General features: G+C 41.0%; 7 protein-coding genes across 17 annotated transcripts in view; 5 read left to right on the top strand and 2 right to left on the bottom strand.

Moving 5' to 3' along the window:
* Positions 1-60,685: 60,685 nt before the first annotated feature.
* On the top strand, positions 60,686-163,321 carry ANKRD28 (ankyrin repeat domain 28). 3 transcript variants are annotated; one of them, XM_072327366.1, is made up of 28 exons: positions 60,686-60,792; positions 100,921-101,004; positions 116,808-116,886; positions 127,266-127,336; positions 130,741-130,941; positions 131,690-131,777; positions 135,211-135,353; positions 136,729-136,941; positions 140,613-140,691; positions 141,111-141,225; positions 141,647-141,729; positions 143,391-143,454; positions 144,652-144,720; positions 145,984-146,124; positions 149,525-149,636; positions 150,229-150,255; positions 151,008-151,082; positions 151,903-152,104; positions 153,216-153,303; positions 153,943-154,060; positions 154,673-154,892; positions 155,651-155,738; positions 155,835-155,918; positions 156,425-156,570; positions 156,746-156,828; positions 157,598-157,680; positions 160,035-160,126; positions 161,263-163,321. In XM_072327366.1, exons 1-28 carry the CDS (start codon positions 60,766-60,768, stop codon positions 161,547-161,549), a joined length of 3,162 nt encoding a protein of 1,053 aa, XP_072183467.1. In that variant the 5' UTR covers positions 60,686-60,765; the 3' UTR covers positions 161,550-163,321. The 3 variants fall into 3 exon arrangements, with proteins under 3 accessions (XP_072183467.1, XP_072183466.1, XP_072183469.1); XM_072327365.1 differs by lacking the exon at positions 60,686-60,792 and adding an exon at positions 98,394-99,828; XM_072327368.1 differs by lacking the exons at positions 60,686-60,792; positions 141,647-141,729; positions 143,391-143,454; ... (14 more) ...; positions 160,035-160,126; positions 161,263-163,321 and adding an exon at positions 99,570-99,828 and having other exon boundaries at positions 141,111-141,229.
* A 2,366-nt stretch (positions 163,322-165,687) lies between these two features.
* On the bottom strand, positions 165,688-175,373 carry BTD (biotinidase). Of its 2 annotated transcripts, none has more exons than XM_072327370.1 (4): positions 175,221-175,373; positions 170,991-171,225; positions 169,322-169,471; positions 165,688-168,018 (listed from the first exon to the last, which is right to left on the bottom strand). In XM_072327370.1, the coding sequence occupies exons 2-4, from the start codon at positions 171,219-171,221 to the stop codon at positions 166,834-166,836; spliced, it is 1,566 nt and encodes a 521-aa protein (XP_072183471.1). In that variant the 5' UTR covers positions 171,222-171,225; positions 175,221-175,373; the 3' UTR covers positions 165,688-166,833. The 2 variants fall into 2 exon arrangements, with proteins under 2 accessions (XP_072183471.1, XP_072183470.1); XM_072327369.1 differs by lacking the exon at positions 175,221-175,373 and adding an exon at positions 173,517-173,557.
* Positions 175,374-175,441: 68 nt separating this feature from the next.
* On the top strand, positions 175,442-192,854 carry HACL1 (2-hydroxyacyl-CoA lyase 1). 2 transcript variants are annotated; one of them, XM_072328362.1, is made up of 17 exons: positions 175,442-175,558; positions 175,643-175,747; positions 178,183-178,223; positions 179,471-179,551; positions 182,344-182,416; positions 182,924-183,001; positions 183,729-183,823; positions 184,255-184,367; positions 185,754-185,889; positions 186,740-186,845; positions 187,766-187,849; positions 188,111-188,212; positions 188,772-188,926; positions 189,993-190,151; positions 190,452-190,559; positions 191,015-191,201; positions 191,589-192,854. In XM_072328362.1, exons 1-17 carry the CDS (start codon positions 175,508-175,510, stop codon positions 191,619-191,621), a joined length of 1,707 nt encoding a protein of 568 aa, XP_072184463.1. In that variant the 5' UTR covers positions 175,442-175,507; the 3' UTR covers positions 191,622-192,854. The 2 variants fall into 2 exon arrangements, with proteins under 2 accessions (XP_072184463.1, XP_072184465.1); XM_072328364.1 differs by lacking the exons at positions 175,442-175,558; positions 175,643-175,747; positions 178,183-178,223; positions 179,471-179,551 and adding an exon at positions 181,329-181,461 and having other exon boundaries at positions 191,589-192,838.
* Positions 192,855-200,423: 7,569 nt separating this feature from the next.
* Positions 200,424-235,279, top strand: COLQ (collagen like tail subunit of asymmetric acetylcholinesterase). Of its 2 annotated transcripts, none has more exons than XM_072328509.1 (17): positions 200,424-200,700; positions 210,541-210,653; positions 212,292-212,396; positions 215,096-215,140; positions 215,827-215,853; positions 217,421-217,492; positions 219,740-219,802; positions 220,784-220,810; positions 221,453-221,497; positions 222,037-222,072; positions 222,647-222,727; positions 226,477-226,573; positions 228,240-228,379; positions 231,096-231,215; positions 231,785-231,905; positions 233,134-233,236; positions 235,111-235,279. In XM_072328509.1, the coding sequence occupies exons 1-17, from the start codon at positions 200,424-200,426 to the stop codon at positions 235,178-235,180; spliced, it is 1,542 nt and encodes a 513-aa protein (XP_072184610.1). In that variant the 3' UTR covers positions 235,181-235,279. The 2 variants fall into 2 exon arrangements, with proteins under 2 accessions (XP_072184610.1, XP_072184611.1); XM_072328510.1 differs by lacking the exon at positions 200,424-200,700 and adding an exon at positions 201,407-201,475.
* A 6,128-nt stretch (positions 235,280-241,407) lies between these two features.
* Positions 241,408-267,957, bottom strand: PLEKHA8 (pleckstrin homology domain containing A8). 5 transcript variants are annotated; one of them, XM_072329792.1, is made up of 15 exons: positions 267,690-267,711; positions 262,024-262,112; positions 259,211-259,327; positions 258,460-258,615; positions 257,382-257,506; positions 256,569-256,727; positions 255,738-255,778; positions 254,856-255,013; positions 252,732-252,885; positions 252,244-252,329; positions 251,508-251,566; positions 250,273-250,403; positions 249,638-249,708; positions 248,269-248,330; positions 241,408-247,382 (listed from the first exon to the last, which is right to left on the bottom strand). In XM_072329792.1, the coding sequence occupies exons 2-15, from the start codon at positions 262,046-262,048 to the stop codon at positions 247,185-247,187; spliced, it is 1,542 nt and encodes a 513-aa protein (XP_072185893.1). In that variant the 5' UTR covers positions 262,049-262,112; positions 267,690-267,711; the 3' UTR covers positions 241,408-247,184. The 5 variants fall into 5 exon arrangements, with proteins under 5 accessions (XP_072185893.1, XP_072185894.1, XP_072185892.1 ...); XM_072329793.1 differs by lacking the exon at positions 267,690-267,711 and adding an exon at positions 262,812-262,880; XM_072329791.1 differs by lacking the exon at positions 262,024-262,112 and having other exon boundaries at positions 267,690-267,957.
* A 317-nt stretch (positions 267,958-268,274) lies between these two features.
* On the top strand, positions 268,275-274,683 carry FKBP14 (FKBP prolyl isomerase 14). Its single transcript, XM_072328659.1, has 4 exons — positions 268,275-268,596; positions 269,732-269,883; positions 272,011-272,138; positions 273,655-274,683. Exons 1-4 carry the CDS (start codon positions 268,403-268,405, stop codon positions 273,811-273,813), a joined length of 633 nt encoding a protein of 210 aa, XP_072184760.1. The 5' UTR covers positions 268,275-268,402; the 3' UTR covers positions 273,814-274,683.
* Positions 274,684-283,731: 9,048 nt separating this feature from the next.
* SCRN1 (secernin 1) overlaps positions 283,732-287,627 on the top strand; it is a 39,963-nt gene continuing 36,067 nt past the window's right edge. The window contains exon 1 of one of the 2 annotated variants that reach the window (XM_072330670.1): positions 283,732-283,872. The gene's annotated coding sequence lies outside the window, so the exon portion shown is untranslated. Of the gene's footprint in view, positions 283,873-283,892; positions 284,356-287,627 lie in introns of those variants that run through there. The other variant, XM_072330671.1, reaches the window with a different exon arrangement.

The following is a 287,627-nucleotide window of genomic DNA, read 5'->3' as shown; positions in this document are numbered from 1 at the left end:
TGAAGCTTTTAAAGTGACCTACCAAAGAGAGAAAAGAGGAGAAACATGTTCTATATGAAAAAACCAGGTAAGATTGCCCACACTTCCTCATTTCTTTTTTTCCCCAGAAGACATTTCATTCTGTTATACTTTCATTCATCTTTTCTGACCTGAATAAACACTGCTGCAGTGGGCTTATGAAAGCGGTGATCAGATGCTGGTTTTCAGATTTGTGAGAAAGATTTTTGTTGGCTTTTTCTCTTTGAGGTCATAAAGTAATAGTGTATGATCATTCATGGGAGTCCTAGCTATATTGCAACTCAGTTTAGGAAGCCTTATCGATAAGTCACCACATCTTTGCTACTTCACTTTAATTCTGTCAACAATGAGTCCCTAAGCTGCAGTTGATTTCTTACTCTTCCCATTGCTGCAGCAATTTGCTTGGGTACCAAATTCAGTGAGCATTCGTAAGGGTACAAATCAATGAGGAATAGTGGTCACTGGAAGCTCCTCTCTGTGTTATACTTCGGTTTGCTTGCTTGTTTGGGTAAGGATAAAGGCACTGATGCATGGTAAAAGGATGTGGATTCTGCTTCCATCTATGTCACTGAATAGCTGCGTGTTTTTGGGGATGGTTATTTCTCTATATGTGCTGCCAATTTGTTGCCTACAAAGTGAGAAGTGAGAAGCTGGGCTTTGCTCTCCTTTGGGAACTGCTCTGAAGCACAGTCATCAGTTTCTGTATGAGATGCACTGATTTCTACTTTGTGTTTTGTAACATGATGATCTTAATATTACTTTTTAAGAGAAAAATGTATAGAGGAAAGGAAGGTAAAGGTAGGTCGTACTTTACAGCAGCCATACAAGTATCTGCTCTTCAGGGTTTACCTTCAGCTCCCTGTATCTACCTATAAAAACCTGTTTAATTTGAAATTCTTGTTTATTTCTAGACAACTGAAATATATGCTCTTAATATGTACGTAACTATGACCCATCTCAGAGTATTTATGTACTTACAAAGTCGTTATGCTTTTGACAGGCTATAGTGTATTTGTGGGAAGGATTTGTCATCCAGAGAAATTGTTGAGATTCAAATTATGGCCCTTCTGCTACAAAGAATATTGTCCTTCCTCCTCACCTTCTTCTGAACCGTTAGAGTTTGACCTCTTGAACAACAAGATCCACATCTAAGACTGTGTCAGGTAATGGACATGTAAGTGTGTTGTCAAGTACTTTGTGATGTAGCTCAATTTAATTAGCAGCTTCTAATAGAGTTGCTAAGGCAAAATCAGTATGTAGAATGAATTTAGGAAAGGTGAAAATAATGAGCTTAAAGATCAGACATCCAAAAGCATTTAGTGGTGGGGAAGTGAGTCTAAGCTGCGGCTCTGTTGACTAATTCTTTTCCTCAAGGAAGTTCTAGAAGAAATAGAGTTGGATTTGGGAACTCTCTGAGCTGGGATTCTCTGTAGATCCATTTATGTTTTGCTGCAGGTTTGACAGAGAGAAAATACTTATGCCCTGATACTTTGAAGGCATTAATCATTTTGCTGAATATTCATGTATTTTTCATATTCATACCTCTTCTATTGCATACATGACCTTTTCCTATTCTTCAAGCAACACCAAATAGGGAGCTTTTATTTTTCACCTATGCTCTTTGGTTCCTGGATTCCCAAACAAGTTTGAAAAGAGAATTTAAGAAACCAAACCCGTTTCACTACTTAGGCACTGTGTACTTTATTTCTGTTTCTCTTGGTCTTCTTCCTCAAGACTGAAAGGTATAAGTCAGCACCCTCTTTTTTTCTTTTTTTTCCCAATGTTAACGTGCATGTTATGACTTTGGTCCTTCTTCTGGCAAGTTAGCAGGAGAGGGATTTTGGAGCACTTGCTTGAGTGTTAATTGTCCTTCACAAATTAGCCGAGGTCAGTGACTTTTGAATCAGTGCAATCTACAGAAACAAGCACAGAGCCAGGAGTAAAAACAAAAGCAAAATATTCTCTTGGCAGGATAATTGTCTAATATACAAGCAGGTGTAATTTTTGGAGTGTATGTCAGTGATGTAACCTCTTAGATACAAAAGAAGGTTACAAAATAGATAAAGAATTGAGCCTCTTAGAGAAAATCACATCTTTCTTCAGTATTGCATTACTTGCCTCTCAACTTCAAAGTGTATCTTGATCTATCTTGTATTTTTATTTTAATATAATTGCAAATTAAAGGCCTGGACTTCAACCTGAATCGTGATGCTGGTAGAGTTAGTCAAATAGAAAACAAAAACAAAGCTACATCTGTAGTGAATGCTGAGAGGGAAGAAAATTGTTTGCAATAAGTTGTCCCAGTGCGTGCATACAAGCCTAACACAGTCCAAGCTGCACCGTTAAAAATCCATTCCATTACTGACTATAGACTATAGACATTTGGGTGTTCAAACAGCACAGTTTTCCCATGAGATCTCTTCCTTGTCTTTGTTTTAAAAGAAAATGTTGTGGAAAGAAAATTTTTTTGCATTGTTTTTTTTTTTTTTAAATTATTATTATTATTATTATTACTATTATTATTATTATTATTATTATTATTTTAAAAAAAGCTAATTGGCTAATCTTAGATGATAACTGAAAGTATGTATTTTTTGCTGTCTATGGTGAGTGCTGTTGTGATTTTGTGGTATGAGCAAAGAGGAGAACTTACCCTAAGAAGAAAGTTACAAGAAGCCAAAATTAAAAAGGCAATTCTAATTCAGCACTTTAGTTCATTCCTGGTCACAAATAAAGGAAGCAGATTATATGAAAAATCAACCATTAAATTAAATACATGTGAACATGTGTATGCATTAAAAATATGTTTATACATATTTATAATGTTATTTTTGCACATGCTTTAATAATTCAAGTATGTAATTAAAAGCTGTGCATAAGACTCTCTAAGATCTAAGTAACTTAGATCTTGCTTTCCAAAATAGCATTGGCACTCAGGAGCTTTTATTTCCTTGAATGTTAATGGAGCATGTAGTCCTAGATGTTTGGAGCATTCCCATTTGCAGACGGAGTTTATTCACACTTGTTTAAATGCTATTTAGAAATGAGTGACATATCACAGTGTACATGCATGAAGAAGCAACCTGAAGAACATTTTTTACTTGAAGATTTTTTCTTGTCTCAACACCTCCACATCTATCAGATGCAGAAGGCAACCTGAACTTGGCAGAGTGGGGAGCTTCATCTCTGGGACTCACCTCTTAGGCTGGAGGCAGATGAGATGCTGGGAGCTGTGGGTTTCCTGGTGCCTGATGAAAATGCTGCAACTCCATGATAGGGGCATCTGTGGTTTATGCTGTCCTTTGTCAGGTCAAAGGGATTCAGGAAATATTTCATATATATTCTGAAAGCCTGAGCTCATTTGGATGTTTCTGCTGTGTTGGCGCAGCCACCAGCTTGTCTCACAGCCCTTGGAGGAGGGCTGCCTGGTGCTTTCTGTTCCTTTTCTCAATCATACTATGCCCTGCTTACAGTTTCCATTTATTCACACTGAATAGTATGAAGGGCGTGTCTCTTCATCAGCCTGTAGTAGAAATTTGGTTTGAAAAACATGGATGCTAAGTCTCTTGACGGATCCTCTGCTAGTCACCAAGTGTTTCATTTAGGAAACGAGAGCATGGAAACCCTGCCTGGGAATATCTGCAGTTGTTTGGCATTCCAGCAAACCTTTATGCCTTGTCAGTGACACAGTGGCATCCCACTGAAAGTGGGATGTGAGACAGTCCCAGAAGGCTGTGCAGAGAACTCATACAGTCTGTTCTGAAGAGCACCAGTGCATGGATGTGTGTGGCTTGTTACCTCAGCTGCTGAGTAGCTGGTAACTGGTCAAACTCAGCCGTGCAGGCAGGAGGAGCAAGTGTTGGTACCTCGCTTAGCAAATTCACCTGACCGAGTCAAAAAGAACCAGCAGTGAGACAGTGTGAGACACCTTTCTAACATCTCTTGTCTTTCTGCCAAATTCCAATTTTCTGCCTTAAATCTTTGTGGTGATCTTCATAAGTGGGTGAGGAAGGCTGCTTCTGTCACTAACTTTTGTTCTGAAAAGCATCTGGTCTACTGGGGATATTTCCTAATCAAACTCAGGCAGGGAAAGTTCATGGCAGATTTCAACCCTTAAAAGTTCAAGGTCTGAGAGAGTTACGGACAAGTGGAAACAGAAGGTATGATTGAAAGTATTAGTGTGGTGTAACAACGGATGGAGCAGTAGCAACAGCTATAATTATAATTCTAAGTGACAAAACAGAAAGGAAAACTGCATTCCAAGGGATTTAAAAGAATTGTTTCAAACCCAGGCCAGATCGTCCCCTCCCATGTTAAAACACTCAGGAAGAGGGGATTTCTGCTTGGAAACAGCTACATGGGGATCTGCAGACCTGTCCAGAGTGACTCATTTCAGAGGCACAATCTCTTTTTCCTTTCCCAGAGGGAGAAATTTTTCCCTTTAAAATGGGTGCACAGATACATGAGCTAAATTATCTCAGGTCCTGCTCTAAGGTTCCTTCTGATCCATTTCTTCAATCCTCCCAGTTATCCGGTTTTTTTGTTGTTGTTGTACCCTTGTAGCTATCTTGGTTTACTGAGAAACAGTATTCTGAATGGAAAAGGGAGAGATATGGAAACTATGCAGATTCTAGCCCCTGGGGCTACTCCCCCCTCCTAGCACAGGTTATACGAAGAGGGAAAGGAGTAAAAGCAGGGTGAAAAACAGACCTGGCTTGGATGAAAGGAAGCATCTGCGTAGTGTGAAGAATGCTGACACCTGGCTGCTTGTTTGCTGTTTTCTTAACATATTACAACTGCCTTTCTGAGGTTGCTAGAAAACTGAATAAAAGCAGTACTGTGCTATATTCATTTTTTTCCTTTTTATGATATCATATTTTTGATAGAACGTTTTGGCAGCGTGTGCCGAGAAGCAGAGATTTTCACTGAAATGTGGGACATCAGAAGAAAGTCTGCTTTTCCCCAAAGCGGCCTGTTGTTTCACGACCTCTCACAGATGTTTCATGAATTTGTCATCCCGAGCTACAAAATTGCTTGTGTTAGGATGTAGGAGAGCTGTTGGTGACATGACTCACAGTCCCACCGCATAGACCTGGATTAGTGCAATAACTGGGTAGGGGAAGGGGTATGTATATATTTTTTGCAGTCTGTTATGGTAACAGAGTGGAGAAATCACACTAACTTTTGCTTTCTCCCCTCCAACCAGGTGATAAAAGTCCTAGATATATTCGTAGGAAATAAGAGTGATGACCTGTAGTAAGGATTTATTACTTTACCAGTTACTTGAGTTTCTCCCTCTGGATTATACCAAAGGCAATTTGAAGGGTTTTTTCACATTCACAGAGTCCAGGCAACAACAGGTAACAGAAAGCAAAGTTCAAAACAAGTGACAACACTGCAGAAGAATCTGAACCCACAACTGGAAATCCCTTCAGCACTGACCTCTTCCATCAGGCACTGAAGTGTTCTCACAAAATTGTCTAGTTTATCTGGAAAACGGTCAGGCATTTATTATCTAACAAATGTTTATTGTTTTTAATATTTAGTGAGGGTTTTTTTTCAGATAGATGTCCTAGAAAATGAGAGAAATGCATCTTTAAGCACTCACTAAAATTCAGCTTGGATGTTATGGAGCTGGTGCTCACTGACATCCTCAAAAAACACTGCAAGAGGCCTAGTGGCGCAGCCCCTGTGATTGTTTTAAGTAGGAAGGTGGATTAATACTAGTTGATGTTTCCAGTAAGATGAAGCGTGTACTCTTTTGTTCCTGAGAGCAAGGGATGATTTTGATGGTGCTGGACACTTAATAAAAACTCGTTCTGTGAGAACAGGAACTGAGCCACAAACCAATAAGTATGCTGTAAATGTTCAGTGACTCCCAGGAGCTGGAGGAGAGAGGGGAAGGGGTTGTTCCACAGGGAGATCATCAGCAGCTACAACTCTGCTATGAGCATAGAGTGTGTGCCCTGGGGTTTTCCAGGACACATCCTCTCCGTGGCATTTTAGAGATGCACCAGGTGTTTCTCCTGAGGTTTGTTTGCAAACACCAGTGGGAAAAGCTGGCCTGAAAGAGTATTTTCCTTGCTTGCCTTGCTGCTCAGTGTCAGCTCTGAGCTACGGCACTTCTTACCCCACCTTTCTGAGGGAAGCTTGTCTGTGCCTCCCAGAGGAGGTGGTGGTGTGACACAGATGGGTGAGACAAGGAGTATAACTGGAGAAAGTCACTGAAGGAGTCCCTGATGTCTCCTAGCAATTTCATGCCTGGGACCTATGCAGGGGTGGGTGGTCCATAAACTCACATGGATGCTATGAAGAGGGGATTCATCACTGCTATTGCTGACTGCTGCCCCAGGCACTAGCTCAACTCTTGATAGCCAAATTAAAGCTGGACTATAAAGTTTTCTGCCTCCCTGGCCACTAGTAATGACCCTCCTATGTTCAATTGCCAGTAATTCATGCTGCATGGTTGGTGGCTTGTTGCTCTTGCTTTGATAGCCAAGCACATTGTGTATTTTACAGTTCATTTACAGTCTCCAAGGTAACTAATGCTGATTCATGCCTTTCCACTGTGTAACCCTAGTTGTGTGTTGTCAAAATATCAGGTCTGCTCCCAGGATCTTGTTAGGATCAAGTGTAGGCATTATCAGCTCACCACAGTGCACATCTCTCACTTGCCCTTAGGACATTCCTAGAGGAAAAAGAAGCTTCTTCATAACCTGTTCCCCAAATGTTTCAAACACTTTCTGATGGAGGCAACAGAGCAAGGAAAGCAATGGATGTAGGAAAGCCAGTAACAGCTGTCAGGGTCTCAGTTGTACAGTACAGTTCCTCTGATATAGATAATTAGCAGGAATTAGAGTGCAGCATGATGTTTTTCTGGGAGAGAGGCCTCTTGATAGCAGATCCTGCCCACCCTTGCTGCCCACCTCGCTGCTTGGAGCTGCTTGTGCAACAGTTACAGCATATGACAGTATCTCAGGCTGGGGGACTTGGATGGAAGATACTGGAGATATTTATTTCTATTTTTGGCTGCTTTGCTGTGCTGCATTCCTGTAGCAGCACAGCCACAAACACACGGGCAGCACCGTGCTTGAAAGAATTTTTAATCCAGCCTAACTCAGATAAATCCCTGGGGCTTTTCCCCTTGGCAGTTAGTATTGCTGTATGACTAGGCAGTTAAGATCACATAGAAAACATCAGACAAGGTGCAAGAACTCCCGTGGTAGGCCAAACAAAAGTCTTTCTGTAGCAAGAAAAGCAAATCCATCAATAGGCATATGGCGATGTTTCTCCTGTGTGTGCTCCCAGCCTGCTGGCCATTAACTACATAGGGACGCTCTACTCCCTTCAGGCCACAGCTCGCACCTTCTGCCACTTCTCTGGTTGCACATAATGTTGTCATTACAGCAGCCTGGGAGACTGAAAGTATGGATGAGCATTTTGCTGTGTTTATCAATATAAAGACTGTGGAAGGCTGTTTTGCCCACGATTTTGGCATGCAGGTGCCATTCTGTGCAGAAGGGAAAAGATGAGTAGTATTTTAGCAGAAAAAAAAAATAGAAAAGTCACGGGGAAGGAAACAGAAACAAATGCATCATATTAATTTCACATCTGTCCCTACTCATGGGTTACGCTCTTGTGTTGACTAGTTACCTCAGATTTGGCAATAAAATGTAATGCTTGAATTATTTTTAACCCCAGCCTGGTAAATTTCAACTATCCACTGCTCCCACTGCACTAGCAGGTAAGTTGCCAGGCTGAAGTGAATTAATTCACTTCCAACAGTAAAAGCATTTACAGGGATGGAGGGAATTAAGACATCCCATAATGCAAGCAAATGCCCTGGCATTACCCTGGTAGAAAGTTAATCAGCAGGGCCATGAACTCCTGAGCCAGACTGCATCCCCTCAACTTGACCTTCCTGATTGCAAACTGGAAGAAGCTCCCATGTCAGCAGGCTGAATACATCTGCTGCACAACAACCACTTTTCCTTGCATATGCAGCCACCTCCATTTTCCTAGTTGCTGGAATTAAATGAATGTGCTGCCAGTGCAGCCACCTTGTATGTTGCATGCCCTTCATGACTGGAGAACTAGGGGAGAGCCACCAAACTGGATGTAGGTCAGCAAACAAGGATGGGTAGGCTTTAAGACATCAAGTCTTCATGCTCAAGAGCATCCTGCAAGTCAAAGTAGGCAGTCCCAGTAACACAGTCTTTTTAACTGTCTATGTTTTCTGTTAACATGCTTTTTTAATTAGACTGTAAAGAAAACTAAACAATTTCTTCCTTCCCGCTCATATGGTTCTTCTTAGAGCCACCTTCTTCCCACCATCCCTCCTCTTTCTCCAGAACAAAGAAACATTCCTCATTTTGCTCACAGTGTTGTTTCCAGAAAGTAACACTGCCAAGGAGGGCGGCAGGACACTCTGTCTCTGCTCCCATATTTCAGATGCCAGAGCTGAACTATCAATAGAGTAACATTCAAACAATAACGTTCCAGTGCACAGAGTGACATTTGCCTTCTTTGCTGTACTCAGTGCTGCCAGCAGTGCAGTGACAGACCAGCACTCCCACTGGCAGTTGTTTCATCAGTGTCTTGACACAGGTGGGATCGTACCAGCTGTGGGTCTCTTTTCCTGCCTTGATGTCTCTTGTTTGGTTGTTGCCAAGGATTCCTCTGCTAGCTATGCAATGTGTTGCCATGATTTGCTTTTCTTAAGGCAAAAATACCCCTAAAAATTCTAACACAAAAATAACCATTTCCCCAGTTGATGTTTTCTTTCAACCAAGTCTGCTTAAAAATAAATTGCTTAGTTTCAGTTTTCAATTAGGGGTATCCATTCCTGTGCTCAGATAGAAAACTGGACCAGAAGAAAAAACTGTGAGTTGGACTATAAGTGAGTGTAAATCTAAGAAAAAGGACAGTTGGACAAACAGAAGATAAGCTCTTCTTGTTATGTGGAGGAAAATCTCACTGAATGGTGGGTTATGGAGCTTTGTTTGACTGGAGGTATCGCTCCTGACTTGGAGAACTTGGATCTGAAGGCATGTGGTCCAAAACCAGGCTGAAAGGTGCTGAGATCTGTGAGTGGAGTGGTTCAAAATTTCCTGCCTGCAAGGAGAACCTTGAATATGATTGCACATAAAGGGAATTAGCTTGTTGATGTCTCAGTCTGTCTCCAATTCCTCTGTCTGGAATAGAGAAGGTCCTAAAATTCCAATAAGTAACTTGTTACAGCCTTACAGCTGAAGGTTGAATCACAGGGAGGACACAGCAGGGCCAGAGTTGTGATGCACCATGTATTTTTTCTCCGTTCAAAACACATTATTGAAGACTTAGGTGATGCTGCAGTCTCTGTGTTGAAGTTCAGAAGCTGCTGTAGCCTTCTATATGCTGTTATAAAGTGTTCTCCTCCAGAATCTGCACATCTTGTCAGGTCTGCTGTTCCTTTTTAAACACAAATGTTCCTCTAGTGCAGGATCTTTTTGACAGATTTTTTCAGCTAATAAGTCAGAAGTTAAGGAAAATTGATTATGTGTTTGTATTTAATATGTAAGGTCTGTTCCTACTAAAAAAAATATTTTTATATAATAAAATATATGGAAATAAATGGTATGGTTGTGGTGCAGGGAAATTCTTAGGTCAGGAGAAGAAATTACTCATTCAGCTTTCAGGGGGTCTCTGTGAAGACATGGTCTTTTCTGGATACAAAGTGGTAATGTGGACCGTTCATTCAAATTGAAAATGGTTAACTTGCCAACAGATTTTGATTAGCCAAAATTTTATGCTTGGAAATTTACATCATTTCTTAATCCCGTTCCATAAAACTATACGGCCATACGTAAGTGTTTAACATCACATTTATAGGAATTTGATCCAGTTTAGCACATAGTAAATTAGTTTCATGAAGGTTACATGCTTTATGCTACGCTGTCTGTTCCTAATACTCTGCCTGCACAACATTCCACTCTGCCCATATGTTCCATCCTTGAGATATAAAAATATAAATTCAAGATGAGAAGATTAGGACCACCCTGGAATACGCTGCCTTTACTCATTTTTTTGAACAAGAAACCTGTATTTTAGCTTCCAATAAATCAAGAAAAAAGAAATATTATAAGTATTCATTTGCAGATGATAACCGGTATGGACCTGCATGGATTTACTGCAAGAGTCTTTTCATTTGTTTGGGGTTACAAGGCTCATGTTGTGTTTTTAGACTCAAGTCAAAGAGAAGAGCAAGGCGTTTGTTTTTAACATGCATTCCAATCAGTAAGAAGTGCAGATAAGTCACCCAGGTGATCAAAGTCTGTTTTAAACCAGCTGACTTACAAAGGGTCAGATATGAAAGGATTTAATCCCCATATAACTAATCCACCCAAAAGCTTATTTAAATGGAGACAGATCTGTCAATTACAGCACTGCTCTACTACTCGGTAGAATTTTTGAATTACCGAGGCTTAATTTAGCCTGAAAATTTGTTAAGTTACTCTGTTACTGTTTCAAATAATATGGAAGCAAATGATGGAGGAAGAAGAAGCTTAGGGTTTTTCTTGTTAATGCTGGACCTCTTTGACTTAAATTCTGTTCTAAAAGCTTGCTTGCATTTGTAAATCTTGGTGCCATTTCTATATTTTTGGGTCAAATACAATCAAAAACGCCGATTTAAGGCAAACAAACAATATTTGAATTAGACAGTTTATAGAATGAGCTTTCCGAGCTGCTGAAGAAGAAATCTAGATGTTCAGTGCTAGCGTTTCCTTTTTAAATCCACTTGTTGCTTTGAAACAAGTTTAGGTTTTATACCTGAAGGACACCTTGAAAAATCTACCAACTCCTTCACTCCCAAAATGAAATATTTCATGCAAGGCTGAACAAAGCCTTATGTTTGACCAAAGATGAAATAAGATGGTTATTAATTGCCATGTCAAAAATCAATATTTTAGAATTCAGATTACTCTAAAATAGTGCACTTGACTTGAGGTGAGCCCAAAATATCTGTTCTTCTCTGGGTGTCTGAGAAACCAAACAGCATGACAAGACCTTGTTAAGAGTTCAGCAATGGAACCAGATCAAAAGATTGAAGAAAATGCTCAAATTCAATTATAAAAAATGTTCTCCATACATCCAAATTTGGTTAAAATTCATCATTTTTGAGTCCTCTTCCACACAACAGTTCTGTCACATTCCACAATGACAATGCAGCAGTGTTTAAATTGCATTGGAGAAGACAGTGACATAAGCAGCCTTCTTGAAGTGCCAGAAGTTTTGCATTCACTAATAAATATAGCTCAGTCTTGGCTGATTAAATGTGGAAGTAATTTATCCAACTGAAATACTCACACTTTTGCCAAGATATGCATATATATATTTTTCCCTGGATTGATCAAAGGTATAAGACATGCTAACATGAGGGTCTCCTTGGTTTGGGATAATGTTTCCTCAAGTCCAACCTCTGCTTGCTCCCCTAGTTTGCTGCCACTAAACATAAGGACACATTCAGAAGAGAAAATCAGGATTAAATCAGGATTCAAAGCTACGTTTTTGGGTTCTTTCTTAACCTGTTGGTGTACTGAGCCTTCTGCTTCTATGTTGTCTTCCGCACCACACATTTTAGCATTCACGTTCTCTGAGAAAAAAAGAACTTCTTCCTCTGGCAGTTCATTTTTCCTTGGTCAGCTCCACACTGGACACTTATCAAATTCTCCTTCAACAAGGTGTTCAGGTTCTTATGGCTTTCAGTAAAGACTGGAAGGGATCCTTCATTTTATTCTGGCCAGTCAGACAGGGTGTTGGCATTTCCCTGCCTTTGAGAGACTCTGGAGGCTGCTGGCCCCTTTCTCAGTGTTGGTTCTTCCCTTTTCCCTCTAAAATCAGCCATTCATTAACACTGAAACATTCATTAACATTCATTCATTAACACTGAAAGATCGCTAAAACATTCCCAAGGCATTGCTCAGTCATAGGGATGTTTGTCCTCCCACCCTGTGGCTGGATAACAGAGATGGGATCATAACACATGAGGCACACAGTTCTCTGGTGATGCAGTGGCACAGGCTGCCCAGGGCAGTGGTAGAGTGTCTGTCCCTGGAGGTGTTCAAGAACTGTGCAGATGTGGCACTTGAGGGACGTGGTCAGTGAGCATAGTGGGGATGGATGGTGGTTGGACTAGGTGATCTTTGTGGTCTCTTCCAATCTTGATGATTCTGTGGGGACAAGTTGCTGAAGACACTGGGAGGTTTTTGCTGCTTAAAGGAAGTGGCAGCTAGCACAAGCAGACCAAGAGGGATGTGTTTGCTGCCTTATCATTCTAGTGTTCCTCAATGCAAAGCCCTGTTCTGATCAAGTGCTTGCTAATTGTGTGTAAAAACAACAAATTCACTGTGTCAGCCTTTTTTCCCTATTTCTCCTCCCTCTTATTTATTTGTCTTTTCTGAAGTTTAATGCACTGTAGCCAGTTTAATATAAGATGACAGTAAGGATACCAACTTGCCTGTGCTATAATTCACTGGTTTCACTTAGCACTAGTTGTTTCCTGTGATGACTAGACAGATAAAGGACAGAGTGGCTCAGGAGCCAAAGTCATACCTTTTATCATTCAGTTATTTTTTAAGCTTTTTTTTTGCTAGTGTAAATTGCTGAAAATAGCACTGCTGGTAAAAGCAGTCCTGACGTTCATTCCAAAGTGAACTGTCAATAATAAATGGCCTTGTTATATGAGAATTAACAAAGTTGTTTTTCTGTATTTTGTTCTGTGTCCTTCAAGAGCATTCAGAAAATTCAGGGATGGAGGTAAGAAAAGCTGGGAACATTACTTTTCCTTTAATCCTTAGATCCCTCAGCTGACTCTACACTTTGTTTTCATGCTGAAGGGGAAAAAATATTTTCCTGGCTGGCTTAGAATGATTTTTCCATTAATCTTTTCTCTTGGAGCCAAGATACATTTTTGTTGGATTTTTTTTTTTATTTTTTATTTATTTATTTTTTTTTCACACAGATCTGATGTGACATAATGCTGTACCTGGAATTTCACACTGAACAGAGTGGAAAAACGTTCTCACCACAGCAAGCACTCACAAACCTCCTGCAAAACTGAGCAGCCAAAAGAGCAATTTAGAAAGGGGACAGAAAAGGATATGGGGAATAGTCATTTCCCAGCAGGATGAAAGCTCTGAAACATCTTGCTATTTCTTAAAGCCTTTCAAAGATAAACTGATAGAATATGTTATGCGGTGGCACAGGCCAACAATTATCTTTCTGGGAAGTTATCTCAGCAGTTTGAAATCCTATTAATTAAAAAAAAAACAACAGCCCAAGGACAAAAAAGCACATGGGGTAGAATCTCTAAAGTGTAAGTGCAAGGAGCAATAAAAGTGTTTTAGATTAATGCAACTCAAAGCAGAATAGAAACTGCTTCTGAAATTGAACACATCTGTACATCATCTTGGATTTATGAAAGATTTCATCTGATAGAAACCACCCTTCTTCCTATTTTTGGCTTATCGATGCTTTCTTTCAATATTTAAAGTGTTTTCTTCAAAGCCCAGTGCTGGAACATCTCCAGGCAGTTTAATTGTCCAGATGTGGAGTGGATTTCCTAAACACTTGCAGCATGGGGAAGACATGATGGCTCTTGCTTGGAAGCCAATGAAAAGAAGTATTTTCAAATTCTGACTTGGTTTTCAAAAGGACTCACTGGAACACGTCTCAAAAAATTCCCAGGGAAATACATCAGCTTTGACATATGTCTAATCAATGGTTCTGCTGCTGAATTCTGTAGATTTGTCTGCAGCAGCCTGGTGCCTTCATGAGATGTAGCCATTTCTGAGTACCTATTTTTGGTCTTGTGCCTGTGGTAAAGTGCAACAACTGGAGCATAACTCCTTAAGCCTGGTAGAAGTCTATTCTGTGCTTTCAGGGTACTAAAAATGCAAAACTAATACTGGAACAGGAAACATTCAACAAAAAAGGTCCAAAACAAAAAAAAGCTAAATGTCAAAAATGGAAAACAAAAGCAGAATGTCAAATACTTTTGGGACACAAGGAAGTTTTTCAGTTGCAATGAGAGCCAAAGCTAGTGGTTGACTGAAGCGTGGTTACCCAAACTCAACTTTGTCCTCTGTGACGGCCACATCTGTTGTCTCCCCAGAGTAAGCTAGATGTGGCGTGATTCTTGCTTTCTTGATGCACTGATGTTTCAGTATTGCTGCAGTATCACATGCTGTAGGAAGGGACCAGAAATAGTATTTCTTATTTCTTTGGCAGTGCTCTGCAGGCATCCATCCTACCGGCAAGACTTATCCTGTGGAGAACAGTATTGACTAAAATAGTATTACAATCTTCTAATCTGATCTTTTGGATCAGTTTGAATTTTCAACATTGCCTTAGATCAGCTCTCAAAATAAGAGTGGACAGCCTTAGGAGACCATCTCCCCATTTATACCTGGCACGTGCATAGGTAATATATGCATATATATCACACAGAATCACAGAATCACAGAATTATAGGGGTTGGAAGGGACCTCTAGAGATCATCGAGTCCAACCCCCCTGCCAAAGCAGGCTCCCTACACCACGTCGCACAGGTAGGCGTCCAGGCGGGTCTTGAATATCTCCAGAGAAGGAGACTCCACCACCCCCCTGGGCAGCCTGTTCCAGTGCTCCGTCACCCTCACTGTAAAGAAGTTCTTGCGCACATTCGTGCGGAACTTCCTATGCTGGAGTTTCAGCCCGTTGCCCCTAGTCCTGTCCCCACGCACTACTGAAAAGAGACCAGCCTCGCCACTATAGCTCCCACACCTCAGGTATTTATAAACCTGGATCAAGTCCCCTCTCAGCCTTCTTTTCTCAAGGCTAAACAGACCCAGTTCCCTAAGTCTCTCCTCGTAGGGGAGATGGTCCAGGCCCTTCACCATCTTTGTGGCCCTCCGCTGGACTCTTTCCAAGAGATCCCTGTCTTTTTTGTACTGGGGAGCCCAGAACTGGACACAGTATTCCAGATGAGGCCTCACCAGGGCAGAGAAGAGGGGGAGGATCACCTCCCTCGACCTGCTGGCCATGCTCTTTTTAATGCACCCCAGTATGCCATTGGCCTTTTTGGCTACAAGGGCACACTGCTGGCTCATGGCCAACCTGTCGTCCACCAGGACGCCCAGGTCCCTCTCAGCAGAAACCCAATATCACCCAACTGAGGGAAGCAGCAGTTTCCTACATATTAGTAATGAAAATGCTTTTGTTGCATTAAAAATTCAAACAAATCTCACCCCCTTTGCTTCGCACCCTGGGCTCCATGCGGACTTACTGTGCTTTATTCACATGACCGAACTATTTCTGAGAACTCTAAATGAGAAAATAAATATAAAAGTTACATGCGAGGGAAAACCTGCTGCCTTTGTTTGAAATCCATTCCCCGATCTGTGGCTGGCTAAACCTCACCCAGATGTTATTGTGTGGTTATGGATTTTGGATGTTCTTTTTGCTGAAAACAGCAAAGCCAACATACACCCCTTCTGTAAAAGATCTGCTAAGGGAAAAAACAACTGTGTACTGCAGCTGAATACAAGTCAAAACAGAGGTGGGAGCCTCTTTTGGCAGTACCCATCAGTCTGTCCTCACAGTTTCAGAGAGGGTAGGAAAAGGAGGGGGAATTTATGCAACAATGCAGCCCAAAATAGGGCCACAACATGCCAAAATAGAAGGAAGTGAGACATGCATTCCTCAGTATTCGTTTTCTTCTCTTCCCTTCGTGTCTCTCCTCTCTCCTTAAATCTTTCAATTTTCCTTTTGCTTTCAGCTTTCCATCTCCTTCAGTTTAATTTTATTTTCCATTTGGGGAGAAAGAAGGTGATTATGCTTTGTTCTCTGGAAGAGCTGTCACTCTGCCTCAGGGCATAGAGAGCAACATGGTTGTCGTGGGAGGGGCTGTTATAAGGGTAATTATAGGCTGTTTGCTTTCATGAGGACCTTTTAACTAAGCTATAAAGCAGAGGATGTGTCTACTTATGATCATTAAAAGTCCTTCACTGTGACCAATTACCCTGGTCAAACGTCAGTACTTATTTTCTGTGATCATGTCGTACATCTTTATGTGTGGCTAATATGAGAGCATCACAAAGTATATTTGACTTCAAGAATGCCAGCAGTGCGGTGGCCAATGACAAAGCATTTCATATATATAATATTTCAGTTAAAATAGTGCTATGTGTAGGGTTGCATTAGCAATCCTGTAGTAAATCTGCTCCCGTACTGGGAACATGTAGCGGTCAGGAACAGGAACCCACAAAGGAAAGGCCTTTTTCTCCCGTTCCCACTTCCCTTTGGTGCTGTTCACTTCTTTCTCTAGCCAGATTCCTTCCAGATTTTTTTCCAGATCCTCTTTTTAGTTCCCATGTCCATAACTGAATCCCTCTCTGTGTCATAGCTGTAATGTGTAATGAAGCAACACTTTTCACCCAGCGTGTATGCCCAACCCACTTTGGCCACGAGCATGACCTCTCTTCTTCTTCCCTCTTCCTACTTCTGACAGTATCCCTTGGCAGCCCCTATACATTTATCCTTCCAAGGTGAATTAATGTAGATAATTAGCATGGTGGAAATAGTTCAGCGAGCTATTAATTTAGCGGATCGTTTTACTGCCCTGTTCAATTTGTCTAGTGGCTGCAATCTGCTTTGACATTCTTTTTCCACGACAAAAGCAACAGCCTTAATGCTAAGGCAGTTTACACTGGATTTAGTTCATAGCTACTGTTACCAGCAGGTCTGGGACTTTTCATGTTTGCTGCCATGACACTTCATTGTAGTAAAAAACGTTTATTTCTTCCATAGGTCACAAGTGTATCTTGAAATCATGTATGCAAGGTTTTATTTGATGCTAATGTTATAATTGCGTAGGAAGCCAGGCCAGCAAGACTGCAGGAGAAAAAAAAAAGGAGAAGCTTGAGTCAATGAAATCAGGCTGGATTTTAGCATAGAGTCCCCTTTTCTGTTGAACATATTATTTCACAATTTGGAAAGAAAATATTGCCCACCATGAGAAGGCTAGTGCCATTCTTCCTCTCTCTCTCTCTTTTACCTCTGTAGAGCTGCTGTATCTCAGTACCTGTGAATCCCATTCCATAGAAGCAGGGGCAGCGCTGGCAACGTATCTCCAAACTCAAGGGAACAGGGAAAGAGACCTCATGTGTTGTACTGCAGTCATGGAGGTACTACGATGCGCAGGGGATGCAGCCACGTGGCAAACCCTGTGTGGGCTACAGCCAGACCCATTTCAGGACAGCCTGCAAAGCTGTTACACTTTCAAGCTTATCTGCTGACTAATCATACATGGCTTCAGGGTCATGCCAAGGCTAATCATCTGGCAGGTAAGAGATATCTATGTGCTGGTCCATATGAAGACTAGATAACCTTCAGGGCAACCACTTTTTCAGCACTTTATGTATATATCACCTGTGAGGCAACTGATATGTACAATCTCAAGCCTCTGGCCTGTTTCAGTGGGTCAGCTCCCACATCTTTCATGCCATCATCTGTATGAAATATATAGATTCCATACACACAGCAATGTGTGAATGTTCAAGTAATGATACTGCATACTTTCAATGTGAACTTATTTCCACAATCTCTTGTATGCTAGCTTGGGTTAGGTTGAATATAATTGAACATGTCATTTGCTTACACAGATTTATAATGGGGAAATACTGTCCAACACCAGACTGGTGGGAGTTAATTAGGCACTTTGGCATCTCAGATCTGGAACACTGAGGGTGTAGCATAGTTTTAATAGCAGGCAATTTACATAGCACCATCTTGAAGACATGTGGCTTGATGCCAAAGAGGTTCACTCTCCCCATAGCCATCAACTAACCATATTTAATGCAAGAGAGGATTTAGCATCTCCCCAGCACCAGGGAGCCAGTCTGGGGGCTTTTCTGGCAGCTGGACTGCACAGCTCTTATGCAGCTGGACAGACACTGTTCTGCTGCTCCCCTCTGCTGTTCAGCACAGAAAACAACACAATTCCAAGCCTGGCATTCTCTCCAGTCTCCAGAATATTTTCTCATTAGCTGCTTTTCTTCTTTCTTTGGAGAAGTGTGGGGAGGGACTGAGAGGGGTAGGGAAAGATGCCTTTCTGCAGTGGGAGGTGTTGTGCTTGGCAGCTGGCCGCAAATGCAAAAGGAAATGATGCTGATTTCCGATGCATGGTAATTCTCCTTTCTGACCCTTTTAAAGATAGGGAAGAAAAAAGGTAATTTGCTGGAAAAGCATAATAAACGTGACACAGAAACAGAATTGTGGCTGGAGAGATACTGCCTAGATGTGCAGTGCATGGAGATGGGCTGAGGGAAAGAAGATGGAAAGGTTTAGAGTCAAGGTCAAATGGAGGCTGTGGTTCAGGTTCAGATTTAGAAATATTAAGTTACCATGTCTTGCTTTTGCAGGATGGCAGTTCTTTTTAGAAAGAGAATATCAGAACCTGCTCTTTGCAGGTTTGGCTGGACCACAAGTAAAAAAGTCACATGAAACTCTTCCTTTTCCCCTGAAAATGGCTCAGTGCTGAAGTTTCAGATTCCAGTTTAATTCAAGTAGCAAGGGCAGTAAGGAAAGAGGCATTACAGAGTTAGATAATTATAAACGATAAGCAAAACCCTCAGAATGTTTAAGCCAGCTAGTTTAAGCAAAGCATAGAATTAATCATCCAAATTGTATTGACTTACTTTTCTCTCTTCACATCAAACTCTGCTGCCAAGTCATTCTTTACACGTAGAAAGGAAGAAGCAAGCAAACAGAAAAAAATCCCCATTTATTTTACACCATGGTCCTGATGCTAATAAGCAAAACAGGTGCCTGGCCAGCAGCTTGGGGAGAAGACAGTCTTTGCTTGCTATCTTCATCTTTTCTCCCTTTCTGCTGGATCAGCCATAACTTACTGCATTTTTCTGAAGCATGACTGGCATTTTACAAGTAATGCACAATGGGCCAGTGTTTCTGCAAATTGCAGTTGCCTATACTTATACTCCTCCTTTTGCTTTGTCCTGGTTTCATCAGCAATAACGCTGTTAAACTCAGATGGCTCAAATGTGAAAAGCTGGCACAACCTTCATTTGAAACTGTAATTTGAGGACTGTAAATGATGTGATGGTATCAGGACCCTGCCCACAAGAAAATGTCCATGGTGGTGAGGGTTGTAATAGGGCTGGGCACTGACCTTTGTGCAAGACAAGCAGTGTTCCCGTCCTGAGCAAATTGAAAGATCTCCTTCTCTAATCACTAAGTCAGCCGGTGGGATGCAGGGAGAAGGGGTGTTCCTTTTCTGCATATAAGCGCTGTGTCTGCTTACTGCTTTTTCCAGGATGGAGGGAAAAATAAGCCCTGAGATTGGGAAAGAGCTGTGGAAGAGCATTGGTTTGCATGTAGATCATCACACTGAGGACTATTCTTCATAAAGAGGGAACAATAGTGAATTAACTTCATATGATTCCCTTTATCGGACTCTCATTCTCAACTAAAGTGACTGTACCGCAATTTTGTTTAACTTCAAAACAAAGTGAACTTGCTCAAACTGAACTAGTTGAACTCTGGATGGAAGCATCCAGAATTATTGCAGCTAAATGGATCTTCTGTAATTTCACAGTTTGGATAAGTTTGTAAGATAAGTTTGGACAGATTTTCCCATATATCCTGATACAAATAAGCCCCAGTTACAGCAGACCTAGGGAATATTCTTCTTCTCTAAACACATCTAGTAGATCAGAAGCTTAATGTGAACGATCAGTACAGAAAATAATAATAATTAATAATAATAATTGTATGGCCACAGGCTGTAAGAGATGAAGTCACATATTTTAGACACCCAGGTATCAGGTCCTCCACGATTCACCACTCAGAACAAAGATCAGACTCAGATTTCTTCTTGGAAAACACAGATCGCTGAAAGACGTGTGAACAGAGAGTGCCAGGCCTCTGTTAATTAATGGAGGCTGCATCTTGTCACTGTGACAAGTTGCAGTCAGCATAATGTCAAAAACGTGCCTGCTGAAGGCGTGCACTGAAAGTCAAGGTGTCAGCCTCCTCAAATAATGCATTGCCTTAAATTCAGAGTATCAGGGGTTGATTACATTTGGTTTCAAGTCTCTGAGTTTCCAGTGGTAAAGCTTTTCCATGTAACTTTTCAGATCAGAAGGAAGATATTTCAAGTAAAACTTTGTAATCCCATAATTTCAAGAACAGAAGCTTGGACTAAATCCCCAAATTTTCACCTGAAAATTGAAGTTCTGTATCTGGCTGCATCCCAGAGTCTTTCATTTAGGTTATCATTCCCTTATCTGTGCAGCACTGACAATAGTTATAAAACCCCTAGAAGTCGTGACATTACCATTTATTTTCCCGTACAGCACATAGAACTTACCAGTGACATGAAAGTACCATAGAAATGCAAGCTAATTATTATTATAACATAACTCCTCAGCATCCAGGTGCAGAAATAATTTGAGTGGTGCCTACAAGAAAATCAGAACACATTTCAGCAAGCCTGTCATTTTTGATATCTTAAGTAATCTTAAATGAAATTGCTGTGGCTTAGTCAGTCCAAAAAAAGCAACTTCTTATAATTTTCACCAAGATGATAATACATGTCTTCCCTCATTTAAATGAAATCTCTGAACAACACCTGGAATTTCACAATGAAATCCTGCACTGGGGATTTGTATGCAGCAGGCTTGCCTATGAAATGTCAGAATTGCATGGGCAAGGACAGCAGTGAAATTTAAAAGGTGATGGATTAGACAGATGGCTAAGCAGAAGTGGTCGGCATTGCCATGGAGAAAAGCCTGATGCCATCCTCAGCAACCAGTCTTCAAGCTAGCAAGAGTCTGGCTGCTATGGAAGCATCAGTGCCAATGCTCTGGGTGTTGCAATATGCCAGGTTTCCAAGAAGCAGATTGATGTACAGTGTGTACTATTTTTTATTTTCCCGAAGGAGGAGGGGAAAACTATCTATGGGTTTGGGGCTGTCACTTGGCATTGAATTTTTTTCTCATCAGTGCATTTATTGGCACCTAGGAAGATTCTTTGAAACATGATATTGTGAATACTGGCATATCCTCCTTGGAAATTACTTATTTTCCCCTCTTCCTCCCTCCACTGTGAGGAGCAGGAAACAACTATATATATAGAACCTACTAATTTCTACTTACTGCTTCGTATTTAATCTGTGAGCAAGGTCCTGTGTTCCTTCCCCTGTGACTGATAACAGCGTTAGTCTCCTGTCAGGGAGTTTCACTGCATTTTTAGGGTCTCCGAGGGGAACATACAACAGCCCATGCAACAGCTCGGTTGAGCTGCAGGAGACCTCCTTGTGTCATGCCTAAATTTGTGACTGGTTGTAAGAGAGATTTGGAGACCAGCCTTCTTCATATTTGAGGAGTGGTAGTGCCACAGGTTGTGCTCCATAGGAAGAGATGGCCATCCCATGGCATGGTCAGCAATGCAGTGGGTGCCAAGGGAGACCTCGGTGTAGATGTGTGCAGCACAACTGCAGACTGTGAATGTTGGAAAATTCAAATTTACCAGCGATAAGTTTCTCTGAGAATCTGAGGCACCCAGTGCCAGATCTGTTGGCAGATAGGGGAAGGAAAAGTCCTGTGCTATAGAGGTGGAAGCAGCAATGGTATAAACAGCAGCTCAGCAGTGTTCTCTACATTGCTTGGGCCTAAGCTATTACAGATGAAGTCACTGCCAGCCCAATTTATGGACTGTATAACATTAAATCTCTCCCCAGCCTGGAGCCTCAGCCTCCACCAGGGAGCAGATCCTGCTAAAGGAAGACACCAGGCTGAGCCACTTTTCTCTTGTTTCAACAGAGGAGATAGGACTTTCTGTAGAAAAAGCTCCCAGTCTTGGACCTGGGCTCGATTTTTAGGAGATGGGTCATTGCAAAGAGAGATGAGAAGGGTGTCATCTTTTCCTGAAAGCCTCCTATCTCCTGGAGCAGGACCCCAGGACACTCTGCAGAGTGCTGGAGGAAGACAGAAAGAGGCTGAAGGAGGATGTGACATCTCATTAGTGGGTTAGGGGGTTGCTGGCACAGGCAGCCCCAATGGGCCCAGATCTGGCCAGCAACTGCCACATTCCCACTGGGCCTTGTAGAAAACATGCAGCTTCAACAGGGAAAGTAAAAGTTTTGGTATGGCTGTGGGAAGGAGAGTGAGGGAAAAATGGATTAGGAACGAAATGCTATTTGAGCAACACTACAACCTCAGTGTTCTGTGTAAACAGAGCATGGTTTTGTGCTCAAGGCAAGCAGGGGATGGATCCAGGAAGCTGTGTTAAATTCTTGGCACCATTTCTGGTTCACTTGGTGGCCTTTGGGAAATAACTTAATTGTGGGGTCCTGTGAAGTGCTGACCGCACGCAGAGGAGCATTTCATTCCTCGGAAGCGATGGGGGTTTCCTGGAGCAGAACAAGAGCTCAGCTCTTCACAGGATCCGGATGTGTCTCCCTTGTCTTTGTATCTTGCATGAAAATTGAATTCAAAGATTCGGGAGCTCTGATATCCTTATCATCTGCAAAGCAGTTGGAAGGGCTTGCTGGAGATCTGTGAGGAAGCCAGATTAAAAGGGCTGTAATTGAATTAAAGAATGGACGGGCTTTATTGAAAGAAAGGGGAACAAAGCCACTCAGGCATATGGGCTCACATTGTGAAACAAATTACAGGCTGACACATCGACTAATAATCTGTCCATTTGGTGCAATGGACAGGAATAACTCAAAACCTGGCAAAGGGGAGCTGGGAGTAATGGGGGAAATGTGTTTTCACTTAAACCAATCCCAAAGCCACTAGCCAGGCCACGTGAAAGTCAGCCTTGGTCAGGTGGAAGGGGACTGTACATGCACCTGGTTTCTTGGATGTGTGAGCACAGGGTCCAAGGGTTTTCTGGCTGGAGGTGAGGCAGATGCTGCCAGCCAGCAATGAATAGGGATATCTGCCCATGGCTGGCAAGTCATTTATAAGTCTGGCTCCCATGCTCTTGGCCACCAGGGGTGTATTCTTCCTAGAAGCAATTTCTTCACAATGTCTCACTCTAGTAGAAATGCAGTCGTTCCCTCACCATGCAGCAGGGACAGCACTTCCCTGCTGTGGGACTGTAGAGCTCTTGGTGCTCAGGCATGAGGGGCCCAGTGGCCAGGTCAGCACTCATCAGCTTCCCATAGGGTAAGGTTAAAATCTGATCACACAGCGATCACAGGACTTTTTGTTTGTTTGTTTAGTTTTGTACCCTTGGGAATTCAGTATTTTTTCAAGGCTAGAACTGTAGATATCTTCAATCTACCAGATTTTCCCAGCCTTCCTGTGCCAAGCCTCTAACATTCTTTGTGTTCCTCCGCTGATTCTGTGCTTCTTCCTGGGCTACCCTGTCTTCAGACACAGAGAAGCCTGGAGCACTGAGCATCGAGGCCCAGGAAACATAAAGAAAATGCATATGTTCAGCTGCATGTAGGCTGTAAGTTCAGAAATCATCCCCACAAATGTGGCTATGTTAAATGAATTTGTTTCTTGACATTTAGTTGTCAAGGAATACTCACGTTAAAAACCGGGTTATGTTTTTAAGATGTCATGATCATTTCACATATAGATAGATTGATTGATAGATGCATAGACATGGACACACACTGGTAGAAATTACGTGTTGATATGAAAAAGGCATAAAAAACGACTTGCTGTTTAAAATTCAAGTGCATATTGTGGCAGAAGTCTTCCCTGTCTGCATGAGCTCTGTTGCTCTGTGCTGATGCTGCCTTGGCTTGCTGTGTCTCTGTGGCTGCTTTCTTTGTTCTCAGTGCTCTTCCTTGCACAACCGTTACACTCTGAGTTATTTGCTGTGTTTCCCTGATTTGTGACATTATCCATCCTGTCTTCATACTGTGCTGGTGATAACATGTTTTCTGTAAGTGGCACCGCCATATGCTCCCTAAATTGTTTGATTTTGCTGTATGTCTAACTGAAGAGATTTGGAAGAATTCATTTGCCTTTTTTTTACTATGGAGCTGTGATGTTCCAGAAGCTCCATAAAGAGAGTTCTCTTATAACTGTGGCTATGAGCCGCTGTTGTTGAATTACACTGAGGGAGGCTGATGCAAATGGAAGCAAAATTTGGCCCCATCTGTTCTACATGGATTAGTTCCTAAATAAGGAAAAACAGGCACAAAGAAAATGACATCCAGTGTTTTATTTTTGTGGGAATTTAATTTTTCAACTTCTAAAAATGACGTATGCTAATACTGCAGACCAACATGCTTAGTGTCTTTTTGTGTAGGATGACATCGGTGACATTTAAATTGCTTTTTAAAATAAGAATGTGTCTAAAGTATTAAAATGAGTATTAGTGTTATCTATTGGGGGAAAAAAAAGAGAGTGGGTACAAGTAGTCCCCAGCGCTGTGATTTTTAGAGAAGCGTCATAAAGGTGGGCAAAGAAGAGACAAAAGATGTAGTGTTTAAGCACTGAAAGACGCTGTCTCAAAGAAAGGAAGAAAGCTGTATTATTCCTGAGTAGGTTACCTGAATAACTGCAAATCCGTTGGCCCTGAGGATGTCACTTCCTGCCCTTGGGGAGCTGTTCCTCCCCAGCACATGAATGGGCGCCTCATTAGGGTCTGATCTTTCCTGCTGCGCCAGGGCTGTCCACTTCACAATGAACAGGCTTCATGTGGCTGTAACATGCGGTTCGTGTCACTTCTTAGACCTACAGAGGTAGCGCTACAATTACCCAAGCTTGTTAGAAGACAATGGGACAGAAATGTCCATGTGAAATTGCATTAGGACAAGAGCGACTTGTTAGTGTATTGATCAGTAATGTGCTTTATGGCAATGGACAAGCAAGTGCTGGTATAAGCAGTTTTAAATACTGTTGCTTGGAAAAAAAGAAGAAAAAAACCTCTCTTGAAAATCACAGTCCATCTGTAGTTTAAAAGATGGAATTAAAGTGGTTCTCTGGGAATAGTGGTATCCAGGTGTTTGCTTTTGTGGCTGTTCTTGCACAAATCTGCATTGGCTCATGCAATTGCACTGCTCACTGACACAGACTTACTGGCTGCATGAGATCAGGTGCAGGCAAATAAAACAGTCAAGCACCCTGGCCCAAATGTCCACGCCTATGCATATACATCAGATACACACAGCCTTATTTTTCAGAAGATGCTCAATATTCCCAAATTGCCTTGAGATAAATGGAGTTGCTGCAGTTCTCTGGCAGCAGCAAAATGAGCTCAGCCTTAGTGCAGGTCATGCTGTTCAGCCAGGCAGCGCACCCTGACATGGATAAAGAAGACCAAGAGTGGACCTCTTTAGTCTTACCATTTACTAAATGCCGTGAACGAGACACCAGCTATCACATCAAAGTTAGGGGCTTTACGGGGAATGAAGATGTGTAGTGGTTAGATTATCGCCCATCTCCAAAGGTCCTCAGGCAGGGGAAGAGCTCTATTTACTTTCAAAAGGGGCTTAGAAACCAGATCTTGAATTATTTGATATGCAACAAATATATTCCTTACCCTTTTGAAGCACAGGGCAAATTTAGGAACACTTCATTTGGATTTCAGATGACTCAGAAAGATATTTATTAATTTTTAAATACCTATTTCTCTGCTGCAGAAATCTCTCTACTTGACTGCAAATGCTTGATTCTACTATAATGAAAGGCTTTTGATTTTGTAATATCAGCGTATGACTATTTACACTTCTCTTCAAAGATAAGGTCCCCTCAGTATGCTTGTATTACTGAAAATTATGCTTTATGAAGCGTCACATTTTTAAGTGAAATTATGAATAATTTATATTTATAAGGCAAGAATGTGTTAAACTTCATCAATCTTAGAGGTTATTTTCATATTAAAAGTACACGTCCTATCATAATAAATTCACCACATCCCAGCTCCTCTGTGGTGTATCTTTCACAGTATTGTTGGAATACATTCATTTCAATTCAAAATATATATGGAAGCCCTGACTCAATTCCTGGCAGTATGCAATGATATGAACTGTTCCATTTAAGTTATAGGAATCTGATTTGGGCTTTATTAGCTAAGTTTTGGTGCACTTGTATTCTCAACTCAATTTAGCAGCAAGAAAACCTAAAACTGTAAAAAGAGCCACAGAAATATCCCGGGTTTCGTGTTCTTTGTTGGAAAAGGGTTGGTTTGTTTTAAAGGAGTCTATAACAAATCATCTTCATCTGGAGTAAGAAGATCATCTTGCCCTTAATCCTGGAAGCACATCCACATTTGTGCTTAAATCTACTGCTATGAACAAGGATACACTGTAAAGCGGGGCCGTGTGTATTGCAGAAAGACCAAGGGAAAAAAAATAAAGAAATGTTTTTTACTGAAGAGTTGAACAGGAAATTTAAGAAAAATAAGACTGATGGTCCATTGGTGTTGAGAGATGAAGAGAGGGAAACTGAGTCTCTGGCAGCAGAGACAGAGAGAACTCAGTGCCACAACAGAAGCTCCATCCCTTGTCTGACTCAAAGCCAGATCTCCTTTGAGGGTTGAGATACTTCTTATTAGAGCAGCCACGAGACCCCTCATGCAAGGAATTTTCATTCACGAGCACTCAGAATATATGTAGAACATCTGCTTTATTTTGTTCCTCCGTCTCTGAACAGAAAGTAATCATTAAAAACCTTTCTGATATAACGAGCACTCTATCAAATTTTCCAGGAGCTCTCATTGCTTCTAAACATCCCAAGTAATTACTGTGCTGGGGACTTGCCATGCCCATGAGCTCACCTTGAAATTAAATCATTAATAGTGGGGCTGATACTCGTTTGAGACAGTCTTGAGAAAACTGTGATCAATCACTTCAAAAGCTTCCAGTAATAGAAAGCCCGTATGCATCAGCTGCATACCAGTTCCAAAAAAGATGAGCTCCTGCTGATCATATTTGTGGAGGAAGCACATACAAACTAAAGTAATCTGTGGAACCCAGGAGAGCCTGCAAACACAGAGACTACAGAGATGATAACAGAACATAATTAAGATTGTAGCTGGGTGCCTTCCACTGACTAAGCCCTCTCAGCTGTGCCGTGTAGCAAGTGCAATCTTTGTCAGCATCTTTCACCCAGAACTGCCTTCAAAGGCAGCTTCAGCTTCTCAGCTGGGCAGCATGGAAATGCAGCCCCTTTTCAGAGAAAACTGTTACAACAGGGAAGTGTCTAGATGGCAGGGAATGAGCCAGATGTCAAGACTGGATTATGATGGGCAGTGCCCCAAGTGGAGCAGAGGGCAGTCACTAACCTCAGCAGCTCAAGGCCCAAGTATTTGGGTAATGAAAGTGAGGTGGAAAATGTTTCACCAAAAACCATGGGACAACTCTATGTCTCTTAAGCAGTCCTGTAGGGTCCTTGGTTGACATGGGGCACTTAACAAGATTTAGTGGGCATGGGTGATGGGTTAATGGTGGGAATAGATGATCTTTGTGGCCTTTTCCAACACTAAAAATTCTATGATTCTATGATCTCTGCACATGGGCAACCCAGAGAAGCCACTTTGATTAACATGGGAAGATGAAAGGTGGAAAGAGTCTTGCAGAAAACCTGATACCACAAGGATGAAATGCACATGGAGGCACAAGACGACCTGTGCCAGTGTGGTTATGGATCCCTCCAGCTGATCCACCAGAAGTTTTAACCTGTTTTAATGCTCAACTTAGCGGTTTGATTCTTAGCTGAATAAGCTGTAGATACTTTTTACTCTTGTTCATAAATGTACAGTGCCTGTATATCAAGCTAAATATTAGCCACACATTGGCTGGATTCACCTTGTACAGGAATCAGATATATTTGGGGCTGCATGATGAGTTATATTATGCATCCCTTAAATCTTATTAAAATTGATTTCACAGTTTAAGTACTGGACAGATCTGGGCAAATGATCAAGACAGTTTCCCAAAGAATTAATAAAACAAACAGCTTTTGGCAACTGGATCTGTGAATAAGAAGCATTTCTCAGAAACCTGCTGTTCAAACGTGACTGTCGGTGCAGTGGCTGCCAGCAGCACAGAAGCAAATGTAGCTTCTGGGAAACCTTCAAGGGCTTGGATTTAAAATGAGTGTAAAAGGGAGCAGGACAGAGCAGTGCACAAAAACACTGAGAGCGCGTGTTGACAAAGTTTGCAGATCACCAAGGAATCAGTATGGGATCTGTCCTGGTACTGGGAGAGAAAATTGGAGCTGATGCCAGTTTTGCTCAGTGTTTGTTGACACTGTTACAGCACTGCAGCAAGAAAAAAAAATCCAGCCAGATAACTGACAGGTTTTTTAACATCTTTCTTCCCCAGAAATGTATGTCGGGGAGGTGCCAGATGAGACATCTGGGAACTACTGGAGGACAAACTGTGCAAGAAGTTTAGCCCACAATCCATGAAAGCTAGAAAAATTCTGCCTGAGCTCTGTCAAAACCCCAGAAAATGAAGCTGTGCCTGAAGCAACACGCTCCTACAAGCTGGGCATTTTATTTAAGGCTTAAGCAGCAAAAAAACCCCAAAACAAAACAGAAACACTCTGAGAGGGAGACATGCAGCAAGGTTTCGTGAAATGCTATTTCCTTGGTATCCTGAATGCCTTTGGAGTGTCCAGGAGGGCCTGCATGGCCTGGTCCACAGCACTGTGGGTCAGAGAGCAGCCTCCTGCCACCTGATGTTTTGTTTTTGCTGAGAGGATGGAAATACTTGCAATGTGTTGTGATGTCTCTGTCAGTACTCATCATGCACTTTGTATTCAGCAATTTGCAGCTGTGGATCATAGTGCAGCAGGAGAGCCTCCCTGGCAAACCCTCCCTGTGCTCCCCTGATGTAGAACAGCTACTACAGCATCACTTCCCCCCTGAGGACCTCAGGTGACAGGGGACTGAGGTGATGCAGGGTGGCAAATTCTGCTCTTACTGCTCCCATCACCTGAAAGTGAAAGAAATGGGACAGAGCCCCCTGTGAAAAGGAAATTCAGCGTGTTTGGGAAGCTTTTCACAGCTTCTTCTGATCTTAATGAGAAAACCACGCTACAACATTTTGCAATCCTGCGAGAGCCAAAAAAGCATCCACAAACCCCAGCTTGCCCAGCCTCAGCATATGAGAAACTGCCCACATGAAGAAAAGTGAGCAAAGACCCCTCGCTCCTTTCACTTTTTGTAATCCCTTCCCCAGCATTGCTCCAGCCCAGATGCACTCTGCTTTTCCTAGATAGAGAGAGTGGGATCCTGGGCTGTCATCAGCTGGCAGCGTTCCACCCACCACAGTGCAGCTGACGTGGCTGTACTAATTAGCTCTTGCCAAGGCACTGACCTGCTGTTTTCTCCCTGACAGCATCCCATTGGTGAAACATGACATTCCACAGGGCCAGGCCAATCTGCCACCCTTGCACCACACTGGCCAGCAGATAGTGCAGGCTGGAAGCCAAGGACAGATCCATGGCAGAAGTGTCACTGAGCCTGTGGGAAGCCTCACGCTGCAGAAAACCCCCAGGAGGATGGGAAGCATCAGTGGTTGTGAATCACCCTAGAAACAAGTGATTCGCTATGGGTAAATGTGTGGAAGTAGCACAGTACTGTAAAGTGTGACTAAGGCTATTATCACAGAGCAGTGGGAAGGCTCCCAGCCCCCAGCCCTTTCTTGAGGGTATGTTAATTATTGCTAGGGGTGTGAATACCTCTTGTCTGGAATAAGCAACTCTTACTAAGCAGCTCCATTGCTCTCTCCATGATAGAAACAATGCTGGATTGTCTAGAAAAGACTGCTGAGAACTTATAAAACATCATCAGTGGATTGGAACTAGGTGATCTTTAAGATCCCTTCTAACCCGAGCCATTCAATGGTTCTATGATTGCAGTGATAAAACTACTGTAACTCAGTACCATACATCAGTGAATGCCCATTTAATTAATGGTGACTCCTTCTTCTGCAGCAGAGATCCTTGCAATGAAGAGCCACGGTCCTAATGAGGACTCAGGCTTCCCTTGCAAATAGTTGGGACAGGAGACATGAACTCTGCTGCTCTAAGAATCCTTGCTCCATTAACTGTGAAGAATGATGTCTTGGCTCCCTGTCACCAAAGTAACAAGGCCGGTGTTTGCTCCTGCCACAACCCAGGAGTTGTTTGGACACTCAGGTCCTGGGAGTAAGCGTAGTACTTAACAGAGACCAATGAGGAATGTTGGTGGTGGAAGTCCTACATTTGTGATTCCATGGTGCTTGGTCACATTCCCAGATGCTTCTGTGTCCCCTCTCATTTCATGAGGAATAAAATTCACTCAGCTAAGATGAACTTTGTTGTTAGGACCATGATGGGACTATTACTCTCTTCCGGGCTACATATTTCTGGGTGCTATCATGGGTTTGTCAAGCTTTAGTTAACACTGGATCACATAGTAGCAGTTTGGTATCTAGAGGATGAAAGAGTCTAAAATATGCAAATGAGACCAGAACTGAGCTATTTCTAATCATGCTGGATTTTCTGTTTCCATTTTATGGCCCTGCACTTTCAAGGGGCACCACTGAATGTACCTTTTCACTTGTTTTAAGGCTTAAATTGTCCTGATGGGCAGAAAGTTTATAGAGAAGGCACAATGATCCTTCAGAGGGAAAGGTAATGTTATGCTGGAAGCACAGAGGCAAGCACGATTCCTACAAAGACAAGACAGCTTTTTATGTAAATAACCTTGAAGCAAGGACATTACCATAGCAAGACCTTCACCAATAACACTTTAGAGCCTAGTTTCAAATTCTGTATACAATATGCATCATGACAACGTTACTACAACTCTGCTTAGCTATTCCAGAAGAGAGTGCAGGCTGGGACTAATGATTACGCTAATGCATTGTGTTGGCTAATTCAAGGAGTTTATGTCATGAGATAAATGTCAGAGTTCAAAGTCAAGTGTGTGTGCATCTGTTTGCGAGAAAGAGGGAGAATAGATGTAGGTAGGGTTGTCATCAGGCAAAAGACTAAATATAAGCCTATGTGATTTTATATCAGGGAAAATATCCAGAAATCCTTTCTATATATTACATGCCTGTGGGACAGTAATGATGTACAAGCAAAGCAGCTTCTGTAATGTACTTGTAGTCATCATTGAGGCTGAGAGCATTAATGCCAATTTATCTGGGAAGGGAAAGTGAGAATGTGTCAGTGATGCTAGAAAAATCCACCATATTTCCAAGCATTTTCTTTTCCACCTGGCCAAGAGCACACACACACTATTAATGAGAACACTATTTTTTCCTACTAGCTTCCTGGAAGGTATTTGCTCATCTGAAATAGTTCACAGAGTCATGGTATAATAATATTGACTAGTTGTTACTGCTTCTGTCATCGCAGACAGCAACTATACTGTGAACTTGGAAGTGCATTTAAAAAAATGACGGGAGCGTATCTTGATCAGTGTTGACTAGTCAGTTGCTCAGTATATGCAAAAAACATTATCATCCTTAATTGCCTCTGTGATACTGCACTCTGAGAGGAATATCCCTCAAAGGAAACCCTTGGGAGAAAATGCTACTCTCAGCTTTTATGAGTCTAATGTGGCTTGGAGTGAATTGATCAAACTCATTCCGCGCAGGAACTTAAAGTGCCTACTTAGCATTATTCCCACTTGGTGGATTGCTCTGTCTAGTTTATAGATGAGTAAAATGTCTTCCTTGTTGTTGGTTTCACCTGCATTTTAGCCCATATTAATATTTAAATTCCCTAAGAACAACTTTTGTCATCCCTTTGATGACAACAGAAGAAATTAAAGCAAAGAAAAGGTAAACTTTGAGATTTATTTTTTCATCTCCTACTTGATACAAAATGACTTTCTCATTATAGCTCTTAAGAGAAACAGGCTGTACAGGTTGCTGTCAAGTGCCACATGAGACAATGATATCTGACTATTTGTTGAAAGACTCCAAGGGCTTTGATCCAGCAAAGCATTTCAATAACTGCCTCACTTCTAGCAATAAGCATCTCCAGGTCCTTTAATGCTTTGTTTCTGTACTGCCCTTAGGTCCCCCAGGGTGGATGACAATCATAGAATCATAGAATCATGTAATCATAGAATCATATAATAGTTTGAGTTTGAAGGGACCTTAAAGACCGTCCAATTCCAACTCCCCTGCCATGGACAGGGTTGCCACCCATTTCATCAGGTTGCCTAGGGCCCAGTCCAATCTGGCCTAAGGATGAGGAGAGCACACAGTCTTGCTCATGATCAACAAGATAGTGCTGCATGGCAGAGGTGGCCTGGCAAACCTCCACTTCCAGGTCAGCCGGAAGAAGGTGAGAGCAGCAAGAGCCCCAATCCTTGAATCCAGAAATTGGCAGTCCTGGCCCCTCCACAAAGCCTTGTAGGCAGATGTGAGCTCTGCTTGAGAGATCTCACAGGAAAAGCCAGTGGGGAGTGTGATTTCAAGAGATGGAAAGGAAGCTATACTAACCTGTTCTAGGGTCTGAGCATAAACCTTTTCACAGAATGTATTGTTCTCACTCCTACACTAGATGAGTCCACTAGACACTATGTCAATTACCAGAAAGTATATAATGTAAAAGGCTCCAATGGATATCCTATATCTAGCATGCTATTATATACAGAGAATGGCCGGGAAATAGCTTTTAGTATAAAAGGGTTTAGCTGGAACCTGAGGCGTATGCAGTTAGGTTTCAGTTCACTAATTTCTCCTTATTGAGGGCAGGAGAGTTTGCTGTAGGGTAATCAACAACCTGGGTCAGAGAAAACTGACCTGGTCTCATACAAGGCACAGAGCAAAGAATGCTTCTCTCTTAATTCCTGTGCAAAATTGGTTACCAATGTTTGGTGCTAGAAAATCAACCAGTTATAATGCTAAGCTTTCCAATTGTGGAAAATCCATTTCAGCCCTTGTTAATGTTTACTTCACTGATAGGCAAAAATGCTTTCACCTAATTTGTAGTCTGAACTCGTCTGGTTTCAACCTGCATCTACAGAGTCTTATTATACCTTCCCATGCCCTCTTATATGAAGCTGCAGTGTTAGCTAGAAAGGAAAAAGCATGTGGGTGTTATTCCACAGGAAATTAAGGTTCAGGCAGATAATGATGGTACTTCTTCAGTGAATCCATGTGGCATTGCCTGTCACCTTGCAGAACATAGCCAAGAGCTGCACTTTTTGGGAAATATATGTTAGTCTTCTGGGATAAGAATTATCTACCTAGAGTCTAACATCAGTTACAGTCTCTGCCTTTTAAGACATGGAAACTACAAAAAGGGTCAACATATGAAATATTCATGCTGACATTTCCCTGTAGCTCATCCTTTCTGAGCTCAGCCATTTCCTCAGTCATGTGCTCTACATCATGCTGTGCTCTCCCCTCCTCCTCCTTCCAGGCCCTGTCAATTCACCTGGCCCTGGGGCCGCTTTGGTCTTCTTCCATAAGAAACTCTGAGACGTTTCTTATGCTGCTGCTCCGCTTGGATTGCTCTGAACCTGTGTCTCCTCTAACCTGCCTGTGTTTCTAAGCCTATGTGGCTCTTTATCACTGCCAAGCACCAGCCTGACCCTCATTCTTGATGTGGTTTCATGCCCCACTGTATCACACAATCAAAAAAATTCAAGTAACAAGCACATTACAGAACATATTTTACACAAAATCAAGGGGGAACATATAAATCCTTACAGTTTAATGTCAGATAAATTATCAAGACACTCACTTGTGATCACTGAGCAATAAAAACCACTAGTGTAATCTTAGTACAGGTTCACTCACACATAAAAGCAAAAAGCTAGTGTGACATACAAATGTCTTCTTTTAGAACACAGCTAAAGCATTTCTTTGTATTGACATTTATCATATTAGTTAATCTTTTTCCTGCAAAACCTTTCATTTTTCATAAATTGGCATTTTACAGCAAATGTGACACAGCACAATGCAACAAAAATAATTGGAAGAATATCTTCCAATCTGATTATGTCTAATTATGATCATCAAACTCATGCTCCGGGCTTTTTAATTTTTCCTTTGTCTATTGAGCATCATGTGTGGTTCTGGTGATAGATAAATAACAGCATGTTGAATGAGATGTGATTGCCAGTTCACATGGTGATTCCACATTTAAAAGTAGTGCGTTCCCAAATGTAATCCTGGATATTCTGTAACGCTGTCCATCACCACAGTATTTTAAGCACTTCCTTAAAAAGTATAAGGGGTATTTTTGGAGTGTCTGGCACCTCTTGCTTTTTGAGGTCAAAATTTTGTGGGAAAAGGCAGTAGAGTTGTTTTTAATGTGAGTTGTTGCCTATAAAATACATTTCCTCTTTCCCCCACCTGGATTCAGTGAAGAAGGTAATTTTCACTGCAAAATTATCCCAAATTCTTCTTTAGATCTAGTCATCATCTTTTTAATTGCATTCTCTCAAGCCTGCAATCTGGAGAGGTCGTAGAGTTTTATGAGTTCAGTCCTGGCTCTGACTGGCTCCTTCTCTTTCCCAGTAGTTCTGGACTGGGCTTGTTGAGGTGATGTCCTGACAGTGAGCAGAGTCAGTCTGATATGTGCTTCAACAAGGCAGCTTGTATGTAGCTGAGTTCTGCCTTCCCTGTACCCCATCTGCTAGGACAAATTCCTCACTTGTCACCCACACTCAGGGATGCCTCCGGGAGCGCAGCTCCAAAGCCTGCAGAGCAGGAGGACAGGCGCTGTGTTAGCAAGGGCAGCGGCTGCATCGAGAAACATAAGATTAATCAGATAATAGTAGATTTCTGTAAACTGCCCTCACAGTGAAAAGACAAAGGCAGATGTAATAACTGGGGAGACTGGAAAAGTGGGAACGTGCCACTGCATCGGGAAATCTGGTATCCTGCCCCTGCTTGCCTATCAACTAATGGATGCCGTGAGCAAGTGCTCTGTTGCATAGTGCTTTTGCTCCCTTGTATCTTCTCCTAGCCTCCAAGACATACTGAGACCATCACCTGTTTGGGGAAGGTGCTGTTTTGCATTTTATATTGCTAGGAAAATCATGGCCTCTTTGTGGTAGGGTCTTTGAGGTGCTGCTGAAATAAAAGTAATTTAAAACAGCCTCAAGTGCACAGAAGCAATCAAGCAAGTTTGCTCACAAGTTGTCTCTGAGAGATATACAGATTGTTTCTGCCGTCCTCAGGTAGCCAAGTGCATACATTCCCTGTACAGAAAAGCAAACTCACCCCAATTCTTTAAAATTCAAGCAACCCCAGCTGACAGCGAAGCCATGGCACCAAGCTGGTCCAGGCTCCACCAACACTGATCTACAATTTTCCTCCTGAACTCAGGCAAACTGAGCTATGAAGATGGGACTGAGCATGTTACCCAGAGCTATCTTCCTCAAGCGAATTTCTTTGTATGAGCGCTAGGAGCATCTGATGAGTCACATGAGCTGGCTGTGTTTGCTTTTGTATATAGCCGTGCAAAAACAAAGCCAGATCACGTATGTATATCAGATGTTCTGTATACAAAAGGTGCATCAGAAGACAGTGCCAAATGCCCTGTCATTGGCATTACAAATGGGCTTTGCGAGTCATTGCACATTAGAAAACAGATTTGCTTTCCCCACCAGAGCACTCCATGAATTGAAAAGGGTGAGGAGTAGCAAGGGATGTCAGCTTGCACCCACCTGACAAAGCAGTTGATGTGGGCCAGTTCGGGACCAGCTGGGAGATTGATCTGTGGCTCTCTGACTACTACAAAGGCTCCCTCCACCCTGCGAGTAGCACTGGTAATTAAACCAGCAAAGCTGTGCTGCCAGGGCTGCCAGGCTTGCAGAATCTGCCACGTCTGATCCTTGCAACAAAGGGTCCTCTCAACAGCACTGTGTTTCATCCTGTTAATGGTGAACAAAGTGCTTGTCTGTGCTCAGAACATACTCATCTCCATATCTCTGCTTGCTCAATAAGCATGTTTCTAGTATTTCTGTCTGAATTTGTCTGAGGGACATAACAAGGGAGGGGCAGGTGCAAAGTCTGTAAATCCTCTTGTAATTTCTGGGCTTAATTTCCCTCTTCGTTCAAATTTTAACTGGTAGCATCTCTCAAAATTATATGATTTCAACAACAAAATGCAGAAAAACAGAAACTGTTGCTAGAGAATGAGCCTGAACTACTTTCTAGTTTGAGATGACTAAGCAAAAGGAGGATTTTCTTTCAAAATCTTCTCTGGTGCTTTCTGCGTTATCACAGTTGACAGCATATCCAATTGTGCTGCCATTCAAGCTTTTAACTGGGAGACATCTTTGAAGCTTCTTTTTGCTTCCCCAGTACATCCGAGAGATTCCTGGAACTATTTAACACCTGTGAGTATGGACCTATAAGACATACAAAATGAAAGTACTGTCTGAAGATCAGGCAAAGGCCCACCTGGCTCTGTGTCTTCTTTCTGACTGTAAGCAATAGCACAGACTTCAGTAAGAATATAACAAAGCATCCACATAGCAAAGCTTCCCCACAATACTCACATAGGTATGTAATGCATGTGAAAGGACTTCTTGACCCACAGATAGCTATGGTTAGATAAGCCCTGGGAAGGTACTTGATGAGATGAGAAGGTACTTGAACCTCCCCAAATCAGAAAGACTGAGACAGAAGGAAGAGGGACAGGACAGCCATACCTCAGAGGCAGAGACCTCTGTGTTATGAATGTGTTTGCACTGAACAGAGAAGCTGCACTGAAATAATGGGAAGGAGGTTTAATATGAGGAAACAAGATTCACTATGCCTCCCTGGTAACTTGCTGGAAGATCCTAAGGTAAGGAGAAAAGTATAAGCAAAGGAGCGGATGTGAAGTGTCCTCTGGGCAGAATCAGTGTTTTACCATGTTTGCCATTGCCAGGCTCCCTCCACAATGGGAAGGAATGACAACTGAAGGACATACAGAAGATGGCAAAGGGGTCTCTCTGTGTGGCAAACACAGTCACGTGATCAAGCAAATTTGAGTCCACCAAATTCCAGATAGAAGAATATGCCCTAGAGAAATCAGTTCAGACAGAGTACCAAGAAATAAGACTGAAACTGCCCTGCTTTGGGGTATAGGCAAAATCAGCATGGATTTTTACCTTGAGAAACAGTTTTGGTAGTGACTGTCCTAAAGCCATTTCATCAGCTCATACCTCCATCCTGTCATTGCAGTGGGGTTCTGAAACTGTTTGCTCTACCTCCATTTCAGCTCCTTAGAATTAGCCTCTCAAATATCCTATATACAAGTTCAAAGACTCAACCATGTTAGCAGCACACGGTTCACATCATGTAGAGTCTTGCTTGTTTTATTGCAACTGATAGCAATCTCATTCCAAAGAGTGGAAACACTATTTCTGACTAATCAGGTCACGCGACATAACTCGCATGCATCATTCAATAGATAATTATTAGAGTTAAGCATTACCCCGTACAGAGAACATACTCAGCAAACTCATTCAGTCTTTATAATTATGCCTATAAAAGTGTGTAATGTCATCATATAGTTGATGCATTGTCGTGACCGTGGTACTCCGAAGTGGAGAGATCTTATTCTTGCAAGCTGATAATTGCCACAGTATACCATACCTGTAGCCATAAGTGATAAATTGATGAACCTATCTCACTGGGATTCCATCTTCTATATCTTGCGTTGTAAAAACCAACTGGATAGCACACTACGTATTTGGGGAACAGAGCACACTAGATGAATCACATTTTACTTTTCTTATCCAAAATGAATTGCAAACGATACTATATAACGGTTCAGTACAGTGTCAGTATTGCTGCCACATGAATAATGTGTTTTTGCAGATAAATAAGAGGGTTCAGCATGGTTTTAACTTTCTTCCAAAGCCATTTCTACTGCACTGTGATCCTATGATTGCCCTAGCCAAAAATGTCACACTTGTTTTAAAACCTTCTGTCAATCATCTTGTTGCAATGACTATTTTCTTCTGCATAAAAAGGAAAAAAAATTGATGTTTATCTAAAATTCTGTTTATATATATATGTAGTGGGATTCATTGCACTCTGCCAGTCATGCAAACCAATTGGGTTTAAGAATAAAAGTACATACAGAAATTCTGACCTGCAAAGCAACAGCTTCATTTCTGTCAAGGTGCATACAAAAACCCCTCACAATTTTAAAATTCATTATTACAGAGCTGACTCTTCAAAGCAGTTTGTAATAATCCTCTCCATTTTGTTTGTCCACCGAGTAGACTTGTAAAAACTAGTCCTGGTTCTGGCATGTTGAAATCACTTTATTTGCCCATTAGGAATGCAATTTATTGCTGATAAGATGCCACGAAGTAGGACATGCATAAAAGTTTGTTGACTGGGATGGTATTGTCATGCTTGGCAGGAATGCCGGGTTTTACATCTGGCTGTGGAAGTAATAAGCTGCATATCAACACAATTCTTATTTATTTTTTTTTCTTTATTTGTTTTTCTGTTGAAGGGAAGTTTTGATAGAAGGATACAGTCAGTTTTGACTTTCTTTTTCGTATGATCCATTTTCCTCGCTCAGTTTTCTGTTTGACACCCACACAAAACCAAACTACATTATCTATCAGATCTACACATTTGTTTGTGTGTTTGCTGTCAAAAGCCTTCCAATCAGGGATCTTCTCCATTCCTCAGCTATGGTTATAGCCTGATGCTCAGGAGTTTTTTGTGGAAAGTGTGCTAACTCTGAACACTGCTGAATACACAGACAGGGTGAAACTCCACTAGGATGCCAAGAAATACCCTGCACTCAGATAAGGTTATTGTAAGGATATTGTAAGACAATCATTGTACTCCACTTTGTCTCCCAGTCAAAGACTTCTGGGTCTCTTTCATTTCAGAGAAGTAGCACCGAGTAGAACAGATGGACTGGGACAATGATCAAAATGCTTCAAATGTGGGAGAAAAGGGGTTATAAACTCCATGCTGTGCCTATAATTTTCCTTTGGTATTTCTACACAACAGACCTGGCGTGAAGGCAGGAATGGCCTGTAAGCCTGTTGTGGCCATTCTTGTTCAAGGGGACTCAATCAGTGCAAATTTTGCAGTAAGAAAATACCTGACTGAGCATCTCTAGTTGCTGAATATCATTGTTCCTGCCTGTGCAAAGCATCCACTTCTCCATAAAAAAAACCAGATATCTTAATGTATAAACATCATGAACCTTTGACTACACTTGAGGATAGCAGAAAACAGTAGACTGGTGAGATGAAGCCACTAGTGATTTTTTTCCTGTGCCTGAAACTAAGGAACTGATAAAATAAGATTAGGATTAGAATGCATGTTCTTTTCCTTTAGAATATCTTGAAAATCTGTGGTGCTGGTCCTGCTTCGTTTGACTCTATGTGTCAGTGATAAGCATTCTCACCCTAATAATGACTATGGGCCAGTTGTGAATGAGGCATCCTTGTGCAAACAAAAATTTTTGGGCAGTCTCCATACTGCATTGCTTGAAGATGAGACATATTGTGGGGTAGGGAAAGCATAGGCAATGGAGCTCACTGGGATGATGGTAAAAACTAGGGCAGTTACTCCACAGATATTCGTCTCTCACTTGTGAAGCATTGAATTGGGAGCAAATCCGATAAACATAAAGAAAATAGAGAAATGAGGATGACCAAGTGGAAAAGATGAAACTGGGGAAAAGAACAGATTCAGAGGCAATACAAAGGTGAAGCAATCACAAGAGAGGCAGCACCAGAGACTGTCAGAGGAGAAAGATACCAAGTAAAATGTTTTCTGAGGACTGAAAATGCAATGCTTGGGCTCTAACCAGTTAGAGCCACAGGCTGGTTCCTGGAACCTTCCTCTAAAACTGGTGAGGGGAGAAGGAGCCCCAGAAATTGTGTCTACACATGAAAAGCAGATGGTAGACTGAGGGGCCTGGTTTGTGGATCAAGCAAACAGAAGTTTGAATCAGTTTGTCCTGCAAAGTTATGCATAAATGACAGCAAAGATAAAAATAAATCAAATTCTACTTCACACTGACACAAAGGACAATGTTATCACTATGACTTTTAAATAAAAGCATTGCCTATTAATCAGATCACTAAAATTTATATGTTGGAATGTAGGTAATAGACCTTGGAGAGGTTAAGAGTCTGAAACTGACGGGGAGAACATACAGCCTTGAAAGCTTTCTAGCTCTGTTAGCTTCTGAGCCCCAGGCTACCACTGACTTTAAGTTCAAGGTATCCAATTAATCCAAAGAAATAACCTGACCAATGAGCTAGGGAAGGGAAGCAGGGAGCAACACGGCTCACAAAACCAAGTTTCTGCCTCTTCTTCCGTCATTTATTAGCAGTTCCTTTTCCTTTTCTGTTCTCCTCACTCTGTGTGTGCATCTTCCTTTATAGAAAGGTCTTGGTCTGGTGCCAAGATTTGTGCTATCTTCTGTTGGCATGGACCAACATTCAAATCTGGGTCTTGGTATTTAATTAAGAACAGCATTTAGAGCATCTGTTTGCAGAATCAGTCAGAGTGAATTAGGATAGCAAAAAAACTTTGCAGTACATTGTAAGGCCATGCATTTTATTATATAGAGCTCAATTGGAGCTAGATTCCTTGTGAGTATGTACAGGATGAATTAGAAAAAGCCTAAACATTCTTTCTTATGCTGACTCCCAAAACAATAATGACTGTAGGGAAACAACACTGCAGAATCACTCAAATAAAATGTCTTCTAAGTGACATGGTAAACATAAATTAGAGCACTACTTTAATGAAAGAATTGGCCTAAGATGTGGTTTTACTTAAGCTCAATAGAAAAAAGTAGCAGGAATGATGCCAGAGTAGTAAGAAACACAAAATTTAGTTTGAATTATCCTTCCTTATTTGTTATCTTTGAATTTATTTATTTTTTTAAGTGGATGATCCTGCGTTAAGCTACAAGGACGTAATAACTCAGGTATCCAGTGAATGTAATATGTTTTACACTGAGGCGAAGACACTGAAGTCCTTGAGAAATGAAATGAGAGCTATTTCAGTATACAAGACATTACATTACACCAATATAGAACAAAAGAAATGGCTTCATCTATATTGATTTTGCTTCTTTTTATAGCTTATGATAAGCAATGGGATCTGATGGTCTTACCATTAGCTTGAGAATCAGAAAACCCCATTTAGCAACACAATAAACCCTGCTTGCTCCCTTAAGCCGTTAGAGGTGAACGCCCTTTGACATCTAACTTTTGTACTTCTACTCATATACTTATCCTTTGCGAAACTGTGATGAGGGCCCTTTTCTTGCACTACAATAAGTAGCAGCATTGAATAGCTGGTGAGTAACGTAAAAAAAATAATCTTAGAGATGAGCTGTGAAAACATTAAGTGCTTCCAGACCGGCTTTCAAGAATGAGATGATGAACATGAGATGAAGTAACAACCTTACTAATGACAGAGGATTAATGGACTTAACAGTGCATTCTATCAGATGCTCTTGCATTCTCAGCTGACGTCTTCCACAAGGCTAGCAGCTTTCAACATGCCAAAGGAAAAATGACGTGCAAATACCAACCATTTGCAGAAAAGTGTTGACATGGCACAAGGTAAAAAAAATGCAGAAAGATGGGACTTGCTGTCTCCAGCCCCCTGGTCAGGGAGAAGAAGACCAAACACAGATCATGCCAACAACACAGAAAGGATGCCCCATCCTTGGGCATGAAGCTATAGGTACAGGGCTGTGCAGCTTTGGGGAACATTGGGAAGTGCTCTCTCTCACTGTCAAGTGACCACCATCTGTGTCTGTTTCCTACTTTAGCATGGCACAGCTCAGGTGCTTTGTTGCATCCTCAGAGACAGGTTCTTCCAGGAGAAGGGGAGAGGCTCTTAAACTGTGATGTCAGCAGATTTTGTCTCTATAAATAAATATAGGACTGGGTTGTGGCATTAAAGTGCTCTGTAGGAAGGAAGATGAGAGATCTTTATTTTTGATCAGATGAAGTGCACATAGAAGTTTTCTTAAACAGGCATCGGGAAAGTGGAGGCATATGAAACTGTACTCCTGTAGGAGAGGCAGAGGACTTCTCTTCAAGGAGAATATACAAAGATGAAAGTTCTAGTGAAGTAGTTTGGACTCCAGGGGAATATGAGCAACATTAGAGCAGCTATTCCCAGGACTAGATGTCATTTCAAGTTATTGTCTTCCTACAGCTGAAGGACTAAAGAAAGCCCCAGATCAGTATGTCCAGATCCACCTAGATATTCCCTTCCAGCTGTTACTGGTTTATATTCATGCTTTGATACTGGTACAGCATCCCTTGAATGTAAGACTCTGGTTCCTTTTTCTAAAATGACACAGACATCTGGGAATATAAAATCTCACTCTCATATCCTTTGACTGGCTTGAAAGTTTTATTCGCTGCCAATGCTAAACTGCTTTTTGTTTTTTAAAGCCAATCCTCATCCATGTTTACTAAAATTAGTCTCGTATGATGAAACGTTTGTATTAGGTCTATTTACTACTATTAAAGTTATTTGCTTACCACTCACATTAGTTACATGGACTACTAAACTACGTCAGTTATATAGCTTGGTTCTAATTGGCTTAATTTTATGACGTGACTAGCGTAACAACAAGTTATTTATGGCTACACATTGTGAAATAATGGAGGAAAGTTCATTCACTATTTAAAGGTTTACAAAAATGGTTCTCTCAATGTTATCAAAAAAAAAAAAAAAAAAAGGTTGTAATTTTCTTGGCATAAACTAAACTCTCAGCGATCCTTTAAGGCACAGAAATTAAGATACTGCTGAGCATCCAGCCTCAAACCTTCAAACATTAAAATAAACCAGATGCTTTCTACTAACAGGGCTCTGGATAATTAACAAGTTTCTTAAGTCAGGCCACTGTACAGTACTATAAATCAGCAAAAAGGAAAAAAAAAATAATAAAAGGATGGATGTGATGCTCCGCTCCTCAGAACTTCTATCCACCTGTGCTCATGTATCCCATTAATAGAATGTCTTTGATATTGGAACTAATATTGCTGGCTGCACTAATTGCAGCAAGGCTTTCCAGCATGATGAATCACAGAACCACAGCAAACAGGGCTAGATGGGAACTCATATTGTCTCTCCTTTCTCTTCATGACAGAGCCAGACCTATCCCACGGCAGGCAGGTATTAATGCTTCTCTGTGGTTCTAAGTGCACAAGCTCCTCCAGGCCACTTGGTCCTGACCTCAACTAGCCCTTATTGTTAAATATCTGTTCTCCTAATATTTAACCTGAATCTTCCTTGTTGCTTTCAAAGCCCTTTAATTCTCATCCTTTCCAATACTACTCTAATAAGTAGTAGTTCATTTCTCTTCTCTAACCATTTACATATTTCAAGAGGCATCTCAATCCCCCTACACTTCCGCTTGCTTGGCAAGATTACTCCAGTCCTTATAAGCTGTGCAAACAAAACACAGCATCTGACAACACAGTAGGATTTGTTGCTCTCATTCTATCTATCTCCAACAGGACCATTCCCTTCTTGGCCTGTGCCCACCCTACTCAAGAATGGATTACTTTTTCATGACTTTATGATGTTGCATATTTCTATTCAGCTTGTGACATATTTTGATTGGAAACGATACTTGTTGCTTAGTTTAATTGCAGTAGTTTTCCAAGTACTGTGTTCAAGACTGCTAGAGAGTCCAACAGGTACCTTAGGTTCTTGATTTGTCCAAATCATCATCATCATATATGCTGGGCTACTACCACACAGGGAGAGCCCTGAACTCAGATCTTCTACGGGTATATATACCATTTTAACTATTATCTCATATCAGGTGAACTCATCCTCTTTCCCCCACTCCCCTCAGTCTTTCCCATGGTTCATTCACTTTGAGCCTCTCTTTGCGTGGGTCAAAGGTTGTGAGCTTATCGGTTCGTCTTCCTTGCTTTGTTTCATGGTACTCCATCTTTTCACTGTCCTGTTCATACACAGCCTTGCGAGCAGCTTATGTTGTGACTTCTGTACTGGAAGACAGGTGGGAACTAGAACTGGGTTTGGAATTTTGGAATTTTAACAAATCTCTTACAAAGCTGCCCCTAAAATTCTATGACTATGATTATCTGATCCCCAGAATTACTAAGCCTTTTGCATTTCTCCCTTAAGCTAATTCCTATCTTCTACATACTGAGCTGCCCTATTTTGTGACAATCGAGAAGAGTTTGGTAGTAGGTACCGAGGCATTTTGGGAAGGTTTCTTGGCACTTTTTGTAGTCAGAGCTGATGCTCACTGTAACTATTTGAGCAGTTAGACTGTTTTCCTTCTACTCAGTGAGAGAAAGGGGCAAAGAACCGAAAGAAGTTTATTTTTCATTTATTATGCCTTGAAGGAATATATGGCCCATTGCTGCCATTTTTCCAGAACTCTGCAATACACCGTTCCTTACTTGGCAGTTTCCAGAGAATTACTTAAAAATTCATAACCCAGAAACATAAAAAGATAAACAGTAGTGCTGGATGCTGTAGTGTGTTATGAAAATAACTCATGCCAATTCTAAATGTATAACGCTAATTATCATAACTAGATTTGGAGACGCTAAAGTGAAATTTGTGTCTTTCTTTCAACACAGGAAAATGAAACAAGAGGCAAAAAATATCTCGCAGCAGAAAACAAACTCAGTGTTGAAATCGGTCAGTAGTGCTTTCAACAAACGCTTGCTTAATTATTTCTTGCTTTCCTTGTGCCGCTGCCAAGAACAAAGGTCATATTTAATGACTGCCTACATCATTTACAATATCTTTTAGACTTTCCCTGGAGGTAGCTGATGCAGATCCTTTTGTACTCAGTAGGAAAGTCTCATATGGATTATTCTGTTAAAGAAGCGTCGCCTTTATTTATCATTCAAAACTTATTTGAATCCCTTCACATCTTTCAAAACACACATTTTCTTTCTCTTCTCTTCTCTGTTTGCTGTTAGGTGCAGTAGTGACAGAACCAACAAGACAATGCTGGTTGTTTCAAGATTATAGAGCATTCAGGACACCCACACTAGCTTTGAAGTAAATGAGAGGAGCCACGAGCATTCACCTCTGACAAACCCAAAATAATACATGTCATCGTAGCATCACAGTAATGACACACAACCTTCACCGAGAGTCAGGGACAAGAGCACAGAACTGAGGAACTAATTCTCCAACTTATCCCCTAAGTAGAAATAGGCGTGACTCCATCAGTTGAGAGCAGTGGTTTACTGTCACTGCTCCTAAGAACTGAAATCAAGGAGTCTCATTTTTCTGAAGATGGAACACCTCTGGTGTTTGTTCTCCTCTTTTTGCTTCACTAATGGCAGTAGTTGGGCAATAAGCAATAGGAAAGTATGTTGTAAAGAACTATTTAATGATGAGGTGAAAATAGAAGGAAAAAAACAGAAAAAAATGGAATATTCATTACTTAATGTTGGAGACAGCCTGGAACCGACTTGATGTCTGCTAACAGGGTCCAAACTGGGACATGTATGAAAAGTGTGTCATATCAAGGAGGGTTGGCAATGGAAAGTTTTAAGGCTCAAAAACATGAACTTGATTCCTCTGCAGGGACCAAAGTCCAATTGCAGAAATGGCCTTGTACTTTCTGTATTTTTTTTCAGCAGTCAGCTTTGCACTGACATCAAATCAATGGCAGAGCTTCTGTTCTCCCACAAATGAAAGTGTTTCTTCACCACTGAATGAAATGCGAGTCCACATTTTTTAATGTTTCTTTGAAAACTGGTCCTTGAAAACACACACCAACTACTTCAACCTGCTCTTTGGATTAAAATATTGGCCTTGACAATTATGTACGATGGTTACTTTCTAACACTGCTGAAGTTGCACAGAATTTCTGGGTTATGTAAGCACACTGGATTAACTTATGGCTGAATGTAAGTCTATTTTTGCTAACATTTCAGTCCACAGCTGATGGACTAAATACCACCATAGGGAAACAGGTGGCAAAGGACTCCAGGAGGGCTTTTCCCAAAGTCAGCTATTACAACACATGGAAGTGCTCAGGGCTTTATCCAGTAAGGTTCTGAAAACCTCTGAGGACAAAGATTGGATACCTTCTTTGGGCAGTGTCTTTCCATTCTTGATGGCCCTCATGCTGCTTCCAGTGATCTAGTCAGAACTTCTTATCTTTCAAGGCATGCCTGTTTTCTCTTGTTCTCTTGCCTTGCACTACTGTGAAAATGCTGTGAATACACTGTTTTTTCTCAAAAACTTCCTTGTACACACTGGAAATAGAATTGTGTAAAAGCAGAAGTAATTCCTGAATAGGTTTAATTCTATGCAAAGCAAAATTGGCCTCAGATCTGTGCATTTCCCATTTTCTCACATCTCTTTTTTGTCAAGGCCCCTTCTGGCATTACCTCTCTCCTATTTCTCAGTGTTGATTCAGCAAGGTCTCTAAGCACATGTTTGATAGTAAGCATGTGTGTGTAGAGGACCACTCATTTCAGACAAACTTTCCTCGGTGTCACACATATAAACATTCCCTTAGAGAACACAAGTGGCCAAAATGTTGTGTGATTTAATACACATCTTCCACATTATTGGAACTGGAATTATCCTCAGAAAATTCTTTGGAACCCCTCAGTTACCAAAGCTGGAAACTAACTTGTTTTTGTGTCTTAAGTGAAAGCCGATGCTCTGAAATCTTTCTTCAGCTCACGAAAATATGTTGATAACACATTAAACAAAGTGGGAACGTGTAACACCACATCTATACCTAGAATTGTGCTTTCAGAAGAATAAAAAGAGAGCAGCTAAGTCCTGCATATGCTCAGTGTTTCCTGAATGGGACCATAAATCAGCAAACTGCTAAATGAACCTTTACTCTCAAATCAAGATAGCCCATTGAAATGATATTCTGTAAGCTTGTGATTAGCTATCAACAGATTGTCACTTAAATGCCATTCTTAAACTATGAGCTAAAAGGAAATAAATAAAGCAGAGACTCTAGTAGTCCTGGGGAAAGTTTATCCTATAAGAATTTGCTGTTCTGACAGGTCCAGAGACTCATTTGTTTTAATACAGTGTGTAATGACATTGGTGCAAATTGCCCATATTTAATATGGTGGAGACACAGCAGATGTTAATAATCTCTTAATTAGTCGCACGTACTGACAATAAAAATTTCCACAATTAGTCTTAACAAGCCCAAATTGGAAGACTGGCTTTCTTAGGGAACAGGCACACTACCAGATTAGTAGAACTAGGAAGAAACTGCATCCTGAGTGCAGTCTACATTTATTCATTATTGTGTGTCTGGCCACTTTGAGGCAGATACCTGAAGATGGAAAGTCGGTTCCAACACTACTTGAGAACAGCCCAACATATCTGCAGTTCCCTAAAAGAATGGCAAAAGATCCAAGTGAAAGAGGAAGGCATGGATAAGAGAGAGAGAGAGGATATCAGTGTCCATGCCTGTGCTATTCTGACACTTCCCAAAACACACCCGTAATGTCTGTTTTGATCAGATAGCATGATTCCTCAATGACAAATCCAAAGCTTTTGTTTACAGGGGGCTCTTCTCAAGTCTCTTGTATTGTTTCCAATAATGCCCACCGTTCCAAGGAATGGCTTTTCTATTTCCCAGCTTTTCTATTGGGTAGAGTCTTGCCAGTTTTCAGGTCTTTCCCAGGCACAGCAGCACACCTTTCTGTTTCAAGGGGCACCATCACTTCAGGAAGAATCTGCAGTAACACGTGGTGGCAGCAGCGAGTAGCAAGCAAGGAATGATGAAATGTACTCCAGCTTCAAAGGCAACGTCGTATTGGCAAATTACTTCAAATTGTTGAGTTTTGTGTCCAACTTTGTTCCATCTTCCCACCTGTATATTTCTGCATTCTTTGCAACTCCTGACATGACTTATGCATTCATTCTGAGGGCATTTTATCCAGTGTGTGTATCTCAAAACTTCCTACAAATAGGTCAGATCGCATGTAGAAGCAACGCAATCCTCAGAAATGTGAGCATTGTAGCACTTCTCATCCACTGGCCGCTTAGTGCTTGCTTCAAGCTCAGACTGCACAAACAACCTCTCACACTGGATCTTATGCCATTTGGGGGTTGAAGAAGGGATGCTGAAACCCACAGAGAGATGCAGAGGAAAGGCTCTACTGTGCTATGCTGTGTTCTTGCTCCTCTTCTCCAAAATGAAGGATTTCCTTTTGAGCACTCCTCAGGAACTGACATCTGCTCGTCCCTTTGCTTTGGAGTCAAAGTCACCTGTGGTACCAAGGGCAGCTTGTTTTTCTAAGCAAACCTTTTTTAGGATTAGGCTAGAACTGTATATAAGAGGTAATAAGAATATAGAAAAAAACCAAGCAGATCATTAAGTATGGTTAATATTTTCTTTTTTTTTTCTGGACCTTAAAAATGTGAAAATATGATGTGCTGATGTCAGTATCTGGAAGCTTTATTTTGGGAAGTATTTTGTGTTTGGAGCATCTGGGCAGCCTACTAATCAAATATCACGGCGCATCTCTGGGCTCTGACTCAAGAAACGACATAGCAAACAGCGGGATACCTGTCCAGATTAATACTTCTACCTCATTTTGACACTTGTGTGATATGTGAAGCTGTAAATAGGATTTTAGGAACAGCTTCACAAGCATCTCAGCAGACTGTGCAGTGGGGCAGAGCAGGTGGTTCAGGGACTGCCCCAACTGGAGGCTGCCTTTGCTCTTGAACCAGCACCCTATGAAATAAAGGAAGAACATCAGCATCTATTTACAGGCATGACGAGGAATTAAGTCTATCCATAGGAAGGCTGACAGCCATTAACTACAATGTTAATTCCAAGTGTCCATCACGTACCATGGAATTAGTGGGTGAGCAAGACTCCTCATCAAACACATCTGTCAAGATAGGAAAACATGACAGTACATTATTGTCTTATAAACCAAACAGAAGGTTTGTTTATTTTTATTCATTTTACAAAAAGATTGTTGATTGCAGTTGTCATGGTCAGAAACTGAAGAAAAATGCATTTGCAGCAATGGTGATTTCAAAGCTGTGATATCATCAGCCTGTGATATCTGTGATATCTGTGAAAAGCGTGCAAAAAAAAACGAGCAAGGGCTGCTGAAATACTGAAGTCCAGGAACTGTAGTGATCCTAATAGGATTTATTGTGGAAAAACCTAGTGAAGGAAGAATTTCCACTCCTCTGCATGCTAATGCAAGAAATAGTAGTCAAATGATATGAAGACTGATCGAGTTTGCATTGTTGTTTTCTCTTTTCCTTATTAATCATGGGTGAAAATGTTTACTGCTGATGAATCCATGTTCATTTCTGCATCTTCTCATGGCCTACATGAATCACTCACACCACACCCTGAAGGTGTCCTCAGCAAGACTTTATAGTAGCTTTACTGGTGTTGTTCACATAAGTTGTTTTGTTATTCTTAGCCTGTGATGCGCTGCAGGGATGATTATGACATTACCAGGCTGTCAAGACATTTCTATTGAGTTGATGGAGAAACTCTGAACTCTAAGCAAGCATGTGTGCATGCCAGTTATACAAGAATTCTTATCGTCCATTTAGTATGAAAACATGAATTGAAATGATGGCATGAGGTGAAGCATGGAGGCCATATGCTACTGCTCTTTGTTGAAATTTAAGTCTTTAAGCTCCTTGGCCTCCTGACTGAGGTATTTCCTTTGGAGATATGCCTACTGAAAGTATGTGCTGCTTCTAGTCAAAGGGCATTTAAGGGGGATATTTTGTGTGTGAGTCTGTGAAACCTCCACCTTTCACCTGGGATGAGGGGTTCTCCTTGCCATAGGAGTCCCTGTGTGACTGAACACAAGTGAGGAAAAGGGAAGCTCCATAACTGGTCCTACCTGAGCCCAAAGCAGTGCCCAGCTGAGAAGGCAATGCCATACTTCTGACCTTATGTGCCCCGGTGGCACAGTGGTATAAGGTGCTGCTTGCAACACCGGTGGCCCGGGGTTCGAATCCCCCCTGTGGTGCTGGGGGTAGAAGTGCCGCTTCGCTACACAGGGGGCTTGAATCCCGGGAGTTGGACTCGATGATCTCTAAGGTCCCTTCCAACTCTCACGATACTGTGATATTGTGATACTGTGTGCCTTTGTTCTTTGCAGGGGCATTCCGAACTTTTGCTAGCACAGTGTGTTTCCCAGTGCCATACACTCGCTAAAACAACCACAATCTAACATCCAGCAATTGCCTTGTGCTCAGTATGGAGCACTGCCTTGCAAGACAGGAAGGCACCATAGACAAGGCAGTCACAGACACTGCCTGTGTTAGCCTTGCATCTTCTGGAGATGGAGGTGCTTCTGAAAATGGAAAAAGAGAATATAGCAAGAAATTCCCAGAGCTGCTTTAGGTACTTGTTGCCTTCTGTAGCATACTTGGGTTGTGTGAGCATTTGGCTTCGCTTCCACTGCACAGCACGTTTCAGAACTTCCTCTATCTAGTCATGTGCTACATGAATTTAGTTGCTGACTGTGATGTGACTTTTACAGCGCTGTTAGAAGATGGCTAGAAATGCAGTCCCACTGCAGTTTCATTAGCATAATTGGCATCCGCACTTATATGGATTCAGCATTACTGAAACTGTTTCAAAGGGACTGATTATGCTCTGTATCCCTTGGAGCAGTATTTCAGGCTGAGGTCCCCTGGGATGTGGCAGACATGAAAAGAAGCCCTAAATTTTATAGTGCTGTGTTAGTATTTCTACAAGAGAAGTGTAGTAGCTAAAATAAGGTTATCATGCATAGGCAATTACCAGCTTAATGGATTTACACTGTTCTTCTAGGTCTATCCTATTCAGTTCTCTATTATAGCTTCCCTTGATCATCTAATAAGTTTGTTCTTTCCATAGAAAGAGATATTCAGAGTTTTCTGCCACTTGCAACAAAAATGGAGTTGTTTACTATATGATCCTGGAAATAAGGTGTAGTAGCACTGTACTAGCACTGAACTGCTTGGGTCTGTCAGCAGCAGCTTCTTTTGGACTTTTGTTTTCCCTTAGTTAGCAGATGCCCAAAAGCAGCCAACAAGAAAAGCAGAAAGCTGGGTCACAAAGTCACCTGCTTTAGTGTCCCCATGTCTCAGATACTAGTTCAGCCAAACTGTTTCTGACAACGACAACAGACTCTGAGAGCCCCATCTTGTACCTGGACATCACTGAAGTTTCAAGGATGTCCCACAGCGATTCCCTCCTTCTCCAGCCAGCCTTTGTACTGCAGTATAAAGTTCTCAGGACTGTGTGCTTTTCCTTTTTTCCACTCCTCTCCCTTTTCCTTTATCCTTTTCTTCCCTTTCCCTTTCTCTTCTTTCTATTTCCCTTTCCTTTTCTTGTTTTTCTTTTTCTGGATGCACCAAGAACCTTGTGCACTGCTTTAAGATAATTTTGCACTGGAAGGTGAGTGAAACAATGCTGAAAAGGGCTGCAGAACCTGAATTCCTTGTATTTTTTTTTCCTTTATAGAAGTCGTTTCAGTTGTTGGCTGCAGCACATGTGGATGCAGCTAACCTGTGAGCCCTGACAGCTGCCAAGCTCCCACACCCAGCTGGGGACTCTGCATGCGTACTGACAGTGTGCAAGGACAAAAACTAACCAAGTGCTGGGAAACCTGGGAAACACAGGTGCGTTTTCTGGAGGGCCATTGTGATTTTAGAAGGGTTCCCACCGCAAGGTTCCCACCCTTCAGGTTACCCAGAATCATAGGGATTTGTCCTCAAGTCACAGGGTTTAGCATCTGCTGTATTACAGATTTGCCATACACATACTGCTACAATTAAAGGGAGACAAGATAGCAACAGAGACCCAGCAGCCTTTCAACTGGTCCTTCCTCCTTTGCTCTCCCCAGGTTAATTTATCCCTTCCTATACCTTGACCATGCAATTAAATAGTTTGAACTTATTCACGTTTTCAGATTAACCTGTTTGAATGGATTTGTGTTTACAAATTAAGGTTTTAAAATTAGTTTTCAAACTCATTCAACTGCAAAGGGAACTACAACATCGAGTGTAAGAATACTCTCAGAAAAGACCAGACTCCCTTAAACTGTCTTTGGACACGTAATGGAGGAGAAAATTGGCTCCTTGATGTTATCAGAGTCCTGTGGGAGACAGCAAAGAAAGTGTCCCATATTAATTTGATTTATCACAGAGAGTAAGCTTAGGGGTACTGCAAAGCACTGATGAATGCAAATATATTTTGAGGATGATTATTGGACTTGATAAGAGTATTTAGAAATAGCACAGAGCACGTTGGTGTGAATGCACATAGAGCACTCAGTACATTGAGTTATTTTGCTTTTTCTAAATTAAATGGATAATATAGATGTGTTTTTTTTTTCTTTTTCCTTATTTTTGGAAGAAAGGAAAGTCTGAGCTTACATTACAAAAGGGATCACAAGGATTTCCTTGTTTACTCTCCGGAGTTTTCTTAACCCTGATGTTTAGAATCAATGAGTGGGACAGAAGCAGAATAGCTCCAGATCAAAACCAAGGAACCAGATACATATGGAATTGGTGAGGTAATTAAAATCACTTTCCTGTATGTTTCAAAGGAAATGTATTGTGTTCTGCACAACAGTGTTTGTTTTGACGTGAGAAAGCATCGGCCATCTCACAACTTTTGTACAGTTTCAGTGGGAAGAAAAATTGCAAAGTTTCTGTTGACCAGATGCATAAAAAAGCACATTTTGCAAGGTCTGGGGGCTTGAGTTCAGGCAGCGAGTGCCTGAGGTGTTCCAGCCTCTCAAGCAGGATGTGCTCTCATGCACGTGCATCTTGGCAGCCGCCTGCGGAAGCAGGCCCATGGCTCCCATCCCTCTCTCCCATCTCTGTCCTTGAATTTTCCTGGGGGAGGGGGGTAAGAGAGAGAGAGGGGGGGGGGGGGGGGGGGTTAATTCTCTGGCTGTGCAACCAGCCGGATCAGTGGACAGATCTGAGTTAAAGATCACTCAGGGGAAAAAAGAAAATAAAATAAAGAAAGAAAATACGGTATTTTTTCAGCCTGGCTCTCTGCGTATCACAGATGGGTGCAGTGGGGCAGAAGTGGGGGATGGCAGCCCTGAAGGGCTCAGCCCCATGGTGAGACTCCCCTTTAGAGGGACAAGAAAGAGAAGGGGAGGTCTGGAAGCTCACTTCACCCACACTGTCATTCCTCCGCATGGAAAATCCCCATTCTGTCTCAAGGGAGCTGGAAAAAGGAGCTGTGTGGGAATGGAAAGGAGGGTAGTGTCAGCACCGAGCAGACAGAGATCATGAGTCAAGCCACAGAAGTCATGAGGTCTTTGGGAAAAAAAAAACACAACAAAAGCAATATTATTTTTTATTTTCTTTCTGCGGTTTTAGACTCTAAGATACATTGCACATTGAATGCATACACTGTTAAGCTTTTCTTTTCAAACAAGACGACTAGATTCTTCCTTTTATATACACATAAACAGAGATTTTCCTGCAATTGTGACAGGGGCTGACACTTCGAAGTACATTGTATGTGTGAAGCATGCAGGAGGCTGAAGAGCTACGTGCCATATTTATTGAGGAAGCACAAGAGCACTGAAAGCACTGAACTGGGCTGTAATCCCCCACAGGAGAAAGCACACAGTGAAGGAAATGCTCTTTAAAAAGGGCCAAAGCCAGAAGAAAGTCTAAAAGCCATTTGCAATTTCATCCAAAGAGCAGGCAGTACAGGGCTTTTCCTCCCTGGCAGGGGGCCATCTGGACTACCAATTTTCTGAACTACTGCTTAGGGACTTCTCAGCTCTTGTGCTGTTACCATGTAAATTTAAATCGTGTCTTCTGCCCCAGCTTGCAGACAGTCCTTATGCACCACATGGATTCAGCCCATGCACTTCTTGTGTGCTGTTTGAGGCCCAGCCCGCAGCAGGAGCCTGAATGCTTGGCTGTGCTGCTTTCTTGGAGACAGATACCACACAGAAGTATTTAGGTAAAATCCTACTCCCTTTACTTTAAAATTCCTCTTGACAGTCATGGGACCTGTAGGTTATCCCATAGTTCAAAAAGATATAGATATCATACATAAACATTTGTTTAGAAACTATATCCAGCCTTAGCTTGGTAACTGTCCATCCACCTAGCACATAAACCCCGAGGGCTAACTGTTGGGAACACAAAACTAGAAGATAACTTGGCCAAGGCTATTCAGGCTGCAGTGGTGCATACCTGAGGCTGGTGGTGCTCCTCAGCATCAGTCCTAGGAAGCCACTCTACCTCCAGCTGATAGAGACCTGGCTGCTGAGGCCAACACCAGAGGTCTGGTGGTGCTGCACAGAGGCTGGGGCCGAGTCCTGCCCTGGGGCCAGCCACATCTGTCAGCCTCAGGAGATGTGTCTGCTTCCTCATCACACAGACTTGATTTCACTAACCCTCTGAAGGTCAGAACCTTGCACCAACTAGTAAAGGTTTCCACTGATTACATGTGTCTCCTCTGGGCTTTATAGTTGATCAGAGTATGTCCATATGTATTATTTATTGTGCTGTTTCAGCGCTCTGACAGAGCTGGAAGATTGGCTATCAGGATGCAGTCCCAGCTCTGCACAGTTCTCAGTCCAAGAGCAATCAAAGAGATGATTGTATAGGGAAAAAGCTGCAGCTCAGCATATGCAGACCTGCCAATATATACGTGCCGGTTTGTATCCTGGATTTAGACGTGCAGTTTTACTACCGTGACCAGAGTGCCAATTTTCTTCTTCCCTCCTCTCTTGTATACCCTCACAAGGCTCAGCCTCATGCTGGCCCACCAGAAAGCCTCAAGGGAACAAACAAACACATCCTTCCCAGCCAAAATCCCTTTGCCTTGCACAGAATTGCCTTTTCAGTAATTACGTATGTACCTGTTAACAGCAGACAAAGCAGCCATGGCCCCTGTATGGGAAATTGGTAATCACAGCCTGAACCTCTGATTAATCAGTTGAGGCAAGTTTTGGGTCAGCTATGGGAACAAGGTGAAGGTAATTCAGCTGCGCTCCCAGAAGGGGTGGAGCCTGACTCCACCCCCTCTAGACCTCATTTAAGGGCTGACCACCACTGTAGCAGTATCTCTTTGAGATTGCTTCTTGGTGGAGATTGCTTCAGCATTTGCCAGCAGATTGAGGGCCTCTCTTGGATGAGTCTTTCCTTTAAATAACCTTTTAGATACTTATCACCGCCTCTCTTGTACCATTTTTCTATTATTGTCACTATACATCACTGTACAGCCCCTTTTGGACAGGAAGTATTCAAGTCTGTACAGAGTGCATTGCTGCTCCAAGCTAGGAGGGTGGTGGCACACTGTATTCAGCTCTGAAGATGTCAATGTTTCTACCAAATGTCAGGGGAGGGCCTTTGAGCTGGGTTGGTTGTTTTTAGTTTTGGGGGGATGAGGAGGGAAGGAGCAAAGATATCAGCCAGTAAAATTACTTTTGACTTAGGTTTTATTTGGAGTTGCAGCCTGCCCAGGCTGGAGAGTGCACCAAAAACTGATCACCTGGCAGCCCCCATCAGTTAGCACACCTATGAGCAGCACCCAGCACTGCCTGCACCTATGCATCCTGCACTGCTCCCTCCTGTACATGCCTGCATGGCATGATTGCCAGGTCAGAAACTGCTTTTTCCTCTGTGCCTGTAAAGGGACACATACTGACATGGGTTTTCTTCTGCTGGAAGTATGCTACTTTTCTATTTATATAAAGTTACAAAAAAAACTCCTGGCAGGAAATCTCAGCTATAGCACTAATGCAGATAACAACACTAAGATGAAAAAATCCACGTGTAGCCAAGTGCCTGTTCTGAACAAAGCAATAAGGAAATAGAAGTATTTATACAACATACAGTTACGTGCAAATGGGTATGTCTGAACATACAGTTTAGAAACAAAAACCTAGTGCCTATGCAGCACATTCAATAGATATCACTGTTCTGCTTCACCTATTAATGTGAATATGTGCATACAAAAAGTCTTTCTCTAAATCAACACAAGATTGTACAGACCTGTAGCCCGTATGGAACTATTGCCAAATACATTACATGGAACTTTTCCAGTGTTGCAGTTTAATTATACTATTTTGGTGTATATAAATTTAAGTTTAGCAAAACCACCTCATGGCAGCGTGGAGCTCCACAGTCAGAACTTTAGGGAATTTTTGGTGCTAATATCTTCAGGAAGAGAGCTTTAATTACATTCATTTCAGTCCTGGCTGATCTGTAGGTGATCGTCACTGCTTTTCTAAGGGAAGAATGATACTTTGCTATTTTAAAAAGGCTACAAGGTAAAGGAAACATCACACCAGCAATATACGTTGGTCTAAAGACAATCATAAACAACCATGCTGTACAACACAGAGAATGCTTTTATGTCACAGAAAGGTCCAACATTCCTCACAAAAACATGAGTTTTATCCCTAAGATAGATTTACCCTAACTTTGTTAAGTCTTTACGTACTCGTTTCTCCTGTTAACATACACACAGTTCATACACCGCTTGTTTTTAGTGTAAAGTCTTTGCAGTGCCAAATGCCTTGTGGTACATCATGGTGCCATTCCCAGCAGCACTTGAGCAGAAAGCATCTTCCTTTATAATGCCTGTTTCACAGCCAGCCTTCACCTCCTTCTTTCCCCCCATTCTGAGCAAACACAGGCCATGCAGCATGTCCTACAGGTGAAGAACCTCAAAGAGACAGAGAGGAAGAAGATGCTCAGAAGATCCTCAGCAGAAGGTACACTGCCTGCAGCCTGCTCTCACTGAGGGCCTAGTCTTTGTGCCTCCCACAAGAACATGAACGCTTATTCTGGTGCTAGAGTGGCAGACCCAGCTATCAAAGAGCTGAAACACTGTTCTGATTTCATTTGTTGAGGCATATGTTCTAGGGAAGGGTGGGAAGAGGTGAGTTATCAAAGCTTAATTAATAATAAGGTTTTAGGTTTTAATGCATTCCCTCTTTGCACATTGACTGTTGGGTCCAAAGCAGCTCTGGGATCAGTACAAATGAAAGTCTTCAGACCAAAGTAACCATAGATTAGCCTGACTATGCAACTGCTGCAGCTAACAGGAGTACTAAGCCTTACCTGAGTGACTCCGTTTCTTATTAATATTTTATACAAATGGAAATCCTTTAACATGAGAACGAAGACAACATGATGAAAACAGGAATATCGTTGTCTATTAAGATGCAAAGATAAATGCAAACTGTTTGCTTCATTTTCTCTTCTTTGAGTTACAAATCTTTTGCTGTCATGAAAAAGCTTTTCATCTTCCCTGAAATTCATCACTATGGCGCGCAGTTGACAAATATATTCTTCTCAGCAGTGCATTTCCCAGAGACTCCTGTCTTCTGCCTCAAGCACTTTATTCCTTTAGATGATAAAAGTATTAATCTGAGAAGAGTTTACATACATATCTGTGCGGCTGTAGCCTCATAGACATCAAAGTATTAAAAAATCTTACTTCAAGAGAATAAAACCACATTTTTAAAGACAGATATTCCTTCTAACAGAATCTGTATTCAACAATGGGTGTACAGTGATTGTTTTTCCACAGTGAAAAGCTCTCTGCTGTAGCAATTAAGGGGTCTTAATGGGGCACAAGTATTTTATGGACACAGAAGGCCTATTTAGGTTCTCAATATATCGCAAAGCAGCTGCATTGCTACGTTGTTATGCGTAATAGACATTTACATGAAATGGCAGCATGCAATAAATTATTAGTAGGTAGGAATCTGCATGTCTAGTTGCTGCACTTTTCTTTATATTTGCTGCTTGGAGGGGAATGAGAGTTGAGAAAGTTGGTCACTATCTCTGCAACTATAATATTAGTAAAACAAGCTTCTACTCATCTTCATCCATCTTTTCCACGGGGGACATGTTCCCCATTTACACCTGTATGGGAACTGTTGAGTCATGGCCTGAACCTCTGATTGATCACCTGAAGCGAGCACTGTGTCAGCCAAGGGGAGTACAGGTGAAGGCAATTCAGCTGTGTGACCAGAAGGGATGGAGCCTGGCTGCAACCTCCCCTAGACCCCATTTAAGGGCTGACTGCCACACAGAAGGGTCTTTTCTGGAGATCCATCTCTTTGGTGTTTTCTACTGTAGGCCTATGACATGGGTGAGCATTTAGCTTCAATTATCTCTTTCCAATGTGATAATCTTTCTAATCCTAAGCAAACAAGAACTGTAATATACAAGTTCAAGCCAAGACAGTTACCCCTGTAAAAAATATATATGTATATGCTTTTTACCCATAGTTATGGTAATGTGCAGCATAAAGGCACACAAAGCCCATCCTTCAAAGACCTCATACTTTCCCTTATAAAATACAGGCAATTACACAATTTCTTGCACTATATATATATATATATATATATATATATAGTGGGGCAACTAGCAAGAAATTGTGTAACTATACATATATGGAACATATGTATTCCTTATTTTCTGTTTTCTCCCATTTTTTTTAATTGGAATTTTCCTTAGAATGTGTGAGTGGCAGGAGCGTACAGTTGTTGAGCAGGCCCCTGCCATTTGCTGAATGTGCCAAGGACAGTTGTGTTTGCCCTGCTTTTCTTCAGATATAAAATTAGCTCTTTGAGTAAGAAGGGGACAAGAGTTCCCTCTCTTCTGTCTCTGTGCTAAACTGAGATGAAATCGCTCAAATGAGCATCTGTAATGGTGCTTTAAAAATGCCAATTGATGACATTTGATTGATGAGGCCATTATCATATTCAATAAGTTTCCATTACAATCTGTAACTATGAGCAGCCAATGATTCAAAATGTAATCTCTGGGAATTACAAAACCTTGACTGTTTTTGATTTTGATGAATAAAATGAGTCAGATCATGTGTAAAAGAAACCCCTATGATGATGATCCCAGCATACTGTTATAAAGTGAGTATGGCTTCCATTGGAAGGCTTGTGATGCTGATTCGGGGTCATAAAGAGAAATGTATCCCTCCATAGGAAATTATGAAATAGTATTGATTTCAGGCACACTGTACTGTGTGTAAAAATAAATGTAGCCCTGCTATGATTTAGGAGCACAGGATAGCTGCTGGAGGAGGGCAGTGGCAATCAGGTCTCCTGGCTTCTATTCCTAGCCATGGTGGTGACTCACTCCGTGACCTTGTCTCAGCCTGTTGACCTCTGTGGCTGTTTACCCATGCAGAAGAATAGCAACAACAACAACAAAAGTAATAAATATCAGTTTTGCTGGGGCTGGAACCCTTGGTTAAAAAGGGCTATGCATACAGGCATTGTTGACAAACTAAATAAATCATGAATGCATTTCAGATGAGTTCACAAAACATCTCCAGTATGAGGTCTCTTCAATGCAATCCCATTATGTATTTCAGCACAGCACATATGCTCCTGTCTTTAAAACACTGGGTAGTGTTACACACTGCAGGATAAATTACAGCCCCAAGATTTAGCATTAACATTAATGGGAGCTGTGCAGTCAAAAGCCTATTGCACTCTGCTGAAACGGTGCCCTCAGGAGCGCCACGCTGCTAATAATTTACAAACCAATTTAAAAGGTGTTGCAGAAAATTCTAACTTCTGCAGATTTATATTCAGAACGTTGCCAGGAATGTCGGTGTGTTTGCAGATCAGTATTAACTGACTTCTGCAAAGCACTCTGCTCGCGTTCCTAAGGGACACCTGTGCAGTTACCTACTGCGCGACCTGCAAAACCAGATCCTTTAAAAACAACATTGGTGAAGCCACCCGGAAATAAATGAATGAGAAGGGCTCGGTTTGTTAGGGCAGGGTTACGTTCAGCTCCTGAGATTGTATTTATATCGTTTCTACTGCTCTTAACTCACATGCTGTATTGTGTGGCACAGTAGCAAAGCGGGTAATGTTGCTAGTGATAGCATCATGCCGTGTGTTTTTGTACAGCCCGGAATAATCTATTATTTGATGCAGAATAATCGGACTGAAATCAGCTGGGAACACGAGTGAGGGCAAAGACACAAGTGTTCACATGGAATGCGTGTAGCTGCTTCATTACACTCTCCTTAGTAAGGTAACACTGAAGTGTTCATGCAGATCTCACTACTGGAAGACACGGTCTGTTCTAAAGCAATAGAAAAGCCGAGGATCCTCAAACGTTCCCATCAGTTTTCTTCAGCAGGGAGCAGTCCCAGCGTTCCTGCCCATCTCTTTGGTCTGTTCTTTTGGAGGGTGACTGAAAAGAACCCAGGACAGAGCAGGGGCCGCGTCTCTCATCGCTCCCACAAGAAGGCAGCGCTTTCTTTGCCCGGCAGCCCCGGGCACGCGGTCGGTTGGTAGAGAACACGAGCCGTGCCGAGCTCCGGCCCAGCTGTGCCACCGGCCATAACCTCGTACACAGACGCGCTCCCCGGACCGCCACAACGACCGCGCAAAGAACGAGCCGCGCCGCCTCTCCTTATCTTTCCCCTGCAGCCCGCCTCGCCTTTCCCGCCAATCAGCACCGCCCTTACTTCGCCCCGCCTTTGACGAGCCAATCAGAAGCGCTCTTGGTGGCGCGGGCGAGCGGGCGTTTCGCGCCGGGGACCCCCGCGAGGGGAGCGTCGGGGCGGGGCGGGCCGTGGGGGCGTGGCCTCCTTCCTCCCCGCCCGTTGGCGGACCCGCCGCGCGCCGCCGCCCGCGAGGTTCTGCGCTCGGCCCCGGGCACGGGGTGGCGCCGGCGGCCGCAGCGGCGGCGGCGGCGGGCGAGGAGGGGGTGTGGCCGGCGAGCGGGGCGGGGCGCGGGGCCGAGCCGTTGGCGGCCGGAGGCGGCGGCGGTTGCGGGAGGAGCGGCGGCGGCCTCGCCATGGTGTTCCTTAAACTCCGCGAGCAGGTGGGTGCGCGGGGCGGCCGCGGCGGGTGGGAGGCGGCGCGGCCTCGGGGCGGGGAGCCGCCATGCGCCGCCGCCGCAGCCGTGCGCCCGCGCCGGGCCTAACAGGTGGCCCCGCTCGCCCCGCCGGGCCGCGCTCTGGGCAGGAGCACCGCCTCGCGGGCAGCGCGCGGCCGCAGGTGCGGGGCGACCCGGCCGGGGTGGGCACCTGCCCGACCCGCCCGCTCCGTTCGGCTTTGTTCGGCCGGCGCCCATCGCTCTCTCCTTTGTTCCCCCGCCGCTCGGAGCCCCCTTAGCGGCGGGCTGCGCTCGGAGCCCCGTCCCACCTATTGTCTGCGGCGCGGTGCGATACAAAGGTGGGAGGGTCCGCCCGCTCCCCGCGCCGCCACGCGTGCTGCACGCGCCGCGCCGGGCCGCGGGACGCCCTTGTCGCGCCTCAGCACCGAAACGCGGCGAGCAACTTGCGGAGCCGCGTCCTTGCGAGCCGCCCGCGCACCTGCGCCTCCCGCTGTGCGGGGCTTCGGAGAGGTGCGGTCGGGGCTCCGTGCTCTTGAAACGACAGCCTGCCTGCTGCGCTCTGCCGGAGCTCCAGCGATGAATGAACTGCGTTGTGCGCTGGGATCGCACGCAGTGTTTTCGTTAGGTTTCTCTTTGTGGTCGAATGCAGCTTTCCGACGGAAGGCGGTCTGCTGAAATGAGCGCCGCTCGTCTCGGCTGTGAAATAAGCCCTTCTGTCCAAAGCGAGCGGTACGGCTCTTCTGGAGTAGCTCTTATGGAATAAGCAGCTGAACCCGCACTATCCCTGCATTAATGTGACCACGCTGTGCTTCACAACTTTCCTTTGGGGAAGGATCCTGTATTACTGACTGCTACAACCCCTGTGCTGACAGTCACGTCTATCAGGCTTTTAGTTTCTAGCAGAATGCGTGTTTACTCTGGTGTGTTGGGAAGTGCTCTGTCACTTAGAGGGCTGAAAGGTAAAAGCAGGAAGGAGGGAGGAGAGTGCTGGTCTTAAAGGGGGAGTGGTTGTTGCGGCGGCTGGATTACTCCTGAGTGTCTTGAGTCAGTGCCTGCAGACCAGGAGCTGTTAAACATGGCAGGAGTTAACAGTAATATTGAAAGATTACAGGAAGGGTATGGTGTTTCTCCCACATAAGGGGTTTATGAAGTGACTGTCGGCTTGTTTGTCTTGTTGCTAATCTTTAACTTTTTTATTTTGGATAAAGAACTTCAGTTTCAAGTACTGTTGAATCGACTGTTTGCTTTCTTAAGAGCTGTTAGGAATCACGTTGAAGTTTTTCTGCTTTGCCGATTGCAGGGAGCTGCTCCAGGTCAGTGTTGTAGCGCAGTGTGCTGCAGAATGTCTTGGCATCGGGATTAATGCTGCGCTAAGATGCTCACGCCACCTGCTTGTGCTAAAAGCCAGCCTGCGTACTACATGAACGCAAAGGAGTTTATCTTCAGTGCTTCTTGTTTACTTGAAGCACGTACTACGTGCTGCTGTGTTGGTTTAGAATAAAGGAAATAGTCACGTGTGCATGTAGTCTGTGCGGTGAATCTTTCCTTCAGTGGTGGCTGTTTGCTTGGGGCAGTGTCAAGGCTGCCCTGGGGTTGGCAGTGTTCAGCTAGTACAAAGTGACTGGCAAACTTCCTCCTGCAGTAGGTTAATAGCTGTCTTTAACAAAAGGTCTGATAAATAAAGTGTTGCTGATGTGGAATTGGCTAGACTTGTTTTTTGTGTTCACCCCCCCTTCCCCACCCAAATCAATGTCAGCCTGTTGGTTTTGTTCTTTGACGGTCAGGAAGTGCTCTGTATTAATTCAGCGTCAGTTCTTTTGCTGGGGATGGGGGCATACAATCAGCTAGGTTGTTTTCTTGCTCTCAGTTGAGATTACTGCAAGTCAGTGTAAAAGCAGCGCTGGAAAACTTGTGATGAGGTGAGAAATGCTCTTTCCCAGATGAGCTCACAGGATGGAATCCCTGTTCTGCTTGGAGTTAATTTAATTGACTTAATAGCCTGATAAACAAGACTTTGATCCTACAGATGCTTAACGTCTTTGTGAAAGTCAAATATTTGGTTATCTTTGCAAGGTGACTTGATACAGTTAACTTTGAGAATAAAGGCTTTCTGTGCACTGAGTGAACCTTCTTGGGTTCAAAAGGCAGCCTGCGTTCTCTACAGGTTTGTCGCTGCCTGAGCTTTCCTGCTTTTGCATCCTATGAGCTGGGAGTGTTTCTCTGAGTTTGGAAGTAATTTCTGAAGTGACCTGTTTGCTTTCAAGTGGTGTTGTTATTAAAAAAAACCCCATAAGCCATAGCTGCAGACATTTAGGTGAAGCTAAATTGAGCAAAGTTTGTGCCTGTAATGCTCAGCAGAGAGCTGTTTGTCACTGGGATAGGAAACACAATCATGATGGAAGTTGGACACTGTTCTCATGGCTCCTGGTTTGCTGTGCGGTGTCAGACATGTAGCAGTGGATGAAGTAGATGTACAAAGTTCTGTCACCTCAGGTTAAGCTGCTCAGTGTAGAGTTGAAAAATGCAAGTACGTTTGTGATTAGGTTGTTTTCTCTTTCGTTTCTTTGCCTTCATACTGTCTTGTATGCCAGGTTCTTGTAGGTGTGAGGATTCTCTAACTACAAAAATGCCAAATGACAGAGGGCGGTTATACAGAAAGTTGTGTTTCATCTTGAAGCTCTGCAGCTTGCTGATGTTTTATCAGACCTTTTGGAGAGGGAACAAGTGGCTTGCCTTTGAGTCTTCCTAATGGTGTGCCTTGATCTCTTGTATGAAAGCCCTGTCAGCTCTGCACAGCTGCCTCTGTGCGTCCTCAGGATCGGTTACTCAGTCACACTGTAGGTGTGCTAAATGCTTTCCCACCACAGGTAAATTCCAGCTGATTTTTTTTTCCCTCTTTAATATTGCCATTGTTTGTGGTGAAGGTCATTGGATGGAGCATCATTACAGTTCATAAACTAGTATTTTTTTTTTCCTTTTAATTTTAATGAGTTATTTCCCCCTGTCCATGGATTTTAAATGTGATAGAAAATAATCTTACGGCTTATAATAGTGGACATTCAAAATGAATATATGTGGGATTTCTTTGTACAGCTGCTGGCCTGTGCTTGAGGAGGTGCGTTTATTCCTATAATTCAGATGTGAGTGGAAGGGATCTGAGTATGAACGGGAACTGCATGAGGATATTAGTGACCACTTATCTTGAAAAGTCCTTGAACACTGAGAATACTGACTTCTTTATGGCTCATTTATATCTTTCTCTTAGCTAAGATGGATCTCGTTCAATTGGCAGTTGAACAAATGTTTGCAGTGTCATAGTGAACGCTCTGAATGCCTCTATGGTTGCTATTTTCATTACTGCCAGCGTCTTTTGGAGTTCATGCCAAGAATAAATGTCCCAACTAGTTCCTTGTTACACTGAGGGGAGCAATGGTCTCCTGTGGTGATGAACAGGAGCTGCGGCTGGACGGATGGACGTGATGAGAGTGAACTGCCTGGTATTGCTCTATGAATTCTGTTATGGTACGGATTAATGAGATATTTGTTTACATTATTTGTAGAAGTTCTGTTCAGGTTAGAACGTTCTTTAAACCATTACTTCTGAGAGGCTCTTGGAAAGACAGAACCGCTCTTCATACCTTTTTCTATTCTCTCTCATAATTCTTCCTAAAACTTGCACTGATCTGCTCTGACATTATACAGGGTAAACTGGGAAGTTGTACTTATCAGGGCACCTTATGCTGGCTGCTAATTCTTGTTTTCCCAGGTTATGAACTCACGTGTATTGAAAAGATTCGTTTCTTTAATTGGTGGAAAACTTTGAGAAGCTGGAACTCAATTTATCTTGTTATTCAAAGCAATTACCAGCTCTTACATTGGGATATGCTGTGAGAACCCGGTTTACAGTTTGTTCTTTCTAGGGGATCAGATTCCTTGATGATAACTTGGGCCCTCCTGACTTGTGACAAAGCAGTTCTTCTCAGCAAGGAAAGTAAACTTAAAAAGGGGGGAAAAAAAAGGTTGGTGAGAAACAAAGCAAGCCTTGATTCTGCGGTCTGATCCTTGTGGCAGATCCTGTTAGCTGGGTGGCTTTCTGGGAGGGTATAAAGGTCTATTCATGTAGATTGCATCAAAGGTTTGTGATCGTTACTTGGAGGCTAATGTCAGCGGGAAAAAATGAGGGAAACGGCCTCTGCCTGTGAAGAAGCAACTTTCTTTTGTGTGAAAGCTGATGCTCCCTCTAGGAAACTGAGCACTGCTGACACCCTGTTGTCCGGTGTGGATTGTTAGATTCCCAAATTTCTGTCCTTGTTTCCATTCACTGAAATGGACTGTGGATCCAGATGACTCTGGCATTAAATACCTTTGGTACCATGCGCTCAATAGCCTCTACTTCATCTTTTGGCAGCTGCTTTGTTTTTCAGCTGCTGTATCCCTTTTATTTATTTATTTTTCGTTCAGCTGGGCCTTCCTGAGGTCAAACTAATATCTGATCATTTGTTTCCTTGCTCCTGCCAACTTTTTATTTTGTTCTTACCTCTGTTCCTCTACTCCTATTTCTGGCGATTGAGTGGGAGACTCGTTGCCTTAGTTACAGTGACTAACCATTTCCAAGTTATTTATAATGTTTGTGTTTAAGTACTGTATATCATAATACAAATTGCATACTTCAATAAAAAAAAGATAAACAGCGGTCCATTGCTGAGTGCTTATGGTGTTGATTCTTAGGGTTTTATTTTCTTTCTTTGTTGGGGGTTGAGGACAAGTTCTAATCTGGCGTTTGAGGATGTATCTGAAGTGAGGTGTGTTATGTGTTATCTTTTGTGCAGATGAAAACAGAACCCTAGTACTTATGCTCCAAAACATCAGGGTCTGTTATTATCTCCCTTGCAGTGACAGTAGCGTGCTTGCCAGGAGGTGGGAATATACCTGTTAACCCTGTTAGTTTGGCTGTGATTGTTCAGGTGTTGCTGAGCTATAGAGAAATAAAGCTCTGACACATTTTGGTACAAAAACCAGCTCTGATGCAAGGGGTGGTGGTACTGAGTAGTTGGGAGAGAAAGGATGATGAGGCTGCTGCAGCCGGGTGGGTGTAGAGAGACAGAAAGGAAACATGGGCAGAGATGGGCAAAATAGTTGGCGTGCAGCATTCCTGCAGATTGAGGAACTGCTTATTAGCTGAAGCAGCTAATGACTTCCATAATAGTGAAATCTTCTTTATTGTAGATTGAATGGGATCTTAGATTTTCGCGTATTATTGCTTATTACATTAAGAAGTCACAACTACAAACATGATGGTCCATATACGAATTGAGTGAAGTAGAATGCTGTATGCATGAACTGTGAGCCCATCAGTTTAGGGCAGCCTGGACATGTAAACACGTTTCTCACTGAATTATATTTGAGTTTGAGAGTTGTGAAATAAGGGTCTGTGTGTTTTTAAAAGTGAGGGTTTGGGGTAAAACAAATCAGCAGCAACAAAAAGCCCTTATGCTTAGTTGATAAACTTCAGAACAGTGTTTACTGGGATGGGGGGAGACAAGCATTTCTGCTACTGGGTAGTAAGATAATACCTCTTGATTGTAAACTGATTCTTACTAAGCCTGTTTGAATGATTCAGCCCATTTCAGTGCCTTGAGCTGCAGTGAAGCTGTCCTAAATGCTTCATGTTTCCTTCCTTTGAAACAGCAAACTGCCACTTAATGACCTCCCTAACTCCAGTGGCTTGCAAGTTCATGTTGGGTCATCCCATAGTCATGCTTGAAGTTCAGGTTTGCTCTTGTTCTGCAGTGAAATCTTACACTTCATTTTGGTTTGTTGCAGAGAAGGAAGTGAGTCCATCTGGATTTGATGAAGTGATGATAGTACCTTAATGCATGAAGTGAGGGGATGCAAGCAAGCAGAGCAAAATGAGAATGAACTTGCAATAGTTAGTGCTGAGACCAAAAGAAGCCTTTTCAGAGCTTACAGAACTTTTAGCAACCGTAAAGTGATTGTTTAGTTCCAGGATTTTGTTGTGAGGCCTCTGCATGTTGTTAGCTCTAATGGGGAGGGAGTTGATGCTTCCATTCAGGAGCCAGTCATGGAGTAGCAAGCAGCACAAGAGCCCAGGGATCTGCTCATAGATGAAAGAACTACTTGACAGTAGAACTGGGGGGAAAAAAGAATGCGTTCAGGAAGTTCTGTAGTTATTTATATGCTGATGTAATCTGTAACTAATTCATAATGTAGTCATGTAAATCCATCACTGTAGACCTGGTTTTGTGTAATGCTGGGGTAATTGACATTCGGTCCTTTCCTGTCTCATCTCTAGGTCATCTGTTTCTGTCTGTTGCTCTTGATAGTAGGCAGGGGGTCTGTGGAAGGTCTGGCTGTCCATCATGGGTACTTGATATCTTTGTCCTTCCTCATATCTCTGTATGGTGTCTTCCTTTTTCCTCTTGTTAAAACTGCAGTATCTCACCAGTGTCATCACATGAGATATTGTTGGTAGGAAGAAAAGCAAGATGATAACCTTGTTTTTCTGGCTATATTGTTGCCCATTGTTTTGAACTAGTAGAGTCCCACGTCATGGTATAAATAGACTTTAGAAATAGCACGTTGCTGTAATTCCCTGTGCCTTGTCTCTTGATCCGTTCCTTTGTAACAGCAGACTTTCGTTCAATTCTTTCTGTATCTGCTAAAACGTGAAGATCAATAAAAAGAGTTATTAAGCCTAATATTGTGATGCTGTGCAATCTCTGCCAAATTAGAACTCTGTATTGATACTGATAGCTTTCATTTCTATTTTTATTTGTGCCCATCTCAGTTCCAGGAGCAGCGTTGTGTTGTACAGCACTGCCCTTTCTGTTGCATTTTTGAATAGTCTTCTTTCATTCGAGGGGATGGTTTTCAGTATTAAGGGGGAACTTGCAGAAGAACTGTTTATCTTCTCACTTCCCTGACACCTGCAATGTTACAAGTGGTATTACTGACTTGTATCATTCCTGATCCAGTAGTAACCACCTGTTTATCAAATGTGTACTTTTAGAAGGGTAAATCTAGCTGCGAAAATAAGACAAGGCTGCATGCAACACACTTAACAAGGCAGAATTACTTGAAAAATGATGTTCTTTGTAGTTTACATTTCAGCAGTTAAGTTGCAGGTTTGTCTGGAAGCTCAATAAAATTCCTGCAACGCTACATATGTGTTAGATCGGTTTTAATAATCGTTAAAGTATTATACGTATTTCATAGGTTATTACAGAATAACTTCCAGCATCTAAGCTGAGATATCATAACTTCTGATTCTGCACCCACGGTTAGTAGCAAAATTCTGTAGAAACGTCAGCTTGACAGTGAAAAGCGTTCATTCCATCTCAGTATTTCAACCTAAGCCACACCTGTAGGGTGCTGTTTCCATTGCAGTGACTGAAGAAATGACTGTAGGCATTTAGGATTCTGCACTGGTTTCCTGTGTCAACACCCGACCCGTGGCCTGGGGGAGCACTAAGATACATTTCCTTCTATAACATTCTTCCATGGAACTTACATAAGAGGAAGAAATATTATCTGTGAGAGTGCTGGGAAGAATGGCAGTGCCAGCAGTGTCTGGGAACGGGCCGCCTGCCATCCTGGCATTAGCAGTGCCATCTCCTGCTCACTGGAGGTGTCACAGAGTCACGTTGGAGGTGCTGCTCAGCGGAGACCTGGCTGTGTGCCCCTCCAAATGACCAGAAATAAATCCCCAGGCTTGGAGCTGTGTTGTGCAGCAACAGTCAGTTACAGCTGGAGGAACCCAAAGATGGAATGGATGTGTCTGTGGAAAGACCTCTGCTCCATTGCAGACCTCTGAGCTATAGGAGTCCTTAGGCTTTTTTCTTTTTTTATATGTATGATGGCTACAGTGCCCATCAGTGTTTCCCTTATGTTGCTTGACTCCACTTGCTCAAGTAGGGTGAGTAATTGAAGAAAAATATAAATAAATGTGGCATTGTGGGGATGGTGTGACCTGAGGATTTCGTTAGCTGCTGTAAGAGCTGAGCGCAGCATGGCTGTGAAGCGGAGCGGTGGCACAAAGAACCTGTTGAAATTGCCAGGCTCTCAGGTGGAACACAGCGCCTTGTGTGACTGCACTGCAAGCGATGTTTGGTTGCTGTGTATTTCCACCGTCTTGTCTTACTGCTGATATAAACGATGAAAATGAGCAGCAACAAGCAGGGCTCAGCACAGACAAGAAATGTGAGGATATGTTTTGCTTATAGAATCATAGAATAGCTTGGGTTTAGGAGAGACCTTAGAGTCCATCTAGTTCAGGTCCCCATCCAGCCTGGCCTTGAGTGTCTCTGGGGATGGGGCATCCACAGCTTATCTGGGCAGCTCTGCCAGTGCCTCACTGCCCTCTTAGTAAATAACTTATTTCTAATATCTAATCTAAGTTTCTCCTCTTTTAGTTTAAAGCTATTTCCCCTCACCCTATCACTCTCAGACAGTGTAAAAAGTCGGTTTCTCTCCTGTTTATAATAAGCTTCCTCCAAGTACTGGAAGGCTTCAGTGAGGACTCCCTGCAGCCTTCTCTTCTCCAGGCTAAACAAGCCCAGCTACCTCAGCCTGTCCCTGTAGGAGAAGTGCTCCAGCCCTCTGATCATCCTCATGGCCATTAACAGCCCGAATTGCTCATTATGCAGCTTGGAAATGATCTACCTCAGTGAAGGCCAACATCTTCAGGTGACAGATAGGAGATGGAAATCAGATACATGCTGGTGTAGGGAAGGCCTTTGTGTGGCATGGAGGAATGGAATATATTACTTGAATGAACCCTAATCTTTAAAGCTGGGTGAAAGGAAAGGAATTTCCTAATGTAGGTGAAATGTAATGACATGCTTCTCCCTTGTTTGTTTTGATGATTTTTTTTTCTCCCATTAGCAAAGTCTCTAACAATAACGATTGAAACTTGCTTGGCTTCTAATCTCTTCCCAAAGGCTATGATTTGATATTTGATTGCAGCTGAGCTTGAACAATTGCCTGTTCTTTTCCTCTGCAGAGTTGTGAGAAGGGAGGGGAGGGATTGATTGCTTTGGTTAGCATCAACTGCAAAGTTGTTCCTTGAAAGTCTTCCTAAGGAAGAAGATTGTTTAGGCTCAGGTAAGTGCTCAGAGTAGGGGGGTCTGCCTTTGACCTCTATGACAATGTGACTTTAATGCTACTGACACTCACCAGTGTACTTAATTTTGTTGTCTGCTTCTTGATTGTTTTGGGGTTTGTGTGTGGTTGTGAATTCCTTTTTAATGGTGAGAGAATGTGGGGTCTTAAGAGTGTCCTTTTGTTTATAACTGACATGTTGACTCTTAACAGTGACTCTGAACACACTGACAGAAGAAACATACTTGTTTAGCACGTGTGCTGCCTTTCAGCACCCTCAGCATTTCCCCATCTCCTATATGGCAACTGCATGTCCTTCTGCTTGCAGCTTTTTGTTGTTGTTTTCTTTCCTCTGCTCTGTTGCCCCCCCCCACCCCCCCCACCCCAAGTCCCCTCTATTTGCAATTGTCATGTCTTCTCCTGTTTGTAGTTTAACAGCTGAAGCCCAGGAAGGTACATCAACAGGGCTTTCTCTTTCCCAGCAGATTACAGAATTGTTTCAGGTAACTGGGCTACTTGAACAAGCAAAACTGCTTGAACAACCAAAAGCAGGCTGAACTTTCTGCATCCTTTTCCCTCACAGAAATGTGTATGGACAGAAAGCCCTTCAGCTTCTATCCTCCCTTATGTGCTTCTGTGTGCAGCTCTGCTGTCGCCTCCCGATCCAGCGACAAATTAAGGCTAACACAACAAACCCTATATAGTGGTCCAGATGACCGCCCCTGTGTGACACTCGTGACCTCCCTGACTCCACCCCAGGTGCACGCAGGCACCACCTACTCAATACCCAACATCTCCCCCCTCTTTATCATCTGCAAGCCCCTGTAAAGGTTCCCCCGCGTACTCCCTGTTACCCCAAAGGTGATTCTCACATTTAAGGCTATTCCGCAAACAAATCAAACATTAAACATATGCAAAGAACAATTAAGCCGTCACAGTAACATACCAAAGAGATGCAGCTGCAGTGCCTACAAACCTGAAAACACACAACAACAGCTATCTGTCTAACAGTTTTTGAAATGCTGTATGGCTAAACCTAGTCAACTTGAAAAGAACAATGCATTCAAGTTCAAGATAACAGCACAGTACACAATGGAGTTACAGTTTTTCCAAGTTCAATGAAACACTATTGTACAGAATCTTCATGGCATTCCAGTTCAGTCCAGTGTGCATTACAAATATCACACTCCATAACCAAATAACAAGACAAAAACATATTGGTTGTGCAGAATCATTCCAAATGTCCACTGCTTGGGGATTATTTAGGAACAAGGTCTCCCCCGCTCACGAACTATCAGTCTGGCATGAAGGTTAGATTCCCAGTTCGTACCTTCAGGCACACTGGGAACAACGCTGTCTCATGTGCTGTTACCAGCAAGCTGCTGGCCAGTGTTGATGTTAAATCACTGGCTGCACAGCAGACATTATCCATGGAGACGTTGACCAAAACCGGTGCTGAAATATTCGGATCCTCACGGTGCGCAGGATGGCCTGTTGTTTGGTGCCGGCTTAACCCAACGTGCCGGCAGCCAGCGGGGCCCACTTGGGGTCCCGACACAGGCATATCCCCTGCCCATGACGAGGAGTGGCATAGGGTCTGGGAGCCATGGCCCTCCGTCAGGTCTGATCAGGACCTGACCTATTGGAGTCCATTCAGTCAGCTGATGGTCTCCCATCCGATTCTCCAGATGACTTAAACTAAACAGTGCACACAGGAGGAGAGCATGTGGGCACAGCTCAGGCCCCTCCAGCCCTCCCCCCTCTTAAAGTGCACAAAGACGCCCCTTCAAGGTCTGATGTGCGCGCTCCGCAATAGCCTGGCCGGTGCTGTTGCCAGGAATACCAAAGGTATGCTTAATGCCCCAAGCTGTACACTAGTGTCCAAAACATGCACTTCTATATCCTGGGCCATTGTCAGCCTTTAACTCCTGAGGTGCACCCATGACAGCAACAGCCATGTGCAGCACTCTTATGCACTGCATGGCAGTCTGTCCAGATTGTGCCACAGCCCAGAGAAAACCACTACATGTGTCAATTGTGACATGCAAGTGATGGAAACACCCAGACTCTGGGAAACCCGTAACATCCATCTCCCGAACCTTATTTGGTCTCAAACCTACACAATGGGAGTGTGGCAACGTCTGCAGCAGTATCCACCAGAAACTCCAGGGTCGTATGGGGTCAACAAACCAACAATGTGTATGCAGACCCAGAGACCCCCAGCTCCGCAACCTACTAGCACTGAATAACACAATCTACGAGCATTTATCTCAGGAATCAGATCGCACCCGGTCAGAATGCATTCCTGTGCCTTGATGGTCCAGCGTTCAGCAGCCTCGGCTGCTTCCCTCCCCAAGTCCCGATCACTCGGACTCCTAACGGCTTTATTCCGACAGCGCAAGGATGCCTCACTGCCTGAGGCTGACAGCTTTCCTATCTGCGTTAACTCCGTTTCAAAGTCTGCCTCCTCCTCGCTAGTTGAGGACTCCTCGGCGCCACTCCGTTCTGCCTCCCCTCTCTTCTCTGTTTCCTCAGAGACCTTTAGTTGAGGGTACGGGGGTGGCATAGCGGAGAACACAGGTGGCTGAATAGGGGCAGCCGCGTCCGCCTCCAGTCCTGGCGGTTTCTCCCCCGGAAAATACATTTTTAAAATGTAAATGTTTATTTTAGCTTAAATATGTTAGTGTGTCACTCAGGGGCTGCTCCAGGAGTAGGCCAGCTGTCTGTGCTGTGGGTTCTGGAGGAGGCAACTGGAGGAGAGTACCAGCACCATCATCCCTGCTCCTGGTAGGAGTCAAAAACCCCCATCAGTGCCATAGAAGGTGTAAAACGTGAGCAGAGGAACATTAGGATGCAGGAAGAGAGAATTGAGATTGGCAGGAATTTAATAAAGAAGTGTTTTGCAGAGTTTTGTAAGTAACTCCATGTTTAAGAAGTCTTGCCTAAGAATCTCGTTGCAAATTCTCCTAGATTTTCTTTGTAAGATTAGTGTGTGAAGATAGCATAATTTGAGAAAAATGTTTGTTATACTCAAATAAATGAAAGTTACTGAATGTATGCAAAGTGTTGAGAATACTTGTGTTATGGGACTATTCATGTAAAGCCAGGTAAAAACAAGTTCCAACATTATAAATGACATTTGTGCTAAGATTTTCTGCTGATCTGTACGTAATGTCCCATATTTTACCCCATAGTGAGTACTTTCTGTTGTGCTTTTGTATTAGATTGTACTACGGTTCTTGATGATAAGACTAGACAAAAGGTTAATCTGTTTTCATTGTGGTTTACTGGCTTGGATTGTGGGAACTCTGAGGAAGTGTTCTGCTTGAGGATGTAAAGAGCAGGACAAGGCAAACTTATAATTTAAAAGTCGCATTAGGAAAATACACGGATGTAACCTATTAAGATCTAAAAATATCTATTGGTATTCAAACAATTCAAAAATAATATTGGAGTCATGTTTATTTGTTGCCAAAAAGTTGAATTTGAAGTGCTTTACTAACATCAATCATGAGCTAAGCCCTTAAAGCGAGTCGGAGAGAGAGAGCAGTTTGAAAGCAGCACTAGACAACAGTCGTCTGTTGGAACAAATGGTGTTTTATTTACAGTTGCTTCTCTTCCTGGGTTTGTTGAGCACTGAAAACCAGAAGCTGAGGAAGTGAAAAGTTTGTCTTATAAAGCAAAGGCTGATAGAGTTGTGTTAATCCTAAAACTATGGTGGACTTGATCACTAACCACAAGTGATAACAGCTTTTTAATATAACAACTCTATAGTATTTCCTTCATACAATAACTGCTCAAATCAGGATGTTTTTGGAAACTTCTTAATTACTGGCATGCGTAACTGAAACGACTTCAAATGGTTTGTTTTAACCTCTTGTATTTATTAAATGCCCTGACAAAATCATAAATTGAGAAGTACAGTGCAAGTAATAAAATCTAAGCAATTAGCACATCTTAGCTGTTATTTCATGTTATTTAAACACATCCAAAAAGCAAAACTACAAAACAAAACAGGGTGTCCTACTACTTGCTCTACTACTGCTTTTCCAACACGTTTCTGCCTGTGTTTAGATGAAGGGCAGACCCAGTCAGACCAATCCACTGTCTTGCTCTGATGAAGCATCAGCATTAGAGAGGTTAGCCTGGGCAGTGAAGGAATCGGTGTATTCTTACTTGTAAGAAGTACTTAGTCATAACTTCTTGCCTCTTCCTTGTGGATGGATTGAAGCTCTGTAGGACTGAGGGTGGAGAAATTGTTGTGGCATTGCTTTGCTGCTATAGAGAGGTGTGGTACATTCACTGGAATATTCATTCTGTAGGTTTCTTCTTTGGTCTCTGACTTAGACAGTAGACACCCTTTGGTTCTTTGTTTATAGTCTTTTTTTCCCCAGTCTTGCTTTTCACCTCTGAAGAATTGAAAGCCTTGAATTTGCATGTGGCACAATTCTCTTTGGGTTCACGTCTGTTCAGTTAAAATCCAACTGCACGTAGGTTTTTGGAGATAATCAAATGTACTTTGGAAGTGAATTCTGCTCAGTTAACAAAATAAGTTAACTATAAATGAGCAAGGTCTTACCTTGCTTTAAGTAGTTCGCTGTGTGTTGATTACATTAGTTAGTCTGAATCAATTTTCTTAGGGATTTCTTGTGTCCACCCATCACGCAGGTGGACTGTGTAGCAACATCATGTTCCTTTTAGTATTAACCTTGTCTGAGAAATGAAGTAGCGTTAAAAATATTTTTTATTTGCTTTACAAAGATTTTTTTTTCCTGTAATGGCCACATCCAGCTTGGCTCCTAAGTTGAGCTGTTACATCCAGCGGTCCTCTGAGCAGATGAAGATGAACAGGTCCTGGCAGAGGCACCAGTCTTGTAGGTGCACTGATGTGGTGAATCAGCTCTGGCGCTTATGTGTGGCAGGTGATAGCTCCAGTTTTCCTCTTACATTTGTGTGGAAGAGACAGTCATGACTTAAACGTTGGCAGGGTGCAGTTAAAGGTAACATTTGGCTGTTGCCTCCTGTTCAAGCTGCTGGGTTTTTTTGAGGAAAAAAAAGTTGTGAAGTGTATGGGAATATTCTCAACATTTCCCTCGGAATCACACTGACCTGAGTAATGTAAATCATAAGCTGTGCTCAGATGTTCGATCTGCCATTGGCTGCTTTGGTCTCTTCTGAGGTGGAGTGCTGCTGCATCCGTACTCTGGATCTGCTGATCTGCTCTTTGTTAGAGCTTGTATTTCAAGGAAATAAAAGCTATAGATCATCGAGCTGTATCAGGATCTTAGCTGGTTAATTCAGTTAAATTTACTTGGAAGAGAGAGTGTTGATTCTGACTCTTCTTGTATCCCTCCTTAAAGCCCTGTTTTTGTCCTATAGCAGTAGTCTGTGGGCAGATAAGAATGAAAAAGCATGTGCATTCACAGTGCTGGGAATGTTTGTGTGAAGTTGCAGACTCTCAGAGTCTATTCAAATTGCTGCTTATTCCACAGATTCTGTCTTACCACCCCACCCCACCCCCTGCATTTCTAGATGACCTTTTGAAGACATAGCCAATAGGATTCAGAAGGCTCTGGCCTGGGTAGTAGAGAAATGACTGTAAAGCTCTGTTATTCGCTTCATCATAACACTTCCTCACTAAATTCTCATGATTAAGTACAAGATTCCCTCAGTAACTGCAGCACTGTTGTCCGCTGAGTACTGTCAATGGGCCTAGCAGATACCTAAACATGCACTGCTGTTTTTCTGCTCTATCCAATACCAATTTTTAACAGTTGTTTTTCCCTGGATGTTCCAAAATGTGGTCAATCACTACGCACCAGAAGGTATTCCGTATTAATTATCTGAGGAATTTTTAACTCTTCCTTGACGTAAATCCTCTTGTGCTTCAAGCAGTAAGATTTCTGCGAAGCCAAACTGTAATCTTCAAGGGGTGATATGGTGATATGCTGTGGCCAGAAGTGGTTATCAGCCTTGCAACTTTGGATCCATGTCTCTGAAACCCTGTTTTCTTCTCTTGTCTTAGTGTGTCTGAACATCACTTCTTGAATTATAATGACTTCTCTGAATGTGATGAGTGATGTTGAGGCCGCAGAGCATTACTCTTTTCTGATCTTAGAAAAGTAGAATGTTTTCGAACAGGAGCTGTGGGCTCTAAGTGGTCCCTCCTGGTTGGGAGTGTTCTTGATGGGTTGATTTATATATGAACTGTGGTGACTCATAGCACGCTTCCTTATTTTTATCCAGATAATTACCTTGCTAAAAGATGTGCGAAATGCTATTTAAAGGTTTGTTCCTTCAGCTTAAGAAGCAGTGCTATTGTCTGTCTTCTTATTTGTCCTCTAACTTGCATCAGATCAAAATTCATTCTCTGCTTGCCTTTCTTTTTTTTCTAAACTGTTATGAAGTATTTGTTAGAAAGCACTGTAAAAAGCAAAACTGAGGACCATTAAAATGATACCTGAGCTGCAGTAGGTGGTGGTTTGTTTGGCTTGATTTTGTTTTTAAACAATTTTAAAGAAAAAAAAGCTGTGTCCTTCCCAGGTATAAAAAGTTCTAAAGCTGACAGGCTTTCTGTACAGCTGTTGTTCTAAGAGATACATGCACACACACTGAAATAACATTACATGTAGGTAAAGGCTTCCGGGATCTCTTGAGGATCTTGATCCCTTTCTGCCTTTGTTATTTTTCATTTTTAATATTGATTTGAACATCAGAGGATCAACATGTGTTTTCACTTAAGTCTTTCGGGATGCTTCATGGACTTGCAGTCTATTGCCAAGCTTGCAGATTCATTGTTTCACCTCTTGTGTTGTGCCAGGGAGCCGTTCAAGCTCTGTGCTTTCTTTCTCTGTTTTCCTGGATAGCAGATAATTAAATGGGATTCAGCAGCAGGCATGCTCTTAAATCTATTTTTGCATCTACTTTTATTTAAAAATCGTGTGATCCTTGGCATGATCTCTGGCAGTTCTGCTGATTCATAGTGGAACAGTTCGAGTTTCCATTTCATTTCTCTGTGAAGCTCTTTGGAGCAGTAGTCCTTGATAAGTAGGTAAAGTCATTCAGGAAATGGTACGACAGCATCCTTCCGTTCATTCACCCCCTCTGCAATCAACTTGGCTCACAGCTGGACATAAGTAATAATGATTCTAGTTTTACATTCATCTACCTGCCTGTGAACTGTGATTACTGAGGGCAGATACCCAAGTGAGTTTGCTGCTGCTAAACCTGATGGGAATTGCAAGTGCTATAAATACGACCTGCAAAATGATCTGAAATAGCATGCCTGATTTTAACAGAGAAAAAAGCTAGAGGATCAAGTATTCAGTAATGAGTGGGTCAGATTTCTTTTAAAGATTAAAAATATAAATCAAATCTTCGTTAGTTTTATGAAGGCATGGAAACTAGGAGGAAGTGAGACACTGTATTCAATTTATTGTAGATTTTATGCTTCTCAAAGCTATGAATAAATATGGTCAGACCATCACAACAGTTTTGGAACTGCAGATGGATGTCTCTTCCCCTCTCCCAGCTGTTGGGGTACACAGGAATGTCTTTGGGAGAGCTTGGTGTCCTTCCTGAAAGTGCACGGGTCTAAAGGCAGCCATCAGAAAAAAGCTTTGTTGGTACTAGGCTGAATTGTTCTTTATTGTCACTCTGGTCTGAAATAAAAGGTGGCGGGTGGCACGTTAGGCAGCTTAATCTGTTGATCGGCATCTCCTGAGATCCAAAATAAAGCTTAGTTTTGTGTGTTTATTAGAATAAAAATAATGCTGTTAAATTCTGCCTTCCACATTCTTCAGGTTTCCTAGTCTTCTGAAAAGAAAAAGGAAAGAACTGTGTGCATTATTCCAGCATTTTTAAACTTTTTGTTTATAAGCCTTTAGTCAGTAGTTATCGGTGCCATGAATTCTGTTCTGCCATCCACACTCTTGTGCTTTGGGGATGACACCTTGGTGGCACGGTTCTGTGGTCCATAGTAGGTGCTTTGTCATTTGCCTTCCCTTGCTTCTGTTGTGAGTCATCCTTTTGGATGAGATTTCCTTTCCCCTCACTGGGGTGAGTCTTGCACTACATCTGTCTGAGATCCTCATTCCTTCTGATGTTGTTACTGTGCTCACTGCTGCTCAACACAACTCGATGTAGATGACTGCTTGCCAACGCGGATTCTGCCTTTACTTTACCCTGGTGCATTTTGTCTTGCCTTTGTAACAAATGATTATCTAAAACAGCATCTCTTTGAGTTGTTGATGCTCCTGAATGAATTCTTGCTTACACCTATTTACTTTCCATGTCTACTGTCTTTTTCATTTTGCTGTGAGATAAATATATTCAAGTGAAGTGCAGCATTAATCTGCCTGTGCAGTATTGTTACACCCGACTCTATAGGTGTTTTTAGGTTACTGGGTAGAATTCTATGAATACAGTTTTAGTGAATCAAGCATTCAGCATCTCTTACAGTGCATAGTTCTCAAACTGGTATCTCTTTGTCTGCTCCCCAGCTTAAATGCCTTTGTAGCTTTATGAACTGAGCGTCATGTCGCTGTTTGATCCCAGTGCTATCTCGCCAGACTCCCCTTTGAATGTGAGTACAGATGGTGTGACTCATTTACACTCGGCCTAAACAGGCCAGGTGCTTAGCGCCAGGCGGGTGCTTCTGAGTCCTGTGAAAAGGATGGTGTTTCCCTTCCCCCAACCCTCACTAGAATTATTTTCTTGTAATTCAATCTCATTTTAGCTGACCTTCTTTTTTAAATTGTGCATGCATTCCTTTTTATTTTTATTCTTTTTCCTGCATAGCAGTAGGGAGAGAAAGGGAGGCTCCAAAACTTTGTGGTTTGCCTAGAGTTATTGTCAATATAGCTATAGGATTATTGTTATTGTGAGGATTATTGTTATTATTGTTATTATTATTGTTATTGTGAGTCTATATAGCTATAGGATCAGCTCACCTGCTGTCTCCTTACCTCAGCCTCGAATCTTTTACAGTTAGGGCTGAAGATGGCCAGGGAGCTGAAGGCACCTTTGGCATTGGGCAGTGGAGGGGAAGCAAGAATGTGAATAGAGCTGGTGTGTGCTGAAGAGCCACACTCAGCTTGCCCTAGTTCACCGCACAGTGGGTGCCAGTGCCCACCTAAGGCCATGGCAAAAAAAAACAATTTTGCCCTCGCTAATGGCAGGCCACTTCCTTGCCTTCCTTCTCCCTACTGCTTCTGGGTCTCCATTTTGTTCTGCTTTTGTGCGGGGGTAGGCTGAGTCTTTGCACTGTTTTCATGTCTCAGGGAGACTGAAGTTGTAGGAAAGCTGATGGGATGGAAGGTCTGTGCCTTGCTTGCTGCATGTACACTGTGTGATGGTAAGTTCTTTGGTCAGGCAGAGAGAAAGCAAGGAGTGCTCATCGTCTTTAGCTTAATCTATTCTCTGTTTTTAAATACCATAGTCCCTTTGCAGTAATTTCTGTGGATTTCCTAATATTTAACTTAAAGCAATCACTTTTTCTTCCTGATGCTTTAGTAAGAATAGTTTCCTATTTTAAACTTAAATTCTTTGTTTCAGAGATCACGTATTAGAATAACAGTATCAGCTTGTACATGGTATGAAATATGTAAACTCTTAGAATCATAGAATAGAATCATAGAATCACCAAGGTTGGAAAAGACCTAGAAGATCATCCAGTCCAACCGTTCACCTAATTACTACTAGCTCCCACTAAACCATGTCCCTCAACACAACATCCAGTCATTCCTTGAACACCCCCAGGGTCGGTGACTCCACCACCTCCCTGTGCAGTCCATTCCAGTGCCTGACCACCCCTTCTGAGAAGTAGTTGTTTTAAGTAAGACTTTTTTTAAGAAATGGCTTTATTTGTGATTCAAATCTTGAAATATTTATTAATCAAAATTTAACATACAGAAAATAAATTCAAAGGAGCCATTGCAGCAACTTTTGTATTAATGATGTGATAGTATATGGCATTAATGATGTGATATGGCATTTATTTCATTAGTCATTTGGCATGTAGAGTACAAGTAACACAAAATAAAGCTTTTCACCACGTGGTTACAGGAGTAAATCATGTTTGTTTGTACAGGTCTGTAGATAAAGGTGGGTTTGAGGGAAAAAGATAGGTATCCTGGTAGTGTTACCCTTGTAGTAATGAGCTCTTGCTGCATCAGTAATAAGGGCATGTTTGTTCTCATTACATCTCCTTCCTGCTCCAATAGCAGTTGTTTTAAACCTCTTTGGATGCTTTTGTTGAATTACTTAATCTGTTTTCTACCTTTCCTTAATGTGTGGGGTTGTTTTTTGTTTTTTGTTCTGTGCTTTTTAATGGGTGAAAACTGTCAGTTTTGGTTCACTGTCAGGACTTCACTAGCACTGTTTTTTGGATGTTTGTTATGTGTGGTACCGCCTTTCATGTGTAGTGCTGGACTGGTATGGGAAGTTTAAGTCTGTGTAATGAGTTTCTACATGCTGTTAGGCCTTTTCAGCCGGCTCAGTGAGAAGACAAGCTCCAAACCAATGGTGCCTCTGAACCCTGGCCTTGTTTTGTTTAGAGTGGCTGAGCAGTGGTGCTTCTGGTGGTGGCCTGGTACTTGCAGCTGCTTGAGAGCCCACTTCAGCAACATCTGTCCATTTCCATGGGGTGAACCTGGAAATATCAGTTAGTAAGGCTGATGCAGAGCTCTTTGATTCCTACTCGAATGTGAAGTCAGTAACCTTAAAATTTGGATCCCTGTCCTAAATCTGTGTAGTAACTAGAGCCTTCCAAGAATCCTGACGCTTGCATGAGCGATGTAAATGATTACGAGTTGACTGGAAATTGAGTGTCGTGTCTCAAGTGCTTTGGTTTACTTTGGTGTGCTGCCACCAGGTGACAAGACTTGACATTGCTGCTTTTGTAGAGTAGTTTCCAATCTTTCCCATAGAACGAAAAAGAATATTGCTTTATGATGCACCGTTTGTCTTTTTGCATGTGATATCCCAAATTCTTATTTGGAGTCATGTAACTGCTTGGACAATCTGAAATTTCTAGGATAGAAGAATCATCAAAACCAAAGGTTTTTCATCACGGCTGTTCTGAGAGTATAGATTTTTGGCAGTTACCGTTTCCTGTAACTTGTGAAACTTCTAGGCTGAAGTGGGGATTATTCACTTTATTTCTTAACTACTTTGTGTGTCAATCCAAACATAAAGACCATGCCTTGAAATTCTGTAATCAGGAGACAGAAATTGCCTGACATGTGAATGTAATAGAAACAAAGTTTTCAATCCTTTTTGATGTTTCTGTTCACAATCTCGTTTGAAGAACAATCTGATCAAGATGGTAGGTATGTTTAATATTCTGACCAGTACTCAAAGTAGCATATTCAAAGAAGAAGCAGTCCTCATTATTTGCATCAGAAGTAGTTGGAAAAAAATGTTATGCATGCTCGTTGCAAACACATTTGTTAAGTTCTAAGACTGTTCATAGAACCAAAGAGAAAAGGTTTAAAGCAGGTCTGAACTGTGGGATGCTGTGAACTGGAACTGCAACTGGAAGTGCTGCCTTGTAGCTATGAGAAGGAGTGGAATGAACTTGTTCTGTTCAGCCATAGGACAAGTATCTACCTCTGTGCAAATCTATGTATGTGAGCTATGAGAGAAGTGCTGTAACTCCATCTTTTTCAGACAGTGGCACTATGGAGTCTGCAGCAGTGCTTTCTGCTTTAGGGTTTGTGATTATTTGAGCAAAAAAATGGCTGCTAAGATGAAGGGTATGGAGATGGGTAAGAGTGAGAGTTGTGTCATGGGGTGCTGATGACAACCTGGCTGTTTTAATAAGTATCATTTATTATGTTATGCTGTCTATGTCCTTTATAGATATGAGATCAACAAAAATAGATGAATAATGAAACTGTACTTTCTTTGCAGAATGTAAAGAAGGTAAGCCTTTAATTATACCATTATTTGGGAATATGATTAAAAGTCTTGAGTTGTAGATGAGACCAGCAGCCAGTATACCTCTGCACAGAGTAGCAAACTAGATTAAGTGCTGTTTAACAAGATAGCAAAGCTGATCTAGCTTCAAGCCCTTTGCTGTCAAACGTAGTCACGCACCTTCCCATGGGAGTTTCCCAGCTGTCCTCCGGCACTGATACTAAACCAGTGTGAAGAAATGACTTGGTGGAATCCACTTGTGGCTTTCTGCTGCCTTGTCTGTCTCGGCCCGTTTGTGGGGCAGTCAAATAACTGCAGTGGCAGCACACAGAAAGCTCTGAGTGGCAGTGGCAGTCCGTCTTTGTACTTGGCTGGATTGGAGCTAACCATGTCGCTCTGCCTGGCTTAGAAAAGTGACTGAAGATTGGTTTTGTTTAAGCAGTGTTTATTTATTTATTCTATTGCCCTTAGGCCTTGTTCAAACAATGTTTGTAACTGTAGTGTTACAGTTAAAGCTGCAGTGTGTTAAGGTGTTACTTTGGGATATATATCTGCTTACCTTTCCTTTGTCTTGCTTGAATTGTATATGCACTCTTTCCTGTGATACCTGAGTCTTTTGAGGTTTGCATTTGTTTTGTCCTGCTCTGCCTGCCTAGAAATGAGGAGTGTGTGAAGGCTAAGCTTCCTTCTTAAGTATCATGGACAGGAGAAGGGAAAAATACAGATTCCTTGATTTTTAGCCCACAGAAAAGAAGAGGGGAGGGAGGGTGGGGGAGAAGGGGAGAGAAAGAGAAGGAGTAGGAGGAAGAGGAGGAGAGAAAGGGAGAGGGAGTTGAAGACAGTGGGAGAAATGGAGAGAGTAGGAGGAGGAGGGGACGGGAGGAGAAAGGGGGAGAGAGTGAGAGAAAAGGGGATGGACAATGTAGAAGAGACAGAAAAGGGGAGAGAGAAAGAAAAGGAAGGGAGTGGGGGGGAGAAAGAGATGGAATGAGAATCAATAAAGACCTCTAGCAGCAGAGTTTGCACCTGTAGGTTTAAATGCATTGAAACTTCCAGTGATCTTCCTTTTGGTGCAGAGAATCTCTGACTACTTCCAATTCTGTCCCAGGTAGTGAGAAGAGTGATATTAATAATACCCAAAGGCATGATTTTGATTGCCACAGTAAATAACAACAGTTGTAACATACTGAAAACCTTTACTTCTGAGGCAATAAAATAGTCATTCCTGTAAGATATATCCAACTTGCAATCTGTTTGGTTTAATCCTAGTGAAAGATTATTTCTTTTTGTATAAATTGGGAATTTTCTCATTGGCCATCTCTACTCCCCAGCTCACCAAGCAGTACAGTCATGTAATTAACTGTCTTTGTTTCACTTAGGATAAATTGGTCAGTTCTACCTTAATTGTGTTATTTTCTAACTTGACTCAGTAACTTAGTCTGGCTAATTTTAATGCAGTAAAATCTACCTGATTTATATATGTATGTATGGAACAGAATCAGGAAGAAAACCTTGTGTGGCCTCTTGGGAGATTGGATTTTACAGGAAAGGGCTATCTTTCCTAGTTGGTTGCAATTTGTGAGGTAACAGGTGAAAGCCAGGATCCCCCACAACAGTAACTCAATGCTCAGAATAATCCACTTGGCCAGGTTGTGGGGTTACAAAATTCCAGGTTAAAGGTAAATGGAAAATAGCAATTTGCCTGCCAGTTCTTTGGTTCTGACGGGTGTAAATAGCTGTCTATTTACAAGGTTGTCCGTTCTGACTTGCTGCTCTATGTTAATAAAATGGGAAAAGCAGGAATGCTTGAAGAAGTCAAGAGTAAATGTGATTAAAAAGATAAATAAATAGCTCAAGTTGTGCTTGCAAAAGGAGGACATTTACCTATTGGGTGTTTCTTTCCCTCTCATCCCTTGCCCCCTTCCTCCTTTCTCCCCCCTTTCCCTGTTTCTCTCCCCCTCCCCCCCTTCCTTCTGTTTTTCCTTCTTTTACAGACTAGATGCAACAGGATTCCTTCTCTGTTGAAATAATGGCGAAGCATGAAAGACTTGCATAATGACTGTAATACAAGAGTAATTACAATAAGTTGTTGTTATGGCATGTAATTGAATGGATAAACAAAAAAAGAGTGTAAAACTTGGCAGGAAGTGATGCCCAGTGATTTAAACTTCATAGCATGAAAACAGATGAGCTCTATGAGATCATCTGTTTTGTGATGGCACTTTTTTGTTGGTTATATTTATTTTGATAGCTTCTTTATTGTATAAGGCCACGGGGAAAAACTGTTTGAGTCTTTGAGTTGATGTAACAGGTGGGTGGTGGTGGGAGTCTTTTAGAAGTACACAAGCAGATTGCCATTGCTTCAGTGCTTTGTGGGCGAAGAGAAACCTCACAGGGTGGAAAAAAACATAAAGGCATAGAGAAGATATAAATGTCATATCTGCTGTATCTGTTTACTGAGGAAGAGCCGGCTTTATGACTCTTCTTGGAAGAGTCTTGACATTTTTGATGCTTGATTTCTACAGAAGATTTACCTGAGAAGTTTGTGTAGCTCACTTCACAGTCTGTGACAATGACTGCTGAAGGAAGGCCAAAGCCAGGTTAAATCAGCAGGCTGTTGGTACACCCTGCACCCCTCAGCTGCAGAAAGGAGCAGAGCAGATAACGGGCAATTAACTAAGCGTTCATCGCTTCGTTAACGAAATCATCATATATATATATATCTTTATGGTGCTGTGTCACCTACATTGTTGGTTTTTTGTTTGTTTGTCTGTTCTGTCTTGCTGCTACCAGATCAGGAAGCTGGAGTCTGTTCTTGCTCAGCATGATCTTGCTCTGTTGCTTGTATCTCTGTAATGCAGACTGTGACATGCCAGCCAAACAGCAGCGATACAGATTGCCAACAACAGAAATGAGTGTTTCTGTGGCTGCTATGATATGCACAGAGCTGTTTGGTTCCTTACTGTTGTCACATAGCTAGGATAATCATATATTTCCCAGGATTTTAAGGTAAATTATATTCAGAATCGCATCTGAATAAATAAAACTCACACTCTGGTTATCAGGGAAGACACAGCATGCAAGAAGCCCCTCATTCCAGTTGTTTTCTAATGTTTTATTAGAACAAGCTCACCAAACGGTTCAGTTTCTCTGCCTACTTATCGGGTATAGTGGCTATATCCAAAAGTATCCAGAATTGATGTATCTTTGCCTGCTGTCACTGAGGTGTACCTTGCTGTTAATTGTTTGTTGCATCTTCTTTCCTCAGAAACTTTCTTACTTTGGTTCTACTGAGTAACCTGTGGTTGCTTGTTAAGTATCATACTGTTTTTTTCCCTAGCAAGCCTTATTTTTCCACTGATAAGTTGTACGGCTGTTTTTATCTGCTTTTTAGTACTAAAGCTTGAGATAAGATATGGGTAAGATCTATACTGTTAGATAGTGAAGTACAGATGGAGTTTCTACCATGCAGCTGAGCCACTTTTGAGCTGAAAGCAAAATTGAGATATATGCTGGTTGGTTTGGTTGGTTTTTCCTTGATTATGAACTGTTTTGCTGGTATTTAAGCACAAACTGTCCATAGCGTTGTTACTGTAGTGGCCCAGAGAATTTGACTTTCATTTCCCCAAGGAGTTTCAGTAATGTATTTCTTCGTATGTGGATCTCCATAGGTGCTTCTAATAATCAAGTAAGCACTGCTCTGTACTGCTGGTATCAGTTGTATGGTGTTAAACAGCTGTAGCTTCCTTTAATCCCTTAACCTCATGTAGGAGACCAGAGGCAATGCTAATTTATGGAGTAGATGACATGGATGTCTCCTATAAAGCCTCAGGTTGCAGACCTGTCCTCTCATCTGATCCTTCCCATTTTTGAATGGTTGGGTTTCCCTTGTTCTGTTTTCTTGTTTTTTGTTTTTTTTTTTGAAGCCTGAGCTGTTTTGAACAGGAATCAGGCTGGAATAATTTGAATGCCTTGAACTGTTAGGGAAAAATGTCTTGATTTCCATGTATTAGGGAGGAGTGTTGGTTTTCCCTGTCATCCTTACATCTATCTTTGGGATGGAGGGGCTGTACAGATAACGGTTAATATCAATTTAGTTGGGAAACTAAACCATGACTGAGAGTCATGGTTGTTGATATACCTTGCCTTGCTCTTGAGCAAATGCAAGCGTGGTGAGCATCCTTAGTAAAAATGCAATACTTACCTACAGTATTTCCAGAAACTGCTTGCTGAAAGATGAGTCAGTAGTTTTTAGGTGCAGTTTGCTAGTCCACTTTTTATAAGCGATGTGTGCAGTTTGTAGCTGAAGATCATTCTTTTTGGGTAAATTATTCAGCAAATTGTGTTACTAGGCATCTACAAGCTAGCTGGAAACATTTACAGTACAGTATAAAGCGAAGACTTTGAGGAAATTTGTGCAGGTTTTGACAGCTGTTTAATAAAACACAAATCTATTACGTGTGTATAATGGGTACCAGAATGATGCATGTTTCTTTGATGTTCCTAAAGGTAATACAGCAATTACAACATAGTGTGGTGCTGTTGCTTAAGTTGCTATAAGCTCGTATTGAAGACCAGTTCTTCTTCTGAGGATAAGATCTAGTTTTTCTTTAACCATGTTCATGGTAATAGCTGAACTTTGATTTTTGTTTTATTTTTTTTCAAGCTAGAAGTCTGTCTGTGGTTTTTATCTGAGGTCTGGGACCTGATGTAGAAAACCTGACTGTACAGCTTGGCTATCAGGTTGGGTGTTTATGGTGGTTAGCCTAGTCTACCATTTCTACAAGTGTTGCTAGCAGCACTTTAATATATATGTATCATGGAACAAAATAAGGTTTACTTTTAATCTGTTGCATCAGATTCTTTCTGAAGTACGTGTTTCAAGGTGACCTAATTTTGATCTTTGTACAAACAGGAATAGGCGTAGTATTTCCCTTGTTGACCAGATGGTGATAGTAATGACTGAAAAACCTACTGTCTTCCACGAAAAATGGACTTTACCAGCTGCTGCTTTTTGGCTGAGAATGGGCAAGAATGTGTCAGAAAAATGTGCTGACTGGCAGCTTGCTTGGTCCATCTCTGCTGAAGCCAAGAGCCCTGTGGGACAAAGAGTTGATAGGATGCTCCTCTGGGATGGAAAATGTGAAAAAAGAATCCTTTCGTCCTCCTTAATTTGATTTTAATGCCACAGAAATTCCATTTCAAAAGAAATGTAAAGCAATGCTTGTTTTAAATAAGAAATTCTCAGGTATTCACTCCTTTATCTTTCCTTAGGTATGGGGGAGATATGAGACTAAGGGGTTTTTTTTGATATGTATTTTTAGTAATGTTTTATTAAAAAAAAAACACATAGCTTTTGTTAGAATGTTGAAATGTGTAGAGGAATGCAACAAGTATTTTGAGAAACAGAATTGTTCTTTTAGTATTACAATATAATGGAGTTTCTTTTCATTTCTAAGGACTAAGAAAAGCCTTTAAGTGGCTTTGTCTTGCCTATTTAGGTAAGGCTAAGCAGTTCAGAAGAGTGAGGCTTTTTTTTATTATTTCCTGGGTGTCATTAATGACATTGGCTCTATAGTAATTAAGAGGAATCTTGTAATTCCCCTTGCAAATAAGCATTATGGGACCATTGCATTTATATTACTGTATTACACTTTCGGATTTTTTTAGTCCTGTTAAAGACTTAATCATTTTATGCACCAGCTTATCATTCTGGAGATGCATGCTGTGTTACTTGATTTATTTACACAGATTATTATAGACTTTTTCCTTGGCTTTTTGTTTTTCTTCTTAGAGTTTTATTCCAAAATGAGACTTTGGAGGGAACTTTGCTCTTTCACCTTTATTTTCTGTGATACAATGGTGCTAAATAATGTTTATTGCTCTTTTGGCATACATTCTACTAGACATATGTGTATATATATATATATATATATATAGTATACAGAAAGAGAGCAGAAAGCTTCTGCATTGAACTAGTGAGTTTACTGCTTGAGTTTTAAAAACATTGAATAACAGAAAACAGGAGAGTGTTCTCCTTTAAATTTTTCTAAATGTCCATGAGGTGTCAGTGTACATCCAAGAAGAAACATGGGTAATGAACACAGCATTCTACGAAAATCAAGCTATATTTTCAAGCCTTTGCTTTCTAGGACCTGAAATCTTTTGTAGAAGGAAAGGTTATAATGTCTGAGTAAGGGCTCAGAATATATATGTATGTGACATAACCTTTAAGTCTTTCTAATAATGTGTGTTCTGGTCTAGTTCACAAATTTAGTTTATGAATTCAGCTGCTTTTTGAGGAGTCTGTTTGCAGCAGCACAGGCTTCTTTGGGAAGAGTTTACACAGCTTGATACATGTGATGTAAACAAGTAGGAGCATTCTAAACAGTATTCTTAATTTTTGACACTAAAGATGTACCTAACACATCTGTAAAACTCTTATGTGTTTAGATGTTATAGAAATGTGTTTTTTCACAATGCTTCCATAAAATAAGTTGCCTTGCCAAAAGCAGTGGAAGACAGTTAGATATTAGGTGTTCTGTGGGCTCACTTCTGCAGATACTTGAAGATGTGTGTCCACATTTGCTGAATGTAGTTTCTTTTTTTGTAGATTTTAAGATAGTTAAACCTTTGGATTTTGGAGGCAAGGATGTAGAAGCTAATTTTCTTGATATTTTAAATAGGTAATGTACTATTCATATGTATTAAGTGACGTTCTGTTTTGGTATCATCTTTCTGATTCTGTAAGTACTTCTTTTCTAAAGCAGTTTGTTAGCTTCTCGGAATGCCAAAATGTACTTCTAAAGTTCTCCTCTTGGTGTCATCTGAATTGAACAAATAGCTGGTTGAGGCAAGCGTTAACAAATTTTGGAACCAATTCTAATCCTAAGAAAATCCCATTTAACTTTTTTGTCGTGTATGTTTGATAGTGTCAAGCTGTAATATAAATTCACTTCTCAGAAGGGGTGGTCAGGCACTGGACTGGACTGCCCAGGGAGGTGGTGGAGTCACCGACCATGGGGGTGTTCAAGGAATGACTGGATGTTGTGTTGAGGGACATGGTTTAGTGGGAACTGTTGGTAATAGTTGGACTGGATGATCTTTTAGGTCTTTTGCAACCTTGGTGATTCTATGATTCTATAACTACCTTCTGCATTCCAGTGTCGAACGTTAAGTACCTAAGCCAATTCTTCCATGTGCAGATGCTGTGTGTGTAACTGGTGTTTGTGTGTTTGACTGAAAGCTGGGCCCTACAATTCTGCATCCTGTTCTTAATGCTATATGCTTTATAAATACTGTAGTGCTATGCAGGTAATTTGATTAATATAACCTGTGAAATTTCTACATCGTGAAGTATTTTCCTTTAGAAACAAAACAAACTTATGAGAAGTCATTTATAGACTGATGGGTAGGAGCAGAATTTGAGTTCTTCCCATATGTTTTTGAGTAATTGGAAATAATTCCATTAGTAATGCAGTTGATTGTAATAGTTGTCTAAATTTGGATACGTTAAGGTTTCAAGAGAACTGTTCTGGGGTATTTTAAGGAAGATTATAAGGGTTGAACTAGTTGCTGTTGATGAAGGCAGCTCATCCTATGGGTGAGGTTTTATAAAGCAGTTGACTCACTTTCTATCGCAGTGAGCAATATGAATGCTCCCACTGCTTCTCTGTGTCAGCTGCCATCCCACGATGAGCTAGCTCAACTAATTTACCACCAGAAAAACAAAATGGGGTGGTTGGATCACACAGGTGCCTGTGCTGGCACAGGAAGGGGATGTGAATGAGTAAAGGATCATGCAAGGAAGAGGGTAGTAAAGAATCCCTCTGGTGGCCAGCAATTAAAATCAGACTCAGCCACTTCCTCAAACCTCACTTTTAAAAAGAAAAATACTTTGGGAGAAAAATGTTTTAATTAGTGTTTTAATAATTTGCTCCATTTTGTGCAACTTTATTCAGTATTGGAGTGTTTAGCTGCTTAAGGGAAGTGCTCTATAATCTTCCTTTGAAACATTCTCTGAATTGAAAAGGTGCCAACAAAAGTAACTTCTAAGAGTGAACGTCACTTACATGCTCATATCCTAGAGCCCTCCTGGAAGCAGCATTCCCAGTGGGTGTTTGGCAAGAGTCTACGTGGTTTGACGCAGCTGGGTAAGACTTTTGGCTGTTGATGTTTTTTACTCTTACTCACTTTTGGGAAAAACCATCCATTTTGGCAGCTGTGGAAGATTCAGATGGATGTTCTCATCTCATGGTTGTGTATGTGTGAATACGTGGAATTTATCCAGCTGTGTTTTCCAGAGTGGTTTCAATTGCCAGAAAAAAAGCACTCCTTGGACACAAAGAATGTGTAAGGGATTCCTAAAAATTCTGAGGAAGTGTAACATCCCCCAGACAGCAAAGTGATACACAAGGCAGCTGCTGACCCATACTATTCAGATGAAAATCTGAAGAATTCATATAAGTCAATACAAAGTGTTTACATCCTAAGCGCAGAGAAAATAGCACTGGTATCCATAGCAAACAGAATTCATTTTGCTCACTTATGTACAGTATTTTGAGCCCCTGTTATGTATGGAAACAAAATGTAAATATCCCTGTTGTGAGCAACTGAGCTGAACTGTGGTTTCTGTGGTCACAGTCTTTCTATTCAGATCTGCTAGAACCTACGCATTCAAAGTATTGCACTGGTATGAATTTTACATGTGTTTTAGTACTGTGATATTTAACTGTTGTAACTTTTCTGTGAGAGAGAATCTGATTTGAACTGAATTATAGAAAATGTTTTTGTTTGTTTGTTTGTTTGTTTTTTAAATCTCCATCCTAAAAAAAAAGCCCTAACCAGAAAACTCACCCAGTAACAATACTCTCACATGGGTGAGACAGGGAGGCAGTTCAGATTCAAGGAGAACTCTACCACCACATGGCTATGAGCAGTCAGGAATTTCAAAAGCAACAGTTTCTCTTTTGCAAGTTGTGAATTTGAAGCCATTTACTGTTTAAGCTTCTTTCTCCCTCAGTGTTACTTGACTTCCAAAACTTGTCTCCTATGAGAGTTTGTGTTGTGACAATAAAGGTGAATAGATGATTTGAAGAAGTAGACTTTGTTGTCTTTTGTCGTAGACAAAGAAAATTAAAGAGCAGTGCTTTGAATGTTCGAAGTCACGTGGCTTCCCAAGAAATATTTGCTACTCTATTCTTATGAAAAAGTGTTTCCTCTTGACTTGATAAAGCATCTTGATTCTTTATCAGAGTTTTATGTGAATGAGTAAATAGCAGGCAGACTTTTGAAGATAATTTTTGCCTTTATTCCCTAAGACTGCCAAACTTAACAAGTACTGGATGGGCATTGCAGTAGTGATAGTTTCGATAGTTGAACAGTTCTTTTAAAATTAAATTCATCTTTATTTTCTTGAGTACTCAACAGATGATTTCTGGAATAGTCAATAGCAATTTTCTGTTTGGAAAAGGGAGCCGATTCTGGAAACATCCTAAGCTAATGTGAGTCATCACTGAAAGTTTAAAATAGTTGAATGTGATGTTTGTTTCCACCCTTCCACAGCTCAAAATGGTATGAATCATCTTTTTTAGTGTTTCCCAGATAACAGTCTGAACGGAAACAGTATGCATTTCTGACTCAAGTTCTTGAATGTTAGTGGTGCACTCCCAGCTACTGCTGGTTTTGGCTGGGTGGGAATTCCATAGGAATTTAGACAAATGTATGAAAGCAAACATTTTGTAACTATGGCAACTTAACTGTGGGGTGTTCTTGTGGTTGGTGACATAAAACTGTAAAAGCCTTCTACTGACTGGCAGAACTGATTTGACTATTATTATTTTTTGCCTAAATTCTGTGCATGGTAAGAGATTAAAGAAAATCAGGAGAGTCATTTCATCAAACTTCTACAGTTCTCAGACAACATCAGAATTTTAAGACATGTTGCAGTGTGTTGCATATTCTGTATAGCATCTGGCTGCTGTTCTTGCCTGCTGAAATGAAGAACAAACCCAAATTTCTTCCATGCTTACATGCACTTGTAGTCAAATGTAGGGCTCTGTTATTCTGTGTGAATGGGAAGACAACTTAGATTGCATTGCTTACTCTAGAGTATGTACTGAAACTGCTGAGAAAAAGCATCTGGCTAATGAATTTTACAGGGGGAAGAGAAGGGAAAAGCGGCTGAGTGATACATCTGCATTAAATAAATTAAAAAAAAAACACAATTGAGAGAAACAACTTTGCAGCTTGGAGAAATATAGCCTATTTTTTCTTTTATCATGCCAAGCTCCTTTAACATGCTGCAATGAGAGCTTTGAGATTTCATCTCTTAGTTTAGAACTTGTGACAGAATCAAATTAGTCACCTGTCACAGGCAGCAGAGGAATTTTCATTTCCAGAAATTCACCTGACCACCATCTGCTCCTTCAGAAACTCAGCTGGATTGCCAAACAACGGGGTTTTGCTAAGGAAAAGGTAATGTTTGTTCCATGTTTCTCAGCTAGGTTATCACAGCTTTTAGTCTCAACACCAGCACTGTCCAGTGCTGAATTAGGGGAAATTCTATGGTGCTACCTTTCCTTTAAGGGCATTTCTAGCCTCCAGCAAAAGAATTAACGTAAAGAGAAAAACAAGGTGCGAATCAAAGGTGTTGGTTTCTAAGATGAGGAACACATGCAGGGTTAAAAATACAAACCACATGATTCTAGGAAGGGTAGAACTTATTCTTTCTCTGCAAAGATCACACTTGTTTTTTTGATTAATGTATATATATATATATATGTTTGCTTCTTTTCATTTTTAGACGTGGACTTAGTGAATTGGTTTCAGTTCATTAGAGCAAGAACTTTCTAAACCTGCTGTACCACCCTTCCTATAGAAAATCCCATGGACATCTATTGATACCCAAGGATGTGAGGCATGTGGTTGTCTTGTACACTGTAGCATCTGTCCTTGAAATGCAGACAGTGTACTGTAGCCCAAAGAATATCTACTGGGAAAGGAAAAGCAGGTCTGTTGTGTGGTGACAGTAAAGCAATGTGATGTTGATTTCTGTGATGTTAGTTGAGTTTTTGTAATAAAATAAGATCTTGATTCTGTTTCCTGTACTGAAGCAGTATTGCAGGAAAAAAAATTTCAAAGGGGAAAATGCGTAAGATCAGCACTTTGTATGCTCATCTTCAGAGCATAACTACAGATGAATAGAGAAGCAGATCAAAGGAGTTGTATGAACTCTTCGCTATGTATGAGCGCTCCAAGTGCCCACAGGGAATTCTTAGTTGTTTTACCAGCTGCCCTAATATGATATAGTGGGATCATGATTTAGTTCATTTATAGGAGTGTGTGCGCATTGACATAAATAGTCTTAGGGCAATGTAACTGGTGATACAAAACTAAGATTAGGAATTCTCAGTTGTTTGTTTGCTCCAGCCGAGCTACCTTTATCTGTTTCTATCCTTGGGAAGATTCAGTAGCATCAGTTTCTGAAGCATCAGGCTGTCGGTGCCAGCTGTGACAGTGGGTTGCTATATTCTGAGGCCTCTGGGTTAGTGTTTTTACTCTGCTATGGTTGCATTCCCATCTGCTGTCACCTCCCAGCAACCAGCTGAGTTGTGCTGGGGGAGAGTGGTTGGTATGTGGAAGAACAAACAGAGTCTGCCGAGCCTTTGGGTTTTGTTTTGGTTCCTCACACTCTGCTCTCAAAGTTGGTGTGTGCAGCTGAAATTGCTGCCTTCAGTAATTACTACTGGAACTATGCTCTGGGTATAACTTGTAAAATGTATTTAACAGTATTTCTAGTGCCAGAAAACAAAATAGGCTGTGGATAAGGTCTGAATTGGAAAGAATTATAGGGGTCTACTACATCATATGCAGATTGCTATACCTTCTTGTGGACTGTCTTTCTTGAGAAACAGCAGTTGTCTTGACTTGCAGTTAACTTCATTAAGATACATTTCCACTGTCAGATTTCCATTGTTGTGTTTTGGACAGCTGTTGAGCGTTAGTGCGGCCTTCACTGAGCTCCAGGGCAGGAGGCAGGGATGGGAGTCAGGAGGAGCTGCCAGCCAATGCACACCACCACTTCTTGGTTGGTTAGTTGGTTTGTGGGAATGTCTGTGCTGAGTTCTCACTGTGCTTCAGCTACTAGACATAGCTGACTAGGCTTTGGTTATCGAGGCACCTTTTAGAAAAGATTTCATCTTCTGCTGTGGTGGCTGTGGATCAGCTGAAAGTTTCTGTATTGCTGGGATATATAAAATGTGTGAGAGGTCTTAAACAGAACACGCTTTTAACACTTCTAAGATACTTTATTTCTCTCTGATCAGATATTGATGATGTATTTTAAAAGGTTACAGTTTGATTAACTGTACAGATTACACCTCAAGCACAAACGCATGTTACGTTAATATTTTTTTCATCTGCAGCTCCAATAGGGAGAAAATAGAATGAGTGCTAGATACTTTTTTCCTTCTGCCACATTTGCGTCTCAGTTTCTGTTGAAATGATGTAGTTTTGTATTTTCTATGCAATCAGGTGGTTCTGTAAGTCACTTCAGGCTACATACTTGGCTGAGAGAAAGAAGAGCTGCCTATAGCCTCCAGGAGGTGCAAGCAAAGCTGTTTCGCTTGTCCTTGTAAGCAGAAACAAGGAACCCAGAGGTTAAAATGAGTCTCCTTTTTCTGCATCCCAGCTATGCATACGGTCTGGAATAAACAGAGCAAAATTGAGACGAAAGATTGTAATTTATTATTGCCTTAGACCATTCTCTTTCCTGACTCCACCTCATTCCCCCAGGAGTGGGGAGGAAACAGCAAAGAGCTCAGACAAGTGACTCACAAGTCTGCTTGAAGTATTGCAGCTTATATTCATGGTGATGCTGAACACTCATCTCTGTTTGTGCGTGAGGAACACTTTAGTAAATATTATAGATAAATTATTCAATAAACTGCTTACCTGTTGTTTGTCTGCCTTGCTTGTGCATGAATAGATGGAAGTACTGTGAGTAATCTTCGTCTTCTGAAGAGGTCCATAGTTCTAAAGAGGACTGTAGTCTTGCAGAGCTGATAGCAATTGTTTGTAAGAAAAATCATAAGCCTTACTTGGTTCTGAATTTTTCATTTTTACTGAAATCTGACAGAATGGATCCTAGATCCTTAATTATGCAGAAATTACACAGAAATGAAACCAGTTGGCATGTTCTCAGCCCAGAAGAAAACTTGGTAAATGCTGATTGTCAAGAGAGATCTTTATTTGAGTAGGTTTGTTGTTACTGAATGTGCTTCACTGAGGTTTTCAGCGTCGTCTGCAGTGCTGCTACAGTCCTTTGCTCATCAATTCCTAGAGGAAAGGATCTATAGAAAAAGGTTACTATTTTTAGATGATTCTGAGTTCACAGTTTTTTTTTCAGTCTGGAGCAGATGTGGCTGCTGTCATCCATGTTTTAAACTGCAGATTGTGTTCCTGTGATATACTTTCTGTATATCCACTCATTAAAGTCTCTTGGAAGTTGATTCACTGAAGAACAATTTATTTGCAAAAAATATTATGTCAACACAAAGGCTTTTCTTTTGCAAAAAATGTGTATTGTCAGTTTTGTCCACTTGAAAGTTACTTTTATTGTATAATTGTTGTACTCCTTAAAATTTTTAAGAGTTAAAGATGGAGATTTTGTTTTGCTAACAGTTTGATAACGTGTCTGCTGTCTAGTCACCACTCAAGGCCCAGTAGAAATGACTTTTACTAAAGACTTTGATTGTTCTCAACTACTTGATTAATCAAGTTTTCTTATATTAAACATGTGAAAGCTATTTTTGAACCTTTCAAGGGGCTTGTAGAAGAGGTGGATGCTGATAACCCACTGATCTTCACTTACGTGAAGTTTTATTAGGATAAGCTAGGAAGTGTATTTTGAGAGATGCAGTGTTCTTTATTCATACCTCTGGTTGGGATTGTTGGATTAGTTTGCGAAGGGGGGTTATAAAGTAACCTCTTGTATTCACTCAGCCTTCATTGCCTTTTACTGTTCTCTTTTCCCTTACTTAAAGTTATTAGATTTCAGATAATGCAGTGAAGAACTAAAACCTAGGTTTGATTTCTTTTAGTAGAAGCGTGAATTTAAGCTTTTGGAATAGGCGGTGGTATAAAAACTTGAGTTTTGCAAAGCAGAGGATACTTTGGGTTGTTTTGTGAAAGTGGAGGAAGAAAGGGTGAGAGACTGTTTCTGGTTGAGCTCGCAATGGTAGGGAGTGGGAAGGGGCAGGATGGCCCAACTGTTTTGTTGGTGGTCTTTCTTTTGTTGTTAGTTTTTTGAAGTAACCTATGAGCAGTAGTTCATTGTGAGCAAAAACTAAATGTTTCTATGGTTAGTTGTCCTTCGGCTGTGAAAGTAATTGCATACACACATTTGTAGCGTGACTGATTTTTTGGTCTGCTTACTTTTCTGTGGCTCATTATGCCATCAAGATCAATATAGTATTGACTTGGTTGTGTTGGTTCTCTTCCTGATGCAAGCTGTGATATATTGGCTTTTAGCTCTTTGACCGTAGGAATGTCGCCATTCAAAAAAACACATGGTGTTCTGCAAGATAGGCATTAGCTTGCTTGAGAAATAGTTTGATGTATTTTCATTACAGGTAAGGTTTCCAGAGTAGTTATCACAGTGGATTAAAATATTTTTACCTTGTGTGAATTTTCACAGTTCAGTAAGTGTGAAGTCCTATACTTTTTATATTGACTTTTTGATTTCTGTTTTTTTTTTTTTTTTTTACGTGTGCTTTGAAGCATTTATTGCAAAGGTCAAAAATGGGCCACTTTCAGATCATGTTATCTCCTCTCTAGCACCACATCTAGTTATGTAATGGTAATTCTGAAGAAAAAGCATGGAAATTGTAGCTGTTGTTTGCTGCATAAACTTTTTAGCTTATTTATACCTAACATATGGATGTGGCACGAATAGTGTTATTTAACAAACGTTTGTGTGCATATACACCATGAAAACCAAGTGTGCATTTTGTAAATGTACCTTACTCGTATTGCTCATAGACTTAAATTATTTTTGTGTGTTTTTTTTTCTTTTTCCAAAGGAAATTTGAGTTATGCAAGTGAACTACAGTGTCTGTCCCCTAGGGCATCTTCCACAAGAAGCAAAATATCCTCAGGGCTGTGGGTGCTGTGTTCCTTAGCAGACAGTGGGATGTTGCAACGGATGAGTCTTGAGGATGTCCTTCTTTTTATTTAAATAATTCTTGCTGTGGCCAAGAAGAACATGAATTTCCGTATGTGTTCAGATGAATCTGTGGCGTTTCTTTTTAATAAATTATTGAAATGCTAGAACAAAGCAGCACAGTGTAGCAGCCATTGCTTTTTTTGTAATTAAATCCAGAAATATGAAGTTCCAAAACAACTGGACTCTCTAGAAATGAATAGAGTATATTTATAAAGTTGTGTGGTATTCACGTATTGTAAATGGAAACATTTGGAAAATCTGAATTTTACCAGGAATTTCCTGGTGAACCCAAAGCTTGTGCTGTATTTTGCCAAGCGCTGTGTTCCTGTGCTCAGGGAGCCCTGGACTAAGTCACTCCCTGGCACTCTTATGAAAACATTTGTCTGTGTGCGGTGTCGGTAGGTGCGTGGTAAGCCATTTATTGTGTTACAGCGAAGCTGTTGTAGACATTATTTTAAACGAGCGGTGATGTGAGTTTTTCCTTCCTATGACTTCCAAAGGTGGGAATTTGCTGTGTCTATTAATATCTAAATCATTTAACATTCCATTTCAACCTGTCTGTTTGGATTAATGTGGGAAATCTGAGAGTGTACGCATTACTGAGGAGCAGTCCCACTGGCCAACTAGCCCTCCATGGGCACACCGTGATGTGGGCAGCTCAGAGGGATGTTGGAGGTACCGCACAGCGTGAGCAGAACCCTCACTTTGTTCCTGGAGCTCTGAGTTAGTCCCACGATGCCAACAGCAGCCATTTACATAATACGCCCACAAACCAGCACTTCAGCACCCTCGAGCTGAAATACTTATTTAGCAAGTTTTAGGACTTCATATGCATATACACTCGAGGTACGTGTCTCAGGCGGAGGGTAGGTGTGTCTGTCCTCATTGCAGAAAACCATGGGTTGGCCAATAGTGGTTCGCTTCTTAGTAGCCAACCGATGGCATTGAGAGAGATTTCACTTTCAGGGGGTTTCTGTGGGGAGTTCCTTGTCTTCAAGGAGTTAAGCAAGGGCTGTGGTGCTTCTTTGTCCAGTGCCATATGAAAGCAGTTAAACGCTGGAATTGTTTACCGCCTAAACTGTTGTTAGTCAGCAAAGCCAGTGCACCGGATTTCTCTGTGGCTTTTAGTGGAAAATATTAAACAGTTGCTCTTTGCTCAGTTATAGAATTTGTACATTTTCGGCTGAATTAGTCACAAAATTGGCACAAGTGTAACCGCAAAGACTGCCCCAAAAAAGGGCAGTCTGTTTTTTTTCTGTGCCAGAGGAAGTTGCAGGCAGAGCAGTAGCTGGCTGCCTGTGACATGTGAGCATTACGGGGCATTCCATCCTGCGAGCCTGCAGTCTGCGCTCAGCTGAGCTGCCGCTCTGCCGGGGCAGCCGGGCCGCTGCAGGGTTTATCTGCTGTCATATCATTTCATCTGTCGGGGAAAAAACCTGCTGAGCGGAGCCTCCATCCGAAGAGGAAAATCAGGTTGGCGCAGTGACAGCTGTTTGGATAAAGAAGTTGGCTCGGAGGTGATGCGCAGAGCCTGATTTTATTTTTTTTTTCCCCTCGCTCTCCGCCTTAATCTGAATGAGGACTCTCATGGGAACTGGCTTCACATGGCGATCAAAAGGAGCGCGTGAGTGATGAACTGCTTCTGCAGAAGTCTGAGGCAGTCATTTGCGTGCAGGAGCTGGCTTATTTTGCTGAAGCGTCCTTCTTGTTGGGATTAGTGCCGAGCGAGTTCCCTGATGGAGAAGCCACAATCGGGGGAAGGAGAACTGAGCGTGCTGCGCTGCCGCTGGCACTGAGGGGTGAGCTGCCTGCGTTTGTCTGTCGTTTGGGGAGGCTGGATTGAGCCAGCAGCGTTATTCAAGGAGTTGCATTGTCCCTGCGGTCTGACTCATCGCATGTAAATGTGCTGCAGCCTGGCTGTACATTGCAGATATTTTTATTGCACGGGGAAGAATTATTTGCCTCTCTCCCCGCTCTGAAGAATCGCTGGAAAATGGATGCATTTATTTGGACGGACTGTTTGTGACGCTGAGGAACGGGGCTGCAGAATCACAGAATGGTCAGAGCCCGCGTTTATTCTCGGACAGCAGAGAGCTCGCTACTGTTTGCTGGCAACTGACCTTGCGGGACTGGGAATAGCCACGGCCATCTCCGTCAGAGCAATTGTTCGTTCTCCGGGCCTGCAGAATGGAGCTGGGGCTCCTCCAACAATGATCCCCCTGTCTGCGTAGGGGGAGGCACGCTGCTCAAGTTGTGCCGCTGACAAGGGCAGATTGGCTTGGAAGGGCAGCTCTTGGAGACAGCGAGCTCTGCTGTAATTCACTTGGGTCTAGGATATTTTTATCAGCTGTTCCACAGTCTCTTCGTTGTGGTTTCGATGTTCTGTGGAATTTTATTTAAAAAGAGAACTTTCTTAATGTCTCAGGGTGCTTAAATCTGAAAAATGGAGCATAGAGGGGGATTGCGAGGTCCTTTTCTGAATATTCAAGCACCAGCAGCAGTGCTCACAAGTTTGTGAGTGCATGTGAAACAGGTGAAAGCATTCCCTACATGGTCCTCGGTGCAACACCTGCGGTGTGCTTCCAGAAACAGAGTTGCTGGTGTTATTCTGTTTGCTTTTGCTTCTTCAAACGGATCGAATGAGTCGAGTCTGTATTGTTGTTTTGGAGGAGGAGGAAGATGATTCTCCCACATTTGTTTCCAGTATACCTCAGGAAAATATATGTTTGCGTCCATTACCTCCCGGAAATGTGCTGGTAAGGCGTGTTGTTTGGTGGCATGTTTCTCATTTGTAATATTGGTGAAGATACCAACAGAAATTTTGTAAGATTATCAAAAACGTGTGTGATGTTGAAAGAAGCCAAAGTGGTAAAAAGCAAAGAGAGCAAACCTGAAACTTAGTTGTAGAATTAATGTTTGCAGGGGCTTGCTGCTCTGCATGGAACTTGATTGATGGTGCAGCAGTCATAGATCTCAGCTCTTGCATAGTAGCAGAGGATTGTCAGAGGGCTTGGTGGACTGTGTTGGGAGTGAATGCTTTTCCCCCTCGCCTCATTCCTGGGGGTTACGTTTATGCAATGCCACTTTAGGAACTGATGTAATCATTATATTGCACTTATATGCTGTACTTATTTTGAGAACGGATAGAGTTCATCAAGTGACAGCAGTTAGGAGCTAAAATAAAATAATCTAAGTCATAATTGAAATGTAACTGTTAGATTCAAATTACCTCTTATGGGCAGTGCTGGGGGGTCTCTGCTTTTATGTCTTTAAATTGTTGGTGAAGTGACTGACCAAAATCTTGCTAGCATATCTCAGCAGCTTTTCTTTCACTAAGAAATCCTGCTATATTTAGTCATAAATGTGTGTGAGCGTGAATGTGTTGCCGTACTGATCTGATTGATGCACTTTGCTTTCTCGTGTGTTCTGTTTTCTTTCTGAACAGGTAAAACATTTCTATTCACTTCAGTCACTTCCTAATGTAAAGGGTATTTACCTACTTATATCTTATAGAACTCACAGAATGTTACAATAACCCTAATTTTATGAAGAGATATTCTCCTCTTAGCTGTTAAAAGGGGCTCTTACAGCCTCTTTTTTTAATCTTAAATAACATATTTGTCTATTTTATTGGTTCATGCAGTGACAGAGAATGTTTGTGTGTCTGAGGTTATCAAAGTTCTGAATTCTTTCAGTTCTATTTACTATTAGTAGTTTCTTTATTCTGCTTCCTGGGGTGTCTGATTCTGTTCTCACCCTTTGTTTGCGTTATGCATCACACTATCATACATGCATCACTAAAAACTGAAATGGATTTACAGTCTAATGTATGTTTTGCTTTGTTTCAGCCACCTTTGGTTCAAGCTATATTTAATGGAGACCCTGATGAAGTTCGAGCATTAATATTTAAGAAAGAAGATGTTAATTTTCAGGTAAATACAAACATTAGCTTTGAATACAGTCTACTTCTGTTCAGATCCAGCTTTCTGCTCTACCAGTCCCTTTAAAACTGTGTTAATTCAGGAGCTGTAAGTTGTAGTGCTTTTATGTAATAAGCAAAAGTACAGTCTTTATAATACACTTAATTCTGGAGAAGAGGAGGGAGAGAGATGGTATTCTTTTAGCTTTCTACATTCATGTTGATACTGAACACTTGATTTTGTTTTGTTTTCAAACATTAATTTTGCAGTACTGGGGTAGCTGAGAAGTTTGCACATACAGGTTTGTCAAAACTTCTTAGAAAGTAACACTGGCTGAGTATGATGCTTTGGATGAATTAGAGCAAATAGCATGTATTAGACTATTAAAGAAAGCAGCACAGAGTTTCAGTAGGTAGACTTAAGAATGGGTTTTAGACAGATAAAGCCAATGCATATATTGGCCTCTAAAGTTAGAAATTGAGCTCACGTGTCCTGTTTGTGACACTGCAGATTTTTAAAAGTTGTACTGAAAATAAATGCAGTTTATTCCATTTTGGGTGGAATTCAAAGGATTGAACAGCATGTGTTTACCATGTTTACCTTCTATTAAAATTCTCACTGCATCTTTGACACCGTGCAAGATAATACTGCCTAAACCTTTTGCTTCTATTACAGCTAGTTTTGATTACTATAGGCTGCCATTAGCCATTTAGGGTACAGCATCATAGCAGTGTATGTAGCTGTTTCTCCTCCAAGTACATCAGATTACGTGTGACACTAAAAAGCTAAATCTAATGTCAGGATGTTACACAGTGGCTAGCGTAAGAACATGATCATTGTTTACCTTTTGTTCTTGAGATTCACACAACCAAGAGCAAATATTTAGTTAGGCGTGTGTATTTTGACATTTAAAAGCATTCTGTGGAATTTAAATCTGGCCAGTGCCAACTGGAATTCCTGTCTCGTAGAGCTTGGATAGGGCCCTGTATAAGGAAACTCACTGTGAAATTGAACCTTCTGTTTTTTTTTCCCCTCTCTCCTTCTTGAGAAGTTTTGCTTGTTCTTCAGCACCATTCTGTGATGGGTTATATAATATCAAATGACATAATCTTCTGTTTAGTCATGACAGTGCTTGTTCTGTGCGTGTGTGTCTGTCTTGTCTCTCCGTGTGCATGCTGTGATCCTATTATTAGCATATTCATTTTTATAAAATCTGATTAGTTTGTATCATTTCGTTTGTATTTCTCCATGTACAAGTCAGGTTAAGCATCCATAGTGCACAAAGTAAGGTTAGTATCTTTCTGCTTTCTTTGTTATTTATTACAAAAGCCTCTGCTAGGTTTCATTATCCATGAGGTAGTGAGTTTGTTTGGTTTTGGTTCTCTCTCAACATTTGTCAAACAGGTGTTGTCAGTCCAGAGATACAAAATAAGGAGACGTGCTGAGATATGAAAGCTTCTGATGTAATTGTTTCATGCCTCTTGGTGAAGTGGGTTACTCTGCACTGCCAGGAAGCTATAGGAAAGAAAAACACTGTAGACAGAATATTCAAAATCTGTTTGTTTTCACATGTGTAAAAATACCAGTTTTTCTTCTTGCTGTGGATTTAGACCACGTATGTGTCTTACAGTAGCTATGCCCATGGAGCATTTAGAATGCATTGAAAACAAATTAGCTATTTTCTCCACAGCTACATTCTTGAGTGTAGGCAGATGCTTATCAGATGTGACCAATCCTTTCTAACATGGCAGTCCCAGTCCTACTGCAATATTTAATACTGAATTCACGTATAGCCTACAGAACAGCTTGTCGGGACTTGGTTAGCATACACATCCTCCCGTGGTTTAGTAGAAATGACCTTAGCTGCCTAGGAACTTTTTGCATCTGTCCGTATGTGGTATTTTTCTTGGGTTTTGCCCTTGTCATTTGTACTCAACTGGAGGCATTGTATTCCTACGCAGTCCTGTTCCAAACCTTTTCCCTTAGTTGTGTGTTATGAATTGGTATGGATAGAAGGAGGGGGAAAAAATGAAGAAAATGAATAGACTGTGTGTATTTCCTAATAAAGAGAAGGATTGGGATGAACTGTAGTGGGTTGTATTAGAACATATTAGAATTATGTGTTAGATCTTTTTCCACTTAGCTGTCCAAGTGCTTCAGTACAATTGTTTGAATTCCAAAGCTGTTCCCTCTACTGCCTTTGCAGAGTCTTTTCCCCTCTCGGTAGCAGATAATTATTTTGCAGTTTGTCTTCCAATAGCTGGGATTCCTTTCTCCCTTCTGCGTAGCAGTGGGCTGGTTATGTAACTGGAGACTGAGTTCTGCAAATGAAATTGTGCCCAGAACAGAGCTGGAGATAGAGCTGCACTCGGTCTTTATTGTAACAGTGACAGTCATCCTGACAAGTTGTTCATGTCTTCATAAAGTATCTTCCTTTCTGTAATCATCCAGCTTCATTTACCTCTTTAATTTTGGGCTATATTGTCTTTAACATTTGCCACCGGCTTAATGCTCTGTTACAGCTAGGTGAGTTGAATCTGTTTGTGTTTGGCTTCCTACAGCTAGGCTGTGGCTGGCCCATTTGGTAATGCCTATCGATTGCACCCAGGCTGCACTGTATTAGAGCATTATTCATAAAGCAGGTGATGTCTTACAGTAGAGCGGTGTTATATTTAGATAGATTCTGGGATGGGTGGCCTTTCGTAGCCTGCATTCCTGTGTGCAAGATCATGTACTGATAGTAAACCTGGGCTCTTCCGGGAAGGGGGTTATTCTCTGTTCATGTCACATTTACCAGCTCTCTTGAATCACAGCCCGAGTCTAGATTTAGAATGTATGTATTTTATTCAACTCAGCTTCTGTGATTCATGTGAACAAAGAACAAATTAAGCATTTCAGTTGGTTAAGCTGTGGGTCAGAAAGGCTTGCCTCCATGGTGTGTGCAGCCTCCTAGACAAGCCTGATTTACGGGAACTTTGGTCAAAGATATTTTTGGAAGGTGCACAATTTGAGGCTCCAATTAATGAAAAAACAGGAGAAAGGATTATTCCTCCCTCCTCCTCCCCAAAAAAGCTTGAGAAACTGTAGCTGTTCCTTTCATGAATCAGGCTTAAATCACACACATATGCTGAGCCTGATAGAGTTTCTGTTGTTCAGAGAGAGATTGAAAGAAGGGTGCGTGTGAGCACTCATACATATTTCTTACTACTCATTTTTCCTTTGTACCATCCTAGGCTTTTTAGATTTGGCAGTAAGGAAAATGGTGTGTGATAATTAACACAGTATCTCTTTAGTAATTTATGATGAATGGCAACACTTCCTCCTCCTAGTGATTAGAATAGCAAAGTTAGTTTGAAATTTGTGCACTTTTCAGCAGTTAATTTTACTGAAGTGATACCACTATTGCCTTTCACCAGTCAGAAAATTGTACCTCTTCATTTGTAACCAGTACAAGTATGGTGTATGTTGGTATATGCTCAATCTAATAGATTATGAACATGGAATATTTCATCTTTTTGTTCCTAATACCACGGTGTTGAAGGAATACCAGCTCACTGACAGAAATGCTACAGAATTTGTACATCTTATTCCTGAAATGATTGTTCAAAATCAAAACAGCTTTTCCTCCTCCTCCAAGAACTGTTAGGATAATATTTCTAACCACAGAAAGTGATACTTCAGGTAACCCTATATGCTGTCGTTATAACCCAATTGCACTTGATCTTAGCCAAGGGAATAAACATCTGATCCTCTCTGGAAGCAGTGTCAGTGAGTGCCCCTTGCTCTTTTCGCACTAATGCCAGGCAGGTGCTGCGTTTGGGGAATCCCAGAATGACACAAATGTCTCCCAGTTTTCAAAGGTGCTCGCTGCTCCTATTTGAAATACTGCTCAACGCGTGGTTAGTGACTTCAACACGAACCACCTGCGTCCTGCTGCTCATTTTGCTTTGAGAGATTATCATAGATTTATATGAAGCATTTCTTCAAGCTGTGTTCTGTGTCATGTTGTTTTTTTCCAACAACACTAGAAAATGAAATCCCACATACTGTACTGAGTGCTGCAGCTATCAAGATATCCAGATGCTTTCTGTTCCATACTACAAGCCATCCAGCATTTCCCTGAATTTAATGGCACTTTTCTGTCATAAGGAACCAAAAAATAAAAGCTCACCTGTGCTACTATTATGCAATTTAACCAACAAACAGAAACACCGACCAACCTAAAACAACAACAAAAAATAACACCATACAATCAAGCAACCCTGCAGCTATACAGTGTTTTGTTGCTGGGACTGGCAAGCGTTGTGACCCAGTAGCACCAGCATGCCAGGTATGAATAGGAGAGAAAAGTGTGTGCATCTGTCTTTGCTCTCCTGAGCAGAGGGCATGCTGCACGGACAACTCTTGTGGTAGAGGTGTGGGCTCCTTTCCCAGCCCTGCCGAATGTGGGTTTGCATAACATCTTGCTGGTGTTATTTGCATGTTAGGAAAATGTTGCTGGATTTCCTCCTGGGGTAGGATAAGATGTCTATAATGATTTTTTGTTATTTTTTGTTTTAATTTTGCTCTGTATGTACTGCAAGAGGAGGAAAATTGGCTTGTTAGTCCGGCTGGAAGCCTAGGGTTTCTGATACAGCATTGAGTTTAGGTATCAGGAGAATTAGAAATTGAGAGTATCAATTATCCAAGTAATGTAGGAAATAATAATGTACATTATAGCACAGTTAAAAACTAAGACAGTATCTCTGAAGGTAAGGAAACTTACATACATAGCATAGCCTTACTTAAAAGCAGATAAACAAAAGGCTGTGAAGTGTAATGACATAAAAATGATCTTTAGGAGTTCATTACCTTTGTGTTATCTCTCTCTAGCTATTCATGTTACCAAAGTATATAAATACTATGAGGAATTTTTCTCCTTTCTGACTAGGAAAAAAAAGAACAGTACAAAATGCCATACATCTACAATTGTAAAATAATTTTAATTTGACATCTGTGCCTTGTAAAACCTCTTTTGTTATTAATTGCTATACTTCAACTGTTTCAGTTCTCCTTTTTGTTATCAGTACCTTCTGTAATTTAAGTCACATCAAGAGCAGAATTTGCCATCTAAGGCATCTGAAGGTGCTACTCTGACAGTGGCAGTTCATGTGCAATGCTGTATTTCTGTGCTTGGGGATATCAGGGATTTTAGCATGGACCAGATAAAGGCAGTAAGAAAACAGGTATGGGCCAGCTGTACTCCTTTCCACTTCAGAGTCACTATGACCATTGACTAGAAAGAAGTTCTGCAGTGTTTTGTGATATGTGTCATGTTGTCCACCTGAAGAATGCTTGAAGTTGAGTAATTTTCCAGGACAGTTCATCTCTAGCTCTTGTTACTAGGTAAAGGTTCTGTCAGTCAGAACGGAGCTACCGTGGGGCCTTTGTGTCTGAACTGGTGAGAGTAAATGGTAGTTAGATGCTGGCATACTGTAGCAAAAGCTAAGCAGGAGTTAACCATTTAAACTCCTTTCTAAAGGGTAAGAGAGCTTGAGTTTGCTAAGGGGGCTCTATTTGTCTTAAGCAAGCATCAGACTCAGTAACTGTTTTGTTGAGTTCATTGCAGGCAGTGTAGGCTATTTGCATGAAAGCCTTTTATGCTGGCAGCTACAGTTGGAAACAAAAACTTGGTCTAACCTCTTTGATGCTGTGAAGCAGCATCTTGTTGTACTCCTTGGCAGCACAGACTGTGCGGGCAGCTCCATCGCTTCTGCTTTGCTGACGTGAATGTCAGGAAGGCATTAACAAAGCATCCAGGAAAAAGAAATGTAACACATTCTGAAGAGCAGAGAATTTTTTAATACATATTTTTTTCTTGTATTATTTGACTTCCTATCTTAACAGTTAAGATTATAAACGTTCCTTTTTTTAATCTCAGTAATATTAAGGATATCTGTGAGTTTGAAAGGCTTTGCTGTATTGATGAGAATGTTTGAGTTATGACTTTAGTCACTCTAACTCATTTTCATCCTTTGAATTGTTTAGCACTGTGACTGGATGCAAGCTTTCCTACGAATAAAACCTGTATATTGAAAAGGCATAGATGTACATGTGGATATATATTCATCCACGGAGGCAGTGTCTCCTATTTCTTTCAGTTGGTCCAGGATGTCAGAGGAGGATGTCGATGGTATGAGAGCAGAAGCTGAAACTTCCCACCAATATTCTGTTACTTGTTGCCATGTGACAGATGGCAGCAGAGGGGCAGTCTGACACAATGGCATCTTGCATGGAAATGCAGATGAAACAAAAAAATGTCATAAAATAGCTCCCATTGAAATTCATTGGTGCTTGCTGAACGCTTAGGGAGACCAACCAGTGAACCAGTGGATGTCAGGCAGTAGATGGTGCATTTCAACAGTAGTAACAGTGACAGTGGGTCACCTCCACTGGTGCAGGCTTTTCAAGCACGGCGGGCAGGTTCTGGTTCATTGCTGGCAAAAAGTGCATAGCTAATGGTTGTGATTATGTTGAAAAAAAATGTTTTGTAGCTGAGAATTAGCCATATAAAAATACTGTTGTTGTACTCTTTGTGTCTGTTGTAGTTTCCATGGAAATAAATTGAGAGGCATTACTTTTGGAGTGACCCAGAGGGTAGCTTATCTAAACACACAGTCAGCTGTCAGTGGGAACAGGCCTTTGTAATCATTGCAGGAGGTCAGAGAGAAAATTAAATATTCCTGTATAAACAAATATGAATAATGATAATATCTCCAATTAAACCCACTGTTTAGAAACAGACCTTGATTTGGTACAGCAGTTCGTGCCTCACTGTTTCTATTCAGAACCCAATTTCAGAGTCAGAGAAATGTTGTAATATCAACTGTGTGCCTGTGAGACCTCACAGAGAGCAGCAGGTGAAGTTGGGATTGCAGTATATCATAAAACAAATAGGGTATGTCTCCAGACACTTCCACTGCTAACTGTTCATTGAGCAGTTTTGTTAACCATCGTACTAACAGAAGCTGTACTTAACCATCTTTATCAGAACATATTTCTATTAAGAATTGAGAGAGCTTTTCCAAATAGCTGAAGACATTTTAACCAGTTAGTGACTGTATCTAATTTGTTATGATTTTATTTTGCATGAGCTATATGCAAATACATTTTTCTTACATATGTAAGTATGAATGTATGTAATCTCAGGAATTCATGATAGCATCTATCCTATCTTGTTTGCCATTGGGCTTCTAATAAAATACAGCCATAAAATTATAGCAAGACGCTACTTCCTCCTTAAGTGTACATTTTGATGAACTTCATTGCTTTCCGATGCTAGATATTCTCTGTAATAAACTTTCTTGATGCTTCCACCACAAACAGGAACCTGCATTTACTGTGTGACCAGCCTGATGATGAGTCATGAGGCTCTCCTGCTTCCTGCAGCATTCTCTTAATTGACATTTATTTACATTTGAAGAAATAGTAGGAAAATTCTGTGAGGAATCTTATTTCTTGAGAGTGTTTGTGGTCCTTCACAGCAGGTTCTACCTGCGCAGAATTGGCAGGTATGCATCAGTGTGTAACATGGTGCTGAAGTAGTTCATTTGCAAGATGTGGAGTCTGGCTTTTAAAAGGGCATAATATGAATAGCACGGGTAAATGTGTGAGATCTTTTAATTAAAAAGATACAAAATTAACTTATAAAACGTGCTGTTAATAAGCACGTGTGAGTTCAGTGGGATGTATTTTTTAAGGGAGTGGATAGAGTTTATCACTACCATCTGGGGAATATCTGAAGGGGGTAAGAAGACACTTTGCTGCAGGGAATATAGGGAAGCTTTCCCTTTAGGAAAGCTTCCCTATATTCCCTGCAGCAAAGTGTCTTTCCCTTTAGGAAAGCTTCATCTGTTTCTAGAGCAATTGCTAAGAGGCTATTTGTTTCGTTAGCATGGTTAATTCCAAGAAATGGAGAACGTTGGAGACCTAATTCTTCTGAGTGTTGTGGAAACATGCAGCATGTTTTGTACTGTGTCTGGGTACTGTAAGAATATCCACCAGCTACTCAAAAATTCATAATATAGAAGTTATTTTCTGTTACTTAACTATATTACAGTTTGGGGTTTCCTGTTCATTAGTGTGGAATGTTTTCCAAGCATGTCATCTGTAATGAATAATCAGATAGCTTATTTCCTTTTTAATGTGGCTTAGAGAGTGAATCATGCTTTTCAGCCTCAATATAAAGTATGTCCACACTGCACTGAGGTCCTTTTCTGGCATAGAAATGGATTTAGAATGTTTTAAAATACAAAGCTATGTTAGTGAACATTTTCCTTGCTTCTGAATCAGAACTCTGAATGACAGAACCTTGCCAGTCCAAACTGACATAATCCTCTGCATCCTGTTGGTAACGTCATATTTACTCTTTGCAAATGAGATTTTCAAGTGTGTTAAGTTACCACTCTTATTAGAGCAATATAATAAAACCTTTGACAGAATTGCAGGATAATCTGACTAACATCAGCAAATTGCTGCCTGGCACAGCGCATTATTTGGATGATAACTCAGAAAGTTACCAATTGCATAGAGTAGGACTCTTCTTAAAGGAAGAATTTTTACAAAATATGAGAAATGTTTTTTAGAGACCTAGCATTTAGTGGTTGAATTAATATTAGTATGGCGTGCTACTTGTGTTAATTAGATTCTGCTTCTCATCAGGCCTAGTAAGCTTGCCTAGCTCCATGTTAATGCAGTTATACTGTTTGCTAAACTGGGCAAACAAGCTTGGATTTCTGCATGCCAGTGTTTTTACCCTATTGGTTGTACACTGAGTTTGTTTTACAGTAATTGGGGATTTGACAGACAAGATTTGTTCCGGTCATTGCTATCCTTTAGCTCTGAAAAACTGGCCTCCATTTAAAGAACCATGAATAATTAGGTAATTCTTGAAACACATTTCAAATTTCTGCATTTGAATCTCCAACGTGATTCTTGTTAGCGATAACGATTTCATAGATCATATGTCTGATGTGTCATTTTACTTCTAGTGACCATAACCTTGCTCAGAAAGTATTAGAAGTTTCACATTTCCTGCTGCTTTTACAAAACAAACCAGAGGCAAGGCCTTGAATAGTTCCAGCTTACTGGGGTTGCTCCTGGCACTTACTCTGCCTGTCATGCACAGCGCTGGTATTTGAGAACAGAACATCCCCACTCCAAGAGCAGAGAGAAGAATAAAGCTCTGTAGACTTAATGTGTGTTAACATCCAACATCGACACAGCCCTTAAAGAATGCACTGCTGTTAATAGCAAGAGAGGTTTTGAATTTACTGATTATTTATAGTAACTTCCCATGTGAAAACTCTGCATGCGTATGCAGTGTCACTTTGTACAAAACAATTTTCCCCGCTTTGCAAATGACTATAGCTATCTCATGTATTAGTGGAACATCTAATGCTACACCAGTAATCAGTCCTTTAAATCTACCCCAGGGAAGGCTGTGTGTAAATCATGTGCTGTGTTTTGTGGGAGGGCTGTCCCAGAGGCGCCGGGGTAGGAGGCTGCGAGGAGGCCCCTGGCCTGGGAGGGCCTCACACTGCATCAGGCCTCACAGCAAATGCAATGGACGATTTGAGAACTTCTCATTTTCTGTTGCAGACCCTTGCTGGGTGTGAGGGGTGGAGTTGTTTCCCAGCTCAATTCATTGAACCAAAGAATCATAGAATGGCTTTAGTTAGGAAGGGATCTTAAAACCCACTCAGTTTCAACCCCCTACTGCAGGCAGAGCTGCCTTTAGTTAGTTTAGTTAGGAAGGGATCTTAAAACCCACTCAGTTTCAACCCCCTGCTGCAGGCAGAGCTGCCACCTTCCAGCTCGGGCTGCACAGGGCCACATCCAGCCTGGCCTTGGGCACCTCCAGGAATGGGGCATCCACAGCTTCTCTGGGCAGCTTGTTTCAGTGTTTCTCCATCTGAGTAAAAAATTTCTTCATAACATCTAACCTAAATCTCCCCTCTTTTTGTTTTTCCCCCTTCCACTATCAGACGGTGTAAAATGTCGGTCCCTCTCTTGCTGAAAGATCCCTTCAAGTACTAGAAGTATTAGCACTAAACACAATCTGAAAAGAACTTTTCTGTCACCAATGCAGTGCAGTTAGTGAGATGAGTACTTGTTTTACATCAGACACATTCAGGGATGTCATGCTAACACTAGCCTTTGTAATAAGAAAGCAGAAAATTCAGCTTTTCTGAACAAAAGTGTCACTGGCCTGAACATAATATGGTGGATTTAAACCAGGATGGAGATGTGCATACCTTACCTAGTGTGGTGTGATCTTTCATTGGAGCATGAACAGAGACTGTATTATGCTGTTTCCTCTCTTGGCATCTTTTCTTATTTGTGTCCTCAGATACTACAGATAGATTACAGAGCGAGACAAGGCTCTTGCTAGCCCTTATTCAGCCTGCTTCATGAGCACATGCTCTGTTACATAATATTCCTCATAAAGCCTGTGTACATGCATTCTGCTTTATTATTTTTTTTTTCCCAAGAATAAATTATGTGTCTTATTGGCAACTTATTTCAATTAAAAACTTGTTTTTTGTGATTTTTTTTTCCCCACCATATGTTCCAGATAGATGTTTTACAAATGGTATATTTCACATTTGGGAGAGGTTAATTTCAGTCTTGTTTTTTAATTTTTTTTTTTCTGCAATATAATATTTTAGTGAGTAATCTTTTCCACAAGAGTTGGTCTGTTTGAATTACCAAGTTAAAGGAAAAAAACCCCAAACATCCCAAATATCTCAGCTGTCCTATAAGACTGAGTCCATCGTAGGGTAGAGAGCAGGGCTTTATTTGTTCCATATATTGGACAAGAATTCACTAGCATTTATTAGTGATAAATGGGACCAAATTCTTGATTGTTGGAACTCAAAGGAAATGGGAATAGCTTACAAAACCTACTCAGTCATTCATGTCTTTATTCACTACACAAATGGATTGTTGACTTTGCTCACAGCAAGTTCTAGGCTCCATAATTTGGGCAAAAACAGTTGTGTGCATTTTCATAGATTTTCTGTCTCTTCTCCTGTTCTCATCCCACTAAATTGTCCTACTGAGTGGAAATATGAAAGACCGAGTAGCCTTTTGAATAAGAGCGCAAAGCCTTCTTTGGCATGTTTACTTCTATGACTTGATGAGCACGTACTGTTTGTACCATCTTTATTAAAGAAATTTCTGGGTGTTATTTGTAAAAATACTGAGTTTACACAACCGGACATATTATTAAAAAGATTTTCTAGTAAAAGACAGCTGAATATAGGTGACTGTTCAATATTATGTATCAATTTTATATATGTATGAATGCTTGATTTTATTTTTCTGTGCTAACTTAGTTTGATTGATTCCCACGAAATTGTTCTTACTGTTCAGGCATTTTAGAAAGGAAGCAAACTCTGAATGTGCTTTTTATCAGATTTTGTGAATGAACTATGTGTGACGGTTCAGTGAATACAAGTTCTTTAATTAGATTTGTTTTATGAGTTAATCAGATAATCCTTAGCAGAGTAGGAAGAATATTATTTTCCATGGATTTCAGTGCTGCTCTGTGAACTTGAACTGGAAATTCAATTCCAGATGTTCCTTTAAAAAATGCCCACAGGCATTTGAATGAGGATTTATCAGGGATTGCAAGGTATGTCCAAGCAGCAAAGCCATGCAATGGTAGCCAAATAAGGAAGGAATACCCTTCCTGATAAAGAGCATATTGCAGTCAGTCACTTTTATAGTCGGTTACTGCAACAGCCCAAGTTACCAACCTAAAAGTTGTTTTTCCCATGGAGGGAATGTGGATATGGGTAACAATTTTCTGCAGCCAAAATTCTTATCACTTTCGCTAGTGACTAAAATCAGAGTAGATCAGTTTCTGTAGCTTTTAGTGCTGCTCAGTTGATGTAGGTTCATCCCATTTTCATCCATTCAGACAGGCCCATGCTAAACCTCCATCCTGTTTCTGAAGTATCCCTATTTGCAAAACCTCAGCAGCTCTTTGGATTATCCATTTGCAGTTGCTGAGCATTTGATTTTGATTTTGAAATTTTGGAGAGGAGAGTTAGTGTCTCCCTAGCATTATGTACGTAATAGCCTTTTAACTTTCTAGATTTGCTGTCTTAATAGTTGGTATAAAGAGGATATGTCCTAAAATACAATAAGGCTTAGTGATAAAGCCTGTATTACAGAAGGTTTAGCATGGGCTTTCTGAAATGTTCCTTATGAGTGCAATTCAAGTGTTTATGAAAATACTAGCATGAGCAATGGTTCAAGCAATTAAAGGAATTAGCATGACATATCTAGTCTTTTCAAACTATGATGCTACTTATCTGGGTTCAAACAATACTTTTTTGATATCTTTTTTTCTACTACTTTCAGTTGACAATAATTGAACTAATTTAAAGTAACTCTTTGTTGTTGGACATCAAAGATGGTACATCGGTAATGACCAATATATGCAGTTAAACTTTGGAGTGGGGGAACATAAATTTGTAGTTCCTGCTGGAATACCACCATTTTCTTTGAATTGTTTTAAACCTGCCTATTGCAACTACTTTATGTCATTTCCTTGCTAATATTATGTCTCAGGAAGTGGTCATCCCTCTGTACTCAGCACTGATGATGCAGCAGCTTGTGTACTGTATTCAGTGTTGGGTCCCTCAGTGCAAGAATGAGGGTCCAGAGATGTCCAGAGAAAGACAACAGAGCTGTGAGGATTTTGGAGCACAAGCCTTATGGAGAGTGGCTGGGGAAACTGGGCTTATTCAGTCTGGAGAAGGTTCAGGAGAGACTTCATTGCTCTTTACAACTGCCTGAAAGGAGGCTGTGGTGAGGAGGGAGTCAGCCTCTTCCCCAGGTAACAGCCACAGTATAAGAGGAATTGGTCTCAAGTTGCACTGAGGAGATTCAGATGGGAAAAATTTATTCCCAGGAAGAGTGGTGCTACATTGGGACAGTGTACCCAGGGAGATGGCGGAGTCACTATCCCTGGAGGTTTTCAAGAAATGAGTGTGACGTGGCACTGAGGAAAATGGTTAGTGGGCACGGGTGGGGATGGGGCAGTGGCTGGACTCCATCATCTTAGTATTTTTTTCCAGCCTTAGACCATAGAATCATTAGAGCTGTTATACGCTGATTTGCCTTGTATGTTTATACATTGGAAAAGACATTTTTCTTCATTGCCAACGGCTACCCTAGGAATAGTGCAGTGTTTAACATTATGTAGTACCAACAGGGTTAGATATTCTGTAGCTTCTACATAGAAAACTTCTTTTTATGAAATGTTTCTTCCAGTGTCATTTAAGTTCCTAATATTGAAGAAACAACGCTAAGGCCATTTGTGTGCCAGAGTTTATATTAGTATGATGTATCAGTGCTGCAAAGTTGCTTCTTAAAACTGAAAGCTGGATTAATTTTACTTGCTGTAATGACATCTATGCTTATATTTTTATGTTTGCTGATGAAATCTGTTCTTCAAATGATTACTCTTTTAAAATAAAAAGTAGTTGATCTGTATTGGCAGTATTATAGCAGAATATAAAATATAAAATCATCTTTAATTTTACCCTGATTTCATTTATTAAAATTCACCGATGAAATATAAGACTTCAAATTGAATAAAGCTGGATTTTTTTTTAAAGGAAGCTGATGAGAGCTTGCTGAATACAGTGAAAATTCTCCTGTGTGCAGGCTAATTTCAAAAAAATAGGAATTTACAGCTGTGAAACTGAGGAAGAAGTCAGGCCAAAGTGTCCTCATCTTACAGAACATGTGAAATTGATATAGACCCCGGGTTTGGGGATTGCTGAAGTACCAAGCTCCGGAGTTGGCCCCGACTATGAGGAGCTGTGAGCATCTCAGTGGAACTAAGTGTTGGGTTTGAGTGTTTTCAGACCATACTGCTTCACTGCCCCTGTGACTTCATGATACTCTTTCCCTTCAGTAGAGGCAGGATTTGGGGAAATACAATGTGCATTCATCAGAAATTTGGATGGTCAGTGTTTCAGAAAAGTATATTAGAGGCTTGGTATTTCTCTAAACGAGCAGCTTCATTCTCTCCCTTTGTAAAAGATTTGATAGATTAGGTCTGACTGGTTACTTGCACAACTTTTGTCACTGAGATGGGGTATGTGGTCTTGGGTTGTGTTCTTAACAGAATACATCTCTACAGAATGCCTTCTCTACAGAAGGGTATATTCATGACTCATCTTACTTGCTCTAATTCTGCAGTGAAGTTGAAGTCAGTGAAGTGTTATACACATTTTTGAGCTGAAGGGTTTGTGCTTCTTGAACTGCAGGTTGTGGGCACTTCAGCATTATCAAACAGGCTTAGGTGGGAGGCATATTGTTATACAGTATCCCAGTGTTTCCAGATTGGAGGAAGAAAAGCTGCTTTTTAGTACTGTCTACCGTTCCCTTCCTTTGGGCTGCTGGAGCAGCAAAGTTAATGTGTGTATTAGTATTTCCCTTGTGCTTCCAGTCTTTTTTCTTTCTTTTTTTTCCCCACTCCCTGCATTTCAAATCTTCAGTGCCTGGAGCTGTCTTTTATTTACTAATTTTCTGTTAGAAGTTTGTAATCTGTAGTTGAGACTTCCTGGCATTATGTGGTGTTAATGATAGATAAGTACTATGAGTGGCTCACTCATGGTGCATCAGTGTCGGGCTGTGTACTGCTCAGTATTGAATCCCCTCTGTGTAATTCAGAAAATGAAGTTAGGAAACACTGATACTAAGGTGAACGTGTGAATTGAGCTTTTTCAGTGTGGGGACAAAGCAGTGAATAGGAAGTTTAGAGAGGTGGGTTTGTGTGTGCTTTTTGTTGTTTTCTTTTGTGGGGTTTGGAATGTGCTGAGTTGTGAAGTTGTCTTGTGTGTTCCAACAATAACCCTTTGCTATCAGATCTCTCCTGCCACAGTTTTCACCCTGAGTGCTAATAACTCAAATAGGGATTCACCATTTTCAGCAGCCATCCCCCAAAGACCAAATTGGCTGATTCTTGTTCATTTCTATCACTCAGCGTGACCTGAAAGTGATCTTATTTTTCTGTTTAAGCTGGTGGAGAGGGGTTGACACCAGTGCCGCAAGATTTGAGAAATAATTTATTCTGGTCTTTCTAAAGTGAACGTTATCTTCATCTATAAATTCTCTGTGTGTTAAAGTTCTTGCTTACTTGTACATTCAGAAGGACACGAGATCAGCCTGAGTTATCCACATTCCTGGATCTTATCTGTATCTTCTGGAGTGCTTCAGCAAAATGAGCTGTATCTCTACCTCCTCTTTGCTCATCTGCAGTAAACAAATCAGTTGAAATCTCAGCATTTCTGCCTCTGTTCACTCCAGTCATTTTCTTTGCTGTTTTCTATTTTGAAATTAATCTCTGAAGCTGACCTTCAGCTTTCGAAAGAAAGGTTTTCACACCAGTATATAGACATGAAGCACATACAGGACAAAACATGAAGGACAGCCTTAAATTCATGTTTCTGGAGACGAGTGGTGATTTCTTACTGCTAGGTTTATCTTTAAATGTGATGAGGATCTGTCAACCTGTGTACCTCAGGAAAGCATGCTAGCTGACTGCGTAGATATATTGGTTCCCTAGGGAGAGGTGTGCTTGTCTCAACCAATGTGGCTAACATCTTTAGAGTAACAATGTTTTCTACAATATAAAATGTGTAATATTTGGAAGATTCATTTTTATGCAGTGTTTTTTTCATAACTCATGCAGAATGCTAAAACATAGTTTTTATTTTAAATAAAACCTTTTTTCCCCCCTCTTACCACAGGATAATGAGAAAAGGACCCCTTTACATGCTGCTGCCTATCTGGGAGATGCAGAAATTATTGAACTACTTATTTTATCTGGTATGTTCTGTTCCTGTTAATGGGGAAAAAAAATTACCTCTATCCAAAGAATTATTTATGTACATCTCATTTTGTGTAGCTTTTGTTGAGATACTTAATGTACTAAAGTCTGAAGAAGCTTATACTGAAAGTTTGGGTTCCTCACTTATCAGTGTTACAATACTGTGTAGTTCTGCTCTAAAATGCTTTTGGTAGAAAGCTTTTGCAGTTGTATTTCCTTTTCTTTGTAGCTTGATCAGCTTTAGATACTCCACTTTAAAGAAGTAATAATGGATGTGTTACATGTAGGTGTTTGCAGCGTTGCTTTCATCTTAAATTGTCCTTCAGGAAAAAAAAATGAATGTAGAAAATGGAATCTGAAGTTAGTGATATTATTTTTTTAATTATCTTTTGCTGTTGGCTTAAATGCAGAGATAAATGCAGATGTAAATAGGTTCAGCTGGAAACTTTAAAATTGCTTTTCTCATTTTCTGTTTATTTTTACTAAAACAATGCACAAGTTTTGTAAGACAGTACGTTTTAACCTTAAAAAGGAAGAGAAACAAGAAACTGAAACAGAAGTTAAAAACACAATTTCATGACTGAGGTACTGAACTGATTGTCTTTAATCTTGGACATACTTACCCATCAGGTAGGCAAAGTTCATGATGTGGGACTGCTCTAAGGTTAGATGCAAAGATGAAAGCCTGTCCTGCTTTTGCTCAGTCTGCTTAATGGCAAACACTACCCACGCAGACGGCTATTGTCCCCTCCCCCACTGCAGTATTTAATAGTAAATCTTATTTTAAGGAAGTGTCACTATAATTATATAGGAGTTGCCTCCAGATTTTCAGTTGAAATTGCCAGTCATGATTTAATTTGTTTATGGTTGAGCAAAATGTAGTATTTCCTCTATACGTTACATGTAATTGTATACATTATTATAAGTAATATAGCATTTTCTATAACTGTTTACTTCTTTTGGAAATATACCGTAGTTTTGATCATATAAAAAAAATAATAATAATCCATGAAAGTTCAACTGTGTTACTAAGAAGGTGGGTCAGAAAAACATGCTGTTCATCTCTGTCAAGCAAAAAACAAGTTCTTGTGACTTTTGAGAATATACAGTGACCTCTTTATTCTAAGAGGATATTGTGAATTTGGCAAGGATATTTCTTTTGTATTGGGGTTTTCACAGAGATATAAGAACAATCAGCCGTGTTGTAAGTATTGTGAAGTTGTAGTCAGCTGCTTCTGGGACTGAAGCTTCTGGTCAGTGTGGGTGAGCTGAGTCCAGTCACCAGAACTGGGACTGAAGAAAATCTGTCACTCCTTCTCACATGGAAGGAGAGACATTCTTATTCCGTTATTAATGCAGTAAGACTCTGATTGGGCAATAATGGTTGGAGAAGAAAGGTTAGTCATGCTATTTGGGCACACAGCCTGGGAGTGAGTGGAAGAAAGATTGAAGAACAAAGAAGGGAAGTGGAAAACTAAGAATTAGGACTGCGCAAATAGTACAAAGTTGAATTGTTCCATGGAGGAGAGGATGTGGGCTGCTGCTGTGTATAGGGATTGTTCAGGAGGACTGAGAGGCACTGATACATCTCAGATGAATGCTAATAAATGGAAATGATAATTTGCTTGCATAAAACAATTAAAATATTTGTAGTATCAAAAGCTTTGAATGTTGTGGACTTTTGAGGCAGTATTGGTCTAACCTGCATGTGCTCGTGCATTGTGCTGTGGATGTAAATTATGTGATTGACTTTCTCTAGAAATAGTGCCTCACATTCCCAAAGGAGGGGTGATCTGGGGGTGAATTGGGGCTTTGCAGTGAAGGAGGCACAGCTGCAGCATTGCTGCATTTGTGAGTGAGTGATGAGGAGCCATTCAGTGGACGAGAAAGCGATGACTGCATGTTAAGACTTCAGTTTGACAGGCCGTGCTGTACTTGGGCACTGGTAATATTTCCTGCTTACAGTCAGGAATCTTAGGCAAACAGCTCAAAGCAGACTCTAAAAAGAGGTCACTAATTTAGTCTTCATTTCTGAATGCTGGATGTGACGTCTTGTCAGTTGTGTAGTGTGAGTGCTTGCAGCTGTATCTGAAGCACTGCACCAGTACTTCTCTGAGAGACTGGGTCTAGGTTCCCTCAAAATACACAACTGGAGAGCTTTCTTCTAACTCCCTTCACTTAATTGGAATTTAATTGGAACCACGTAACAGATCAAAAGTGTATTTATTTTCTCAATTTCATTAAGATACGGAAAATTCATCTACTGTGGCTCAGCTGAAGATCAAATCTCTCCTTGGAGACAGATTTAGGTTACATTTTGTTGTAAAATGTGAACATTAGGGAGCAAATAAAGGGCATCTGTTGCTACAGTAAAGTCTGAAGGAAGTTTGCCATGTTGCAAGGCCATTTTTTGAACAATGAGCAAGCAGTTAAATAACATGTTTGACTAGAAATCTTCAGTGTTAAGTAAATTTGCATGTAAAGATGGTGTGGTTTATAATTGACCTGCTATAATATGTTTGCACGGGGAACTGAATGAAGGTATTGTGGGCTATTTTGATCCTCTTGTTTCTCACCATGGGAGAGTTGACTTTGTAACCTGTAATATCTTCTAACATAGTTTTGCTGGTGTGTTCTTAGAAACCATTCTGAAGTTTTCCTGCTAAGCCAGCTATCCTGTGGGAACTGTTTGCCTTGAGTTTTTTATTCTTCCTTTGAACTGGGCAGCAAAATTACTGAAGTCAATCACTGAACCACTGCTACTCAGAGGTTCTTTTTGGATTCTTTCTCATCATTCTTTATTCTTTGCTAAAGCATGTATCGTAGGTCGCATAGACATACTTTTAAAAACTTAATTGGAACTTCTTTAACATCCCTTCAGGGATAGATTTTGGATCATCAATTGCTGTTACTTTATATTGCTTTACTGTAGATGCGAGCAGCCCTTCACATTCTGAAGATTAAACTAATTCTATTTGCAGACTTCTGTAGAGCAAGTTTTCAGTCTTTCAACATATGCATTTTAGCTTTAAATTCTTGAATGAATTATTTTTCCATCAGCCTTCAGGGTTGATATGTGAGCTCTCCTGTTGTTTTTCACCTGGGCAAGAGTTCTGAAGATGACAGTTTGTGAACAGCATGGAAAATTGCTTTGATGTGCCTCCAGTATGGGGCTTGATGTTTAGATTCTTTATTATTATTATTATTGTTATTATTTTAGTAAAAATCTTGAGGTCATGCTTCACTGAATTTACTATTAAACTTGTCCCATAAGGATATGAATGTTTTTCAAACAAATTCTGATACCTGTATGTTCTGCAGAAGTCTGAATGTTCAGAGTGTCTCTCCTACAGATTGTAGCTGGATATGCAATTAGCATTACTAAGTTTGATGAGCAGTAAATATATGAGGCATAAAGGGGCTTGTTTATATTCTACAGAATGATGGAACAAAAGATCATATTTTAGTCGCTTATAATTTTAGAAACATTTCATTTTCTATTACTCTGTGAAGAGTTATAACAGTAATCAAAGTTCTATTACTACGTACAACCCAGCATCCTGGTGCACTTTTCATAAGTGTATTGAATTTAATTATACAAATGCTTGATGACAGACTACTGAGAAGTAGAAAAGCAGCATAGCTTAGACACTGTTTTACTGAACGTCAATTACTGGCTTCTGTCAGCTAAGTCCTAATAAAGACTTAAACCCTTCAGTTTAACCTTTCAGTTAAGTCCTGAAAGTGGACTGTAATGCTGAGGCTCCTCATCTTTTGAAAACACATTTTTTTCCATTTATCCTACTTTTTTTAACACAGAGTAGTTGCTTCAGACAGGTGAGAGGAGTAGGACAAACTCATCATCTTCCTTTGTGTTCTCTCATCTAGTAACTGCTTTCATGTTTCCTTCAGCATACCATGTAAACTGTTATTGCTTTCACTGAAATCGCCACACTTCATGAGGAGAAATGTGTGAATTATGGTGTTTACTTTTGAGTAGATTTAGTTACTGTTATTGAATTGACACTTAAATACTAACATAAGGCATTTCTGTTTGCTTAACCCAGTGTTTTCCCTGCACGAAGCTCAGCATACGTGAATGTGCAGTCATGCTTAATCTAGTTAAGGTTTAGCAGCTTACAAGTATTTGTTATGCTTCCTCCTGGGTCAGCTGTAAAATGTAAGAATCTGAAGCTGGAAAACAGTTGTTACAATAACAGTATTTTGGAGGATAATAAAGACCCTCCAACACTGTTCCACTCCAGCTGTGTTTCTTTCATCTAATTCTTAAGGTGTGCAAGTATTAACAGTCCATGCAGTGGTAGTCCAAACGAGTTTGAAAGGCTATTATTGCAAACATATCAGTGGAATGAAGCTTCCTCAGTTTCAGTTGCAAAAGTACCCACACTCCAAGGGTGTGTGGTTTTGCAGGGCTTTTTAAACTGGCTCTATCTTCTGGCTGCTTCCTCTTCCTTCAACAATGTGAGCTACAGTTTTAATTTCAGAACTATCTTCACTGCCCTCTGGCAGCGGTTGCTGTAGAACACTGCTGAAGGAAGCAGCTTTTAACTTCTTTTTGAGAGATGAAATGAAGCTTAGGGAAAAGTGTCACAGAATTGTAGAACGGCCTGGTTTGAAAAGGACCACAAAGATGATGTAGTTTCAAGCCCTCTGCTGTGTGCAGGGCCACCAACCACCAGACCAGGCTGCCCAGAGCCACATCCAGCCCAACCTTGAATGCCTCCAGGGATGGGGCATCCACAGCCTCCTTGGGAAGTCTGTTCCAGTGCTTCACCACCCTCTGAGTGAAAAACTTTCTCCTAAGTATTTAACCTTAGTTTTAAACCATTCCCTCTTGTCCCATCACTGTCCACCCTCACAAACAGCCGTTTCCCCTCTTGTTTATATGCTCCCTTAACTACTGGAAGGCCACAATGAGGTCTCCCCAGAGCCTTCTCTTTTCCAAGCTAAACAAGCCCAGTTCCCTCAATGCTTCCTGTTAGGAGAGGTGCTCCAGCCCTCTGATCATTTTAGTGGCTCTCCTCTGGACCCACTCCAAGAGCTCTGCATCTTTCTTGTGCTGGGGGCACCAGGCCTGGATGCAGTGCTCCAGATGGGACCTCACAAGAACTGAGTAGAGGGGGACAGTCACCTCCCTCTCTCTGATGACCTCTTCTCTTTTAATGCAACCCTTAATACAGTTGGCCTTCTGGGCTGCAAGAGCACACTGCTGGCTCATGTCCAGCTTCTCATCCACCAAAGTACGGATGTTCATTGGCTCCCGGAGTCTGAGAAAATTGTGCTACTCACAGAAGTTCCAGGCTGTAGTAGCTGGGACGTAGCAAAAGCCATTAAGTTCTGAAAGGAAGTTGACTTTTTATATTGACAAGACAGCCAAGTATTGGAGGATGGCATTGACTTGACTGTGTTTTTTCTTCCAGCATTTTTCCTGATCTATCAGTTGTTATTCTGTTTGTTTTCTTTTGGATTTGTAAGCAATAACAGTAAGGGTGATTGTTGAAGCATCAGTGTGGCTTATTAAGACAATCCAGGCCTCTCTTTGTTTTTATTCCCCCTGTTCTATAGATCCTCTATCACACATTTACCCCCTGCATAGGTAGAGGCTGCCTCTCAGTTAGGTCTTACTCATGATTTTTGCAGCAGTATTTTTTGAAGTTTCCAATTTTCCAGTGAGCAGTTACGTAAATTCCTGTGATTCCTCAGTTGTCATCTTAAGTCTTTACATTTGTATGTTTTTCAGCATCTTCCCCCAAGTATTCACATATTTTTCTATCCAAGGAAAGGTTTTCATCATCTGTTCATTCTACAACAAACTCTGTTTCTGCCTGCTGCTTTTAAGTATTTTCACAGTCCTAGATAAGAAGTTTATCATTCAAAAAAGGAAAAGTTTGAAAGCTAATACATACCTGTAGGAAAATAGTTAAGTAGAATGTAATTGCAGTGTGGGCTATTGCTTATTCTCAATGGTTTATATATAGAAATGTCCTTTTCCTGCAAAGACAATTTCTAAAAGTGTTTCAGTATTCTAGATGTTAATCATGTTAGTTGTTCAGTTTTCGTTTTTTAATACAGTCTAAAGATCTTACTTACATCTTTCACTCTTAAATAAGCATGCTTTCAGAGTTTCAAATATGGAACACTAGGTGTCTATTGTATGCCATTTACGTATATGTGAGTGAAAACAGTTTTGTTTCATTTGCTTATATTATGGTAGCGTACAATCACAAACACACATTGCACAGTATTAAAGGAAGATATTGTCCTTAAGAGTCTGAAAATACTGATCACAGACAGAATGGTGGAAGGCAATTCAATACTCTGAATTAGTATTGTGAGCAAGGACAGCAATGTCTTGACTGTATTGTTGTATTCCTTTCCTGAATCTAATTCCAGGCAGTGAAATGTTAACTGCTGTAGCTGTTATGTACATCAGTCTTCTGAGTAAACTTAAAATTTTGAAGAATTCTGGTATTTAGCAAGAGAACCTCATGGCAAAAATTAGTAACAGTTGTTCTGGGAGGAAGCCAGAGGTGATTTGGTGAAGGACAGCTGCATGTAGTTCTGTTGCATTTCATGAATTAAGGTTATCTGACTGTTTCCCACGGAATTTCCTGTCCAGTCAACCATTCATTGATATCTCTTCAGAGAAGGACTGAGATGCTAACTCCCACTCACATGCTAGGATATTAAAGCCTGTGAAGTAGCAACCAATCTGCAGAAACATATTTCAGTGCACCAAGTGACATACAGATATCATAGAATCATAGAATCACAAGGTTGGAAAGGACCTACAAGATCATCTAGTCCAACCGTCCTCCCCTTACCGTACCTACAGAAAAAGCACTAACCCATGTCTCTTAGCTCCCTATCCAGACACCTCTTGAACACTGCCAGGGATGGCGACTCTACCACCTCCCTGGGCAGCCATTCCAGTGCCTGACCACTCTCTGAGAGAGAATATTTCTTCTTACATCCATTCTAAACCTCATCTGATACAACCTGTGGCCATTTCCTATATATGGCCCAATATAATTTTCTAGATCATTTAGAAGACTTTGCTTAATATTTCATTTGAGCGTACAGACACAGAAGAATAAGTTGGTTAGTTTGAAAGGAGTGATGCTTTTACATAATCAGTTTTTAAGTTCAAGCAAAGATAATGATTGTATCTGGCATTGTATTTGAGATTTCTGGCGAGCCCCCTGACCATTTTCCTGCAAGCTCTGCAGCATTACAAGAAATCAAATTAAAAAAAAACAAAAACAACAAAAACAGAAAAAGATAAATAAATACTGAGCTGTTTTAATAAGTGTGTCAGCTGTTAACAAAGGACATAATAATAGAGCCATAAAGAAAATATACAAAGTATCATTAAAAGGTTTAAACAGTGAGGGAAAATATTATGTAAGTTGTTGAATTTCGTTTTCTGGAGGTAGGATCAGGCCCCAGGGGTCTGGACGATCCAGTCTTTAGGAAATAGGGATTGAGGTGTGAATCTAGCTCTTGAAAGAGCAAACTGCTGCCCAACTTGCATTAGAATGCGTTCAGAATGTAAGAGGTGCCCTGGTTATTGTATCAGCAGGTTGAGCTTCAATAGGGGTAATGTAATCCAGTGGTCCATACGCCCGCATTTTCAATTTCTTCAAATCATCTTTAAGCAAAAGGTAATTCAGTTTTTCTCCAAATCATCTGCTAAGGAGTAAAGAACAACCTAGAGGGGGACCGTGTTCTCAGATATAAGGTTATCTGTTGAAGATATGTTGTGAAATGTAAATCATTCTTGGCAGCATGTCTTGTTGGTGAAATTTAAGGGGGAATTGAAATTGTTTCTTTTCTTTAAAGTATGTAGAGCTACAGCTCTCCTGATTCCCACAGTATTGCTACATTAATAGTGCTTACATGTTGGGCTTTTTTGTTTTGTTTTGTTTTTGCTTTTTTTTTGATAGTACACTTGTTCCTTTACTTAAACTTTGCATATGTATCTGGTGATTTTGGAGTTCCTTTAAGAGTTGTTTGCTGTGAAAAAGCAAACTTGGTGGTTCTTCCTTAGATAGTGCAACAGAGATGCAGATCCTTTGTCAGAAATTGTCTTTGTTTTACCTGTGTCAGAGAATTTTTACGCACTTGAAAAGATGGCTTACTTTATGTTTGTATATTACATTCCTTTGATAAATGTGGCAAGTCCTAGACCTAGGCTTTCTTACTTCTTTGAATGGAAGATCACTTACAGGGCTTTTTAGGGGCCCTGTTTCTTTTAGCTGTGACTTCAAACTTCTTGGATACTCTTCCCCCCAGAAACAAAATAAACATTATATGGTATTAATAGTGGCATTTTAGTCCTAATAAGTTGAATTAACTTACCACTGAGAAAATACTTTGTACGATATCGTTTTGTATTTATTCCTATTCTCTTCTTAAGGCATTTCTTGAGTTTGTGTTGATGTATGAGAAATGCATTACTTGGATGAGCCCATAAACAGCTTGGACTCTAAGCACATTCTCACTAGAATTTAGGAAATTGCCACTTTCTTGCAGTGGAAATATGCATTTCTGCTGGGTGTGGTGCTCCTATCTCACGCCTGGTCACCTGGGTGGATCTGACTTGACCTCAGACTTTGAGAATGCGTTTTCCTGAGGAAAATCAAAACAGTAGTTAGTAACCTAGTAACTCCTCTCCTACAGTATTTTGCTTTAAACACTTCAAAGACGTTTGTGTCTTGAAGTTAGAAATAGAAATCAATTTGACTTGGAAAGTCTTCATTCCTTGGTTGTTGGCTACAGCTGTGGAGCTTGGAGCACCATTTTGGCTCTTGCTTTTGTCTTGTCTGCTTAAACCAAGAACTGCCTGAAAATAACCTGGAAGGTGGACAAAAGAACTGGATACAGTTGTCTGGTATATCAAAGTCGATAATAACTCTCAGTTACTGATTATTCACGTTATTGTCTTTTGGGAAAGATTACCAAAAAATCTAAGACAATTCTGTTGACATTCAGAGCCATCCATTTTATTTATTTATTTATTTTCACTTGAGCTCTGCAGAATTAGATGCAATATACCACATTATGATGCATATTGATGCAGTGAATCAGGTCCTCATGATGATGAACGAAAGTAGATTATTATGCTAAGATAAAGTCTCTTAAAATTTTGTTAGAATATGTATTTCTCAAATGGAGCTGAACTTTCTTTCCATTTCTTCAGACTAATTTTTCAAAAGCTTTAGTATTCAGAAAATAGGATGAGACCTAAAGCTTCTGAAATTTAGACAAGGAAAGAAGGAAGTTACAGCCAACAGGTAGAAAGAAGCCTTGGGCTCTGTCTGGTAGTTGGAAGCTCATAAAAGGAGCAAGAGATATGCTCTGACTGTGTAGCATTAATGTTACTGTATGATAACATACATTGCTCTGTGAGCTACTTTCAAGAGTATTTCCAATATTTTGTTTAAATTGCATCCAAATAAAGATGGGTAAACTTCCACGCAGGGTATTAAGAAATGTCTAAGGGTTTGTGCTTATCTGTATGTACATACACACTAGTATATAAATACATAGGTAACCATTTATTTACACGTTATTTAAAAAAAAAATAAACCTTTGAGCTGCTTGTTTGAAGTTCATTGGCATGTAGGAAAAAGTTAAGCTGCTTCCTTCAGGAAGAAGTTGCCAAATTGTCTTTCCTGTTATTATTAAGGAAAAAAGAGATATCGCAAATTGGGCTTGTATCTCTAACAGATGTTTGTGCAATCTGTTTTCCTATGGAGGGCAGCTTTTTCTTGGGTGCACTTTTAGAAGTAGAGTAGTGGGGTTGTTACAGTTTGACTCAGGAAGGAGAAGCTCAAGATGTGCTGAGGGTGGGCTAGGTGTCCTGAAGAAGTAAAGTAGATGTATTCCCAAATCTCCAGTAGTAGAAGGAGCATCATTCTGTTATGTATTTAGATAGCAAACTGAACAGTGACAAGGAAACTGGAGGCATGGGGAGTAATTGCAGCTTCTCTCTCAGTTTTATTGAAGAATTCCATTCCATTGGGAAATAAGAGATTTTTGCTGCTGGATCTCCATTCAAGAGTCTGTCTTTCTTACCAGTCTTTAGAAATGCAGAAGACCATAACCATTTACGTGGTGTAAAAAAATGTGTTCACTTTGATGAAAGAATATTATTACAAATGCTGTGTAAAAGAATTTTCTCAAAGCTGAAGAAAAAACTCCTTTTCCTTTTTTTCTTTTTTTTTAATCATTATGCTGTACAAATAAGCCTATAATAAGTATCTTCCAACAGTTTTATCACAGTAGTTGAGAATATTTAATTCTTTCTTATAGGTATGTTGCTTATTTATGTTCTTATATGTTTTTGTTACAGGAGCTAGAGTTAATGCCAAAGACAGCAAATGGTTGACTCCTTTACACAGAGCTGTGGCATCTTGTAGTGAGGTATGCTTTTTCTGTTGTTTTGTCTGCTTTGTATTAAAATAGAATATCTCGAAATACCTTCTGTTCTTTGTTCAGTTCTTACAAAATGAAACTACTCCAGATGTTTCAAATTGCAGAACACCTGCAACAGTTTGTTTAACACACTAATAGTGTGTATATATATATATATATATATATATATATCATATGTCTGCATAGGAAGAAAGTGGGAAAGCAATAAACTTACAGTTCTCAGCTTTGCTCTTTACTTAAATGCCTTCTTCCTAGCAGAAAGGATCCTGCTTGTAATATTTTGAACTCCAGTGAATGTTTTTTGTAACCAGAATGTTTCAGTATGAGTGAACTAGAGATGAAATAAGCTTTAATATGGCTTTTGCAGCATAATCTGTCTTTTTTCATAGTAGTCTGTTCAGACATGAAGAAATATATGGTTCTATGAGACCTGCAAACATATTTTAGAAGCAGAAGACAAAAAATCTCTAGTAATGAGTAATGATAGTACTGTAAATAAAGCTTGTAAATGAAATATTTAGAACATTTTTGAAGCCTGCCTGTAACACAGTTATGGGAATACAGTGCTTTAAGTGTATATTTGTTATTGTTCCTCTATTGTTGATGTCCTAGTAAAAAATTTAAGTGCCTGTACAAGATGAAAACAAGCAGAAAAATGCTGAGCTTTTGTGGAAGTGTTTATACAAAGCTGTCTTAGAGATCTTGAGTCACATTGATGCTCACTTCAGCATGTCTCAAAAGTAAAAGTGTTTTGGTTTTGTGCTGATTATTATTACTTATTTGATGCTTCTGTGCAAATTTTTGCTTGAGAAGAAGATGGAATCTAATAGTATGGTTTTTGCAAACACTGAGCTTCAAGTATTTGATCCGTGAACTTTGTAAACAATTGTTGTGTCAGATATTGCCTGTAAATTCCCTGGGTAAGCTGTATTGTTTTGTTGCTAGCATTAATAGTTATGTGGGCAAGTTATGTGGGGATTGTGTTATTCAAAGCAGTGTTTGAAAATCAGTTTCTGAGGGAGCCCTTAGTAGGAAATGCTATTTGTTCTTTTTGAGGTATTTTTAGGCTGCTCCTTTGGGACCCAACTGAAGCACCAGATTCTGCGTTCCTCAAAGGGACAAAACTTCATTAAATCAGCAAAGTGTGCAGAGAGGAGCGCTGCAGTCAAAACTGGACCCAATTCCTAACTAAAACGAATGTAACCACGTTCATTTTTACAAATGTGGAGTATTTTCAAGAAAAAAATGCTAACCAAAGGCAAAGATTGTAAACTGATCAAATGATTTGTCCTAATGGCATTGACAGGCCCCTACCAAAATTTCTGTTTATAAGCATGGCATGTCATTAAAGACCAGGTAGATAGATGCAGCGATGGTTGATGTGTGTAGAGACTGCTTTGCATTCATCAAACATACATCTGAAGTTTTCAGGCATTAGATGAAATTATTCTTGATACTCGTTTCAACAAAGCATGTGGTATTACGCTTGAAGAAGGGCACTGAGATCAAACAAGGACAATGCATCGTGCAAAATAGCTGGTATTAAGGATTTTGCTGGCAGCTGCATGAGTTCAAGCAACTTCGTGTCAACACTGCTGGGGACAAGTCCTCAATATTTGCATACCTGGGAAAATCTAAGCAGTGTTGGTCATTTTTGCACATCATTAAGTACACAGAAAAATGGAAGATAAATTAAGCTGTTTTCCTGTTTCAGTATGGTGCTGCCTTCTGCAAAATAGCTAATAGCTGCTTTAAAATTTCCTAATTCTGACGATAATTTTCCTTTAGATTTGGTTCAAAAGAGCCAGTGGGTCAAAATATTGATTAAATTTTGATCTATTAGGTCTGATTAAGTTTCTCTAAGAGAATAGAAAATATTGAATGTCACACTTAAGTTACAAGCTTCTGATGCAGTATTTTCACTTTTATGTTTGTTCCTGTTTTCTTTCATTTTTTCTTTTTAAGTAGAAGAAATTTCAGCTAATTAGATATAAATTATATTACCAATGTTACTTAACATTCTGTTTGTGGCTGAAAATAGTGCCTAACTTGTAGCTCTGTAATTTGAAATTTCCAATGCTTTTCATAATGCGTTTAAAGTTCAGTGTACCAGCTACTTGCAGTGGATGCTTGAAAAGTAATGCCTCTCATCTTAATGTGTTGGTCCATGATGTCAGAGGTGGATTTCAGTGGTATGACAGTAGAGGTTGAACTTTCCTACCAGTGTTCCCTTTCCAGTAAGTCTGACAAAATGGCGTCTGATATGCAAGTGCGGATGAAGCTAAGGAAGGTCATTGATCTTCTCCATGAGGAATAATTGGCACCCATTGACGTTAGTTGAAGCTTGCTGAACATTTATGGAGGTTAAACAGTGGATGTGAGCACAGTCAGGTGGTGGATGGTACATTTTATCTTCTGACCATCCTCAGCTGCCACAATACAATGTGAAGAGCGCCTGAATCAGCTCATGCCTAATGGTGGTGGCTGTGTTGAAAAGTAGTATTATGTAGATAAAACTGCTCTATCAAATAATGTCACTATTCTTGTATCTATTGTCATTTCCCCAGAAATAAATAGGAGGCATTACTTTCAGAGAGACCTATTTTTGTGCTGTGTGTTTAAGTTGAAATTCACTCGAAGCAGTTAGTGAATTGTGAGGACATGGAGTTGATGTGCAGTATTCATTGTCATGGTAATGTCAGTGAGAGGTTTTTTTCTGCCTTGCAGTTACGTGCACACATTTTAGTTGGATTTGTGTATCTTATTCATAAAGTGTTCATGGCTTTTGAATTTAATGGAAGGAAGTGAATAATCTTGAGATGTGGGTTTTGGTGTAATATTTTGAAACGTTTTTCAGGAGTTTTGCAAGAGTATATGTTGAAATTCTTTATGGCCGTGCTCTCTGTTTTATCTGTGGTTCTTTAAATGTGCATTTAATAAGTTATTTTGGCTTTCTGCCGTTTCTAGACTTTGTCATTTCCAAAGTTTTGCTTGTCAAATAGATGAAATTGCATTTTAAGTTCATGGTATGTCACTAATCCTCGGTAATGAAGGAAGTCCTAGGGAGGTTTATTGAGCTTTGTAAATTAGTTGTGTTGACAAAACAATTCTCCTGCTGGTTTGGGAAATTGGAAAAAAGACCTGCAAATGGTTGATGCAGTTGAAATCTGTAGGGAATGTGTTCTCTGTGTCCTTGAGAAGATCTCCAAGTCTGGATTTAGGGTAGTACAAATCTCAGAGAATAAGGATGTTTACAAAAGAAAGAGTTACTGACAGTTGTTTTCCATTATGCACTATGTATGTGGTTTGTATACGCTAATGGAAATGTGGATTTAACATGTAACATCTGAAATCTTTGCTAAGTGGTTTTATTCTTTGATAAATGTTTTCAGGATGCTGTTCAGGTGTTGCTAAAGCATTCAGCAGATGTCAATGCTCGTGATAAAAACTGGCAGACACCCTTACATATAGCAGCTGCAAATAAAGCTGTGAAATGTGCCGAAGCTTTGGTGCCTCTTCTGAGTAATGTAAATGTGTCTGATCGGGCAGGTAGAACTGCGTTGCACCATGCAGCCTTCAGTGGACACGTTGAGGTATGGGCTAATTATCTTAGTTTGTTTCCTACTTACCATTCTGTCCGATACATTTCTAATTTTTCATTTCTTGGGTAATAACCATATTTTCCCCTCCCATCCCTTCAAAAACAACAAGCCAATCTCCCATTTCATATTTTAGATTGTCTTTTACATGCATGTGTGTACAGATTGGTTGTGTTACATCATCTTATTGGTAGGTTATTACAGTACTCACCTCTCTGGACATAAGCAAATTTGCCTGAGTGGAGTTTAAATTAATAATAAATAAACTAAAAATGGAAGATGATATTTTTCAGTATACAGTGAACAAGTGGAACATGCTGCCATGGAAAGGGGAGAAAATACATGTAATGAACTAAACAGTTTTCTCACCCTGAAAGGTGACGCGTATCTGTAAGTGATGGGAGACAAACCTGGCAGTAGGACTGACAGTTCAGTAGTTACCTTTAGTACATCCTTTAGCCTGAAGAGCTCTTCCTTACCATATTTGCCACATATTTGCCCTACTTAACTTATAAATGTTTCGGTTAGCACTGAATTAAGGAACTTAGTCATTTTGTTATTTTTGCCAAGGTGACTGGGCAAGTTTTTTAAGCATAAGGAATATTTAAAAAAACAGCATATTTAAATCCTTCGAAAATCCATAATTTTTTTTTATCTTCTCCTGTGGTTTTTTTCTTTGTGTAAATTCAAGTGGAGTTTTTCATTTTGAATAAAGGATTTCTTTCCTTCCTTTTTGACCCAGATGGTCAGCTTGCTGTTGTCTAGAGGAGCCAATATTAATGCATTTGACAAGAAGGACAGAAGAGCTATACACTGGGCAGCATATATGGGTATGTATGGATTTGCAGTTGTTTCCTATTCTGGTAGTAACAAAAAAAAAGTGATCAGCTAAATTTTGGTACTAATTTCAAGAGGCGAACAGTTGAGATGATTCCATTGTCTTGTTTGTTACTCATTATTTTAGCTTATTGTTTCATATCCTTATCCAGCTAAGTGGAAAGAGTAAAAGCAGTAGCACCAGTCTTCTATGAATCTGTACGTCTGGAAATTTCTTTGAACATTAACTGCAGAACTAAGACCTTATAATTTGCAATTTCTTGTGTCTGTTAAGTTTTCAGAATCTACATTTTCTTTGTGTTTAATATCTGGAATGCTAAATTCCCTAGAAAACACATATTTTATGTACATATGATATAATGCTACGAAACTTGAGAAGAACGTGTTCCTCTTCTTTTCAGAGCTTATTCAAAGATGTGAAGCCTTCGTGGTTTCTTTTTTCAGTTAGACTAAGAGAAAAATAGCATTTAAATCTTCTGTCTCAGTGAAAACCTTAAACTGTTCTTTATAAATGCGCAGCTTGATGTTTTTTTAGTAAGCAGTTAAGTTAACATGCAAGAAGAATAATTGCTAGACTGCCCCTTCCATGAACAGAATGAATGTTTTTTAGTTGTATCTGCTCAATACCAAAAAAACAAACATGTTTTGACTGGGAGATTAGACAGACTCATTGACTTCACTTAAGTCTAGGATAATTCTTGAGAGTCTGATCTTAGACAAAATATCCCTGAATATGCAGTTTAATATTCATATTCATTATTGTAAGTTATACAATCGCTTATAAAGAAACATAATGCATTGCAAACATGTATGTGTGGGGTGGGGGTGTTAGTTCTCAGAAACAGCCTTAAGATTGCTAATTAAATGCATTTTTCAGATGTTACACAAAAAGAAGTGGCATCAAGTATCTTTTAACTGCTTTCCCAGTCTTGCAATAAAAGAGGAAATAAAAGCAATAACTTGGAAATGGAAATGCAATTTCAAACTTACCTACTGAGCAGAGCCAAAGAGCAGAAGTACATGTGTGTAATTAAATTAAAAACTCTGCTTTAGGCCAATTTCACATTAGTCTTACCTGTTTAAGATCTGTACCTGCCAGCACAGATGTGAAGTAATCTGGGAGCTATGTAAATTAAGTCTGTGAAATACCAGAAAGTCTTCATAAGAAAAGACTTAATTATGCTAGTTAGTTATGAAGAGATTGTGACAGCATGAATACTCTTAAGTTATACTTTGAAACTCCACAACTTTGCACTTCAAGTACAGGTACCAGCTTAATAGAGAACTTGGAGAAGAATCTTCATTATTGACCTGATGTTCTTTGAATTATTTTGTGTTAGTATGTTGTGATCTACCTGTAGACTTCTGTGCAATTGCTTATGCAGTGTCTGTGACAGGCTGTTCAACCACCTTAAGGCGATTATTTGCAAAATTTTTTGAATGAAAGTCAGTGCATGAGATGGCAGAGATTTGGCAGGCATCAGTGAGAGGACAGACATGTTTTCTGGCTTCTGCTCATCCAGGTGGAAAAAGTCTTCTATTTTTCACATAAGCTAAATTTATTCCAATTTTAGTGAGTGCTATTTCGTAGGCTATTAACTGGAAATTCTATTGCTGATTATTTCTCACAATTTAAAGCCATTTTACACCGCTCCAGTTACTAGGAGGAAAACCGAAAAGCTTTCCCACTGTATAAAATAGACTGTAGAGTAAAAGAGACATTATGCTTTTCGTCACACTCCTATAAATAACTTTATAGGCCTATAGCCATTGTTTCCCTTCCTTCCTGCTTTCCACCCTGCTCCATTGCTCTCTAGCTGCAACACTGCAAGCAATGGGCTTTCATTCGTGAGTCTTAGCGTTGCCCACAGGAGTGTGTGGGATGTCTCCCGTTCACTTCCTACCTGAAGTGCCCTGCTCTTCTGTTTGAGTATCTTCCATTGACTGCTGCTTGTGTTTTATATGCAGGTCAGGGATTTTCTTTTGTGTGTTCTTTTTATTTTTTCTTTTTTTATTTTTTCTTTTTTTTTTTTTTTTTTAATATTTACTTTTGTGCCACTGTTTAACTTAGTATTTCTCTTAAATTCACCACTTACAGTATCTTTGTACTTTTCTCTCTGGGGTAGGGATTGTTTTCATTCCTGTACCCATATTATTTGGGTCACGAGTGTCGTGTTTAAACTTATTTCTGTGTCTTTTCTAAAATACTAAAGTAGTTCAGAAGTGAAGAGTTGCAGCACCTCATATTGCTCTGTATAGTTAGGTGAGGATCTTTTTGTATTTTGGGGGGCATGCAGCATAAAATGTATACCGTGGTGACTGAATATTTATTATAGAACTTTTGTATTCCCTTGGGCAGATATTTCCTTTCCAAAATATCTTGTGCATGTTCTTTTAGTCATTGAAAAAGCAGACATTCACTGTCTATGAAGCACTTAAACTGAGGGTTGTATTTGATGCATTGTACTTAAGTATCTGGATAATGACAAGCTTTGTGGTTGTTTTTTTTGTTCTATGCTTTTTTTATAATATTTCTAAATAGACTAAAGGTTTTACTTGAAAGGTAAAACAAAAAATCCCATTTCTTTCTGTACAAGTCAGTGGCAGAGGTAAAGCTCTCCATCTGTCACTGTTAATTTACCATAAGTTTTCTCAATTCTGTAAACTTTGTCATGATTATTGAAGAGGGATAAACTCTCATATTCTCAGTGGTAATTTGTTTGACAAATTTACTCAGGAAGAGGAGCAAAGATTTGACTGGCTTGTTTTTCATGGCTTCTGTCTTGGAGCATAGCGCCATGGTGGCCTGAAGGCTGGTGCTGGAGACAGCATGGGAAGGGCTGACCTGGGCCTTGCCACAGCGCTGAGTGGCTGGGAGAGATGCCACCCATTGGTCTGGGCTGCCTGTGGTTTTATTCAGAAATAGAATCTTTTCTTCTTTTCTGGTTGGATTCTGATGTTTCTTTCAAAGTTTGTGCTGAAGGCCTTAGAAAACTTCATGGGTGTGTCTACAGTTGTGAAGAAGAGGGAAGACTGATGGTGAGATTCTCTATCATAAACAGAAACTTGCAGTAACTTCAAATAATGACAGTTAAGTCACCTCAATAGTTCTCGAATTTTCCAGAAACCTCTTTGATATAAGCAGAGGACAAGATTTTTTCATGTACTGAATTGGTTTTGAACTAAATAGTGCCATTATTGGAGGGAGTTATGTTCAGATACCCTCATCTGGAGATAAATATTGTATGTTGCTTCTATACTTCAGAAAAGAATTAGAAAACATAAGCACTTAATTATTTTCCAGATTAGCTCCAAATGAGCCAGCGTCCTGTTCACATTACAATAATTGTACAGTTACTGTATTTGTTCTGGATGGTATTAAATGCAGCTTTGTTTTTTGGTTTGTTATTTTGTCTGTTCTTTTAGGTCATATCGAAGTTGTTAAATTACTTGTGGCCCATGGAGCTGAAGTAACATGCAAAGACAAGAAATCATATACACCTTTACATGCTGCAGCATCTAGTGGGATGATCAGTGTAGTCAAATATCTTCTCGATCTTGGAGTTGATGTAAGAAAGAATAAAAGTGATTTTTTTTTTTTGTTCTTGTTTTAAATGCTCTTAATTGTATTCTAGCTGTTTTATGCTTCTTTAGGATATCGTGTTAGGATATGGAGAAAATAGAGAAAACATTTCCAAGTATCTTCATTCATATACTTTTATTGTGGTGGTGGTTTATGTTTTTGTTTTGTTTCACTTTGTTTTTGTTATAAAACTTTATTTCCCCAGGTGATTTCAGAGCTTTGCAATTTTTGCCGAATTATTTAGAACTAACTTTATGTTTATTACTTTTATTTTGTTCACTTGCTATTTCTGACTCCTAATGTATTGGACTGAAACGAAGGAAATAGGAATTCCGTTCCCGGCTTTGCTGCACACATCCTTTTGGAACTGTGGGAAATAAAACTCTTTTGTCTCAGTTCTTTTTATGATGTAGATGTTACTGAATTCTGTATGTATGTACCACCTATATTTAGGGAAATATTACAGATTTTCAGGACCTTTCATAATACAGTAAGAAAGGCCACATTAATATTGAAATGCAAAATAAATTAAAATACCTGCACATGGAAAGGATGTAAACAATGAACTGTGAAACAATGTAAGGAAGGTACTTTGTGCATCGTATTAGTCTTGCAAAGCTGAGTAACACCACTGAACTTCTATCTTGAAAAGTAGATCAGAATTCAGTATCATACAGTGCCCAAGTTCTAATTCCCTGCGCTCCACCTCCAAAAAAATACTTTGGAGTCTTCAGTTTAGAGATCAAGTCTGATGTTTTTTATCATGGTTACCCAAGCAGTGGCAGTTACATTATAATTCAATGCAAGGGACATGAATTTGTGTTTAAGAAGTGGTTCATAACCAAATTTCCTCTTGCACTCAGTTCCTTAACATCATTAGAAATATCAGCCTGCATTTTTGTGTGTGTTTATGTCCACATTCTACATCTAGGAGTTATGTATTTAATGCTTCAAACGTACTTTGGACAGACTCAGTCTTTCTGACACGTGTTTTTTTGGAAGCCTACAAATGCTGTTGAGAAATGTTGAGGTCCTGCTGTGCTTATGCTGTCAGTCTGTTGTGTCAGTGCAGATAGCCAATGTTGACGGTTTTTTTGTATGTTTTCTCTCAAATTACATACTGCATACAGGAAACTGGCATGAACACAATTGGAGGAGGTTAGCTCAGCTGAAAAGCAATCATAGCTGAAAAGTTCTGTTTCAGTGTAGTATATCCAGAGCTTGCTCTTAATCTGTGGCTTTGGAAAACAAAACATAATGAAATTATCTCACAACATGAAATGTTGTGTTAATTAGATGTTACTGTAATACAGGTTTTTGCCAACTAACTGATAGTATTTTGTTTGTTTGTTTGCTAACAGATGAATGAACCAAATGCCTATGGAAATACTCCTCTTCATGTAGCTTGCTACAATGGACAAGATGTTGTAGTGAACGAACTCATAGACTGTGGTGCTAACGTAAATCAAATGAATGAAAAGGGGTTTACACCTTTGCACTTTGCTGCTGCATCAACGCATGGAGCGCTGTGTTTGGAGCTTTTGGTCTGTAATGGAGCAGATGTAAATATGAAGGTAAGTGAATCCAGAGCCATCCATTCACTCTTAACAACGTAGTGCATCTTGTTCAGAAGGGTTTTTTAAAGCTTTGGGTGGGGCAGTGGTTGGAGTTCCAGCTGAGTGGCATAGTATTTCTGTGTAATGTATTATAGAAAAAAAATAAGACAGTTTGCTGCTTCAAGGAAGTTGGTCTAAATCTTAAATGTCTATGCAATACAGTGAGAATCCCAAAGGGATAATGAAAGTTGACAATAATATCTAGTCAATCTTCACTATGTTTAAGTGACAGAAGTCCCTATCGTCTTGTTTTTCTGAACCTATCTATATGATTAAGAGCATAACAATGCAAAATTACGTATTTTTCTTACAAATGTGCAACATAAAATAAATTCTAGATTTTTCAGAAAAATGTATGTGAACAGGCTAAGTTTAAGAGCTCCTCCAACAAAAGATCCTAAAATCTAGAGGGGTAGAGTTTCATACTAAAAATAGAAAGAAATGTAAGTAGATTTGGCTAATGGAAAGTCTTGAGCAGATACTCCAGCAAAACTTTCTGAACAGAGTTGAAATGCTTTTAACATTCTTAGTCATGCTTCTTTGGCTTCAGAATATTCTATGGAATCCAGTCTTAGGGAAGAGATCTTTTCTAATTCTCCAAGTATAAAAGCAAACTATAACACAGATATCACATTATCTTCTTGAGTGTGTAGGCTAAGATCTCAAGGTGTGTGAGAAAGATGAGATCTCCTTTGTTTTGTGTGAAGTCCATTTTGACTCTAGTAATGAAAGCTTAATTACACTCAGCATTATTCAGTGCCAGCGTCTGATGTTTTGGCAGATATCATGGTTAAGGGAAGTGGGAAATGGGTGCGTTGAATGAAGAACCCAAAAGTTCTTCTTGTAACGTATCTAATTTTCTGAACATGTGGTGGGAAGAGAAGTATCTACTACTCCAGTTCATTTGTATTTTTTGTATTTTTTTTTTAATTCTGTTCTTATCAATATATATATTAATTTCAGTATTATTTGGGTCAGAGATGAATGTTGGAAGAATTAAAATTTCTGTTAAAAGTCACTGTTCTGTGGTTCACTTTTCATGTAAGAGCTTTGCACTACTTCTCAGGTAACTAATTTTAAAATACAGTTACATATCTATTACTAGTACAAAATATGTAGCCCACTGAAAATTTGGAGGTAATGGAAGAATCTTAGGTGTATGCTACTGCTCGCTTTGACATATGTCTGAATGTGGAGATCATTTATTGAAAAAGAACTTAACTTAGTTGTGGAAAAATTCATCACAATAGTGCCCTGGAGAAGGAAGGAGCTGTGCTACAGGCTTTTCAGCCAGCTTGTCATAAAATCTGCAGGCTGCAGTTCACTTATTCCCATTGCTGCCTTTCTACTGTACCTGATATCCCAGGCTGGATGTGACTGAGGGTTTAGTCTCGCCGAGCTGTCTTCTGTCCTACATTCCTGAGACCACATTTCTCAATAATGTATGTTCTGTCACAATGCCAAATATACTAATGATTATGTAAATAAGTTACATATGCAAATAAGAACAAAAGAAACATAAATACCACCAGGCAAAGAATTACTGTTTTCTTGTTCGTTGGTTTCCAGTGTTCCTGAATTTGTACATTCCTGATACGGAAGAAAGAAGTGGTGAGGACAGAAAGATGTGCAGCAGGCACATTGGGGTTTTTTGACTGTTCGTTTTCAAATGCACCTTAACTTGTGGGCTAGGAATGAAAATGAAAACTTTCAGTGTTCTATTTGGGTAATTAGATGCTGCTAAAAATTATTGTAATCTTGGAACTTTAAATAGGAATCTTTGTTTAACACACCGTACACCACAAATACTGACTACATTTAGTCAGTTATAATACTGAATAACCTCAGAAACTGCAAAAAACAGCTAATGTATTCAAATTGACTGACAAAGCTTCTGAATTCTTTGATGCTTATGATGTGGGTGAAGTGTTGTTTGGAGGTGGCAGAAGGTTCATTGACGTCAGAGAAATGTATTGTTTCCATCCTGCCCACTAGATTTTAAGTTACTGGATCCAAAGTCTAGATTTCGTGGTTCCTTTAGTTATGAGGACAAATCTTGGATTTAATCAGAAAAATAATCCTTAAAAATCAGCAAAGGGAAACTAAGTTAGAATCTGTTATGTGACTCATAATCACTTGCAAAGTCAGAATTGAATGCTTTTAGAGCTTTCCTAAGTATTTATTGAAACGAAGCTTGTTAGTTTCCAGATACTGAGGCTGATGTTCAGAGTAGTTCTTACAGAGCAGTTCCAGTAGGAAATGCAAAATATCTTACGAATCTGTGTTACATTCCTTTTTAAGTAAATTTGAACAAAATGCATTTTTTAAAATCCCTTATTGATTATGTTGTGTTTTTTCATTTGCACTTTAAAACTATTTTATTGCTTATTTTACTGTCCTTTGCAAGACCTTACGTTGTTTTCAAGGGTTCTCATTTGATCACCACACTACTTAGTTTCTAATACTGCCGCCTTTTTTGCTGAAACATCTGAAGATAACACAGCTGTCATCATAAAGCATTTTATTTCTGTCAGTCTAGGTCTGAGAAGCCAATGTTTCCCATAAACGCATTATTCTAGGAGATATTTTCTAGGCTGCTTTTTGCAGTGCTGTTGCTGAATTTTCCATGTTTGAGTCCATCTAAAACAATCCATATCAGATTTTCAGTAACATATACATCCTTAGAGGCTTTGTCAATTGTTTCCAAAGGAAGAGTAAAGATGGAAAGCGCATCTGCACAGTAGTGAACTATGACAATACATCTCTTCATATTTTATGTTCCCTCTCCTATCTTTCACTGTTTTAAACTTTGAATTTTTTGAACATTTTCTATTCTTCAAAGCCAGTATTTAAAATGTAAAGATGTGTTTGTCCAAAAATGCTTTTATTTTGAATGCAATTTTTGTGTGCGTTTGTCAAAATTCTTCTGCATTCAAGCTTTCCCATTACCTATGATCAGTTAAGAAAGTTACCCTAAAGAAATAACAACAGAAAAATACCTGTTTTTGTAAGTGCATTTAGATTGTGCTGTTTAAAATTGCAAGTCTCTTTTGCATTATTGTTGGCACACTTGAAGAGCGTATTTACTGTGTGAGTGACTAAGTGCACGCTTGGTATGCATTTCAAATGCATAATACCTATTGTGGTTGAACAGTTCCACCCAGGCATTGCTTGTAGTTTATGATAAATTACTTACAAGTATCATTTTACAGAATTTCTGGTGGAACATACGAGCTTATTAATGTGTAAACATCCATTGTAAATACAGTTGTTTTCTTTCAAGGAACAAATTTTATGTAAAGAAACATTGTGTTATTTTAGATTTGGGCGGGGGGAGACTTGGGCACAGGCTTGTTGTTCACATCATGTTCTGTCATCATCCCCTTGAGAGCGGTTATCTTAAAGGCTTAATTTGGAGTGAAAGGGCATCACTGAGTTGTCACTTGGAGCTGAAGGAGTGATTAAGAGCACCTCTTTTGTAGAGTTTCTTGTGTCATGCTGACTTTTAACTACCAGCATCCATCTTCCAGAGTTGCACAGGAAGAATTTAAAGGAGGGAGCAGAGGTCAGGTCTGATGGATTACTTTTACTGGACATCAGCAAATGTCGTTTTTTTTTCTCTTTTGCAGAGTAAAGATGGGAAAACACCTTTGCACATGACAGCCATCCATGGTAGATTTTCAAGATCTCAAACCATCATTCAAAATGGTAAAAAAAATATAAAAAAATGGGAAGGATTAGATCTGTCATCATCTTTTCCATATGTCATATATTTTTCTCCTTTGTATTGATAACAGCATACTGAAGGTCTCTAGTAGTAGTTGGGTTAATGGTGGAGTTTGGTGTATCTGCCTATAAAGTTTGAAAAGTTGCACTGAAGAGCTGTTTATTTTTCAGAATATGGGAAGAGCTAATTTGTTCTTTATAACCAAAGTTGCAGAATGTTTGTCCCACATTAGTAGATACACTTCTCTCCACTTTGCTCATCATTAATACTAAATTCAGAACAGTTATTTCAGCAACATTAGTAGCTGTCCTGTAATCACTATCAGTGCTGTTTTTCTAACAAAAGTATCTGCATGCCATTATGTATTCTTAGTTAATTATTACCTTTTTTTTCATTATAGGAGCTGAAATAGACTGTGAAGATAAGAATGGAAATACTCCTTTGCACATAGCAGCTAGATATGGCCACGAGCTATTAATCAACACTCTGATTACGAGTGGTGCTGACACTGCAAAGTAGGTAACATTTGCTGACATGAGTGCAAGCTGAGAGAATTGAGAATTGTGTTTATTAGACTAACAAGTCTAGTAGGATATTTTCATATTGTCTAAAATTTGAAATAGGAAATGTTTTGTGTATTATCTTGTACTGTGCTTTTACATGTCTGCACAATACATCACAACCCGTACAGAAAGGAAGTATTTTTCTCTGTAAGGCAATATATTTGAAATAAAATCTCTCAAAGCTTTAACATATTGTTGCACTGAATTAGTACACCCTGCCTAATAAAGCACTTAGCAAGTGAGGTTTTGCTATGGCTCAGTATTTTAATTAGGTAGTTTGGTGAGCAAGCCATGCATGTTCACTTTGACATAGTCATGTTTGTTTTATTTCAATTGTAATGAAACTGTGATACCTGATTATGGTGTATCTTAGGCGGGGTATACATGGGATGTTTCCTCTCCATTTGGCAGCATTAAGTGGATTTTCAGACTGCTGCAGAAAGCTCCTTTCATCAGGTATGAAACATGACTTTATAATTAATTTTTACTCCATAGAATAACTTTAAATAACTTTTTCTTAATTTAGTAATACACAGAAACCTTTAGAGTTTACTAGTAGCCTGGGAACAGTGTGTATTTTGTTTGGTTTAATTGACAGTATGTAGAAAAAGTGAGTGTAAACTTATACAGAAGTAACTTCTTTCCACCAAAAAAAAAACCAGTCCATATTGAAATAGTGTCTCTATAACTTAACAAAATATTGTTTTAAGTTGGCTGAAGTGGTGGAATAACTGGTCTGGACTATAATATGACTTCAGAAAGAAAGGCTGATGTTCTGATTATTCTATCCAGCATCTTTCACGTACCTCCCATGATGTCTAGTTTTGTACAGGTTGGTTTGTTCCTGTCTATTCCTATAGCAGACAACCTGATAGCTCTGAAGGCTCTGTGACTGCTCATTTAGAAACTTGCTTTGGTGTTTTATTATTAATGCAGCTTCTTGCTTTAAAATTAGTCAAAGGTGAGTGTGTAGAATGGAGTTAGGGAAGTTTTATTTGCATGAAACAAGTCTGAGGGAGCATAGATTCAGTCCAAGCTCTGGTTAAGTTGGAAGGTATTTTAAATTGCTCTACTTTATTACTGCTTCTGACTGGGTGGATCTCATGCTGATTTTTGTGGGGTCCGATAAAATAGTACTCAGTTTTGTAGGTTGTTTTCTGTAACTAATACTACCCAGAGGAAATAGTTTGTGCCCTTGCTTATTCTTTCCAACACTTGTGTTACTCTGTGATGTATAATTCAGATGCTGCCTTTATAAATTCCATATTCACAGCACAACAGGCTGTGAATCAATTAGGGAGCACAGAGTCTGTGAGTGGAAGAGTATGTGTGTGCTAATTGGTGTCAAATTATAGAAAAATATGTGCTCATCTGGAGGAGGGTAAAAGGGATTGTCCTGGACCTGCCATTTGGCTGAGACATTGGAGATGTACCATTTGTTTTATTTGGCTGTGTAGACTTGACTTCTCCTGCTACAGCTTTCTCTTCAGATACCTGTCTTAAAAACAGAGATAAGTTTGACCAATCAGTTTTTAGTTACTTAATTAATAATGCACGAAGGACAGTCTTTCTCATAGAAACGTCAGGGCAAAGCTAAGGCTTAAATGGTAGCTCTTAAGTATGGATCTCCAGCTTAGTGAAGGTCTTTGCCTGAGACTAGAGAGCTAACATGAAGGATGAAATGTTAAGTTGCTTCTAGATTTGATAGTCCTGATAGCTCCCTCTTTATTAAAAAAAAAAAAAAAAAAAAAATTATCTATGGAACATTTAGAAGTTCTAGCTAATTCTTAAGTTTTCCTATTATCTTCATGGATATTATGTCCAGTACTAAATGATACAGAAGTATTAGCAGTTAAATGAGATAAGGAACAGCATAGCTTCTTACCTCAATGCTGCAAATTGTTTCACTTTTTCCTTTTCAGTTTTATTTGAATGTGCTTTTCAAAACACTGCAAATAACAAGAACTAGTTTCAAATGAATCTTGTTTTCAGTGCTTCAATGCTTTTTCTCAAGTGGCTGCTAAGTTTGCTTTGCAAGCATTTCTCTTAAGGGTAGATGAGAACAGTTCTGTGAAGGCCCGTGTTGCATAACTGCTTTACAAATACTTGATTTATAGGTTTTGACATAGACACAACAGATGACTTTGGCAGAACTTGTCTTCACGCAGCTGCAGCTGGAGGGTATGTAAAAAGCATTCATGCCTTTATTTTTAGTGCTCATTTTTTAATTGCTGATCATTCCTTTTTTATTATTCTTTCTTCTTTGCATTTCTCCTACGGAATTATGTAAACGCAAAAATAACTTCAAGATGGATTCCATTTACAAGCAATAAAAATTAATTATTCAGCTCTGTAAGTAATTACTGGAGTACAGTGTCCAGGTATCATCAGCTTTATATTAGGTTTATGCTTGGGAATGCACTGGATTTTATTTTAATTTCCCGTGGGTGATGACACAGTTGCAAAGATGTCGTGCCCTTCTAGGTCACCACAGCACATGAGGTGAAGAACTGCAACTGTGGGAAATACATTTTTACTGCATCCAGAAACAAGAGATCAATCAAGCAAAATTAAAAGTCATAATTAAATTCCAGAGTTTAGATGGATGAAGTGGTCAGAACTACTTGTTCATCACTTGAGTTGTGATCTATATTGATTATTGTTATTGCATTGTAGGTTATCTATAGCAGCTACTCAAAATTGCCTGGAAGAATTGGGTAATAAATCTCATGATACACTTTGTGGGACACAAAAACTCCATTCTAATGATATTTTCATTTTCTATTTCAATGTTACTTAAGTAATACTGCTAAATAATCATTCTCAGTGAAAAGTTACTCAATAGGTACATTCTTGTTACAAATGATTAAGGTTAAAAAAGTAAAACATTTGCGTTACATTATAACTTACACTTGAGCTTTAGATACATACCTTAAAAATTTGTTTCTGTGTTGGAATCCTGGTAACAAAAATCATGTGCTGTACAGGTATAATTTTTATTTTATTTTATTTTATTTTATTTTATTTTATTTTATTTTATTTTATTTTATTTTATTTTATTTTATTTTATTAAGAATTGAGTCTTCTTATTAGGATTGTTAACATCCATGCCCTTTATGCATGCCATTTGATATCAGTACAGTTTCTGTGTGTGCTCATGAAATAATTTATGTTCTTTTCTGGTTTGGTTCTGGAACTGTGAAATGTGTATTACATACACAGATTCACAGAAAATATACTTTTCAAACGTTTTCGTATAGTTTAGTTGTAATAAGAATACCATCTTCAGATGTTTTTATAGCAGTTCTGGTAGTTGTAAAGGTCAATATTAAGAAACTTTAATCTGCAATCACAAGCAGTGTTGCATTAATTTAATAGGAATTTGGAGTGCCTAAATCTTCTGCTGAATACTGGTGCAGACTTCAACAAAAAGGACAGATTCGGGAGGTAAGAGATTTTAGAGTTTTATGTTTTGAAGGGTTTTTAAAGTGTTATAAAATGCATATTGCTACGTGTTCTTTTCAGTTTGTGTGTTTTTAAACACTATTTCCCTTATAAAGTCTTCTTCAGCATATGTTATAGAAAATTGCAGACATATATATTTTTAGGTAGGTGCTCAGTCTTGTTTTTAAAGAGCGTATTACGTACTCAGCTGTAGTGTTACGAGCCTTCGCTGCTTAGAACATGAATGTAATGAGTTTGTTTCACTCATTCAATGAAAATTAGCAATGTTTTCCAAATAATATATCAGTCTGTAAGTTTGTTACTATTTCTGAAGGTTTTTCTTTAGTTAAAAGTCCACAGTTTTATTATAACTTCCTCATCTTCCTCTCATTATATCTGTCTGTTACTGTTCTTTCCTCATTTGTGCTCAGTGCTTGTTTGGAATGACATTAATTTCTATTTTTAGTGTAGAATTATTTAAGGTCATATTGCAAGATCACTACTTGTGCAAAACCCCGCATGACATCTTGAAATCACTGCGTTACTCATGCACTACTCCTGCCATTCACATCCATTTTGAAGTGCCTTCTACCCTGAAAATGGAGAAATTTGTAGTAGCAATCAGTTTTTATGCACAGAAGCAGAAATTCCTTATTGTTGTGGTACTAAACTGCTATTTTGAGAACTGAAGATAGAATAAGTTTCCCTTGACGTGATTCTTCAATATCAGTATTTCAGTACGTCATGCTTTTGTTAGAGGGAAGCGCTGTATATTTTCAAGACCTTTCTTTAACATTACCTCTGAAACGTTATTGTAGTTCAAAATCCTGCATGCCTCTATTAGCTACAAATATGAACTTTTTGCAGAACATGTTGACTTGCTAACTGTTGTATTTTGACCTTGTTTAGTTGCTGCGCAGTTCTTGAATTTGTCCGTACTTTTCACATAGTTGGAAGTACCTGCTTAACCAAAAATAATGTCTAATGTAAACTGTTTTTCTCTATATGTTTAAACAAGAAAGTTCATATAGAACTTCTCATACCGCAGTGTGTGGTGGCTGACAGATAGGTCTCCTAGGTAGTCTGTGTTATTAAATGGCCCCTCAAAGATAATTCTTAATATTGTGTTTATGCGTTCTTCACCGCAAAGATTTGCTAAAAAGGGAAAGGAGGATATAAGTTTTATTTTCATTTGCATTTTCTGTCTCTCTAGTATTATTTTGCTGTTATTTACCTTTGTACTTTTTATTCAAATGTGTACTAAAGAACTCCACTCCATTATGCTGCTGCCAATTGTAATTATCAGTGCCTGTTTGCCCTTGTGGGATCTGGAGCTAGTGTGAACGACCTTGATGAGAGGGGTTGTACACCTCTGCACTATGCAGCTGCATCAGACACAGATGGAAAGTAAGTGTGGCATGCTTTGTCCTACAGAAATTATCTTTAGAAACATCTGAGCTGGGACTTTTGGGTGCATTCTCCCATCAGCTTTGCTGAACGCATCTTTTGTATTTTTTAAAGGTTAAAACTGGCAGTGACTTGTTCACTGTGTGGAAAATATTGTTGAGATAAATGAATGTGTTGTAATTTTTTTAATTACATTCTGTAATGTGGATGTCCTGATGGCAAGCAGAGGTTTTGATCCCATCTGCTGTGTAGTAGTGGTTGAGTAAATGTTGTCTTGGGGGGGTGCCGTGTAACTTTCTGACGGTTGTAGCCAGCAGGACCATCAAATTTTAATGAGCATTTGGGTGTTTTGTGGAGGGTTCTTCACATTGCCCCCAAATCTGCATAGTTAGTCAGAAATACTCCATAAATCTGATCTGTGAACAACAGTAGGCCTATATCAGGATAGAGATGAACTAGATACTTAAATATGACACCACTTTATCCATTTGGGATTTCATTAAGATATTCATGTTCAGCATTACAGCTGGCTTGGTATACATTTTTGTGAAGCAGTTAAACTTGCATTAATGAAATGCATCCAAAAGCCTTTATAAATCCGTAAGTGCCTTTTGTGTGTGTCAGTTTTGTAACTGATGATTGTACTTAACACAGATTGGACTAATGTTCGTGCATACACGTGAAGCTTATGCAGATAGCATAAAATAGATAAGGTTTGTTGAGTGTCAGGTTAGTGTACGTAACAGGCTTACAGGGAGAGTTTCTTCTGTGTGTGCACATTCACACAGAGGTCTAAACAGACTGGCGTGCAGCATCCCATTTCAAAGGCATGCAGTGGCGCCTTCCTGGAAAGTAATGCTTTTTGATGGCATATCATCTTGTTGGAGTACAACAGTTTTTAAAAGGTGAAGTAGCCTTTGGAATGAGGCTTGTAACTTGATGGAATTCTGAAGGATAAACAAGGAATATTTTCATGGCCATGTAATATGTACAAATGCATTCAGTTCCTTCTGGAATTTGTTGAGATAGTACTGCTTTAACTGCACTTTTACATGTGTCATCCAAAATCCGGGAAGAAAACTCTCAGACTCTAGTGTGGTATGAGAAAGCAGCATTCCTTTATTCTTCACGACATGCACCAGGTGACTTGACAAATCAAGTGTACTCTCTCAGAGTTCAGGTTCTACATGTAAGCAGTTTATACATTGACATACATATTCATTCTTTCCCCAAAACTCATTAATATTTGTTAGTGGCCCTGTGGGCACGCATGATGGTGGCCTCTGTTGCTTTTAAACCACTTACTTTCTCCTCATTATTCCACCATCAGCTTCATCTCAGAGACTTTTGGCTGACCTTTAGCTGTTCTTCCCCAGTTGGACAAATTTCCACTGCATGTTAAACCGTAACGAGCAACTTGCTATCTTAGTGCACTAAAACCCAAAGCAGTGTATGTGAAATCTGAGGAAGAAGTCCTTGCACCTGGTGCATGCAAAGATAAAAGTAGTCTGTCGTGACTCCAGTGCTCCTGTGTAGCAGGATAGTTGAGAATAGCGAGGCTGTTCACATACCAAGTGCAGTTAAACAGTAAAGTGTTAGAACTAGCACTTACTGATTCCTTTTGCTAAACTAATGATTTGGTCCTTAAACTAATATGCTGATCCCTGTTGCTAAAGCAGCGTCTTCCACACTTTGAGCTATGGTTAATTTTAGCTTCACAGTTGCTGAGAAAACTTCCAAATGGCCATAGTTCTTCAAAGAGTGTTATTTTTTCCTCCTGCCTTATACAAGGTACAGTTGCAAATTATGATGGCAGTATTGCAGAGCTTTAGGAGATAACTCAAACTCGTCTTGAAAAGCCATGCACTTTTACTGTTCTGATTAACAGTTGGCTCTCTGCAAGACAGACTACAGAGCAGAATGGCCCAAGGGAGAACCTTATAATGTCGATGCAGCAAGATGATTAGTTACAGCTGGAAAGCCAGTGCTGCTCAGCTCATATTCAAAATAGGAATCAAGCTAAAAATGATGACTGATTTGGAATACAAAGCCTGGGAAAAATGTCAGGAAGTGATCTACAAGTATATGGAAATTCCAAGTGTATTTAAGTGTGTTTTTATGGTCTTTGTTCAGATTCTTTCAAGACTGAATTTGGAGACAAGGATGTTTTTGTTGAAAATTATTTTCCTGTTTGTTCCTGTCTGCAAATGCTTCAGATCTGGAATGTACACCCAGTAAGCCTTACTTTGGCAGTATTAGGGAAAGATGGTCACAGGCTAAAGCAAACTAAGCAGTACGTTAGGGGGAAAAACCATGATCTTTCTACATATATTAAAATTATTAAATAGTGCATCACCAAAGGAATGAGAAATAAGTTAAATTTATTTGGGCTTTGAGAAATCTTGATTTACCTCCTTTTTGAGAGGCTTTTTGAAGACACTCAAGTATTCAAAAGGATGCAAAGTTCATCTTTCTGGTTGGGAAGAAACAGTAAAAGTATTGATTTGGTTTTTTATCTGTTAGGATGCTACTTGACAACTTCAAAAGCCTTCACTTCTTGCAGAGCATGTTGAGTTTTCTGCGAAGGGACAAATTCACAAAGTACAAAATGGAAGAAATTTAGATAGATAAGGCCACTGGTCTTCCTTGTTTTTAAGCTCTGCAGAACTTTTGTTAAGTGGTGAGCAACGTGAAATTATGAACACATAGGAATCGTTCAGTGTTCACGTACGAAGTCTTTCTTAACAAAAAAAATAGTACTAGTTCTTTAAGAAAGAGAGCTGACATCAGTATCCCATTTCTCATCCTCCTGGCTTGAGTGTCAGTGCTTGAAACTGCTGATTGCGTTCTGCCTCATAACCTCAAGTTACAAGAGGAATGATTGGTAGGATACAAGTATGTCATCAACTGTGTTTAGAGTGTGTACATATATAAATCAATACATTAGTGTCTGGTAGTGGGATAGAGTCAGCATGGCTCTACTGAACTATAGATTCTGAAGAACTCAGCTGTTAGTTCTTTTCCTTCCATACTAGGTGCAGAAAAAGCATAGTGATATACTGTATAAAGTACAAAAATGGTAATCATTTATATTAATGAAAGTATGAGCAGCTGTGTTATCAAGGAGAAAAATAGCCGTGAAATATTAATTGTAGGCAGGTCATGGAAGGTTCTGGATGTACACAGAGAAGGATTCTTTCGGATTTTGGAAACTTTGTGATTGACCTTAGCACTCGGTGTACTCAGTTACGTGTTCTTTAGTCCCAGCCAATATCACATATTAAATTGCTAGTCTTCGTTGCTGCATTCTATTTTCCAAATGAGTTAGAATGATTTATCACTTACTATAAACTTGAAATTCAACGTTTAGATATATGGTTCCATGTTTCAATTTAAACAGGTGCCTGGAATACTTGCTAAGAAATGATGCCAATCCAGGGATCCGAGACAAGCAAGGATACAATGCAGTTCATTATTCTGCTGCTTACGGTCATCGCTTGTGTCTTGAACTGGTAAGAAAACAAACTTCATTACAGGTGAAGGATGTAATAGCTGTCCTCACAGAGCATGATGCAAAGGCCAAGGCATTCCTCCACCTTCATTCTTGACATTAGCTTGAGTAGTTAGTGGTCTTCAGTCCCTGTGAGAATACATCTGTAAATGCTTCATACTCTTAAAATACTCTTAAATAGGCTGGTTGAGGATATGCGACATTGGTTTTCCAATGTTTTTTTTAATTTAGAATAAATGGTTAATTTTTTTCTTTGTGGCTAAAGTAAAATACCCACATGTATCCTCCAGGGGAGCGTTAAGAAACGTTGCAGATTTCATCTGGACAAGTAAATCTAATGTAGGGAAAACCTGTCAAGTTAGGATGCCTTAAAATAGTTCCCATGGTAAGAGTAAACTAATGGCCTTACAATTGAATTTTAGATAACAGGGCCTCCAGTTTGTTTTTAACAGATCCCTTTGAAAAAAACATGCATCTTATTTGATAGGAGAGAATTTTGTCAGCTCTGTATTGTACAATGTAATACTTTTATGCAGATCATACTTTTATATTCAGGTGTATTAAATATCAATTCTGAATGTTTTTAATTGCAGATTGCGAGTGAAACGCCTCTCGATGTTGTAAGTGTGTGTAATTTCTCACTTGTAAAGTTCTAGGCAGCAAAAGGGAACGTGTCATTTTAAAAATGCTGCTCCTTATTTTAGACTTAGTCAAAGATGTCTTCAGAGCCTGGGCAGGTTATTTCATTTCAGTTGCAGTGAAGGTTTAATTGCAAGTCAGCATTGCAAAATGCAAAAATATTTTGAAGCCATGAGCTGACGTATGTGTGACTGCTATAAAATAGTGATTGTGAAAACTCAGTGAACTGAACATATTGGGTGTTCACAAACGCTTTGTTTGAATTCTGCTACTGTGAAAAGCTAAATGCAGTCATGAAGAAGACCCAGGATTAAAACTTGAAAGACATTTGAAAGCACCAGATAGAAATATATGTGTGTGTTATTTTCCCTGCAGTTGTTCACTCACCAGTCCTGAATTTCCCTTTGTGTGAACGTCACCTATTTTATCTCATACGATTGCTTTGGAAAGTCTTAATTTTACACTGATTTCTGATTCGATTATTGTATTATTACACAAAATTAAGCAGCTTTAGGAGATGATTATTGGGGAGGGGTTGCAGTAATTGCAGTTCAAAGCCATTAAAAATTTAAATGAATCTGGAATTGTTAAGGAAGCTGTAGCCCTCTTTACTTTTTTTCCCCTGATGTTCTGTTTTATTTTTTAATCTGTGTATACTGGAAGGTCGCAGTTGTTGCTGAATGTTTTTAAAGGTGATGAGTTTTTGTACTCACTCGGACTTTTCTCTGTTAAGCTAATGGAAACATCAGGTACTGACATGCTGAACGATTCAGACAACCGAGCACCTATAAGTCCATTGCATTTAGCTGTAAGTATTTCAGCAGTCAGTGGTGAGACCTCCTCTAGTTGCAAGAGTTGTTGGCATAGTTTTGATTTATCCTGGTTTTAGTTTTGGTGTTGTATTTTTGTTTTGTTTTGTTTTTTATGTATGCTGATAAAATAAATTATACCTGAAAATACATTGTATAATCCCCCTGAATACAGGATGATTTTTGCCTTTCACGTGAAATTTGCTTTGTGGAACTGTCTTCTCTTTGAATCTTACAATTAAGATTTATGTTAGAGTGATAGTAATTAAACTTTTATAAAAACTTGTTCTACGAATAATGTTGTGGGTTTTTTTAACCATCATCATTTATTATGAGAAATGTTTATTTTCAATACTTCAAGAAAAAATTGCAAAGACAACAGGAGAAAAGCAAAGCTATTGAAAATGTTTAGAAGTTGGGAACTGAAAAACAGCTCAGGCTGTAACTTTATTCTTTTCACTGGACTTGTAGCAGCGGAAAAACCTCAATGTACTTTCTGAAAATAACCTGGGTCTCATGTAGTTACGTATATTGCTATATATATGGCTAAGGGAAAAGTAATCTCATACTGGTAAAAGAAAGCTGTTAAAGAGACTGTTCCTGGAAATGAGCTTTTTCTGGGAATAGAGGTTACTTATCTATGAGAAGAAATTCAGAGTTTACTATGGAAGCTCTAAAGAGTTCTCAAAACTAGTTGTAAATATTTTGTAATGATTCATATGCTGCATCAGGAGATCTTCCATATGTAATAATGAAACTGTCTTCACTGTTTCATTTATGTATTCATGGGAAAACTGATGAATCTTCTCATTCTCTTAGGCCTACCACGGCCACCATCAAGCTCTGGAAGTGCTGGTACAGTCGCTGCTTGACCTTGATGTGAGGAATAACAATGGAAGGACGCCACTGGATCTTGCTGCCTTCAAGGGACACGTCGAATGTGTGGATGTGCTCATTAATCAGGGAGCATCAATCTTGGTGAAAGATTATGTTGTAAAGAGAACCCCAATACATGCAGCAGGTTTGTGCTAACTGACAGGTGCTGAAATTTTGGCTTTTGAAGTGGATCTTTCTTCATCTTTGGAAGTTTCTTACTGTTCTAAGAACTGGTGTTGAGGAATGAATGATCACTTTTAGGTTACTGTTAAGACTTAAGACTTCTAGATTTTTATATACTTAAAGGTATAGATTATATTACTAAGGGTGACAGTGCGCTTGGAGATGAAATCCTGTATTAACCCCATAAATCATTTCAGCTGGTGAATTACTGTTCCATGCTACTCGCTAAAAGAGAGTAATGTTCTGATTTGGAAAGGACTTAAGACCATTTAGTTCCAAAGTTGTCCATTCAGCAGCAAGACTAATTGCACTGAGAGGTGTCAACAACATGTTCTTGTTTCTCTCCTCATCTTTCACACGGCCCAAATTTAGATACGTGATTTGTGTTGCCTGTCCTGGCCATAAAATACTTCTTTCAGTTTGAGAAGAGACTAGAAAACTCAGTTTTGTTTCTTCCATGTTTTTAATTCACTCCTTACTGACTATTTTCAAATAATAGCAAACCTTCACAGTATTTTCTTCCTGCCTTCCAGGAAATCGTCTACAAACTCAAAATATGGCAGCATGCTTTAGTCTGTTCTTTTTTTCCTGTCTTTTAAAATAGGTTTATTTGAATTGACATTGTTATTAGGGGCTACATGCTGCACTTGCTAACAAACTCCATGTATGACTGTGTATGTGTTCGCTTGTTTTAAGGCATAGGTATAAGTTGTGATATTGTATTTAATTATTCCTTCTTATGTACAGTGTATAGGCATATACTCCTACAGCTGATGTGCACAGCCCCATTTTCAGGTTAAAAACAAATACCTGTTGGGAGCTGACAGTTGCAATTGATTCTATGTAATACTATATAATAGTGAATACCTATTCTCTGAAATCATCGAGTGCTCCTATTTTTTGTTATTATGTATTAATATTTATGTCTTATAGATTAAAATCAATTATATCAGTGATAAAGGTGTACACTGGCTTCTCAAACTATTGAGCCTTAGTATGAGCAAGTTACTGTTCTCTTTCTGCTGCAGACTTGAAGACAATTCTCTTAAAGCTGGTATTTTGGTGTTTTGCAGCTACAAACGGTCACTCGGAATGTTTGCGACTGTTGATAGGAAATGCAGAACCACAGAATGCAGTGGATATTCAAGATGGAAATGGACAGTGAGTTTTTAAAATGCACATTCTGATATTCACGAATTGCTTCATTTTATACAAGGGCAAAAATAAATAAGATTTTACATTGGTGATTTTTAGTTCATTGCTTTCGAAGGAGGTGATAATTGAACTAAGTCAAACGAGTGTGTATTTTGCAATAAGCAGCTTTGGCAGTGAAAAATATCTTGTTCAATTGGGAATATTTCAGTCAGGAATTCTGAATTAGTGGAAATAAATTAATTGTCTTGAATCTTCTGGTACTCTTGTAAGTAAGGTAGTGCTAGAGATGTTCACTGATAGTCCAAATGCCTGGTGCCAGGATAAGAGGCAACAGGTACAAACTGAAACATTGGAAGTTCCATCTGAACATCAAAAGGCTTTTCTTTACTGTGAGGGTGACAGAGCACAAAGGCTGCCCCAAAAGGGTTATATAGTCTCCTCTGTTAGTATCTCTGTTAGTATAGTCTCCTCTGTTAGTATGTTAGTAAAAGTCACCTGGACATGAGCTTGAGTAGCCTGATCTGGCTGGTGTTCCTGCTGGAGCAGGGCTTGGACCAGGTGGACCCAGAGGTGTGTTCCAGCTGAGCATTGGCCTGTTAGATTTCCATGTAAATTACACTTTAATTAATTTCCCTCTCTGTGTAGGACTCCTTTGATGTTGTCCGTTCTCAATGGGCACACAGACTGTGTTTATTCACTTCTTAACAAAGGAGCAAACGTTGATGCCAAAGATAAGTGGGGAAGGACAGCATTACACAGAGGGGTAAGAGAATATTTCCTTTCTGTCTTCTCTAGTATTGTACATGCTGAGTTAAAATACAGGCTTAGTTTGTAGCACTACTGAATTTCTTACTGTTTTCATAATGCCAGTCTTAGCTTTACATTGTCTTTTTAGTTGCTTTCAAGGCTAGTTTTTCCTTGTTTGCTACATGACCTCAGAATTTTGTTGGGTTTCCTGAGTCTCATAATGTTGCTGTAAGCTGTTGACTGCAGGAGACCCAAAGTACAACTTTTTGTCACGGGGTGGGAGGGATTGTTAATAGATGGAATAAAATTGTTATATGTGCCAAAAAGGTTTTGGTTTTCTGGGGTATTTTGTTGTTGTTGTTTTTTAATCATTGACAGATAACTGAACTAGCCCTAGAGATGAGTAGCTCATTCAGTATTATTCCAATCAACTATCCTCTCGTGAATATAAGAGTACGTTGCTGTTTTTTCCAACAGAGCGGCTGTTTCCATATATTAAAAACAGTAACTGTGCTTATTTAATTATTACTTAAAAATCTAAGACATTACCTGCAGTTTGCTTGGTTTAGTTATACACCTTGACGCTCTACATGAATATTTGCAAACTTGTTTCATTTCTTTCTCACAGGCAGTTACTGGGCATGAGGAATGTGTGGAAGCACTACTTCAACATGGTGCTAAGTCCTTATTAAGAGACTGTAGGGGGCGAACCCCTATACATTTGTCAGCTGCTTGTGGACATATAGGTGTTCTAGGAGCTCTGTTGCAGTCAGCTACATCTGTGGATGCAGTACCTACAATAGCAGACAATCATGGCTATACATCGCTGCACTGGGCCTGTTATAATGGTAAACACGGAAGCGTCCTGTGGGGGAATGTATCTCTGTAGGCATAGTGTCTCATAAAGGATTTCCAGTACTGCTAAAGCATTCTGAATCTGAATTAAATATTCAACAATGAAATAAAAATTGAGGATCAAATGGTGGAGATGCTAGCTGCTATGGATGCTGTCATTCTGACTAATACAAAGTTTTGCACTTTATTATATTCTGCAGCCTGTCATGTACATGTTCTACAAACTTGATTTACTATTAATTGTAATTAGTGAAGACAAGTGACAAAATGAAGTTTATGTACGAGTCGTTTTGAATTCCTTTAATAGGAAGCATCTTCACAACAGAGCAAAGCAAACCTACTAAATTGTAGTTGAAAGGGCTTCTGGGTGTAAAGAAGTGCCCAGGTGCTTCTGTTTGATTGATATATATGGAAAGTCCCAATGTTCGTTTTATTCTATTAGTCTTGGAAAAAATGGGGTTCGTCAATAACAGAAATAGGAAGTGTTCTGCATCAGTTTTCACATTCTTGTATACTTTGTTTCTCCTGGCAAGCACGTATTCTTTTTAATGCAAAACTTCTCCTTCATCAGATGGGTTGGCAGTTAAATACATACAATTGTTAATACTGAGATGGAAGTCTCTTATACTTTAAAACTACTTTAAAACTTGAGAATAAAGTGTTGCTTAATCTGATGTAGATAAATATCTTTTCTAAATCATAAGTAGATCTTCCCCTTTTTTTTCCACTCCTGTCTCTGCATTTGCTTCAGGTCACGACAGCTGTGTAGAGCTCCTCCTGGAACAAGAAGTTTTCCAGAAGATGGAAGGGAACGCTTTCAGTCCATTGCATTGTGCTGTGTAAGGAAAAGCAAAATTATTCTTCATAGACTTAATCACAGGATTTAACAAAAGATTTTTCATTCTGTAAATAACAGCTTGTTTGATTCTTTGTAGGATAAATGACAATGAAGGTGCTGCAGAAATGTTAATCGATACGTTAGGTGCTGGTATTGTAAATTCAACAGATTCAAAGGGAAGGTAAGAGTGCGTCTGCATGGTTGAAAAGTGTATGTAGTGCTTCCATTCACTCTGCTAAATTCTGTTGTTGTTGTTTGTGTTTTCTTGATGGCTACTTAGATTATTTCCTATTTCCCCCTTTTTTGTTCTTTGAAGATTATTTTAAATCCCGAGTAAGAAAAAAACTGAGACATTTATTTAAATCTAGTTCTGATTCAGTAAACCTGAATTGGCTTTTTGTCATGTAGGCAGGGCTAAAATTGCATCCCTTCGTGGCTGTTATTTTATGTGTTATTTTATGTTCTTTTCTCTGAATCAAATTGTATCCATACTGTGAACTACACACATAACAGAGTTATGTATTTGAAACTTGAAGGTGATTCCCTGAAGGCACCTGCTTCTTAACATTCCTGATCCCAACTATCAATGGGAATGGCTGCCCACTCTTTGCACCTACCGTCAGGTCTGATCACAGTCAGTCTGTCTGTAGAAAGCACAGCTGAGAGTGACCGTGTGATCTGTTTCAGGACTCCTCTTCATGCAGCAGCTTTTACAGATCATGTTGAGTGTCTGCAGCTTCTACTCAGTCACAATGCTCAAGTAAATGCTGTAGACGCTTCTGGGAAAACACCTTTAATGATGGCTGCAGAAAATGGACAGACAAATACTGTTGGTAAAGTATCTATTTCTGCTGTTCAGTGTGTTGATCTTACCACAGATGAAGTTGCCTCATCAGTTGATACTGTAGATATATTTTGTCAAAATAACATATTTGTTTTGCACAAATGTGAACTGTGTAGACTTTACAGACTGTGCTTTCAGTTAATACAAACCTTTATTTCTTGCAGAGGTGCTGGTTAGCAGTGCTAAGGCTGATCTGACTTTGCAAGATAGTTGTAAGAACACAGCACTCCATTTGGCTTGCAGCAAGGTGTGTGCTTAGTCTGACCTCACTGGTACTTCGTGTTATCAAACATTGTTTGCAGATAAGTGTGCTCTTGCAGCCCAGAAGGCCAACTGTTTTCTGGGCTGCATTAAAAAACAAGCTGCCATCAGAGAGGGGGAGGTGACTGTCCCCCTCTATTCAGCTCTTGTGAGGCCCCATCGGGAGCACTGCATCCAGGCCTGGGGTCCCCAGCACAAGAAAGATGCAGAGCTCTTGGAGTGGGTCCAGAGGAGAGCCACTAAAATGATCAGGGGGCTGGAGCACCTCTCCTATCAGGAGGTGTTGAGGGAACTGGGCTTGTTTAGCTTGGAAAAGAGAAGGCTCTGGGGAAACCTCATTGTGGCCTTCCAGTAGTTGAAGGGAGCATATAAACAAGAGGGGAACTGGCTGTTTACAAGGTGGATAGTGATAGGAGAAGGGGAAATTGTTTTAAACTAAGACAGGTTTAGGTTAAATACTTAGGAGAAAGTTTTTCACTCAGAGGGTGGTGAAACACTGAAACAGGCTGCCCAAGGAGGTTGTGGATACCCCATCCCTGGAGGCATTCAAGGCCGGGCTGGATGCGGCTCTGGGCAGCCTGGTCTAGAGTTTGGTGACCCTGTGCATAGTATGGGGATTGAAACTACGTGATCATTGTGATCCTTTTCATCCCAGGCCATTCTATGATTCTTTGAGAACTTAGTATGTTGGAAAGGCATTGAAAGCTTTTTTTGAAGGTTATTTGTTATGTGACAAATGTTTGTTCTGTGTTAAGGGTCATGAAACTAGTGCCTTGTTAATACTGGAGAAGATTACGGACAGAAACCTCATCAATGCCACCAACGCAGCCTTGCAAACGTATGTATCCACAGAGCAGGTTTTTTCAGATGGCTTTCTGGTGTGTTTCTGCTAGAACTTTCTTATAAGGAGAAATATTCTTGGGGAGTTTTTTTTTCCTAAATTGATAGAACTTTGTTGGAATTGCTAAATACCAGGAGGTGGACCAGCCTGAAGTGAAAAGGTGCATTGTTCGAACCTGAACTTCCAGTTTTAGCTGGATGAAAAGGGCGAGAAATAAATCTTAATGTGTTGTGATTTGGGGAATCCCGTGTGAGATTACTGCAACCCACTGAGGTTATCTGTAAACCAGTACATTTGTTTTACAAATTAAATAATTTTTCAATTAAAATTCATTTTTGTTAAATTCACTGGAGGCAAATTATGTTTTTCTTTCTTCATAGCTAGCCACTGAGACCTAGCTAAGTGTGCTTGTGTTACTCAGCACACTTTCTGTTAGTAAAATTTATCTATTACTGAGATGGAAGTCCTTGTATTCCATTCAGTGTTATTCTTTCCACACTGTATTCTTAATATCCCAAGTTGGAAGGGACCCACAAGGGTGGATCATGAAGTCCATCCAACGAGCTCCACAAAGAACCACCCCAAAACTCAAACCCTGTGTTGGAGAGCCTTGTCCAAATGCTCCTTGAACTCCAGCAGCTTGGGGCCGTGACCACTGCCCTGAGAAGGCTGTTCCATGCCTGACCACCCTCAGTATTCTCAATGCTTCCTGAAGATCTACCATCAAGTAGAATTAAGCCTGTTTTGTTAGCACAATGTATAGGGAAAGCTTAGAATGTGTAAGTCATACTGTGAGATGTATTTCAGAATGAGCTACTAAAATAACTCTTCTGCGTTCTTTTTTTACTATTACTTTTTTATTCTCTTCAAGAATGTATTTGTGTTGTAGGCAATGCTTGATACCTGATACGTAGCTAAGTTACACACGTGGATTCTTGGATTGCTTTAGGAATGCACACAGACCAAACAGCAAAACATCCAAGTAACTCGTGCATTTCCCTGGCCTTGCATCCCTTCTGGAATCTGTCGTGTTCAAACTCCTATTGTTTTACCAGCAGTTCTAAGAGATCTTTTTGAACCAAGGAGTTGAGACAATAAAACTCCTTCCTCTGCTTTTGTTGCACACATCAGCAGGAAAGGGGTTGATTGCCCCCCTTCGGGCTTGAGCAAAGAAAAAGCAAAAATGGGAAGGGAGCAGAAGTGGGGAAGTGTTCTACCACAGGCTCATCTTGCTCCACCGTGTGCCTTGGCTCATCTGATCTGATCAGCAGATGTTGTGGGGAAAATCAGATGCGTATTTGTACCTCCATAAAATATTTGTGTACATTTCAACAGCCGTTCAAAATATTACTGGTGGGGCAAATCTTCATAACTAAACTGGCTGTAATCTAAACAGCTTTCATCATAAACAGCGTCCTTCCTACATTGTGACAGGTTGAGTGGTTGTTGGCACTGCATTACAATGACTCTTTACATCTTCCATTGTATCTGTGTGGTGCATTTGTTCTTTAATACTTCAACATAAGCACCACAGATTGAGCTTCTCCTGTTTTTGTCTTCTGCATTTTGCTTGCTTTCAAATCAAATAGTGCTCACAGTTAATGCAGACAATTGTAAGAACCTCAGAGTGACTGAAGAGCAATAGGAAGCAGATTGCTGTGTTTCCTGCTGGGTGGTGGTGGGATTTCTTTAAACCAGTGGGAATTGATCCTGGAAAACTGCTGCATGTATAAAAGGTGTAATCAGAGCAGTTGTGGTAAAGTTACACTTTGCTCAGTACATCAGGACAGCACACAAGACGTGGTTGTAGTTTGAGGTTTTGCACCTGGCTTTATGCGGTCTGAGTTTTTCATCTCTGGCCGCAAAGGAATGTAGTGGTTTCTGGAAGACAGATTGATGAAATGCTTCTGTGTGTCTTGAAAGCATTAATATGCAATAAGTGATGTACTGATATTTGTATTCTAATGATCATTGCTGGTGACACAGTAGGCCCCAGATGTGACACAGTCTATTAAAACTGTTCAGTGATGGATTTATTAACAGGAAGGTATGAGTGACTCTTAATTTTTTACTGTGATGAAATTCATAAGCAGGTTTATCGTTTCCAGCAGCTATTTTCTCACATGTGGTTCCATTAATAAGAAATAATAATAAAAATACAGAACTATTGCTCTCTTGTTTCTCTGCAGCAAGAAAATAGCTTTGTTAATTTTCCTTTTGTATCTCCTATATTTGAGTAAATAACATACAAGTAAAAATACGTCGGTAATCATTTAACACGATGCAGTCTGTCTGCTTTGTGTATTATGTTTTGTTCTAAGGTTTATCTGCCAGTTTGTTTGTCTTCACAGACCTCTGCATGTTGCTGCTCGAAATGGACTAACAGTCGTAGTTCAAGAACTCTTAGGAAAGGGAGCGAGTGTACTTGCTGTGGATGAGAATGGTAAGAATGAATTTAACTTTGCTTCCCCATAAACAGCAATGCTTTAAAACTCGACTCACAGGAATGCAATAACCTTGTGGAAATTTCATATGAACCTTCCAGGAGGTTCCCCCATAGAAAAAGCAGCATGTTGACGATGGCTCATTTTAGCAGAGAGGAAGGAAAGTTTTCAGAGCAATGCAGCTCGTGGTATAGAAATATTTGGTGTATGTTTGGTCTGATAATGTGTGTGCTGTGGATACACTGCTGTACTGGAAACAGAAAAACATAACGGTCAAAGGAAAGTCGAACTTTCATTTGTTAAGCTGTATGGAATGGCCACCCATTTTGTCTGGGTGAGAAGTATTGGTGGTAGCTTTTAAAAGAGGGTGTGAGTTACGGAGCTCAGTTCCTGGGTCTCAAGCTTCTGGCTCATTAGAGCTTTTTGTCACATGTGAGTGAGAAGAAATAGTGGAATTTTAGAAACCTCAGAGAATAAATCGCACACCTTGTAAGGACAAAAGTGTGTGAGACTTACTGACGCCTTATTTACTAATTTTCACATATGAAATGTATGATCCCAATATGCCTTGTAACTAAAAACTTGTTTGGGGGTTGTTTTTTGGGGTTATTTTTAGTAGTTTTGTTCTGTTTCATTTTTGTGGGATTTTTTTGTCTCTTTTTTCCAGACAGGACGTGCCCGATTAATAGTTCTAATTAGATTTCCATTTTGGGAAGCTTGTCCTCTCTTGATGTTTGCTGTGACTTTCCTTTTACAGGCCTTCTTAAATTGACATGGGTGATTTAAGGTTCATTCCTCCCCTGAAATAGGTTAAAGGGTAAATGAAACTCCCTACAATGAAAAGACGGGAAAACATCCTTTTTTTGGAGTTTCATGTTCTCATCACAAGTGTGTCAGCTGGAGACATCGTCTGTGTTCTGTGTGGGTTCTTCATCTGCAGCCCGTTGGTGCCGTGCTGGGGTGGATCTTTGACATAACAGTTGTCCGTACAGAAGACACAGTTCTCTGGCAGCCAGGGGGGAGCTAACTAACATTTACTCTTTAAATCTGCTAATACTTTAAAGCAACTCCTCAGTGCTATTTAATCCAGTTCCTCTCTGTGGTTCATTATCACTTTGTTTTTCTCGGCTTCCAGGTTACACACCAGCTTTGGCCTGTGCACCCAACAAGGATGTGGCCGATTGCCTCGCGCTCATCCTGGCCACGATGATGCCCGTTTCATCAAGCAGCACATTACCTTCCCTTACATTCAATGCCATTAATCATTACACCAACACCTCTAAAACTGTCACCTTCGATTCCTTGCCAATCATGAGGAGTGATCATAGCTCTTACTGTACTTTCAACAATATTGGCAGGGAGGATGGCTACCCCTATACAGAAGAAGATGAACTCAATGACTCAGATTCTGAGACCTATTGAACACTGCATTTTGTAGGGCTGAAGAGCGACCCCAGACACTGGAAGGTCGTCGCGTTTGTGCTTTTGAAAAAAGCTGTTGGAGTTTGAATACAAAGAAGAGGACAGACCTTTGGAAGATGCTTTTTATCATGGCTGCGTAGAACAAAATCCATGAGACTCCGGAAGGATTTTTAAGAGCATATTTTGCAGAAGAAGCAGAAATTCTTGGATAAATTCTTGGAACCCGTGGCAAAAAAAAAAAATCAATTTAAAGAATGTCAAAACTGCTCTATTTAACTGTTCTGCCATTCTGTGTCTGGTGCCGGGAGTAACTTGTGCAGAGCGGGTGCCCTCCTCGATGTCAGTGAACACAGCACCATTGTACAATGCAGAGGGTGCCGGATTGAACTATTGTCAATAGAACGAAAATCATTTTGAAGGCAATAAAAGCGTTTGGTACAGTAGGCATCGTTTGTGCTGCAAATTGCCAAAGGACCAAATAACTTAAAAGGTGTTTTTTTTGTTTTGTTTTGTTCTGTTTTTTAATTAAAGACCTTTTTGTGAAAACTGGAATAGAGTTGCGGAGAAGTCGTTTTAACCAAACCTTAATTACTTCTGGGAAAGAAGCTTAAGATTTGGTTCGAAGTGTTGATTTTTTGTTGTTGTTGTTTACCATCTAAAAGCCTTCCGACACCATTAAATGTACCGTGAAAGAAAAGCAGGTTTATTTTTTAAGTTTTGTTTTCTTTTTTCTTTTAGACAGCAGGAAAACGGAACTTGTCGTACTTTTCTAATACTAAAACTAAACCAGCTAACAAGGTGAAGTCAGGGTGAAAAATGTACAGTGTAATAAACAAGGGAAGGGAGGGATATGGGGGGGGGAGGGGAAGCGGTCGTTGTTGCACAGGTTTAGACTTCTAAACTTCGGTGGTTTGAATTGAGATTATTAGTATTTTAATTTAAAATACGTAACTTGGAAACTATGAAACTGCATAAAGAGAATGGAAATGTCTCCATAGCCCCGTCGGGAATGAGAGTTCTTTTTGACGACGTGTCCGCTTCCTTACATCGACAGATTTGTACGTAAAGCTCCAATTGTAAAATCCCTACCGCTGGTTTTTTGCTTTGAATCCCGGAGTTACTGGGGGAGGGGGAGGGGAATTTAAAAGTATATTTCCCTGTTAGAAAGAAGTCCAGTGTCTGGTCTGTGGGAAGAGCTGTGTATCTTTGTTGTGCTCCGTTTAGAACTGAACAGCAGAAGCAGGTCCCCGTCACGGCGTTCGGCCTCACCCGAAGATTTCTATGTTTTTTTTATTTATAACAGACTACTGCGTTTTTTTAATGGCCCGAAGAACGAAAAACTGACGTACGCAAGCTGGAGTCTCATCTGTTAAATATGAATATTTACTTTATTTGGCTCTGCTTTAACTACAACCGTTACTTTTTGAGTGAACTGGCTGATGTACGTGCAAGGAATCCTTGCGTGTCCTGGTGAAGTACCAATAAATTACTGCAAACCGATTCAAATTTCCTTTTTATCCTTTTTGTATTGTGAAACTGGAAATCTTTATGATATTGTAAATTATCAGCTGGTTTTCTGAACATAATGTGGAAACACGGGACAATATTTTGATCTATTTGATAATTTTGTGGGTTTTTTTGAAGAATTAATGAGCATGTACATAGAAATAGTGACTGCTTGAATACTGTATTTACCTGCACTCTTTCAGTACTTCAAGATTCTTGTATATTTTATGGAGTATAATAAAACCCAAATGTGAGTTCTACGAAGGAATAATTTATTCGTATCTATTAATCATGAATGGCAAAGTCTCTTCTGTTGAACCATTAGAATGTATAAAACCTGATTTCCAAAGGCTTTGTGATCCCCAACTGAAGGTGAGCAATTGCAATTTCAAGCAGCTTTAAACATTAATTAATTATTCCTCTAGGCGTTCTTTGAAGTATCGCTTTCTTAACCATTTGTGCCTGTGTTCGTTGTTTGCAGAGTTTGTCTTGGAACTGACTTAGACGACTTCAGGGCGATCGCGGTCTCTGTTTGCTTCCCTCTCAATCTCAAAGTACACAACTCTGTGGGAGTGACTGACGTGCTTTGGCCGAGCGTGCAGGCAGCTCAAAAGGACCATATTGGCTGCCTTGAGATTCACTATCTAAATACCAAGCTTGTAAGAGCATGGATCCGTTCATCGTCACTTGAATCAGAATGGCAAGTAGCATCTGCGCTATTGGGAAGGTAAACAACTAGATGTTTCTGTTAATGAAGCTGTCAAGTTTTTAAGATGTTTGATTTTTACTACAAGCTGTTGACTCCGTTTAGGGATTCAGTGTTGCATGTATGTCTCATCACTAGAGTTTATGCAGTGAGCCTGGAGATCTCCATTTGCGTGAATTTACCTACTGGATAGGACAGTAATTGTGCCTTGTAAATGATAACTGGGACTCTTACAAGAAGATGCTCTGATTCCTGAAATGGAACAAAGCTTGTGTAAAAAACACTGCTTGTCAGGGATTGCTTTCCTAACTAGAGGTCAAGAAACAGAAGGTTCCTTGTTTCCATAAGACAAATGATGCTGTCTGCAGTCGGTGTCATCATTGGCTTTTGGTGTTCAAGCTGAGGCTGGGAAAGGAGTCTTGCAGAATTTCACTGTGTAATTGTAAACATGGAACCATAAGAGTCTTTCAAGCTCTCTTTAAAATTGCTAATGTCATTAAACATTTAAAAACACCTTGCATTCTACTGCGCATTAAAGCTGCAGTAGTCAGTGATTTAGCTCTTTGAATTCACAACAAAACAAATGAAGCCCTCACTTCCAAGCCTTTTCAATGCCAGATGTGCAGTTTTTCTTCTCATTGCATTGCAGCTCAGAAAGATTGACAGTGATGTCTCAGCCTCAGACACCATAACAGTTCTAAAGCAAAATGTCATATTTCATTTCCTGCCGTCTTGTATATCTCCTCTCCATTGCCAAACTTTGTTATTCAAGCTGCCTCCACAGTTTTATTTAAATCTTTAAGATCCAAATTCAACTCCTCTAATCTCTTCTACTCAGAGTTTGATCTGCTGTGGTTTCTGCCCTGTGCTGCCTATGCTGTTCCCCCAGCTGCTGGAAGAGGGGAAGCACAAAAAAAGTCTGAAATATTCCCCTTGCTACTGACCACTAAAAACCAGACTCAGCAAAAACAGCCAGTCACTGCAACCTGCCAAAGAGGGCAGTCTGCAGTCAGCGCTCCTCTTGGGCTTTCTGTGATGACAGGGTTTTGATAAACGCTGCAAGGCTGGGCTGTGCCCAACAAGGCTGCCACCTCTGTTCTGTGGTGGTTTCAGCAGGCTCTTGAAGCTCAGTCAATTCAATCTAGTTCATCTCCCTGTAAAGGTCTCCTTCTACAAGCTTGCACAAACTTGGTTTTGAAGAACTTTCTTTGTTCTGAACTGCCTGTCCCGCTCCATTACCAGTTCCTGACATTCTGAGCCTGTTCACGTGCCTCTCGAGAAATGAACACTAAAGTCCTGTTTGTGACATTTCTTTGCTGTATTTTCTGGCAGTTACTTTCAACACATACCCAGAGTATCCTCACAACTACCTGGATAACTCAGCACCAGGTCTTTTATAAAGAAACCCCTAATACCTTCTGTGCTGTTACTCCTAGCTAAACAGGGCTTTTCTGATTTCCACCTCACAGACAGCATTCCCTACTCCTTCTCAAGCTGTTTCTTTTGTCTCAATACATCTTCCACCTTATGAACGCATTAAAATTAATCTGCTGATTCTTGCATGGCAGAAGGTCTGCTCTTGGTTTGATTGCCCTGCCAGACAGAAAACATTTAGGAAGCTTTACTGAAACTGTTTATATCCATTGAAAGGAAATGATGGTCTGGGTTATGGTGTGTTTCTTCTGCCTGTGTGACCTTCAGCTTTGCTAAGGGCTTCTCACGCTTTCATTAAACAGTGTGACTTGTTTTCTTTTATGAAACCTGAAAGTGAATTTTTGTCTGAGGCGGATTATTGAGCAGTACAATATACTTCTTGCCGCAGTTCTTTGAGTATGAACTGCCTCAGCCAAACTGAGAATTGCACATCTCCTGTTCACCGCTCCTCCCAGCAACTAGGATAACAGAACGAGCACCTGGAACGCAAGGGTGCACACAAGGAACAATTGTGTTTATTAGTTACTTAACAGCCATTACACGGATGAAATTATAACAGCCTGTGAGAGCCCCCAGAATTATAATGGTTCAGAAGAAATTATTTTCTCTAATTTGAAGCCCAAAATAATATCCTTTAAACATTCTTTTGCAAGCATCTCCACTGCAGTAAAACTTAGTTGTTGCAGCACAGTATTTATAGCATCCAATCTAGCTATGGCTGTGGAAAGAATGCTGTGTTTCAACAGCAGGAACCTGCTGCCTGGCACACAATTTATGTAAAAACCCTACTGTCCCACTATTCCTTGTGTGCTTTGCACAGCTCTTACTGAATGAATTTACGGTGTTTGAGTTGCCTCAAAGTCAGAACGGGCATGCAATGACTTCTCTTTAAAAAGGGAAAGTCAAAGTACTCAAGTAGTCCATAACATAGTTGCTGATAGTTGTTGCTGAGTTTTCACACAGTATCTTGCACAGGAACATGGAAATTATGCCTTAATGAAGGCTAGTGTTTCAGTATAGCACCTGATATACTCCTTCCCAGACCGGTTGTTCCACAGATGTTCACAGCGGTAACGCTTACTTAGTTACCGTTAAATGTGTGAGATAACTCAGTGAGCTGCTAACAGCCAAGTGGCCAGTCAATTGTGAAGATTTCAGATGGGAGGGAGGAAGGGAGTTGAGAGTAAGGAAAAAAAACCTTAGCGCTCTAACCAGAAATCAGAACCCCATGTTATTCAAGCTACAAGCATCTATTTTCTTGCCTATATTTGTGTAATCAATGCAATTCCCTTTCCTGTTTTTCTTCCTTTTTTAATGGTTTTCCACTCCCAGCAGAACCCCAGAAAACCAAAGAACTAAATTAAAAGGAGCAAATTCAGTTGAAATGAGATTATTTTCCTAATATGAAATATCTCAAACATACTGTAAAAGCCTTTAGATTCACAAGGCAATTCATTTACTTGTAGAAACACATAAACTTCCAAGCACGCTATGGTTTATAGTCTCTTTGGTCATCATTTGAAATGTAGAATCGAATTAGACAGTCATGTAACAAACATACCTGAAGATTCTGAAGTACGGATGTTCAGTTCATGTTAAAATAGACCCTAGAAAATCTGATGCAGTTAAATATCCGTGCTAGTCCTTCTCATACCATCGTCCATACAGAGCAGCTGTCAGAAGGCCATTAGAAGTTCTGTTTTTGCTTAGGAAATAGTAGTTGTTTTTCCAGCCCATGTGATCAGCAAAGTCCAAGGTGATACCAGATGTCAGCAGTAAAGGAAAGATGTAAGGAGTACTCATATTTCCCCATAGCTGGAAATCTATCAGAGCAGTGGCATCTGTAACCTCCTGCCCACAAGTGCTAAAGCTGAGACCTCCACACTTTACTAATGCACAGGCCTGGACATAGTATATGCCATTCACTGTATGGAGCCCATCAAAAACTCCCAAAGCGTATAATTCATCAGTCAAAACATCTCTCCTATAATTTAAGTAGCAACAAAGAGTATTGGCACAAACCTGAAGTTCTCCTTTTTCTGCCCATACAGGAACAAAGGTAAAATTGTCATACATCATTTCTGCATAGAACAGGGGAGGCGACTGTTGATTTCCCTTTTCTGATACTTTGCCAGGGGCCTCCTGTCCTTCTGGAAAGCAAACTTGGTCATCCCCTGGGGTACTCGTAAAAGTACTGCATGAATGATGCACATTCTCTCTAAATCTTTCATTATGCTCCAAATTGGTTTTGTAATCTGTGCTAATGACGGGAATTTCTGCTACTATGAGCTTGCCTCCGTGACTTTCCATGTTATGGTAGATAAATGATTTGACTGGAGTGTATATGCCACTCCCTGTCATGCCCAGGGTAGGGTGGTGGATATTAGCTGCTAAAACATTGACACTGAAAGCTGTTGCAAAAGCTTGTTGAAATTCTACAGCAGACAGGAGCGGGAGTTGGTTCATCCAGGCAGTTGGATATACAATCTGTTTTACATTGTATTGTCTGATTAGATTCACTGCTGGCTGGAAGAAGAGTATGTCAAAGCAAGTAAACATTCCAAACTTGCCAGCAAAAGGGGTATCAAAGAGCTTATAATCAGGCTCTGGAGGCGTATCAAAGGCATATTCAAAGTACAGATTGTGTTTACGGTACGTGGCTACCAATGTACCAGCATCGTTGAACACCACGTTGGTATTGAACTGGTATCTTCCATCACGTGGACAGTGAGGGTCAGTGTGCTCACAGGGTTGCTTAGTTCCTAAGTTTGCCACCAGGAATATTTTGTTCTTCAGTGCCATGCAGCTCAGACGCTGAAGAACCTACAGGACCAGGAAACAGAGGAAGTTTTACTGCAGCAATACATGTAATGCTTTTCAAATGACTATTTTCAACTGGAATTTGAACACAAATTTAAACACAGTGATGACTTTGTGATGAAAGATACTGGAAATCATTCTTCTCTAGACCAAAAAGTACTTCAGATACTAATTACAGAACGGCCTTAAAAAAAACCTAATTTTTATTTCCTGCAAAGTAAGTAAATATATAAATCTCACCACTTGAAGGGCTTTAATTTTCAGTAGCTTCTGACCATTGCTGGAATGTCGGTGGCTTTAAAATGCCATCAGACAACTGAAACCTTTGAGCAGACAGTGTAGCTGATTTGCTTGCCTTCAGAAAAGCAAATTTCTAACACTGATTATTTGCGCCTGCAACAGTTTGTTCCTTCAGCTACTTCAGAACTGTTACTATAAACATGAAAACAAATTACTAGCTGCAACTCACAGAAGCAGAGATGTAAACACATGTTGCGTACTTGCAGAAAAGAAATATTGAACATTACAGGCTGTTGGCATGTTTCTTCCAGCCCAGAGAAAGCTGTATATTAACTGCCATCGATGTTCTTAGAAGACTGCCTTTGAAGCTAAATCTGAACAAGTACAAATAACCCGTGAGAACTTAAATCAGTTACTTATTTTCAGTGTGTTGCTTACTGTAACATTTGAGGAATAAATAGCCAGTATTCCTAAGCACGGCGTGGTTACTTTAACATGAGGTCCAGAAGAGTAGATGAAAATACTATTTTACCAACTTGCGGGTCACCTCCTGTGTAATTAAACTCCATCTACATTTAATTGTGACTTCTGTTACACTACTGCAAGTCCTTTCCTGTTTCTTGAACAAATCAATTAATACACAGTCAAATGAGTCAGAATGTTCTGAAGTCATTATGTCCATAATTCTATGCTTGTACTCTTGAAACAGAGTAACAAGGAGATATCAGAAACGACAATATCACGATATTGTTTTATTAAAACAGTGGTCAAAATAAAATCCCAAACTACCAGTGATGTATCTTGTCACAGTGCTATTTCATAGGTTGGGCAGAGAGAGTTTTAAGAGCTCAGAAAACTCAGAAACAAGCTGAATTTCCACGTATTTATCCAAAGTCTTCTTCTAAGAATGAAACCAGCATGAACAGAATCCATTAAAACAACCTGCTGACTAGGAGCTGTTACGGTTCCTTTTGAATTCCCTAAGCAAAACTAGATTTGTGCACCTGGAGCACAAACGTAGCTTTTAGTTATTCCACTTCTCTACAGAAAATGTTCCCATATTTACCTCTGTGTCATTGAACAAATACTTCTCTCTGCACGGATTCCACTTCACGGAGGCGGAATGCGGAACAAAATCTAAGTAAGGATAAATTGATCTTCTTGTGAAGTTGAAGCCATGGATTCCATCTTCGGGAAAAACAATGATCTGTGCCCCCTGTATGGAAAACAAAGGCATGTTTTGTAGGAATAGCAAAACCAACCTAGGAATGAAATGAAAAAAAGGGCAATATTTTGGCTAAAGAAAGTTAAGGTAACTGGAGTATGTTTTGATTGGAATGTAGTTTGAAAACATCATTTCTTTAACAAACATAGTAGGTGTAACTGTGTTTAAAAAACAAACTCATTTAACCTGACTCATAACTTTACCTTGAGAAATAACCAATTTGGTGTTATTTTAGGGGAAGGCAAAAATGAGCAAACTTCATCTGAATTCCTACCAGAAATAGTCTTTTACACGAGTCAGGAGAATATTATCATTCAGGTTAAAGACTTGTTTTCAGAACTATGCCATGTGTGGACAAAGTCTGTGGGAGATGGGGAGTCTATCAGAGTAGCAGTGTCTGCATTAAATACGCAGCAACTGTATCAGAGGTGCAGCACAACTTGAGCACAGCCTATATAGCTCCATTAGGTACGCAGGGCTGGAGAGGGCACTGGCGGTACTGTTCTCAGAAACAGTTTGACTACGGTCTAGCAGCTGTGCAGCCATACACGTCTGGGGTGGCACTGCCTAAAATGATGGGACAGCTGTTCTTATTGAAAAATAACAACTCCTTTTAAATCAGACAGAGCATCACTCACTCAAATCCGCACGAGTTCTTAAAAGTCAGTTCAAACGTGCTATCTTTGCTACTGCTTTGGGATCGTGTATGTTATCTCAGATACAGTACTGCATAAAAATAGCTGTCGTGCTTCTGGACTGCAAGGCCTCATAACCCGAATTTCTCAAAGAAAAACAAAATAAATCCACATTCTGACGTTATGCAAAAAACAACAGTCGTTCTGTTCCAAAAAAATAGATTTGTTTAACTTGTGTAACTTGCAAGTCACTTCTTCTCTGTGTAGGGACAGTACAGCCTGCTCCTCTGGCTAGGACCACAGTAAGGCTTCTTCAGGAAGAAGGGAAAGGAGGCTGTGCGTAAGAGCTGCCAGAAATACCACTCTTTCTCCTCGGAATATATTCAGACTGAGTTCCAGCCCATGGAGAGAAGGGGAAAGGAATGGAAAACTTTACTTCCACAAAGCTGTTAACGGTGGAACATTCATTTCCAAGGCATTAAACTTTGGTGTTTAGAAACATGCAGGAATTTCCATTGAGAGTGATGGAATAAAACCAATACCAAAGACAGAAAACAGTCTTTAAATAAAAACATTCCATTGAAGAAAACAGAAAGGAGCTGCATATCCAGATTAAAATAGAAAGTTAATTCCCCTGTACTGAATAACTATAGGTACATTCTTCCAAGCTTGGAATAACTCAAGTCAGGCAAGCTGCTAAAGGACTTGATTTTTTTTCAGAGCTGCTGGCAGGTCAGTATGTCTGAAAAAAAGCCCATACTAATGTATATAAATATGGCTGTAGTTGCCTGGGAACACAAATGTGAAAGATTATCCTCAAATAGCACTTACTCTATATATACATAGGACACACGCGACTGCTGCTGAGCCGCTACCTGTCTTGCAGCAGCCGCTGCTTGCTGGTCATAGATGTCCAGGTTTCTGCCCATGAGTTCCAATGCAGCCTGTCGATCAATGAGTGCTGTTGGGTTAGGACTCAGGATGGACTCATGTTCGTACACAGCAGCAACGTAACGTGCCTCCTCCTTAACTCTTCCTGAGACAACTTGATAGCAGAAAAAGCAGACAGACAGCTTCCAGCACAGATCCACCATGTCGTATGCCATAAATCTAGAGCAAAAAAACCCAAACAGGTGTGGAGGAGAGTGGAGCTTCAGTGACAACTCGTGCCAGGAATTTAAACTTAATATTAAATACGGACTGTAACTGAGACTTTGCAGTGTTTGAACTGACAGGGTTGTTTTTAAATTCAACAGAGATGCAGATTGTTCCTACAACTTCATTCTATCTATGATGTTGCTTTAAAAAACCTCTTTTTCCTACATACTAGTTGCACTGTCTTCTTGCTGGATCTCCCTTTAATTCTTGTTAGTCTATAGACCTATTGCACCATGTAACAAAATAGCTCACAAATGTGCACTTCCTCCCCCAGCTGGTAAGGATGGTGGTTTACATGTAGCAATTCCTAGAATTACTTGAACACTGTATTTAGGAGACAAGTAGCAACATACATACACCATCTTATCCATTCAGATAACTGCCAAAAGAATGTGCAACTGCTGCATTTATCTGTTTTGCTATCACAGGAATGGCTCTCCTGATGGATTCTGAATCTTCATTGTATTCCAGCTCTGTACATGTGATAAATAGACTCATTTTTCCCAACATCTATAAAAACACTGAGTGCAATTCAGATCCACATTCCTCCTGTACAGCGCAGACAGGGGAGGTAACACACTTGGTGGTAACAACAATAAAGCAAGAATCCAAACAAAATGCAAAAGAGTTGCATGATAGAGCTTTTCTTAGATTTAATTCTTTTCCCACCTGGTTCATTTCCCTACGCCTCAATAGCGGCCCTAAAAGACGCTTCCTTAAAAAGAACCGCATTTGTTGTATTCTCTCATTGGAGACATCCCAAACTTTAGGGGCTGTGCAGCAGAAACAAGTGAAGAATTACAGAACCTGGAAGGCTGGGGCACCCTCTCCAATACGGGCTCCTCATGTAGCCTTTTTGACACCCTGACCACATCCTGTACTTACACAGAATAATCAATGAGAGTTCAGTACTTGCCACCCGTGTTAGCAGCACTGAGAAATTAAATGCTGGATATCACTAAAGTTGAAAGAGCATGAAGGAGAGACGTGCTGATGCTACATATTGATGGCCTCTGGTATTCAAGTTCGATTACTGACTTCTTAATTGTAGTTGTTCTTTGGTAACAGTAATCCAGGAAAGAATGTGCTAAAACACTGTGTTTTTCAATCCTTGTGACCTGCAACACCCTGCCCCTTCCAAAGCAAATATGACAAGCTTTCTCTAGTGCTCCTTGGGAGAGTTCAGTGGGAAAAAGAGACCAGTTTTATACTACTCTCACTTTTATTCTTACACATGTCACATCAAAACTAGTTCTCTACTTAAAAAAAAGAAGTCTAGGCACACTAACTTTAATTCCAGAACAAAAAGCAGGCGATACTCAGTTCTCAATACTGGTACAATTTTCCTTTCTTCTTTTTTTATTCCACCTCATTTTTCCTAAATGCCAACTTGTCCAGTGTTCAGCAATGAGCAATTTGAAGCGTGCAGGAATCCATTCAGAAAGCATTTGCTAAGTAACATCTTAATTTAAAGCACCTGTTCATTTCCATGAGCTCTACATGGAACACTGGTTTGAGTGCAACACAACCCTGTGTAGGACAGGAAAACCAAAGCCTTTGTGATTAGACAACAGATTTGTTTGCATAACAAAAAACATGATACTATGTAATAGCGCCCATCAGAGTCCAGGTGTGACTTAGCTATTCAGTGCCACTAGGCTCAATGTTGTTTGTTTTTCTTGACATTGAACTTGACTGTGTGTCCATACATACATACATGCCTTCAGCAGTGAACTTAAGTTACCTAAAGCAGAATAAAAATAGAAGACAGCACTGGCATCTCTGGAAACATTTGTGTTAAAAATACTCCATTAATATAAATAGTTCTGACAGCGATGTACAGTAAGTTCCTCTTGCTATTCTACAGTGCACTCCTTGAGGAAAAGAGTACTTAGGGGGAGTCATTTGGCAATGCTTGTCAAACCTGAGGCTCCAACTTAGTCCTGTGCAGCTCTCCGCTTTGCTAATAAGATCTGATCAGCGTTTAGCAATAACCAGGTGCAAGAAAATATATAAAGCAGCAGCAGGGAGTAGCAGAGAGAAAGGAAACCTCTCACTGTTAAGGAAGCCAATGAAAATAAACACGCTGTTACACTTCAGTGACAAAACTCTCTCTTCTATCTGTCATCCCTTCAGAGCCAAAATGCCTATTTAGGACAGGAATGGGCTCACATTGGCCACTCCTTAACGAAGTTGTCAACAAAGATGTAATTGGAATTCTTCTCTACTAGCAGTGGAAACACAGAGTTTCAGATCGCAGGATTGAATTGCAGTGTATCAGATATGTCCTATAAAGCCAAACATACCAACGCAGAAAATTAACAGGGCATCCAAATAGGGATTCACGTTAGTATCTCACATGTTTCCAACAAGCAGAAAATAAACCGTGGCTGAAAAATGAGAATTCTCTGCATTTATCAGTGAAATGCAACATTCTGTAGTAGGCCTTCTTCTTTTAGAGCTTTAGCAGTGAACATCTGACTGTACAAGCTCATCCAGCTGAACATGTGACAAGTAATTTACTGACTAAAATGTTTCCCAAGCCCTTGCCCTTGTCTGAGATTACTGTTAGTTCCATGAACAGCTTGAGGGCTTCAGAGTGCTCCCTTAAAGCCCTTCCCCTTCTGGATAGCTTAAACAATGGGACTCCGCTAACAAATGTAGTGCTCTGAACAAGGAGAGCTGTGGCAAGCTCCAAGGCTTACAGCCAGTAACCTCGTCAGCCAAAGGTAGAACTTCACTGTGGTTTACTCATCACTTGTAATGTGAGACTGCAAATAAGTCTCAGCTACATCCTCTCTTCTTTTATTTCCATAATGGAAAGCGCTATGCTATCTAACAAATCCTTTCCCTGAAGAGAGGTTAATTTGTTTAGGATCTACAGAGCTGTCAGCTCACCTGAGTCACAACTCAAGAACATTATGATCTGAAATGCTTTATCATTTCATTTATTTTCCCCTTTCCTGTAACTTGCACAATCTCTTGCCTGCCAGCTGTGCTTCAGTACGATCATCTTACAAGCCCACCTGCAGGTATATCATAGCAGCATTACCAGCATGCAGTTGCAGTACATTCATTGCAGCACTACACACACAACATAGGAAGGCTGCTGTTTAAGTTCAGATGCTAATTTGTAACATTTCTCCCCCCAGTTGCAGCGCAGGATCCTTTCCTATTGAATCTGAAGCACCAAGACATCAGTTCTGCAACAACTTGGAAACTTAACAGTTTGGCAACGCTCAACACCCGTGGATCTGTACGCAGAGCAAAGCAAGGTACGCTCTGCTTCTTAGCACTTTTATTATTAGAAGAATCTAATGGACTTCCATGGCTTTGCTTCCACATCAGACACCATGCTGTCAGACTGCCCCTCAGCTGCCATCTGTCACACGGCAACAGCATCTAATGGGATGCTGGTGTGATGGTTCAACCTGTGCTGCCACACCACCAACATCCACCTCTGACATCGCTGGCCAATGTAATAAAATAGGAGGCGTTACTTTCAGAGCAGCCTTCACGTGAATATACAAATACACGCACGTGGGTCAATAAAATGACTCATCTCCCACTAACCTTCATTCTTTCCCCACCAACTCCTCCCACCTGCTGATGTCGATTTCCCTGCTGTGCCTTAACACTGCACTACGTGTGTTCATGGTGTTTGTCTTTTGGCAGTGCTGTCGTTGTAAACACGCAACCCGCTTCTATAAGCGTTCATTCCGTCGGTAACGCGTTCTGTAACCACGCTCTGCCTTCTTGCCTTTAACCCACAGCTCCTGCGCAGGCCGAGGCCGGGCCCAGCGCTGCCATGCTGGGCCCCACCAAGCCAGGACGCCGCGTCACTTCGGGCCGTACCGAGTGGGCAGCGCACACCGAGCAGGGCCTCGCTCCTCCACCTACGCTTCTCCTGACGATCACGGCAACGGGGATCCCCGCCCCCAACGCACCTGGCCTCCGCTCCGCACCACAGCCCGGCCCGGCGCCTCTGCCGTTTAACGGCCGCGCACGCGACGCGCAACAGCCGCCCCCTGCCGGCACGGCCGCGCACGGCGGCAAACGTCTCCAGCTCTCTGATTGGGTGCCCGCTCTGACTGGCAAGACGAGAGGCGGACACTCGTCGCCTTTAATCCCGCCTCCTCCGCTGTCTCATTGGCTGGGTGGCCTGCCAGTCAGCGAGCGACCTCCAGCCCTACACGGGCGACTCTCCGTCTGTTGGCTGTGTGCAGACGTCGGCATGGAGGAGCTCAGCGGCGCTCAGCTCATCGCCGAGGCCCTCCGGGCGCAGGTAAGAGCACGGGACTTGTGCTTGGCGTGTGCTTACTGAGCTGCCTCTGGGGAGCCGTCCTGATTTCTAACGTTTCCGTTTTAGAATGTCGAATACATGTTCGGCGTTGTCGGTATCCCCATCACTGAAGTGGCAGTCGCAGCGCAGGCAGCTGGAATGAAGTACATAGGAATGAGAAACGAGCAAGCTGTAAGTATGTCAGCTTACATCATGTCAGTTTACATCCCAGCTGTCAGCAGTTGGACTGAAGGACGTGAGCGTTGTGATGGCACGATGCTGCTTCTGGGTTCGGTTTTTGTTTTAGTTCCCAGCAAATACATGCTGTCATGATTGAAAGGTACTTTTGGTCCCTCTGAAGGATTAGGAATTCGACATAGTCATTATATTCCTGTAGGTCATTTAGCAGGTATTCTAACTTTAGTTTGGGTTGTTAATGTGATTAAAGTTAGCTTAGTGGTGTCTGTAATTAAAGGGAAGGTAGCTGTGCAGTGCCAAATTAGGTGCTTTCCTACTTACCACTGTTTATTACACTCTTTTCTGTTAGAACAAAGAAGACAAGCAATGTCTTCCTCTGTAAATCTCAGAATCATAGTACAGCTTGGGTTGGAAGGGATGTCAAGGACCATCATGTCCCAGCCCCCTCCTGCCTTAAGCAGGGATGCCAGCCACTACATCAGGTACTCAGTCTGATTGCCCAGGGCCCCATCCAACCTGGCCTTAAACATCTCCATGGATGGGGCATCCACAACCTCTCTGAGCAACCTGTTCCAGCACTTCATCACTCTCTCAATAAAACATCTTTCATTTACTACCAGGAAATGGCCATGTATTTTTGCTTAGGGAAAGAACAATATCACAAAGGCTTGTTTTAGTGTCAAAACATTGAGGTTTCTTTAATGGCATCTTGTGAGGGTTCATGTTTTTTTGATTGTCTTCAATGGAAGCTTTGGCAGAGAAGAGACCAAGATCTTTGTACACACATATTCAATTAAGTTAATATTTACACATTATAGTTCTAGTTGTCCAAGTTTATTAGTTGTGTTGTTGTGGTTCTTGTGTGTACAGCTACTTTCTTTATAGGTAAAGGTAGATGTCTGTAATCTGAGATGTACGGAAGTCAGATGCACACCTCATTTTTAAGACTAGATGTAGCAAAAGCGCATCTGCAGAATAAACTGTTAGATCTGAAAAATCAGACTGAAACATGAAGTTGAAAGCTCAGTGACACTGTCAGTTACCTTTAGCTAATGTCCCATGGCCTGCAATGTGGTACAGATGTGCTAGTAGTAGTTTAACTCATGTCCCACTTGGCCCTTGAACACTGGGTGGTTATGTTGCAACTCAGTAGGGGTGTGTTGTGAGTCTGTCCCTGGGTAATCAGAGATTGCTATTATAGATTTAGAAGTTTGATAGGTTAGTTTAAAACTTAAAAACAAACAAACAAACCCTATCCATTAATATACGTTGCTAATATTTACCTCTTCAACAATAGTTCTTACTAGGAACTCAAAGCAGTCTGATTTTGAGAATCATGTTTATGTCATGAGTATCCCATACACTGTAGCTAGTGCAGGTGCTCATAGCTGCCAAGGAACCAAGCTTGAGAATCTTCCAGAGTAAGAGCAGCTGGAAGCAAAATAGACCTCTGTTCTCTCCAGCCCTCAGGTTCACGATTGCATTTTGTATGATCTTTCAGCCTGTGAACAGCTCACAGCCCTTGTCCTTCCTATGGACAATGCAGTGCTGGATGGGAGTTAAATGCTCAGGTCGGGATAGATGCCTTATCCTGTTACACATCTGGGTTGTTTTTTTGTCTGTTTTGTTGGCTTTTATTTTCCCAAGCTGAGCCACTGATGCTTTTTCAAAAGCAAAAGCATGGCCTTCCCAGCTCTCAAAGCAGCACTTTTGCATTGGCCAGTAGTTGGCCATTAGCATAGTTGTTTATTATTCTGGGACCCCTGCTTTCAACCTGTGGCCATATTTTCAAGGCCCATAATTAATCTGTCCATTGTAACAGAATGTGACATCACGTACCCAGCACCAAGCTCAGGTTGGTGCAGCAGGTTTTCACAACGTGCCTATTGCAAGTCCTACTGCCAATCCCAGAACATTTAGCATAAGGGCTTGCAGGGCTGCTCCTTGACATGGCACTATTATTTTTAGAGGACCAGTCTGTCCAAAAATACTTAAATATAGTTTACTAGTTACATTATGTTAGTTTACTTGTATTTGAGTTGAAAACATGGTAATATTTAATTAAACCCTCCTTGTCCAGGAGCAACAATCCTCTGCTTTGGCTCTCTTTCAAATCCAGTGTCCACACGAATGGTTTCAAATTTGAAGCTCAGTGGCCATATCTGTTCTACCTATGTTTCTTGCTCATGTTAATATTGAGGTGAATGGACTTGATGGTCTTTAGTGTCCCTTCCAACTTGAGATATTCAGTGATTCTACAAACACATCTTTGTAATGGGAAGGGCAAATGGTTGCTTCTACTTCTATTTAAGCTGTAATTATCAGCGAAACGTCTTTGCCTGCTTAATTTCAGCACAGCTGTTGAATGTTATTTACATACCATCAGATGTGTATATAATAACTGTGTAACTCCACAATATTTTCCATAGGCTTGTTACGCTGCATCTGCTGTTGGATATTTGACTGGCAGGTAAATTCTGTATTTACCAACATTTATAATGCTATAATTTACATCGACTCTATTATATTCAACAGCAGCTTGGTTTGGAGCTGTTTTTTTTTAGTGTGTGCAGATGTAGAACAATTAAAACATCAGCTTTAAACTATTTGTCAGTACAGTTATCACTATTGTTATTGGTACAATTGAGGGCGGGAACAAAGAGATGCTAAAAGTCATGTAACACTGTGAGTCTTACAACTGCCTTCAATTTTCCCCTTTTGATTTCTGATGAGTGGTTTAACACTGTTGGTGTGAAGGGCAGAACTAACATAACCACTGTTTGTTGCAACCTGGTAAACCTGCTCTGCTGTACTTTAGTCTTGTCATATCACTCAACAGATACCTTGTTGATACGGAGACTAATTACATGGTTGCCTGTTTGTCATGTGCTTCTCCTGACACGAAATGCTGGATTTTCCTCTTGTCCTGCATTTTGCTCTTAGTGTCGCCAGAAGCATTCTGTGGCCTGTGAAATAAAGGGTATTGCTGCTTGGGTATCCCATGGATCCTCTCTTGAACTCAGCAACTGGTGTGCGCTTACAAATGCAGACCTGATGCAGATGATCAGTCCTTTTCCTATCTGCAAGTATTAGACCCATGATGCACAGTTTTGAGGTTTTTCTTCCTTTCAATAATCCTCTAGAAATAAACTTTTTTGTTTCTTCTCATATCTACATAGCTCACAGGGCTGCTGGGGAACGCTCACTGATTAAGAATGATGACTTTTATCTCCTTATCTGGAATCAGACGTGCCTCTGATTGATTTAGACTATAATAAAGTTTGCTTTGAGTCAGATACTTTTCTCTCCTTGTTTCTCTTTTTGTTGATACCCAGTGCTTAATCGGAGTTGAGACAGCTTAGGTGGGTTACCAAATTCCACATAGGCATTAAATGATGGAACAAATGTGGCGAAACAAGTAAAGCGCTGCGTAATCATGATGCTAAATGTGATAAGCCACCATATGTTTCAGACCTCTCTGTGGGTAGCACATGACAACTGTTCACTCGCTCTTTTATTTGCGCTGATGAATAATTTCTGTTGGCTCTATCTGTGTTCAGTCCTTCCTACTAATCCTACATTCTTCGTGCATTTTGACAACACGAATAGAACTTTAATATCTTATTTTTCAACGTCTTACTAATTTTTGTTTGCAATTAATTTGGTGTTTTCTGTACTCACTTTCCTTTTTTCATTCTTTTTTATTTTTCTGTCCAGGCCGGGAGTGTGTCTCGTAGTTTCTGGTCCAGGTTTTTTACATACCCTTGGTGGGATGGCAAATGCAACCATCAACTGCTGGTAATTTAACTACATTTCTCTTTAAAACTCTTCACTGTTATTTGTTGTAGATATGAGCTCTGCAGTATTTAGTATATCACCTTCTTCTTGTAGGTAGCAAGTAGTGACTTCTTTGTGTCCCCTAAAAGTAACTTAGTTCAGCTTTTGGTATCCTCATGGATAAGATTTCCTTTTTGTCCTACCCCAGCATGTGTCTGTTGAAAAGTCTATCGATAAACCTTTTTACAAGGATGCATTTGACAGTGAAGGTAAGATACAGCCTGTAACGTTTTACTGACTTTTGGAAGAATATTAGAGATTTTCAAAGCCATAATGCTTTTGAATGACTGCATTTTCTATATATCGTACATGAACGAATTGACAACTGCATTGTTAAAATCTGTATTTGCCCCCTACACAGACATTTTGAGGGGTGTGATTAAGCACTGAGTTAAGTGATGGTACAGAGCGATAGCATTTACTCCCACAAGCCTTCACTGAGATGTGGCAACCTTAGCTGGTCTGCCCCCAAAAGCTGTTCAGAATGCTGTAGGAAGTGTCACGGCTTGTGGCAGAAGCTGTGTAACAACACGTGCATGTGACCTGCAGAAATAGATTTGTAATGGCTGACTGGAAAGGGAAGGTTGGCAATGGGAGCTCTACCAAACAAGGTCTCTGACACTGAAGAAAGATCTTTAGTGTTCAGACATGGGTTTGTTTTAATTTGTCAGTAGTTATTGACTAAAGTTACGCTATCCCTACGTGACTTTAGATAAGTAAGTTTTTCCTTTGAACAGTCATGAATTTGGCCATAGGAAGAAATGTTTATGGTGTTTGCTGATGAGTTTACAGGATGTGTTTTTCTTTTCACTCATGCTGTATGAAATAAGCTCTGTTTACCCAACTTCATCTTGTGTAAGCCTCTACTCTTGGCAAAAGGATGAGGGAGTGGCTTGTTTACTTGAAGACACTGTAATAAGAGGGAGGTTGGTTTTCACTGAGCAAAGCACAACTTTTGAACAGGCATTTTTCCATTAGTCCCATCAGTCTTGCCTTTTGCCTGTTATGTGCCTTAGGGAGAGAAAAAGCATACACAAATTCAGCTTTATGGAAGTAATTCTCCTTGGCTCTTTCATTATTCAGAGCTTTCACTGAGTGTTAGAGAGTCTCAGAAGTGTTTTTACCTTTTCACTTGGCGTTCCTAGTGAAAGACATGCTTTGCTTCAGAGGGGAAGTCTAGTGATTTTTTTTCTATTGAGTTTTCTGGTGAGGTTTCTAGTCTGTTTCTCTAGACAGCAGCATGGATACTTGATCAAGCATTAAGGACTTAAGGTGTTAGAAGGGAAGAGAAGCCAAGCAAAGGGAAGGAGAGAATGACTTCATTCAGTAGCAGCTGTTCTTTATTCCTGCTTAATGTGATGATGAAAACATGAAACATGCTAAGGAGCATGGTTATACCAGTCTAATTGTTTGCCATGAAAAGGGATGGAGGCCCAAATAGTGTCTCCTCATTTCAGGGCAAGATTAGAGTTCACTGTTGTGTCTTCTGGCTCCATGGCATTATACCTGGTTTTGTGACACGCTGCTGTGATCTGAGTTTCAACTTGCTTGTCAGAGAAGTGGGCTAATAGCTGAATTAGCCCAAATAGTTCTGACTTTATCAACTCCAAGTGATAATCCTTAAAGCTCAGCCTCGAAACCCATTTTTCTGCTTCCCCTCTGTTTAGTCCCTCTCAGGTGAAAATACCCTTATGGACTGACTGGAGGAAAGTCAAGCAGTCTGACAGCACAGTTTACTCCCAGTTCTGTTTTTTATATTTTATTGCTTGAGCACAGCTTAAATGAGTAGAACCTTAGTTTACCATGGAAGCTTGTCCCAGCAAGCTGCCAGATACGTAAATCAAGACAACTGGATAGCAAGTGAAGCCTTGGTAAGCTACATTTCCAAGGGTAAAATGTGTTATTTCATGCTTAAAAATTACTTAGAGCTCTGCCACCTGCTCTCGTGCCTCAATCTGAGCAAAAGTGTTTGTATTTCAGGCTGTAAAAGTAGTCAGCAAAGAATAGTTTGCAATAGTTTTAAGATTTCATTAGACAGTGGCATGGTGCAATGCTGTTCTTTACCTGAGATTGCAGTCAAATTGTTTTTTCAGTTTACGTAAGTTCTTCACTTGCAAGTCCATAATCCTTGGTATTCTTATTCGTTTCATTGTAGTCACTGTTCTTCCTGCTTCACTGTTGTTGGAGATCATTTAATGTGGCCAGAATGTCCTCAAACTGAGGAATCAGAGGATGCTACAAAGTCATCTATGATACTTAGGATCTACTTCAAATTGCAGCTTTTTAGTACCTAAAGGGAGACTGTGAATAGGAGGGGAGTCAACTCTTTGAAAGGGTAGATAACAGCACATGGGGAAATGGTTTAAGTTGAAGAAGGAAAGATTTAGGTTGGATGTCAGGGGGAAGTTCTTAACTAAGATAGTGGTGAGGTGCTGGAACAGGCTGCCCAGGGAGGTTGTGGATGCTCCATCCCTGGAGGTGGTCAAGGCCAGGTTGGATGGGGCCTGGGGCAGCCTGGCCTAGTATTAAATGGGGAGGTTGGTGGCCCTGCATGTGGCAGGGGGGTTGGAGATTCGTGATCCTTGAGGTCCCTTCCAACTGAGGCCCTTCCCTGATACTCCTGTAGTATGCTGGTCATTTTATATTCCTTCTGAGGTCTCAACAATATTAAGATTTGATTGAAAAGTAAGTTTGCAGATGTGATTACAGTTATAAAAATATTTGTATACATGTTTAATTTTCTACTTTCGTAGGCCTTTGATTGTTATTGGAGGCTCTTCTGACAGAAATCAGGAAACCATGGGAGCTTTCCAGGAATTCCCACAGGTACAGAGACACATCTGTTTCTCCAAAATGGTTTTGGTTTAATAACTGATGATAGTTTTTCCTTAGCATAGGAACAAGAATCCCAGATGCCAGCTTTTCCTAGCAGATTTAATAATGCAGTTGATTTGCTCCATCTAGTGGTTTAAAACTGTCACTGTGTATTCCACCAGACCACTTGGAACTTCTTTGCCTGTGGTAGAATTCATGCTGTGTTTTAAGTTCTCAGCTGGGATAAATCACCGTTGTGTGTCTCATCTGAGACAGAAGAATGCAAAGTAAACTGTCTAGAAAAAGAAACACCTCTTTCTGGGAAGAAATATATAAGAGCCTCAAGAAAAAGTATGGCTTGCCAGTTTACAGCACATGAGGAACTGCATTTTTCTGTGTGGGATTTGATACCTTGATGCTTTTTATTTGACCGTTTTTCACTTTATTCATGTTGAAGCAAGTTGGAAAAGACTGAATCACAGTGTTAAATCAGTGTAATGTCTGTATGCATTTCTTTAGGTTGAAGCTGCTAGGCTGTATAACAAACTGTCTGTCCGCCCAAGCAGCCTGGAAGCGATTCCTGCTGTTATTGAAAAGGTATGAAAAAGTACTGAATTAACAGCAGAACATCAAGTAGATGTCTCCTACTGCATAAGGTCTGTGGGGTTTTTGTTGTTGTTTTTGTTTGCTTACTTGCTTGTGTGTTTCGGGGTTTTTGTTTCTCTTGTTTTGTAAAGTTGTAACTGCAACTACTTCAATCCTGCAAACGTTAGGCAGTGGTTAACTGAATAAGATTGCAACCAGAGAGGTTTTTGTATTGGTAGCACTACCAAATGTGTTAGAAATAGATGCTGGTTCTGACTGATGTTGATTTTAGTGAGAAATGCTAACTTTCAGGTTCTCTTATGAAGTGCTTTCATTATGTGAAGGAGATTTGGAGGGATGGGGCTGGAGATGGCTGCACTTAGTTTAAAGAGTGTCTTTTTTGATTGTTTGCTGGCTTTTTTTGTGTGTGTGTGTGTCTGTATGAGAAAAAGAAAGTGATCTTATCTTACATGTTTCCGAATGCAATTGCTTATGATACAGCCGTCTTATTACAGATTAATTAAAGAATATAAATCTAGTACTGTGCATAAACACAAGTGTAAATAACAATCAAACCACAAATGAGTTGGTATAAAACAATCCATGGGAGTGTTCCCTGTGATGATTCAGTAATCTTGAAACAGCACGTTCCTTCACTGCATGCTGTGATCTTCAAACTTAAAGGTCTTTAACAGCCTTTCAAACAATGGTTAAAACTCTGATCATCTTTTTTTTCTAGGCTGTGAGAACCAGTATATATGGCCGCCCAGGTTCCTGTTACATTGACATACCTGGGGATTTTGTGAATCTTCAGGTGAATAAGAGCTCTGTCAAGTGCGTACAGCTTACGTTTAGTTCCCTGTAGTTTTAAGTTACTTTTCCTTAAGAAAAAGATAAACAAGACCTTAAATATTTTACTATAAGGCAGCAGTAATAACATCAAAAACTCAGCCTTGAATTTTAACTTTCAGTTATAACATGTGATATGGGTTATAGTTTATGTTGAAATGTGTGAAAATGAATAAATTCCTGTGATGGTGTCTTAGTCATGTCAAGCCATGAATCTCTGGAACGATGCGTGTTTCTTTAATCATGCAAGCAGCGATAAGAACTTCAGAATCCGTTATAAAGATTTGCTTGTCCTGTTCTAATAAATTCTGTGGGTAAGGTGGGGATTTTTGTGCTGAGCAATAGTTTTATTTTTTGTTATTTCTTGTTTTGATTATTTATTGTATTATAAAGACCCTCTTCTGCTCTGCTTCCAGGTATGTAGAATGCTGCCCACCACCTCCTGTCAGCACAGCTGAGCACTCTGCTGTATCTGAAGCAGCAGCTATCATTGCTCATGCCAAGCAGCCTCTGCTGATCATTGGCAAAGGTAGTATGCTTTGACTGTATAGTGTAGGACAAGAGCAGCGGCTGAAGGGATTTCTTTTGCCCTCCATTTCACATTCTACAAAAAAACATTGAAATATGATGTTAAAGTCCTCTTTGTTTTAAAGCATTTTATTTTGTTGTTCAACTGTTCTGTTTTTCATCTACGTTAAAAGAAGAGTCAACTGATGTAATATAAGTTAAAGCAAAAAAAAGAAAAAACCCAAACAAACAACAACCAGATGACTGTATTCTTAACTGTAGAACCAGTACAAGGAGTTCCAAAGTTCCAGACAAACTGCATCAGAATACAGAAGTGATATTCTCTGCCACTGGCAAGAAACAACTTAACCAAAGGTCACTTTTCCATGTGGGCTTATTGCAAGTACCAGGCTGTCTGTCATGAAGCGTATTTCATTTCTGAAAGGGGATTATCTCTAATTACTTATATATAATTATTTTCTGTGCTGGTTCACTTACTTTTGTCACTTCTTCTGGAATGTCAGTTAATGCAGGAGCATTTCTCTGGAAGATTAGGAGCTCAATGAGAGTGCAATAGAATTGAAATAATAACCACTTTATTTCATCCATACTGTTCTCCTTCAGATTTTGGAATCATTTGTATCTAATAGAGAGGCTCTGTGTTTAACCAAGGACTGAAAAAGATGAGATTAGATGAGTCTTATTGATTAGGTAGTGAAGCAGTAGATAGAAAGTATTCCAGAAGTGATTTTTTTTCCTTCTCCCTGACTTGATACACGTGAATCAATGAGTGCTCTGTGAGAGGTAGAAATCTCAGTGTGTTTTGCTGATGTCAACAATTGAGAAATGCTGTTTTTTCTTCAGATGTAATCAGCAGATGCATCCAGGCTTTCTTCTATCTGTTCTTGTTAGTGCAAAGTCATGAACTTAAGCCATTGCACAGGGGCCAGTCAGTTCTCAACTGCCTGGGCAGCCTTAATTCAGCTGCTTTGTACTGCAGAAAGCACCACAGTAAATGTATGCACAAATACCTACCTTCAAGGTCTTCTTTGAGCTTCTGTTTTCATTAAAGGCTTATCATAGACCTGCTTGGGTAGATTGTTGAAAGACCATGTGCTACAATGGCATGCAAAGGACAAGCAAGGAAGGACATGATGTGACACAAATGCCATCTCCCATTGTTGCTGCAGCACTGTCTGTACCATAACATAGAACTTCACCTATGGCAAATCTAAAACCAAATACCTCTTTCTGGTGTGTTATCTTTTGAGTTTTCTAGAGTGAAAAATAACAGGCAGCTTTCATAATGGGAAGTACTACTCTTTTAGCCACAAATGTAACCTAATAGAAATTCAGGTGGATGCAGTAGGTTTCTGTAGTGTTAAGTGGTCCCTTTTGTTTTGTTCAGGTGCTGCTTATTCACGTGCTGAAAACAACATCAGAAAGTTGGTGGACCTTTCTGGACTGCCTTTTTTGCCTACACCAATGGCAAAAGGAGTAGTTCCTGATAACCATCCAAATTGTGTAGCTGCAGCAAGATCCATGTAAATATAAAGCAAGACTTATAACATCTGAGGAAACAGCTGGGAATTGGGGAGGTTTACAACTTCCAGGGAAGACAAAATGTATACATAAGAAGTTGTTTCTGCTATATTTTTGTACTTCATTATAGAGCTCTGAAGGTCTTGCTTGGAAAGAAGCAGCAAATTTAGGTGTATTGCTTCTGACAATGCTTAGAATGCTGGCCAGGAAGATACTTCATCTGATAGACAGTATTCTGTAGCTAATAAAATCTACAGCAAGTAGATGCACTGATACTGTTATCATGCCTTTCGTGACATGAAAGAAAACTGGTGAACAGTTTATCTGAAATACTTAGCTTAGTGGCCTAGAAAAAACCATTAGCCTTTTATGTTAATACGTTAAACAGAAGCATAAGATGCACACATTGCAGCTCAAGTTTTGCTGTCTGCTGTATTTGCATAGTGTTTGCAGTACAGCTTCGGAGAACATAAGTGTGGAGCAGTGGGTGTCAGCACTGCGAGATGGTGGGTGGTGAAACACTGTTCATAAACAGTAGGCCACTTCTGCTGGTGCAGATGTCTATGAGCACAGTCTGCAGGCTTGTGTTCATTGCTGGTAAAAATGCATAGCTAATAGTGCTGACTATGTCAAAAATAGTGTTTCATAGCTGAGATTTTGCTCTATCTTGCAGTGTTGTTGTGCTCTTTGTATCTGCTGTAGTTTCCGTGGATATAAAGAGGAATTACTTTCAGAGCAACCTACGTATATTCTTGTGTTTGCTGCGGTGGTTAGGATTACTTGTAATTTTGAAAGCACTGTTAAATGTACCAGTAATTCTTCTTCATCTAATTCTCTTATTTGCCTCTGTAGGGCATTACTACATGCTGATGTAATCATCTTGCTTGGTGCGAGGTTGAACTGGATTTTGCATTTTGGACTTCCACCAAGGTTTCGACAAGATGTAAAGGTTATTCAGGTAAGGAAGAAAACTGTTGTCAGTTAAAGGATGTCCTCTGTGTTTGTGATTGCCTAGAGTAGTTTTTGCTAATTATTTTGGTAGCATAGTCCATGTGGAAGGTATTGCCATACAGACAGTGCAGTTGAGTGCACAGAGTTTTTCCAGCTATTAAGAACCTGGTGTTGATGTTGTGGGAAGAGCAGACGCTTGTGTGCAATTGATTAATACAGGATTAGACCCATGATGTGTAGGTGATATTCGGAGCACTGGAATTTCAGTGATCGAAGACAATTTGACCTGAGATTTGAAACCTTTCTTCCTGTTTGACGACCCTCTCAGCTGGATTTTTTTCAAAATACAATTAGCTTCAGATTCGGAGTCAGTCAGTCTTTGCAAGAGCTCAGTCACTCAGAAATGCTCCTGGGAAAAGAGAAAGAAAGACTGTTTAGCCAATTAATTAATAGGAAGTGTGCCAGCTCATAGAAAAGTTGTTAAACTGATTATGCCCTTAGAAGCTTTTCCTGTAAGAGTCTGTGACTGAGAAGTAGTTGGCTTACTTTGCTGTGCCTCTCCATCTTTTAGTGGTCTGAAGCATCATCTCAGTTTCCAGAGGAGTAGCAAATTTTAAACTAGAATCCCTTTTGACTTTTCCAATCAATATATCTTTTATGTTTTCTTTCTCTTAAAAAATGCATCTTTTTTCTTAAAACTACTTTTTAAGCTCATTGAGTCGCTTTTTCACTGTCAAAAGTGGATATTAAAGTTTCGTTTTCAATAAAGGATTTCCTGATGTCATTTCAGTGAAAGGAAAAGAAAACCATCTGTATAGCCAGAACAAGGTATAAAGACAGTCAAACAACGTTTCTCACTTGGATTGGGGAAAAAAACAACCCTTTAATATCTTTGAGTTAATGGTAATCTTTCTTTTCGAAATACAGATTGATGTTTGTGCAGAAGAGATGGGGAATAATGTGAGGCCAGCTGCAACGTTATTAGGTGATATAAATGCCATAACTAAGCAGGTAATGTAATGTCAGATGCCTTCCTGTTTTTACCTAAGTTGTCTCTTATATAATTTAAAAGATAATAATAATAAAGAAAAAAAACAACAAGGAGCTTTTTTTTTTTTCATGCAATGTTTTCATGCTTTGCATCCAGTTTTGTGCCAAATCAAGTGTTAAAGATTCTGATTTGTGCAGGGATCTTTCCTGATTACATTCTTGATGCTTGTGGTATTTTTAAATGCTCTAAAGAATTCTGCAACATCTCAAATATTCTTCCAGCTTTTAGAAGAATTCAGCAAAAGGTCTTTGAAATACCCCTCTAATTCAGAGTGGTGGAAGAGACTAAGAGAGAAAATGCTGAACAACGAGGAAAGATCGAAGGTAGTATTATGTTAAACATAAGATGGACTGATACACAGTTTTATCAGTGCTCTGTGCTCAAACTGCTCTTTTACTTTGGACATTCACGCAGAAATGATTCGTTCTTTGTTTTCCTCTGTAATTGTGCTGTTTAGCCAGGCTGGTGGCAGCATAATCTATGTCAAATGCAAATAGCTTTTAAAGCGAAGATATCACAGACACTTAGAATGTGTCTAACTTTATACAACTCGTATTCTGCATGTTCAGTTGCGCTTTTCCAAAGTGGATTTTTAAGTAGATTAATTGCAACAGATCACCCTTTTGAACTACCTCCCAGCACACAAGTGACAGTGTTTAGAGTAATCAGCAATGGAATGTGTGGTTGAAAAAAATCACCATGCATCTCTCAGGTGAATCAGCCAGCCAAGGGAGCAGGCTGCTGACCAGATAAATACGTTGTGTCACCAGAATAGCATGGAAGTCCAAATATCTTCAACCCTACCTAACAGAATACATTTTTCCGTAGTATTCTTTACATATCTCAGTTCTGCACCTTATTCTAAATTCTTTTATTTGTAAGGATTTAGCATTACAGAAATCCCTGCCCATGAATTATTACACAGTCTTTCATCACATCAGAGAGCTGGTACCCAAGGACTGCATTTTGGTGAGCGAAGGAGCAAACACCATGGACATCGGACGAACTATGCTTCCTAATTATCATCCCCGTCAAAGGTGTGATATTTTCCTTGCTGTGCTGGCTCAACAGACTAGATTTATATAAAGCAAAAGCGTTACGGTCCAGAATTTCTGTCATTCTTTTTAAAGATTCTACGTAAAATAAATGTATGTATGTTGGAGAAGGTCTGAAGGGATGTTATACACTCCTATACTAATGTCCTGGCTTAAAATGTAGGCACCCAAATTTGAAAGTGTGGGTATGTCATTTTATTAAGGCTGTACCACACTTACAATGATCATAGGTAGGAATTAAGTGCTATTTTCTGAACAGTAAGGATAAGAGCGAGTTCTGTCTGTTGAAGTGATGCCTGTGATCCGACTGGGAAGCTTAGAGCCTTTTTGTGGAAGTGGCACTAAAGTCTTAAGTGACCCTAAATATTTCATTGTAAGCAAAACAAAAACTAATCAACCAACCAACCAAACTTACTCCCAGTTAAGGTGGGGAAGAGTTTACCTTTTCCCCCCTTTTCTAAGTAAGAACCCACTGATGTTAATTGTTGCCTTTTTCATATAGGATTGCACATGTCTGAAAGCAGATTTTAAAAGCTAACCCTAGAATAATCTAGTTCTTCTTCTATATCCATTATGTGCTTCTGATTGAAATGATCTAACTTAATTACAGCTTGCAATTTGATTTCTAAAGTTGAACAGAAGGCTGAAGTTTGGACAGCATTATTTAATTGATGGCCTTCAGACTTCTTGTTAAATTTTCAAGGAATTAAATATAGAAAGATTTCATGTAGTTTGCCCATCTCTAAAGTCATCAAATGTTTTTTGAAATATTGTTAGTATGCAAGCTAAGAGCATATAAGAATAGACTTTCTTTATTGGAATACTACTAGTGTATGAGAATTCTCCTTTTTAACTAGTTCTGGTATGTTTGTCTCAAAACATTTGCAGTCTTAGCTGATATTTAACTGAATATTAATAATCTATATATCTGGTATCTCTATACATATGTTTATGAAACATTATTTTAATAATCTGGGAGGATTTATTAAAAGTTGAGGTGAAGCTCGAGTAGTTCACTTGGAAACTAATTGTGTGTTCTTACCCTTAGGCTTGATGCAGGTACTTTTGGAACAATGGGAGTTGGACTGGGTTTTGCCATAGCGGCTGCACTGGTGGCCAAAGACCGAACACCTGAGAAACGAGTCATCTGTATAGAAGGAGACAGTGCTTTTGGATTTTCTGGAATGGAAGTAGAAACTATTTGCAGGTTACTGTTCTTGTTTTTTAGCTAAGGATGGCCTTCTTCATATATTGCTGGTATCAATTAAACCAGAAGGCTGAGATGCTGCTATTAGACAGGGTGTGTTTAAAAATGCATGAAAACAACCCAAAAATATACTGAGTAATTTTTCTGTTCTGCCATGTGATGAGTAGAACCTTTTTCAGATTGATGTGATAAATACATACGTATATTTTATTGTTTTATTTTTACTAAAAAGGAATACTTGTAATGCCTTATGAAAAGCTGCTGGTATTTCCTAATTCTTCCAAGTGTATCTCTCTGTAGGTACAACTTGCCAATCTTGATTATCGTCGTAAACAACAATGGGATTTACACTGGTTTAGATGCAAGTAGCTGGAAAGAGATGTTACAGTACGGAGATCCTGTTACAAGGTGAATGACTTCTATGTATGTCTTGTTAATTAAGGTAGAAGTGACCAAAATGGTCACTCTGTTCCACCTTTAATACTTTGTGATCCAGATGGAAGCTCTTCATGAAGTTAATTTAGTTTATCCCTGGGGTAAGTTTATGTAAATAAGAACCTGTTACCAAAGGTGAGGAACTAGCTAATATTCCAGACTGTTATTTGGACAACTGTGTGGCAGAAAAAAGGTGCGCTCTGTTAGTTATCTTAGCTCCATGGTATGGAGTTCATAGTTGACCAACCTCCAATGAGCAAGTCATCTCCAAAACTACCCAAGGCTTTTGCTGCAAGTCTACATTGGAATTCTGCTTCTATGATTCTATGATTCTAATCTCATACTTGAAAATCAGCGCTACAGTAATTAAATTTGTGAGTCTGGCAACTTTTCCCTGCCTTTTATCGGTGGTTTCTATTTCTTCTCAGTGTACCTCCTGTTTCCCTCCTTCCAAATGCACACTATGAGGAAGTTATGTCTGCCTTTGGTGGTAAAGGATACTTCGTTAATACACCAGAAGAACTGCAGAATGCTGTGAAAGCAAGTTTGGCTGACAAGCGAACACCTTCTCTTATAAACGTAATGATTGATCCACAATCCGAGAGAAAGAAACAGGTATTTATATGTTCATTTTTTTGTGAGCTTCATGTGGAAATACATCTTAAGTGCTTGGGAAGCATCACAAAAACTGCAGAGAATACTGAGGTGATTGCAAGGCAAAAGGGTTCTCTTCAGATCTGGGACATTTACACTGTGTTGTTGTCTTTCCTTGTTTTTTCCTTCACTGGCTCTTACCTGTATGCAGTGTCTTTACTGACTGTTACCAGAAACAGCAGTTGTTCCTTTCCACTCCCAACAATAAGAGAAAACTTTTTTTGTGAGCAGACTTTGTCATGTAGATTGCATCTGGTAGTTAATATATCTTTGTATCCTGCTCCTCTTACTGCGTATCCATTCTGATGCATATTTTATTCTATTGCTTTGGGTTCTTTTTGTTTCCAGGAATTTCCGTGGCTTACCCGTTCTAACCTGTAGAAGAAGATGAAGTTGACCGTGGTGCAAGACATGCATAAAGCAAAACTAAATTGGTTTCCAGAAGAGGGAACAGTACAACTCTTACTTAAGCAGCGGAACAAAGTGGAATTTAAAAATGGATATCAGTAATTGTTAAGTGATGAAATTAAGTATCTGTGTAGTGAACAGGATGCATTTTCATGTATATCAGACTTTCTAAGCAGATTGCACAGAAATACGGATGATGCGACTGCGTAACTTTTCATTTACTCAAACTTATCAAAATTAGTGAATTAAAATCTTGGACATTCTGGAAGAAGAGAATATGCTGACAGTTTTACACTGAAATTGTAGGCAGTCTGCAATTAGAGTAGCCTCATTTTTAACTGGTGCTACTTATTTTGAGACCTTATCTTGTGATTACTGGAATGAAGTATTGCACAAGTGCTCATTGGTATAATTGTGCTTTGGAGCCAACGGGGGAAATAGTCACTTAATGATTTTATGTGATGCTTTTTTAGCTTCTACTCTAGATAGAAGCGCTGTATCAAAAATGACTTCTTTACTGTAAGGGTGATGGAGCACCAGAGCAGGTTGCCCAGAGAGGCTGTGGTGTCTCCTTCTATGGAGATACTTGAGACCTGTCTGGACACCTACCTGTGCGACCTATTGTAGGGCACCTGCTTTAGTGGGGGGGTTGGGCTCGATGATCTCTTGAGGTCCCTTCCAACCCCTGCAATTTTGTGATTCTGTGATAAGGATTGATTTTGTTTATTGCACTTGAGTTTGAGATTTTCAAGAGGGCAGATTGGTCTGCTTGATAGATAACACTATGCACGCGATGTGTTTGGTGATATTCATAGTGCCATATGGCTGAATCTATGAAGGTAATATCCACAGAATGGATAAGAAATGCAAAAAGATAAAATCCATTGAGTAGATGCAACTCATGAATAAGTGTAGGACAGCTGAGACAGGAGAGTTATGTTTTGTGGGGCCTTCTGCAGGGAATGTGGAACGACATTGAATCTTGTCACAGATTTCCTTTGATTCTTCCTTCCTATTCTCCACAATTTGTTTTTAATATATCGCAGCAGTTAAGCATGCTGCATTATGGTGATGCAAAATGTCTGTGAAAGATAATGCTGGGACTGATCAGAGGGGAGATCACTTGTATTAGATAAGCAAATACGAAATTTCTTGTTTTATATTTTTTAAATCAATAAAAATTGATTTTCACGGTGTTTCTTCTTTAATGATAGAACCATGGGGTCATAGAACTAATAATAGCACCTGAATTACAGCAGCTTTTTATGTCAGCTGTTAGAAATCAGTTTAAGTTGGATTTGTAGAAGATCTTGTTGAATAGCCACAAGAGCATGCGCTGTTTGTGCTAGTAGTTCAAGACAGGTGGAAAATGGGAAGTAAAGAATAGAAACTGGGGAGAGGTGATAACATCAGTTTAGATGCCACCGAGCTTTTGAAAGTTCAGAGAAGAATTGGTACAGTTTTTGATAGTTTTTAAATAGCCTAATGCCATGATATAATAGAAACTTCTATGTTGTGATAACTAAGTATATGTACTTTATGTTTCGGTAGAGATGGAAAGTAGTTTCTTTAATTTCTTCACAAGGAAAGTGGCATTTGTACTGCTTTGTTTATATGGCATACCTGCTTGATGCTGTATTTTTACACCATGGAGCTGCCTCTAAGAGGCATGTTAGGTGGATGAAACTGTATGAAGGACAGATGAGACAGAAAGATGGTATATCTGAAGGGTTCCCATATTATTAAAGGGAGTAAAATCTCCTCATCAGGTTCAGGGTAGTGTTTAAATAGGTACTTCCCTGGGTCTTATTATGGCTTTCAGGTAAATAAAGACCATCTGAAAATTTGGTACACTTGTTATGGATGATGTCCAGCAATCACTGGTCTAGTTTGCATGAACACTTTTCTAACTGGGTACCTATTTAGGTTGGGAAGGAAACCCAGTGGTTCAGACCAACAGCACTTGTCCTCTGTAAAGAGAAGACAGCAACATGCACTGAAGGGGCCCGTCACTAACCTGTGACCTATGGGTGGTACCAGAAAAGCATTACAGGTAATTTAAGTGTGGAACCTCAGTTAATCAGCCAAAATGAAACCAAAAAAGAATTGCCAGGTCTTTGGAAATGGGGAATAACTGAATTTCCTCACAGGATGGCATGATGTGTTGAGTATGTGTTCCTGCACTTGGAATGCTCAGCCTGCTAACAGGGTTAGTTTGTAGTAACTTTCAATTGTTTTGTTTGAATTTTAGTCCCTAGTGAGCTGTGTAGGCCGTCAGCCTTGTGAACACTTGGGCACGTGATGAATGGTTGCCTTCAACTGTTACAGCCTTACAGCGTGTGCTCATCTTGATGAGGAATCAAACGTGTACGTGATCTGTCTAAAGTTGTTCTTCAACACCAATGCAAAATCCTAGATACACCTGAAATGAGCTGCAGTGGATCTTGAGGCCTGCCACTGTACCCAGGAAACCAGCAAACACTGTCTGTGCGCCAACGGAAGGCTCATTAACATACATGAGCAACTTCAGCCCTGACCACATCATTGTGTTTTATGTAGGAATCAAAATCCCCACTGCAGCTTTTGTGCTGTTTACAGAGCTTGATAGCTGCAGTTAGTACAGAAAGGTGTGTTTTGTACCCCCCTCTACTTAATGACGTTCTGATATCAGACACCGGTATCAGATCTGACCATTGTAGCAACATACTGGCAGTGGGACTGCTGACTTATTTAATTATAGCTGGGTACTGTAATGAGTGAGAAACAGTAATTCTGAAGGAGACGTTTTCTGCTGCTTTTGATGATTTGAACAAAACCAGATGGTCGAGGTTTAAAGAGGCCCTCAGTAAGGCAGACCCTTCTAGCTAATTATGACACACGCTAATATAAATGGAAATGATTTCAGTGTCTGTTCTTTCCAGGAATATCCAGGCTGCCTGCAGTAGTGCAGAAATAAGTAAGAGAAATTAATAGAATGACGATTGGCTTGAGCTAATAGGCCAAAATAGTTCTTGTTTTCATCTATATTTTCAAGGCAGAGAGAAAACATCAGGAGACACACCACTGAAAAGGTTGCATGGAATAGTTCATTTCAGACTTTTTTGATGTTTTAAATTGTCAGCTCCAGCAATCTGTGTAATTCTGGAACATCCTGGGTCAGTGTTGGAATGGGGTGTAACAAAGGGATACTTTTGAAGACAGAGTTTGGAGTGTTTTGGAGCTGACTAAATGCATTAGCAACCAACCTACAGCTGGACAGAGAACCACGGCCATGGAACTCGGTCATGGAATGTCTTTGCACCTAGCTGATAGGAGACTTGCCTGTAGATTGTAGCATTGTTTATGCTGCCAAAAGTGGAAGGCCCATGTAAGCCTTTTTACACCCCAAACACACACAGCAACACCAATGTTTGCCTCTTGCTTCCAGAACATAATCACTATTTCTGAGCATTTCTGTGCAGTGTGTGACAGCTATTGCAGCATGAGATGTAGCATCTGCAAGCCTACCTGAAAACCAAACGTGGTGTTGTCAGACAGAGAGGCCTTCCCGCTCTCTGCGTGGTGGCTGCAGCGGGTTTGCACATCTCTACACCTTGCACCTACAGTGGTGACTGCCAGTATTCACTCAGGCACTCATCCAAGCCAGAGCTCCACACTGTCTGGGTAAAAGTCTCTAATGAAATCAGCACATTAGGAGTATATTAAAAAAAGAAAAAAAGCTGGCACTTGTCTTTTTTGAAGTGCTTGGAGAACTTGTCATCCGTCTGTCTCCTCGGCACTTGTCATTAAGGTAATGTGCACATCTGGTGTTCTGTAGAGCTTGGCCCTGGGAGATGCTGATATATCAAGGCATGCCTTGAGTTTCAATCAAAGCAATACCTCCTCCTTGCAGCAAAAAGGCATGGCTGTAGTTTAGGTATGAAAGCCACGTTAGCCAGGCCATAAACCTGCTCCCTCTGCAACATCGAGATACCATTCAGGTGCTCAGAAAATAAGTAGAAATTATACTGGTAAAAATTACCATTTTAGCCCTAACGCAGATGTTAAACTACCATAGGTCAGTCATTAATGCCGGGCCTCATTCCATGTAGTTGAAAAAGTGAGACTTTTCACTGAATTTATTCAAGTGCTGACTTCATGTCTGTATGCCAAACTGTCTCTTGGCATGGATGTCTTTGATATCAATTATGGAACCTTCAAATGTAGGACTTCAAAATGGAAGTGCCGGCGCAGCCTTAATCATAGCTCCCTAATTCTGCAAAGGGAGCTGGGAAAATGCATTAGTCTGGTTTGATTAAGCTCAGCTGCGTTTGGAAGGGGACAGCCCTGGTGTACCAGAATGACTGGGAAATGTGCGCTGCCCAATCACTTTGTTTGCTGCTTGGGCTTCAAAATGTGAAATACCATACAAAGGCAAAGCTGCTCTACCCACTGCCTGCCTCAGCAGCCTTAGAAATCAGTGATCACCTTATAGAAACAGCAGATTTGAACTGTGGATGTTGGTTACCCAACCGGTACTGTGCCAGGAAAGTCTCTTTTATACTACATGGGAATTCGACCTGCCGTGTATAGCAGCTTGGTCAGAGTTTATGGTTGTCCATTTCTTTAAAGATAAACAAAAAGCATAACTGGTTGGCCACATCCTGCTGCTTCTTCCTGCTGTTCTACTGAGATCTATTTCTTTACTCCATTTCCGTTTTATAACATAGGCCCAGGGAGGTATTCGAGAAACATTGAGGTGTTCTGGGAAGGGACATGGATTAGTGGGGAAATATTGGTAGTAGGTGGATAGTTGGACTGGAGGATCTTGGAGGTCTTTTCCAACCTTGGTGATTCTATGATTCTGAGATGATCTCCTCAGGCCTTTGGCTAAAGCAGAAAGTACTGTCTTCTGCTGCTGGTTTGGGGTTCTGCAATGCACACGATCCCTCGGTATTTAGTGTCCAGAGTCCATGAGAGGAGAGGAAAACCAACCACTGGAAAACAAGACTTCATGGTATTTTAAAAACAAAGTATCTAAAGGTTTTTTTCAGGCACATTATCTGTGTAGTGCTCCAGAAAGGAGAGTACTGAGACAGAATGAGTCCTAAAACAGTAGTGCTGGTGGAGTTTTTTGTTTTTACTGGCTTTTTTCTCCCAAGCAAGAATTCTTCACAGAGGAAAAAAAGAGAGCGGTGCATCGTGTTTTTCAAGTCACTGGGCTTCTTGGCAGGATGGATGATAAATCACTTGAAGTAGAAGTCACGAGAGCCAATTACTGCCAGACACTTCTGTACTCTGCCTCCAGCAGCTCGGCAGCAGGGCTAGCACAGGCAGAGGCTTCTACTTTCCGAATAGAAGTGAGAAACAGCAAAGAATTGAATGAAAAAAAAAAAAAAAAAAAAAAAAAAGATGAAAAAATTACCCTGAAAACTATTTCCATCTCCTCTGGATTCATGTGTGATGAGTGCATCACATCTAAGGAGCATTGCGTATGGTACATGTCCCGCACAGCGGTCTGCTCCTGAGCAGTAGGTGCAGCACAACAAGAATGTACTGGGTTTGCAATATAGGCTCCAGATAACCACCCTGTACATGAGCATCTTGAGGAGCCGTCAGGCTTTCCATAGGTTTGATCAACACATTCAGCAGCTCCATGGGATTCCTCACTGTATTTTTCTTACAGCACGTGCTCGCGTTGTAGTTATATCTTTCTGCATGTCTGCCACTTTAAGTATGCACACATTTCTGCCTCGGACAGCTGTGCTATTGTACAAGATTGTACACAGTTTCACAGCAAGTGCTGAATGACCTTCAGTTTGAAAAACAAGGTCTAAGAGGCAGACGAAACAAACAGGAAAGGGGTGTCATGTTATAAAAGTCAGCAGCTAAATTATTGTTTGAAAATTGTCCTTTGTTGTGCCTTCCAGCATTACAAGGGCATAGTGGGGTTCTTCTTATAGCTTTGATGGAAAGCACTTGGCGTTATCCTTTAATGTTTAATCATAGCTCTTTAATGCTGTAGGAAGTTGCTAGGCATCAATGTGCTGCCCTTAGGATGCACTCATGCAGTGGCTCACCTCAGGACTTGCTGATGCCAGCTGCGTGGGGCCCTGGTACCCAGCTGGGTGAGTGGCACAGGGGGGCTGGGAAGGCAGAGCTTGGCTGAGTTTTCTTCATTGCAGTTTGTCAGTCTGTTCCTATACAGGCTTCAGTATTAAATCTAAACTCATCAGCAAGGACATGATGAAGGCATTCTTTGGTTTTTGGCATTTACAATCTGTTTAGCTCAACAGTTGCCTTTGTACTCACAGATAGCAGCAAGTAACGTTAGCTACATTGTCCAAGTACTAAATCCTAATGTTGGGCATAAACGATGCAGGTGTGTGAACCTGAACAGATATTTTTATTGTGAAAAGCTGTTGTTGCTAAATAGCTAACAAGTTATGCAAGGAAAACATAATTATAAAGAATATTTTCCATCTCTGACACTAATTGAATGAGCAGAATTCTTCTGTACTACTTTGCAGACATGGTGTTATTGAATTAACACTGGGCTGCTGTTTTACCTTTGCTTCACTCAGCAGAATAGCGTTGAGTCTTTTGAACTGGAAAGCCTCGATTATCTTTTTTCCCTTTCAATAGAACTGTGCTTATTCAGAACACTGAGTTTCATGATATTTTACCTGAACTCCCTGCATTTACTTTGTTGATAAAGGATCAGCCAACAGAAAGCGAATAGGGCTGAGAAGCAGCCTTCTTCTTAACAAGTATTCATTAATTCTTGCACAGAAGAGAGAGGTTCATAAATTCTATTTACATGGTAGATGAGCAGGATCTTCCACCCACTTCTAAGGGCTCATCTCTAGGCTGAAAATACCAAGCAACAACAGGTAAAGTGGTCAGGCTTTAAATGTGTATATATATGTAAATGCTAGTTGGCTTTTGACCTTTTATTAGCTGTTATGGCATCTATTCAAAATAGGATTTGTAAAGGTGCAGTTGATTCCCTGTAATCACACATATAGAAGGAAGAGAAAAACATTATCAGTTACTATTTGCATGATAGAGACACGGACTTCTCAGAGCAGTGGCCTTCACTGTGTCATGCAGCTCCCTCTGAAGGGAGCAGAAGCTTTCCATTGACTTCATGAGCCCATGGGAATGGCTGGAGGCACGAAGTGCTTGGCTGAGCAGGTCCGCACAGTATATATAGCTCGGGGGCTGAAAAACACACATCTGTTGAGCTCCTCACACTGTGTACAACACACTGCTATGTGACACTTCCCCTCCTTGGGATCATCCCTATCACGTGAGCCAATGCCCCAGAGGCCAGGAAGCGGCCCTGTAACCAGGTGTGTGTCCTTATCATCTAGTGTGGAACACCAATTATCACAAAGTCATATTGAAAAGCGTACAGCTGCTCTCTGCTTTATGTCTAATTGACTCCATTCTCATCCTGATGAAACCATTCACTGCTTTGCTGGCAGTTTCAGCCGGTAAGGTAAAGTTTCAGCCTTAAAACCAAAGCAAAGACCTGCCCCTGCTGACTGCAACGGGGGGCTCTTCTCTCTGATGAGCTCATGGTAGTTTACCTAAAAACTAACAACATGGTGAACTACAGCTACATCACAACAAAGAGATCCCTTCAAATCTAAATCTAAACGTCTCCTTTCAGGCATTCTTTTGGAAGATGGGCTGTTTGCCTCAGGTGTGTGCCTACAGAAGGAAACCTGGCATTGCCTGAGCTGGTTCAAGTAAAGCAGGCTCAGGCTTCGGAGTGGTGGAGATGTTAAGTCAAAAGAGAGAAGGAAGCTGACAAAGCATCTATTTTCAATCAGGGTTCTTCACTAAAGAACAGACGGACCAAACATTTCTATGTAAAAATGACTGCAAAGTCGACTTCTTTTAGAGCTCAGCAGCAGCCCCGGTTTTCTGTATTGCTTCTGGCCATTTCAGGAAAGCACTCGTCCTTGTGAGGAAGTGTTATTTTCCTCATCCCTACCTTATTTTGTGTAATCAGGATGGGTGGTGTCTGTGATGGAAATCCTTGCTCTATTCTTTATGCAAGATGCCACTGCATTTTTTTTTACCTGATCATGCATTTCCACTCTAGTTCAGAGACCCGAGTACACAAGCTGATAACAGGATGGTGGAAGAAGAGAAAAACCTGCGTCCTGCTGTCTGATCTTGGTTCTTCATGGTATTATTGGATTCATTAATTTCATTTGTTGCCCACCAGCGGTGCTGCCATTGCTACAGACCCGACTGCATTCAGCCGGCCCATAGCAGCACCCATATTGTATCTCTCACCTGTTGCACGCTGTCAGCGCACTCCTTGCAGTTGCACGGTGCATCACTAGTGGGGATGCTGACATTTGCACTGATAACACCAAACACTGATGGGCTCTGTGGCTGCAGACCCTCAGTGGTATCCCTCAGCTCTGTGCGCTGTGTGAGCGACTGCAAAGCACCGCCAGCCCTAAACACATCACATCGCCGCTTGTCTCGCTCATTAAGGCAATTAGCGACCCGTACAAGACGATCATTCAGGGATTTTAGCCCTCCTGACGTCGGTGTCTGGTTGACGGCACCAACGGGTGCTGTTTATAGTCCAGTTTGTAATCTCTCTCTTTCCAGTTCATTATTATTATCATCCAAAGTGCCTTTTCGCTTCTGTGACCCAAACAGAATCCCCCTCCCCGCCTCCGTTTTAGCAGCTAACATCCACAATGGGGGCAACTGATCCAGCGCGGGAGTTAAATATAACCGTGCCTAGTGTAAGGAGAAGAGTGAATGGGAAATGGTTGGCATTCCTTCTTCCTGAAGGCACGGCGAGAGAGGGAGCGGGCGAGAGCCGTGCACACACGCAGCCACACAGCCGCACAGACGCGCGACCGGCGAGGAAGAGGAAGCGAGCAGGAGGCAGAGCAGAGCCCGCAGCTCGCCGTGCCCGCGGCTGGCAGCATGAGCACCCTCAGCATGGCCACCTGGGGACTGTACCTGCAGCTTCTCTCCTGCTGGGCTTTCTCTCAGAGCCCCTACGCTGACAACGCCTTCTCACTCTCAGCAGGTAAATCGCTTTACGTCTCGTTGCTTTGCCTCCTTCGGACCTGCACGCTGCTTCTTCTTGCACTTCCCAGCCGCTGAGAGCATAGGAGTGACAACTTGCCTTGCAGATCTGGGACGTATTTCTTGCTTGATGGCTTTTGCTTTGTTATTCCTGGTTTTATGCCCTTTCCTTCCCGGTGAGAAATAACAGAGAAGAGCCCCAGCCGCGATTAAATGCTTTTTTTTTCCCCCCATTGGTTTGGTGCTGCACTAATGAGTGCTGCCAGAGGACCTGGCCCAATTAATGTATTATTTGCACGTCTGCCCGTTTCTTTCTATTTTGGATGATCCTAGGTGGATTACAGCAAGGGAAAGAAAAAGAATCTCAATGTATATCTGCTTCTATAAATAAAGCCCTGACCTCAATGAGTGCTGCTGGAGCCCGGCTGTATGTTAGCAGAATAAACATCATCTGGCTCTGGCTATGACACCGACAAATATTCGGATGGCTCACATAGCAAACAAGAGTCCGCTGCATGGAAAATCCCTGCTAGGCAAAGCAAATTAGTTGTCAGATGAGCCAGGGCACTGGAAATCCCACTGAGCAGGTTTTACAGTGCGGCCAGCGAGACTCCCCTCTACCCACGTTCTGTGCAAAGGAAGGAGAAGGGGAACAAGAATTCCAGCCCTGTGTCTGCTTGGAGGAACTCTCATCATGTTGTGGCAGAGCACTTAGAGCCGAAAGATGCCTCTAACATGGAGGGATTCCCTTTCATGTCAAATTTGGGATGGTACAGGTGAGACTAGTGGGTAGACATCAGTTTTGCCTTCAGATCCTCCCAGTGTTTCTGACATTAAGACAGCCTCCAAAAGGGTGCACGGTCCAAAACTGTATGTAAAATCAACTTTAGACATGGAGCTAAAGGTGCACAATCTTTCTCCATCTCACTCATGTTTCTGTGTGACCACAGCCAAGTGGTTTACACTCAGGGCATTTGTAGCACTGAGGGACGTGCTTAGTGGGCACGGAGGGGATGGGTTGGTGGTTGGACTGGATGATCTTAGTGGTCTGTTCCATCCTTGATGATTCTATGATTGCATGAGAAAGAACGATGATCAGCAGGACAGCCTGTGCAGGACAGCAGATTTCTGGACTAAGCTGCAGCCGTGATACAAGTGACTTGTTTGGTTTGGTGGTTTTTTTAAGCAAAGCTTTTGAAACACACAGAACTAACACATCACATTTCACCCCCACATTTCTGTTTGAACAGATCATTCATTGAGAAATATTTGAATAATAAGATTCTGCGGGCCAAAGGGTAGTGCCGTCATCCTCTGGGGAAAAGCCCTATAGCATTTAATAACGTAGCCATTAGATTTCTGCAGTCATTCCAGATAGCTTTTAAGATAACATCTAGGGAAGCCTAGTGCTTGAAAAGAGACATCCCTTAAAAAACAACTAAACCCATCTGTCAAATCTTGAGGAACTGGTATGTTTTTTTCTGCTGAGTTCTCTGCAATGCTTAAAAGCGTTTTCAATTGTTGTCATCTCTATTTTGTTGGGTAGGATTTCTCTGTAAGGTTGATATTAATTAATGCCGAGGTACAGAAACCATCAAAACTTATTTTCTCGGATGTGTTCCGAATGGCCTTGCAATAACATGTAAGTTGTTAGACTTCAAATATGGTTTTAAAGGGCTTTACCTTGCCTTGAAACTAGTAGACTCCAACCAGACAAACACAAAGTTCACCCCTCTAATTCTTGCATGGCCTGGCCTTTCTTATGCAGCGATTTTTCTCCTGTGGAATATACTTCAGTGCCCAGAGATGACATTTAAATTGTCTTAAAAACAAGACCAAAAAACCAACAGCCTAGGAAACAGGCCTTTCCAAGGGGGAAAGTTCATATATCTGGTGGCAGTGTAGTGGAAGAGGAAATAGGGAGTAGAAGGCAAAGGCATAGCCTGGGGTTATCAGCACTAGTCCTCTGGGGAAAAAGGGTACCTTTATATTTCATCAGCAACCCAGCTGAGGTAGCAGGAAGATACAAAATCTCTCTGAGTCTTTAAATCTGCACCAGTCGAGACAGAATAATAATAATTGCAGAGTAAGGTGGAGTATGTTACAGCAGTAGTGCCACATGTTAATGTTTAATGCCCAGGGTGGTATAGTGTCAAAGTAGAGAGTGTGCTTGGGGCTGGCAGGCTTGTTTTCTGCCCAAATATCTTTCAGGCAGTAGTCTATGATATGGGCAGCCCTTGATATGAGCTGCTGCTGGGCTCTGCTCCTCACAGCCTCCTCAATTCCCTAGTTAGTTCTTTAGTCGAAATCTCACAGTGTGGACGGTAGGTGAATTAATTCCATTTAAATTCTCAGTTTTTTTAATGCTTTCTCAAATCTTCTGTGACTGGCAGCTGATTGAATTATTTGAATCTGGCACCAGGATGTAATTTGGCATTTAAAGAATGGATTTCAGCACTATACTTGCAAACTCTAAAGCAAACCACAATCAACAGCAAAGATATTCTTTGGCAATGATTTGTCTTACCTACAATTGGAAGAATACAAATAAGTATTTCCCAAACGTATCTGAAAACCTCTGGGCTGGAACTACTTTCATTTCTGTTCTTGCTCATTTTTCTATAGCATTAGGTCACAAATTAAGTGTTCTCATGTCACAGCTGGTAACTGTAAAGCCGAGATAACTGGTAGGGAGAAATACATATGTAGAAGAATGAGGGATAGAATAACAATCTGCATCATTTTCTGTTTTGCTGCCAACTCCATGTTATAGTCCCATCAGAGTCAAGCAGCAGCACGCCATCACTCCTACAAGTATCTTGAATGCAATGTCAGCACCAAAGAGTGATTCTCCTGGTGCTGAAGCATCATCTCAGGGAGTTTAGTGCTTTAGGGATTAATAGTATAACATTATAACATGCTTAAGCACGTGGCTGTGGTTCAGCATGACAGCAAAGTGCCACTGGAGGTGGGAGGCTTCTTTTTATGTCTGTTGTATCACTGAGTTTATAATATCCTTTATTATTTTTCAGAGCTCTGCTCTGCTGGGGTTCCTGCATAGTTCACTTGAGCAGGACATCTGAGCGCCTCCACTGTTGCAGTCACACAACAAAAACCGGGTGTGAATCTCATACTCATCGTTAGCAGGGCAAAGTGGACGTGTCTTCATCTTGTAAGAACCAGAATGAAGAAAACTGTCTTCCAAATTCAGTCTCTCTCTTCCTCTTCCAAGAGATGGAAGACCTCTCCCATGAGGACAGGCTGAGAGAGTTTGGGCTGCTCAGGAGAAGAAAAGGCTCCAGGGAGATGTGAGAGCAGCCTCTCAGTATCTAGAGGGGGGTTGTAAGAAAGAAAGGGACAGGATCTTTAAGAAGGGTCTGTTGTGACAAGACAAGATGATGTGATTTCAAACTAAAAGAGGGGAGATTAAGATTGAATAGAAGGAAGAAGTTTCTTCCAATGAGGATGGTGAGGTACAGGAACAGGTTGCCCGTAGAGTTGGTAGAGGCCCCATTCCTGGAGGCATTCAAGGTCAGGCTGGATGGGGCATTGTGCAGCTACAGAGAGTTGAATTAGATGAGCTTTAGAAGTTCCTTCCAGCTCAAACAATTCTATGATTTTCTGTGATCCTCCCCTTCCTTTTCTCCTTTTCTGCTCATCCAGGCTGGAGGTTTCTCGGGCTTTGCATGGAGATGGAAGGTATTTGATATACCTCCAGGAGCTGGAGAAGAGCAGTATCTCAGTGCTTCTTCTGACCCACATTTCCTCTTCGGCATCATACAAATGTATCACTTGATTGGTTTTTTTTCCTGAGATCGATATCAACACTGAACCCTATGAAAAAAGTATGTTTGATTAATTTAAAGGGATGAAGTGGGACTAAATGTTACTGGCAATACTCCTAAGGCCTTCTCTGCCTTTTCTTCTCCGCTTTCCCAGCGGAAGGGAGCTCCCTGTTTCACTGGGCACAACCTATGTGAATATTGACTGAAAAGACACAAATTGTAAAAAAAAATAATATAAAATAACAAAATTGGCTAAAATGAAAATAGAAAGGGCCCAGTTATTTGCTGCTTAGGATGAGTATCATGAAACTTCATTTACTGCAGGAAATGCAGATGGTCAAAGGACCAGGCGTTCCTATTTCAGCCTGGTTTAGTATAAAGGTCAGCGCAGCTGGCTATTAGCAGTAAGCTAATGAGCATCCTGAAATACCAAACCAGGACTCCCAAAGTACTGGCAGATGGGCCAAGCTGGTGGCCAGTTCCATTTTATTTCTGTTGGACATGCCTTGTGTTACAAGTGAGGCAGGTGTCTGGCTTCAGGCTGCAGAAGTTCCCCTGGAGAGAGAACCTCAGACTTGTTTGGGGTGAACAAGCACAGGAGTTGGCATGGTGCTGTCTTGGCTGGTAGCGCTGGGCACACAGGGCAGCATGGAAATCACAGGGATGAGATGTGCACAAAGAAAGGAAATTGATGGTGTACAGGCTAAAATGGAAAGTGTGTTGAATGCTTTATAGATCTGTGCAATTTTTAGTGTGGAGGCTTTGCTGACCTATTTCATGCTGTAGCATAGTAGGTAGAAGGAAATGGGAAAAGCCCTTTCATCCCTCAAAGGGAATTCTTTGAGAAGGATCAGGAACAGGAGAAGGAGTAAAAGCCAATAGGAATTCACAGAAACCATCCTAAATGCCGTGCTTCTTCCCTTCTCCAAGGAATGGAGCTTTAATGGAAAGGATATCAGGGGAATGCTCTTTGTGTGTGCACAGCTATAATGAGAAGAGAGGATCTGGAATAGAAGATGGACATAGGGAAAAGATGGGTATAGGAAGAGTGTAAAAGAGAACTGACAGAGTGGGGGGGAAGAGAAAAGCAGCTGTTACTCATTTTTGCCAGGATATATGTATCCAGGCGTGCATGCAAGTACATGGAGATGCTTCACTTAAAGAAGGCAGTTTCAGTTTTCTTCTGCCTATGGAAAAGTGAAGTGGACTCTTTTAGCCTCTCCAACCCACAAAGCCATGACTTTTTACAACACCAAGTCAACCAGAGCTGTTTCTTTGTGAAAGGCCAGAGAATAAAGTCAGCTGGGCTGTAATTCTGTTGCTGTGAGGCCATCACAAGGAATTAACGTAGTCCGTGGTATCAAAGTTTCTAACAGGAATTTGAAAGCACTTCTCTGGTGCCTTTCAGAGTGTACAGCAACACCATGTCCCCGGATGGATTGTCTGGGACTGCCTGAGCACACACTGGACCACCATCAAAGTCAGGCACACTTCTGATCCATGCCAGTGCTGCAGTGTTGCAGCTGGAGAGGGATGGCAGGCAGTCTTGAGGCTGACACAGCATCCATCTTGCATGAAGATTTAGGGCTTCAGACTCTTCTAGGTGTGGTACTAAGGTACTCAGTACAAATACTCTGTATTTGTAACATCATTCTAGTGTGACAAGAAATTGAGTTTTATAATTCATAACATTATTGGGATGAAGTATTGCAATTTACAGGACTGAAACTCTCATTCTGGTTCTGTTATCAAGTCATCCATGACTGTGGGCGTGTTGCTTAACTTCTCTGTGCCTCAACTTCTCATGCATGGAAAGGAAGCATATAGAGCTGCCAGCATCTCTGAGCTGTGTCTAGAGCCATGGACCTCAGCAAATGGAAGCCAATAGAAGCAAACCCAAACAGTCTGAGTGAATACTGACTAGGCAGCATGCCAGCATCCATGCTATCTGCAAGACTTTTTGAGCACCAGCTCATTTTAGACATCTCTATGTCTTTATTTATTATGACAGCTTCTGTCTGTGTGCCAGCTGGTGAAATGCGTGTAACTTCTGCCACAACTGGTAGCCACCTTGGGGATTAGGATTTCTGGCACAGTACTTTCATATTTCTATCAGTTGCTGGAGTATTTATTGTTTCACCGAAGGGGATGGGGAGATAGCTCCATCCTGTAGCTCCTGCAGTACCTCCCCACTGAAGATATCAGTGCATAAGCTGTAGACTTCCTCTATTTCACTGCTATATTTACATCACCTGATACATAGGAAAGGGTATATTTAGGCCATAAGGCTTATATTCATGTGGACAGAGACATAACCTGCTCCTGAGCCCAGCTGTCTGACCCAGCTCATGTCTGGATCACCCCAGCTCTACCTGCCCGCCTTCACCTGCCCCTCCTTGTGCTGCTCCCTGCCCAGGGAAAGGGCACTTTGGCAGCTCTTAATATTTCCAGATTTCAAAGGGAAGAAGTGGTCACCTTACAACAGATACACGGGATGCTGCCTGTGGCAAACTGCTGTCCTTGCAAGGCAGTTGAGAGGAGCCTGAATGAACAGCAGCAAAACAGATGGAGTTCTCAGTTTCAGCCTGACAAGCCCACATTCATTAACTAACTCATCTACCCAGCTTGGTTATTATTAATTCTGACCACTCTCCAAGTGGAGAAGCACCTGTGGCTGGGTGTCAGTGGCCAGAGGTCTCCAGTGGGCAGGCCCTGCCAGCCAGTGAACTGTGCTGCTACTGGGGACACAGCTTTGGAAAGCAGCTTGGCTTCTGGTCAGGGTTTGTGAGATGAATGTGGCTGCAAATAGGAAGGGAAACACATGTTAAATATCCTTTTCATGCCATGCCCTTTTATCCTGCCATTGTCCTTGATCCAGCTAGCCTACGCCTTCATGATTGCAGCGCAGAAGTCACCTTCCCATTTTGCATACCATTTATTGTAATGGAATCCTGTAAATCTATGCTGAACCTGGTGCAGCACTTCTCTCTGTTACCTTTGCTGTAGTCACAGGGGTTCGCAATAGTAAGTTAGCTCTAGGATCAGCTCTGAGCTCGGTGGCCTTGTACAGTACAGTCCCTACTCTGGGAGCACTGCCCAGGGAGTGCCCATCTCCCCTCTGGTTCTGCCTTGAACCATCTCACATCACAGCTTTTGACTTCCAGCTAGCACCAGAAGCAAGCAGTCTGCAGGAATGCAGTGAAACAATGCAACAGCCTATCTAAAATACCACAAGCAACCACTACCCCTATACCTGTAGGCTGAGGTAGTCACTTTCTTTCTTGAATACTTTTTGAACAGTAAAAATAATTTTAGTTTGAAAATGCTTCAGACTTTCTATTCTAGAGCTGATTATTTTAATTGTTAAACTCTCTGAAACCAGCTGCTGTTTAGACAAGTTCGATAAGGAGTTTTTCATTTTGTCTTCCTTCTCTTATGGATTACTTTCTTTGGTATCAGAGATGCTGGAAGGGCAGTTTCCATACAAGACGTGTAAACAAACTCCCTGTGTAGGCAGGGCCTTTGCATTTCATAGAAAACTGACAGCCCTATTCTTGGGCTGAGATTTTTTCCACTGGTGGGGACTAGAGTGTTATGAAGCTGTATTTAGCAAACAAAGCTGACCTGGAGCCTAACGATATATACTGCATTTGCTTAGAGCCAGCTAGCCTAACAAGGAAATCAATGGCTATTTTGCTGCCAACTTTGTTAGCTGTAGTGGTGTTCATAGTAAAAAATGTTCCAAAGAATTTCAAACTCGGCTTCCAAGAAAAGGAAAATTGCAGTATTTTATAACCCAGAACTTGACTTTACCACGAGGACATGGCACGTATTACGGTTAAAACAGTAGATGTAGGTTTATAGTTAATTGCAAAATATTTAAAGCACAAAATATTTAATTTCCTAATTTCTTTTTTTTTTTTAAATTGTTATCATTTTTAGGTAGCATTAAAACTGCAGCAATTCATGCCTTTTTCTGCAGTGACTCTGAGTGATCTTTTAGCTACTAATCCATAGCAGACCAGCTTTGGTATTCTTATTCATGCTGAACGATAATAAGCTTACTGAAATTGAGCCAGAGCATGGAATAATGTATTACTAATCAATAGCACAATATTGGTATTGGTATCATAATCAAACTTTGTCTTTTTAAATTACAAGCTGCCCAATTTTAGCGTTATTTTTTGACAATATGCATTTTAGTCCCAGTGCAACATATTCAAACACAGTCCTGAATTTAAGATAACCGCAGAAGTATGTAGGCTTAAAATTCAAGACCTTCGTTACAGCTGTGTATCAGGAATTGACGTCAGGGTCAGACAATACAGAGTTTATCTCTGTATATTTTATTGTGTGCATGAAGTGAAGCTTTTTGTTGAGTTCCAACTTGGGAGGAAATGTTCAGGAGGAGTCTTCAGTGTGGACCCTTTGATTCACCTCTCAAAGGTATCATCCCAAATAGTTTTGCTAGAGACAAAAGCCCGCATAGCATGAATCACTGTGAAGTCTGGTGCCAGACGCAATCTTGGGTGGTTTTTTTCTTGAGAAAGGAAAGAAATGGCACTTTGTGATAAATATTCTTCTTAAGAAAGGTAATTGAAATGAAGCTTATGAAATGCATTTCCTTGGACCCTGTGCATAGATTGTCTCTACAGGCAAGGTCTGATTTAACCCAACATCAGTGGAACCAGCTGCAATTGGTCTCTATGTGCAAGGGGCTATGTGCCTGAAGTGACCCCTGCCATAGCCAGTGGATCTGTTACTGAAACCAAATGAGCTAAGAGAGCACCCGGACTGCTGCTTGGGCAGCTACTCTGAGGTATTAACAACCACACTCATCTGGACAGCAATTTTCTGTGCATCAGAACCGGGGCAATGCTGTCCCCATGAACGTGGGGTAGTGAAACATGATGTAATACATTTTCTGGGACATTCTGGAAACCTAGACTTATCTCTGTCCCTTAGAGAAATCTCTCTTACCCTAATATGTGACAAAAACTGGCCTGCAACAGATTTGCACACAAATGTAGCGATTTTGCCAAGTTTATCTTCCTATGGACTCAATTTGGAGATTTTCTATTAATACCAGATAGTTCACCATAGGCTTTTCTTCCTACAGTTTCTGGCTCCCTGCCACTTCTCACTTCACAGACACCCATTCTGGCTGCCAGTGGTCAGAGGAAAAGCCAACAGACACAAATAAATATTTACTGCATTTGATGGGAACAAGAGGATGCTGTTTCTAATAGACTTTTACAACAAAAAAGTGTGAGAGAGAAATAGATATTTCAACCCATTTCCTAGCATTGCCTATCTGATATTTTTCAGCGAGGCTGCACCTTGAGTACTGCGGTCAGCTTTGGGCACCTCACTACAAGAAAGACATTGAGGCCCTGGAGAGTGTTCAGAGAAGGGCAGTGAAGCTGTGAGGGGTCTGGAGTGCAGCTCTTATGAGGAGTGGCTGAGAGAACTGGGATTGTTTAGTCTGGAGGAGGCTCAGGGGAGACCTTATCACTCTCTACAATTGCCTGAATGGAGTATGTGGGGAAGTGGGGGTCAGCATCTACTCCTGTGTAACGAGCGAGTGGACTAGAAGGAATGGCCCCAAGTTGCACCAAGGGAGATTCAGTTTGGATGTTAGGAAAAACTTCTCCAAAGGAGTGGTTTGGTGCTGGAATGGGCTGCCTGGGGAGGCAGTGGAGGCATCATCCCTAGAGGTGTTCAAGACAATGTTGTACTGAGGGACATGGTTTAATGGGAAATACTGGTGATAGGTGGATGGTTGGGCTGTGTGATTTTGGAGGTCTTTTCGAACCTTGGTGAGTCTATGAAAATCAGCCTATTTCATAGCTAAGTTAAGAGTTTAGGGCTTGGCACATGAATATGAAGGACGTTGTAGATTTGAGGGACTGCATGGGATTGAAATTTTTTTGCTTGGATTAGAATGCTTCAATGGACACAGGATGTAGAAAAGTGCTGTGGAATGGGAGCTCACCTTATTCTGTGAGGAATATTTGTGGTGTTCAAGACAATGGATGAGTGTTTGTATTGAACAGATCTCCCTTGTTTGGAACAGAAGAAGCAGCCTACCCGCAGAGCGTGCTGCCTCCTCATCCCGCCTCCGCCGCCCATGTTCCCACCACCGCACTTCAGGCACGACTGGAGCTTTGTAAGTGTGGCTGAGGGACCTTCCTCTTCTCCTTACATGAATTTTGATGTTTGATAAAGACTGACGCATCCTCTTTGAGCACTTCTTCATGGTGTCACTCAGCAAATGCCTCTGGCTGTGTTGTAGGGCTCTGTTAGTTTCTTAGAGCAAGGCAATCCTGAACTGAAGAAAATGTAAATGCAATAAACCAAGATCAGGAAGGCGGTGTTTCATCCTACACAGTGATACGGAGAGTACACTATACAGATATCTTATTTGGATCACATCTTCCTTTGTGGAATCTATTCCCACCATTTTGCAAAAATGAAGGGTGTGTTTGAGTAGCTGGTATGGAGTTTTCACTCACACACATAAGCATATTCCTGCTTTATATGGCATGTATCCATTCATACATGTTAACATAAACAGTACATGGTATACAGTGGTTATATGATACAGCAGTTTGACCACACGCACTTATTGCCCAGGCCTGTTACCTTCAATCTGTTTTCCATCCCAACATAGTGAATTTTTCCACCTACTGGTAAATCTTACTTCTTAATTCTACTCTTCATTTACCATATCCAAATTTAGCAACTATTGCAAGCACTATGTAAGTAGAGACTAGAAACATTTCTGACAAGAACTAATCCAAGAAAAAATACAGCATTAAATCCCCTGTTGTCTTCAGAGATAATGAGATTGAGCTCAGTGTATTATTCCCCCAACCCAAAACCTTATTTCCTCTCCCTTTCTCATCCCTTGCCTAACCCTCTCCTGCCTGTGCCATGGTTTCCTGGGGAAGAAGACCCAGAGAAAAGATCCCCTTAGGAAATGTGGTGTACTGCTTCAGGCCCCTCAGTGAGGATGAGTTTGGGACCGGGACCAAATATTCCAGAGAGTAATCTGAATATAAAATTGCTCCTGGCACCATCTCCCCATAAAAATAATGATGATCCAGATAATTAAGTGGTTACCAGGAAAGTGGGAGCCATGTGAATTCTCAGTTAAAGGCTCTGTGCTTTGAAGTTCATGGTTGGAATTTTTCTGGAAAATGGCTTTTCACTTGGCAATTTATTAACCCAGTGTTTCTGCCTCAGTGCTTGTTTTTATTTCTAGGAGAGATAGAGGGGAGATAATAGATATCTTTTTTGATAGGACATAAACATACCAGTTTGCTCACGCAAGCCCAGTTTTAAAGTCAAATGATTAGAGACCTATTGGTCTTTAAGGGAATCGCTTCTGGTCAGTAGTGAATGAATGCCCAGTTGATTTCTACTGGAGTGAAGTTCACACTGTCCATATGCCTGCTGAGTGCAGCCTGTATTATTAGAGCAAAGCTGCTATTTTTGGAGAGGAGTTGCCACTTGTGAAGCATGATGAAGGGAGCAGGGTCAAGGCTAAGAATAGCCCTGGGTCCCACGCTGGCTCAGGGGGGACGCGATAGCCCAGCTGCGGCTCGCGCCTGGAAAAGGAGGAGGAAACACGGGACAGAACACCATGCTGAAGTGATAATGTTGAAGCATCCGCGAAGATAACCTTGTGACACGTCACAGGCTTCTCCCCAAGGCAGTGAATAAGTGCTCTTCAGGCTGTAGTGGCTGTGTATTTTTTCCATGTTCCCTCTAAGTGCTCATTCATACATTTTATCTTACCTAGAGGCTGCTTGATCTGGACATGAAGGAATTGTGTCAAGAGCTCCAGATAACGCAGGCCTTCTCTCTGCCTGACTCACATTGCCCTGCAGGGCCTCCTGGTCCCCAGGTGAGTGATGCATTTCTGACCAAACCACAATACTCTCTCATTCGCTCCGAAGTCCTTATAATGCTGTTAAACGTTTTCTGTAAATGCCTTTTATAGTTTAATAAGCATATCAAGCCCTGGCTTAATTTCATTTTGACATGACTATGCATAAATCGTGTAGGTTTTTTACCTTGTGTTCTCATCCCTGCCCTGAATATTCCAAGTTGCAAGTTCAGCTTTCACTTTCATGGAGTTACAGTGGGTAGCAGCCCTGAAAAACCCCAGAGGTGACATCAGCTCCTTCTGAGGCTCTTTGCTGGTTTATTTGTTTACTTTAGACTCTTGTTACATGAGGAGAAAGCCTGTGGAACTGATGCACAAGAAATGCAATGGACTTGAAGGCTTGTGGAGTACATCCACAAGAAGGAAAATACCTACAGTGCAGGCTAGGGATAAGGATGGGTTTTGGGAAGGGCTCAAGAGATATAGGATCTTGCAGCACATTCTACAAGGTCTCTGCCCCTGGCTTGCTGGGCAGCCCATTTGATCTCTTCTTTCATTTTCTACACTTTATACAATTAGGGTAGGAGGTCAGAAATCTACTGAGGAGATGTTCCATGTGTAAGGGAGAGTTTTCTGTAAGTCTCTGAATGGTGGAGAATGCCACCCACCTGCTTTTTCATTCCAGTCTGTACCATCCAATGAAGAATAAAACATAAGGGAAAGTCATTTAGCGTGTAAATTAGGACACATGGAGAAGCGATGGGAAAACAAATGTTAGTGTTGCCCAGTGTTGAGAAAAGTCTTGTCTGCATTATGGAGCAGTCCTGTGGTGTGGCCGGCCACCATCTAGAGCTGCAACACATCTGGGAGAAGCTGTTGGTTTTTCAGTCTTCACCAGATTGTCCTTTTGAAAACAAAAAAAACCTCTTTCTGCCATCTCTGATCTGAAGGGGGAGAACCGCAATATCCATTCTGTTGTTCTACGAGCTTCAAATGATAATTAACCTCACAAATGAATTATCTATGGTCTCTCCAAGAATGTTTATAAATGGAGTAGGCCAACAGATTGTATCACAACATGGACAGTAGGATGGATGTCACATCGCTTAGGAATTTTTAACTATGAATGTTTTTTTCTAGGAGGACCATGTTAGAGCCAGAAGTCCTCTGGACAACAAATTTATGTCAGAGGTTATGGGAAAATAAATGCTACTGTTACTAAAAAAAATCTAAGAATTAATTCTGAATTGCTTTCTGCTATGAATGTGTGAATTGGTCATAATAGGGAGAATTAAATTTATAATGACTTTATAATAATTTATAATGTGACTCTGAATGTAATTCCTCCCATGTTTAACCTAGAATAAAATGAAAAAGTAGATCAAATTTGATTCAGACTATAATTAGCTGCATTCTGATTTACACTATGGAAAGCCTAAAATAACTCTGCCAACTAAAATAGTTGGAGTAATTTACATTTGAGGATACAGTTTGCTCCTGCTCATGTACAATTTGCATCATGTTTTGCATGGTATAAGACAGCCAGGCTCCAAACCTGAAGTGAGCAATTTGTACGGTGAACCTCATGCTCCTTTCATCGTAGCTCATGGGATTTCCCTTAGCCAGCTCCAAACCTGAAGTGAGTGAGTTGTATAGTGAACCTAGTGGTCCTTTCATGATTGCTCATGGGATCTCCTTTAGTCATTCGGAAACAAATGGGGATCTCTTAACTGAAGCACTCTAGAAACAAAACAGCTTTTCTGATTTGGGATTCAGGGTCTCCATGGATTAATAAATCTTCTGAAAGCGGAATATGCCTCTACTAGAGAGAGAAATATCTTAATGTTTTGTGGCTTAAACAGATGTGTGAGGCTTGGTCAATCTTCACTTCAAAGACATTTTTTGTCTTTTCTAACCATGAATTTCAAATTATGTCATCATTGCCCATTAATTGTGTTCAGCTTCCCAAAGCCACATCACTTCATTCAGTTATCATTTCAGGGAATTAAGAAAAGATGTTCAAGAAGTTGCTGTTGGTTCACTTTGAAAGGCGGCTTCATGCTACATGGCAAACGCAGATTCATGTTCTCTGAAATCACTCACAGAAAACAAGTATCTCCTCTGAACAGCTTACATCAGGGCTGGACACCACGCAGCAGGAGACTGCAGAGAATAAAAAATGTAAAGCCAGGTTTCCTGTTTGACTAGAAATTTTGCGTTTGTTTAAGTGTGAGGGTTGGGTATCAGAAAAAGGTTCTGCACCAGAGGATGTCTGAGCACCAGGGCAGTGATGATGGTTTCACACTGCTGGATTTCAAGAAGTATCTGAACAGTACATTCAGACATGGAATCTGATTTTTGGAAGGTCCTGTGTAGAGCTAGGAGTTGGACTCAGTTTTCCTTGTGGATTTCCTCTAACTAAGGATATTCTATGATTCTATGAACTTTCCTGTACCTTAAGTCCTTTTTCTTCCTATTTTCTTTATCTAGGAAATGCCCCTGCACTTCCCATGTCAGTACAACTCTCCAGTTGCCTTCAGCAGTGAAACAGACCTGGCATTTAGAGACAGTGTTCAAATACCATGTTCAACACCCTGAATCTTGTGGGTTTACACCATTCCCCATCGATACCCACAGGGCTGTGGGTTGAGGGAAGGCAACCACCCAGTGCCTTCTCACAGATACAGCTCAATAACAGCATTTATTTCTCTTCCTAGGGTCCACAAGGAATTCCTGGTATAATGGGACCAAAAGGGGAGAAAGTAAGTGCCTGTTGTTATGAAGTTTGGTGTAGTTTGGAGAAGTTGAGGAAAAAGATTGGAGAGAGGGTGTTGGATGTACTTTTTTCATGTCTGTTTAGTCTATGATGGGACATAAATACATGTGGGGATTTGTTTTATTTGAATGTAAATCTATGGATGGATTTGAAGCTATAATTTAAGGCTTTATCTTCCAATGTTGATTTTCAATCTCAAAATATATTTTTTAATGGCTTCTCATGATAGTTTCTTGCCTCTACATTATGGGTGAGAGAGCAGCTTGGGTGCCAAGTCAGTGCTCTTACTAATTCCTGTATTTAAAACACCTCCTCCTCTGGGAGCGTGTGAGGGACAGAGCTCTCCCACACAGCACTGATTGTATGGGCCATCTCGTGTTAAAAGCAGTTTAGATATTAATGTATGGCTTCAGACTTGCAAAGTGTTTGTACCATGATGATGCCTACCTGAAGCATCAATTGCATGCTTTTCTTGACAAGGAGGTGGCTCTAGATTTAGGGCTGAGAGTGCAGGCAAAGTCCGGGAGCTCTGATAAAGTAATTCTTCTCATTTTACTTCTGGAAACATAGTTCTGAATTAAAAGGTGTTCCCAATGCTCTTTGTAAATGCATTGAATAAAGAACCTCTGTGGTCTATATATGGCATGTCTAACCCATTCCTTTCTCTGGCAGGGGGAGATTGGCAGGCCAGGAAGAAAGGTATGGACGAAGGTGCTGCCTCAGACACCAGCCCAACACTTAACATACACAGGAAACACTGAATATAAATTGGCTATTACTGAAGCTCACCCTGCCCTGGGTTGCTCCAAAATCCAGGAGGTGGCAGGGAGCTCTGGGTGCAGGGCTGAAGAGCTGCCACAGCTGGTTCAATTGGCTTAATTCCATCATCCAGTTAAAAGAATGGGAAGTTACCTGAACTGCTTTTCTGTGGATAAGGGAAGCAGAGTATAGGACCTGCCATAAAAGATAAACAAAAACAACAAAGCCAAACCAAACTTTTTAGTGCTCCAAAACAGAGCCAGGCTTGACCCAGCAGCCCCTATGGAGGAAAGGCCATTAACGATTACACTTCCAGAGCTTTGGCACCAATGCAATATGCTGACTACAATCCTGTGCTTGCAGACATATGAGCCATGATAGATTGTCAAAAATATGTGCCCCTACGTGTGATGAAACAGAATATGTTATCTCAGTTACTAACTGCTTCCATTTAATGTAATTAATTTTAACAGAAGACAGAAATGCAGGATGAAATCAGAGATATGCAGGGGGTGGTCACTAACCAGGAAAAGAGATTCTGTTCTAATTATAAGCAAAGGATTTTAACACCAGCTACTGATCAGTGATTCTAATGAATATGAGACATATAAACAAAGAGATCTTTCATGTTTATCTAAACACCCCACAGTAAGCAAAAGGATTATCTATATAAAAATCATCAAAATTAATGTCTCGGAGAGAGTCACCCATCAAGTTACAAGAGAGTGCAAACCTCAAACCCTGGTGTACTTCCACTTCTGACCAATATTGATAGGTCCCAAAGAAGAAGCTGCCAATAAAACAATATAATTCCTACTAAAAGCTGCCTGGCTTAGGGGAGGTCACTGTTAGGCTCAAAGATGTGATCAGATTTCCAGGATTGTATTTTCAAATGATATAAACAGTGGAATAGAATTAACCTGCAGCATTTTAGGAGCTAGCCAAAGAGTGAGTTACAGGCAGTAGTTAGAAGAGATAAATAACTTCATGTATGTAATTATTGCAAATTGTGTAGTAGGTGGTAAAGAGCAGTTGTATGTGAGTATGTGAGAATGAGAATACTGGAGGAATAAGAAGAGGAATATCTTAGTTAAAGGTTTGGTTCTGTTCTTACTGTAAAATGCATTTGTGTGGAGGTCTTTGTGATGCAGGTCCTTTTGTTCTATATTGTATGATTTAAATGAGAGTAAGTTAATGATACCGGCTTCCTTTTTATCTTTTTCCCAGTGGTTATTTTGATTACATGTAGATTTCTCTGTAGCTGCTCTACTTATTTGAATCAGTATAAATTGATACTTCTGTGAGTCTATATTTCCTCCGGTGGTAATGCAAACAGTATTATGAATATAAAACAATGATTTTTTATACCTTATCTTTTATAGTAAGGAAGCATTTGCAGATATTTTCCTGAAAATACTGTATTCTTCCATGTCTCCTTTCTGCAGTGGAGACCTGTGTGTAGGAATAATGTTACATGAATTGTTGTAATCAATGTTTTCCGTTCAAGGGTAGACCAGGTCCCCCGGGTGTCCCTGGGATGCCAGGACCAATAGGATGGCCTGGACCTGTGGGGCTGAAGGTAAGACCAAAATTAATACAAGATAATCTACTAAACATCATGATCTGAACATGAGGGCTGCTCAGGAAGCCTCTGCACCACTGTCTGCTGGAGACTGGGGAGATGAAGCAGTGCAAGGACACTCAGTGCTTGCCTGATTTCTTACACTGCTCTGCAAAGGCCGTCACCTTACACTGCACTACCTGCCTAGCCCCATGCAGCACTTCTTAAAACATGTCACAGGTAAACTGGAAATCACGTCTAATGAAGACTCACTGATAACCACTGCTGTTTCACAACCACGTGAATCAGTGTTTCAAAACTGACCATTGTCTCTTATGACTGTTCTTGATAATCTCTTTGCCTGGATATACTTTTTGGCAATATAAAGGGAAAATATCAGGCTACTTTAAGGAGAAAAGGATTAGAAACCATGTGGATTAATAGTGTGTTCTTTGACATCACTCCCATACGAGCAGACATTCATTCTGGTGAGTTTTTTTATCTAGTAGCAGTAGAAATGGCAGGACATACTTTACTACTGCAGAGTGATTAGTCCACTTGCTATAAATAAAGTTGTAGGATAGTCCGAGTTTTACCAAACACAGATGTACACATCTTCACAGGAGCCACTGAACAGAAACTTTCAACTGGGACATGTGAGATAGATAACCTGCTTTTATCTATCCAGCTCATATCAGGCAAAGCGATAGCATAGAATGCTTATCTTGAAACTGCATTTTCAAGGGAATCTTCAACTGTTCGCTCATGCCATGAAAGCTGCTACCTCATCTCAGAGGACTCAAGCCACACCTGGGAAGCAGAGCCTCAAGCTCCTTATGGTTGCATTAGATGAGGATCACATTCTGCATAGCATGTGGGAATATAGGCAAGCAACTGTGTGCTTTTCAGTCAGTACTAAAAAGGAGCCAAAGTTCACTTTGAACTGAGTGATGGGGAATGGTGTCTTCCCAAAAGCACTGTGTGCTGAGATCTCCAGCAGTGGGAGCAGCGAGAGCAGAAGGAAGATACTGCTACCTAATTCCCACACAGTCCTAAGTACTGAGAGCGGAGCAGTCAAAACTCATTCATTTTGCCCATTTTTAGTTTTTGTATAAGCTCGAGTTATATTTATGAAGACTCTAATTTTGATTTTAATACTTCTTTGCTATAGCTTTTTTCATTGCACTTCCAGAAGCATTTTTCACATTTAGTGGTAATATTTATTCCTATAGTTCGACTGTTGTGTATCAGTTAATGTTTAATATCCATTCTCCTGCTTCTCTTGTCTCCTCTGATACATCTCTACTCTGTTCTCTGGATATGTTCCTAACTTCATTTCTTCTGTTCCTTATAAATTTTGACTTCCTGCCTTAGGGCTCCAGTTGAATAGAGGCCAAAGAAGTCTGTGCTCCCTTGGTTCAGTTGTATCCCTCTTTCCTGTTTCTTCTTCTGATCTCTGATATTCACAAAATCCGATAGTCATCTTCATTATAGTCATTCATTGCACTTTATTCTGTCTGTAAATACCCTGTGAACTGTTTTGTGTTGTTTTAAACCATGTTCTTATCTCTGCCTTCTATTTCTTTGGTTGGATCTACTTCCTCTTTGTCAGACACAGCCTTGTCTAATCTGTATTTCTTCTACTTTGTTTCTTTGGGTCTTTCCTGAACTGCTGAGGCAGCAGCCAACCTGAAAACCCTCTCTAGTACTGGGAATGAGAGTTAACTGTGTTCTGCTGGTAGGGCTGCTGCATGTCTGCAGAGGCTGCCCTTAGATATAATTAGCTGGCAGCAGACAGAGAGGATATTGTAATGCCTTTACATGATTTATTGTCTCTAAACCACTGTAAAGCCCATTATATCTCAGAATGATGATAAAAGTAATCATGTCTCTTCAAGCCATAAAGGCTTGCAACAAAATACCCTTCTTTTCTGCAACTCAGTAGAAACGATGTTTGCGAGAAACAATGCAACTTCATGTAGAAAAAGGCTGTATTTCTGCTGCTAATTTGCTTTCACGTCCTTTAGCGGCATCTACCCAAACTGAAGCAAACCCAAGAGAATGTAAATAGGAGAACAAGATAATACGTGTGGTTTCAGATAGAACACAACTGCAGTAAGGAACTCTGACTACAGCGTTACAGGAAGGTCAGACTTGTCTTGTGTATTTGTCACAAAACCCAGAGCGCTGAACTATCAGTCAGACATTCAGATATGACCTCAGCAGAGAGCCACAATCAATAACTCTCTTTATTGACCTCTTTAGGGTGAAAAGGGAGATTTGGGTGTGATGGGATTGCCAGGTACCAGAGGACCAATGGGCTCCAAGGTTTGTTAAGCAAATGCTGCGTTTTCAGACATTGGTTTCTAACGCTCTGCTGACAGCTGCTTCCCTCATAAATTTGCTGGAAAGCATTCATCAAGACATAGCTTGTCTAATATAGTTCTCCTTCAAGCAAGGCTATGTATTTTATTTGTTGGGCTTGGCTGCATTTTTGGCTTTTCATAGAAATGCTTTAGTGTCAGTTATTGCATAATGCAAACATTTATTTTAAAAGCGAAGCAAATAGATAAGTATCCCACTGGAATACTGCACTTCTTCAGTATACCTGCACCAACAGCTCAGACCTGCAAGTTTTTTTGCCCACCTCAATAGACTGGAGAACGTTTGTATCTTCTACTAAAGCTATGCGTGTGTGTTGACAGTTGGGAAGTAAGCTCAGTTTGGTCCAGAGGGTCTGTTATCTGCTCATTGTTTTCTATAATGTGGCTTCTGCCTTTACAAAACGTAAGCCACAGCACTTTAAGGAATGTGATAAAAATGATGTATGTAGATTATTCAGAATCAATGGGAAGAAGAGCTGGGCACAGTATTTTTCATAAAGGGAGACTCAGCTTTATAGTAATCTTCACTCACATGATGGCTTAAATATAATTTAAGGATGTTCTGCAGGGAGAGAGAAAAGAAGAAGATTATTTCTAAAATTAATTTAGATTATTAGTTGTAGTTTCATTCACTTTCAGTTACATTTAATTTCCCTTGTTTTACTTTTGAAAGCAATATTGAATTGTCTGGCTTTAACTGGCTTTTTCACATTAGCTTTTGGGCTGATTTGTCTTGCCTTTAATTCTTATTTCATAATTCTGTTTCAGTGCACTTCTAGAAGCTATAAATATTATTTTGCTGTTACAAGTAGATGCAATTAATTACTTGTGCTTCATTTCTTCACTTTAAATTTGCAAGGTGTGAATTTGCTTCTTTGGTTATCTTGAAAGTGAGAAGCATTAAAATATCTGTCATTCCTTTTAGGGTTTTCCAGGAACTAGAGGAGAAAAGGTCAGTGTAACAATAGAATAACACGTAATTTTGCAATTGGGAACAGTTGTACAAAAGCAGAAGCTAAAAATAAAGTCAAATTTTGATGAATGAAGGTTGAAGGTCTCATTAAGAAATGCAAAGATGCACTGAGAAAGGAGGGCAGTCGTGTGACTCGGGGTGAGATGTTGAAGAGATGCGTCTTACACCCCATTTTCTTGTGAACAAGTTACTAGAGAAAACCCCACTAGAGTTTCCCTATCTCTAGCATGGGTATAATGATCCTTAAGTGTTGGCTGGGCTTATTTAGGCTACATATTCTTTGGCATGGAGACTTATTTTTGTCATTCAGTGAGGTCTGAATTTCAGTCAAGATAATTCGGGAAACAATTAAGTCTCAAGTATTACATCAAAGGAAGCCCATATTTAAGGTAATTATCTGAGGAGAATAAGTACCTTTTTCTACCAGCCTGACTCTTAATTCTACTGTAGTATCAGTGAAGGTAATAAGGAAACGTTTTAGGGTATCTACTGTGCATCTCAGCTGAAGATACTACTGTATTCTGCGCCATGACAAATAATGCCTCACATAGGATAAATGTTTCTCATTTCCTCGTGAAATGATACTAATTAAGCTGTTGCTACCCTGTTATCTCTCACCAGGGTTCCAGAGGGGACAGGGGTGACAAAGGAGTCAAAGGAGACCAGGTACTTTTCCAGATGGCTGTGAGTTTTAGCTGAGTGAGCACATAAACACTGAGGTATTTCTGATCGCAAGAAAGAGGAGTGACGTGGAGGCATGTTCTTGGGATGGTAAGAAAGCAGTGGTCCCACATTATGTGATCCTCTGTGGTGTCCATGTGCCCCACCAGCCCGGAGATAAGTGGCACTCCTGACTTGCGTAGAACAGAACAAACAGACTGGAGGCATTGTCCAAGTGGCTGTGGACAAAAGCACAAGTGGTATGGTTTTGGCCAAGAGGAATCAGGTTGTGGAGGATTAAACAAAGGAGCAGTCTTATTATACAAGGACCTTTATAGAAAAGTCTTATAAATCCATAACAATTCTAATAATTCTGCTCTCAACAGCACTGATGAATCACATTGTGGGGTTTTTCTGTTTTGTTTTCTTTATTTACTGATGCCACTACATGGCACTCTGCGTCTCTCCGTAGAGGCCTAAACTGGTGCTGCTTTGTCAAAGCTCACTCCAATTATTTTGATGAATTTTCTCTTTTCACTTTGCAGGGAGAGACAGGCTCCCCAGGAATGCTGGGACAGAAAGTAAGTGGGCACAATGTATTGGGGAATTTCAGTAACTGCTGGCATACAGATAGTAAATGGCTTTAGGGACATTTTGGAAAGCGTAAGGCATTGAAAGTCTTGCTTGACTCAATAATGAACATTTCTTCCCAGAACATAGGTTTAGTCATAATCTTCTATCTATTTAACATAGTCAGACTCTTAATATATATTCATGAGCAGCCTAATTGTTTGTTTGGGTTTTATATTTCACTTATTTTTCCAATCCTGCAATCCCAAATGTGCATCTTAACAGCAAACGTGATATTGCCAAGAGCTGGAGAGTTCTGCTTGTTTTCATCTCCCTTCTAGGATGTTCCTGGTCTCCCATTCAGCTTCCTCTTTAAAGAGGGATTTTTCAAGGAGATTTGATAAATTAAAGTAAATGTTTTTGGCGTTTCTCTTCTTTTAAAATATGATGTGAATTTCCAGGTAAAATACAGTGTCAGCATAGTCTGTGAGAATTGCATGAACAAAAACATCAGCCACCTGCTGTGTCATATAAGGCAAGTATGATCTACTTATGTTCTTTTTCTTTCCCTCTTCACCCACCAAGGGAGAGATGGGCCCGAAGGGACAATCTGGAGCACCAGGACACAGAGGACCTATAGGAAGACCTGGAAAACGAGGCAAACAGGTAGGTCCATGGTGTTTCCCCTTCAGTTCCCTGCAGTTCCCAGTGTTTGTATGATGGTGGGGTATGACTGTGTGGTCTGTTCTGTGCTAGTGCTTTGCTTTTGGTCCCACTGGCAGCATTGTAGCACCTTGCATGCATATCCAGGTCTTGTCTTCCATACTCAAATCCCTTGTTGTGCAGCATAGTTCAAATAGCTTTTTCCCTCTTTTGATAACTATCTCACTGAATATGACCAGAGCAGACCCTGAACCTAAAAAGCAGACCCTTTGAATCCTAAAAATCACAGAGTAACGCTCTGAATCCCATCTGATGACTGGAGAGTGGGACAAAGTGTATTTGTTCTGTCCACTGCATCCCACCTAGTTCAATGAGGCTTTGGCCAGGCCCAGTGCTGGTGACACAGGTCTTGCAGAGCTGCAAGGCTTTGAACATGTCCAAAAGAGTGCAGAGAATCAAAGCACTACAGCACCCCTTTTTCTCGCAGTTAATACTAGAATCATATTTAATTCTTAGACTAGGATATTTATGTGATACTTCTCATTGTAGTTCAGCGTGCCGGGATATGAGATAGTTTAGGAAGGCACACAGTGACATTAAGGGGCTGTAATATTGTATGAAAGTGGCTTAGAGATTAAATGACTGCACATGCTTCTTATTTAGGGGTCAAAATAATTGTGTTGTCAGAACTGATTTTTTACAACTTTCAGGTTAATTGTAAGGATCGGGAACTGTGTGGCTACTGCAACACTGCATTTTACAAGAGTGTAATAGTATTAGTGGTAGCTACCTATTCAAGTCACCAGATAAACCTCTTCAATTTCATCTTTCCTTGTATATTTTTTGCAGTCAATGACATTGTGGAGGAAAGGGGAGAGTAAACACAAAGACCAACCTGATGCCAAGGAGAGCAGCTCCTTCAGTACTCTGAACTGCCATCTGCAGAGTCTATTTCTTTCCTATGACAGGGCAGGGAACGAACTCCTACTGTACTGATGCTGTTTTTAACATATGTCTGCTCTGATACAGGAGCTTGTAGATGCTGTGGTTAATGGGCTCAGCTGAAAGCATTTTATTTTCAGTCTGGTTATGCCCAGCTTGCTTTGCTGTTGGTCTAATGTTGTCAGATATTATCTGAAGAGAAAGAAAACCTAATGTAGGGATAAGTAAAAATTGGATGTTGGGTGTTAAGTCATGGCATAAAGAAAGTATGTGCAGTGTGTGTGTGCTGTGTAAACTGTGCTCATCTGTCCCGTCAAAAGGGATGTGCACAGAATGTTGTTCTGTAGCATAAGGCAAAGAAAAGACAGAGTGCCTGCAAATCAACAGGAAGATTGCAGTCCAAGAGGACTTCGTGCTTGATCTTTCTTAGACATTTTATGACATTACACAATGTCTGGAACAAAAAGCAGTCACATAAGATGTCATAGTTCAGGGCAGCAATCAGTGTGATTGAAAGAAATGTAGTCTTGCCTTAAACAAGGGATTTGTGGAGGCTTGGGACACAACCCATATCTGGCACCTTGCAAGCAATTTCAGCATTGATCTTCTGAACAAAAGCAGGGCTTCTCTTCTGTAATTAGTGAACTGTTTGTTTCCTTTCTCCTTTAAAAAGCAAAACCCAAACCTGCAGGTGGCATTTTAAGGCTGTGTAGATCTGACTGCTGCCCTTAAGTGCTGTAGTTATCTGGCTGTTTGTTCAGCTGATGTTTTCCATCAACATAGAGCCATTTCCTGTCTCTTGATCCAGCTGACATCTCCAGATAAAAGCAGCTAAATTAGGAAGGTGTCATTTCCACTTCCATTTTGAGATATCTCTTGATGATCCCATTCACTTCTTCAATTCTGCTATGCCTCTGGGGCAAGCTCTTCTTAAATGATGGCCGGGAATTGGGAGCCACAACTCATCACAGGCTCACTGTCCCCAAACCACTCGTAACACTCAAAGCTTTGTGAATTGAGAGTTGACTCCTGAGAAGCAAGCTTAGGATTTCCTTCGTGAAGAAGGAATGACTTAAAGTTTCAGTCAAGATTACCTGGAAGAAAGGGAAAGGGCTGTAAATATCAGTTTTTTTCTGGGGCACACATTCTTTAATCTACCTATGCTAAGCAAGAGAGCATTAAGAACAGAAGAGAGCAGGCATTCCTCCAAAACAAGAGTCACAGAGTTCAGCCAATTTTCAGTCAGCAAATGTCAGAATAGCACTGGGTTTTCTCTGCTGCATCCTTATAGTGTGGGGAACAAGACTTCCCAGTGTTTTCTGTGAGAGCTTCAAAGTCTTGGTTTTGTGTATTCTTGTTGCATGATGTAAGAAGCAATTAGTGATCAGCATTGCTGACATTCACATAAATCCTGGAATGTTTTAATGGCACAGAGCTTATCTAATAGAATTAAATAAAGCAAATATTCAATTACTTCTTTATGGGCCATAAAGAAAATATATAATAATAATAACCTTCCTCTGTTGAAATGGTGCAAGTGACATTCAGATGTATTCATGGGATGCAGGATATTCTATAACAACAAATTATTTTAACATATATTACTATGAATGCTTCATTACTTTGAAATTAGTCATACAGCTGTCCATCATCTGCCCTTGAATGAACATTAACCCAAAACTGCTCCATATTGAAGGAATTAATCTCACTGCCATTGAAAGAAGTATAACACGGCACATTTTTGTTTTACTAAATGACATGCTGTTACATAAGAAAAAAATCAGTTATCTCAGCTTTAAGCTATGTAATACACTTCTGAAATATAAAGCTGAGAAATGCAAGCCTCGGAGAGAATATGAGCAGGAAGATAAATATAGTTATTTTTAATAAGTGTCACCATATTAAATTCAGGAGCAAAAATAGGAAGGTGTTGAATAGTTCTAGGGTAAAACCATCAAATGCCTTATGGTATGGCTGCACAAACAAGCTCCCCTGAGGCAAATTAGGGCTGATTTTACAGAATATTATATTACTGTGTGGTAACTCTGTAAACTGGTCTCCCATAGATAATTTTACAGCATTTTGGTGGAGTGATAAGGCACCAGAGCAACATCGTTAGTTAGCATACAGCAGGGCAGTTGCTGTGTGCTAGCCTAGCCTTTACAAAACCAATCCCTTGCTTGTCTTGCAGAGATTTGTTAACAAAGGTATATTCACAGTGACAGCCAAGGGGATACATGAATTGAGGTTCTAAAGTACTTCTGAAAATACTGTGGGTCTCCAAGCAATTAGTGTTCTCCTGAAGATCTATGCCCTGAGACTGGGAAATGTCACTGTAGAAGCCCTTGTGACTCCTTATTGAATTTTCTCTTTCTGGAGATGAAATGAATCAGTTTCTTTGTCTACCCTGCAAACTCAGCCTACACTCCTGAAGTCAGAGCCACTTACCAAGGATTTCAGCTCCACCAGCCCTTTGTCTCTGAGCTGCACTTGCTCCTAGGGAATGGGCAAGGATAAAAAGGCATCCTTGAAGGAAAGCCCCTGAATGACTGAAATAGGATCAGGGTGATCCCTGACTCCACACAGAGCAGATCCGCTGATACTTTTCACTTTCAGAAGCAGAACTCCTGCCTGGACCCAAGCAGAAGAGGACGGCAGTTCTCTTCTCTGGAATGGTGGCTACAAAGTTCGTGATGTATGTTCCTATTGGCAGATGTGTTGGCTTTCTTGAAAGGGAATCCAGTGCTGGCTGGGGGAACTTACGTGACATTAATTGCTGAGGAAATAAATGAATGTCTCCTCTCTCTTAGGGGCAAAAGGGAGACATTGGACCTGTGGGTATCATGGGCCCACCTGGAAGGCCTGGTCCTTCTGGACAGCCAGGCCCCCCTGGACCTTCAGGATTAGGTAAGCGGGGATCAGACCATCTTATGCAGTGTCCATCCTTCCCAGCCCCCCCTTACTCAATGCATATGCATATGTGGCCTCTTTACAAAAAATGATCCACCAATAATAAGTTTTCTCTTCAAGGCACATCATGGCTTTGCTATCTGTTATAAGAGCTTTAAATCTGACTCTAATGCCTACATCATGGCTTTTGATGCCTCAAATAGAACCAAAAAACATGGCCTGTATGGTTCCTGTGGAATTTTGGCAGATGGGGATGATGAAAAGCTCTCTGGCAGCCATGGAGGGTGTAGTTAACCTCCATCATCAAAGGTCTGCTGCTTCTCTAGGTATCCTGGCTTACATTGAAAAATTGAGATTTCTAATCAGCCAGGACATATTTACCCTGTTCAGCTCTGTAAAAGGAAAGTAGATGAGACCCAAGAGAAGGAATGAGGTAGGAGTTAGAGGAAAAAATGATGATTTAAAAATATCTCTTTTTAATAAGTTCTGTAGCTGTATGCTGTCCTTGGATGCATTTCCGTGTGTTGTGGAAATCATAAGGAAAGCTCACAGTTGATAATTGTACAACTTCAGAACTGTGTTCACGGGAACTCTGGGCAGCTTGCTTTCTGTTGTGAGACCAAGCATAGACACGAAGGGTTGTACACAAACTGTAACGTTCAGTGAAAATGGAAGGGTTTTCCCAACCTGCGTATATGCTCAAGTGTTGGAAAAGAAAAGCAAGCTCAACTGGAAACAGCTGTTGTCACAAATGGACAGCAGCAGTTTGTACCTCAGCCATTCGATGTTCTCTTTCCATTTTCTTTTCCCTTTTTCTTCTCTTGCTCACATCAGTGGACAGAAGGTCTCTTCCAAATGTTACTAATGGAAATGGTGCATCTTTGAAGCTGAGGCTGCTTCAACATCTACACATCTTTTGTCTCTCATTACAAAATACCTTTAACCTGAGTAATTCAACTGAAAGTTTTCAGAGGACAGAATTTTCACCATGCTGATGGGAAGGCAGCCAAGATCTTGAGGTTACTTTTAAAAGGATTTATTCCATCCACAGAAAGTTTATGCATCAGGCTTGTTGGTCTTTTCCCTCTAGAATATAAATTCTTGTCCTAAATGACCTTCCTGTAATAATATCGCTGCTTGCAATATGAACATGTTGGCTCATATTTAATTCTGCAGAGCGCTACATCCTTCCCAGAGTTTGAAAGTCAGAAAGCAGTAAGTTTTTATGTATTTATTTGTAGCACTCCTTTGTTCATTGTTGGGTTTTCCCCTATGAAAACCTTTGAAACAACACTACAGAAGTGTCCACAATGTGTTGTGGACATCTACAGAGACTGACTTAATGTCAGTCTTACCAAACACACCACAAAGCTGTGGTTTTTGTCTGGAAATCCTAAGCAAGTGGCCATTCTCTTTCTCCAAAATGGTGGCTGAAGTGTGATGTGAAAGACAGTTGTGGCACAAGTACTGCTCTTTCTCCTGAAGTGCTGGAATTGGTGATTCTGGAAGCCACTTCCTTCCATTCTCAGTGGTGTCTGTGGGAGATGTGGATAACTGAAGAATATGAACACACACATCTACCTGACCATACTCTTCCCACTAAGGCTGTTTGGGTTTTGTTTGTTAATTTCCTAATAGTGCAACATGGTATTTTGCTTCACAGGGCAATTTGCTATAGGACCAAAAGGGGAAAGAGGCCTTCCAGGACCTCCAGGAAGATGTCACTGCAGACCCCCACAGCATGTGAATAATCCACCGTATGAGGAATCTGTGTTTGGACACAGGTACCCAAAAGTCCCTGCGGTAAGCAGAATTCTGGGAGGGGATGTGAGTGGTTCTTGCATGCTTTTATTACAAGAATCATTGTATTAACTACTAAGTTGGGTGTAACAGGAAGATGGCTGTATCTGGGCAATGCATTACGTCCAGTATCCAAAACCTGTGAGATCAATCTGTGCACAAGAATTTGGTCTCACAACCAGTCAGGGTTGTGTGATGGAGGTGCTGAAATGCAGCAGTTTCAAACCATCAGTAATGTGGCACATTTTTAGAAGCCTTTCTCTGAGCATAAGGATGCTCTTGTCTTGCTGTACACACACAGTCTGTTCTTTTTGTTTTGGTCAGTTGCAGTATATTTCAGATTGGCTGGTGAAGGAAGCATCTAATTCTTGCTTATGTATCCTATTTTATCCTGCACAGACAGTGATTTCAGAGTTGAATATTGGGGTCGAACATTTCACATATACAACAGAACTTTCCCCCAAAACACAAACCCTCCTCCTTGAAACAAAAAGAGAGTCAGACTTCTGAGCAGTGCCTTTGGGCACACACTTACAGAGCTAATTTCAGTTGCTAGCCTTCTTCAAGGAATTTTTACAAGCAAATTGGAGAAAGTAATATAAAGGATAAGTCATTGTTAAAAAGTGACCTAGCAGTTTTTCATCTCTGATAACTTTGGGCTTTTTAAATAGTATTTCTAGACTTTTCCTTCAGCTTTTCTATTTTATGCACGGTAGCTCTTAATTAGCAATGAAATTGCCACCTTTCCACTGCTGCTATACACAGGCACAGCCCTGCCACTCAACCAAATGTCTGTCACCCACTGCCTTGTCTCTGAACATGCAACGATTAGCTCTATTAGCTTTCCCATATGTCGTGCTTTCAGAGAGTTCTTGCTTTCTGTGCAAAAGGGACATATTTACCACACGCAGTTTGTTTAACCAGGTCGCTGAACTCAGCCTTCTGCATGAGTGTGCTGCAGGTCTTGTCAGCTGCTTGCTCATCCCTGTTGCATTGCAAAAAAATGGCAGAGATGCATGAAATCAAGGTGTATTTGCATCATGCAATGTTGCAAAAAAATGTGATATATTTCACAGGGAGCCCGTAGGCTAAAGAATAAGGCTCACAATGTTATGTGTAGGTCTTACCACCCTCCTTCTTCACCAGGCACTGTTTAAGAGTAGAGCTTGAAAGACGGATACTTTGAGTATAACTAACCCACATTATATAAATCCTCACATGCTGATAACCAAGTGCCATTTCTCTTGAGGGATGGCAAAGAGAAAAGCCATGTCTCTGTCAGTGCCTGCCCCAGTTGTTTCACCCCTTTGAGCAGCAGCAGGGAGCTTAACAATGCATTTATTTACTTCGATCAGATCCTCACGCAGCAGCTCAGAAACCCTCCTTGTGCAACTTGAAGACTGCAATCAGGGTTGCTGTAGCTGCATGTGGGAAGATGCAGAGAAGGTCCTCCATCCTTCTGCATATCCCCAGCACGGCCACCCACTCACCCATCAGCGCTACACTGCTGGGGGAGAGGGTAGGAAACAAAGCACTGCTTTTCTGTCACTGGCTGTGATTCATTCAGGTTTTTTAATTCTTTGCATTTTCAAAGGGCAGTATCTATGAGATTTTCAGGGGGAACAATCTGTTATTGATTTCCAGAGAAACTACAGCTCTGAGGCTGGGACTTCAGCTCCTGGACACAGCTACAGAATTGGTTCTTTGCTGCTTCTCTGTTTCTTTGCTCTCTTTCACTCTAGCTGAAGGCATTTTTATTCAATTGGCCTTTGTCAGGGGCTATGGGAATAATCTGTTATGTAAAAACTTCAGGGTAATTTGTTTTAAAAAGAGCCAATTCTGATTATGCTGGTGGGAATCAGGCTTTGACCCACATCTACTTGCTCTGAATCATTCAGTTTGCGCAGTGGTATAAAGTGCTGCTTGTGGCACCGAAGGGCCTGGGTTCGAATTCCCCCTGTGGTGCAGGGGGTAGAAGTGCCGCTTCGCTACACAGAGGGCTCAAAACCCGGGAGTTGGACTCGATGATCTCTAAGGTCCCTTCCAACTCACACGATACTGTGATACTATGATGATTATAAAACAAAAATGGTTCGAATCTTACTAAAAGAAATTTGATTAAGCTTCCAAGGGAAAAAAGTTATTTCCTAGTGCTCCTTACAGCCAGTTTTGGTGAATGAGACATTAAAACAATTTGGGAAAAGCTTTGATAAAATCTTGTCCTAATTCTGTCAATTTGTTTCTAATATTTTTTCTGTTTAACTGAAGACTTGAGTTTAGACTAAAGTAGGTGCATGTAAAGAAACACGAATTTCAGTGTCCATTACGTCTAAACAAAGTCGGAAAAGGTAAGTGAAGGTTGCCCTGAGCAGTGCTTTACTTAATTTATAGCCATAAACATGCCTAAAAGTTATATACAGACCTAGAAAGAGTGCTTATGCCCACAAGAGTAGGGGGTCACTTAAGCCTTAGCTGGGTACTCAGGAAAGACCATGAGCTTTTGAAGACTTGTGTTTCTTACCAATTGCAAAGCAGCACCTTATGTGTGTACATTCTCACCCAGGTCTGACATGCCATTCTGTTTCAGAAGGCAAACTCTTTTTCTATGCAATCCTTCATATATTTGCAGATAAATAATTCTGTTTGCAAAACTGGATTCTGTGACAATTCAAAACGCTTGTCCAGAGGGTTACCAATCACCTCTTTTTCTGTGCCCCAGATTTTTGTGGTGAATAATCAAGAAGAACTGGACCGGTTACACACTGAAAATGCCTTAGCTTTTAGAAGAGACCAGAGATCTTTGTATTTCAAGGATACCTTTGGATGGCTCCCAGTCCAGGTGAAAATATGACTGTGGTTTCAGAAAACTCGTGAGTGTATGTTTCATTTTTAAACACAGCGGGTATATTATCATACAGAACCACTCAAGTGAATGAAGAAAAAGTCTTATTTTTCAGCATTATCGCCACTGCATCTAATTCTGTGGGTTTTGTTCACAGGAGTCTTCGTTACTTAACAGTTCTATGGGTTCTGCTAACCTCCCTCTGAACCAGCTGCTGAGCCACCCAGCTGGGACTTAGTTTGGGGAATTACAGTAGTAACAAACAGTTTTGATTTAACACAGAATAAGGCAAAACTCAGCAGGGAGAAGAGTTGTGGGAAGACACAAACTGTGCAAATCAAAGTCATGTACTTTCTTACTGCCTCAAGGAGCTAAGTTCCACTGAAATCAGCGTCGGGATCCTTATTTTTTTCCGCTGCACTCTGAATTAAACCCCGTTTCCCATTGCACAGTGGGATATGGAAGTGTGTTTGTGGTACCCATCTTCCACAGCCCATCGTCTCTATTTGTTGAGCCCTGATGTCGGTACTCCTACACGGTAACCTCAGTGTGTTTTTTTTGTCCAGCTCACCCCTTTCTACCCTGTGGATTACCGTATTGAGGTTGGCAGTACATGTGGAGATGGAATCGTTCAGGATGGGGAAGAGTGTGATGATGGCAACACGGTTGTGACAGATGACTGCATAAGTAAGTTGGAAGCAGCGTCTTTCTACATGGAAGGTGCAGTAGTTGCTTCTGTGGAATAACATGCACAATAGCCACAATACCAAAATCAAGATCTTTCATGCACATGAATGCCGCACATGAGCAGAAGTCAGAGGTGATGCCAAGTGTTTGCCACGTATCCTTCTTGAGAACCATGTCCCTGACTACAAAGAGGTATTTGGCACCAGAGCAAAGCCCTTGCATTCCAGGGACTGGATCCAGCTGTTGTTTTACACACAGACCTTCCATGGGATGGGTGTCTTTCTGACCACAAGATGTGGTACCTTTGCAGCATATCACAAAACCCCTTTGAATGAGCATGTGCACTGGCTCCTTCCATCACTTTCAGCCCACTGCCATCGCTTAGCTTTACACAGCATTTGATTCATGTCTAGCTGATCTTTATGCTTTCCTGGTTCTGGTCAGCAAAGGCAAGGAGTGTAGAATGTAAGCCTGGCACACAAACAGCTATCTCAGCCTTCACATCCACCCTTGCTTTCACTGCTTGGCTCCTTCCCCAGAATGCAGATGTATAAATGCCCCTCAGAGCTTGGCTGCCTACAGAGCAATCCAGTGAGACTGAGTTCTCCAGGCTCCAAGCATGAGAAAATGATTCAATTAGAATTTGCAGTCAGACATGGGGAACAAACATGCAGGACAAATGGTGCTCATTAGCTCTAGTGCCTGTGAAATTGCACATTGTGCATCTGGAAGCCCATCATGTTGCTGTGTGCTGTGCACTGGGCATAGTCCATAACGGCCTGGCAGTACATAAACTTCTGACATGATGTGACCTGAAGAGTTTTAATTGAATTATAGAGTTGTAGAATCATCAAGATTGGAAAAGACCTTCAGGATCTCCAAGTCCAATCATCAACCTGACCCACCGAGTCACATTACTATACCATGTTACTTAATGTCACAAATTACTTGAATATCAGCACACTACCATCATTCTGATCTTGCAACTCTATGAAAAGAGCTTAACAAAATGGTAAGTGGACTTAATTGTAAAATCAGCTCATTGTTCTTAGAAGCATTTTCCAAATATTAAAATACAGTCCACAAATTACTGCAGCCTATGTACCAGTCAGGCCTACCCCAAAGTGCGTTGTTTTATGCTTTCCCCTAAATCTAGCACCACTTACCTCTCCAAAATCCTTTACATATGGAGTGTGATAAAGGTATTTCCTTCTATGTTTTTCACTAGGATGCCGCCGTGCTTACTGTGGAGATGGCTACAAACATGAAGGGGTGGAAGACTGTGATGGGAAGGATTTTGGATATTTGACATGTAAAACATATCTCCCTGGGTATGTATGAACTGTATTCTGTATTCCCTTCTGTTATTTTTTTACTTCACCTTCATCATTAAAAGAGAACAGGATTTCCCACGTAAACCTTGTTCCTCTGGGACCACTGCAGGTAGTGAAAGACCCTCTCGTCACCTTATTTTTTGTGTTGTTAAGTCATTTCTCAGCTATAAGCACATGCTTACAAAGTTAATGATCATACAAATATATGTTTACCTGTTGTTTGCAAAGATTTATTTATTTGGTATCTTTATTATTGCATTAATACTCACTCTTAACATGCTAAGAGCAGAATACACCATGATGAAGAGATGATCTTGTTGGTGGAAAGAAAACCAACCAACCAAACCACAGCCTCCAAACAACCTCCTGTACTTTTAATGAGTCCTCTAGAGGTATTTTTGTTTCTGAATCAACCATTCATCTATCAGCCTTTCTAAAGACCAGGAGATACACTCAGGAGAGAGGGCATACATCTGCTTAGCAACACCCTTCATTTCAAACATCTGTGCACTGTTGACTTGCCTCCTCTCCCTTTGTTCAAGCAGCCTCCTCTGATGAGCATTCTGCCTCAAGCAGCAGCACCTCTATTTAACTGTCAGGTATTGTTACCCGATAACAGGAAACATTTAATTTGCAAATGAAATTTTGTGCAGAGCCTTCATCATTCATGGAAGAATAATGTGCTAATTGACAGGAATAAGAAACCACAGGGCATCTTTGTAAATCAAATGCTGTGCTAATCCTTCCACTGCAATTGTTGGAGCATGCCTGGTGTAAGAGATGACTAGAATTGAGACTAGTAAACCCAACAGCCCAAAACATTTTGAAGAGCTCCCATCTGCAGACAGTGTGAAGCTGCTCTCCCAGGAAAGCAATTCCATTTTAAGAATAGGAAGTTTGGTGCTGAAACGAGACCCACAGAAGCTTGAGAAAGTTTTATAGATTTGATTTTTCACATATAACCAAGTAGTGAAAAGCCACTCAGATCCTGTGTCTTTGTGTTTGCAGTCTGTAGGTTATCTGCTCAAAGAAAGATCTGTGATTCATCTGTAAAATGAGATGAATGTATGAGCTTGGCACTGCAACAGGAGCTTCATCCTCTTCTCCAACACCTCTTCTGCAACTGATTTTCCCATTATCCGTACTTTTTCTGGCCCCCATGCCCCTCCTCACATTTCATAGATCTTCTCTTCAAATTTTTGTTCTGTTTCTGAGAAAGGGGGTTATCCAAGGACACGTTTCAAAGGAGCGGCGCTTTAACTGCAGCTTGTGGATTATCTGATGGATGGGTTTATTCACTTGCACTTGTGGGAGCAATAAAAGCTCAGCAGAATCACTGGTTGGATGTTCAGTAGGTAGAGTCATTGCAGCTCAGTGTAAACAAGCAGAAAGACAAAATCAAATACATTTTCTCTCATTTTGTACAGGCCCTTTGCAAAGGCCTCCTTCTAGTTCAAAGGTTTGTCGCTACCATTATTTCAAGTGCATGAAAAATAAGTTAAAGGATGGGCTTGCTGGAGCCATTGGAAGTAACTGGATAAACACTTAGATTGGATTCTCGGATATTTAGTTGCACTCTTCCCATCAGTGAGTGCTTCCTGCACCTACACACATGAGACAATCAAACCCCACTGTCAAGTTTGTTTGTTTGCTTGTTTTAATTCTAATAATTGGTAATTAAGTCTTTGTTGATAGTGACAAGGGGGAGCACAGCAGAGAACTACAGGAAATTGCCCTCACATTTTGGTTGCCGTCTGTCACTGCACTTGGTGTTTACTGATGTTCTCGATTCTTACAGAGAGGTGCACGCAGAGGACATGTGATAAGAGCTACAGCACATTCTGAAACTGAGATATTCTCCTTTATTTTAGGTCTTACGGAAAACTGCGATGCACTTCTTACTGCTACATTGACTCTACACAGTGCCGATACTTCACATGAGGGGAGCAGAGAAGGGCAGCATCCCACACATCATGGGGTGCAAGGTGCTATGCTGTCGTCTATCCAGGAAGGTCTGGGATTTAAAAAAAGAAAAAAAAAAAAAAAAAAAAGAAAAAAAAAGGAAAAAAGAAGAAGAAGAAAAAAGAAAAAAAAAAGCCATCTCTGTGTGAAAACAAACAGACTTCGTGCTGCTGATGGCCACTTTGAGATGTTTGTCTTTTTTTTTTTTGTAATTAATTAAGAAGCCAGATTCTGAAATAAATAGGACCACTGTATCCTGTCTTAATAGAGAAGCTCCAACAGTGTTCACCAGTAAAACTCGTGGGGCTGTGTGTGGGGACTTAGTCTGTCACAAATGCTACAGGAAACCGAATGCCACTAACCAGGAATATTATGTAACAAGACAACATTACCTCGGCTTAGCACTGTTCAGCCCAAATTAAGTTCTTCAGGGTTTTTGTTTTTCAGCCTTCTCAGCATAAACACAAAGCATATCTTGGACATGGTGTTTATGGAGACTCTCTTTTACTACAATGTGAACTTCCTTCGTGTTGTATCCACTGGGGTGTGATGATGGCTTCAGCGGCAGTGTGGTTAGCTGCACACCTTGGTGGTTCAGAGGAGCAGGGGACTTCCAGTAAATGCTTTAAAGATCAGCAGATGAGGCAGAAACCCTCCAGGAAAATGGTTGGGCTGCATCTGTCTGCACCATCCACAGAAATGTGGGCTATCACACCAAACCTCAGCTGGAGGCCAAAGGCCAAAGGGTGATTCAGCCAAGGTGCTCTTACTTGAAGGAGGACATCAGGCTGGGAGCAAAGACACAGGATGAGCTGATTTCATTTTTCACCTTCGCCAAGCCAGCTGCATTCTGTGTGAGCCCGACAGGACTGGGGAAGTGCTAGGTCAGCAAGGCTGCCCACCTGGAACCTCAATGCAACCAGGCCTGCACTCTGGTCTCAGTGCTGAAAGGCCTTGTTCTTCTCTCATGATCCACTCAGACTCCATCCTTCCATGATGGCCTTACCCATCCCGTGTACTGACCCCTCTGGACTGCTCTCCTCTCCTGTCGTTGTGTCTGGAGCACCCTGCAATGTGCCTCCTTACTTTTGTATCCCCGTGACACAAATCCTGGCCTAACATGCTTGTGGGTGCTTATTCATGCTGTATGATGTCCATATATCTCTGTTTTTCAGGGCCTTTGGTCAACTCTGTTAGCTCTGATAGGAGTCAGGGTAATTATCTACTTATAAATTAGCACGCACTTAAGAACAAATTTCATATGGGAAGCATATTAAATACTGTATGTGCGGAGGAGTTTGTAACAGAAAAAAATGGTACAAAGATGTGTGGAATTTAGGACTAAAAGCCTCAAACCAAGGTGTGACTTTCATACAGGCCACTCTTTGCTGCTTTGCTGTAAATGCTGTACTTTAATGTTTGAAGTGTATGAGATGCTTGTCACAACAGGAGCACCACAGCAGCTGCACTTATACAGTTACTTCTTAAGGGTTGAATAAAGGTGGGTATTACGTTATAATGATAATGCATTAAAGCAACCAAGAATACAAACAACTTCTGCCACATGTATAGGACACTTTAGCTCTGCATGTCCGAACCGATACTGGAAATCATCAATTAAAAGCAAAATAAAATTAATGTACTTTATGGCTATTGCTTACCTGGGCTGCTTATGCTGTGAAGCTCAACCACCAACAGCTGTAGCCTATTTCAAAACCTGTCTTCGTATTGCCTTTTTTTTTTTTTTTTCTTATTTCTTTTTCTTTTTAAATTTAAACAGAGGTCTTAATAAAAGGTCGAAGAACCAAAGGGGCAAGGAACTTCTTGCCATAAGCTCTGGAAATCTATGCACTAGAATAGCTGCCTTGTAGCGTCCCACACTGGTGCAAAGGAATGGGTTTCAGCTGGTGGGATCCAGCACTTTCTCCAAGGAGCCCATCTCCACTTGTAGCCACCCAGAAGGCCGGAGTCCTTGAAAAAATGTGGAAGTCCCAGTGGTCTTTCAGCTTTAAGTCCTGTTGTTTTAAAAAACTCCTACCTCCAAAGGACATTTTAAAGCCAAAGTGCACCGAGGGCAGGAAAGGAAAAACAAGTCATGATCTCACATGTCAAATTGTAGTGTGCTGCACATAGAGAAGAAGTGCAGCATCAGCCTGGTCAGAAACAAAGCGTGGATTTTAAAAGGACTGTATTAACACAGCACAAAAAAATCAACATCTTAACAAAAAGAAATGCAAGTTGTAAGGGAAAAATAAAGCAAGCAAGCTGTGGAACAAGTTTCTTACTACCATTACTGTCTTGCTCCCCTCTGATGATAAAGCATCATAAAAAACATCCGAGCAGGTGTTAAGTATTCATGTTATAAAAGACTGCAAATAAACCTTCCTCCTTAATTCAGACGTATCTATTATTAATTGAGGATTTGTCAGCTGGATGGTGCATGGGATGCTATATCTCCCCTTCTTGCCTGAGTTTCTTAATGCGTTGTGCCAAGTGTGGCTCAAAAGCTGATTGAGATACTTCAGTTCCTTGGCCTTCTGTGGCAGTAAATGCCTGTGGGAAAGGTTTCTAATCATTAGTGTGCAGCTGTAGATGAACTCAGAATTAGTACAAGCTTACATCATGCACAGTATTTAACGGATACTAAAAAGCCAGCTTGCACTTAATATGTAATTAAATACGTGTAGTTACCTACAGCATGTATTAACGGCTCACGTCAATAAATCATGCTACCTTAGTTCTGGCATTTCCTTCCTTTCACTTATCTCTGTTTGGCTTTTACAACACACTTTGCACATGCCCATCCGTGTGCAAGCCAGGGCTGTGTGTGCTGAGAACTGGGGTCACCCTGAGCACGGGGAGTGCAGAGCAAAGTCCCAGCGTGTGCTCCATCATGGGTGATGTCCAGTGCATATGAGGGGCATGAGCCTGGAGATGGAGAGCCAGGCCAAAGTGCATTAGTAGCTACTTCCCTCTCCACTGCAACCCACATATTGGAGCTTAAAAAGCAGAGAGTCACAGCCCCATCCTTCCTGACAGCGTACTGTGTGGGTGACAGAAGGTCCTTGTCAGATACACGGGTTTCAGTGGTTCTGCTGCTGGCAAACACAGGCTAAGAGAGACACTGAAAACAAGGTTACCCATTGCTCTCTGTGGGCTTGCTCTGTGCCAGGACAGCTTCTGGTGTGAAATGCTGTGGGATTACAGCATCTAAATAAAGCCATGGATCTGTACCTGCTGCTGCCCAGGGATGAGCAGGCTTTGCTTGGACTGCCTGTCACTGAGCTGCTGGGCTGACCTACAGACATCCAGTATTTAATCCACTGTTCTGTGTGCAGAGGGGGCTTGGCTGGGGGGTTGTCCAGGACAAAGAGCGGTGGGCAGCAACACCTGGAGCAGCAGTTGTAGGCCTGGTTTTATGGCTGGCTGGTTGTCATAATTCAGCTGCCTGGCAGCCTGATGAAGCCTCATTAGTCTCCCGAGGCACAGTGGGCAACAGGTGCCTTGTGGTGAGTGCCATGGTGATGGAACTTTGGGTAAATGCTGAAGGGCTGCCCCTGCATTTTGTAGCCGTGACATCCACCTTGGAGTCAGGGCCACAGGCAGGCAGCCACAGGCAGCAACCCCAAGAGGCCTAGGGGCTCCAGCTGAGGAGAAAGGAGGTGAAACATCCTGCTAAGTACAAGGCTGCCCTGCTTTAGGGATGGGCTGAGGGCCTGGTAAAGCAAAGCTCAAAGCTCCTCACAGAAAAGGCTCTCCAGTCCTAGGCATCCCAAGGCAGTTAGCAGTATGTCAGCAGTAGGATTTCAGCAGTCCCAGACAGTGTGGTGACATTGAGTTCTCCTCCCCGCCTGGCACGTCCATGCTCAGGTTTCACAGCAGAGGGGCCTGTGCTGCTGCGCACAAGGGTTGAAAACATTGTGATTTCTATCACACAAAGAGCCCACATGTAACATCAGTACTTTGGAGCAGAAGGAATTCCCACCACCTACAGCTCAGCTGGACATGGGCACTGAGGCTGAAGGACAACATGCCCGCCAGCTCTCATTTACAGAGATCATCAGCTCTGCGTGACATTTATGTAGGGATGTGAACCGTGGCAGTTCACCAGACTGTCCCTTGGTTTCAACAAACTGAATTCCAAGGCAAAAGCCTCTTCAGAAGAGCCCAGTGTTGCCCCCATCTTCCACCCTGGGGCCCAAGGTGACGAATAAAGCGTGAGGTGGGCAAACCCAGCCATGGCTATTTATACATCAATGGCATTATGTCTATTTACAGGCAGAGAACATGAATCTTTAAAAGAACAGGCATGAAATTAAATTAGGAAAATCATTAGTGAAATGGCAAGAGTCAACAGGCAGTTGGGAAGCTCAGCATTCCCCTAGGAAGGGAACAACTCCTCAGGGCCAAGTGCCTGTCCCTTGCCACCCTGCCTGTGGTTTTGTTGCCCACACAAAGCCTTCTGTTCTGTGGCTTCTGGGCAATGCACTCATCACACAGCGTGGGATGCAGCGTGTCAGCCAGCACTGAATCCCTAAGCTGAGGTTCGAGTATCAGGTGGTGGGGACAAGCACGGTGCTGAAGGCACAGGGCTCCCTCGCGCCTGGTACCAGCTGCCAAGCAAGAAAGCAAGTGGAAAAGTGTGACCTATAGGAAACTATGTGAGGCACGCCTGTCTCTGGAGGCTACAGATGAGCTGACCATACCAACACTGGAAACAGATGCTAAATTAATTGGAAATTATTTTGGCAGAAAGCCATCACTGGAGCAGGAGCCTCAGTACAGAGACAAATCGATGCAAAATGTGTTTTTAAGTCTCAGACCTGTTTAGATTTGAGAAAACAATGAATGGGTCTCCTTTTGGTGTAGCTGCAGGAACTTGCACAGGCCATGCATGAGTTCATCTTTTGGGAAGCAGTGAAGTCTATGCTTACACACTGTGGGACAGCAACAGGGTCTACTTGGGACCTGGCAGGGAGTCAGGCCATGACTTCATGTCTTTTTGGCTTCTGGCTCTGTAAGGATGCAAGGATCACCAATTTCAGCTCCTCCTGCTGCAGGCAAAGCACTGGCACCAATGGTCACCCCTTGTTCCAGTGGTGGTTAAATAGCAAAAGATCTTTGGAAGAATTTTACCAAATCTTGAAACCAGAACAGCAAATATGGGCTGGTAAAAGGGGAAGGTGAGGGGGATGCAAGAATGCAACGAAACTTGGAAAAGCCTTTTTCCTTAATGTGCAAAGTCAGGGGTTAAGCCTGCACTGCCATAGAATGGCTTGGGTAGGAAGGGATGCAAAGAATGAGGCCCGTTCAGTTCCAACCCCCTGCATGTCAGTCCCACGCTGCCCCACTGCAGCAGGGTTTCTAAAAGAAAACAACCTGGGAAAGGTTTCACTGTGCCTGGTAGCACTGGTCAAAACTTCGGTGCCGGGAGCTCGCATTGCTTTTCTTTCTTCGAATTCCAGTTGTTACTTAGTGTTTTTCTATATGGTAGAAGACTATTCTGCTATCTTCTGGTCACTGCTGAATCTTTAATGCGTCCTCCTTAAGCTTTCTATTTAAGCAGTAGCAACTGTGTGTTCCTACAAGTTCAATGCATTCAGCACACCACCGCTTATTTGGAGCCACAGATCTGGATTCCTGTAGGGACAGGAATTTAACAGGCCTCCTGTCAAAGTCTATGACCTTTACTCATGAACATCACAAATTCTGTCAAAGCTTTAGCTGGAGCTCTTTCTGCAGTTCATATGGGACCCTCCAGCGGCAACAGACGTGCTTAGTTTAACCAAAAGAAGTTACTGTGGAGAAATGCTTGCCTGGGAGCTTTTTGCACACATCATTTTGATTAGAGCTCACGTGTGCACTGCTGCTGGAGAGACAGGGCTATGGAAAGACAATCAGATGTGATAGATATGTGATAGTTCTGCTCTTGCGACCTTGCTCTGTTTATATGGAAAGAGAAAAGGAAGGAAAAAAACAACAGCTACATCCACAATACATAAAGGGCACTTGTCTTCATCTCATCTCAAGATGATCCCAGAAATCTGAAAACCTTGAGACGCTCCTACAGAACAGATTCAAGTGCAGGCAGAAGGTCATTCTTATTTTCTGTTGTTACATACAAATCCACTGATGGTGCCAGGCTGGCTTTTTTAAGAACAGCCTTCAGTGATTTACATTAGCCAAGGACCCACAACTATACAGCCGATGCAGCTTTTATTCTTGTAATCAAAACAGGCTCCATGTGTGTTAACATTCTTCATACAAAGATACACACACGCAGTTTCTATGAACCAGAAACATACTGTTTTCGACTGTTCACACAGTACCTAGAACAGATGCAGTCCTGAAGAGCACTTTAGGCCCTCTGTTGTAATAAAAAACCCAAATCCATGCAAGGAAGAAGTGAGATTTTAAAACAAGCTTATTAAAATAAGTTTATTACAATGAAATAATAAAAAAGTCGGGTAAAGGTCTTAACAATACTCAAAAAAAACCCAAACAAACAGATGCTGTATCACGTGAGAGATGATGCAGATTGGAAACTCCAAAGTATTTCAAGATTGAGCTGCTTATGACAGCACAATTTGTGCAATGCTTACACTGGTGGAGGTGATCTCTGGGGCATGAGCAAGCCCTTAGAATTAAATTTAAAGTGTGAGGCAATATACCTTCTCTTCATCTTACATCTCAGTAAGGCTCACTGTAAGCTCAGCTTGACATTAATAAGACGAATGCCCAAAACTGGATTGAAAAAATGCAAGAAGACAGAAATGGTTCAGACACCATATTCTGGAATGCAATTTGCTTGTTTTGTTTCAAGTAGACAAAAATCACCAGCTTTCAAGGTGGCTTTAAATGAAGGAATTGAAGAACAAATTTTGAGACCCCTAAATGCTGCAGTGCACAATAAAGTAAGCAAACATGAAACTTCCTTGTTTCCATATCCTGATTCCTGCTCAATACAAAGTTTTAAAAGAAGCCTTTAGCACACCCAGAGTATTTGGGGTGCTCACACACAGAATGCTGCACAGAGAAAGGGATATAAACAGATGCCAGTGAAAAGCCACATTTTGAAGAAATGCACGCCAATGTAAGGTCTGTCAGTGAAACATATGCCTGTACTCAGACTTCAAAGCAAGTCCTTAAATCCTTCTGCGAACTGAGTAGGACGAGCTCCTGAGTGGGTTTGCTCAGAGGCGGAGAGTGTGCTCCAGTGTCCCCACTGCACATGGGCGATGCAGAGCATCAAACTGTGCCGGGTTTGCTCACCAAGGGGCTTTTTGCTGAAGGCAGCAAAAAGGTAGGAATCCAGTTATGAGTTCTCCCCCTTCTCTGCTTTGTTATCAGTACTATGCATGCATGCAAAGAAGAGGAATAAACCCATTAAAAATACAAAACCCTGTGCTTTCACTCATAAGAGGTAGAGCTGCCAATTGTGAAATGTTCTGATTTAAATTTCATCAGTGAAATCGGCATGGTTGTCCTGGCAGAGTATCTCCAACCAGGGCAAAGCTTCAAAGACAAGCAGCACGTTCTCCATCCGACTCTGTCCTTGCCACACAATTCAGATCTGCTTTTCAAAGTTTCCCATTTAATGACTTATAGAACCTCCTACTTCACACTGCTAAGGAGATGCTTTGGCTGGACAGCAACAGCTCTGACAGCAAAGAAACTGACAAATGGGAGGAAAGGAAGGGGTGGGAAACAAGTGGGGAAGAGGAAAGATAAGAAGGCAGGAATGCGCTAATGATGCTTTTTGTGTCTAAAATTTAGGGGTCTTTAAAGCTCTTCACAAAAACTGAATCAGTGATAAAAAGAGATGGTGAAAGGCTCCAGCATAAGCACTTAGGTAGTACCATTCTCTATACTGGTCCACATCCCTTTGCCAAAGGGCATCAAAAAAGAACCGGAGCACATTTTGGGCATACTTCTATATGGACAGCCGAGCAAATGACAATGTTCAAACTATGAAACATTTTGAAAGCAAACAACTGCAACCTAATCCTGATGATGCTTTACAAAAACCTTGTCAGCAAAGGTATACAGTCCTTAGTGCATTTGTTGAAGGGAGACCCATATTACAACAGTATCGGGACAAAATGTTTCAATGAAACCTTAGTGCTAAAGCTCTTGAGTATGCAGTTCATACTCTGCAATTGTAACGTCAGAGAACTTCAGTATGCAACTGAGTGCGGTGTCTTAAAATAGCAGAGGGGGCTCCAAAACACAGTTTGGTTTAAAAAGAAATACATAATAAATACAATAAATAAAAGCCTCCCATTGCTAAGCAGAATTTGACTGAAACCACGTAGGAGCTCTGCTCTAATGCCAACAGCGCTGTATTACAAAGATGTGTGGATGGTCTCTACTGAAATATGCTGACAGCCGTTATTCAGCACTAGATAGCACTATTTTTCAGATTGCTTTGGGATTTACCATGTCTCAGCAAGGATGTGAGCTGGACAGACTTTGTCCATGTCATGAGCTGTATCAGAGTTCTATACCCAGCTGTACTTATTTCTTAAAAAGCAGACTGATTCTCCTAGGGTAAGGCTGTGATTACTCTTATTTTGCCATGGCTAAGTAATATCCCTGAGAATATGCAACTGCTGGACATTGAAGAAAACAGCTGAAAGCACTTCTAAAGGAAAGGGACATAAAAACTTCAGACCAGTGCAGTTTAAGAAATTAAAGCAGTTCGTGTAGAGTATACAGAGCAAGGGTGCTGTTATCTGAGAGTCACATAGACTGCTATCTGTATACAGGTCAGTTGTTTATAAATGTCAGCCACTAAACAAAGAGAAAGAAACCCAACCCACCACCACTAATCAACGAGCCAAAGAAATCAAACAAAAAACCACCTACCTCTTTTCCAATTCTAAATTTGAGGGCCAAAGTTAATTGCTTGTCCTCTACAATTTCCAAAAATAAGAACCATCTTCTATGTTTGCCAAATAAGAAATTAATCATCTAGCTGTGTATTTGTTTATGCCTAACAATCTGGTCTATTGCATCCTTAACCTGGAGTTCAGCTTTGCAACATGCTGCAGCATTTCTCAGCGGTGGTTTGAAAAGATAGCATTCTTGAGTCTTAAAAGTGCTCAACATCCTGCAAGAACAGCGCATAAAGCAGCACAGGCTTTGAAGGCAAGGTGACCTTGCTCAGTTCCATCTCTACACGTCCTCTATTAAACAACATGGCCACCAGCATCTCCTGAAGCCACCGTCTTCACAGAACATTCCCAAGCACCAATTCCACGGTTTAGAAAGACCAACTTTACACAGAAGAGCAAGTCAAGAAAGCCTGCTCTGAGGGCAGATGCCATGCTAATTACAGAACGCGCACTGCAGATTACTTCCTATTTGTTGGAAGAAAGAAGAATTGTAGATGTTAGTAATCGCTGAAACTAGTGGCCCAATGAAGCTGTTTAATTCCTTACTTAAGAAATAAACCTTCTTTACTTCCTGTATCAAATACTGTGCTTGACACGCTACTAACAAGCCAGTGGTTCTCTCACTATTGAAAAAAAAAACAAGCAGAACAAATGAAACAAGAGCAAAAAATGCCCAAGCTTTTAAGTGCTACATCTATTTTCCTGGTACCGAAAAAGCTTACAGAAAAAAAAAGGAAGTCAATTTTCATCATGATTTCACTATTAATTTTTAGAGAAGACCAATCTCTTCCTGCTCTCCTCACAAACTCCTGCTACTCTGTGGCAATGCGGTCTCTATTACCTTATCACAGCACTAAGACCTATTACAGAAAAAGTTTCCCACATAATAGCTGAAAAGGCTGAGGAACCCACAGGGGATGGAGAGCTGGTTGTTCTGCGGTAGCTATGGGGTTTTTTTTTGCATTCATATTTCAAAGAAGCAGACAGTCATATCTCAGAGGCTCTCCGCTTCATTTTTAGCACTGCAAGTAGAGAAATAATTGAATGGAGCTTTGGTCAAAAGTTCTGACTTCATATTCAAACAAATATATACTAATTAAAATATGAAAACTCCAAGAACTGCAAACCCCGTATCCTTCTGATTCTATCCTGGTACGCGTAGGGACTACAGATAGGCACAATTCAGAAAAGACAACGGGAACAAGAAAGTCATACTAAAATGCCCAATTACAGTTCTAGTATCCTGCTTGACACACCAAGTGTTCTCTTCACTCACCATATGTTTTTCTTAAAGCCTGTAATGCTAGGCTCCTGAGAAAAGATCAAGTATTATGTATGCAGAGAGGCTGCTTTCTCAGAATGATGCAGCAAGCCTGCAATACATTCATTTTAGTCAGAATGTGCTTTTCAGCCTAGCAAAAGCCAATATTTATCCTGTGAGTATGGCGGCAACGAAACTTCTCCCATATTTATGAGGATTGACTAAGTTTGAGGACCTCATTAGCATTAGCCTTCTTTCCTCATGAGTTAGACTCAGCTCTTTGGACGAAGCTATCCAAAGCCCCGTGTCACCACTGAGAAACCCACTTACGATGTAAACTGGCAGTAAGTAACTCACAGTGTTCTCATCTTCAACATTAGCAGGAATTTTGTCCTTTTATGTATATCATATGTCCATTTATGTATAACAAACTATCTAAAAGGACTTCTTTATCACTTCTAATAGCAACAGTGCTATTAGGAGCACATTTTTATCTGTATCAGTAAAGGAGGGAAAGAGCACATTGTACCTTCTTAATTCCTAGCCAATTCTGCATAATTTTAGATTTTAAGGTCTGCAAATGGCATAATGAGCAACAACTCAGTGATAAATCCTAGCTCTCTCTAAGCTTTGGTACTTCATGCCCATTTTCAGGAAGTCTTAGCCTATAATAGCAACCTAAGGACTTCAGTAAAACCTGCTTTTTAAACTGCTACCTGTATTCAATTTAAAAAAAAATACATATTTTTGTGTGAATTTAATTTCAAAAAATCCAAAACCCAAAGTACAGAAAGAAAAGCACTTCAGTAAACCAGGATGATGGATGTATTTTCAATTACATGCTGTTCAAACTGTCTGGGCTCTGTGGCTCTGCGCCAGCTGAGATTCTGGTTCACCAGTCCCAGCACTGGGACAACATGGGGCAGAGCGAACAATGGCGGTACCATGCAGACAGAATGGCACTCCATGCTCACAGCCTTTCCTCCTCTTGTCATGCACACACTTTTCCTTCCTGCACCACAATATACGTTGCAGCAGACTCACCTCAAGCAATATGGGCAGGAACATCTTCTTGCTGTAAAGGGCACTAGGGGAATTTTCCTTTAGATTTGGCTCACTGTCAGGAGCCAGAAGGGAAAACGTGGTACAAACAGGTAGCTGGGACAGAACACAACAGCTAGTTTCCAAGGCCGGTTCCCTGTGAAAGCTCAGATCACCAGCTACATGTGCTCACAGTGAAGATCTCTAACATTTGTAGAGATGCTGCACTAACCAAAAAAGAAACAAATAAACAAACAAACAAAAAAATACAACCAAAAAAAAAAGCTTCAACCCAAACTAAGGTAAAAACTGACTGCACACCTGTTAAGATGGCATTTAACCACACTTCTTTTCTGCTACCAAGGTAACAGTAACTCTGGCTAGAGTGGGCAGCACAGGGCATGGGATAGTCCAAGCCAGCAGTGCTTGCTTGGCTCCATGTGGGTATTATGACAGCTCTGCTGCATGTGCAGCTCCCACACAAAGCATGGAAGCAAAGGGCAAATTCTGCTCTGTTACTTTTACAGGGTAAAGGGAACAGGGAGTGAGGCAAGTGAGAAACAGTCCAAAACATTCATCACAGACATAGCTATAACCCAAAAAGAAACGGTACCTCTGCATTTAAACACAAAACAAGCACAAGAAATAAAAACCACACATACCCTTTCCCCCAGACACTCACACCTCTCCCACCTGAAAAGCTACAGTGAACAGAAATGATGTTCAAAAAAATCTTTGTCAACAGACACAGTCCCTGAAGTTTTAAGACGCTGTCTTACTGTAGTCATACCACCTCATCTGACTCCAAACCATGTACTTCATAGAGAGTGTCCAAGATATTTAGCTGCTTTTCCATGGCTGGTAAGTAAATGTTGAGGTCCCTCTGCATTGCTTTATAAAATGTTTCCTCCTGAGGATCACAGTCTTCAACAGACAGAGCTGCTACGAAGTCTTCGTACGTTGGAGCTGCCCTTAAAGCTAACTGGGGAAGGAAACAAAGCTTTTAGATTTGCCAGACAGAACAGGAAAATAAACCCAAGAAAAGCTGTGAAAAAATTCTAAGACACTCTAATTGCCTAAATTTAATACACTGACATGTGCATGGATATGTTAAGTCTATTAACTGATAAACTAAAATGTTTATTATCTCTGCGTAGATCCTCAGTGTAAGACATCCTCAGAAGTGCCTGATTTTTAGGAAGTGTCAGTTTATCGTATTTTATGAAAGCAAATAACAAACATCAGAAGTTAATTAAACTGAAAATCCAAGTAAGTCCAGATTGTTAGGGAAGCTCCCAACCCAGAATCACACACTTCAGCACTGAACTCTCACTCTCAAAATGCTCATTAGAAAACTCTCCCCAGCATTCCTGCTTCTCCCAATCTCAGCTGTGATCAGTAGACTGAGGCATTCCTTTTTATTATAATCTCAGTAGTAATTTCCAGGGAAAGACACAAGGGGGAGACAGCAGATCGGACAAAAAATAAACTACTGGAGTCAATATATTCAACTCCTGTCCCAATCCACATCTGCCCTTCTTGAATGCTCATACACAAAGATAAATCCTCAAGTAAGCAATCTTAAAAGTTCACTTACTTTAACAGGCCTGCAAGACTGAAGTGCAAAACACACAATTAAAACAATACGTATGCAAAAATAATCCATACCAGGTCCAGAAAACAAGCTCCACCCCGAAAGCTCAGTACTAAATACTGTGATAGCTACAGTCTCCACTCTGAGGATAAGATCTGACAAAATAACCTACTTATTTTAATGCTTCTATTTTTAATACCACATTAATTAAAAATAAGAGAGGCTCTCAATAACAAGACCCCCAGTTTTAACAGTAGCTAAGAGAAGCACTTACCGCAAAGACGCCACGTACAACCCAACCATGGTGCTGCCGTAGTGTCTTTCCATAAGCATTGTCTTAAAGTAAAGAAAAAGGGAAAAAAAGAGATACATGTATGGCATTTAGCTTTGCATCACCAAGGGATATTACAGCTTAGGAATAAATAGTCAAGAACATATTATTGCTACTTTATACAAATGATTGCTTTAAGCATTACAGTTACGACTGAAAGGAAGGAAAAAAGGATTCTGCACTGGGGTCTCAGCTCTGCTGTCAGCCTCCTATAAGTCATCCATGGCAAGTAAGCATTCTAGCAGGCAGGAAGACAAAGGTAATTATTTGATTAGCTGTGCTGCACAACTAACTTTTCCTCTACTATCTAGTTCTTAGTTCAGCGCAAGTCTGAGAAAACGTTACATGGGGTGAAATTATTCCATAAGCAGATGTTTAGCCAGCTTCAGTCCACGCAGTTAACTCAGATACTGGACAAGAACCTTCTCTTTACATCTGAAACTCTGTGCCTCTCTTGTGAGTGCCCCCAAGTGTAGCCTTGGATGAAGGTCCTTATGTTCCTAAATATCTCCACTCTCTTATAGAAAACATTCTATATACAGAATGAACACCTTTGAGCCTTATTTTCCCAGTTTGTTACTGCCATTCTTCAATATCCTTGGCTTTCACTTTAATTTTTAAGTATCTGCTATCGTGTTATAGATTCCCTGAGCTGCATCAAAAAAATCTCTTTTGCTGCATTTGGATATTTGCTCAGAGAACTGCAGACAGTCATTCTTGAAGAGCATATAAAGTCAGTAAAAGCCAGCCACACTATCTGCTGCAGTAAGAAATACTCCTCATCTACCAGTATAATGACCAGTGAATATATCCTTTTTATCTTTACAGGAAGAGACAATGTATGTGCAAGGTATACAGCAGTAAGAGCAAAAAAGAAAGGAGGAAATAAGTACTGTGTAGCAAATAGCACTGACAAGTCTACTCTCTGCCTTAACAACAAATATAGAGGCCAACTTCTCAAGGAACTGAAGAAACAGAACAGCAACTGTGAGTGTGGGAATGCTCTCACTGTATATCAGTGGAGAAAATGGGTTGAGACAAAGCACTTTTCTCCTAAGATATGTCGGTCCCCCTTTACAGAAGTATTCCCATTAAGCAAATATTTATCTGGCACTGAATCAAAACCAACCAGTTATTTAGGAATCTGCTTGATGACTGTCACTTCCAAAAAACAGAAATTTTCCAGAAAAAGTTGTGTCATAGAGGTTATTTGCATTGTTAATCACTGAAGAAAACACATTCAAAACAAGAAGGAAAATAGCTAAGTATGTACATTCAGAAGAATGTGAAGAATAAAGCAACTGTTACTTACTCAGAGCTGTTTGGATATTCTTTTCTCCATTCTTCACTTCTGTCAAAAACCCTTTCAAGAACTTTAAGCCTCTGCCAGGATGAGACAACAAAACAAAGAGAAACCATATTTATAACAAAGTAGGTACCCAGTTTGCAGTAAAGTTCCGTAGGTTTTATAATGTCAACGTACAGTCAACTGCTCATTTAAACATATCAGATAGATATTCTGGAGCCAACTCAACACCCACTGCTTATAAAACTCCGAATTACAGAACCATTTTCAATCTGAACAAGGAAACGTAGCCATGTCCTCCAGCCTCACTTCCAGCTTAAGGAAAAAAACACTGCTAAAACATTTGTGCTGAAGACTGAAATGATCTGCCTGATGTTCTGTTCCAGAAGGAACAGTCATTCCCTGCAATTCTTTGTTCTGTTGGTTTGTTTCCTACAGAAAAAAAGGCTGGCTGAGATTACTTTTACAGGTCTTTTGATATAGTTGCTGTGACACAACTATAGATACAGAGATTAATCTTGAGCCTAGTCAACTTAGTTGGAGACTGTGAAAGTCAATAGTTTGCTCCATATACATAAGCTTGTGCTGGCCCTTTGTTGCACTTTGATAGTTTAGAGCTGAAATAGATATAAAGCTGTTACCTTTTCAGCCATAGGAGCGCCTCTGTAGCAGAGTTTCTAACTTGCGCAACACCTGTACTGACTTCATGGAGCACTATCTTCTGCAGGGTATCAAACTCTTCTTTGTTGGTTATAAATTTCTGGTTTATTTTCTGGAGAAAAAAAACAAGAGGCAAAGCTTTATGTTTTTAAGATCAAACAGCACCCTGTCCCACGCATTCCACTTATTTATCATAATTCTTTCCTGCAAAGTGATACTACAGATAATCCCCCTACAATCAGTTCCATCCTCTTAGGCTCATTATGTGTCAGTTAGACGTTGTACTGAGGGACATGGTTTAGTTTGAAATACTGGTGGTAGGTGGGAGGTTGGACTGGATGATCTTAGAAGTCTTTTCAAACCTTGGTGATTCTGTGATCCTGTGGTTGGGCAGCTGGCAGGCTTATGTCATGCTTTCCCCAAGGCTGCACACTACCCCATATACACCTGGCTAGTCAAGAGGGGCTTGATCAGCCTTGCACCACAGCACTGCCTGGTTCTACCTGCACCGGGACTTGGCTCCCACTGTGTGCCCAACACAGAACGCAAACAAAAACAAATGGCTCAGTCAAGGATCTGCATTTTAACTTATTTTTTAACTGCATTCTTCCAGTGTTTGTTACCATACACTCAGGAGATATGTTTTGCTTTTTTTTTTTTTTTTTTCTTTTTCCCCTCATTCTTGAAAGAAAAGCTAAGAAGAGCCTCACTGTGAATACATCTTATCTCAAGTAGCAAACCTTTTCAGACTTAGAGCTAGAAGAACTTTCAGGAGAATCTAACCTGAAGGATTTGTTCCCAATTTGCAGCTGCTGAGAAACTGGTTCTTAATGAGCTAATTTGCTCCTTCTTGGCTGAGGAAAGGTGTTTCTTTCCTGTTTGATCAGCAGTCTAAAGTTAGTATTGATACCACAGCATTATGACTTATGATCTTTTCAGCCCAGAATCAAAGTCACATACAGTATGTAACAGAAATTTTACTTGGCAGTCAATCAGATCTTTTACAAGTTTGGTTGAGCACAACAGTTAGATTTACTAAACACACGTACTGTAAAGGCAGAATTAGGAACATTTCAGCATCATAATCTGTCACATAGCAAAACTATCAAATGCTATAAAGCCTCCCAGAATTGACTACTATGACAGAAATTCTTGGGGTCTGGTAACTAAGGCGGATATTTTGTTTAAAAAGGCAGTGTTAAGAATCAACAGTTACCTTAATGTTACCTACAAAATCCATTTTAACAGGAGCAAAAACAGTTGGTCCCAGCTTGTCTGGAGAAAAAGAAAGAGTATATACTTTAAAATTATTACCTTTTTCAGTCCTCATATCCTAGTAACAATATTATCTACTATCTTAACAATCCCTCTAAAAAGTAGGAGAAACTAGAAGAACAACATAAACTGAAGTCTTTCTTTGGTGGAGAACAAATCTGTATTGGCTGATACAAGTGTTAAAATACACATACTTCCAAATGCTAAGTCTTCAGGATACACGCTTGCAAGGACTTTATACCCACTGTTAGATTCAGGGGCAAAGGAGGTGAAGGACTGCACCAGCTGGAATCAGAAATTATTTGAGGCATGGGGGGAGAATCAAAGAGTGACAATAGAAAGTATAGCTGATAGTGTGCAGACAGCTGTACTGGATGCATAGGGAATTACATACTGTTCTTTCGAGGGGAAAAAAAATTACTGTTCCAGACATAGGCATAGATTTCCAGACAGCTTATACACGAGTCCTGTCTAAATGAGAGAGGATCCGCTATAAAGAGCAAGGATGAGAAACATCTCCTAGTACCGGTCACATTAATTCTGCTGGAGGGAACCGCTCTGAATTAACGTAATAGAAGAAGTAAAAAATTTGCCAAAACAACTGATCCACCTTTTCTCCCAGCTGGTGGCAGATAAAAGGACTCAGAGGCACCACAGTATGAAAAGAAGCTGCTTACCCAGAACGGGTACAATTGCATAACATGATTCCAGAAACTCTTCTGTTGGTATGCCTTCTTCCTCCTGAAGTTCAATATCACTGAACCTGGTGTCCGAGACAAGCAAGAAAGACTGTTACTTTAACAATATCTTTTCTGTAACAACTAAAAACCAGAACTGTTCCATGCTTACTTCATTTGAATAGAATTAATGTTTATACATATGAAACCACCAACACGGCTTTTGTTTTAATCATTTAATGACTGTAGAAAATACACATCTGGTGGCATGTGAAGCATGTGATTACAAACAAGGGAAAAGCCCTCCCACTCCACACTGTACAACTGATTTTACATAGGGCATCTTCATCCATTTCTGTGCTGTACGCATTCTCGTTACACATTATTTCAGCAAATAAAGCTTTGCAGGCAGAACAGACTTGAAAATGAGTCAATTAAAGGCTCAAAGTTTTATCATCCTCGTGATTTAAATCTGCAATGTGTACTACCTATTGCTCATGACGCTGAAGAAAGTAGGAAACCCATTTTCATCTTCCTCACACAGAGTCAATCCACTTAAAGAACTTGTTTCTGACTGCAGAAACTTGTGGGCATTGAGGCTTTCTACAGATTGCAGTTTGTTCTCTCCATCTTCCTTTATGCCTTAAATTCAAAGGAAACAAAAGAACAGTGTAAATAGAGAAAGAAAACATTTTCATGCTATTGTTACTGTCCCTCATGACGTCCTATCTGAAGGAAGGCAATAAGATATCTGATCATGTGTCTTCCCTGCCAGCACCATGATACCACACTTCCACTGCTTTCGGCTAAGACAACACTTAGACTTAGACTCTCCACTATTTTTAATCAGCCAAACCAAGCACCAGGCTGTAATCTCATCAAACTCATGCATCCTCAGTAAGGATAATCTTAAGTAGAGAAGAGCTTTGAAAAAGCCATTATACACAGGTCAGTACAGACTCATCTGTTTGAAGGAAAATAGTTCTCACCCAGCTATAGCTTCCCCAGTACTGATAAGTAGCACTGCTCATTTTCAGAAGCTGACTTGTTTGCTTTTCTTGGTAAGTAAGTAAAATGCCTGTTTAGGTGGGTAGTGCTACGATATTAAAGGCTGCTACATTCTTGTGATTTGAAATAATACCCTTGAAGTTTCCCAGAAAAAGATCCCGTTGTCTTTTCCCCCAGTGTTGTTTAATTTAAATCTCCTTTAGGGATAAGTACATCTGTTTCATACGGAGGACTACAATAGCACTTACAAAGCCAAACTTACGTAAGTCTTATATACCCAAGGAAAGGTCACATCCATGCATGGCAAGACCTCCTGACCTCATAGAAAACTGCAGATAATAATTTGAGAGGCAAAAATGTACATTCATGGTACCCGCAGTGTACAGGCCATGTGCCAAAGCACATCCTACTGCCACACCATCAAATTTCTCAGGGAACTTGTCTCTCCAGGAAAGGAATACTTGCCAGTGCCAGTGAAGATTTATAGACCTAAAGTGAAATTGAACTTCTGGCAGAAGAGATTCAGCTGTAACAAACTCTCTTCCTCAGAAGATAGCCTGAAAGCAAGTTTGCAGCAATGCCAATGATTTGCAGAACCACTAAATAAGCTTGGAATGTGTGCCGGGTGAAAAGAACCATTCACATCTGGTAACAGCAGAAGCAGCAAAGAGACTTCACCCATGATCCCCAGGGGAAAAATAAAAAAGAAAAGAAAAAAAGACTTCAGCCATTACTATATCCCTGCCTCACTTCCAAGAATATAAACTCTGGTAAGGAACTAGAGTTTGAAGGATATCACTGATCTGTCCTGCAAAATGACACATGAGGCAGAGAGTAAAGAAACAGCTCATGTTCACAGTGACGCCACAGGAGTGCCATGCGTAAGGACCAGGGTCTTCAGAAATTATCTAATTCAATTAGTAAGCCGTACGTGACAAAAGAGCAACAGCTCTGAGATGGAGAAAGGTTATAGCACTTCAAATGTAAAGGGAAATCAAATCCACAGAGATTTTCATAGGCTTGATTTCAGGGCAGCTGGGATAAATACTGGGGGCTGACACCTCTTATCAAGATAGGAAGTGTAAGAGGTGTTTTCTAATATACTCTGATGGAAGGAAGAAAAGTTTGGTTTTCCATAAATATTTGTCAGTGCAATCTTTAACAACTACAAGGTCAAACTCTCTGACATAGGCACCTAAAACTTTAATGCTCCTTTCTGACACTGCAGCCCTATATACTAGCAGAGGTACTGGTTTTCCCAGCAGAGAGCCTCAGGGAATTAAATATTTGTCCACAGATCAAGAAGAGCCCATTCTCTCCCAGAACATATCAGCTCTCATGTCAAACAGCATCTAGAGGAGCCTACACCTGTCCAAAAAAAGAACCTTTTATTTCTTCCCCATTCCATCCTAAGATGATTATCAATGAGGGAAAGAACTACACTGAGAAGACTTGACAACAGGCAGGTATCAGACTATACTACACTGACATTCCCTCTCCCAGGAAGCAAAACATCAGCAGCACTCTCACAGGCAGCCTACACCACCCTCCACTCATACTGAAAGAGCTGACAATGCTGGATAAAAGATGGTACACATACTTACCTGCCGAATCTTCTTTGATATGATCCTCAACAGAAACATCACTGCTACCCTCATTTGTTTCCAAGTTTAAGCATGCTAGACTTTTTATAAGGGTTTGCTCTTGCTGGTTAATTTCTGCTTTTACAGAGCCATTTTCACAAGGGTTCAGTTCCATCTGTCTGAAGAAAGTGAAGGGATAATGTTTAGTATGAAGCAGTACTTCTTTCTGCAAAAACACACAAATAACAATACAGGAAAAACAGTTGCTAGAAATTACATGCTGTCACAGACTGCTCTGAGAAAAATAACTTCTCTACAATAATAAAAGAAACCAGACCACCTATCCACAGCAAGTACGATGCATATTAACAGTGTCAGTTTTCAGAATACCAAATGTACTGGCAGTGATCTTTATGCAATCAAAAAAGTTCAACTGATTACAAAAAACAAAAATCATGGGCAGGTATTGTAACCAAAAACCATCCCTGTGTTAGTACTCTTGAACACTATAAATGTAACATATAAAGACAGTTCTTGCCATTTCATGATATTTCTTGCCATAAATAATATAGCTTGCCCCTCCATCAATACTTTTATGAGCCTATGGAGCGGAACCTAAGATGTAGGGAAGAGTACTGAGGTAGAAAGAGATGGCTGGTGACTGGCCAGGAAGCCGCACAGATGGCTAGGGAGGAGAAAAATAAAAGGGAAAAGGCTGAGGAAGAAAATACATGAAGTGGGATGAACTAACTCCTTTTTGTTGCACCTGTTTCCAAGTATATGACTCAGAGCAATGTAATTCTAGCTGTACTCACTGCTGGTAATATCAGAACAAAAACACGGAAAAAACAGACACTGTCAGAAACAGTTTAGAAAAAGATTTATAGTAAAGATTTACTATACCTTTCCGTTGAGGTGTGACTGGACAAGACCGAGTGTTTTATCTGTAAGACAAGAGCGAGTAAGTGGGGAGACCCTCTTTATAATAAGAAGATTGTACTGTGTTTCAGGACTTTGCATTTTAACAAATGCAAACTGCAGCCAGCAGGAAAGCTAGGCATAGGCCCAAAAACAACATATAGAGAAATATGAAAAATAGGACAACATTATTATGCTGGAAAGAAAAAACAAACAAACAAACAAAAAAAAAAACAAACACAAAAGAAAAAAGATTGCTTCTTTCAGAATCTAGCTATCTAGCAAATACCGTGTGAGACACCATACAGCACACGTACAAAACTAGGGCAAAGTGTTTTACTTGCAATGGCATTTTCTTTATGTAAAAAAATACCTGAAAAACTAGGATAACACGAAGCCAGGCACCAGATACAGCAAAGTGAACTCACTTCCCAGATGCAGTGAAGAATCTACCCTATATGCACCTTAACCTGCTGTTTGCCAGAGATGCTGCAATTTTACATTTGTAGTTATGGATTCAAGATGGTCATTAAAAAGATGAGCTCATCAGCCCCTGTTGGCGTGTTAAGACAAGTGCAATGCTGCAGTAACTCAGGAGTATTAATTGCTGTGAGCTCCCACAATGTATTTTAAACATCACTGTCTGCAGCTGGATCAGGCCCTGAAAGTTAGTGGTTAATATCTTTCACCTATTATTAAAAGTTAAGAGATTGGCCACAAAAATAAAAATTAACTAATTGCCTGCTTCCACAAATGCTACTTTAAGAAATGGCACCTTCCACACCAAAACTGATAGAAAAGGATACCGGTCCTTACCTTGTTTGTTCTGAGAACTGCTAAATGTGGGGACCCAGGAGGGGTCTGATGTAGTAACTCGGAAGTAAAGGCAGTATTTGCAATCTGCATACATTCTTCAAGAGTCTTCAGGAAGGTGTCACAGGTTGATTTCAACAGAGCTCCCACATCAATCCCACTCTGTAGGAATAAACCAATTGGAACACACAGACACACCACAGAAGATCAGCGTGGATCAGCTAACATTTACAAAGCCCATAACTGCTACAGTCGTGATTGTTGTTTGACAAAGCTGTTGTTTGGCAAAGCATAAGCTGCTGAGAGAACTGGCATCCCATATTACTGAGCCCATGCCCCTTTATACCATTGCCTCTTTTGTCAGTTTCTCTTTACAACAAGCAGAGTAGACTTGTATTTTAACATCTATGCCTTTTACGTTACACATCTGTGATGTTAAAAAAACACATTAAACGTAAGCCTTGATGTATTCAATAGCGATACTCCAGTAGTATCACTGACAAGGGAAATGAAAGTAAACAAATGAGACAGAATAATCTGAAGATAACAGTAACTTCAAAAATCCCACAAGCAAAAAAAAACCACATAAATTACTGCAGTTGAAAAACACACAGAATGAAGTAACAGATTGTCAACAACAATACAGTATTACTTCATTTAAACAAGAACTGTTGTGTGGGTATGCAATTTCCCACAGGTCCTCAGCAGAAAGACAGTGCAACAGTAAGTGTGAACAAATACCACACTGGCTAACCAGAAGAGTTCAGAAAACTTAAGTCTTTATAGAAGAGGTCTACACTAAAAATAGAGCTGTACCTCTGGTTCTGATCCAGCAGATATGCTGGCTTCCTTAGTTTTATGCACTTGCTGAACAAGAAGGTTACAGTACAGTCTAAGTTCAGACATTTTAGTCTTCAAGGCTTCTGTGTTTTCAGTGAACTCTAAAAATGAAAAAAAAAAGAAAAAAAAGAAAGAAAAAAAAAAGTAATATTGAACTCAGTGTATCCATCTTGCAGTATGTGATTTTGTAAAGCTGCTGAGACATTATTATCCAATCTAATTCAATGAACACTACCGTGTTTCAAAACATTTTCTATAAATTCAAAAAGATGAGCCAAGTTGACCAAAGATTACACTTGTGACTGGTAAATACGTTTCATTATTTGATGCCATAGGCAGGATCAACATGATCCTAGGCTTACAGCACAGGAAAAAAACAAAACAAGTAGACAACATTTGACCTCATCAGACTTTATAAATAAGACTATATCCCCATATACTGTATTTTTGTTTGTTTGTTTTCACTAAATAGCAAACAATTACACTGTGAGTTAAAGGACTGGGATTCTACCTCCTAAGCAGAAAACACTGGAGAGAAAAGACATCTACTTTCAAGTACAAAACAATGTATATCTTTGAGTCATAGAACAGTTGAGGTTAGAAGAGACCAGCTAGTCTGACTCCTCTGTTTAAAGCAGGGACAGCTAGAGCAGGTTGCTCAGAGTCAGGCCCAGACAGGTATTGAATACTGCCAACACTGGACTCCACAACCTCTCTGTGCCACCTGTTCCAGTGCTCCGTCACCCCTAAATAGACATTTTGTCTTGTATTAACGGCATTTTGTGTACTCTTCTTGTACTCATGGAAGCCATCAGCACAGTTTTCAAGATATTTATACACTGCATGTTTTAAGGAGAAGTATTCAAATCCCTGCAGTGAAAGCTAATGCCTGACATCGTTATCTAGAGCTCCCACATCTTGGTGTTTATCAGCACCTGAGGCCTGAAGCACAGTTTGGACACAGAGATCAAGTACTGATTTTGTCATCTTTGTGTTTCATCGACTAGGGACAGGGAAATAAAAAGCAAAAGTGACAGTAGAAGGGATTTCTTGCCTTTTTCCTTTTGAGTCCTGCTGTCTGTCAGACAGGCTTTCGCAGTTCCTAGTGCAACCAGCCACTTTTGCCTCTCAACTGCATTTCTCGCTTTCAGATAGAAATATTGTTCCCCTGGGATGATCAGGTCCATTCGTGTGTTATCTGCAGGATGAACTAAAAGCAACACAGATTTCAGGTCAGCTCCTCCACCCTTCCCAACCCAACTGAATATCCCAAAGGATATGCTAGGTGGCAGGTCAAACCCTGATGGAAGAGTAGGAATCTATAGCCTCAAAACTCCCCCACTGCCATTTTATTACTTCTCTTCTGAGCAAGGGAATAGACAGGACATGTATTCAGCTGTGGGACAAAAGGCAATGAAAGACAGCTTTGCAATCAGTACAGTAGCATTTATGAGCCGGGCTTCCCATGGCCAGCAAACCCATTTGAGTGAGCAGTATCAAAGTTTATTACCCATATTTCTAGTTTTAGCACTTCGTGCACAGTAGGAGCCACTTGAACTTGGTGTTCCTCCACCATGGATCATGAAAGAACAGCAACACACCTCCAAGGAGAATATTCACTGTGTAAGAAACTTGCAGTTCTTACAGAATAAAAACTTGTATATAAGTCAAGTTCCTGAGTTACTAGAAATACATAACATCAAGATAAGAGCACAGATAGCTCTCACGACCTGAAATCTCACCTCAGATGCAATATACACTTATTAGCCACATCTCGTGCAATTGCATCACTGCATCAGACTTACCTTGAATTTCACACACAGCCATTTGGATGCTTCCTTTGCAACCCTTCCAGGCATCTTCCTGAGAATCATAGTAGGACAAGATACCACCACAGAGAAGAAACCAACGAGGCTGCCAGCCTAAAAGACAGAATTTCATTTCTCAGTTACTGCACCCCCTGCAGTAACACCACCTCTCTAATTCACAACTTGCTGCAAATTAGGCCCCAGATATTCTTAGTTCCCCCGGGAAAAATAAATTGTTTGAACAGGTAACGTTGTGACAGATCTGGATGTTGTATTCTACAACCACTGCTTGCCAGCAATTACACATCCTTCCTGCAGGCAGATGGACTTGAAGGCTGTCACCTACACTCCGGAGGTATGTTCCTGAGATGCCATATGTCATTTTCAGTAGTTATACCAGCATGGTATCACGGACTCTTTCTCTCCTCAAAGCACCTTCTCAGACCACCATCCCTCAGTTCCATCCACCATTCCTCAGTCCACCCCTTCATGCTCTCCAGAAGCTACCACAACTGTCTTGTCTTCTCTATCTTCCCTTCAGCAAGGCCCAGTCAAACTACCTTCAGAAGTAAAGGGCGAGATTGTAAATCGAGGGAAAGAGGGGGAATACACTGATTTCTGAAAGTTGTCCTCCAACAAAGCTTTTCTCAATAGCTCATGAAACTCCCACGCTGTCCCTATAAAAAGCAGTCTGTAATTAATAACTTGCACTTCTGGATCCATTCCAAGAGAACAATGAAAACACCAGGCTAGACTAAAACAAATAGTTTTGTGCGTTGCTTTTGCCCACCCTGCTTTCCAACTTCAGAACTAAATTATCCCCTCTGTTTTTCTCTTTTGGAAGCACTTCTCCAGTGTGAAAATATATAAACAAACAAGACAGAGTAGCCACCATTTATTTCTAATTAAAAACTAAAAGCTCATTAACCTAAGAATAAGTAAGAGAGCAACGTCACTGGAGCAAATCAGCTTTCGAGCCTGAGCTGCAACAAGCTTCTCTGCCCAGGGCCAGAGCTGAGATACCCACGTTCCACACTGGGTCAGCAATGTAACTGGAAAAAACACGGCCACCCAAGCACCCAAGAGCCTGAGAACATCTCCTTGGAGGAGTGACTGCTCTTAACCAGACAGCTTTAAGCCAATGCTGTAGCCAAGCATGGTTCACCCTTAGAAAGCCCCAGAGCCCCGGGCAAATAGTAGGAGATAGGTTTTGTTTTGTGTATAAGCAGTAGCATGGCAGGAAGGACAGCCTGGTCTATACATTACCAAACCTTAGGGGAAATGAGAAAAAAATGGAACATAAAGCCTTCTTCATAGTCTTCTAAAGCTCCACCACTCTTTTCTAGAAGAATATAAAGCGTTGTAAATGCCAAGGCATTCTCAAAGGTTCTTTATTTTGTTTGAATGGTAAAAATTACAAAGATTGAAACATCGAGAAAAAGAAAAAATAATGAAAAAAAAGAAAGCAACAAGTTTGGTTTTTACTTGTCACCAAAATAAAGAAAGTATCCTAAAATCATTATTTGTATGGAGGAACTCACAGAAAAATAAAAGGAGCTGACTGTTCAGCAGAGAGAAGCAGTTCATTGCTTCAGACACTTGATGGCACAGATCCAATCCCTTAAATAACACAGTGTCACAGTCAATACAAGCCTCTAATTCAGGAGATCCTGCTGGTGCACACAGACTATTTCAGCTTTGTTCATGCAGCTGATGCTCTACTAAATTGCGTCTCATCAATTGAAGGCTAAGCTATCAATTAGCCAACATGCAGAGCACTCTGCCCCGTCATTTCAGACGCTGGTTAAAAATGTCATGAGTCAATATATTTTGTTGAGGGTTGTTTGTTTGGGGTTCATCTGCAGTATCAGCAATTATCTGTCTTGCTTTGTAGAACCTGACTCTTCTTTATTAAGAAGGCATTAAAAGTACAAAGATAAGACAGCTGTTAACTTGAGCAGCATATATTTTTCTGAGCACAATCACTAATGTAATAAAAACGCACTTTGGTAAAAGTAAACAATAAAAAAACCCCAATCACAGCAGGATTCTGTCAGAAGATGCAGTAACCACCTGGTTTTCAATGCCACAGGAAGGTTATCCTAAACAACCAGCTAAAAATAGAGTGTCTGACAAATCCTGGACAGTGCAATGGGGATACAATCTTCAACTACAGGCAGTTTGCATTCACAGATATGCAAAGAGCAGAGAAAGAAAACGACAAAGAAAAAGCAGCAGAAAGATATTTCCATGAGCACAAAACTTGGCTTTATTCAGTTTTGTTCTCTACCCATAAACTCTAGCAGGAATACTGCAATTGCTGGAACGCAGGCTTCATGTGAGATAAAAAGCTAAAGCCAAACCTCTGGTGAGAGCACTAACACAACATAGAATTTACTGAGCCCATTCACATTGCTGGGGTACAGACAGGACACAAATGTAGCTCCTGCTTCCACAGCTTGTCTTAGAGGCACAGGGCTGATAACAATAAACACCCAACAGATGCTGGTTATGGTCCAAATACATGCCACGCTTTGTGAAACTTGAAGTTAGTACCTGCAATTGGAAGACCCAATATTGTCCACTACAGAAACAAACATTCAAGCAGTTTCCCTGGTCTGAGAGATCTTCCTACTTCCATCACTACACTCCAGGAAGTCTGGATGTGGCTATTGCTGAGTAAACTTGACATTTCTTGATAACACAGCTGATATTTGGGCAGAATTCAAACTTTAATATTACACAGTTCAGACTCCAGAAAGCTCTGGTTCCAAAGAGCCGAGCCTGGAGAAACAATAAAACAAACTAACCCACATTTGAAGACACGTAGATCATGTCAGATATCCACAAAGCCAAACCATCTGGGAGAATTACATATTCAGGAAGTCAAACTGATGACCTGGAAAACAAGCTGCAATTAAGAGATGCCAATTCCAGTTGCATTTCTAAAAGGCACAAAGGCAAGACACACAGGTTTTTTATTACTACTTGCTTCCCAGGAGAATTTCCTAATACTTTATGCTTACTAATTTCTTGAGCTTCAACATAAGTCTTTAGAAGAACATACACAATAAATAATCCTTGGATTTCTTAGACCCGAACTCAGATTTTAAGTGTGGATAGGAGATAACTATGAGCCTATGACATTACAGCACCACCCACCTGATAGGAGCCTACACCACACCGCCACTGCTAATATCCCAGGCCATGACCCTGTGGCAGCCCACAACACTTGTTCTTTGCAAAGTCACAAGAGACATATCACAACAAGTGCAAGCAATGTCCATCTCTTCATCCCACCCTGGGTAGGTAAGCATTGTTCAACATATCTCCACCCACCATTTTATCTCCCAGCGCCCAAGGCATCATGTTCACGATGAACAGTCTGATGAGAGCTGCTGGAAAAGCTCAAACAAGACCAAGGCGGTGCTGCTAGCTTGCAAAACAGAAGTGAAATACTAAGTTGCCAGTGCTAATGCAAGCCTATGAATGTAGTATAGAATTTGGATCTTTGCTAAAACCCAGCCTGCCCCTCATTGTTCAGGTAGTACCTATTGCCCAGAATAGACCATCTTCTTATCATGTAACTGTTACTTACAAAATGCCTGCCTTCCCATGATGAAGAAAATTAGATTTTCCAGTTAAAAGATGCTTCTCTGATGGTCACAACACAGGACTGAGTCAAGAGATCTTATTTCCAGATGCCTGTCCCCTTGCTGAGCTGTCCCAGGCTGTGCTGACAAACTTCCTTCTGCACTGAGCTCCCTGCACTTCCTCAGCTGCACAACACAAACATTCCATGTCAGCCCACAAGCAACACTGTTGATTTTAACACACTAAATCTGAAGGACATGGATTTCCTTGTTGAAGAAAGGCAATAAAAATCTTGCTGCAAAAGACAAAAACAGTTTTCAAAACCCCAGCTTGTTCGCAATTTCAAATATACTGAATGCACACAATAAATCATACCGTTCTGATCTTAAGAATTGATTTCTTTTATCTCTTAGGAGACTACGTTCAGTTCTCATGTCCACATATTTAATGCTAATATATTTTGCATAGACAAAGCTTGAAAGTTTCCCTTTTCCCCTGCAGAAGCAACACAGGTAATGGGTTATCCTGATAGAAGTGCACCAGAACTGCTGCCTTTCCAAACAGCTTTCCAAGACTATGAAACGGTTCCATGAAGGTGCAAACTGAGGCACCAGAATGCATTTTACAACCTTAACTCTGTAGTGAAACAATTTGCCAGGACTAAAATCCACCCATGAGGGACAGCAGAAATGCAGGTGAATGGGTCACGATTCATACACCTCTGAGCTGTTATCTTCTCACCTAGAGAGCAGCTGCCGGTAATGCCTGCACCACAACTTTACTACTGAGGATGTGTGTGGTAACAAAAAGTAGCAGTAACAAGAGGCTCTAAAAGCCTTGAAATTAACAGATATAGCACTTGAACCATTGGATCACTTTTCGTCACAAATTCATCACTCTTTTGAGGGAGAAAAGTGGCGCAAGTGAAGCACACAACGGCTGGGACTGGCTTAAACACAGCGACCTTCTCCCAAATGCTTTTTCTCCTATAAGTTTCACAAAATCCAGCCCCATTCCAAACATAACTGTTAGCACAATACTCACAGCATGGGAAAAGCGACCTGCCTGAACAGAGCAACTATGTGCATATCTGCAAATGAGCTCTACAGCCACACCTCGCTACCCTTGAGAGGAACGGAGAGTATCATCCCAGCAACCAGGCATTTTTAAAAGGGATGATGAAAGGACAAAGGGCAGAGATGGAACTGATTGCTGAGAGTGATGGAGGCAAAAGTGCAGCAAATCTGCTCGCTGCCCAGACGCACTAATTTAAGCCATCCTAAGCAACAAAACATTCACCTATCAAAAGCTCCTAGGGATTTCCCTCCTCTGTTTGCACCACTTCCCCAGCTTCTGTCTGTGACCTGTGCTGTGGTTAACCTGCTAACCGCAGTCAATGCAATGACTTTACCAAAACACACAAGACAATCCCTACCATCGTTCTGCCCCACCTCCTGCTTGTGCTCCTGTGATCACTTATTTCCATGCAGAAGGGCAGAATGAAGAGGCACCGGTACTGCAGCATACCTGGTGGGAAGTGCTGCACTGCTCTGCGGCTCCCCTCACCTACAGAGGAGAGAGGAGACACTGCCGGCCTTTCCTGCAGCCTCATCCAACTTCTCTGCTGCAAAGCACGGCGCTCGTTTCTAAAAAGGTATGACAGAAGCAAGATTGCTGCGTGAAGGAAAAGCAGGGCAGTGAGGGAGGTGTCCTTGCAGAGAATGGATGGGAAAGGTCAAATCACACAAACAACCACACAAAACGCAAAGACTAACAACACCCAGCCTGACAGCAGCCACAGTCAGTAATGCTGGTCAGATCATCGCCCTTCTCATTTCATGCAGTCAGAAGCTGGACTATAACCAGAGCCAAAAAGAGGGGGAAAAAATGATAAGCAAAAGCTTTTGGGAACCAAATGTTTACTTAGCGTGCAGTTTTCAATTACTTCCTCCATCTCTAGAAACAGAGAACTTCATTTTTCATAGCTTTGTATTGAACAGACGTGTGTGTGTCCCCCGTTCTGAAAGATCAGATTTCTTAAACACTCAAATCAGAAACTCATTCTAAGCAGTGTCATCCAAAGATCCACAGATCTACGTACCCATAGCTTTATACATTTGAAAGGCCATTCATTTAAGTTGAAAAGCTTCCCCTCAAGTTGCTTAGGGAAGTCTGAATCATTAGAGACAAAAGTAACTTCAAGCTTTACATGAAGCCTAAAATCTACCGCTTGGTGCTGGCTCTGTGCATGTTGGAACAAACTGCAAAGAATTCAGAGCGTAATAATACTATTACAGTGAAAAAGAACATAAAGGCAGATGAGAGGAGCCAGCTGTGGTATGTGGTGCGATGCAGCATCACTGACAATGGCACGAATGTGAGGGTGCCTCAAGGAAGATGAATTAGGCAGGGTTAGAGTTACTCAGCAAAGGGAATGTTTAAACACCAGGAAAAGGTTACAAAAAGTAAAACCAATCGAAGCCACCTCCCTGAACGTATAAAGAATGCTAGGCAAATCAGTGGAGGCAGTCAGCAGTTTCCTTTCTTGATGACTAAGCTGCCTTTGATCCACAAGCCAAGACCTGATACATCCTATCCATTCCAGAGTCAGCCTCAGTCCTGCCTGGGGCCAGTTAATCCAGGTAAAGCATGCCTTATGCTGAAGATCTGAACTTAATTTAATTGCAGTAGAAAAATCAATCTAAGTGCCAAGCTGATAAACACATAATTGAAGGAAGGTACTCCTTGACTCCACCCTGCTTCCCTTTGGATAACAGCAGCTTGCTCATTCTATAAACCTCATGAGAAATCAAAATCCCAGCTTATTTTTACAATGCAATCTCCAAAGAGTAAAGAAATGTGTTGTATTAATCAGAAAGCATGATTAACAAGAAGTGTGACTCGCAGCTTGAGTTCAGCAGAAGCATCATGTGGGAGGCAGCTTCCAAGCAGAAGTGAACAGCCTGCGTGTGCAATCCATTTCTGCTCTCTACTTTTCTCTGTTCTGCAATCAGCATCCCCCCCTGTTTGGGAACAGTCACGTTACAGCACCGCAGCCAGTCTGCTTTGACACTGTCCATGCCAGAGAGCTCTAAGCTGGCCTGGGCCACAGGCAGCAGCACAGCGGACCAAAGAGGCATAGGGAAGGTACAGGGTGATGCTCTTAGCACTCAGACTGCTGGCTACAATAAGCATCACAACTTTCACCAAGCAACACTAACTGAGAGAGAGTTTTGGCAAAGGATGAAACGTAGGAATTTTTAAGATCAAATTGCATGCTTTGGTCGCAGACTTGGCTGAAGCTGTCTAACTTACTTGCCTTCAAGACTTAAGATACCCAGAGTTTAAGGTTTTGTAATAGGAAGTTTGCTGAGACATCATATATTTGTCAAGTGAAAAAGTTCTACCACACTTAACACTTTGGCAGCCATTCTTGCAAAGGGCCCCATTCTCTTAAGGTTTAATCTGATTCAAAGGATGAGACACAGAAAAGAGCATCTGATCCAAAGCTACTGTAAGGAATGTGCTTTAGCAGAGGAGTTGGACCAGATGGTCTCTGGAGGTCCCTCCCAATCCCTACACCTCTGTAAGTGTGAAAATATACATGACCTTAAAAACAAAATAGTAACAATGACATTGAGAAATCACTGTCTGGTGACCGACCACTCTATTGGGGGATGAAACAACTGTAAATTCTAAGGCCCAAATGCTCTACACTCAGAGGAAGTTTGGAGAACCTATGTGTATAAATCAAGAACCGAGGTTTAACACCGGAGGCAAACCTATCTCCAAGCAGAAATCGATCAGCACTAACTCACGTTATCCTAATCTACAGTAAAGCAAACAAACGTGTTTATTATGAAACGAAGTAACTTGTTTGAGTAGTAAGGCAAGTTAATCTGTGTTTCAGTTGGCAATCTGAGCATTCCAACCTTTGCCCACAGTAAACCCAGTTCATTTCCTACTTCTGAAATATTCTCGCTCTCAAGTAAACACGCAGGTCACAACAAAGATACAGTTTCCTGCCCCAGGGCCGTGGGGAAACAAAACACTGCGTTTTTTTCTGCATGAACTTATAACCCAGTGGCCTCAGGGCAGAAAATATACGCCTAAAGAAAGCACATGCAACATTGCTAGCTTGCAGAACAGCCGATTTACCATTCTCAAACACAACACAGACAGCCCCCCAACAACCTAGGAAGAGACAGGGTAACCTTGGCCACTACATCCACTAGCAGAAACAAGAAATAAGAGAGATACTTCAATCATCCATCACATGGTTTCTCTCCTTGAAGAAGAAACGCTCATCTAGCTTTCACTTGTGGCAAACCTCATGCACCCAGATAAAGCAGATTCCTTCGCCCTGCATTAATTTAGATAGAGGCGCTCGGTCAGCTGCAGAGGCACGGGGACACATCTCACGGCATGAAAACAAACGTGAGGGTTCAAAATAGACCCCAGCCAGCACCTACGTGAAACGGGCGAAAACAAACACATACAACTTCGGATCGAATGCACCAAGGACTCGATTTCTTACAAACGATGGGGTAATGACTAATAACACCGCAACCCGCACGGAAAGCCGAGAACGGCTGTTGTCGCTACACCAACACCACAACATAAGGGCATTTACTAACGAAGAAACCCACGCCTGGTGCCTCGGTGTCTGATTCCCCACTCAGAGCCCCGAAGGCGTGAAGGGGAAGAGCGGCAGCAATGCCCAGCACAGCCGACCCCTCCGCCTCGCTCACCGCCCGGCTGCCCCTCGGCTCAGCCCTACCCGGGATTGCCGGCGCCCTCCCGCCCGCACAGGAAAGCGCGGCTGACACGGTTGCCTCCCCAGAGGACCGGACCGTGCCGCTGTGGAGGGGCAGCGACTCACCGCTCAGGTAGTTGGTCCACTTGTACAGCACCCCCTCCATGGCGACCGGCTCCCGCCCCCATGCAGCGCGCCCGGCCCCCAGCGCGCTCACGCCGTTGGGCGCTGCCCCCCGCCGCCGCTTCTGCCGGCACCCAGGGCCATAGCGGGGCACCGCCCGCCCTGCGCGGCCCGGCCCCCGCCGCCGCGCCGGCCCGCTGCCACGCTTCTAGCGCAGGGAACACCCAAAGAACGACACCGCCGCGCTACGGTTGCGTAAAACGTTCCAAGAATCGCAACTCTGCTTGACGAGCACGCGAAAGGAGGAGGGAGCGGGCGAAGCACGCCCGAAGCAGGTGGCCTCCCGTAGCCAATAGGATCGCGCCCCTGGTGACGGCGCCGTCCAATCGGAGGCCGGCAGTCGCCGGCTCTATTGTGCGGACTCTCCTGCGCTTCCGGGAGCTCAGAACCTCCCCCTTCGTTTAGCGACCTTCTGGCGGAGCGCCGCTTCCCATTGGGCCAACCGAGCCTCGAAAAAGGCAGCCAATGGGCGGCAGATTCTGTTTGAGATGAGCCAATCAGAGGACGCTCTTCCCCCTGGTCCCGGCCGGCACGAAGTCGGTGCCGCGAGGGCCGCTGCCACGTCCGCGGGCTGTCCGGGTCGAGCGCCGCGCTGCCGGCGGGACATGGTGGCCCCGCGCCGCTGAGGTGGGCGCCGGGTCCGGCGGCGGGGCGGGATGGCGGCGCTGCGGGCCGCCCTGCTGGGCGCCCTGCTGGGATGCGCGGGCGCGGCCCTCATCCCCGCGGCCGACGTGAAGGTGGAGGTGCTGCAGAAGCCGTTCCTGTGCCACCGCAGGACCAAGTGGGGGGACTTGATGCTGGTGCACTACGAGGGCTTCCTGCAGAGCGACGGCTCCATGTTCCATTCCACGTGAGTCTGCGCGGGGCGCTGGGCGAGCTTTGGGGACGGGACGTATATACACACACGGGCACGTGTAAACGTGTTGTGCGAGAAGGTGAAACAGCTTAGATCAAAGCTTTGGTATCACCTCAACGCAAAAAGCCAGGAAGATCGTTGAGAGACGTTGCTGCCTTTTAGATTCTGATCTGCTGTAAGTGATGCTCTTTACCTGTCTTCTGAGGGCAATGCCGATGCAAAGCCCTTGCTAATGGTGCCTTTCCTGTAAAGCGATGGGGTGCAAACAGTGGGAGGTGGCGAAACGCCCGGGGGTCCGCAGGCTGCGTCTGTGTCACCGTGACAGTCTGCAATCTGCTTTTGTAGAGCTCGTTTTAAGCGGCGACCAAAAGAGACAACGTTGTGCATGTTCGAAGCCTTGCAGATGTAAACTCAAATCTCGCTCGTTTTCTCTTGTAGTTAACCCGCCTCTCTCAAAGGAGTTGTAGTGACCCCTTACGTTTCTGCTGCTGACTAACTCCTGTAAGTGCTCTTATTTCGTGTTCGGCACCTTTCCTGCACGGCTAGGAAATGGAGCTTTGGGCTGTAGTTAAAACTCTGTGCCTGTCAATAGAGTGGAAGTGGCTGTGGAGTACCACCTGGTTGCCTTTGAAAGGGGGGTTGTCTGGCTGCTTTAAGTGTTCTGCATGCATCTCTTTTTCTAGGCATCTGTTGTGTAGTGGTTTTTTCTTCTACTGGCTTTTTCAGAAGAGATGTGACTGACTCTTCTAAGCATGTTACGAGGTATATTGCAGTCATGGCCAAGCTGATCTGTGACTTGTGATTTACAACGGACACACACAGCCTTGAACTTAACTTCCAAGCACGGATGCTTTTCTAGTCTGATTAGTTTCAAAGTAAAATGAACTATCAGGAAAGTGAAGGTGAGGTTCCAGGTTGCTCAGCATCGTCATGAGTGCACTCTGTATGTGCTGTTTCATTCCTTTGCAGTTCTTAAGGCACCTTGTCATGCAAGACGTAACTTCTAAGGACTTTAAAAGTTTAGAACTCTCATTTAAGAAATGCCAAGATACCGTATAGGCTTTTATTTACATGCCTCTTATGGAACCTGCTGTTTAAAGACTAAGCGTTTTATTCCGTTCTTTTCCAGTCACAAACATAACAACGGCCAACCTATGTGGTTTACACTTGGCATAAGAGAAGCCATCAAAGGCTGGGACAAAGGTTTGAAGGACATGTGTGTGGGAGAGAAGCGGAAGCTAACTATTCCACCAGCCCTTGCTTATGGAAAAGAAGGGAAAGGTAAAACATCTGAAGTCCTTCCCGTGATTTAATTCTTTTCAGTCTCTATTAACTTTACAGTTTTTGACCAAAGAGGTTAGCAAGCTTTCCATGTCGATATCATTAATTAAGGGAAATAATTGGAGTGGGGCACTCTTTCTGGAAAACTTGTTTCCTGCAGAAAATACTCATTAAGTGTCTTAAGTGGTGAATGCAGGCAGCAAGGAATTCATGGCAGCAGCTGTGCTGTACACTCTGAGCATTACTGCTGTTAGTGCTGAGCTCAGCAATGCTTTATTATTTATTTTCAGTCGAGCCTGAAGTGGTTACTGTAGTTAATGCTTTGACTGTTGCATCTGTGTTTGTGGTCCTAATTCCATGGATGTGCATGTGCAAGCCTCGTTCTTTTTTTTGTGGGTTCTTTTAGGAAGCTGAAGAACCTTCAATTCTGCTGGTCGACCTCTCATGGTCTTAAATGTTACAGTGAAAACTCACCATTTATTTCTTCATATAGGGCCACTTCGTTCTTTCCATCTTACAGCTTTGGGCAGCTGCGCCTGTTACCCAAAATAAGATATGTGGGAACATTAGCAGGCAAGCAGATATCTACCAAAAATGTACCGAATGATGTGCAGGCAGATAAAAGCATGCCTTGTAGCGTTTTCATGCCTTGTAGTGTCTCTCTACCTGTGTGCTGCTGGCACTGCTTTTCTCCCCTTTCGAACATTTTCAGACAGACCCCTCTTTTAATGAGAAGGTCAAGACTGGAATGTGTGGCTAAGTGAGTGACCGTTTAAACGATGCTGGAATGTTACCTTTTCTGCCTTATGCAGGGCACAGCTGGACATTTTTTTTTCCCTACTAAAAATTACTAAATGCTTTAGAGCTCACCTGGTAATTACAGGCCTAATTGCCTTGACTGAAGGCTAACTGTAGTGCTTTACATATTAAAAGCTTGCAAGCCCCTCTTGTGTATTTAATGCAAGAAGGCTGAACTAGTAAACACTGCTAGATGCTGTAAGGATCAGCGTGCTTTAGGAAAACACTGAACTATTAGAACATAATTGTGTTGCTGTGCTGACAGAATTCCATTTTCTTCATGCCTTCCACTGAACACACAAGAGGTCATTAGCTTCCCACCTTTCTTTCTGCCCTGAATGATGAGTCATGTGCCTTATTCTGCAACCCTCAGGAAAATAAAATTACCTATGTTCCAAGCCCCATGCAGGCCACCGTGGCCTATATTTCCAGAAGGTTCTGTACATTTACTCATCCCAGAGATCTATAAGCTTGTTATGTGTGCTCTGTAGCAACAAACGTCACAGCTCCCGAATGGTTAAGTGAAGTTTAATTTTCTCCTTATTTTGAGGCATGCAAGTATTTTTGGAGCGCTTCTATCTGATATAGAAATAGAGAGAGGTTAAATAGGACCAAATATCAGAGGAGCCAAGTTCAGCGCTGAATAGTCTTTCACAGCAGTGTCAGCCATTAGTGTGAGGATGCATCATGCTACTGAAAAAGCCAGAGACTGATAAGCTCCAGGGATGGTAGCAGCAAAATGTTCTCTACCGCTGTCAGAAAATTATTAATGTATTGACTTGCATCAAAATGGGATGATGTTAATAGCCTTATGAGCAGGCTTACGTACCCAGCTTCTGCCGTGTGTTTGGAAATAGGTCAGTGTTTTTTGTGCCACAATTCAGAGACAGCGGCAGGATATTGACAGCATAGTTGACCTTCTGCTTTTCTTGTCAAGAAGTGGCAGAATACCACGTATGGAGGTAGCATTTAGTCCATCTGATGCACTACATTCTTTATGGTCTATTTCACTGCTTTCTGCTTAGACTCTGTCTAGCTCTACGTATGAAAAAGTGGTTCAAGAACCTTGTCTCATAAGTCAGTGATGGCAGTTACCGAATAGGGACTCACAACAGTGCTTGTTGCATGTGAAGTTGCACATGTGCTGCAAGAGCTGCTCAGGGTCTGAGCTACTATCTAGTGTACTTATCACTGTTACAGATGCTTATTCATTGTGGCTCAAAATGCAGGATGCTTTGAAATAGTGGGGTTAGCAGGACATTACTTTGAGGCGTGTGGCTTTTATGGTGCATTGAATGAGTATCTTTCTATGTTTACCGTTCTATGCAGGAAAAATTCCACCTGAGAGCACACTGATCTTCAATATTGACCTTCTAGAAATTAGGAATGGACCCAGGTCACATGAGTCATTTCAGGAGATGGATCTTAATGATGACTGGAAGCTGTCCAAGCAAGAGGTGAGTGGGTTACTTTTCTTGCAAGCAAATTTAACCGAATTATGTAATAAAAATGAAAAGATAAGGTAATGCTAGGAGGTGTAGCTTTCACTAAAACTAAGCTGAAGGTGCATAGCTGTGCTGCACCGTGCTGAGCCTTGGATCTTGAACTGCTGAACAGGGGAGCTTACAAGTGGACTTCGCAAGTTGAGGCATAGGTGTGTGATGGAAGTGTGCCCCACACTTATGGAAAGCTTGATGAAGTAAAACATCTTAGAAATAAAAGTTCAGGGATTTTTTTGAGTTAATTGCTGCTTTACTAATAAACTGGTTTTGGAAGATCACCTACTGTAGAGCAGTCCTGTTCTGTAGCTTTCACTGCCTGAGGAGCATTTATGGAGCACAATTCTGCATTATTCTTCTGGTTGTCTCTTATTTTTGGACTTCCGCTTTTAAAGTGTGTGGTTGCTACCCATGAGAAGTCAGGATAAACCACTAAGTTCATAGAATCACCGAGGCTGGGAAAGATCTTCAAGATCATCTAGTTCAACTGTCCACCCACCACTAATATTTCCCCACTAAACCGTGTCCCTTAGCGCTACATCTAAACATTTATTGAGCATTGCCCTCTCAGGGCAGCCTGTTCCCACTCCTTATTTTTCATTTGGGACTAGTTCAGTTTGCTAGTCCCTAGAAGAGTGATCTTTTGTAATGCACGGCAGCTAGGCAGTGTCAGTGTTTCAGACATGCGTATTAGAAACATGAGTAATGACCATAACACAGACTAGAATGTGAAATGAATAAAACAGACCAGAAATGTGAGCCATTTATCTTCCTGCTAACAGTCCACTATTGCAGTTTCTGTTGAACAGGTTCTATCTATTTAACAGAGGGCTGTGTTGCTATTAATATTCTGATAGAAAGCTTTGTGATTTAGAACATTTAGGCTCTTGGTAGGTAAACTCAGTAAAAATTTCTTGCTGTTCGTAAATGGCTTTGTGTACATAACTGTTCCAGTGCTCCATTCAAAAGCTACCTTGAGCCTATTTGCCCTTCAAAACCTTTGAGTTTTCTTGTAGTGCATCGTAACGTGTTGCTGTTGGAATAGTAAATGCAAAGATTATGGAGAGATTTCTGTATCATTTTGGGGTTACTGTTTGGTTTTACATCTGCTACTTTGGTGAACTGCTAAGACGTGAAAATGCTGTTTTAGTTTCTGACCAATTGGTAGCTAGAATTTCTGCCTATCAGTTTATACTTTTATATATATAGACATCAGATGACGTGCTTTCCTGGCAGTTTTCAGTCAAATACAATAAAGCCATGGCAACTAGTTTGCTAGCTTTATTTTTCTCTTTCATCACCAAACAGGGCCAGAGAATCTAGTTAGACAAGTTTTATTCTGTTGGTGGCATAGGAAGAAAGATATCTATCAATAATTTAGTGCTACATACCATAGTAGCTCTGTCTCTTACACTCCAGTAATCAATTACTTTCTTAAACATTAAGACATTAACTCTCACCTTTTGTTTAATAGGTGAAAATTTACCTGAAGAAAGAATTTGAGAGGCACGGAGCAGTGGTAAATGACACCCAGCACGATGTTTTGGTTGAAGACATTTTTGATAAAGAAGATGAAGACAGCGATGGGTTTATATCTGCAAGGGAATTCACATACAAGCATGACGAGCTGTAGGAAAGGGTGACATAATTTTTTTTGACACAAATGGCAATGACTTAGACTGTCTGGTTCTCTTGTCGTCTTGATTCTGTGGTTTGGATTTGACAGCTGCCATGGGCGGAAAAGAAAAGACAAGAAAAAACAAACCCACGCTTTGTTTTTTTTATATTAAAAGAGAATTTCTGTTCTTTATGTAATTAGAAAAAGAAATGTTGAACTACTTTTAAGTTTGAAATTGTACTTGCTGTTGTGCAATGGAGACTTGCACACTTGGTGTCTTTTAATTTTGTATTAACTTATTTTTTTAGAAATGAAACAAGGTTTCCAGTGATCAAACATCTTGAAAACCAAAATCCAGTACAATGCCTTTCTGTGCTTTATTTCTTCAGATCACATTCGGTGGCTTTTACATGACTTCTAGTCTGACTTTAATCAATTATTTGACCTTCTTTCTTGTATGTTGCTGCTTGTAAAGCAGCTTATTGGCCTTGCTTGCTTTCTGCAGATTTTGGAAAGCTATACTAGAAAGCATCAGCACCTTGTAAGACAGCTGAGAAACTGATACAGAGCTGAATGAGAAGAATGGCTGTCCTATGGTGATTCTGCTTCTCTAAAGGGAGAATACCAAAATAACTGTTCGCATCACTAAAGAAAAATAACAGACAAAGCAAGAGTCAAATATTTGACTTTCTCATTTTCATATTAGCACCGTTCTGGAAAATAATGTAGTGTTTACCAAATAGCAGTTTTGTTGTTCTGCAGAGGTAATGTCCTTCACTTCCTTACGTGTGTTGCTTTTGAAACAGATTTTTGTGTTTGCGAAAAGATTACACCTTTTTTGCCTCAGGTTTTGAGAGTCATTTTTTTTCCCCCCATTTTCAGAAAGGAAGGAGCATGCTAACATGAAGGTCACTATGTCCTGAAGAACACTTTGTTTTGCTTGCCAGCTTTGCTACTGCCTGAATTGTAGAACTTGTCTTATTTTTTTGCACCTTTGCTGTATTTTCACAGGTAGAAAAAATGCTATCTGAGACTTAAGTAATAAAGTGACCTTTTTAGAAAAATAGAGGTGTGAGGTAAATGTTCTGCTGCTGCATCTTTATTGGGTGGGGATGATGTGGATTTCAGTTCCCTTTTGAAGAGGGTATGAACTCTCTTTAGAGAGGAAGAAGCTTAACCATCATCTGTGGGCCTGAACGAGTGGATGAGGTATCTCTTGGAAGGAATTAGCCTTTACTCTGCCAGCTCTAAAGTGGGTTTTTGAGCAAGATACTTGGATTTAAAAATACTGGCCTAGGGGGATATGAGGTAAACCAAGTTGTGTAAAATCAGTATTGCTGCATTGTGCCAAGTGGGGGGCTCTGCATTCAAGATTCTCTATTAGTGTGATGAAAATTTTCTCTGCAATCTAGTGTTGCATGTAAGCATTGGAAGGCTGCTTTATTATAGCTACTTATAGACAGCAAGGATTTCTGTACAGTGAACATGTTATGTAAAGATATGCAGGGGTAAAGTTCTTGTGTTCTTGCGTGTGATATTTTATGACCTGTGGCCTACGTGATGTGGAGCTGTCATATTTTGTTTTAAACAGCTTTTTTTCCTCCTCCCTCATGATGTCTAGTTTTCTTGAACCTATTTATTCTTTAGTTCTGTGGCAGTTACAGTTAGAGTGGCATAGGATGCTACTTCCATTTGGTTTTTATGCTTGTTGCTGAGTGTGGTAAGCATCTTGATTTCTCCTGCGGTCACCAGAGCTCTAGGCACTTGAGAGCAATTCATATCATTTATATTGTTCATGTTCTGTCAGGGTAGATGCCTTATCAATTAGAGATGCCTGTGTGGAAAAATAATTCCTCCTAACATCTAACCTGAACCTCCCCATCTCAGTTTAAGACCATTCCTGCTTGTGCTATCACTATCCACTCTTGTGAACAGCAGTTCCCCTTCCTTTTTATACACTCCCTTCAAGTACTGGAAGGCTGCAATGAGGTCTCCTCAGAGCCTTCTCTTCTCCAAGCTAAGCAGCACAGTTCCCTCAACCTTTCCTCATAGGTGAGGTGCTCCAGCCCTCTGATCATCTTAGTGGCCCTCCTCTGGACCTGTTCTAAGAGCTCCACATCCTTCCTGTGCTGAGTAGAGGGTGACAATCACCTCCTGCTCCCTGCTGACCACCCTTCTTTTAATGCAGCCCAGCACACAGTTGGCCTTCTGGGCTGCTAGTACGCACTGCTGGCTCACATCCAGCTTCTCGTCCACCAGGACCCCCACGTCTTCTTCAGGGCTGCTCTCCAGGAGATCTTCCCCCAGTCTGTATTAATATCTGGGATTGCCATGGCCCAAGTGCAGCACCCTGCACTTGGCCTTATTGAACCTCATTAGGTTTTCATGGGCCCACTTCCTCCAGCCTGTCTTACTTCTCCACGTTGATTTGGTGTGCTATGCATAGATTTTTATGCAGAGTGAATGGGTTTTAATGCTTTTCTTGGTAGCTATGTTACATTTCTGAAATTGAACTTAAATTTTTTTTAAAAGTGCAGAATCAGCAGCAGACTTCAGAAGCTGCTGCAACTTCATTACCATTTGCTATCATTCAAGTCCCTCTGTGAAAATGAAGAGATTTCTTAGGAAATAACTGCCTGTCTTACCCTCAGCTGCATCTGGCTGTTAATCCCTGGGGTGTTGCTGCTGCAGTGTCAGCAGGATCCAGCTAGCTACCTACAGGAGAGCAGAGATCAGCAGCTGCTCCTCCTCGATGGGAAGAGGGGTATTGGAACTACACTGGTGCTCAGAAACTGGCTTCTGTGCAAACCGCAAGCTCTGTTTCTATGAGGAAACAAACCTTTGCTGCTTGTCTTGATAAGCAATCCTCGATAAGCAATGCAGTGTCACAAGAAGGCTTTTGGCAGACCTTCAGGAACGGTTTTACAGTCTTAAGTGTTTTCTGAATTTTCCTTCTCTGAAATCGACTGACATGGCAAATGGTGTTGAAGCTAAAGGCTTGATTGGGTTTCAAGTCTTTGCTTTTTCATATCTTATGTCTGTGCTGTCAACAGCGCTTCTGGTACTGAGGTGTTTATGATGGGGTCATAAAACTGCAGTGTGAAGCACATATTGAGCTGCTATGATAATTTATTGTTCATGATGCTAAGAATGAAAATGATCCATGGCGTGTTTGAGAATTCCGCGTAAAAAACAGGTCAAACATGAAATTAGTGTCTTCGTCATATGTGCTCTCCAAACCACAGTCTCTGTTGCTGGAGAGTCTACCCCTTGATCTGGAGATCTCAGCCTGAAGTGGCAGGTGAATATCTCAACTGCTTTGGGATGTTTCTGGGACAAGGAGTGGAGCTAGGGCAAGCGTGGTAAGGCATGGTAGAGTGATCAGAGAAATGCAGAAGGCTTTGCTCCCTCAATCCTTTGGCATCTGATTCCTTGGCAGAAAACACTGGCAGCCACTGATGCAGGTACTGCGCATTGTAAGGCAGGTTCCTGAGCTGACTTTGGTTACAAATTGCTGCTTCGGCCTGTTTGTTGTTGGTTTTTGTGTGTGTGTGTTCTACTCTTACCACAAAGTTTAATTCACACTTTCAAGGTTCATTAAATAACATTCAGAATAGTTACTCTGAGTTTAATGTCATCTTGAAAGTTCCTCAGCCTCACTGTAAAGCTTTTGTAGAAACAAACCATGAAATAAGCCTAAAACGGAGCCTTCTTATTTTCATATAATCCTGGATAATTTTAGCTTTTCCTGAAAGCCAATCGTAATGCTTACGTTCTGTGCCCTACTTTTCTCCTGGTGTGTAGGAAAAACAGCTGTGACATAATGATCATTCTGTAGCTATCCTGCTTCTGTTGTTATATCTGTGCTTGATTATGTCCACAGTTCTACTCAAGGAAAGTTACTGAGAAGCTCAGTAAGAAGCTGCAGGGACAAATACATCCATCCTTAGCTTTCCCAGCCTGCAGTGAGCTCAGATGGGAAATGCCCCTTTCATTGCATCATTTGCATCCCCAGAACTTCCATTCTTCAGTTCTGAAAGTAGAGTGGTTTAGCTTTTGCTTGATTTGAAAGCCTTGTGGCATTTTCTATCTTGAATGATATTTAAGTAAAAGAAACAACCAACAAGTAGGAGCTTAATTTAGCTGAGACATTTGCCACTGTGTGATAAACTGAAACTTCAGCACGTGAGGCAAATAATTTTGTGCAAGGTTTCTGAATACCCTGTGCTTGACTGAGAGTGAGAGTTTGTCCAGGGCGATGCGTCCTCTACTAGAGAAAGGCTTACATGAACAACTTGCTGGCTTATTATTTACTAAATGAAATCCCTTTTGTAATGTTAGTAACACATCGTGTATGTGGGAGGGATTTTAAGCATATGTGCTCTGTATTCCTTAGCTCTGTCCTTGTCTAATTTCCTGCAATGGGGCTACGAGGGCTGAACAGAGCCATAAGTGGAAAGCAGTGAAAATGATGTTCTGGAGCTTCTGCATGTGTATGCATGTTTGCTGTGGGGAGGTTGGTTTGTTTTCTTTTAATTGCTCTGCATCTTGACTAGGTAAACACTGAACAAAGGCACTTCAAAAAAAATATTGGGATTTATTTGACTGCTGAAGTCTGGTGTAGCCAACTCTTCAGAGCTCCACAACTCTCCTTTATGCTTTCCTCTAATTCACAATACTGAGGCTGGTCCTCTCATTGAGAGCTGCTCTTTGTATTAGGCACGATGCTTCTAATTTCTAGTTTGTGTTGTGACCTGCTTAAGGAGATTAAATGACGCAGGAGAATTGATTTCTCATCTGAGAGTCAGACTGAAAGCATTAAATCAATTCTGTCCTCTCACATTTTGTTGCCATTGAAATTTCTTTAAAGGCGCTGATGTTTTTCTTTCCCAGAGTAATAAAATAGGTAATACCCATCTCTTTTGCACATGTGGCTTGCTGCCTCTCTGCAAGTAAACAGCACAGCTTAGCTCTGGTCTCTCTAATCTGCTGGGCTATGCTTTTAGAGAACAGGTTTTCATTCCATAAATGCAAAGCAAAATGTTATTAGTGACTCTGTCCAACTCTGGGTATGGAATCCATATAGTTATACCTAACAGACTAACAGTAGCTTAAAGAAAATCCTGACTTTGTGGATTACTTTTAGCAGCTCTGATGAATATACTGTTTTGTGCTCCTTCCTTTTAACAGAAGGATGCAAATGCAAATTGTTACTATTATTCCAGCCCTTAGAGGAGCACATGCCATCTTGTACTCGTTGCTATTGTCACTGGTAATAGTTGGGTTAAAGCCTGGGAAACAGAAATAGCCAGTGTTAATTAATTTGGTGCTTATAGCAGGCCTTTACAGCTTCAAGCTGCCATTCATACGGCAGTGGGGCAGAATGAAGGCAGCCTTAACCTCTGTGCCTTGCTTTTTCAGTAGGCGGCTGTGGGAGAGCAGTACAGAAGCAATGATGTCTCTAGCTAACTAGCTGAAGTGCTATCAGCCAGGTCCTGCTGTCACACTGCTGCCTTAGGGTGTAAAGCTAAGCACAAGAAAGGCAGGGGGACAGCTTATTGTACCATCCCCTTTTTCTTGGCTGATAACCACAGCCCCTATAAGGAAGCTTAAAAACTCTGGGGTAATTGATTGCTGACATTTCTTTGTTAAAATAAGTATTTAATAGCAAGCAACCAGTGTGAAATAGTGCACCGTTCAAATTCTGCTATCTTCCCCACCACCTGTTATCTACCATTTTCCAGTCGTATGTTGTAAATGAGCCCTCTGGGCTTTTTTAATATATTTTATGAGAAATACTGACTCAGGAATACCTGTTCAAAGTTTCAGCCCTCTGGTATGCAGAATAATAACAAAGGCTGCAGAAAAACATGCCTAGGTGGGCCATGCCACTGTTCAGTGTCCCAGCATACCATGTGTATGCAATGGTGAATAGCGGTTGCTGACACATCTTTGACTTGTAAGTGTACTCGGCAGACCTGTTGCTGTGGTAACTAATCAGAAGACTAACCTGCTCCAAGTGAGTGCTGTTTGCACTGCACCAGATGGCTCATACATCACGTAGTGGCATTTTCTGTCCCTTTCATTACTCTTCAATCTTTAAGTGCTGTGATTTAATTTGCAGCAATTTAGACACAAATTATTCAGATATGTGACACTCTAATATGTGATACAAAGCCGCTTGGCTGGATGCAACCAAAGATCCACTATTTAGATAACGGTAAATATAGAACACATAGTTACCATAGCATATTTCTTGCAGAGAGAAGTGAGACCATTTTATCAACTCATTGCTCTACCATAAGCATTTCTGCACGGGCAGCATACCTACAATGAGAATATATATGAAGGCTAAGGATAATTTCATTAAAAATTCTGTATTTGTACTTTCTGATTTTATCTGTTGGGTTTTGTTTTGTTTTTTAATCATTTTTTGGTTTTATTACTGGCTTATTTTCTCAGAATGACAGATTTACTTTTTCCACCTACCTTGACTATTCATTCTTGTGAGCTATTATCAAGAGTTTCAGCCCCATTATTACAGATGCTGTTATAACTCACCTATGAAGTCTGTAGGCCTAGAGTTTTTCTAAGTCAATATTAATAAATACGTCTCATGATAACTTTAGAATTATGGAAGTAAGTACGCTGTCACAGATTATTATGCAGGTTATTATTATTATATATAATAAACTTTCTGATTTTCCTGTTTTAAAAATCAGGTGATAGACTGATGCTTTTTTGGTATATCCAATCATCATAGCAGGAAAAGGCAACCTTCTTGAATGGGTGTTTAGTTGTGTAGTTCAATGCCGAGTCTGACAGGTCTCTATACATTAAGCATGCTCTGAATCCTTGTGGTATGCTGGCTTCTTCTGCCCCCATGACTCGGGTTAGCAGTTGTTCTTTGTTATATCACTTCTGCAATGGAGAAATGAATTACTTTCTGTGTGCATGAGTAAGAACTGGGCATCTAAGCATACCATTGTGCCTGTGATGGCATCTTATGTACAGCTGCGGGCATTAACACAGCTTAATCTTCAATGGTGTAATTGGATAAAGGGGGTGCAGCCAGGATTTCTCCTATCTTTGTAATTCAAACAATCACTGAGCCCAGCAGATGGGATCTGTGTATCAGAATATTGCACCTGACACACTCTGTCTTTGTTATGGACAGAACTACCATTAATGTGGGAGAAGTGCAATCTGCACCAATCTCCTGACTATAAAAAAGAAACCAACACCCAAGTACCACTGATAGTTTCTGCTCTTTTAATTCGCGTTATGACATCACATGATCGTAGCTCATCTGAATTTGCTGTCCTATGTTATGACTGTTATCCCAGGGGCTTCAGGGTTTCTTTTCAGTGTTGCACAGAGTTTTATGCACTTAGGAAGATGTTTGCTTCTGTAATTCACTGCAAGTGAAGTCCATTAAGTTTAGTGGAATGTCTTTATGGCTACAGGTGGTCTTTGTTGTGTGCATTAGGCGAACTTTTTTCCTTCTAAACACTGATGGGGAAAAAAAACCCCATTCAATTGACTTAAACTGTGTGTTGCTCTGGTTGGTTAGTCTTTCCACATATTAACACCTCCTCCCCCCCCCCCCCCAACCCAGAACAAAGGTTCTTTACATTTCTCTTCTGTAAAGATGTGTCCATCCTGTGTTCCTTCAGTGTTGCATTTTTTACATATCCATAAATTCTGATGTCATTATATTAAACGCGACGAACAAATAATAGATGAACATTATGGCTTTGTCCTGACCATAATAGTTTTGTATCCATTGTTTATGCAGCAGACTCCACTCAAAGGTCTCAAAAGATGCAGCTGTAACTAAAAGCTCTCTCCATTTCATTCTCCCCAATTCATTTATGAGTCAATTTGATTGCCATGAGGTTAACAAGCAGTGGGCTTATGGCAGAACAGCTCTCCTGATTGCCAGGACTGTGCTCTGAACACTCATCCTTGCTGCTTTACGCAGTTCATGACAGCTTACACAGAAAAGAAGCATCAAGGATTTCTGTGTAGCCAGTGTTCAGTCATTCAGTAGACAGTCTAATAATTCTTAGGTAGATTATACTCAGCCATAATCATCTCTAGAGTAATTAGGAGAACAGACTTAGTCATGTAAGTGAGCATAATACGGGCAATGTAAGTGGTGTGTTATAGGATATAATTTAGAATTCCTTTTAAATTGCACCTGCTCATTTCTTTCTGTCTTTCTGCTTCTGAGAAGCAAGCTGTGACATGGTTCATCCCTGACGTAATTCCAGAGCAAGGAATTTGGGTTGTTACATTTAAGTGAAGTTATTACAATTAAACTGGTATGAACTCCTCAGCTTTTCGGTATTGATTCAAGCAATTCAAATCACCTTCCAGTCAGGAGGTATCCAGCCTTTTTTTCTATTGCACAACACCTTAAACTGTAATTCTGATTACAGCAAACAGATCAGCACAGGGAATCAAAGGTCTTATCTAAAATACACAACAGAAGATCTTGGAGTATTAAGAGCTCCGTCAAGCTATTGATCAGCCCCGTGTTTTAATCAAGAGCACTGAGCCTAAGTGGTGACTTCTGTATTAGTCTCTATTCAGGTTGCTGATGTAGTCACAGAAATGCACAGATGGCACAGCATTTTTCATTCACTGAGACTTAAACTGTGAATAGCAATTATTTTATTTGTTACTTTTTTTTGTTACTAACAAAGATGCAACTTCTGGTCTGCAATGGTATCCAAAGCTTACCCATATTTTCTGAACCCACGCGGTCTCATGGATCCACATTGTTTGAGGTGGTGAGAGGAAATTACTGTCTCCATATATTTTCTTTCCTGCAAGGCCCTGTATGCAGAACCTGTCTGCCTTTTCACCTTTCCTTTGTCAGTATTAAACTAGATCTAGTGGTCTACCGAGCAGTGTGATGCTCAAGTGTCTCAATTCCCACCTAGTAGAGGTAAGTGACTTGTACTTATTCAAGTTGGAAGCAACTGCTGGTCCTGTGACTTTTGTGGTGATCCATTCTGCAGGGCTGTTAGGCCAGCCTGGACCATATTAATGATTCTGGCCACTGACAAGTGATAGGATGTGCTTTAGCAGGGGAAATGGGCTAGATGAGCTCCAGAGGTACCTTCCAACCCCTATGATTCTGTGAAATGCACTGAGGAATCCAGCTCTGACCACAAAGCTGTGCAGCAGTAGGGAGCACATAATGACAAGGAACTTGTCGGCATTAAGCTCTGCTTGCTGAAAGCATAAAGCTCGTGATAGGAGACAATTGCTGACAATAAACCTCTTAGTCTTGGGCATAAAGCTCACCTATAAATTTCTATATTTTCTGTGCCTTCACCAGATTCTACACTGCTACACCAGCTTTGCATCTTTGCTTCTTTCCGCTCGTTGGCTGGAAAGCTCTAGTTGATAATGCTCTTTTTTTTCCCCTGCCATTAGGTTCATCCTTGTCTTTCTGTCCTTCTTTCCCGCTTCCTTCCAACCCTTCCATCCTCCTACCAGACACAGCAGCCTCTTCTGCACACTGAACGTCCAGGCTGGAGATGGCTTTGGTGGAGCAATGGGGCTCCTACTGCCTCAGTTGGGGCTGGTTTGGCAGATAGGGCAAGATATCTGATCCCTGTGCTGAGGATGAGGCAGGCTGTGCCCTGTATTGGGCCTCAGAGGGATGGATGCTCAAGGCCGTGGAGCTGGCATGTTCAGCTACTGGAGGGGTGCCACATCCCTCTTCCAAGCATCATTTTCGTGGCCCCTCCGTGCCGTCGGTGGGACCCCCTCGGCGGCGGCCGCGAGGAGCCGCTGCGCTCCCTCACACGGGGGCGTGGGCAGACCGCCGTTATCACAGAGCCGGTGCAGAGGACGGAGCCGCCGGGCCTGGCCGCGGGACAGCGAGGAGCGGAGCCGAGACCGCCGCGGGGCCGCACAACCACCGCGTCCTCCGCAGAGCCGCAGCGGCCGGGACTCGCCGCGCGGAGCGGTTCGGGAGGCGGCTGCGCACGCAGGGGAGGGGGGAGACCGGCAGGGGCCGCCGCCAGCGCCAGGCTGAGGGGAGCGCAGCGCCAGGTGCGTAGCGGTGCGGGATCGCCGCGGGCAGCGCTCGATGGAGCGGGGCGGTGGTGGGCAGCGAGCTGCTGGGCGCGGCGGCTGGGAGGGATGGAGGCGGCGGGCCCGCTTACATAGAGCCCGCTTACACCCAGCCCACCGCGGTTCACCGGGGCCCGTTCCTCGGCGGCTCCGAGCACCTGCCGCGGGGCTGCGGAACATGGCTGCCTCGGCCACCCCTCGCCACCCCGCTGTCCCCTCGCCCTCCGGTTGATGGCAGGGCTCTCCGGTGTCCGCTTTCCTCGGGCTGCCCTCTCTGCTGGCTGTTTCCCTTCTGCTTTTTAAGCGAGCGGTGCTTGCCGTCTCCCCTGTTCCTCTTCCACCTCCTCCCCCACCACTCTCCCCCCCGTCCCCCCTCCCCCCCGTTATCTGAAGGTGCCTTTTCGCGTAGTCACCTTGGAATGTGGCCGCCCCGGTGCCGTTTCCAGGCGCTGCTGCTCTCAGGTGGGTGCGCGATGCTTTCGCTTGCACAAACGGCTCCGTGCGGTGTCTACAAAGCTGAGCTCTTGATTTATGCTGCTCTCTGATTGACCTGCCTTAAATGAAGTCGTTTTCTCCGGTTCCGATAAGAAGGGAGCAGAAAAAGGTTTTCTTACAGCAGCATGCCAAGCAGAGGGGAGCTTTATTAGGCCCCGAGCCTGTGAGTGAGCATATGTGTAAATCCATCAGTGTGAAAAAATTCCTTAGAGCTTTGGTTGAGCGGTTCAAACGTGTAAAACGTGGAACTTTCACTGTAGTTGTCTTGGAGAAGAGCTTGTTTTGCAGTAGAGTGGGTAAATACTGTGATGCAAGCTGATTGTGTATGTTAGATTTACTCAGCAGTTCAGGAGGTAATAAGTACGTGAACCTGTGAGAAGTTGCATCCATTATAGGCCTTTACCGTTCATGCTGTTGGTCTAAAAGATGCTATAGATTTATGGATTTAAAGCACCACTAAGCATGCGGTTCTGTTCATAACATGCACCCTGAACCCTCCAAGCAAACGAGCAGAAACCTCAGAACAAACCCTGTCGTATGTATTTAGGAATTTGGTCTCTGTGAACATGGGATTTCAACCTTGATTCATCTCAAATCAGGTGCAGTAAACTTTCCCAAGCAGTTTAGGTCCCAGGGTTTGTGTGGACAGCCTGAAAACATGCATGTGATACTGAAGCAAATGTGGTGGATGGAAAGAAATCCTTCATTAACACGAGTAGGGTTTATGTTGTCCAAAACAGCATTTCTGGTGCTTGAAGTTTGAGATCCTTTTGGAAGATATTTATAACCTTTGTTTTCCTACTACAGTAGGGCACGGTTTAAATTGCATTTGCTTACTCTTGCTGAGTGTATTTTTGGTAGAGGTACTGATTTGTTCCATCCACCCTCTCTTCAAAAGTCAACCACACAGATTGCATGTGGGAAGGTGTGCTAGTTAGTGCTAGAAGCTTCCAGTGAGAATTCCCTTGTTCGTTATGGACTGAAAGGTTTGTGGAACTGGACGCTGTCCCTGTTGTGTACTAGCTTTGTCTTCATGTAAAGTCAGTAAACTGAGAAATGGAATGGAACTGGGGTCCGTGCCTGTCACTCTAAGGTATCCAGGTGGCTGGCTTCTGCCACAAGGTATTTTATTATGTGGTAACTTTCACAGACTCAGTTGCTAGCATTGCAACATTTACTCTTGTATTTAGTTACATTTTAATCAAAAATGAGGCTTCCGACAAGGCACTTGGATGCTTTTTACTTTACCTCTTGTTAACACCACGGTGCTGCTAATTTGAAAGGACTGCCAGTCAGTGCACATCAGGCAGTTCTGTGTGGAGGTGGGCATTCCTTCCTGTGCCAGATCAGGACTTCACTGAACAGCACAACTGGATTGTATAAAGATGGAGAACTACCCTGTGCAGCAGTAACACCGTCTCACAATGAGCTTCTGTGCTGTGCAAAGATACTTTGGATGCCAGTAAGTCCTGACTACAGTCCCTGCCCAAGAGGCAGAAGCTGAGAACTTGTGCAAGAAAACAAATCCTTCCCTACCAAAAGAAGAGGCTCAAATATGACCCAAGGTCTCAGGCTTGGAATAGCAGCTACAAAAGGAATATAGTTCTATGTCTGCTTGGAGACTTAATTAAGTGCACTGACATCCACTCAGTGAAGAGCTGGTGGTATAAATAATGAATTTTCCCTTCGTGCACAGCCTGTAATGGAAATGAGATTGAAATCTGTTGTCTTCTGGATGGCTGACCCTAATTTGTTTTTAAATAGAACTAGTTTTCATCAATGTAATGTGAACTACTTGAGGCAAAAAATAAGATCCCATTTGCTTTTGAAAGATGTCTGCTGTGACAGGATGGTTGAGGGCTTATCAGACAATGAAAATAGAACTGGTTGGTCAGGGGGACTGCAAACTTTCTAAATGGCTGAAATCTTACCTTATGTTAAGACTGTAAATGCTGAAGAGTTGTGCCAGTATCTAATTTGCTACATAGATATAAAAAAAAATCTAGCAGCGGTCTGCGGGATCATCCCAGTTTTTCACCACATATGACAGGAGAAATATTTTCAGTTCCTTTCAGGCCTATGATGTGTTTGTTCAGTAAAATGACTGAAGGGAGTGTGCTCTGTGGGAAAGCTTTGAAATGCAGCTAGATTTTATGCCCGCGTAGGGAACTGCTGCATCTTATAAGTAAGAAGAGTGAAGCTATTGGAAGAAATGGCCGTCCCAAACCTCTGGCTAGAAATCTGAGGTTTTGCTCATATCCTCCAAAATGCAGTAATTCCTTCTGATGATGTTAGTACAAGGAGAGCGACTGACTTGAGAGAGAGAAGTTGAGCTTGGTTTCTCAGCTGCTGCTAACTCCTCCTAGATACCTTTGCAGACAACTGGAGAGACAGACTATCAGAGCTGAGTTACGGTTCTGTAGGATGTGGCACCTTTGAGTGGTAAATTTGTGCCATTGTTCTTGCGTGGTAAAGAAAGAGTCAAACAGACTAATAAAGAAACATCCAAACCACAGGAACACACAAATCTGGCACAGTTTTGTGCTTCATATTCAGGAACAATCTCTGCTTTTCTAATTTCTTAATGAATGCAACCTTCCCCTTTTCTGGTAAGTCAGTCTTTAAAACCGTCCAAATTGTCAATTTAAAATAGATAAGCTTTCAGTGTGCCCTAAGATGGGAACAATATTATTATTGTGCCTTTCAGATTGCTGTCTTTGTTCTGTGCCTGAAGCTGAATGAATTTTGCTTTTCATTTCTGTTTTTGGAAACGTTGCTTTTCTGCAGGATGCAGAGATCACATGTCTCTGTGCATAAGATGCTAGACTTGATTTGTAATGGAAAGACAAGCTTGTCTCAGGCACAGGAAGCATTTTAGTATGAAGGTTAAAGTATTGGTTCAAAACCAATGGCTGAACTACAGTTTTCACAACTGAGACTGACCTTCTTCCTGCCACCTCATTATGAACATGGGATAGGTAAGAGGACGTGATATATGGCCCATTTGATATATTCTTTCCTTCCTAATGAGAGACCGTTAATCCAAATATGAGGAATGTTGTTTGGGTGCTGCCTCTGAGTTCTTAATTGCAGAAGTTTGCTGCAGATTAGGTGGCTTGTCCTTTCTGGTAGCAATGAAAACAGACTTACCGGAATCTTTAAACATTATTGAATAGTTCAGAAGTATTAGCGCAGCTGGGCTCCTGTTTTGTAAGAGCACAAAATACAGTGAGGAAATG

Source organism: Excalfactoria chinensis, chromosome 2 (genome assembly GCF_039878825.1).
Source record: "Excalfactoria chinensis isolate bCotChi1 chromosome 2, bCotChi1.hap2, whole genome shotgun sequence".
Lineage (NCBI taxonomy): Eukaryota > Metazoa > Chordata > Aves > Galliformes > Phasianidae > Excalfactoria > Excalfactoria chinensis.
The sequence above is the reverse complement of the archived record's forward strand: the minus strand, read 5'-3'. Positions and strand labels throughout refer to the sequence as shown.

What these genes read in the sequence shown, in the direction of transcription:
- FKBP14 (XM_072328659.1), top strand. Translation starts at nt 268,403, where the DNA reads ATGGCGGCGCTGCGGGCCGCCCTGCTGGGCGCCCTGCTGGGATGCGCG. An exon ending in TTATGGAAAAGAAGGGAAAG is followed by an intron (nt 269,884 to 272,010) that starts GTAAAACATCTG and finishes CGTTCTATGCAG; the next exon opens with GAAAAATTCCACCTGAGAGC. An exon ending in GGAAGCTGTCCAAGCAAGAG is followed by an intron (nt 272,139 to 273,654) that starts GTGAGTGGGTTA and finishes TTTGTTTAATAG; the next exon opens with GTGAAAATTTACCTGAAGAA.
- COLQ (XM_072328509.1), top strand. Translation starts at nt 200,424, where the DNA reads ATGGGAAATGGTTGGCATTCCTTCTTCCTGAAGGCACGGCGAGAGAGG. An exon ending in TTGGCAGGCCAGGAAGAAAG is followed by an intron (nt 215,854 to 217,420) that starts GTATGGACGAAG and finishes TTTCCGTTCAAG; the next exon opens with GGTAGACCAGGTCCCCCGGG. An exon ending in CTGGACCTGTGGGGCTGAAG is followed by an intron (nt 217,493 to 219,739) that starts GTAAGACCAAAA and finishes TGACCTCTTTAG; the next exon opens with GGTGAAAAGGGAGATTTGGG.
- BTD (XM_072327370.1), bottom strand. Translation starts at nt 171,221, where the DNA reads ATGGCATACGACATGGTGGATCTGTGCTGGAAGCTGTCTGTCTGCTTT. An exon ending in CAGCGGCTGCTGCAAGACAG is followed by an intron (nt 169,472 to 170,990) that starts GTAGCGGCTCAG and finishes TTTTCCATACAG; the next exon opens with GGGGCACAGATCATTGTTTT. An exon ending in ATTTGTTCAATGACACAGAG is followed by an intron (nt 168,019 to 169,321) that starts GTAAATATGGGA and finishes CTGGTCCTGTAG; the next exon opens with GTTCTTCAGCGTCTGAGCTG.
- ANKRD28 (XM_072327365.1), top strand. Translation starts at nt 99,712, where the DNA reads ATGAGTCGAGTCTGTATTGTTGTTTTGGAGGAGGAGGAAGATGATTCT. An exon ending in CACGCAGCTGCAGCTGGAGG is followed by an intron (nt 143,455 to 144,651) that starts GTATGTAAAAAG and finishes TTAATTTAATAG; the next exon opens with GAATTTGGAGTGCCTAAATC. An exon ending in TAAGTCCATTGCATTTAGCT is followed by an intron (nt 151,083 to 151,902) that starts GTAAGTATTTCA and finishes TCATTCTCTTAG; the next exon opens with GCCTACCACGGCCACCATCA.
- HACL1 (XM_072328362.1), top strand. Translation starts at nt 175,508, where the DNA reads ATGGAGGAGCTCAGCGGCGCTCAGCTCATCGCCGAGGCCCTCCGGGCG. An exon ending in GTTGGATATTTGACTGGCAG is followed by an intron (nt 178,224 to 179,470) that starts GTAAATTCTGTA and finishes TTTTCTGTCCAG; the next exon opens with GCCGGGAGTGTGTCTCGTAG. An exon ending in AAGATGTAAAGGTTATTCAG is followed by an intron (nt 186,846 to 187,765) that starts GTAAGGAAGAAA and finishes TTCGAAATACAG; the next exon opens with ATTGATGTTTGTGCAGAAGA.
- PLEKHA8 (XM_072329791.1), bottom strand. Translation starts at nt 267,729, where the DNA reads ATGGAGGGGGTGCTGTACAAGTGGACCAACTACCTGAGCG. An exon ending in TTCAGCGTCATGAGCAATAG is followed by an intron (nt 252,330 to 252,731) that starts GTAGTACACATT and finishes CTCGGACACCAG; the next exon opens with GTTCAGTGATATTGAACTTC. An exon ending in ATTTTGTAGGTAACATTAAG is followed by an intron (nt 250,404 to 251,507) that starts GTAACTGTTGAT and finishes TTTTTTCTCCAG; the next exon opens with AAAATAAACCAGAAATTTAT.